This window comes from Ochotona princeps, chromosome 6, assembly GCF_030435755.1.
Source record: "Ochotona princeps isolate mOchPri1 chromosome 6, mOchPri1.hap1, whole genome shotgun sequence".
NCBI classification, from domain to species: Eukaryota; Metazoa; Chordata; class Mammalia; order Lagomorpha; family Ochotonidae; genus Ochotona; species Ochotona princeps.
This window is the reverse complement of record NC_080837.1, coordinates 17,001,158-17,242,846: the sequence shown is the minus strand read 5'-3', so window position 1 is coordinate 17,242,846 and position 241,689 is coordinate 17,001,158. Positions and strand designations below refer to the sequence as shown.

At 44.5% G+C, this 241,689-nt stretch overlaps 2 protein-coding genes and 2 non-coding genes across 7 annotated transcripts; 3 read left to right on the top strand and 1 right to left on the bottom strand.

The window, feature by feature from the left end:
• The first annotated feature begins 4,268 nt into the window (after nucleotides 1-4,268).
• On the top strand, nucleotides 4,269-207,300 carry ZNF609 (zinc finger protein 609). 4 transcript variants are annotated; one of them, XM_058665681.1, is made up of 10 exons: nucleotides 4,269-4,418; nucleotides 28,737-29,610; nucleotides 141,748-141,973; nucleotides 191,344-191,431; nucleotides 199,445-201,800; nucleotides 203,095-203,212; nucleotides 204,665-204,840; nucleotides 205,015-205,231; nucleotides 205,734-205,812; nucleotides 206,085-207,300. In XM_058665681.1, the coding sequence occupies exons 2-9, from the start codon at nucleotides 28,864-28,866 to the stop codon at nucleotides 205,805-205,807; spliced, it is 4,002 nt and encodes a 1,333-aa protein (XP_058521664.1). In that variant the 5' UTR covers nucleotides 4,269-4,418; nucleotides 28,737-28,863; the 3' UTR covers nucleotides 205,808-205,812; nucleotides 206,085-207,300. The 4 variants fall into 4 exon arrangements, with proteins under 4 accessions (XP_058521664.1, XP_058521663.1, XP_058521662.1 ...); XM_058665680.1 differs by having other exon boundaries at nucleotides 203,095-203,461; nucleotides 205,150-205,231; XM_058665679.1 differs by having other exon boundaries at nucleotides 203,095-203,461.
• LOC118759365 (small nucleolar RNA SNORA40) lies at nucleotides 178,128-178,253 on the top strand. Its single transcript, XR_004996157.2, has one exon. It is a non-coding gene; the product is annotated as a small nucleolar RNA SNORA40 (small nucleolar RNA).
• On the top strand, nucleotides 181,182-181,293 carry LOC118759279 (U6 spliceosomal RNA). The gene has a single exon (XR_004996083.2). It is a non-coding gene; the product is annotated as a U6 spliceosomal RNA (small nuclear RNA).
• Nucleotides 207,301-211,352: 4,052 nt separating the features above from the next.
• Nucleotides 211,353-224,071, bottom strand: OAZ2 (ornithine decarboxylase antizyme 2). The gene is given in 5 exon segments (NM_001290035.1): nucleotides 211,353-212,531; nucleotides 212,685-212,770; nucleotides 213,554-213,729; nucleotides 214,270-214,427; nucleotides 223,847-224,071. Coding segments are annotated over 5 exon segments (570 nt in total). The 5' UTR covers nucleotides 223,867-224,071; the 3' UTR covers nucleotides 211,353-212,400.
• Between the last annotated feature and the right edge of the window lie 17,618 nt (nucleotides 224,072-241,689).

Below are 241,689 nucleotides of genomic sequence, written 5' to 3'. Positions count from 1 at the left end.
TGTGCATGTCTTAAAAAAGAGAGAGCCAGAGAAAGAGGGGGGAGAAAGTGCCCTGTTATGAAAAAGATTAATTTCCCCTTTCTTTAATCCTTCATATTCAGCGTTTATTTGCATGGAAATGCCTCCACTCATTATGCATTGATGTTCACTCAACTGTGAACCCTGCTTGTTGCATAGCTGTAGGCATTGGTTCTCCAGGGCCGGATCACTCTGGATTCCCAGGGAAAATCCACCTGATTCTTGTTCTCGTGTTGCAGACATGCAATCTCCTCTGCTTAACCTTTGTGGGAAAAGTGGAAAGGACAGCTGATGGCACTTCTTTGCGGGGCAGGAGGGTCAGTGGTGGGATGTGGGGTACAGAGGGTTGAGTCTTATTCTGCCCCCCTTGCAGGCCCTTCATGAAGTGTCTTCTGGGGTCACTGTGCAGTTGCTAGTTTGCCAAGCTAGGCTACCTTGAATTCTATGCTAGAGTTGTGTGGTTCTCTCAATACCAAAGTAAAACTGAAAGGTAAGAAGTGAAAATCCCAGGGCAAAAAAAAATTTTTCCCCCTCTGCCTTTATTTGAACAATAGCCTGAGCACAGAGGAGTCTGGATTGATTTTTCCACCTGGCTAGATTGCGCGTACATGCCGAAAGAACAACACCAGGAGCTGCACAGATCAGGTTCTGCAACCATTTTGTGCGGTGTGATAAGAAAGTTTACCAGAAGTTTGCAAGCACCCACTTCAGCACCAATGAAACACAACTACAGCTACATGAGTCAATGACAGACGCACTTGGAGACTTCTTTCCCTTGTAGGCTTGCAAGCTGTCTTTAGTTCACATGGTAGCAGCAGTGGAAGGTCTCTCATTTATTTGTGGAGACACTGGGGAGGAAGTGTGGGCTAAATTTAGGGCTAGATGGCCCTCACTTGCTGACCAACTCACTTCACTGAAAGCCTCGTGGAAATTCTTAGCAGCCTATGTGCCTACCTACGCAAGAATAGCCTTTTAGTGTTTCCAACAGCTTGCTCTGACCTGGGGGAAGTTTCCCATTTCTGTGCCCTCTTTTGGATGATTGGGCTCAGTTGTTAGCAATTTGTCTAATACCTAGCAGAATCAGCTTTATGTAGTTATGTTTTTCCAGGCAGGACTCATTCTCAGAGGTAGGGTATATCCAACTGGAGAGTCCAATGTTTGGAAATGAGTAAGGGTTCTGTTTGCTATAACTAATTTGGAGAAAGAAAACTAGGAGTGCCCTCCTTTGCTTTTAATCCGGAAGTTTACAAAACCCAGTTTTTCTATACAGAATGCAGGTGTGAAAATTTTAGATTTTAAAGATTACTTTTACAAATAATCACAAAGCTACGGCTTTTAGGAGTTACAACCTGTAATCCTTTTCAGTTTTAACTACTGTCTCTACTAAAGCCCACTTATCTGGATTTAATTTTTTTTTAATGCCTTTGGTAGAACTCCTTGCCAAGAGAGATAGTATGGAGGCTGTTCGCTTGGCCTGCTGGGGGAAAAAAAAAATAAAGCAGTTAAAAGAAAGCATCTATTAAACTAGTGAAATCAGTGAACTTTAGTTTGTTAGGCCTGGGAGAGGAAAGAAAGTCAGTGATGAGGGACTTACCCCCGCTCCCCCCGGAGATTCAAACAGCAAGTACACATGTGCTGTTCTCTGCTTCTGTGAATTTGTCTAGAGGGAGGTGATCCATAACACAGGCTCAGCAACTATAAGGGATCTAGCATGTGGAGAGCTCTCCCACTTCTTTCATGCAGAGAAGAAAGGACAGCCACAATGCCATCCTCTGACACACAAAAAAATTGTGTAAATGTCCGTTTATGGGTGTGCACATAATGTGGCTTAATCCATGGGGTGAAACCTGGGAAATGGACCCAGAAAAAAATAGGGTTTGTGGAGCAGGAAGTGGGGATGGGGTACTGAGAATCAGAAAGAAGTATGTCACAGGAAGAGCATGAGTTCTTGGCATGAAAGCCAAAAATATCAGTACAGACATTTAAGACAAGATTACAGTTATACAAATAGCCACTAGCTACCTGTGGTTATTTAGGTTGCAGTTCAATAAAATTTAGGATTCAGTTCTCCAGGCACTGTTAACTATATTTTGAGAGCTCAGCCACATGTGACTAGTGGTTTTTGAATTGGACAGCACAGATATGGAATATTTCCATCACCACAGAAAGTTCTGTTGGACAGTGCTTATTTGGAGGAAAGGGTCCGCAAATTCTCCGCAAAGAGCCAGATGGGAAATATTTCAACCTTTCCAGGTCACACAGTCTTAGTATATTTGCTACTATTCAAATCTGTTATTACAGTGCATATGCATCATCAGCAATCCTGTACCTCCAGGAGCACTGTTAGAACCAGTAAAACTACAAACACTGAATACACAACTTCCTATTATCTTGACATCACAAAATATTTGTTATTTTTATTATTATTTTACCATTTAAAAATGCGAAAAATTTTTAGCTCATGGGATATACCAAAACAGGCAATGAGTCTGACCCATGGACCATCGTTTGTCACCTTTGGACTGAAGAAACAGGAAGTCAAAACTGAAGGTTTTTTTTTTTAAGATTTATTTATTTTTATTACAAAGTAAGATACATAGAGAGGAGAGATAGAGAAGATCTTCTGTCCGATGATTCACTCCCCAAGTGAGCGCAATGGCCGGTGCTGTGCCGATCTGAAGCCAAGAGCCAGGAACTTCCTCCAGGTCTCCCACGCGGGTGCAGGGTCCCAAAGCTTTGGGCCGTCCTCGACTGCTTTCCCAGGCCACAGGCAGGGAGCTGGATGGCAAGTGGAGCTGCTGGAATTAGAACCAGCGCCCATATGGGATCCAGGTGCGTTCAAGGCGAGGACTTAATCTGCTAGGCTCCGCCGCCGGGCCCAAGTTTTTTTAAGATTTATTTTTATTTGAAAGGCAGATTTACAGAGAGAAAGGGAGACAGAAAAATCTTCCATCCGCTGGTTCACTTAATGGCTAGAGCTAGTCTGAAGCCAGGAGCCAGAGGCATCTTTCGGGTCTCCCACATGGGTGCAGGGTCCCAAGGCTTTGGGGTGCCCTCGACTGGTTTTCCAGGCCACAAGTAGGGGAGTGGATGGGAAGTGGGATAGTACATGAATGGACATGAATGGACCCTAGGAATATTTTTTCCCAAAGCAAATGGGCTCGTGTTCACTGTTGACGTTTAATTGTCAAACTTCCCACCCTCCTTGTCTCTTGATGGAATTGGGTAGTAAAGAGATGTTGTGATCTCTCCAAGTCACATCCTATCTTGAGAAGTAATGTGGAAGGATGCCTCAGGATAAGAGAAGAAAGGAATGATAATTTCAAAGCTAAATAAATAGTCAAGGGCATAGGAAGGTCATAATAAGGGCTAAAAACTGGGGAGCCTTGAGAATTAAGACAACGCATGAAAAACGTAAGTTTCACAAGTGACAGGCCAGTGAGTGAGTTTCCTTAAACATGGACCGAAGCCTGTGTACTAGACAGTATGAGGGCACATAGGAATGGCTGATAAGATGAAACCCTTCTATCGTCAGAAAAGGCAGAATAAAACCCGCGGCTAACAAAAAGCAACACGAGTTAGTGATCTAGGATTGGTGAGGTGTAAGGGGACGTAGGAGGAGTAGAAACTGGTACTTTATAGAGGAAAAGTCGTCACCCTATCAGCAACAACAACAAAAAAAGAACAAAGGATTAAAAATAGGGGGTTGGTGCTTGGCTGAACCAGAGGGTAAAATGGACGAAAAGCATCAAGGGCTGTGGTTGCTCTTCTGTTCTTTGGTGGATGTCTCCGTTCAGACCCGGCATGGCTCTTTCCCGAGTCAGTGGCTCTTGCAGCGAAGGTACATTACTCGCCCCAGAGACGTCTGCGAGCCTTCTCCTTTCCACGAGGTGAGAGCGTTAGTGCTGAGCGCTCCAATCCAGGTCCCTTCGAGTTTATCTCCGTTCTAACCAGCTCGCCGGGTTTTCCAGCATTCCTGGAGCTAAATCTCTCCTCTAATCCAGGCTCCGAGCGACCGCGCATTCCGAGACCCAGGATTTGGGTCCTTTATCCAGGTTCCGGGTTTCTTTTGGCGCTCACCGGCTCCCGACTCCAACCCCGGCAGGCAATCCGGATCCGAGGGCCTCGGCGATCCAGTGTCCGGGACTTCCGGGCGGCCCTGGTTGTCCCGGATCGCGGCGGCGGCGGCGGCGGCGGCGGCGGCTGAGGGACCCGCGGCCCCGGACGCGGCGGCACCGGCGGGGCGGAGCGGCGCGGGGAGGGGGCGGAGAGCCGGAGCCGGGGCGGGGTGGGGGGAGGGGCCGCGGGAACGGATGGCGGCCTGGGCCCCGTAGCAGCGGCGGCTCTACGGCCCGGGGCCCGGGCGGGCGGAGGTGGCGGCTCCCGGGACCGGCCGCGCGGTGAGTCCTGAGCTTTGTGTCGAGCCGGGGCTGGGGGAGGAGGAACGAGGCGGCGGCGCCGAGGGGGGCCCGGGGCTGAGGAGGGAGGCGAGGGGAGCCGGGGGGCAGTGGCGCCTGACGGAGGAAGTGGGGGTTGGGGGGAGGTCGGGGCTGAGCGAGGGGAAGGTGTGTGTGCGCGGGGTGGCCGGGTGGCGGGGGGACAGAGGGGTCGTTGCGTGTGTGGGGGGGTGGGGGCGTCGAGGGGCGCGGGGGGTGAAGTTCAAAGCGTGGCCGGGACCGGTTCAGGCTTGAGGCTCAGGGGTGTCCTGTAGGGGGATTAGGGGCTGGCCAGGTTAGGGGGACAGGCCAGAGTTTCTGAGGGGAGTGTGGGTCTGGCGAGGGCCAGGGCGAGTGGGGGCTAGGCAGGGAGTTGGGGGGGTTCCCGAGTGGAGGGTTGGGAGCTGGACGGGCCAGGGTGCGCGGCCCAGGCCAGTGGGGGCGGGGGCGGCGAGGAGCAAGGTGGCTGGGAGCGTGCAGTAAGTAGGTTGTGGGTGTGTGTCCCAGTCTTCAGGTCACATTTACTCCTCCTGCCCTTTGCTTCAAGATGGAGGGATCGCTGGGCCTGGACTTTTAACTGCTCCCCTTGTACGCCCTCACCCCCCCACCCCAACCCCCGCTCCGGGGAGGGTTGGTGACCCTGTCCTGTTTGGAAAACCTACGCTGCCCTCTTTTCCCTTTATGTGTAATTACGGTTGTATCATCTCTTGTGCTTTGCTCAGATTCTCCTTTCCTCCCTCTGGGGTTGAGGAGGAGGAGGAGGAGGAGACACATCTGACCAATTAATGTGTGTTTGTGAAACAGGCAGCAGCAAACAGTCGGTTCAGCTTCTAGGAATTAGGCTCACACAGGGTGGAGAGATCAGAGCCCTTCAGGGGGAATATTTCGGAACAAATCACAGATGATTCAATTCCTACCTCCTTGAGAGTGGGAGAGACGGGGTGAGGGGGAGGGCAGGGAGAACAAGCCTGTTTCCAGCCAAGTGTCCTTAGAGCCCCCAGGGGTTGAGGAGAGTCCCTAGTCCCCCACAGGCCTCTCTCTTTTTTCGGTATTAGGCTTTGCTCTAGCAGCCTTGAGTTAATTTCACCCCTGCTGCTTTGTCTTGGGGGAGGGAGTGCTGGTTTAGGGCTGTTGTGAAGAGATGACTGTTCTGCTGCCACACACAATAGTCGTGTCATTTTATCGGGAGTGCTACCCCAGGGCTGAGAACTGCTGCAGCAGAGATAAACCGGTCCCTCTCACCCGCCTATTGTGTACACAGTGAAGGTCATAGGTTCAAGTCTTGTCTGAGAGCTTTGGATAGGCTCCATCTCCCAGGCTCCTCAGTGCCATTTTCTTGCTTTTCCAGACTGGGGCTTTTGCCATCGGAGGAGGCCAGACAGAAAGGCTCTTCCCTTTTGAGTGAGGAACAATGCAGGGCTCATTGGCACACATTCCCCCCCACCCAGAAGAATAGGGGGTGCCAGCCATGTTGTGCCTGGCTGTGTGGCTAGCCTGCACTAAGTTAGGTGGTTTGTGTCCAACCTTTCAGGGAGAAGCCTCCAAGGGGGAGATTTCTGCTCTGAGTCTTCCTAAGCCACTGGGTTGCGGTCTTTGTATGGAGACCGGACACTGATGCCATGATTGCTGTTTGTTGATTAGGGACCACCACCAGAAACCTGTGCAAGGTTAAGATAGGCAGAGACTAAGGCCTTTTTTTTTTTTTTCAATGGTGACTTCCTGGTCAATAACAATTGCACAACCAAAAAGCCACAACATTTGCCTATCTGGACCAGGGCTATGGGAACAAAACAACTTTCCTTTTAATATTTCGTTTCATTCTCATTGAGAGGAGAGGGCTTACTTGTTGTGCAGAAATTCCATATCTGCCTCTGTATTAGGGAGAAATTTGCTAAAAGAGAGGAACATTAAAAAGTCATTTAGGTCTTGGGGCTTATTAATGAGGGAAGAATGAGAACACACTAGAACAAATTCTGTCCTTAAAGGTATCTCATAGGATCGCCCAAATAGTATTTAGATACTCTACAATGTATTAAAAAAATATGTGTGTATATATATATATATATACACACACACACATATATATATTTGAGGTTAAAAAGAGGTTGCCATTTAAAATATTCAAGAAAACACTTTTTTGAAAAGAGATTAGAAATAAAAGTCAGTTGTGAGAGTGGGAGTGTGTACAATACACTGTACACAATAGCCAATCATTTCCATAGAACGTTATTGGATAGGAACTTTAGCCTCTGGTTTTGGTGAGGGGCTTTCTGGGGCTGGGGGTCTGGCTCTGCTGCCTCTCGTCCTTTTCTTTCAGTGAGTCTCTTAAAATGGTAGCCTTACTCCAGGGTATCAGGCTTTGGATAGGAGGGAACAGGTTGTTCCCACCTTTGTTGCTGTGGATGGCAGAAGTATCTGAAGGCTTTAAGGAGGAAGCCTCAGCTAAAGTGAGTCCCAAGCTTTTTCCTCTTAGGTCTTTGGCATTTATGTCTGCCTGCTGTCAGGTGACAGTGAAGGCAGAAGCTTCCGATGAAATTTGCCCTGATTAGGTTTGGTGGTTTCTGAGTTGAACCCTCACCACAAAGAATCTTATGTGAATCTTCTGATTGTGATCATCTTTTAAGAGAGCCATTTGGATTTTCTCCCCCTTCTCCTAGCTTCTTGAGAGAAAATATTTCCTTATGAGAGGTCTAGATAGCCGGACAGATTAGTGCTTATATTGTGTGAGGATATGGAAGCATAATTTTGGCTCCTGGTAGTAATTATGTTGCAATTAGCATATAGCAACTAAATGACTGGAACAGGATAATTTGTTGAGGGGTTTACTGATTGCTCTGTCAAGTGAATGTGCCACTCCTTATTTATTTGACTCCCAATACTACTGCCTGAGCTTAGCCATAGAGACAGTACGGGAATGCGAGGTGTTCTAAAGAAATTCCCATTCTGTTTCCTCTCTTTAGTTACTTCTTTGCCCAATAAACTTGGTATGTCTACTCATGTTACTCATGTCTCCACCCCCCCCCCCCCCCCCCCGTAGCTAAGCAATTGTTATTTCCATTGTAGAAAAAATTGGCATCAATGGGAATACTGCCAGGCAGATGGGGCCACTCTGAGGTAAGATAGCCTTATATTGTGTGGCAAGTTTTCTTTTCAGTTAGCTTAATTCTCACATCCATTGATTTTTTTTTTTAAATCAATGTCTTTAAAAGAACAAAGCACAACAAAAAATACAGAATATAAAATCACATCATGTGATAAAGATGCCTTCATGATCCCTCTCTGGTGAAAGTTGGCCTGGACAGACAAAATGAAGATAGGTAGGTGATGCAGTTTGGCAGGTTCTGGGTCCACTAAGTGTCAGTGAAGGACTCTTTTCACTAGGAAACAGGTAATTCACCAAAGCACCTGCCTAGCTGGGCATGTGGAATTGGCAGCAGCTGTGCAACTGAAGAGGGATTATTGAGCAGGTGGTTGAAGAATCACATGCCACAGTGACAAGAAAATACTTGGTCTTCGGTGGGTTAGGTTCAGTTCATCTGTGTGAAATTGCACTTTGTTTCACATTTCTTAATGCCTGTTGTTGATTTGTTTGTGAGATGATAATGGAAAGGAGGCAAGAGATTCTTCTGTCACTTGTTTCTTTCAGGTTGCTGAGTAGCATGCCCCTAGACATGGTCCTATTGTATTTCTGGGAATTCTGGCTTTATGCCCTGTGAATGGGAAAGAAAGAGTGGTAATTCAGTGTTTCTAGTACTTGTTTATTAGAAGGAAATGAGAAGCAGAAAATTCTTCGCTTTCAGTGTGGTAAAAAAGATTTGGCTCACTGGGAGGAAACCCAGCAGGTTTTATGCAAAGGATGTAATTGACTTTTTGGGTTAGGTCTACCTAAATGTCTTACATAAGGAATTTGCATGTGTTTTTATTTTATGAATGTAAATTCAACTTTAATTTCTCCCTGCACTTTTGTGACTTTTGGCCTCCAGATTGGCATTAATATTGATATCAGAAGGCCACATGATATTAAAGGAATATCTCTGGCAAGTATTTATCTGAAAGATTATCCTCGTCTCTTGTTAACATGCTTTTGTATTTTGTTCACACATTCATGCCACCACCGTAGGCAAGTAACTTGGTGTTTGCTTTCTGACCTTTTTTAATGCCTTCCAGTCATTTTCTGTTTTAGGCCAACACACACACACACTCTGTTGAAATTCAGAGTACTCATTAACAAGTTGATGGAAGGAAAATAAAGTGTATAAACTATTTTGGAGTTGAGAAGTCCCTCTTTCACAACCCAAGTGGAGTGTAAGCACTGACCTGTTTGTAGGAGAGGAAGAGGTGGAGGGCAAGGGAGGGGATGGGGAGTGATTTGAGGGAAAGTGAGGCCCAGTGTGGCTGAGGTTAGCATCCGCAGACAACCATGTAGATGAGGACATTTGCAAGAATATGCTTAAGTCTGGCTTGTCACCCAGCTTAAAGTGGAACCCTAGTGATAGCAGGTGGCTGTATAGTAGTCATTTCTGAGAAACAATGCAAAACCTGTTGACTCTCTCGTGCAAAGCCTTCACAGCTGGAACTGTGTCCTATTCCAGCATTTTAGTATTTGCTTCCACATGCTTCTGTCCCCTTCCCCATCATCTCTCATCCCAGTTCTCTGCTCGAAAGACTTCTCTGGCAGTCTGGAAACACTCTAATTACTGTAGCTGTTAGAGTCACAACCCAGATCCTCTACCTCCTTCCCTCTGCCCCTTTCTGTCTTCCTTGCCTCCTCCCCTTGCTCTAGCAGCAGGAGTTGAACTGCAGTCTCATGAGCACAGTCAGATCTATGAATGAGCTTTATATCTTGTCAAGGCAGAACTCCAGATCCAACAGGGCTGATTTTTCATGGTTCTCTTGCTGTTTGTTCTTGGATCAGAGTCCCAGAAATAAGAGATGGCAAATACCTATTAGGTCATATCTAGTCCATCACTCAGGGGCAAACCTGGGATTTTTCTCTTGTTTCTGTGAGCATTTTTTCCCTTCTTTCTTTGGCTGGTGAGAGCTGTCTGATGCCAGGCTAGCTCTGAAACTGCCTTCTTTTTAATGTGCACTCTGGTCATTAGCATGCCTGACCAACTTCTCTCTTGGTTTTTTATTCTTATTCTGTTTTTAGAATTGCTCCTTCCCAGCAATATCTCCACCCCTTCGGTTTCAGGCCTTTGTTCTTCATTGTTGGCATCACTTTTGTTATCTATGCTATCAGTTTTCTGTGCCATAATTATCACTTCTCAGGCCTTTGCTACAAGGGTCAGCAAATGCTGCTGCTGTTTGTTTTATTTGGGCTATTTCCTGTTGTAATACTTTCTTCTCTTTATGGTTATGATTGTACTTTTGAATGGACTTATTTACTCACTAGTGTTCTCTTTATTGTTAGAGAATATTTATTTGAAAGACAAAGGAGCAGAGAGAGAGGGAAAGACAGATCTTCCATCTGCTGGTTCATTCCCCAAATGGTTGCAATGGCTGGGGCTGGGCCAGGCTGAAGTCCCGGAGCCAGGAAATCTGTCCTGATTATCCACATGAGTGGCAGGTGTCCAAGTCCTTGTGCCATCCTCCATTGTCTTACCAGGCATTAGCAGGGAGCTGGATCAAAAGCAACATAGTCACGTAGGATTGGCATCAGCACTCCAATATGGAATGCCAGCATTGCAGGCTGCAGCTTTACCCACTGTGCCACATACTGACCCCTCTCCTCTGCTCCCCCCCACCAGTTTTCTTCATTAATGAAGCTTTTCAAAGCATAGAGAAATAAAGCCTACAATCAGGAGTCATAAAACTCAGGTTCTGATTATTATTTGTCCTCTAACTAACCATGTGCCCTTGTGAAAGTCACTCCTCGGGCCCGGCAGCATGGTCTAGTGGCTAAAGCCCTCGCCTTGAATGCCCCGGGATCCCATATGGGCGCCGGTTCTAATCCCGGCAGCTCCACTTCCCATCCGGCTCTCTGCTTGTGGCCTGGGAAAGCAGTCAAGGATGGCCCAAAGCCTTGGTACCCTTGCACCCGCGTGAGAGATCCAGAAGAGGTTCCTGGTTCCCGGCTTCGGATCAGCGCAGCACCGGCCGTTGCAGTCACTTGGGGAGTAAATCATCGGATGGAAGATCTTCCTCTTTGTCTCTCCTTCTCTTTGTATATCTGACTTTGTAATAAAAAATAAATAAATCTTTAAAAAAAAAAAAAAAAAAAGTCACTCCTCTATTTTCAGGTTCCTCATCTGTAAAATGAGCACATTGGTTAAGATGATCTATAAGGTTTCATGTAGCTGCAAAATTTCACGATATGAAGAGTAAAATGGAGCAATAGCGCAGAAGTGGCTGATGTAAGTTAGCAGTTTTTTATTGCCTTGTCGAAAATACAGGCAGTATTCAAAAGGGCTAATGAGTGTGGCTTTAATTCCTTGTGACTTAACTCTTTCTCTTTGATGTTTGGAAAGCTATACTTTTTATTAGGTTTGTCTTTTTGTGGAGGTTCTTGTACCCTTGTCCTTCTGGCTCAACAACATCTGCTTTTCTAGTGTAATTGAAGGCATAGGCATAGGAATCGGAAAGCTTCAAAAAAGAAACCATCACTTTTAAAACAGAAGGCATACATGGGATCAGTACGAAGTAACTGTGTTAGTGAGTAGATTTAATAATCTCTTACCTTTAAGCCATGTATGACTAATTGTGGGGGGCTCATTTTTGGTCTGTCAGTGTAAACCTGAGTTCATAGTAGTATCTTGGGAGTTAATATGAATGGCCCACCAAGTTTTGTTTTAGAAAGAAAATGCTATTTTATTTGTTCAGTTTTCAAGATTCATTTATTTTTATTTATGTTTATTTTATTATTATTCTTAAAAGATTTATTTACTTTTATTGAGAAAGCAGATCAGATCTATAGAGAAGAGAGAGACAGACAGAGATCTTCCATCCACTGGTTCACAAACGGCCATGATGGCCAGAGATGAGCTGATCCAAAGCCAGGAGCCAGGAGCTTCTTCTGATTATCCCATGTGGGTGCGGGATCCCAAGGCTTTGGGCCATCCTCTACTGGCTTCCCAGGCCACAAACAGGGAACTGGATGGGAAGTGGAGCAGATGAACACCCACTGGTGCCCATATGGGATCCCGGTGAGAATTTAGCCATTGAGCCATCATATTAGGCCCTTTTCTTTTGTTTTTTTTTTCTTTATCTCTCTCCTTCCCTTCTTCCTTCTCTCTGTTTGTTTGGTTTCAATTAGTTTTAAGAGAATGAAATTGTGTAATCAAGTTGTTAATTCCCAAGGTTAGGATTTTTGTCAAACACTGCCCAGTTAGCTATTGGATCTGGAACCTCTAATAGCAGCTAATTTTTTTTTTTCAGTTATCCCTTTTTTTTTTTTTTTTCTTAGCTAGTCTTAAATGTTTGAAAGATGGTGATCTTTCAGTCTTTTGTTAATTTGGCAGAATCATGTTCTTAATCCACCTTTGAACATTGAAGTAGCATTCGCTATTTCTAAACTTGTGCTTCAAATATCCATTGGTCTGGAACAGAGAAATTTGGTGGGTGGAACTGTTATTTGTTTTGTATCACAAAAAGTCCTGGGAGTGCTTTGCTTTACCCCCAGCCATCTGTAGCACATTGTTAATTTTCAGGTAATCTGAAGGTTATTTTGGGAAGTGTTCCACTTGAATGTGAAATTTCAGAAAAAAATTATATTAAAGTATAAGCAGTTTTCATAGATGGGTTTGAAAAAAAAAAAACGTGTCAAGTACACCATGGGGAAAGCATAGTGGATTGGAAAGGGGCCAGAGTATGTGCGAGGCAACTATTGGAAATCAGACCATAGCCTGAAATCCTGGATCCTGGCCGTCAGTCCGCATTACACATGTGTGCCATACTGTACAGGGGTACCGCATGATGTGCTGCTGCCACCTGTAGTTTCTTAGACTGTAGTTAAGTATTTGCAAAGGAAGGCAACAGCGCCTGCTTTATTCTCTGTATAAAGTACAGCCAGTAGGCTTTTGGTGTGTTATCAGTAATGTTGCTAACTTCATTCCTAAGTGGGGCACTCTGAGGCTGGTTGGAATGAACTTTCATTCATAGCAGCAGAAGTGAATGTCAAGAATCTTACTAAACTTTAGGTACAAATTCTGAAACTTGCTATGAAGTCAGCATTATCTGTGTTCTAGATCCATGTCCTAAAGAATGACATCAGAATTGAACAATACGGAGAGAAATGAACTTATGAAATTTATGGGGTATATTAATCTGAAAGGTATACAGGAAAGAGGAAAATTTTTTTCTGCTTGGCATCTACTTTCAAATGTAGTTCTAGTCCATAACTTCTTTTTTGTTTTTAAAGATTTTATTCATTTTATTACAGCCAGATATACACAGAGGAGGAGAGACAGAGAGGAAGATCTTCCGTCCTTTGATTCACTCCCCAAGTGAGCTGCAGTGGGCCGATGCGCGCTGATCCGAAGCCGGGAACCTGGAACCTCTTCCAGGTCTCCCACACGGGTGCAGGGTCCCAATGCATTGGGCCGTCCTCGACTGCTTTCCCAGGCCACAAGCAGGGAGCTGGATGGGAAGTGGAGCTGCCGGGATTAGAACCGGCGCCCACATGGGATCCCGGGGCTTTCAAGGCGAGGACTTTAGCCGCTAGGCCACGCCGCTGGGCCCTCTAGTCCATAACTTCTTAAACCTGTCTATTTTCTCCTCTGATCATTGCTGTTTTTTCAGTTGTCTTGGCTCAAAACTTCAGATTGATATTTACTATTTTTTTTCTTTTTTTCTTCCATACCATCTCTTCTGACCAAATTGATTATCTGGTTGTTCCATCTTACTGTTTCATTTGGCCTAGTTCAGATTTTCATCTTCTATAATCTCAGTAATCTTATGGTAAACTACTATGTTTTTAAAATATTTTATTTGATTTATTTAAAAGTCAAGGAGGGAGAAACATTGTGGTATAGCAAGTTAGCTGCTACCTGGGATGCTGCTATTTCATATGGGTACTGGTTCGTGTTGCAGATACTAAACTTCTGATCCCCGGTAATGTGCTTAGGAAAGCAGTACAAATTGACTGAAGTACTTGAACATGACCACCCATGTCAGAGACCAGGAAAAAACTGGTTTCTAGCTTTCCCCTGAACCAACCATGGCTGTTATGGCCGTTCTAGGAGAGTATGCAACGAAGAAGCTCAACAGATTTAAATTTTAATTCGATCATCTTATTTCTTGCTGAAAAACCTTTAATGGCTGCTGCTTCCTGTGAAGGATAGCTTGAAGATACTGTTTGATGTACACCAAATCTGACCTTCCTTAGCCTTATTTCAAAGGTAATAGCCATTCCTCCAACTTACTTTGCATTTTCAGACTCTACCTGCAGTTTTTCTTCTTTTGTAATGCCCATCCTTTCCGCCATGGCATCCAACTCCTAAATCCAACCCTTCCTTCAGTTAAGAAAAAAATTTTCTCTCTATCCTGAAGCCTTCTTACTCCACTTCCTGCTACCTATCTCTGGAATGATTTTATCTTCCTCTGTCTCTCTTATTTACTTATTTACTTCCCCCCCCCAAAGATTTATTCATTTTATTACAAAGTAAGTTACACCGAGAGGAGGAAAGACAGAGAGGAAAATCTTCCGTCCGGTGATTCACTCCCCAAGTGACTGCCTTGGCTGGTGCTGTACCGATCCGAAGCCAGGAGCCAGGAGCTTCTTCAGAGTCTCCCACTTGGGTACAGGATCCCAATGCTTTGAGTTGTCCTCGGCTGCTTTCCAGGCCACAAACAAGGAGCTGGATGGGAAGAAGGACTACTGGGATTAGAACTGGCACTCATATGGGATCCTGGCACATTCAAGGAGAGGATTTTAGCCACTAGGCCACTGTGCCGGGCCCTATTTGCATTTTTTAAAGATTGATTTATTTTTATTATAAAGTCAGATATACAGAGATGAGGAAGGATAGAAAGGAAGATCTTCCATTCAGTGATTCATTCTTCAAGTGGCTGCAATGGCTGGAGCTGCACCAATCCGAAGCCAGGAACTTGGAGCTTCTTCTGGGTCTCCCACATGGATATAGGCAGGGTCCCAAGGCTTTGGGCCATCTTCCACTACTTTTAGAGAGCTAGATGAGAAATGGAGCAGCTGGGACATGAACTGGCACCCATATGGGATCCCAGCAAAAGCAAGGCAAGGACTTTAGCCACTAGGCTACCACTCCAGGCCCTATTTGCATTTTATTTGAAAGGCAGATAAACAGAATTTCCATCTACTGATTCATTCCTCCACTGTAGCAGCCACGTGGGGCCAAGCCAGACCGAGTGCCTCTAACTTAATCCAGTCTCTCATTTGAGTGGCATGGACCCAAGTACTTGACCATCACCTGCCTCCTAGGGTGTGCATTAGTGAGAAGCTGAGTCCAAAGTGGGTAAAGGACTCAAATGAGGCACTCTGACTTGGACACGGTAGTTAACTGCTCTGCCCCATACCAGCCTATTCCTCTAGATCTCTTTTCTAGAATCTGTGTTATAGCACTTTTTCACGTGTTCTCTCCTGTCATGTTCTTTTCCCCTGGCTGCTCTTCTGGCTGGCATTCCTGGAAGCTAATCAGGGTGAGACTTGCAGTCTGTCCTGTCTAGAAGACTCCAGGGGACAGAACTGCTGGGGACCTTATAACTACTTTCTGAGCTGTTGGGATTTACCTTCCAATTAACTGGGCCTTGGGTACACCTGGAGGAATATCTGAGTTAGACTTCTGAATTAGCTGATCCAGCCTCTTAAAAGAAAGAAGCCCACTGTTATGAAATTCCTCTTTCTATGTAGGCTTCGGCAATTCTGTTGGGGGAACTTTAAAAACACTTTCTAGGGTGGGCATTTAGCTCAACAATTACAACCCCCTCAATCCTGGGTTCAGTCCCTAGTCCCTGACTACAGCTTTCTGCACGTGCACCTTGGGAGGCAGTGGTGACAATGATGGCTTAGATTACTGGATTCCTGTTACCCACATGGCAGACCTGGATTGAGTTCTTTGCTCCCAAGCTTGACTGTTGTTGACCTTTGAGGGGTGAAGTGGCAGATGGGAGCTTGCTCTTTCTGCTTCTCCAATAAAAATAAAATAAGCTTTCAAAGAGTATGTGCTATGCTCCCAGATTATACGACGAGTTTTCAGGTTTATGGTACTTTGGCTGTTCCCAGCACATTAGCTATGTCTTAGGAATCTCAGGACCTAACTCAGCAGCCTAAAATGCAGATGTCTTATGTTCAGAGGCTCTCTTGTGTGAGTTGTGCATTGTGAATTCTCTTATAGTTTCCTTGCCTGCCCTTTCTTAGCCATCTGCATCTTCATTGGTTTTCATGTCTTTTTATTCCTTACCTGAAGCTATTGGAAGTAGAAGTTCCTTAGCCTAGACTTCCTTGTGATAACTGGTTGGGAGCTAAAATTCCTACCTAATATATAAAAGGTGGATTGTCTTGTTTACATTCTTGAATTATAAAAAGTGAAACTTGTGGACATCATGTGCTGTGTGGCGTCTGCTGTATACTATTTGAGGTAGCTGAGGTACACAGTATATTGGGACTGGTTCACTTTATTTTTAGTCATTTGCATTATCAGATTGTACAGTTGCCATTCATAAGAAGACCCAATTGACACTTTATAAAAATGTAGTCTTTTTTAAGATTTATTCATTTTCAATTGAAAAACAATTTTAGAGAGAGATAGTGAGAAAAGGTCTTCCATCTGTTGATACACTTCACGAATGGCTGCAACGTTCTGCTGTTTTCCTAGATGCATCAGCAGGAAATTAAGTTGGAATTGGAGTAGGCAGGACTTGAACCAGTACCAGTATGGGATGCCAGCATTGCAGGCAGTGTCTCAGTGTGCTGCACCACAACACTGGCCCTCAGATGTGAACTGGTTTTTAAAAAGTATTTTTCGGTGGGTCAGGGATTTGGCACAGTAGTTAAGTTGCTGTTGGGAGGCCTGAATCCCTTATATTATAAGACCTGGATTTGAGTTAGGGCTTCGCTTTTCATTCTGCTTACATTCACCATGGGAAGTAGCAGAAAATACCTCAAGTTCTTGGGTCACTGCCACCCATTCTGTTACTTTCCTAGGCCATTAGCAGGAAGCTGGATCAGAAGCGGAGCAGCCAGTACTACCTATATGGGATGCCAGCCCTCAAATACTTATTTTAAAATGTCAGTCACAGAGTGGTAAAAAATTATTTGTCAACCAGCAAAAGTACTTTCTGATAGTAAACACTTACCATATCTGCAGTTAACTTTTCAGTTCTGAAACTAAGGTGACTGTTGCGGCATAACAGGATAAGCCACCACTTGGGACACCGACATTTCACGTGTTGTGGTGCCAGCTCAAGTCATGGCACCTCTGCTCTTAATCTAACTCCTGCTAATGCATCTTAGGAGGCAGAAGAGGATGGTTGCCGTGCCTGGGCTTCTGTCGCTTAAGTGGGAGACTTAGATGGAGTTCCTGGCTGCTAGCTTTGGCTTGGCTCAGCCTTACTCCTCTAGACATTTGGACAGTGAGTTGTTCTCTCTCTCCTCTTTCTCCCTCTGTGTGTCACTCTACCTTTCAAGCTGATAAATGTAAATATTTAAAAATTTTATTTGAGAGCTAAGCTCTGAAAATTGCTAGTTTTTCTGTAAGGTAGGCTTTTAACTAAAATGAGGTTATTTATAATCCTTTATTGTTTTCATGAAAGTAAATAGTGTAGAAATATTGAGTTTGATTTCAGAGTACTGATCCAGTTTCTACAGAGAGCATTACATTATATATGGTATATTAATTATGTATTTACAGGTGAAGTGACAGGCTGAAATAGGTATAGTGTCTTGCCCAAGGTTGTTGTATATTTACGGGAGTGGAGTTCCTGGTTCCTGACTTCAGCCTGGCCCAGTTCTAGCTGTTAACAACCATTTGGGAAGTGAACTAGCAGATGAAAGGTGACACTGTTTCTGTCTCCTCATGAGTATGTGCACCCTGGTCCCCAACCCGCATTCTACCTTTCAAATAAATATTAAAAAAAAAAAGGCAGAAAGTCAAAACTGCTTTCTTAGGATGAATAACTTCTAACAGTTGCAGCTCTCCAAGGAAACTAGAAATCTTGCTAAGCTGTTCCTAGAAAAATTAGCCGTGTGTGCTGCCAGAGAAACCCAGGGCATCATTAGAAAGCGAATCAGGAACCACATAAAGAAAGATAAAAATAAACTTCCCTGTGTAAAGCCAAGGTTTATGTTTGTGACACTGTATATTCTGTTGATTCCCAAGCTTGCATCTCGGAGCTTTTTGTAACAAAAGGATAGGAAGGCTTTAATGAGGACATGTCAAGAAAAAAATTCAGCTTATAAAAACAAAAGTATTATCAAACCCTGCCAAATGATGAAAAGAAGCTGCAGACTTGGTTCAGTTACAAACAGCACCTTTCAAATGGGAAGTGAATTTAGCTTCATTATTGGGCTAACCTTATGAATAGTAAATAAATGTGTTAGCCCTAAAAGTCATAAAAATTAAATATCAAAAGGGTAAAGAAGGTATTTGTGACTTTTTTTTTTTTTTTTAAGATTTATTCATTTTATTACAGCCAGATATACACAGAGGAGGAGAGACAGAGAGGAAGATCTTCCATCCGATGATTCACTCCCCAAGTGAGCCTCAACGGGCCGGTGCACGCCGATCCGAAGCCGGGAACCTGGAACCTCTTCCTGGTCTCCCACACGGGTGCAGGGTCCCAATGCATTGGGCCGTCCTGGACTGCTTTCCCAGGCCACAAGCAGGGAGCTGGATGGGAAGTGGAGCAGCTGGGATTAGAACCGGCGCCCATATGGGATCCCGGGGCTTTCAAGGCGAGGACTTTAGCCGCTAGGCCACGCCACCTGGCCCAAGTATTTGTGACTTTTAAATTAAACTTTTAGGTTATCGTAGTCTCAAATTGTAGCAGTGATGCAGATGCCCAGTGATAATGTCTTGTTAAAGTATGATACAGTACTGATATAGATGCAGTTCATCTCTTTTGTTAGATTTCCCTGGTTTTATGTATTGATTGGTTTTGAAAGAATGGCAGAAACAAAACAAAACAAAAAAACCCAAACGAAAAACAACTCTTCCACATGCTGGCTTACTTTTCAAATGCCAACAGCCAGTTGGGCCAGCCCAAAGCTCAGGCTGAGGCTCCCCCGTGGCTATCTGAAACCTGATTTCCTCCCCCTCTAGTTTTGTGCAATTTTGTTACTTTTGTGTGCTCATACTACCTCCCCCACCTCTGTGGTCAAGATAAAGAACCTTTACCGCAAGGTTTTTCTTTTTTGTAACAGTTTCTGCCTCACTCCTACTGCCTACTCCTTCCATTTCCCACAAAAACAAATTACTGAACTGATACATTTTATAATACCTTATTAGTGGAATCTAGAGATATCTTGAGGGAGTATGTCCTTAACTTTTTTTTTTTAATTATTTAAAGCTTTATTGTATTTATCAAAATAATGGATCATTTAAAAAAATTGTTTTCTTTTTGTATGAATTTTGTGCTAAAAGTCAAATCGTACTGCAGCTTTCGTTATCATTTTTTAAGATTCATTAATTCTTTGAAAGAATAGCAGAACTTTCATCAGCTGAGTCAAGTACCAAATGACCAGAACAGCTGAGGCTGGGCGTCCCAGGTGCATTGTCAGGAAACTGGATTGGAAGTGAGTAAATAATAGCTAGGGGTAGGCCAGGCAGGAACCAGAACTGCACCTGGGTCTCTCACTTGGATAGAATGGCGTAAGTTCTTTAGCTGTCTTCTGCTGCTTTCCCAGGTTCATTCAAAGGAAGATAGAACAGAAATGCAGAAGCCAGGACTCAAACAGGTGCCTGTATAGCATGCCCTTCTTACAGGCAGCAGCTTTTCTTGCTGTGCCACAGTGCCGTCCCTCACCTTAAAATGTTCTTAGCTCATGTAGAGTTTCTTAGGACATAGCCCCATGTAAGTTCAGGAGCATCTGTATGTAGGTGTTCCCAGGATTTGGTTTAGAACACCTGGTTTGTGGACTAGACCTGTTTTGGGGAGCAGTTGTACATAGACAAAACTGTTGGAAGGCTACTAGAGTACTCAGAAACAGACATTTTAAGAAATGTGGGCCCTGGGCCCGGCACAGTGGCCTAGTGGCTAACGTCCTCGCCTTGAACACACTGGGATCCCATATGGGCGCCAATTCTGGTCCTGGTGGCTCCACTTTCCATCCAGCTCCCTGCTTGTGGCCTGGGAAGGCAGTTGAGGACAGCCCAAAGCCTTGGGACCCTGCACCCGCGTGGGAGACCCGGAAGAGGTTCCAGGTTCCCGGCTTCGGATCGGCGCGCATCGGCCCGTTGCGGCTCACTTGGGGAGTGAATCATCGGATGGAAGATCTTCCTCTCTGTTTCTCCTCCTCTGTGTATATCTGGCTGTAATAAAATGAATAAATCTTTAAAAAAAAAAAAAAACTGGATAAGAAGCACAGTGGCTGGGACTCATCCGGTACTCTGAAGTGGGATGTATGCGTCCTAAGCAGTGACTTATTACTGTGTCACAACATTGACCCCTCTTTTAGATCTCTGAAGTCTTAGTTGTCTCCAGTATTCCCTCTCCCTTCCTCCAGCCCCGGAATTTGTCCTTAATTTCTCTTTAGCACCGACAAGTTTACCTTTGGGATAAGAAACAACATTAAGGACCAAGCAGTTCTCCAATTATGAGAGGAAGGGTGGACTGCATCTCTTTTAATATTTACTTTAGATAATCTTTGCCTTTTGCTTCTTGACTTGCTTAACATGTAGGTCTGGGTGTCAGTGTTTTTATTTGTGGATCAATTTCACCAAATGAATCCCTACGGAGTTAGGATTGAATTATTTACGTACTCAGTATGCCTTTAGCCTGTTGTGGGATTCATGCTAGCATAACACAGTACTGTCAAGCCCCAACAATCTAAACCTAAAGCCATGGTGAACAGCTGTGTCCTCCGGGAAGTGTCAGTCGTTTGGGTGAAATGAATCAGGTCATAACCTTTGTCTTAGCGTAGCAGCCTGTGAGGACCATAAAACTATTTATGAGCTGCAGCATATAAAGACCCAGGGACTAAGAGATGCTACTTTGTCCTTAGGTGACACATGGTCAGATGAGCTCTGTTGAATTGGATCTGCCTTCTCAAATTGGCACTGTTAGTTTGTGCTTTATCTAATCTCCATTGGAGATATAGGCTGAGAGCTGCTGTACTTGAGGAGATGACACAGCTCCTTTGTTACAGTAATTAGTGTAATAAATTAGGGCAGAGGCCCAAGGGAAGTTGATTGTTTCTCAGTAGAGTCCTAGGTGGAAATTCAGTTTATTAGTGTGCTCCCATGGCAGGTGGAGAGGAAGATGCCTGTTCTTCCAGCTTAGTAAGCTCAGAGTTGCTGAGGATGATTTTCTGTTAGACTACCCTCACCTGAGGTTGCCTGAGGATGAAGTGATTTTATTAAGGCACATCTGGAATTCAGGGAAGATAGCAATTTTGTCCTAGCCTAATGGCTTATTGACAGTTTCCTGGGGGCATTAAATGCAGTGCACTTTGGATTTGAAGTTCTGGCCATTCAGTGTGGTCAGCAGCCTACTAAGTTGGAACAGTTAGTAAAAGAGAGAATTCAGATGTTAAAACCATGAGCCTTGAGGTTCACTCCTCACATGCCTGCAACAGCCAGGGACAGGACACGCCATAGTCAGGGCCAGAAACTCCATCTGGGTCTTGGTGTGGATGGCAGGGGCCCAGGCACTTGAACTGTCATTCATTGACTCCCAAAAGTGCATTTGCAGGAAGCTGATCAGAAGTGCAATAATATGCCTCAAATCAGCACTCTGATATGACTGCAGCGATCCCAAGCAGCAGCTTAATACACTGAGCCACAGTATCCATTCCCATAAACATTTTTAAAAAGACATTTTTATTTTATTTTGAAAGATTTATTTATTTTTAATGGAAAGGCAGATTTAGAGAGAGAAGGAGAGACAGAAAAATCTTCCATTCACTGATCCACTGCCTAAGTGGCTGTAAAAGGTGGAGCTGAGCCTATCTGAAGCCAGTACCAAGAACAACTTCTGGGGGCCCGGCGGCATGGCCTAGCACCTGAAGTGCTCTCCTTGAACGCCCCGGGATCCCATATGGGGGCCGGTTCTAATCCCGGAAGCTCCACTTCCCATCCAGCTCCCTGCTTGTCACCTGGGAAAGCAGTGGAGGATGGCCCAAAGCCCTGGGACCCTGCACCCGCGTGGGAGACCCGGAGGAGGTTACTGGTTCCCGGCTTCGGATCTGCGCAGCACCGGCCGTTGTGGCTCACTTGGGGAGTGAATCAAAGGACGGGAGATTTTCCTCTCTGTCTCTCCTCTCTGTATATCTGACTTTGTAATAAAAATAAAAATAAATCTTTAAAATAAATACATAAATCTTAAAAAAAAAAGATATTAAAAAAAATAACTTCTGGGTCTCCCACACAGATACGGGGTTCCAAGGCTTTTTGGCCCATCCTTTACTGCTTTCTCAGGCCACAGCAGGGAGCTGGATGGGATGTGGGGCAGCTGGGACAAGAGCCGGCACCCATATGGGATCCTGGTGCTCGCAAGGGCAGGATTTAGCCACTGAACCATAGCGCCAGACCCCATTTTTCTTTATTTTAAATGACTGATAAGATGATAAATGATGTCAGCCCTTATCAGATTTTTGAATCTCTTAATTTTAAATTATTTTTTCCAGGTTTGTATCCTTATGATATGCTTAGAACATGGTAAATTCTCCATTTTACAATGAGAAAAATAATATTTAATGAAGCAACTTGGCCAGTGACAAGGGAACATTTGAGTCCAGAAATCATACCTCCTGTTTCTAAGTCTGGTGCTTTTTTCTTTTTTCTTTCTTTTTTTTTTTTTATAGCATTTGTTTTACTTTGACATGTCTACACCTTTTGGAAGACAGATTGTCCTGATATCAATACGTAAGACCCAAGTTCCCAAGCACCTTGAGAACACTTGGTCAGGCCAACATCTGTAAGAAGATTGGCTTAATGGAGACAGATCATTTACAGTAGAACAGAACTGAACGATTTGTGCTTAGACTGAATCTTCTCTCCTTGAAGTTCTACCATGGTCACAGAGCTCTAGGTGGAGAAAGGAATACTGTTTTTCTTGTTATATTTGAACATATGTAGGATCTAGATGCTGGTTTTGCCTTCTGGGTAGGGGTAGACTTCACATGAAAACTTGTTTTCATTCTTAGTCTTCTTGAAAGTCTTGCTCGATATTGAGGAAAAAAGGTAGAATTTTGTGGCATGTGCCCTCTGAAAAGCAAGTACTGACCTAAATTGCGTGATTTATGAATGTGCTGTACTTTGGGCTGGGAGACTAAGGGATGGATTTGGGCTTCAAACAGGAACTGGAATCTGAACTTCCATTATGATGGGCTGGTTTCTTGAGCGTGACTACTTTAGGTAGGTACAGGCTATGTAATAATAGACTGCTTATCACAGCCTATCTTGGTCTCTTACCCGTATTCAGACAGACAGGAGTTACTAGGTAATTAGGTACAGCAGCAAGACACAGATAATATTGACAAACCATCATGCATAAATGATTCCCATGTCTGGGATTTAGGTCTTAACTGGACAAGTGGAGCATGATTAGGCAGAAGGAGAAGAAAGTGCTCAGAGAGCTGTGGGTGGTTGTAGGTGCTTGGTGGTATCCAGGATATGGGTTTTCTTGGTCTGCAGTCTGTCTGCCATGGAAGCAAGAGGTCAATGCTTTTTCATTTCCAGTTAGCTTGTTCATTACCTTACCTCCTGGGCTTCAACATCTCTGCAGTGAACTGTCAGAGAGTTGATTATTAGCTATATAAGGCCAGGGATGCTGAAGGAAGCAGATGGGAAGTGGTTTGGCTGTTGCAGCCAGGCTGATTAAAGATTCCTTGGCAGTTCTACAATGTGTCTTTGGAAATGTACCATCAAAGTGACTGTGAAACCTGCAGACTTCAGAAAGTTGATTTTTTGACAAGTCACCTGGTGGAAAGTAGTACTTGTGAAAACCCTTTCACTATCCAAAATAGGATAGGGGCTCTCTAAAACAACATTAGGGCCACAAAAGATTGATCTTCAGGATGCTTGTTTGCATCCTGGTCATCAGGAAATTTTGGTTAGTTTTCTGGCAGGGAGAGAACTTTTTATTTATTTTTTGTTTGTATTTTTTTTTTTAATTGTTTTTGTTTAGAGAACCTAAACTTTTTTTTTTACGTTTTATTTTTATTGGGAAGGCAGATTTATAGAGAGGAGAGACCTTTTGATGGTACATTAATAGAACTGTAGATGAGAAAAAGGCCCTGGATATGTCCAGAGTAATCCTGTCACACGCAGGCTAATCTTATGTAGTTGCTTGACAGGTGATTATGCTTTTTCTGCTCACTTTCAGTGGTAATGGCGTGGCCTCCTTAAATATGGTGGTTCATTGCTGGGAACCTTACGTAATTTAATTTTTTCCTGAGTTAAACATCTGTCTTTCTGTAATTTCTATTCACGGATCTCATTTCTGTTCTCACCATTAAAGAATAGCTTTCTCTTTGCCACACTGCAACAACCATATATTTGAGTTTGACCAGCATGTCTCCCTTCAGTGTTCTCCTTTCCAGACTAAAGAATCCTTGTTTCTAAGACCTTCCTTCTCAGGAAGTGGCCTTCCAGTTTTTTACTATATAGTATTCTTTCCTTTTGTTCAATGAATATCTCATTTAAGATGTAGAAATGAATGCAAACCATCAATTGCTTCATCTCCAGATCCCTTTTCAGAAGAAACTTTAAAAACATGGCAGAAATATTGTGTGCTTACTAGAAAAAACCAACCAGAGAAACCAAAACAACAATTTGTTATCCTATGTAAAATTGGAACAAAGAATTTGAGCAAGTGTTGTTTTTATAATTTAGGTCTTTTTTTTTTTCTTGGTGTCAAAGATGAACTTTTAAGCTACAGTATTATTATAAAGCCTTGATTTGCCTCACATTTTTTTCAGAAGCATTTTGTATATCTTAGGTTTCCAGATTACAAAATTTACTTAGTATTTGTATTTATAAAACTACCTAAGTTTATGCTACATTGAACTATTTTTACTTTAGACAGTTCTTAAAAAGTAAGATGGATATGTATTCTTAGATAACTAGAAATAATGTTTTTATCAGTAATGATTTGGCTCAGTATAAGACTCTTGACTGTAAATGTCTGTCTTCAGAATTCTATAGATTTTGATTCTGTCACCAATTTATATGCAGAGCAGGGACTGGCACCATGGCAACTAGTAGGCAAATCTTGTGCCCTCATGTTGGCATCTTATATGGGCACCAGTTCATGTCCTGGCTGATCCTGTCCTTATAAGCTTTCTGCTTATGGTCTGGGAAAGGAGCAGAGAATGACTCAAGTCCTTGGGACTCTGGACCCGTGTAGGAGACCTAGAAGAAGCTCCTGCCTTCTGTTTATAGATCAGCTCATTTCTGGCCATTATGGCTATTTGTGGAGTGAGCCAGCAGATGGAAGACCTCTTTCTGTCTCTCCTACTCTCTGGTAAGTCTTTAAAAAAAAAAAAAAAAGAAACTTTAAAACATATTGCAGAGTCATCTGAAGTTCGCTCAGTTCTTGTCCTCTGTAATTTAAAAATGTTGACAGGGCATGGGAAAATTTAGCTTTTTCAGTTATTTTGCTGAAGGTCTGGTGTGATGGCTCAATTGGCTAATCTACCTCCAAGTTCTGGGATCCCATATGGGTGCCGGTTCATGTTTCGGCGGCCCTACCTCCCATCCAGCTCCCTGCTTGTGGCCTGGGAAAGCAGTCGAGGATGGCCCAAAGTCTTGGGACCCTGCACCCATGTGGGAGACCCAGAAGAAGTTTCTGGTTTTGGATCAGCTCAGCTCTGGCTGTTGTGCCCACTTGGGGAGTCAACCAAAAGGTTGAAGATCTGTCTTTCCTCTCCATAAATCTGCCTTTCCAATAAAATATAAATCTTAAATTATTTTGCTGAAAATTTAGTGAATCTTTGCATTTGCATGTAAGATCTTTACTCAGCTTAAGATGTTATTCATTTAGTATGTCTATGATAGGTTGCCTTCCATTTGTTCTAGTGGTATTCAGTGGTTTTCAGTACTTTCTCTTAATTTCATTATTTTCTTTTCACTTTCCTTTTTATTTGCATTTTGGAAGAAGATCTTCCATTTTCTTGTACTTCACTGATTCATTTTTCACAGTTAAAATTCTTGTGCTTTTTGGATTTATGTCTGATTTTTAATTGATGCGGCATTTTTCCTATCTCTGAATTTTCTGTTTTTTGAAACTTATATGTTTTTGCTGTTTCAAAGGATATGTCTCTTTGTTTCAGCCTGTTGCCTTTTTAATGCTGTCTCTTCCTTATTGGTATATTTTGCCAGTGCAGTAGTGGAGCACTAACATTGTTATTTTGTTATTACAATTTATATATTTATTTGGAAGGTAGAGTAACAGAGAACAAAAGTGATTTTTAATTTACTGGTTTGCTTTACTCCCTAAATGGCAGTAGCAGCCAAGATTAGACCAAGCTGAAGTCAGAAGCCAAGGAACCTGAACTCCATCCAGGTTTCTCACAGGAATGACAGGAACTCAGGTACTTCAGCCATCACCTCTGCCTTCCAGGCTCATGAAGAGGAAGCTAGATCAGGGCTCGCCGTGGTGGTCTAGTGGCTGAAGTCCTCATCTTGAATGCTCTGGGATTCCATATGGGTGCCGGTTCTAATTCCAGCAGCCCCGCTTCCCATCCAGCTCCCTGCTTGTGGCCTGGGAAGCAGTTGAGGACGGACCAAAGCCTTGGGACCCTGCACCTGCGTGGGAGACCTGGAAGAGGCTCCTGGCTACTGGCTTTGGATTTGCTTAACTTCAGCTGTTGTAGCCGCTTGGGAAGATCTTCCTCTCTGTCTCTCCTCTGTGTATATCTGACTTTGCCATAAAGTTGTTTTTTTAAGTAAGCTAGATCAGATCACTAAGTAGTCAGGACTTGAACTGGCACTCCCAACTGGGATGCAGGTGGCTCAAACAGCAACTTAACCCACTGCACCAGAAGCTGTCTCTTTTAATATGTTTCAATGTTTTCCTTTATTTCTCCAAAGAGTCTCTTTAGTTATCATCTTGTTTTCTAGAGGAAAGTCTTTTGAGTCTAAGGAATGTCTTATCTTTCTAAGGATAAACAACTTGGTATTATTCTGATGAATGAATTATGTGCTGCTGACAGTGTAGCTCTGAAGGTTGTTTAGCTTCAGGTTAAAGTGGGTTGTGCTCTAAGCTTAGCTACAATTGCAAGATTGCATAGGTGATAAATTATAATGTGGAGAAGAATTGTAATCTAATAATTCTCTATAGTGGAGATTCAGTTTGCATTCCTTTTCCCCAAAATGCCCTCTGAACTCCATGTTCCACAGCCTTCTTTGCTGTTTTATTTGCTGTTATAGTTCCAGCACCTAATTCACTGTCGGGCACATGGTGGACAAGAAATAAATTTCAAGTGAATAAACATCTACTACACTATTCTTTCTTGGAGGCCAAAGCTTCTTGTGTAGTGTTAAGAATTCCAAATAGTTTACTTGAAATTTCTTCTGAATCCTAGATCATTTTCAAAGGTGCCATCACTGCCTCTCCAGGATTATGTTTCCTTTGTGGATGGCATTTTTGGGGGTTCATTTTTCCTCTGCGCATACTTTTTGCTAATCATTTATGAAGTGTGTGTTACTTGACATCTGCTAATAAACAATGGTTGGTGCAGTTGATAGGAAGCTTTCTACTTGGGAAATGGATGTATTTTACTTTTAGGTCTCCAGCTAAATGGCAGATTAATGTGCATACCTCTCAAATATCACATTGCTAGCAAACATTCATCTGGTACAGCTCTTCTCTCCTAGGATGACATCTTTTTTTTGCCCCTGCACTCTGATTGCAGGTGAAAAAGTACTGTGTTAGCACTGTCCTAGCTGTAGTGTTTACCTGTTAGATATCCACTTTGCAGGATACATTGTGACACCACTGCTTGACTTTCCACCCAGTTACCTTAAGGGTTATTCTCTAAATGGATATAGAAAGATGATGGATAGAGGGGTAAGCAAGGATGAAATTTGACATTTTCATAAGAAATCCCTGATTGGTGGATGTTGACTGCCTGCTTTTCTAGATGCTAAAGCCCATGGGCCTCCTGAGTCAGGAGACAGTGGGCTAATATAAATTGCCCTTTAATACCCTCCTCTCTTTCTCCTTTTTTAAGTTAATCTTTGTTTTTATGAGGCACTGATAGTCATCAATACAATGCCATTAATCTTATGTAAGTGCAGGAGATGGGACAGTGCTCTTGCTTTCTTGCTCTTTCACTCTGCCTCTCACTGATGAATTAATTAAATAAAAACAAGCTGAAAAGAGTGGAGAGTTACCCCACATCCTGGTGTTAGGGTTTTTGGTAAACATTATTTTCCTTTTCTATGTTCATATTCAAGTGGAAAGAGGCAAAAGACCAGACATAATTTGAAGCCTGGAGTTTGATAAGGCTGACTTAACTAACTTTTTAGGACTTGAACTGGTTGCTTGAGTCCTGTCTCAGAGCTGTTTCCTTTGGTTGCAGGCTTTGACCCTTCTCCCAAAGCTACATTTCTCTCAGTTCTGTGTGCTTTTCTCTCTCACTCTTCTTTAACCATAACAGGACTTCCCTCCCCCATCCCATAGTAGAATGGCTAGGAAGACTTTACTCTTTAATAAGCTCAGGCCCTTGTTTGTAGGCTTTTAAATCTTTTGCTAGATTATGTTCTGAGTTTCTGATAATCAAGAAGCAAAGAGAAAGAGGGGTTGAGTGAAAGTATGTTAGAACTTGAACCTGTGAAACGCCAAGGCCTGTTCCAAATGAGAGGGTTGCCAGCGGGCAATGGTAGTAGAAATAAGTCTCTAGAAGGGGAAGCTAACGATAGAGTACTCTTAGTTAAGACTTAACCACAGAATATCTGGGCTGTTGGAAAAATTGTTCCCCCCCCTCCACTCCCTCCCCTCTCCCCCTGTTGGTGATGGAGTGGGAATTTAACATTTCCTTTGGTCCAGTGTGGCTTGTTTAGAGATATAATTGAACCTGTTTGTCTTGTCCATTGTGATGTGATAGCTGCATAGGAAGGGTCTGTGTTGTGTGGGAGTTTGTTTCAGGCTGTGTCCTTGCCTGTATTGTTTCCTTTAACAGTTTTTTACATTTTCTTTTTCCAGCAATGATGTTGTCCACTGGGCATGTACTGACCAATGTGGCAGGTCTGAGAACATAGCTGAAGCTGAAAATAGGAAAGCTGGGGGCAAGGAAGAGCCTTGAATCTTGAGGTGGGACGTTGACTCTAAGATGTCCTTGAGCAGTGGAGCCTCCGGAGGGAAAGGAGTGGATGCAAACCCGGTTGAGACATACGACAGTGGGGATGAATGGGACATTGGAGTAGGGAATCTCATCATTGACCTGGACGCCGATCTGGAAAAGGACCAGCAGAAACTGGAAATGTCAGGCTCAAAGGAGGTGGGGATACCAGCTCCCAATGCTGTGGCCACACTACCAGACAACATCAAGTTTGTGACCCCAGTGCCAGGCCCTCAAGGGAAGGAAGGCAAATCAAAATCCAAAAGGAATAAGAGTGGCAAAGACACTAGCAAACCCACTCCAGGGACTTCCTTGTTCACTCCAAGTGAGGGGGCAGCTAGCAAGAAAGAGGTGCAGGGGCGCTCAGCAGACGGTGCCAATGCAGGAGGCCTGGTTGCTGCCATTGCTCCCAAGGGCTCAGAGAAGGCGACTAAGGCATCCCGCAGTGTAGCTGGCTCCAAAAAGGAGAAGGAGAACAGTTCGTCTAAGAGCAAGAAGGAGAGAAGCGAAGGAGTGGGGACTTGTTCAGAAAAGGATCCTGGGGTCCTGCAGCCCGTTCCATTAGGAGGACGGGTTGGTCAGTATGATGGAAGTGCAGGGGTGGACACAGGCGCTGTGGAGCCACTTGGGAGTATAGCTATTGAGCCTGGGGCAGCGCTCAATCCTTTGGGAGCTAAACCGGAGCCAGAGGAAGGGGAGAATGAGTGTCGCCCGCTAAAGAAAGTGAAGTCTGAAAAGGTAAGAGGTGGCCAGATCTGGCTGCCCATTGCCAGTCAGAACTGCTTTGGACTAACCACCAAATGCTGTGTGTACTCTGTGGGAGGCTCATTAGTTTGTGGGTAATGACCAATTACAAGGTCAGAGCAGCTGGTAATGATAATGTGGTTTTGTTCCAAATTAGAGGATTCCCTGCTGACTCATTTGCAGCAGGCCTGGACATTTTGGAAAAGGATATCTGTTGTTGGGGGCAGCTACTTGGGAGAAGGTATTTTCTGAATTCTGAATTGAGGTACTCCCATTTTGTCTTTGTCCCACCTCAGGCATGTATTGCTAGAAGCTGGCATGAAATCTTTATGTGATTCACAGTTTGATTGGCATTTTGTCATCACAGTCAATGGTTGATAAACTTACTAAGCTTTTGGTTAAATGTATAGCTTGTGTGTTGTTGTTAATGGGATAAATGGTGCTGCTGGTTCTCTGGTAAAAGAGGTTAATTAAGGTTCATGGGGTATGTCTTAAATATTTATTCTCTTGGTGATTACCAGGAACAAAGGGCCACAGGTAAGCAAGGGGCAATAGGTCATACCTGTACTATGAGGTGCTGAAACAGACTTTAGGAATTATGTTTTGGCTATGGAGATTTCGCCTAGAAAGAGTTTCTTTGACCACTAAAGTTGCAGCACTTTGGCAGATATCTTCTGCAGCTGTTGGGAATCAGAGTTCTCTCATGGTTCTATTGCTGCCAAATAATGTAATGGAAGGATGGGTAGGTACCTGTAGGTACCTGTAGTCTCCCCGCGGGGTCATTGCTGAGTCCCCTGCTCTGGGAACACGGTAGGTGATGTCTCAGGAAATAGAGCTAATAGGACTGGAGCAAAATAGATGTGCTTTTATGGTCAGCTCGTGTTTTCTTAAACTTCAAGTTTACAGTTTCCTACAAGGCTACTGTCCTGATGATGAGCTATTCATTGGCTCTTGATTTTCTACTCTGTGCTCTGCCTGCCCTGTACTTTCAGCTGATCCCAGCAGATGCAGCCTAAATTGATTTCTTCGTAATTACATCAGCTGCAGCAGGGAATACCAATTTCCATGTATAAGTGTTAATAATAAATAAAGACTGGATGTGTATGTTTGGGTGGAGATATCCTCTTAGTGCCTGAATTTTAGTGGTAGCCTCTGGCACTTCTGTAGCTTTTAGTAATATCTAGGCTTCTCTAGTAACAGAGCTGTGAATTCTTTCACTAATAACACAATGGCTCATTCCCATTTCCCAGTAGCAGCTGCCAGTGAGGCAGCCTGTGTTTAGGTGGCGGATGCTATAGTCCACCTTAGCAGAGTCAAGTTCCAGCCGGTACTGGCATGGTTCATCCTGTGCTGGCTGTGATTTGCTATTTTCTCTGGGGTACAGATGGATAATACTGTTTTAAAGAGGCCTAGGAGTCCTAGAAGTCCTTGCTTCTGTTCCACGCCTATTAGACTGTTCCCTACATCTGGCTGCAGGAATTGTGTCACATATCTGTGTCCATAATTATTATTCTTCCTGTTCTGAAAAGCGCTTCTGAGGGTGGCCTTCATTTTCTTTTCTGTTTAGAGTACTTCCCTCATGTTGCAACCTTCCAAGCCTAGTAGCTGGTGAGTGAAAGGATTAATATTGCTTGGCTTCATGTTGGATTTAAGTCTAAATGTTCATGATTGTCTCCAACAGAGAAACAAATGAAAACCGTTTCCATTCAGATGGGTGCAGGGACTTGTTGGGTGATTTCCCTTCAGATTATAATTGGACTGAAAGATGTAGTGTATTTAGCTAAGAATACAACTTAGAGCCAAGGAATCTTGCCCCTAATAGTAGGATTTTGCTGTGAGACTTGCTTCCTAGGGAGACTGAGAATAGGGCAGTTGAGTGAGAACAGAATGAGTGTGTTTCAGTTTTTGAAAGAATGATGAAATTACTAAGAACTTTTAGCGGCAGGGAATGTGCTGTGCAGTATGATGTTCCAAAGAGCCTGCTTTTTCAGTTCCTTCTCCTGTTCCCACAACCCTTTTGGAAAGTCTGGTTCTCGGGGTGACTTACCATACCGCCTTTGGCCAGTGAAATAAATAATTATTTAAGTGTTTGGAAGTTGCTAGGACATGAAAACACACTTTAGGGAGAGAGCATTCTGGAAGTGAAGGAGGGGAACACACAAATTAAAGAGTTAGGAACCTGTTAGTGGAGCAGATACTAAGAAACAAGAACCAAAGGAGTTGGGGTAATAGGTGTTCAGACAGTGTTTCTCAATTGGTACTATGATTTATAGGCAAAATCTTTGAAAACCTCTGGAGATTTTGTTTCTGAGATATTGGCTTCCCTATGGCCTAACTGGTTTGGAATGTTGCTTCTGTGTAAGGACAACCAGCAAAACCAAAACAACAAAACAGATGTTTTGATATAATCTAGGAATTGCATTACTCTAAGCTGGGAACTGTCGTGAAAAGGGAAAACTCATGAAGTTTGAAAGTATCTTAACTGGAGTCAGTCCCCCCACTCACTCCTTTGGAAATAGGGCAGAAGACCATGGTGTCTATGGTTCCGGGTAGGATTCTTACATGTAGAGTACCAGCTAATGAGGGTGTATTCATGTAATCTGCTTTAAGGCCTTCTTTCTCTGCTAGGTACACACCTCAGGCTGTGGCTGATGGAATTCTCTATAAGCCAAGGAGCCAAAGATATGAATTTCTATCCATGGGATCCTACTTTTACTCTGCACCTCTGGCAGGATGCCCTGTGTTGTTTCCCAGAGTTGTAGGAGAGACTAGAGATGGCTCTTAGCAAATGCGGCTGCCCCAGAGTTGTAGCTGAATGCTCCTGCCTTATGCTTCCTGCCGCTGAAGAGATGGGGGAGGGCACGTTGAGGAATAAACAAGACAGTCTTCCGGCTCCTGCCTGTTCCCTTGCCTTTGGTTTGATTGATAGGTTGTTAAGTTAAGGATGGAAAGGGAGGGAGGGCGTCCGTCTGAGTGTCCTGAGTTTAGTGCTTGTGTCGCCACTCTGACAGGCAAGAAAAGAGGAATTTACAAATCACAGATGGCAGTGATCTATCTGTGCTGACTCTGTCACAGCCTATGACCAGCTGTTTAAGGTGAGATTCTGCTTTTCTGTTTTCCAAGTCATAGATGGTGACCAGTAGGCTCTAGTGGTCCAAGAATCTAGGAATCTGCAACCACAAGTTCCTGGTTTCGCTTTAGCTGTTGTTTTTGATCTTGCAAGTTAGGGGCATCCAGCTTTTGCCATGTTTGTGTCAGCTCTATTCCTTTCAGAATGCTTCCTATGTTTACTATTTCTCCTTTAGTTTAGAATACAAAGAGAACAATTGAATGTGTTCTTTGCTTTCTGGCCTTCTGATCATGTGTGTTATCATGTCCTGTGTCCTCAGAGCATCTTCCTTTGCCCTTGGTTTTGTGTTCGTGTCCTATTTTATGCCTTCCAGCTCATTTTTCTTGTGTTGCAATTTCTCATTGCCCAACCAAGGTTAGGTCTCTTTTATTCCTTCACATCCAAGGCTTTTTTTTCTTCATGCTGTCCTTTGCTTAGCTGTTCTTTCTCGGCTATTGATGACACAGTAGTCAGTCTTGCTTTCTAAAGCCAAATATCCGCAAGCATTTTCCTTTATGGAAAAAATAACACAAGTTGATATTTATATGGGACAGAGTCACATTCTCTAATTGAAAACTTAAACTATTTTTTTAATTCAGCAGTTCTATTTTCCTGCTGTGTGCTATAATTCAAAGAAGGTCCAGAAAAAGATTTGTCTAATTTCTTCATTTTTTAAAAAAAGATTTATTTATTTTTATTGGAAAGTGAGATATACAGAGAGGAGGACAGACAGAGAGGAAGATCTTCCATCCGATGGTTCACTCCCCAAGTGAGCGCAACGGCTGGAGCTGAGCCAATCCGGAGCCAGGAGCCAGGAGCTCTTTCGGGTCTCCCACACGGGTGCAGGGTCCCAAGGCTTTGAGCCATCCTCAACTGCTTTCCCAGGCCACAAGCAAGGAGCTGGATGGGAAGTGGAGCTGCCGGGATTAGAACTGGCGCCCATAAGGAATCCCTACATGTGCAAGGTGAGGACTTTAACCACTACACTATCACGCTGGGCCCATTTCCTCAGTTTTTAAATGGCAGAAATTTAAGACCAAGATCATGTGTCTTTCTCAGAATCTTATAGATAGTTGCAAAGCCAAGTTCAGAAATCAGGTTTCTGGATGTCCAAATCTTTTTTTTTTTTAATACTTATCTTTATTCTAAAGGTGAAGTTATGGAGAGTGAGAGACAGAAAGAGATCTTCTATCTAGCTGAGGCCAGGCTAGGCTGAAGCCAACAGAATAAATGTCCACCTGAGTCTCCCATATGAGTGGGTGGCAGGGACCTGAGTACTAAGGCCCGCATCTGTGGTTTTCCTCTGTGTGTTATAATGCTGGGACGTGGAGCAGAAGTGGAGCATCTGGGGCTGCTGAGGAGATGATGATGTTAGCTGCCTGGCCCTCTGTACCACAATGGGCCTGGACATTCAGTCCTTAACAACATGTTGTTACTTTGGGATTTTACTCTGGGATTTTTTTCCCCCTTCAGTAATACACTCCTTTTATTATTTTATTTTGTTCATTTGAAAAGAATATATATGCAATAAAATACATTAAAATTCATACAATAAACGATATTTTATATGTTATTTGAGAGAAGAGAGCTCAAAAAAGATCTCCCATCCCCCATTCAGTTCACTGTACAGATATCTGCATCAGCCAAGGTTGGCCCAGGCTAAAGCCAGGAGTCGGGAATTTGTTTCTGGGATCCCAACTACGCATTGCAGCTTAACCATTGTGGCACTTGTACCTGTTCCCATTTACTTCTTCATTATTATTTATTTGAAAAGCAGAGACAGAGAAGGATTGCCCATCTACTAATTTACTACCCTGTAATAGCCAGGATTTGGCCAGGCTGAAGCCAGAATTCAGAGCTCAATTTGGGTTTGCCACGTAGCAGAATCCCAGTTGCTTGGTAAATATTGCCCAGGGTATATATTAGTAGGAAACTGGAATGGTGAACAGAGCTGGAACTCAAATCCAGGCACTCTGTTATACAATATGCGTGTTCTAACCTTTTCCCTCTACCTCCTACCTTCTCTATTTAATGCTTTCAATGAAAGCATTTTAGATTTCAGTATTGTACTTGATGCTGGGTTTACACATTGGTAAGTAAAATAGAGATCATCCCTGCTTTTTTTTTATAAACTTACAGTTTATAGACCATAACAGAACTTCTGAAAATATGTTCCATAAAATCATCATGTCATCTGAATATCAAGAGTGAGGCTTCTTGAGCTCTACCATAGATCTCCTAAGCAAGTTTTTTGGGATAAAGGCTCAGAAAATCTGTACTTCCGAAGACTCTTGAGTTGATATATTCATTAAAGTTAATTTCTTTTATAAAGTAGGCATTGGGAGGTTACTTCTAAGTTAAAACACCAGCCTTCTGGACTTAAATGTCACATCAGTTCTTATGGATGATTTATTGGTTAAGGATATACATTCTGGATCCAGACTATCTGGATTCACATCCCTACTCTGCCATTTGGTAACTGAATGGTGTTGACCAAGTTACCTAACTGCTTAGCCTTGTTTTTCTCATCTGTAGAATGATGACAATAGTACATATACAAGGTTATTGTGGGATTAAATTACTTGTAAGTGCCGTGCATATGGGAATCATCAAATAAATATTAGAAGAGAATGATTTGAGTTGAAATATGTTTCATTCTGCCCTAGGCAATAATGAACTGATAAAACAGCATGCAGGAAGCCCAGTATCAGTAGATGAACAGGTTGGCTAAGGCTTTCATTATTGTGCTCGGAAGTCATTCCTAACCTGGGTGGGAAATTTGCATGCGGGTGATGTGTTCTAAAGCCTCCCCGAATCACTTCTCGGCCTTTTGGCTAAGATCAAGTGTAAAGCCTCCCCGATACTTAAGTTGGAGGGGGAGAAAAGACTAGGAATTGGTTTCAGGGAATATTGAAGGGGCTGTTGGATTTCAGATTTAATATGAATTGAGTTTTCCTTGTTGGCCGCATCCCTGGTGTGAGGCTGGTATGTTGGATGGATGTTATCTCGGGTTTGCCAGTATTTGCAATCTTTTGGATGCTGGAAGAGCACTAAGTGTTTTTGTATCTACACAAGAGTGCATGGAAAACTAAGTCATGGTCTTTAATTTTCCTCTCCCAGCGTGAACTTGTGTTTTTGCCATTTGGGTATAAGAGCTTTCACCAGCATTGCTTATCCAGGGAGGCAGCAGGGCTTGGGCTTTAAGGCTGGAGGTGGCAGTAACATACACAGCTGAGATCCTGCCACTGCTGGCTGGCTGAGCCCTGCTCTCTGTGGTTTTCACTCTTCAAGCCATGCTTGAGTAACCCGCCTCCAGAGCTGCTGACAGGGCTGTGTTCAGAGGCCTTGGAAATTACACTGTTCATTTCCTTATCATCCCCTGACCTGCAGTGCAGAGCCTTCTGGTGCGGGAACAAGGCAGAAAAAAATCCAGACGGCTCCCAGCCAGCATGTGTCAAGAGCTACAAAGAAGGAAATTGGACTTGCTCACTTGAAAACCATGGGGTTAGGCTTTGATTTTTGGTTCCTGCAGAGTTATTTGTGTGTGTGAGCATGTTCTATCTCTGTGTGTATGTATAGAATGAGACTGTGCATGGCAAAGGTGTGGAGGAGGAGCATGTGGAAGTAAAGAGCAGAGGGAAGATTGCTTTTCTCTTCAGTTAATTTCCCAGTTGTGCCGTTGGGATGGGCCTGGATGCATTAGCATCAGGAAGGTGCCAGACCATATTAATATTTTAAAATATATTTCTCTCGGTGCAGTTTAGTCATGGTTGAGAGCACCCACACAAGAAGCTTCCCTGGGCTGGCCGAGGAGACTTTTTTTTTTAAACAAATCCTATTCCCTGAAGTAATTCATCCTAGATAACATTTGACATAGTCGATATTTAAGCTACCTAGGAAAATGTAGATTTTGGGTGAGTCTTGAGTAAGAGAAGTAGCTCTTTTGAGATGGAGCCTAGGATAACAAAAGAGAGATTGGAGAAATTTAGAGCATTTTGATATTTTTATGTATATGGAAAAATTTATTCTAAGAGTCTGTATTTGGGTGGGGTTAATATTACAAAACAATCTGTTATTTTTTCGCCTATCTCTTTCACAGGGAAGCCCAAAGGAAAACCTTTTATGGCCAAGGAAACAAAATATAGAGGTTTTGGGGATAAAAATTTGTAATATTTTGTTCATAATTTTCCTTGGATTTCCACTCTATTGCTGGTGCATTTGGACCCTTTGTGAAATACAGTAGTGGAGTGGGGGAGGGGAAAATTGCTTAGCTTTCAGACCCTGGAGGTGTTTTTAAACTCTTTCATGTTGAAAGTGTTTTCCCCTGAAGTGATAGCTAAAGCAAGAAGGGATTGCTTTCTTTTTTCTCTTCTTATAAAGCCGTGGGCCCTATTGCAGCAACATGAGCAGTTTTTTAGAACTTGTTAAAAATGCTCATCTCAGAGCTCATCCTGGGCTTCAGAATTACAAAATCTGGGGGGTTTGAGACCTAGAAATGAGGATTTCAACATAAGTGCTCTTGTTTATTATGATACACACTGAGGTTTGCAAAGGTTAAAGAATATAACAGGCACATGTTTGTACCTGTGCCTCTTTATTGTGAAAGTGAAATTTACCAAAAACTTCTAAAAAGTAACCCTGGATAGTAGGTATGATTGTTTTTCTTTGAGTGGTATTTGAATAAATCTTTTGTCTTTGTGGTCAAGCAAAAGGGAACCTCAGGGTTTGAACTTTGAGAACAGAAGCGGCATTAAATTAGTTAACCTTTCTAAGGTTAACTTTTCTTCTCTACAATGTGTAAATAAATAATAGCACAAACTCATAGGGTTATTTTGAGGACTAAGTGAGATAAAGAAGATTAAACAGTCGGCACAGTGCCCAACATATAGTTAGTACTCAGTAAATGTCAGCAGTTACTGGTGCTATTGTTCTTAGCTGGGAGGTACAAGGGCATTGTGAGAATAAGGAGAAGTGTGTCCATAGAGATTCTGAAGATGATAAGCCACCAGAGACTTTGGAATATAATAAATTTATGTTAGCTAATATTCCAGCTTCTGCTGATTTCCAGAAATGCTTGAGAGATTGATTCAGAGCCTTTGGAGCCATTGAGGTTTGCAGTCTCAGTGTTTGATTGATTAGCTAGTTTGGGAGCGTATGATGGACTCCATTTGGTAGAAGACTGATCTCAGGTTAAAGAACCACAGGCCTTGCTCAACTGTTTTCTATTAAAGTCAGTTTCTGTAGTATTTAACCAGCTCCTTCAGAATTATTTTCCTAAGGACTGAAATGAAGATAATATGATTGTTTTACTTTAGAAAGGGTTCCCCCCCCTTCCCTTCTCTGCTAATCCTTGTAGAGGGGAGGATTTAGTGTTTTGAAGGGATTAGCAAAGGTAACCTGAACTGTCAGAAGAATGAGGATTAGATATTGTGTGTGAATTTGTCACTAGCTGCTGGAAGAAAAAAGACAGTTCTTAGATTTTTTTGGAGGTGACCAGTTTTCAAATAAAAGTTTATTTTCTATTGGGAGGATGCAGTTTGACTGTGTGCCTGTGCCTGAAAAATTGAGAGCACTGAGTTACAGCCATAGTATCAAGTACTAGTATCAAGTACTAGCCATAGTATCAAGTACTACTGAAAATATATTTTCAGACCTGGGCATTAAATCCTTTCTGTGACTTTGTTTAGTAATGTTTTTTTCATTGTAAGAAATTCTTGCATGCGTCCAACTGGGGATCCCATTTGGGTGCTGGTTCCTACCCTGGCTACTCCACCTCCCATTCAACTCTTTGCCTGTGGCCTGGGAAAGTGATTCTTAAAAGCATCCCAAGCTAGTTTGGGAGCGTATGATGGACTCCATTTGGTAGAAGACTGATCTCAGGTTAAAGAACCACAGGCCTTGCTCAACTGTTTTCTATTAAAGTCAGTTTCTGTAGTATTTAACCAGCTCCTTCAGAATTATTTTCCTAAGGACTGAAATGAAGATAATATGATTGTTTTACTTTAGAAAGGGTTCCCCCCCCTTCCCTTCTCTGCTAATCCTTGTAGAGGGGAGGATTTAGTGTTTTGAAGGGATTAGCAAAGGTAACCTGAACTGTCAGAAGAATGAGGATTAGATATTGTGTGTGAATTTGTCACTAGCTGCTGGAAGAAAAAAGACAGTTCTTAGATTTTTTTGGAGGTGACCAGTTTTCAAATAAAAGTTTATTTTCTATTGGGAGGATGCAGTTTGACTGTGTGCCTGTGCCTGAAAAATTGAGAGCACTGAGTTACAGCCATAGTATCAAGTACTAGTATCAAGTACTAGCCATAGTATCAAGTACTACTGAAAATATATTTTCAGACCTGGGCATTAAATCCTTTCTGTGACTTTGTTTAGTAATGTTTTTTTCATTGTAAGAAATTCTTCATAGATAATGGAATTCACCCAGCTCAGAATTGTTACTTTGTTCCTGGTTGATACCTACCTACCTAGCTACCTAGCTACCTACTTACCTACCTACCTATCTACCTTCCTTCCTTTCTTTCTCTCTCTCTCTCTCTCTCTCTTTCTTTGATATATTTATTTTTAGTGGAAACCCAGATTTACAGAGACAGATTTTCTGCCCACTGGTTCACTCCTCAAGTGGGCGCAATGGCTGGAGGTTAGCCAATCTGAAGCCAGGAGCCAGGAGCCTCTTCTGGGTCTCCCACGTGGGTGCAGGGTCCAAAGGCTTTGGGCCATCCCCCATTGCTTTCCCAGGCCACAGGCAAAGAGTTGAATGGGAGGTGGAGTAGCCAGGGTAGGAACCAGCACCCAAATGGGATCCCCAGTTGGACGCATGCAAGACTACCACTAGGCTATTGAGCTGTGCTTGATGCATTTTTTTTAAAAAGATTTATTTTATTTTTATTACAAAGTCAGATATACTGAGAGCAGGAGAGACAGAGAGGAAGTGGAGCTGCCGGGACCAGAACCAGCGGCCATATGGGATCAAGGCGAGGACCCCAGCCACTAGGCCACGCTGCCGAGCCCGATGCATTTTTTTTTTTGAAGATTTATTTATTTTTATTGCAAAGTCAGATATACAGAGAGGAGAGACTGAGAGGAAGATCTTCCATCTGATGAGTCACTCCCCAAGTGACCACAATGGACGGTGCGGTGCCAATCCGAAGCCAGGAGCTAGAAACTTCCTCCAGGATACAAGGTCCCAAGGCCATGGGCTGTCCTTGACTGCTTTCCCAGGCCTCAAGCAGGGAGCTGGATGGTAAGTGAGGCTGCCAGGATTAGAACTGGTGACCATATGGGATTCTGGTGCATTATAGGCAGGGACTTTAGCCACTAGGCCACTGCACCAGGCCCAGTTCATTTCTTTAAAAAGTCAGATACTTAGCACTATACTGAGTCGAACAATAGTGAAAAATGCAAAGATTATCGAAAGGTCTATAGTCATCAGACTCACACCAGGAGAAGTAGCAGTAGACACATTAGCATCCAGTGCCTTTCTTGGCACTGAGACTTCTCAGCTTGGGATGCTTTTAAGAATCACTTTCCGTTACTTCTCAGTCTTTTGGTTAAGATCACGTGAAGGAAGAACTACTTCCTAAGCTTTGACAAAGCACCAGTGCCCAACTTTGGTAAAATCTGTGAGACTGGGCATCCCAAGTAGCTCTCCTCTCCTCTCCTCTCCTCTCCTCTCCTCTCCTCTCCTCTCCTCTCCTCTCCTCTCCTCTCCTCTCCTCTCCTCTCCTCTCCTCTCCTCTCCCCTCTCCTCTCCTCTCCTCTCTCCTTTCTTCTAAGCTTAACTGTTGTGAATAGGCATTTACCAAGGTAGTTGGGCCTGGTGCAGTAGCCTAGTGGCTAAAGTCCTCACCTTGCATGTGCCGGGATCCCATATGAGTGCTGGTTCCTACCCTGGCTGCTCCACTTCCCATCCGGCTCTTTGCCTGTGACCTGAGAAAGCAGTCGGTGACAGCTCACAGCTTTGCGACCCTGCACCCGCGGGGTGCAGAAAAAGCAGCTTCTGGCTCCTGGCTTCAGATCAGCTCAGCTCCAGCTGTTACAGCTGCTTGTAGAGTGAATCAGCAGATATAAGATCTTTCTGTCTCTCTTCTCTGTAAATCTGACTTTACAATAAAAATAAATAAATCTTTTTAAAAAATAGCAGTTAAGATGCTACTTGAGATAGCTGCATTTCACATCAGTGTCCCTGAGTTCAAATCCTAACTTGCTTCCTGTTTTCATCTTCCTTTGAGTGTGCACGCTTGGGGGCAGCGGGTGATAGCCCAAGCAATTAGGAACTTAGTTGGGCTAATCCCCTACTGGGATATTGGGGTTGAATTCCTGGCTCCTGGCTTTGTCCTGGCTTTGTCTTGGTTCCACCTACTGTGGGCATATAGGGAGTGAACCAGCAAATGGGGGATTTCTCTTTCTTTCTTTCACTACCTCTCAATTCAACATGGTTAAAAATTATTGCTGTGGGTAAAGACTGCCACTTGGAATGTTATTACTACCTTAGCCAGCAAACTTTTGAAGTTGTCTGGTTTTTGTCCAGCCTGAGCTATGCCCTGTCCTTTGGATGTTATGTGATTTGTAAGTATCTCATATGGCATACTCAATATTAATCTGCTTCCTTGCTCAATCTACAGGATGCTTATGCTGGAGTCATTCCTTTAGGAATACAACTACGGTGAATCTTCTCAATTTCAAGTAGATTCAAAGAAATAATTACTGAATTTCTCTGACAGTAGTAATCCTTTATGATGTAGAAACTATATTAGTGTTGTAAAAATTTTAAGGGAGAGCCCTATGTGGCAGACTACTGGCTAAAGTCCTTACCTTGCACGCAACGGGATCCCATATGAATGCTGGTTCGTGTACTGGCTGCTACACTTTGCTTCCAGCTTATGGCAGGGAGCTGGGAAATCATTGGTTTATGAATGCATTTTTCTGCTTATATTAGCTATTAAGTGTTCCTAATTTTCTGGGAATTCATGATATAACAAGATAAAACAGTTTATCTATGCAAAAAAAGTCTTTTGGATGTAAACCAAATTAAGCATACTTATTTTAGGAAAAGAAAGCATTACCCTACAGTAATAGTAGAAATCTCTTAGTTCATTTTTTTTCTTCAGTAAGCACATTATCTTTGAAGTAAAAAGAAATTATTTTAGGGGAAGTGAGCACATATCCTACTAGTTATGTCTACATCACACAGCAAAATGCCTGGGTTCATTTCCTGGCTATGACTCCTGACTCCAGCTTAGCAGTACAGACCTTGGGAATCATCAGTGATGGCTCAGGTCCACCCATGTGGGAGCTCTAGACTGCCTCATTCCCAGCGCCTGTTTCTGGCCCCGACCCCAGCCTCAGCCCCAGCTTTATTGGGCATTTGGGTAGTATACAAGTAAATGGGAGCTCTGTTTGCCTGCCTTTGTGTATATGTGTGAATATGTATGTCTGTCATCTCTTTATCTCTCCCGTAAGAAAAAATAAACGAACATTTTAAAAAATGGATCAGGGCATAAAATATTTCCCTGCTGGAATCTGAAGTCTCATGTTTATGGGAGAGTAATTGGATTGCTAAACTGTTACCAGAGATATATGTCTGAATAGAATATGAGCTATCAGTTCGGCCAAAATTATAATTATATAGCTTTAAATTCTAGTATAATGAAATTTGAAGTATGATTTTTAGTACTGGTACAAATATGACCCTTGTTCTCATATTTTATATTAATTTGCACTTAAAATGAATCTTTTTGTAGACTGTAGAGTATCTCAAAAGCATACACCACTGAGTAGGAAGAGCAAAAATTGGCAAATGTAGAGAAAAAGTCATCATACAAAATGACTGCACATTTGTATATACCATATTAGACTAGATCTTAATTCTGTCACTATGCAGATTCCTAAACATCTGGTAGAATATCTGTTTTAGATAAAATATGCCATAAGGCATTTTCATTTCGCTTGTACATATGTGCTTGGATTGAAGATGTAGGCATTCGAAATCAAACAAGATGATTTCAGACACAGGCTGAGAAGTTCTTTGTTTGCTGTGGCCCTTGTCCTTTTCTATCCTCTTACAAAGGTCATGATCTAAAGTGAGGATGTGTGAATTGAAATGAAGAGAATGTGATTGTTTTAAAATGAAGGTAGTGTGAGGCACTAGGTCAGACATTACCTTTCACAATTTTATATTAATTAAAAAAATAAATTTCAAGTAAATGTTTATTTCAAGTAAAAAATGTACTTGAAAGAGAGAGAAAGAGAGACAGTTCTTCCATGTGGTGGTTCACTCTCCAAGTAGCTACAATGGTCAGAGTTTGGAGCCAGGAGCTTCTTTCAGGTCTCCCATGCTGGTACAAGAACTGTCCTCTGCTACTTTCCCAGGCCATTAGCAGGAGCTGGATCAGAAAAGAAGCAGCTGGGACTAGAACTTGCACCCATATGGGGTGCCAGCATCACAAGAAGAGGATTGGCTGGTAAGGCCACCACGCCATCCCCAAGAAACTACCCTTTACGATTAAGATATTGTTGTATTGGGAGCTTCAAATCACGCAGCCAATTTTTCTCCAGCCTTGAAACACACTATCCTTTTTTCATTTGAATCGCTATGTGAGGAATGGAAAAATATTTAAGAAATTTATATTTATGAATGTTAGAATTATTCTTTTTTTTTTTAAAGATTTATTTATTTTTATTACAAAGTCAGATATACAGAGAGGAGGAGAGACAGAGAGCAAGATCTTCCATCCGATGATTCACTCCCCAAGTGAGCCACAACGGCCGGTGTGCGCCGATCTGAAGCCAGGTACAGGGTCCCAAGGCCTTGGGCAGTCCTCGAGTGCTTTCCCAGGCCACAAGCAGGGAGCTGGATGGGAAGTGGAGCTGCTGGGATTAGAACTGGCGCCCATATGGGATCCCGGGGCGTTCAAGGCAAGGACTTTAGCTGCTAGGCCACGCCGCCGGGCCCTAGCACACGCTTTTGAGGGGCGCATGTATCACACAGATTAGATATGCAGTCATAGGTAAGTCATTAGGTGAGCCACGTGCCTGGGGGATCCAGACACCTGCCTGCTGCTCAGACGTACCTGGACTCCATCAATAAGTAAATCTTAAAAAAAAGTGGAGCAGCAGGGACAGGGACGTGAACTGACACTTAAATACAGTATGCCAACATCTTAGGCAGCTGCTTACCTTGCTGTGCCACAACATCACAAACCTCTAGGCTGTTTTTAAAGGAGTTGATTTATTATTTTTTTCAATTATTTTACTTTGGTAAACTTTGCATAGTTAATTAGGGCACGAAGGGTCAAGGGCTACAGGAAAGTGGGTAAGACCATTGTTTTCACATTAGTATTATTATTTTTTCTTCTGTTTCCAGGGTGAGGGAAGAGATAAAGGGAAAAGCCCCACCCAGTCTGATACCCAGCCCAGGTCCCCGAAGTGGGCATGCTCCTAGGGTCCTGCTCATGCAGTTTTGATAGTTCATCAGTTCTGAATTGCTGCCAATCTCGCCATTCCAAGCATGATGAAATCTGTTCAGAATCCACTGGCTGACAGTCTCTTCATGTTTGGGCTTCCTAGATCAGCAGTTCAGTTGGAGGGGTCCCCAGAGAAACTTTGTTTGAGGTGATCCCAGACCTAATTCTTGTGTGTGCTTGCCAGTACATGGTCTGTCACAGTCTGTCGCCCCAGTCAGCTTATGCACATACTGGTAGTTGCAATTGCTGGGTCAGTTCTGTTTCCAGCCCTGTCTTCTACACAAACCAGTGGGTGTTGCAGTCAAGTCTGATCCTGCCCACCACACACTCAACCCTCATGCAAACCAGTAGGAGCTGCAGCCTAGTTGGAGCGGCCCACAATAACCCCCACCAGACCTGCCCCCTGCCCTGGTTCCCATGCTTGCCAGTATGTTCAGCAGACTGGTCCAGTCTGTTCCACATCCCATTCAGCTCTCATACATGTCAGTGGGCATTGAAACCTAGTTCAACCCAACCAGCCCTACTATCCAGCCCACACACATGCTAGTGGGTGCCATTCTGTCTAGCCACCCCTGTCTCTGTCCTGGTTTTCATGGTCTCCAGTGGGAGTGGTAACCCAAGACAGGGCTGCCTACTATTTCCCTACTAGGCCACTCCCGCTACTGGATCCACTCTCCAGGCGATTCTGCAATTTAACTTGACAGAATTAGCCCCCAGTGCCAGCATCTGCCAGCTGATACTTCAACAAAGTCCAACTAACCCTTACCCACTCTGATTTATGCTTGCACCAGTAGAAACATTTAATCCAGCCTTGCTTTTCCCTGATCTAGCTCACATGAGGCCCACAGGTATTGTAGCCCTGCCCCATCTGGTCTGCTTCATCCCTACTCATGCTCTGCAGTGGGAGTGGTGGTCCAGGTGGTCCAGCAGGGAAGTCCTGCGTATTCCTCCTACCAGCTAAATCTTTTTTTTTTTTTTTTTTTTAATTCTCTGAAAGGCTGCTGGCTCAGTCCTCAAATGTCTGTAATAACTGGACCAGGCAGAAGTCAGGAATTCGGAACTAGGTCCTGCTGTATAAAAGCTTTTTTTTTTTCCCAGTGAATTCAGTAAGAATCTAAACCATGCTTTCTTTTTCCTGTTTTTATTTGGTGTTATTTCTGAAGCTCACCTTGATATTTTTTCTTGGTCCTAACTTAACCAGATGGGATTATCTTGTTATGTGGGTTTAGGCCAAGGTCTTCCTTTCACAACTGAAAAAAAGTTAGGCCTCCACCTGTGGTGCCAGCATCCCATCTTGGTATCAGCTCAAGTCCCAACTGCCCCACTTATCATCCAGCTCCTTGCTTGTGGCAGCAGATGACTCAAGTTTTTGGGTCGAAAAACTTGGAGGCTTAGAGGAGGCTGCTGGCTTCAGACTGGCCCAGCTCTGGTTGTTGCAGCCATTTGGTGAGCGAACCAGTGGATCAAAGATGTCTCTCCTATTTCTGTAACTGCCTTTCAAATAAAAATAACTCTTACAAAAAAGTACTATTAAAAATAAGATGCTGCTTGGGACTTCCATCTCCCTTCCTGGAGTGCCAGGGGTCAAGTTCCTGCCTTGTTTGCAATTCCAGCTTCTGTTTACCCTTAATTGGGAAGCTAGTGGAAACCAGTGTGCAATGGATCAAGTACCCAGGTCTCTGCTGCCCATGTGAAAAACTTGGAATTCAGTTCCTGGGTCCCTGTTTTAGTGTCTCTTTCTCTTCCTTTTAAATGAAGTGAAAATAAGCAGTAAGTTTTACATGTTTCTTTAAAAAAAGAAAAAGAACAACAGATATGTGAAACAAAACAGATTTTACTAGGGAAAGCTAGTTATAACCTGGGTACAGCACTGTCAAGATTAAGAAAATCATTGTGCTAGTTTTAACAGTGAAAATAGTTGAAACTTGCTGTTAGCTGCTTCACGATGATACTGGTGTGAATAGTATTCCTTAGTTTATTTGGTGCCTTTTTTTTTTTTAAGATTTATTTATTTTTATTGCAAAGTCAGATATACAGAGAGGAGGAGACAGAGAGGAAGATCTTCCATCCAATGATTCACTCCCCAAATGACCACAACTGCCGGTGCTGCACTGGTCCGAAGCCAGGAGCCAGGAACTTCCTCCAGGTCTCCCACATGGGTGCAGGGTCCCAAGGCCATGGGCTGTCCTTGACTGCTTTCTCAGGCCACAAGCAGGGAGTGGATGGGAAGCGGGGCTGCTGGGAATAGAATGCACATACGGGAACCCAGTGCTTGCAAGGCAAGGATTTTAGCTGCTAGGCCACCGCAGTGGGCCCAAAAACATTTTTCATGTTAAAGAGCTGAGTAAAAATGACCTTGGATATAGACCAGTACAGCATCATTGGAGAAGACTGGCCAGGGCAAAGCTGGCCAGAAATGGAAAGTCTGTGCTTCCAAATGTGCGAACACATTTTGTTCCCCAGCCTTTGTGAAATGGAGCTCTTTGTAATAAGCAGGAGGGATAGAATAGAGAAAACTTAATGGCTTAATGACTTAAAATGCTGTTACTTTCTCATTCTCTAACTAACCAGTTAGAACTGAACAAGTAGACGTCCTCCTGTAACAGGATGGATTGTTAGGTAGGGCTGTCTCTAGTTTGTGCTCAGTTAGCAAGTGAAGGTGACATGTAGGGAAGAAAAGTATGGGAAGATGCCAAGCCAGGCCCGACGTGGTAGCCTGATGGCTAAAGTCCTTACCTTGTACATGCTGGGATCCCATATGGGTGCTGGTTAATTTTGTGGCGGTCCTGCTTCCACTCCAGCTCCCTCCCTATATATCATTCCCTTTACATACTGTGCAAGTTAGGTTTTGGCTCTTTGAAAAAAAATATTTATTTATTTGAGAGGCAGAGTTACAGAGAGCAGGAAAGCCAGAGAAATCATCCATGTGCTGGTTTACTCCCCACATGGCCACAGCTGGCAGGGCTGAGTCAGACCGAATCCAGAAGCCTGGAGCCTTCATTCAGGTCTTCCATGAATGCAGAGACCCAAGTGCCTGGGCCATTCTCTGCTGTCCCTCTTGGGTGCATTAGCATGGATCTAGATCAAAAGTGGAGCAACCAGGACTTGAACTGATACCCTTAATGCTGGCATTGGAGGCAACAGCGTAAGTTGCTAGGCCACAACTCCAGCCCTCAAACTACATCCATATGTTTTGAAGGATATAATGATAGTTGCTACTCTCCTGTCCCTGCATTGTTCCCATCCTGTGTGTGGGAGCTTCTGTAAATTACCTCTGTATATCTCATTTTTCTTAGATTTTGTATGAATTAAAACACCCAAAAGTAAATGTACAGAATATGCTGATTTAGTAGTTGTATTTCAGCTATAAGTATTTGCTCTGTTTGCCTTTCACCTGGCAGCCCCTCTTGTTTTTCCAGGCAGGTGAGTTTTCATCTGTCATCACATTTTCCATATACCACCTCTTCATGGCAGAATGTAACAGCAGCTTTTCTACCAGAGTAAAAACATCTTGTGTTTTACTGATAAAAGAAGAAATAACAGAGGGAGTTCTGGACTATTGTAATCTGGGTTTTTCAACAATGGCACTGCTATTTGGGGCTGGCTAATTGCTTATGGTCAGATGTGCAGCAGCATCTGTATCTTTATACACTAGATGCTGGTATCATTCCCTCAACGTTGAGACCAGCAAAATATCCGGACATTGCCAGACATCTGCTGAAGGGCAAAATCGTTTGAAAGCTATCTGCTAAAATCCTGTTTCTTTGAGTGAGTGAGTGCTGTTTTTATGCTAAGTTTATAAAAATGTGGATTTTCATGTATATGATATATGTAGTTTTCTGTTGTGAATGTTCTATTTCTGTAGAAGATAGAAAACCAATGGCAGTAGACTTGAGTCTGGTTTGTCATGCTCCCCGAATCCCTAAAAAGTGAGGTGGATTTAAGAGGTGAAAGTGGTTCATGGTAGGGTGAAAAGCCAGCAGAAAAAAACCTTGAGAATGTGACTTTCTGATGTCTATTCAACTCCTGGCCCAAAGTACATGCAATTCAACCTAGGCAATTTGTGTTGTAGTATTTAGGATGCTCTGGGTGCCCTACAGAATGACAGCAAAGAGAACCACCTGGTATTGATTAGTTTTTTTTTCCATTTCTTTTCTTTCTTTCTTTTTTTTTTTTTTAAAGATTTACTTATTTTTATTTGAAAGGCAGATTTACAGAGAGGGATCTTCCATCTGCTGTTCACTCCCCAAATGGTCACATTGGCTAGAGCTAAGCCAGTCTGAAGCTAGGAGCCAGGAGCTTTTTCCGAGTCTTCCCACATTGGATATAAGGCCCCAAGGCTTTTGGCTGTCCTCCACTGCTTTCCCAAGCAATAAACAGGGAGCTGGATGGGAAGTGGAGCAGTCAGGATGCAAACAAGTGCCCATGTGGGATGCTGGTGCCTTGCAGGTAAAGGATTAGCCAGTTGAGCCATTGTGTCAGCCCCAACTTTTTTTATTTTATTTTTTTTATTTTTAATGATAAGTTCCATAGGCTCTGGGATTTCTACCACTCCCTCCACAAATTCTTTCCACTCATCTCCCACTGATTTCCCTTATATTATTACAATAATATAGTCCTTCAAAAACAGTCCTAAGTCCATCATTCTGCTATTTAAGTATATCTTCACAGTGTAGGTATGGACAATGGCAGAGCTGACTTAGTGTTTTTTAATGGCTGCTAAAGTGACTTCTGAAAGGGTTTGCTTTTACCTCTAATGGGAAATCTCTCAGTTGTGTGGCTATGAAGTCCTTCCACAGTAAGATGCTGTTAATTGCTCCCTGACAATGTAATCTTGCGAAGTTCTTGGATAGGGATCAAGCTGGAAGCAATATTAAATAACCCGCCTTAACGTCTTGAGAGGAATCCAAGAAAGGATCCGGTTTTGAAGTTTGAACGATCCTGTAAAGAGAGGGCAGGCCTTGGGCCAGGCAGCCTTTGAGGTGGTAACCAGTTCCTAAACAAGAACTGGCATGTGCCAACAAACTCTCTCATCCTGGCTCCAGAGTTAGCTTAGAAGAGAAATATGTGGAAAGCTCTCTGAGTTGAGGATTGTTCTTGGCTTGAACTGTTGTGTGTCTGGGAATGGAATAAGGAAGCAGCTTGGACCTGGCCCTAGGGGTCTGGGCATTGCCCTGAGTGGGAGGAATTTTTTTTCTTTGTTTTACTTTTGCTCTACCTTCTCTCCGTAGTATTAACACTTCAAGGTAAAGGAAATGTCTGTCTATTGAGTAATTTCCAAATTAATATTCTGGTCTGCCAAGACCAAGGCCAGAAGGGATTTACCCAGATAGTATCACAGCTCATAACCTTTGTGGGAAGATCCTCCCATCCAAGTACTAACCAGGCCCGACCCTGCTTAGCTTCCAAGATCAGATGAGATCGGGCGCGTTCAGAGTGGTATGGCCATAGACTGTGGGAAGATCCTAAGCACAGAATCTTTAAGGTATCTGGAAGTGTTTGAGCTTTAGTAAGATCTCACCATGGCCAGCATGGTTTTTAAAGGGAGTAGAATGCCCCATTGGCTGAATCAAGGAGCCTGATAAGACCTGGAGTTGGCAATAAGGTTAGTCATCTGGGAGAAAAGAAAAGGGGTGGGGCGGAGCATGAATGTGGGAAAGAGGTTCAGATATGCCTCTGGACCCCTGTCCTCTCATTATTCATTACTGGCATTGGCACTTGTCAAAGTTTGCTCAATGGAGTTGTGGGCTCAGAGGATTTCTTAATTCCTGAATAGAAGTACTGAGCTCCAGCTGTGTTATCTAGGCTCTGGACCCCTGGCACTTGGCTGACTGGTACTGGGGTATCTGGTGACTCTAGACAAAAGCCTGTTTTGTCAGAGAGAAGACTGGGGCAGAGTACAAGCATTGTTATCTCTGATGCCTTCAGGGCAAACTGTCTGCCTGGCAAGTGGGAATTCCTTGACCTTGTGAGTTTACAGCAACCTGTCCTATCCATTGAGTTTTGTTTTTTGCGATAAATTTCTATTAAAATTTCAGCATTTAGGCATTAAAACCTGCTACTAATTTTTTTAAGGTTTTAACTACCATAAAAGTGGTAAGTGCTTTATTTTGAAAAATTTGGGATATGTAAAAAGATAAAAGGAAGAAAAAAAATACACTTCATTCAAACATTCTTTTTCTTAACAGAAGAGTTTCTTTAATGTAAAACTGGGTGAAATTATTGGTTCTGGACTGACTTGGGCATGAGCTATACCTCATGAATCTCAGCTGTGTTCCTTTAAGCATCTCTAATTTTCCCATTATAGAACTGACCTAGTTTGGCCCTGCTTGGCCAAATTTTATTACATTTGATGAGATCTCACCCTCGAGTATGAAACTCATCTTCTGTATTTAAGTTTTTATAACTTGTCTCATTCAACTTTTTTTAATCTCACCTGTGATTGTCTTTACAAGTCTGTGTTTATTTGTTTTTAAACTGGTAGTAGTTAGTGAGTGTGTAGAGAGTGCTTTGGTTATTCCTAAAGACGTAATATTGACCTGCTGTTTCTTCTTTGGAAAGAGGTATCTGTTTATCAAAATAATAATTAGCTTTTTACCTGTGGCAAAGTAAGCTGCCGCCTACAGTGCCTGCATCCTATATGGGCACCTTTTCAAGTCCTAGCTGCTTCACTTTCAATGGACGTTGGAGTCTAACTCAGCCTGACCAACCACACTATCCAGCTCACACTCATGTTGGCCAGTGCCACTGCTTGTCTGTCCATCCTGGTCTGCCCCTATCCCTGGTTCCCATGCTTACCCCGGGGAGCTGCAACCTATCAGAGGGTTGCCCACAATTTCCCTACTAGGCTCACTCTCAGCCCCGGACCTTGCACTTTCCAGATGGTTCTGCAGTCTAGCCTAACAGGACTTGCCCCTAGTCACAGCACCTGCCAGCTAAAGCTGCGGTAAAGCCTGACAAGGCTGCACTTGCTCTAATTCATTCGTGTACCAGTGGATATGGTTGCTTAGCTCAGCCTGACCCTTCCCCTGACCCAGCTCTCATGCAAACCAGTGGATTTAGTAGCCCTGTCCAGCATTGTCTGCCCCATTCCCAGCTCTCATGCTCACCAGCAGGAGCAGTAGTCACAGCACCCCTACCAGGTTCGCCACCCCATTCTGGATTTTACGTGTGGTGATGGATGCTGTAGACCAGACCGGCATGTCTTGTTTCACCTTGGCATTCAATGACAGGTTCTGCAGCCTGGCTCATCCTGGTGTGCTCCAAGTCCCAGTCCCAAATCATGCTGGTAGGTGATACAGTCTAGCCCAGCCCACCCCAGCCAGTCCCTAGTAGCAGCCCAGTCTAGCCTGCTGGTGGTTGCTGCAGCCTGGCCTGGCCTGGCCTGCCCTCAGTCCCAGTTTTCACTGGTGGGTGCTGTAGCATAGTCCTGCCCAATCTGCCCCCATCCCTGCCTTTTATGCAAACCAGTAGGTGTGATAGCCTATCCTAACCTAGCATGGCCCACACTCCATCCTGGCTCCCACACATGCCATTGTACTATACTTTGGCCTAGCTCTGTTTGGTCCATCCCCACCTACCCACAGCCAACCCACACACCTGCCAACAAGTGAAACAGACTAGCCCAGCCTGACAAACACCCAGCCAATTCACGCGGTCATAAGTAGGAGCTATGGGCCACCAAGGGAGTTCCCCAAGTTTCCCCACCAGATCTGCTTCCAGGTCTCACATGTGCCAGTGGGTGTTAGGCCCTTACCTGGCATGGCATATTTTGCCCCCAGTGTTGGCTAATGGATATTGTGACCCATCCTGCCTCATACTCAATTCTTGGGTGTGCCTGTGGGTGCTGCATCCTGGCCCTGCCCAGCCTGTCCCCAGACCCAGTACCTGAGTAGTATTGTTGAGCTTCACGGTCATGTGAAGCTCAGCCTGTCACCACTCCCAGCCTTCAAGCAAACCATCAGATGTTGCAGTTCCACAGGGGTGAGCACATGATCCCCCGCAGAATCTGATCTCCCACACCTGGTTTTCTTGCATGCTGGTTAGTGTCGTGGCCCAGCCGGATGTGGTCTATTCCCTATGGTGACACTGCCAGGCAGGCCTCCCACCACACCCCCAGGCATGGCATTTAAGTATACTGGTAAATGTTAGTTGATACCAAAAAGTCCAGCTCAGGACTCCCCTTTGGGCAGGTGTATTGGTCTGGCCCTGCAAAGTCCTCAGTTTTCCTCCTCTAAGCAGCAAGGTGTCAGCCTCCTCATTTACCTGCAAGTTCAGTAGCCTGGTTTGTGGAACTCCCCAAGTCTCTCCTCACCTGTCACATTTTCCCTCCACAGTCCTCCCCCCAGACTTCCTTCTCTGAACAATCCTCAGCTCTCCATGCCTGTGGGCACATAGATCCCCAAGCGAGGTCCTCTGGTGTTGTGTCCTGCCATTCCAGGGCCTTTCCCTCCTGTCTGGGTCCCATGCATGCTCAGGTGTAGTCCTTAGACCACTTCTGCTAGTGTGTTGGTGTCTGCCCCCACATATCTTAAAAAAAAACCAACTGTTATGGTTAGCCAAATTTGCATTAACCATGCCCAGAATGCTTGCCAGTTGTTAGCTGCTTTTCTCCCAGCAATATAATACTTGTGAAGGTCAGTGCAACCTAAGCAGTTACCTACAGCTGGGGCCTTTCATGGACTCTTAGGGCAATCTGATCCATGGTACTTTTTCTTTTCTCCTGCAGTAACATTTATTTAAGGAAATTGCATTGAGGCAAATCTCCTTGTCTTGTTGGTATTATTTCCTATATGAGTTTATATGTTGCCCACTAAAGAGTTTCTGCTTATTAGATGTCCACATGGATATTTACATTTATGTTTAATAGTTATATGGTAAGAAAAGAAGATTTTTGGCCCATTATAGTATCATATTTTGCTTTTATTTACTTATTATTATTTTAAACGTATTGGAAAGTAAGAGAACATTGTATACACTGACCTGCCTGCTCAAATGCCTGCAGTGGCAGCGGAGGGGCTGTCTGCCAGGGGACAGACAGCCGACAGTGGGAGATGTGAATTCAATCCAGGTCTCTTAATGTGGGCAGCAGTAATCCAGGCATTGCTACATCTCATGGTTCTCCTTAGCAGAAAATGAGATGGGAGCCAAAGCAAAGAGCTGAAACCCAGGCGTTCTGATGTGGGATGTGGGTGTCCTAAAACATGTCTCAACACCTGCGCCAGATGCTTGCTCTCCTTTTTATGATTAAAATATGGTAGGATTACAGTACTTTCAGACAGTATACACTGTATAAAGTACTCTGACATTTATATTATTAGGTATAGTAATTTTCAAAAGAGATCTTCATGCGTATGCTGCTATGATCTTTTGACCACAAAAGGAGAGATGCTTTCAGGGTATACTTTATATTCTTTGTATTGTGATGGACTGTCATACATTCTTTTCATTTATCAGCCTCTGTATAAATGGGAAGAGGGAGTTTCCAATTAATTATGTTAGCAGCTCTGAGGTTGCTCTTTGCAACTACTGTTAGCACTATGGTTTGAAGCAATCAAATCAGAATTAACTACATAGGCTTTGTCCAAGAGCCTGGCATGATAATTTAAGGAAATCTAGGAAAATCTTTGAAAATCTTCCATGTTATTAACCTAACTTTCATATGATTGGAAGATTAAGAAATGGTGTCCGGTAGCTTAAGCTCTAGGTGCAATTTTAGCTTTATTTATGTTTCTCACTTGCCTTTAATGTTCTGTGTGTTCTTGGTTATTATAAAAAAAGTAGAAAAAAATCTTCTTCCAGAACCCATTAATGACGAATAGATGCAAAACTTTTGGAAAATGTGGTCTATGCAGATTATATGGGGCATTTTCCTCATAGAATTATTTTGAACATTTAGATAGAACTCACATTTCCTTTTTAAAAATATATAATTAATTGTTTTAAGCTATTTTCATAAAATTGTATAACAATCACTATTTTGACTCCAGAATATTTTTATCAACCCAGAAGGCAATTCTTTCTTTCTTTCTTTCTTTCTTTCTTTCTTTCTTTCTTTCTTTCTTTCTTTCTTTCTTTCTTTCTTTCTTTCTTTTTAAAATAATGATTATATGGTTGATCAGGTTGGGAAGGATCAAGATTTAAGGAAAATTGGGTGAACTCATTGCTTCCAAATTTGCTATTCTTGTTGTTCCTGGGATAAGGGGAGAAACAAAGAGGAAAACCACTCATGACTTTCCACATATCCCAGTACCCAGGGATGAGGAACCTCCGCCTCATATCAACTCAGTGTGCACATATTCTGAGGGTTCTGTCTGAGATGCTGCCAATTTCACCTATCCAAGGATGATGTCATCCTCCCAATGTCCATTGGCTCCATTCACTGAAATTTTTTGTTGTCATTGTTTGGGGTTGCTGTCCAGTTAGTTCTTTTCTTCTATTACAGCACCAAATATGCTGCCTTATTCTCCTTTTACAACAGGGCCTGTGTCCTCTACTCCACCTTTTTCATTAAATAGGGTATGTCTTTGTAGGCGAGTCCAAGTGGCTGGGCCAGGTGTCCCAAGCATCACCAAATCCCCTTCTCTGGGGCTCACAAACCCGGCACCCACCTAATAGCAGGGCCCTGATACCCAGGCCAGGAGACCCAAGCCCCACCAGATCCGCCATCCCTGGGGTTCATGAACCTGACACCACCTAGTGTGCGGTCCCTGGAACCCGGTCCAGGAGACCCAAGTCCTGCCAGATTCCCCACCCCGGGGTTCATGAAACCAACACCCACCTGGCAGGCGGGCCCCAGGATCTGGGCCAGGTGACCCACACACCACCAGCTCCCCTATCCGCCATGGCTCAGGAACCCATCCCCCACCACGCATGTGGGTCCCATGGCCTGAGCCAATTTACCCAAGCCCTGTCAGATCCCCTGTCCCAGGGATTCACATACTTGGCCCCCGCTTGGCCCAGGCTGGCATAACTTGCCTCACCTGAGCAGTCTTATTGTGCTGCCTGGCCTAGTCTAGTCTCCCCCTGTTCCAGCTCCTGCTGGCAGATATTGGAACCTATCCCAGCCCAGCCTGATTGCTGTCTCAGTCCTAATGTGGACTGGCTGGTGTTGTGGCCCAATCTGACTCCTCCTGTCCCCTGCCCTGGTTCTCAGAATTGCCAGTGGATGTTGTGTGCTGGCCCAGGCTGGTCTGTTCCTAGGCCTGACCCACATGTATACCGGCGGGTACTGTAACCTGGTGTTGTCTGGGCTGCTCCTTGCCTTGCTCCAGAAGACAATTCTAACAGTTATCCTACTCCCTGACAATCTACTGGAAATTTTTTCATGATTTTTTGTATTTTTGAGTGGCAAGTGCAGAGGCTATGGAGAAGGTGGGGGGAAATCCTTGAGCCTATAGAACTATATAATAACAACAACAACAACAACAAAAAAAGGCAAGTGAGAACACCACAATCTGTTGATTCATTTTCTAAATGCCTGCCATGGCGTGGGTCAGAAGAAGTTGAAGCTGGGAGATGGGAACCCAGCCACTTGAGCTATCAATTCTGCAACCCAGGGTCTACATTGACCAGAAGCTGGAGTCAGAAGCCCACGTTGAATGTCAAAGCCAGGCACTTTGACTTAGGTCATCTTAATACCCATCCCTTTCAAAATTTCTTATAATTATACACTATGCAGTCTTTTGTATGCGGTCTCTTGCTTAGCATAAAACTTACAAGGTTCAAACATGATGTAGTGTGTGTCAACACCTCATTCTTTTATTGGTAGGTAATTTTCCATCATGTGGATAAAGCATGTTTGTTTATCTGTTACTCAGTTGATGGATATTTGGATTGTTTCCATGTTTTGACTGTTATGAATAATGCCTTTACAAACATTCAGGTACAAGTTATTGTTGGGTTATATACTTAGGAGTGGAATTGCTGGGTCAATAGTGGTTAACTATGTTTAACTTCTTGAGGATCAGCCAAACTATGTCCTGGAATATACATGATTATGCCATTCTCTATTTCCTTCAGGGAGGTGCAAGGATTCCCATTTTCCAACAGTTGTTACTGTTCTTTTTTATGATAGCCATCCAAGTAGTGGGTGTGGAGTGTTATTACTGTGATTTTTTTGTTCGTACTTTCCTAATAAGTAATACTTCAATATCTTTTCATTGCCTGTTGGTCATTTGTATGTCTTCTTTGGAGAGATGCCCTTCTGATTCATTGTATTTTGATATTTTCATTGTTGAGTTGCAAGAATTTCAGTATTTGACTACAAGCCAGCAGGTGTATGATTAACAATTATTTTCTCCCATTTCTGTGGGTTATCTTTTTCCTTTTTTGATAGTGTTTTTTTAAACAATTTTTTAAATACATTTTTTTTTCTTTTTATTGAAAAGTCAGATATACAGAGAGGAGGAGAGACAGTGTTGTGGGGTGCAAGGGAGGTCACACCAGACAAGTCTAGGAATTATTAAGAAGTCTTTGTTAACCAAGCTTGAGAAATAGCAAATTACAAGTCCATATAATCGAAACCCCAAGAGGAACAAATGGTCATTACCCTGAAGTCCATCCATTAAACTGAAGAGTTATGTCCCAGCTTCCCCAGGAATATGAGTTATCATAAGAGACATACTGCAAACAACCTGGGCATACTTCCAAAGCTGCAGACATTCGCTTTCCCTAGCTTCTCTGCCCACATACTATTACTGCTGGGCCTCACTTCTCCTGGAACCCTTGAAAGTACACAAATTAGAAATACAAAGCATCTTAGCACTAACATCTTAATTGTTCTGCACAAGCAGCAAACAGGTGAGGAATACAGATATACAGGGTCCATACTCAGGGGCTACTTGTCTTTGGAGTCTGTGCACGGGAAGCTAGAAAGCAAGCAGGTACTGGGAGGTACTGAGTTGAATTGCCAGAGTGTCAGAAGCACAAGACCAAGAGAGCAAGCCCCTGCTTATCATGAGCCTTTATGAGGGCTTGTGAAGGGAGTGGTTAGACAACAATGGAATACTGCCCCCTCTCAGGTTCTAGGAGATGATAGGTGAGCGGAAAAGTGGTAGCGAGGAAGTGACTTTCAACCTTGTGACCCTGAACTAGCTGAATTCCACAACAAGAGGAAGATATTCCATTCTCTGGTTCATTCCTCAAGTGGCTGCCATGGCCACACTTGAGCTGAATCCAGGAGCCAGGAGCTTCTTCTTGGTCTCCTATGCAGGTGCAAGGTCCCTAGGCCTTGGGACCTTACCTTCTAAGACCACAAGCAGGGAGCTGGAAGGGAATTGGAGCATCCAGGATATGAGCTGGTGCCCATATGGGACCTCTGCACATGTAAGGCAAGGACTTCAAGTCATTAGGCCACTGCACCAGGCCCACAAATTTTGTTTTGAAATTTTGTTTCTATTTGAAAGGCTGGGTTACAGAGCAAGGAGAAAAGAGATCTTGTATCAGATGGTTCACTCCCCACACTGCCACAGCAGCCAGAGCTAAGCTGATCTGAAATTAGAAGCTTCTTCTGGGTCTTCCACGTGGATGCAGGGTGTTTGGGCCATCATCTGCTGCTTTTCCAGGCTCATTAGCCAGGACATTAACTTCTGGTCTGTATTTGGATCAAAAGTGAAGTAGCTCAGTCACGAACTGGCACCTGTATGGGTTGCTGCTGCTGTAGGCAGAAACTTAGTCTACTAAGTTATAACATTGGCCCCGTAACAAAATTTTTAATTTAGGTGTTGTTGAACTTATTTTTTTCTCTGGTTTCTTTGTGCTTTTAGTGTCATGTCTGACAAACTATCACCTATACCTGTGCTTTTTTCTATAAGCCATATGTTTTTAGCTTCTATATTTAAAACTTTGACCATTTGATGTACCTTTTAAATATACATTGTAATTGTACATGTTTATGGGTACAAGGTGATGTGTCTTTTAAAGATACAATTTTTTTTTTAACAAAGCAGGATTTAGGGGGAAAGGGCTCCTGCCAGAGTGGGCAGGAAAGAGTTCCATGCCTTGAGGAAAAAACCCACCACAGTGGTGAAAATGCTCTTTCATGCACCATTTCAGGGGAGTCACTGAAAAGACAAAAAGAAAAAAAGCCTCATTCACAATTACCAGGAATGTAAATCACCTGCTCCAGAGCTGAAAGAACATTAGAAGGGTGGGACTGATTAGATTCCTCAATCCATTCTGTTGACAAGCTGAATACTCTGGCACCATCTCTTTGACAGTGACCCCGAGAAGATTAGGTGGGCCAACTCTCCTGGCTTTTGTTATGACAACAACTCTGAGATGGGGAATTGATATGTTAATTCTGCCCCCTTTTTCCTCCCTCAAGAGAAGAAATGGGGAGAAATACAATTTTATATATATATATATATATATATATATATTTTTTTTTTTTTAGAGTTATTTTATTTTTGTTGCAAAGTCAGATATACAGAGAGGAGGAGAGACAGAGAGGAAGATCTTCCATCCAATGATTCACTCCAAAGTGAGTGCATCGGCTGGTGCTGTGCTGATCCAAAGCCAGGAACCTGGAACCTCTTCCAGGTCTCCCACTCAGGTGCAGGATCCCAAAGCATTGGGCTGTCCTCGACTGCTTTCCCAGGCCACAAGCAGGGAGCTGGATGGGAAGTGGAGCTGCCGAGATTAGAACTGGTGCCCATATGTGATCCTGGAGCATTCAAGGCGAGGACTTTAGGTGCTAGGCCACACCACTGGGCCCACAGTTTTATATTTTTAAAAAGTAATTTCACTAGGTACCAAAAACCCTAACTGCCTACTATCCCATCTGACTCCTCACACATTCCCTCCCCCAGAAGAAGGAACCCCAGCTGCTGTTAGGGACAATGAGTCAATGACTGCTTTAGTTGATTCAAGCTGAAAAGGTACATTGTTGAAATAAGAAATAGAGAGTTCTTTCAGGTTGTGATCTAGAGGTCCCCAGGAGAATGTATAAGTTCTCAGAGGTGCCTGGAGTACTCTGTGTGCTCTGCTGTTGTAGAGTGCACATGAGATCATGCCAGACATGTCTAGGGTTTATTAAGGAGTCTTTATTTTATTAACCAAGCTTGGGATAAACAGGGACCACTAAAATAGCAAATCACAAGTCCACATCACAATCCAGTCAATTGTAACCCCAAGAGGAACAAATGGTCATTACCCTGAAGTCCATCTGTTAAACTGAAGACCTATGTCCTCGCTTCCCCAGCAATATGAGTTATCCTAAGAGACATGAAATGAATAACCTGGATACACTTCCAAAGCTGCAGACAATCACTTTTCCCTGGCTTCTCTGCCCGGATTCCACTGCTGCTAGGCCTCACCTCTCCTGGAACTCCTGATAGTATAAAAAATTAGAAATACAAAGCATCTTAACATTGCTATCTTCATCGTCCTGCGCAAGCATTAAAGAGAGGGTGAGGAATACAGACAGAGGCCATGCTCAGAGGCTACCTGACCTCAGAGGTACTGGGGAGGCCAAGAGTCACAGTACCAGAGTGATGGAAGCACACGAACAAGAGAGAGAGAGCCCCTCCTTATCATGTGCCTTTATGGGGGCCTGTAAGGGGAATGGTTGCACAACAATGCAATACCACCTTCTCTGAGGTTCCAGGTGATGATAGATGAGCTTCACAGATGAGCAGGAGAGAACAGCTAGGTGATGGTGGGGGAGTGGCTTCCAAGCTTGTGACCCTGAACAAGCTGGGTACCTCACTACACTGAAAACTCCAGTTTGCAAAGCAGGGTTTATTTAAAGATTTACTCATTTTTATTGGAAAGTCAGATATACAGAGAAGAGGAGAGACAGAGAGGAAGATCTTCCATCCTTTGATTCACTCCCAAGCGGCCACATGGCCAGATTGCATTTTTAAAAATTGGAGGAGGCCAGCACTATGGCATAGCAGGTGAAACTGGATGAAGTGCCAACATCCCATATGGGCGCTAGTTCATGTCTGGCTGTTTCACTGTCCTGCTGCTTCACTTCTGATGCACCTCCCTGCTAATGTCCCCTGGGAAAGCAGCATAAGGTGACCTAAGTACTTGGGACCCTACACCCACCAGTGAAGCTCTTTGCTTCAACCTGGCGCATTCCTGGCCCTTGACGCCATTTGTGGACAGAACCAGCAGATGAAAAATCACCCATCTCAGTGTGTGTCCCTGTAACTCTGCCTTTCATATACATGAATTTTTTTCATTTAATTTTTTAAAATTTCAAAGATAGAGCAAAACTTCCATCTGATGGTTTGCTGTGTCTACATCAGCTGGAACTGGGTTAGGTCAAAACTAGAAGGACTGGAGTATAGAACTCAATCCAAATTTCCTACATGGTGACTGGAACCAATACTTTGGCTATCATCTGCTGCCTCCCGGATGCACAGCAGTAGGAAGTTGAAGTCATACTTACAGTAGGAACTCAAAAACCAAGGCCTCCAGTATAGAATGCTATATTCCAAGTGGTGTCTTAACTATGGCATGAAACGCGTACCCCAGTGTGATGATTCTGTAATATTGCAAGTGTATAATAAGCAAACCAAAGTACTTAGTATTTTCATTTCATTAAATAATTATCATTTTGATTCATTTGTTTTTACTTGAGAGCATTACAGATAGACAACATGTCAGCAGGTTCAACAGTCTTGCCGACCTAGCTTGCTCTCAGACTGGCTCACCCCCAGTCCCAGCTCTGATGCTCACCAGTGGAAGCAGGAACTCAGAAAGGGAGTCCCCAAAGTTTGTCTGCTAGGTCTGCTCCTAGCCCTGGGTCTTGCGCGTGACAACAGGTACTGCGCCCCAGTCTGATATGGCTTGCCAATTCCAGACTCAGCATTCGGCAGCAGGTGCCACAGCCTGGCTCAGTCCAACCCGCCCCCAGTCAGTTCTAGCTGTTGCAGGTAGATGCAGCATCCTAGCCTAAACTGGCCCACTCTGGCCCTCATGTGAACTGGTGGGTTTTGTAGTCCAATCTGGCCTGGCCTGTACTCTGTCATGGCTTTCACTCATTCCATTGTGTACTGTTGACGAGCCCTGCCCAACCCACCTCCAGATCCAGCTTACACATATGCCAGCAGGTGCTGCAGCTCAACCTGGTCTTGCCTGCTCCTAGCCCCAATTCTCCTGCTTACCAGGGGGAACTGCAGCCAAGTGAGGTAGTTCCTCAAGTTACCCTACTTGGCCATCTTCCAGCAATGGATGTCATGTGTGCAGGCAGATGCTGCTACCCTCAATGACATGGCAACCAGTCTTGACGCTCACCCGTGATTACTGCATGCTGAGCCTACTGGCCTGCACTAATTCTGCCTCTTACTGATGGGTGCAACCCCAGGCACATGCCACGTCCTAGCCTTGCCTGTTTGCTAACTGTTTTTTGCTTGTTTGTTTTCTGTAAGATATATTTATTTTATTGGAAAAGCAGAGTTACATAAAAGGAAGGACAGAGAATTCATCCATCTGCTGGTTTACTTCCCACATGGCCACAACAGCCAGTGATGGGCCAGTCCGAAGCTGGGAGTCAGTTAGCTTCTGGATTTCCCATGTAGATGCAGAGGCTCAAGCACTTGGGCAATCTGCTACTGCTTTTCCAGGCTATAAGTAGGGAGCTGGATTGAAAGTACAGCATCCAGGACTCAAATTGCTGCTCAAACTGATGCTGGCACTGTATGTGAAAAAATAATTTTCTATGCCACTGCACTGGTCCTGGTTGTTATATTAACATTCTGTTTGCTATGTATTTTGAAAATGTGCTTTTGTTTTGTTTTGTTTTAGATTTATTTGTTTTTATTGGAAAGGCAGTTTTACAGAGAGGAGAGGCAGAGAGAAAGATCATCCGTTTGCTGGTTCACTCCCCAGGTGACTGCAATGGCTGGAGCTGATCTGATCCGAAGCCAGGAGCCATGAGCTTTTTCTGGGCCTCCCACAAGGGTGCAGGGTCTCAAGGGTTTGAGCTTTCTCGGACTGCTTTCTCAGGCCACAAGCCAAGGGCTATATGGGAAGTGGAACAGCCAGGTCATGAATAAGTACTCATATGGGATCCTGGTGTGTGCAAGGCAAGGATTTAGCTGGTTTTTGGTTTGTTTTTGTTGTTGTTTGTTTTGTTATCTGTAAAGATGAAGCTGTTTGCAAGTGCTAATTTTGAAGTTCAGTGTGGTCTCAGTGTTCAGACTGCTCTCATATAATATTGTACCAATGCTACTATGTGTCTGATTCCTATATGCCTATTATTTGAAACTACTGTTATTAAAGTAGTGAGTTTCAAATATCTGTCCCTGGAGGTGGCCTTGTGGCACAGCAATTTAAGTCTCTGTCTATAATGCCTGCTTCCCACATGGGCCCCAGTTGGAGATCTAAAGAAAGCTCCTGGTTGCAGCCATTGGCACTCACTGTCTCTATAACTGCCTTTTTGTTTTTTAAAGACTTATTTATTTTTATTGGAAAGTCAGATATACAGAGAGGAGGAGAGACAGAGAGGAAGATCTTCCATCCGATGGTTCACTCCCCAAGTGAGCACAATGGCTGGAGCTGAGCCAAACCAAAGCCAGGAGCCAGAACCTTTTTCGTGATCTCCCATACAGATGCAGGGTCCCAAGGCTTTGGGCCATCCTCGACTGCTTTCCCAGGCCACAAGCAGGGACCTGGATGGAAAGTGGGGCCAACGAGATTTGAACCGGTGCCCACATGGGATCCTGGAGCGTTTAAGTTGAGGACTTTGGACGCTAGGCCATGCCACCGGGCCCTATAACTGCCTTTGAAAGAAATAAATCTTTGGGGAGAGGGGAAATAACTACCCTGACTTGTTTCATAAATTTCACCTTATAACAAACAAAATTTTTTCAAACTCAGAAAGGGCAAAAGAAAAGACAACTTTTTTATCCCTGAAGTCCATCTCTGTTTTCTGTGGCTTTCTCTAGGACTTGTCAATTTCAGTAACAGGAATACTTCCCAGTCACCCAGACTAGAATGTTTTAAGTCGTCTTTGACATTTATTTCTCGCTGCTCACATCTAGCTTATCACAAAGGCTTCTGGAGAGTCTGTCTCCATATGCCTCTTGTTAATCCTCCTCATTTTTTATTTTTTAATGACTTATTTATTTATTTATTGGAAAGTCAGATTTACAGACAAGAGAGACAGAAAGATCTTGCATTCACTGGTTCACTTTCCAAGTGGCCAAAATGGCCAGAGCTGAGCTGATCTGAAGTCAGGAGCCAGGAGCTTCTTCTGGGTTTCCATGCAGTGCAGGGTTCCAAGTCTTTGGGCTATCCTCAACTGCTTTCCTGGGCCACAAACAGGGAGCTGGATGGGAAGTGTAGCAACATGGATCCGAACCACTGCCCACATGGGATCCCAGTGCATGCAAGGTGACAGCTTTAGTCATTAGGCTACCGTGCTGAGCCTTATTCCTCCTCTTCTTGAAGCTTGTTACCCTTTTCATGATTCTGACCCTCATTATATTTTACCTGAACCAAGTTTTATTCCTTTCCTCCTTTCTTTCCCACTTGCTGTGAAGATTTAGCTTAAGTGTTAATTCTTCTTTGTAGCATATTCTTGTTACCCAATTCCTTTGACTTCCAAATAAAATTAAGTGTTTCTATTACTGTTTTGAACAAATTGAATGTGATATGCAAGTCGGTAGCACAAATCTTAGAATCCAAATAATTTGAACCCTGGCTGTTTGTAGCTTTCTGACCTTAAGCATGTTGCTCAAGTTTCCTGAGCCTTACTTTCCTCATCTGTAAACTAATCTTACTATTTCATGGAAGTGAAGATTAAATATAGTTTTGAGGTTAATAATTATAATAATCATGGGCAAAATATATTGAGCTTATATAATTTGCCAAGTACTAGGCTAATTATAGTATTTGATACATTACTTATGAAATACAGAAGTGGTTGGCTTAGTGCCCAATGCATGGCATTCAGTAAACAAAAGTTCCTGTTTGTCCATCTTTTTCTTTCTTTCCTTCTTTCTTTTCTTTGTTTATTTTTTTTTTATTGTTAGTTTTTAAGATAGATTTATCTGAGAGGCTGAGTTACAGAGAAGTGGGGAGAAAGGCAAGAGAAAAATTTTCCATCTGCTGGTTCACTCTCTAAATGACCACAGCAGGTGAGGCTAGACCAACATCCCGAAACTTTATCCTGGTCTTTCTCATGGGGGAAGGGGCCTAAGTGTCTGGGTCATGCATCTTCCACTGCTTATGCAAACTCATTACCAGGGAGCTGGATTAGAAATGCAGAATCAGGAATCTGGCCAGTGCTCATATGGAATGCTGACTTTGTAGGTGGCAACTTAATCCACTGCTCCAAATGCCAGTTACCAAAGCATTTATTTTGAACATGGTATTCATTTACTAGCCTATGTTAGGGACAAGAACCATGTTTTTGAGGATGGTCCTGAGTGTAGTGAGTAAAGCCAGTCCCCACATGGGTGCAAGTTTGAGTCTCAGCTGCTCTACTTTCTACCCAGTTTCCCGTTTATGTGCCTGAGAAAACTGAGGATGACTCAAGTGCTTGGGCCCCTATACCTACCAGGGAGCCTGGCTGAGTTTCCAGGCTCTGTCCAGCCCAGCTCTGGCTGTTGATCTCTCTGCTCATCTCCATCTCTCTTTTCTTTCTGTAACTCTGCCTTTCAAATAAATTGTGTGTGGGGTGGGGGGGGGGTGAGGGAGCATGTTTCAACCTTGATCAACAATATAGTAGATTATCAGTAAGAAAATAGGTCAACTGGCTACCTTTACTTTCAAGTGCCAGACCCATATAGGCACCAGTTTATGTCTAAGCTGTTTTACTTTATGTATATCTCCCTGCCTGTGGCCTGGGAAAGCACTGGAGGACGATCCAAAGCTGTATGACCCTGCATCTACATGGGAGACCCAGAAGAAGCTCCTGGCTCCTTGCTTCAGATTGGCTCAATTCCAGCCATTGTGACGACTTGTGGCGTGAACAGCCAGATGGAAGATCTTTCTCTTTATCTCGCCTTCTCTCTGTAGGACTGCGTTTCCAAAGATAAATAAATTAATTTTAAAAAGTCTTAAATTAAGGGCCCAGCGCAGTGGCCTAGTGGCTAAAGTCCTCGCCTTGAACGCACTGGGATCCCATATGGGCGCCGGTTCTAATCCCGGCAGCTCCACTTCCCATCCAGCTCCCTGTTTGTGGCCTGGGAAAGCAGTTGAGGACGGCCCAAGGCTTTGGGACCCTGCACCCGTGTGGGAGACCCAGAAGAGGTTCCTGGTTCCCGGCATCGGATCGGCGCGCACCGGCCATTGCAGTCACTTAGGGAGTGAATCATCGGATGGAAGATCTTCCTCTCTGTCTCCTCTCCTCCCTGTATGTCTGACTTTGTAATAAAAATAAATAAATCTTTAAATTAAGCAGATATTTATTTAAGTTTGGATTTATTTAGTGTGAGTTTTTTTTAAAGAAAGAAAGAGAATTTCCTTTCACTGGTTTACTCCCCAAATGGCTACAGCAGGCTGAGTTAGTCAAAAACCATGAGCCAGGAACTTTATTCACGTCTTCTACATGCGTGCATGGATTCAGCTGCTTGAGTTATATGGGATGCTTTCACTATAGTTGGTTATTTAACCCATTACACCACAACACCAACCATATTTAGTGTGATTTCAGGGAATGTAAGTGGTCTTCTTCAATACAATTATTCCTTGCTGCTAACTTGGTTACAGTTCCTTTGGGATTTGAAGGTTTTGAGTTTCCTATTAAAGTATACATAACCCTAGAGAATGCTAACACTTTGATCTATTATCAGCATCCATCTTATGGGAATTAGTTGTTTGTCAACTGCTTTTTGTCTGAGAAATACCTTGCAAGAGATTTAGATCAGAAAGAAGGGGGAGGAAAAGAGACCTAAGCACACAATATCATTGGAAACAAAATTGCTTTTTCCCATTTGCCTCAAAATTATGGATTAAAAAAAATAATTTGTTAAGTATACTACTCCACTTGTCATATTCAGCACTTTGTGATATAATCGTGGTGAAAGATTTGCTCCCTGTATAGATCATAGCTTGATGTTGAATACTTATTTCACTAGTTTTGGCTACTAGAGATCTTCTCATGGATTAGCAGCATGGCCAATCTTACGTCCTTTTCAAGGCTTTATTCAAATGCCATTGAAATTACAATTTAAAACTAGCTCTGCATTGCCTTTATCCCCGCTTAAGGCACTCATCTTCTGTTTGTTCTATGTGCACTTTGTTATGCTTATTATTTGTTGTCTGACTCACGTCTGACTTGTAGACTACCAGAGCAGAGAGTGTATTTGTAGCACCTTGTCCAGTAAATATTTATTAAACATGTAGGTGAACTGTGCGGTGTTTTGGGTGCTCATTTCATTTCAGCTCATAAGTGCCACAGTTGGCTCATTTATGAAATACCGGCTTTGATCTCTCTCTCTCTTTAAAGATTTATTTTATTTATTTGAAAGGCAGTGTTAGAGAGAGGGAGAGAGAGAGAGAGAGAGAAAGAAATCCTGCATCCATTGGTTCACTCCCCAAATGGCTGCAATGGTGGAGGGAGGTGGCAGGGGAAAGGCCAAAGTCAGGTCAGGAAATCTGTCCTCGTCTTCTGTGTGGTTGCAGGGTCCCAAGTCCTTGAGCCGTCTTTTGCTGTTTTCCCAGGCACATTAGCAGGGGTTGGGTTCGAAGTGGAGGGGTTGGGGCATGGAACAGTGTGCATATGGGATGTGAGCATCGTAGACAGCAGCTTAGCTCAGTAAGCCAAAATGCCAGTCCTTGGTCTGTTTTATGTTAGAGGCTGTCTTCAGATAGCTGATAGAATCCTTGGTTATGTGCTCATATTTTAAACATCTTTAAAGTGGGGACTGAAAGATGTTTTGGTAACTGACTGTATCTGTAGGAAACTTTGTTGTTGTTGTTGTTGTTGTTGTTAAAGCTTCCCAATGAGATGATTGGTACGTTAGGAAACCCTAGATAGCAAAGTCTTTAGGTCTTTCCCTGAGAGTTTACTGGATTCATTAGAAAGCCTCTTCCAGTCCTCCTGGGAAGTAAAGACAACCAGCTTTCTCTGAGCTGTGGGGGGAGGGGAGAGGACACACCAGGGTCTCAACATGCAGCGTTATGGCCATATTTAATGCTCTTGGTTTAGGTGTGTCCTCCACTAGGCCTGTAGCCCCTTAGTCCGGATTATCTTTTTGAGTCTCTCGAGAATAAACCACTAGTTTTCCTACCAGGGGAGGGTAGTTGGGTGAGAAAAGAAATGAAGGATGTCATGATTTATACACAGTTTCCATTCAGTCCTATTCATTCTAAATCAGTTATCTGGCAAGTTCATTCTAAATGAGTTAAATGAGTTATCTGGATGCCAGTTCCTAAGATTTGGGAGGAAGATTTCTATGGGACTTTCACTGTTGTAGGCTGTTTTTAGTATAGTATTCTGTATTGGTTTTGTCAGTTACTGTCTCTTCATTTGCTCTGCAGATACCAAATGTCATTGCTTACTCCTGTTGTCCATCCTTTGTGAATTTAAGTCTTTTTAAGTCCTTCATTATAGAATTGATAAGGTTTTGTCATCCCTATTTTTTCTTGTCATTTTCTTTTGTTTGTTTTTAAGTGATAATTTTTATTGAGATAATTGTACAGTTACGCAACCCAATTTTGACCTATAGTTTTGCAAAACTAGTGTAACAACCAGGACATTTTTTTAAATTATTATTATTAATTATTTTGCATTATGTTACAGTTTCATAGGCTCTGGGAATCCCCCCCCCCCCACGCCCCTCCTCCCTGGTGGCTTCCTCCACCTTGATGCAGTATTACAGTTCAAATTCAATCAAGATTCTTTCCTTGTAAACATATACCAAGTATAAAGTCCAGCTATTTATTGTCCAGATGGGTTGAACAGTCTCTTGGGGAGACCATTTCTGGTCCGTTGTTAGAGCTGGCAGAATAACATCCCATTCAACCAAGAGTCCCCACATAACATCAACAGCAATTTGCAACATTATGGAATTGACATGGTTGTGAGTAACCAGTGTGTTACAAAAAAAAAAAAACCAAAAAAACAAGTTCTTAACCACAACCTATGATTAGCCCATTGACATTTCAGTTTTAGTTTTATATACAGAACCGACTGCTATATACCTTAAAATGGCTATAAGGTACCATTCAGCTGTCTCGTGTCTATTTCATTTTAGTATTTAGCCATTTGTTGTGTTGAAGTATAATTTTGCTGATCTTGGCAGATTTTAGGGTAATCTAGACTGACTTGTAACTCTAACAAGACATTTGTCGACAATTAAGGTGCTGAACATTTTGTTTGTTTGTTTGTTTTTTGGGGGGGTGTGCAGGGAAATCCCCAACACCATGGTGAGGAGTGACTAATCTTTGCAGGACATTTTTTTTTTAATTCATTTATTCGTTTCAAAGCAGAGAGGCAGAGATACATCTTCTCTCTGCAGGTTTATTCTAATCCCCAAATGGCTGTAACAACCAGGCGAGGATCACAAGCCAGGAACTACATCCAGGTTTCCCACAGGAGAGTCAGGAACTCAAATAATTTGAGCCATCATCCCCTGCTTCCCAGAATAATCACAACTCAAAACAGATCTCCAGTTTGGGATGCAGGTATTCCAAGTGTTGGGATAATGTGTTTGTTGGCACCTTCCCCACTATCAGGATATTCATGTTGGCAAAATTTACTCAGTTTATTCAGATTTGCATAGATTCTTTTTTACATCTCAGCTGTGTATATACCTGTGCGTTTAATCTATGTAATTTTATCCCATGTGTCTATTTTTCTGTCACAGCTATCAGGATTCTGAAGAGTTTATCACCACAGTGATTCCTAATGTTAACCCTTTAAAAAATCATGGTCAATAGTATATTCCTAAGTTACCCTAAGCATCCAAGTTTTTTTTTTTTTTAAGGATTTATTTATTCGAAAGAGTTACAGCGAGGAGGGCAAAGAGATCTTACATCTGTTGGTTCACTCCTCAGATGGTCACAATAGCCACTGTTTTACCAGGCTAAAGCCAGGAGCCCAGAGCTCTATCAGTGTCTCCTGTTATGGGCAGGGGCCCAAATACTTGGGCTGTCTTGTACTGTCTTCTTTGATCATCAACAGGGAGCTTAATTGATGCTGGCATCGCAGGTGGCAGCTTTAGCACTATGCTGTAATGCCAGCTCCGATACTAATGTTTTATATAACACCTACCTCCCCTGGGCACACATATTTGTGTGTACACACACCTGCACCTGCACCTGCCCCTGTCCCCAATGCCTGGCAACTACTGTTCTATTTTCTACTTTTTTTTTTCCATTTTTTTCCTTTATTTTTACAATCTTTACATAGTTAATTAGTGCACAAAGGTTCAAGGACTACAGGAAAGTGGGTAAGACTATTATTTCCACACTTTTTCCCTGTATCTGGAATAAAGGGGGAGATAAAGAGAGAAGACCCATCCCAGGTCCCTGATGTGGGGCATGCTCCGAGGGTCTTGCTCAAGTGGTTTTGATTGTTCAACAGTTATGAATTGCTGCCCATCTTGCCATTCCAAGCATAATGAGGTCACTGCAGAATCCACTGATTGATATAGTCTACCTTAGATTAGGGTCTCTGTTTGCCTGGTTTTTCACTGCCAACATATGGCTGGGGTAGTTGTTTGATTTGTTCTGCCCTCTGTGTGGTGCCTGGTATCCTCTGCAGGTTCCGATTGACTGCCATATCCTCCATGTGCAGCTGATTATGCTCTCCACTGCTCCATCTGAACCTCTTATTATTTTCTGCTTCTGAAATGTTGTTTCAGAAGTGTTATGTAAATAGAAATATGCAATACGTAATTTTTGGAGACTGACTTTTCAATCAGCAAAACTCTAGAAATTCATTCAGGTTGTTGCATCACCTGATGAAGGGCATCTGGGCTGTTAAAATTGTTGGACCATACAGAAATTTCATGTTTTAGTTGAGCTAATAAAACCCACCAGATTGTCTTCTGGAGTAGCTGTACCTTTAAACAGCTGCACACAGAATTTGTTTGAATGGGGATAGGATGAGAGAAATGGAGGAAGAAAGGAGAGAGAGAGAGAGAAAGAGAAAGAGAGAATGAGTGTGTATCTTCCCATCTGCAGAATCACTCACCAGATGTGGCAACAGCCTGGTCTAGGATGAGTGGGGGGTGCTGAGCACTTGGGCCACCATTTGCCACCTCCCAGAATGCTTTTAGCAGGAAACCAGAACTGAATTAAAGGTGCCGGGGTGAAACAAGAACTCTAGTATGGGATGTGGGCCTTCTAGATGTGGCTTAACGTGCTGTGCCACAGCACCTGCTGTACCATTTTACATTTCTACCAGTAATGCAATTACTAGATGTCCTTGCCAGTATTTAATGTTACTGTGGAGTTTTTTTTTTTTTTAAGCCATTCTGATATGTATGTGGTTGTATCTTTCTTTGTGTGAGGCAGAGACGAGAGAGATTCCATCTGCTGTTTACTTCCCAAAGGCCTGGAATGACTGAGGCTGGGGCTAAGCCCTGGCCAGAGCCATGGTGAGAAAATGCAGTTCCGGTTTCCTTCAAGTATGGCAGGAACCCCATTACTTAGGCTATCACTGCTACCTTCTAGGAGCTGTGTTCTAGGGAAGCTGGAGGTGGGGACTGGGGCCAGCAGTCAACCTGTGTCATATATGGGACCAAGCATCCTTACCAATAGACTGAATTCCTACTGCAGCCTTCCTTTTTTTTTTTAAATCTCTGTATATCATACCTAATTTTAATAGGGCCTCTTCCCATGAGATTATAAAAATATTAACTGGTGATGTCTTTACTATAAATATCTTGATTTTAAATTTAGTTATTTAAACCATCTGGAATTTATGCTGGTGTACTAGAGAAATCAATCACCTTTTTAAACAAACAGAATCTAGTGTGATCACTTCTCTTATCATTTACTGAATGTTCTCAAACTTTTTTATCGATTTGAGATACCATCTTTATCAAATTTTAAAATCTCGTATTTGGATAATTTGGGGGCTTTTTTTTTCAGTTAATTCTCCTATTACATCATACCACAGATTTTAATGATGTTATGGCCCTGTGAGACATTGTAATTAATATCTAGGAGATAGCACAGCATGATCGTTAAGAGCTTAACTTTGGGTCAAATTGTTTTGTTCCTAGAATTTACTGGGCAGGTGATTTTTAGTGCAAGTTATTTAAATTCTCCAAACCTCTGATCTGAAAAATGAGGATTAAACTACTGTATATGTATATGCATATATAATATATTATTGTAAAGATTAAGTGCATTAATATATGTAAAGCTCTTTTAAGTCTGGAACCAAAAAAGTGCTATTAGACTATTGGGGCCCGGCACAGTGGCCTAGCAGCTAAAGTCCTCACCTTGAACACGCCAGGATCCCATATGGGCACCGGTCCTAATTCCAGCAGCTCCACTTCCCATCCAGCTCCTTGCTTGTGGCCTGGGAAAGTAGTCAAGGACGGCCCAAAGCCTTGGGATCTTGCACCCGCGTGGGAGACCCAGAAGAAGTTTCTGGCTCCTGGCTCCTGGCTTTGGATCGGCACAGCACCGGCCGTTGCGGTCACTTAGGGAGTGAATCATTGGGCAGAAGATCTTCCTCTCTGTCTCCTCTCCTCTCTGTATATCTGACTTTGCAATAAAAATAAAATAGATCTTTAAAAAAAATTAGGCTATTGTAAGAAGGCAAAGTTGTCTTCATGTTTCTTCCTAGAGAAATGAACTTTAAAAAAAATTTTTTTTTAATATTTCTTCCCAAACTCAGCTAAGTTGTTGTTGAAAATTATATTGATTCTATAAGTTTAGTTTGAGGGAGATATGGTCTTTTAGTATATGCAGTAATTATTAATATTGATTTACCACCTAAGAACATGGTTCTTTTTATTTACCCAAGTCTAAGGTCTTGTTTAGACTTTCTAGGCTTAATACATTAGAAAGTTATTTTCTGTTCCCTTCCAATTCCAATATACAAATGGAGAGAGTTACTGGGACTTTTCTGAGTGTGATGACATTGGCTTGTCTAAAATAGCATAGAAAGGCATAATTCAACAGACTGCATCATTAAGTGCTATATAGGTATTTTGTACTGGCTTGTGGCTTAAGCAGGTGTTCTCAGAGCTGTCTCACATTTCCGTACTCTAAAACACAAGAAACATTTGAAGGAATAAAGCAGAAAAACTCAGTGAGTAGTCATCTTTGCAGGTGGGCGTTTGGCATAGCTTGTTTAGCCATTGCTTAGCACTCCCATATTTCATGCTGGAGTGCTACATTCAAGTCCCTAGTTGTTGTGCTTCTGATCCAGCTTCCTGTTAACGCACCTGGGAAGCAGTAGATGATGGCTGACATACTTTTCCTGCCACTTTCTTTTTTTTTTTTTTCCAAAGATTTATTCATTTTTTTACAGCCAGATATACACAGAGGAGGAAAGACAGAGAGGAAAATCTTCTGTCCGATGATTCACTCCCCAAGTGAGCCGCAACGGGCCGATGCGCCTCGATCCAAAGCTGGGAACCTGGAACCTCTTCCAGGTCTCCCACGTTGGTGCAGGGTCCCAATGCATTGGGCCATCCTCGACTGCTTTCCCAGGCCACAAGCAGGGAGCTGGATGGGAAGTGGAGCTGCCGGGATTAGAACCGGCGCCCATATGGGATCCCGGGGCTTTCAAGGCGAGGACTTTAGCCGCTAGGCCACTGTGCCGGGCCCAATTATGAAGTATTATTGAGCTGAAAGAGCAGTGGACATAGTCAAAGCATTAAATTTATTCTACATTTATATTTTTGTATATATTTGAAAATTTTATTAGCATTGTGGGAATGCAATAATATGAATGAATGGGGCTGATCATTGTAAATTTTATAGAGTACATGCTTTCAAAAATGCCTAAGTAATCATGCAAGCAGTACATAGTTATAAGTGTATAGCTAATAAATTTGAACTCACCTTTGTAACTGTCACTCAAGAAACAGAAGATTTCTAGTCCCTGGAAACTTTCCTGTACCCTCTTCCAATCACAGTGTCCCAAGACTTAGTTTTGTGTGTGTTTTATAGTAATGGTATTATCTATTTTATCTGAGCATATGAGAGTTATAGATACAGTTGCAAGTAATTGTACTTTCTTCACTCTCATGAGAATATACCACAATTTATTTAACCATTCTGTTGTTAGTAAATTTTCTTTTTTTTTAAGATTTACTTATTTTTATTGGAAAGTCAGATATACAGAGAAAGGAGAGACAGAGAGGAAGATCTTCCGTCCAATGATTTATTCCCCAAGTGACTGTGCTGCGCCAATCCAAAACCAGGAACCAGGAACCTCCTCCAGGTCTCCCACACGGGTGCAGAGTCCCAATGCATTGGGCCATCCTCGACTGCTTTCCCAGGCCACAAGCAGGGAGCTGGATGGGAAGTGGAGCAGCTGGAATTAGAACTGGCAGCCATATGGGATCCCGGGGCGTGTTCAAGGTGAGGACTTTAGCTGCTAGGCCACGCCACCAGGCCCAGTAAATTTTCTTTTTCTAAGATTTATTTTGTATTGAAAGGACAGATTTACAGAGGGAAGGAGATACAGAAAGAAAGATCTTTAGTTTGCTGATTCATTCCCCAAGTGGCTGCAACGGCTAGAGTGAAGCTGATCCAAAGCATCCTCTGTGTCTTCTGTGTGGATTCGGAATCCCAATTCTTGGGGCCATCCTCTACTGCTCTCGCAGGCCACAAACAGGGAGCTGGATGGGAAGTGGAGCATCTGAAACACAAACCAGTACCCGGGCCTAGCATAGTAGCCTAGTGACTAAAATGCATGCACTGGGATTCTATTTAAATAAACAAACAAACAAACAACAACAACAACAGCAAAAAACACCACAGTGCCCATATGGGATCCTGATGTGTGCATGATGAGGATTTAACAACCAAGCTTGGCCCTATTAGTAAATTTTCGAGCATTAATACATTTCAAAATATACCTTGCCTTTAAAGAAAAATGCAAATGCTAAGAACATTTTCCAAAATGTGTTCTTGAGAAAATCTTTTTTTTTTAAGATTTATTTTATTTTTTTATTGGAAAGTCATATACAGAGAGGAAAAGAGACAGAGAGGAAGATCTTCTATCTGATGAGTCACTCCCCAAGTGACCACAAGGGCCGGTGCTGTGTTGATCTGAAGCCAGGAGCCTAGAGTTTCTTTGGGGTCTCCCACACAGGTACAGGGTTCCAAGGCTTTGGGCTGTCCTCGACTACTTTCCCAGGCCACAAGCAAGGAGCTGGATGGGGAGCTGTCTGCTGGGATTAGAACTGGTATCCGTATGGAATCCCGGTGCGTGCAAGGTGAGGACTTTAGTCTGTAGGCCACTGTGCTGGGCCCTTGATAAAATCTTAAAATTCTTATTTATAAGTTCTCTGTGGGCAATTGACTTTTTTTTTTAATAGAAATTTGCTTCTTTGCATATGTGCCAAACCTCAGTTGGCTTTTTCTGTGTAGTAAAGTATGCTACTTAATGTCTTGTAATGTTATTTGTTTATCTTACGATTTTAAAGGTCAGCAATTCAGGCTGGATTAAACTACTTGGTTCTGAGGTTATGTACCATGCTTGACTTATCCCACAACTGGTCTGTCTTCCTTTGGTAGGCTATATCAGAGTTACTGACCTGCTCATTTCCCCGACTAAGACAAAGTATTGGAGGTATCTAGGCATTCCAAATCAAAGCAAAGCATGAACTCAACTTTGTGTTATTTTCTATTGACCAAAGCGAAGTCAGATGAATATCACAGACTCTGGAAGTAGAATTAAATCTCTTGGTGAGATGATTCCAAGTGTGAGGATCCAGAAATGGGAAAATATTGTGACTTTTTTCTCATATATAAATTCTGCCACATACGTATTTTGTATTTGCTTTGAAAAATAAAATAAGCCCAATGGATCCAACTTGTTAGGAATTTCCTTTTGTACTTGACATGTACTTGTGTATTTTCACCCCTATTTTTTTTTTTTTAAAGATTTTATTATTATTGGAAAGCCGGATATACAGAGAGGAGGAGAGACAGAGAGGAAGATCTTCCATCCGATGTTTCACTCCCCAAGTGAGCCGCAACGGGCCGGTATGCGCCAATCCGATGCCGGGACCAGGAACCTCTTCCGGGTCCCCCACGCAGGTGCAGTGGCCCAAAGCTTTGGGCCGTCCTCGACTGCTTTCCCAGGCCACAAGCAGGGAGCTGGATGGGAAGTGGAGCTGCTGGGATTAGAACCGGTGCCCATATGGGATCCCGGGGCTTTCAAGGCGAGAACTTTAGCCGCTAGGCCATGCCGCCGGGCCCTTCACCCCTATTTTTAAACAATGTTTTGAATGATAGAACTAGGGCTATCTTTAATAAAGTGACACTATAGTTTGATTTTTGGCTTGTTTTGTGTTGTCATTGTGGAAGCTTAAAAGGAGAGGCTCATAAGATACAGCTTTGAATGCCTGAATAGGGTATGGCTGTACTTTGAGTCCACCCTTAGAAGGCCTTGGTGATGTCTCAAGTAATTGGGTCCACATGGATGTCATGGATTGAGTTCTCAGGTTCTGGTTTATACCAGACCCTTTCTGGTTTTTTTTTTTTTTTTTCTTTTTTAATATTTATTTATTTTTTTCAGAAAGTCAGTTAAAAACTAGAGGATAGGTGCTTTCTCTGGGTCTCCCAGGTGTGTGCTGGATCCTAAGACCCTGGGCCATCTTTCACTGCTTTCCCAGGCTACAAGGATGGAGCTGGATGGGAAGTAGAACAACTGGGACACAAACCGCTGTGCATTTGGGATCCCAGTGCTTGCAAGGTGAGGATTTAGCCACTGAGCCATTGCGCTGGGCCCCAGGCCCTGTCTTAACTATTTGAAGGCACTGGGAAAGTGCTTCAGCACATAGGAGCTGTCTCTCTGTCTCTCTTTCTCTCTCAAATGTATTTAAAATATAAGTTAAAAAAACTTTTCTGACGTTATATCTTTCCACCTCGGCAACCCACTATATTCCGACCCTCGAATCTTTCCTTTGAATCCCAGTGGGAGCATTTAGTTAACTGTAATGTTTCATTGTGTTCAGTTCCTTTTATATCTACTTTTGTTGCTAGATTCTAAGGTTCTATATATATCTTCAGTGTCTGACAAGGGTATCTTTTCAAATTGTAAATGAAACTTGTATGAAAGCAGCTTTCCTTTTCTTTTTAAATATTTATTTAAAGTACTCATGCCTCCCAGGTACTTTAACAGGAAGATGGGACAGAAGTACAGATCTAGTAGGGAGTGCAGGTGTTGCAATCTGTGTGATCTGCTGCGCCAGTTGGGCCCACTTACGTTATTTGATTAAATGGAATTTTTTTAGTTCTCCTAGGATCTTGTTATTTTAGTTGCAGTGTAGCATTTTACATAGATATATCTTGAATGTTTTTGAAAATGAAATGATTGAATACAAGTAATTAACATGTGTCTTTTTCTTCCTTCTATTTCCTTCTTCCAATGACCTGCCCTCTGCCCTTTGTGGGAATTCCGCACCACATAAAATCTAAGTACCGGCTGCTTCCTTTTCCAGTTCTGGTAGCTGCTAGGCTTTCGCACCTTTGCCAAAGCCTCACGCACCACCTTTATCATCCCTGACATTTTGAGTCAATCCCTTATGCCTTGGACAGTGGAGCATTGTTTATAGTGGTAGCAGGGACACTGTCATCCAATCTCGGTAGTTCAGCAGTGGAGGCATCAGTATCTTTAGCAGACTGATTGTATGACAAGGTTTTTGAGAAGCTTCTGATTTGTTTTTTCTTGTTTCTGGGACTTTCTGATAATCCTGTGAATCACCTACTAGCATAATTGAGCCAGGGTTGATTTCTGTAAGCACCTTGGAAGCCTGAATGATTGTGTTTCTGAATTTTGAGAATAGGAACCAAAGTGTCATTAAAGAAGTTATCTTTAATAACCACTGTTATCTTGAAGACTAGGCTCATGAAATGATAGAACTGTTACACAGAAATGGAATAGCTTATACAGCACAGATTGTAAATGATATAAAGAAAAAGGAAATCAGCAGGTACAGTATTTAGAATCAGTTTATAGAAAAAAGGTTTATATAATTTGGTTAGAAGGAGTAATGTTTCCAGGTCCTGGTATTGTGACACAGCAATTTAAGCCACTGCCGGTGACAGTGTCCTGTATGAGTGGCAGTTTGGGTCCTGACTACTCTGCTTCTCATCCAGCTCCCTGCTAATGCAAATTGGAAAAGATAAAAATGACCCAAGTACTTGGGCAACTGCCACACTCATGGGAGTCCCACATGGAGTTCCAGGCTCCTGGCTGTTGTGGCAATTGAGGGAATGAACCAACAGGTGGAAGATTTCTCTCTCTCTCTCTCTCTCTCTCTCCCTCTCCCTCTCTCTCCCCCTTTTCTCTCTCTGTGTCAGTCCATCTCTCTGTAATCTATCTGCCTTTCATATAAATAAATAATCCTCTTTAAAAGAATTAAAAAATATTATTTGGGAGCCTGGCATGGTGGCCTAGTGACTAAGTCCTCACATTGAGCGAGCCAGGATCCCATATGGGTGCTGGTTCTGATCCCGACAGCCCGCTTCCAATCCAGCTCCCTGCTTGTGGTCTAGGAGAGCAGTCAAGGTCGGCCTGAAGTCTTGGGTTTCTTTACCCATGTGGGAGACCTGGAGAAAGCTCCTGGCTCTTAGCTTCGTATTGGCACAACTGCAGCTGTTACAGTTGTTGGGGAAGTAAATCAATGAACAGAAGATCTTCCTTTCTGTCTCTGCTCCTCTCTGTATATCTGACTATGCAATAAAAAATAAAATAAATCTTTTTTTTTAAAGATTTATTTATTTTTATTGGAAAGTCAGATATACAGAGAGGAGGAGAGACAGAGAGGAAGATCTTCCATCCGATGATTCACTTCCCAAGTGAGCGCAGCGGGCCAGTGCTGCGCCAATCCAAAGCCGGGAACCTGGAACCTCTTCCGGGTCTCCCACGCGGGTGCAGGGTCCCAAAGCTTTGGGCTGTCCTCGACTGCTTTCCCAGGCCACAAGCAGGGAGCTGGATGGGAAGTGGAGCCACCAGGACCAGAACTGGCGCCCATATGGGATCCCGGGGCGTTCAAGGCGAGGACTTTAGCTGCTAGGCCACGCCGCCAGGCCCCCAATTTAATATTTTTAATAAGTATATGTATTATTTGGAAATCAGTTGCAAAGAGAGAAAAGGAAAGAAACATCTTCATTTACTAGTTTATTCTACAAATGGATACAACTTCGGAGGCTGGGCAGGCTAAAGCCAGGCGCTTCACCCCAGTGTCCCATGTGATTGAGGGACCCAACCACTTGGCTATCTTCTGCTAATTTCCCTGGCACATTATCAGGGAGCTGAATCACAACTGGAACAGCCAGGACTTGACTGTATATGGGATGCCATCACTGTAGGCAGCTGCTTACCTTGCTGTGCTACAGCACTGGTGCCTAAATAAGCCTTTAAAAAAACTGTAAGAAGGATGTTTCTATATTGTGTGTGACCTTTTGGCAGAACACAAACCGTTGCAATGATTTTATTTTTGGCCTTTTATTGAAAATACATGTTCTAGGATAGTGTTCTAGTTAGGTTGCTTTTGCATTGCTTTTTTTTTTTTAAATCAAATGGGCTAGATTTTCCTTAGAAATGTCTCTAGTGATGACATTTCAAACAGTACACTGAGACTGTGTTATCTCTAAGTTAGCTATTTACAATTACTATCCTGGCATTTTGAGAAATCAAAAGCAGTTCTCCTTTACTTGAATGTTAGAGGCTTTTGCTTTAGTTCATAGACTGGTGGTTCAACATACAGTATATTAGTAAATTTGACTCAACATATACTGTTTTAACAAATATCTTACAGGCAGTGGCCAAAGAGTGTAATTTTTCCAATTCTGTCTTTAGTGAGGATTTTTTATTGCCAGCTGAGTTATAATGTTACCTCTCTGCATTATGTTCTATATCTCATAATATGTTAAGAATGAGTTTTCTTTTTTCCATTTCCTGCCTCATCTTTTTTTCCCCAAAGCATATATTCTTGCAGGAAGAAAGAAAAACAGAAGCAAGTAGGTAAACAGTTGTGAAGGTTTGGGGCCCGACGCAATAGCGTAGTGATTAAGGTCCTCACCTTGAATGCGCCAGGATCCCATGTGGACGCTGGTTCTAATCCTGACACCTCCGCTTCCCATCCAGCTCCCTGCTTGTGGCCTGGGAAAGCAGTCAAGGACGGCCCAAAGCTTTGGGGCCCTGCACCCACGTGGGAGACCTGGAAGAGGTTGCTGGCTTCTGGCTTTGTGTCGGCGCAGCACCGTCTGTTGTGGTCACTTGGGGATTGGATCATTGGCTAGAAGATCTTCCTCTCTGTCTCTCCTCTCTGTATATCTGTCTTTCCGATAAACATAAATACTTCTTAAAAAAAAAAAAAGGTTGTGAAGGTTTGAAATTAGAGGAGAGAAGGAGGCTGGTCAAACAGGAGACTCAGCGTCTGATGCTGTGGTTTAGCTTCAATTGCCTCCTTGATACCAGCCAGTATCCCACATCAGAATGTTGGTGGGAGTCAGATAATCCATGCTTGTAATCCAACTTCCTGTGACTACACCTGGGAGGCAACACTACTCAGGTTCCTGGCATCCACTTGAGACACTTGGGTAACATTCCTGGTTGCTGGGACTTCCTCCTGGGCCAGCCAAGCTGCTGCCCAGGGTGCACCTTAGCAGGAAGCTGAAGTTGGAGATGGAATTAAATGCAAGAATTATAGCATGAGATATAGGCACCCTAAGCTGTGTCTTAGGCTGCTGCACTCACATGGGAGACTCAGATGAATCTCCTGGCTCCTGGCTTCAACCCCAGCACAGCCCCAGCCATTGCAGCCATTTGGAGAGTGAAGCAGTGGATGAGAGATCTCGCCTGTCTCCCTCTCTCTTTGTAAGATAGATAGATAGATAGACAGACAGATAGACAGACAGATTCAAAACCACCAATCAACCAAATAAAGTCCATTTTAGCCCTGTTTCTCTTCTGCACCAAATAGACTATGTGGAAAAGCAGAAAAGAGTTTACATTTCCCCAAAAGCATGTTCAACTGATTGGAATATTTGTAAATGAATTGTACTCGGGCTATGTAACTGACAATAGAAAAATAATTTTTATCCAGGTGAAATACCTTTTCTTGCTCTTGTCTTATGGGCCCTGGTGTTTATTTTACTGAAAATTTTCTTCTGGGGCTCTTTTCTTTTTTTAAAATAGAACCCAGAACTTACTTCCCAGTATATTTTTCTGTGCTGAGAGAGGTGTAGGACATGATTTAAAACCAATCTTTTTCAAGCTTTTTATCTTTATTATGATATTTATGATCCACTTGGGCAAAACTAAAAACACAATTTTGGCTGAATTGGTTTGGATCGTTTGTTTTTTTTTTTTTTTTGGTTTGTTTTTAAACTAACCACATTAAATTTTTTTTTTTTTTTAATGCAGAGTTACAGAGACGATGGTGGAGAGTTTTCCATGTACTGGTTCACTCCCCCCAAATAACAACAGTCTGGAACCAGGCCAGGGCAAAGCCAGAAGCCACGAATTGCAACCAGGTCTCCCAGGTGGATGCAGGGGACCAAGTGCCATGCTATGCTGCTCTCCCAGACACATGAACAGGGAGCGGGATCAGGAGCAGAGCAGCTGAGATTTGAACCAGTGCCGATATGGAATGTTGGCACTGGAGACAGTGGTTTATCCCATTATGCCACAATGCCAGCCCCTGGATTTATTTCAGACAGTGGTTATTTCAGGGATAGGAAATAGAAAAGAACCTCTTCAGATCTAGATACTTTTTTTCAGGCTTCCTTCTGATGCAACCTTTCCATTATTTTCTCTCATCAAGAAATGGAACCTTTGCTCTGGGATCAGGATTGTCAACTTGCATATGTAAAACAGTTCATATCTTTTTGCCTGTACCTGATTGTCTTGACATTTCATATCTTGGTAATATTGAGTGCACCATCCACACCAGTTTTCATTGATCCAGAAGTCACAAGACCTGTGGATAATTCCTCTTTTATCTTCTAGGAGGATAGGGGACAGCATTCGGCCTCACAGTTAAGATGCTTGGTTTCAGATGCCTGCACCCCCTAATGAGGCTCTGCTCCTAATTCAGGAGTCAAGCTTTTGTGAATCCTGGGTGGTAGATTATAAAGCATCCAGCTCTGGCTATAGGTAGCAAAGATCGTGAAAGGCTTTTGGGGCCTGTTGTAATAGAGTTTCATGTGCTTTACACATGACCAGTTTTTCAGTAACTAAATTCATGCTAAATATGATAAAGGTAGTTTTTTTGGCTCTGAGTGTCAGGAAAATGATGCTTGGGTGGGTTCTTTTCAATCTGTGTTTTCTTTTGCGTTGAAATCGCAAGTAGCATTCTTTTTAGCTTGTAATGAAAACCTGATTTCTCCTTCAGCCTCATCTGAAATCCCTTTCCAAGACTAGGGGTCACTGTCAGACTTTGTTCAGAATTCTTTTAACAGCAAAATCAGGACTAATCCCTTCTTCTAAATCCTCTAAGCTGTTAGCAAATAAACCTCTTCTTACCAGTCTGGCATAAAAGCCACGAGTTGGGAATACAAGGCAGGTGCTTTGGCTGTTAAAGGGCATTTGGTCTCTGGATGGTTAGTTAGTGCTTTTTTCCTGTACTATCAGACCATCAAGTTGTACATATTCAGTATATTTTAAGGTGGCTTATAAATGTGGAACAATTACAAAAAGCTCTGGTGCTGGACATTCTTATTAGCAGGTGAAAGATTAAGACTAAATGAGATTAAATGACTAATTAAGATTAAATGAGACCAGAAACATTCCTTTTTTGGTGTCTCTCCTGGTTGTACCTTTAGCTCTTTTCTCCTCTGCTCTTGATAAAAGATAGTGAAATTAAGTTTATTTTATTTAAAAAAAAAAAAAGAAAGAAAATAAGTTTGTTGTGCAAAAAAAGGTGGCTCTTTTAATATGAGGGGTTCTTCAAAAAGTTCACAGAAAATATTTTAAAACTGTGCCTGGGCCCGGCGGCATGGCCTAGCGGCTAAAGTCCTCGCCTTGAACGCCCCGGGATCCCCTATGGGCGCTGGTTCTAATCCCGGCAGCTCCACTTCCCATCCAGCTCCCTGCTTGTGGCCTGGGAAAGCAGTTGAGGACAGCCCAAAGCTTTGGGACCCTGCACCCGCGTGGGAGACCTGGAAGAGGTTCCTGGTTCCCGGCTTTGGATCGGCGCGCACCGGCCCGTTGCGGCTCACTTGGGGAGTGAAACATCGGATGGAAGATCTTCCTCTCTGTCTCTCCTCCTCTCTGTATATCCAGCTTTCCAATAATAATAAAGCTTAAAAAAAAAAAAAAAACTGTGCATGAAATTTTAAAATTTTGTGTCCGGGTTACATTTTAAAAAATTGTTTTGGAGACAGAGTACTTATTAAAAGATTATTTATTTGAAAGCAAATATACTGAGAAAGACCTCTTCCATTTACTAGTTTACCTCTTGAATGGTTACAACAGCCCTGGCTGGGCTAGCTTGGTTGAAGTCTGGAGCCTGCAGTTAATCTGGGTCACCCATACTGATGGCAGGGATCCAAGCACTTGCACTTGGACCTTTCTGCTGTCTTCCAAAGCACTTTAGTAAGGAGCTGAAACCCAAGTGGTTAGCATCCATAAGGGATACTGATGTCGCAAGTGGTGTCTTAACCTGCACAATACCAGCCTCAGAGATCAAGTACTTTTGTCTACTAGCTCGCTTCTGCAATGCATCCCTTGATCCCAGCCAAACCATCTCTGCTGCTTACCTGAGTGTGCATTAGCAGGAAGTTAGGACCAGGAATGACATCCATGCATTCCAATGCAGGATGTTTCCGTTTCATCTAGCAACTTAACTGCTGAGTCATATACTCATCTTTAATATTTTTTCCCCGAAGCAGAAATAGAGAGCTTTTATCTCCTGACTGACCCACCAGTTGGCACAGATTTCAGGATTGGTCCTGGGTGGAAACCCAGGGATGGGAACTCTCTCTAGGTCTCTAATGTGGGTGCAAGGAACCCAGGTACTTTAATCATCATTGCTTCCTCCCATGGCAGTATTGGCAGGTAGCTGGAGTCTGGGGCTGAAATTCAGCATTGAGCCTAGGTGCTCCAGAATGGGATACTGATTTAAACCAGCTCCTTAACTGCTAAACCAAATATCTGCTGCCTTTAAATTCCCTCTTCCATGAACCTTTTGAAGAGTTCATGGAGTTCATAAGAATTTTAAAACATCCATTTATTGCATGTAATATACATTTAATGAAGTTACAAAAAATTTTTAATGAGAAATATAAAGGACAACAGAGTTGGACAGAACCACCGTCCACTGGCTGACTCCCACAGAGGCCCTTTTAATGGCCTGGACCTGGGCTAGGGCCAGGAATCAAGCACAGACACTCAGGTACAGGTTGTCTTAAGCACAGAGTTTAAGTACACTGATTGATGACTTTTGACAAATAGATGTAACCTGTTTAGCCACCACTTGAACCAAGATGTAGAATATTTTAGTTTCCCCAGAAAGTTTTTTGTGTCCCTTTGCAGTCAGCCTTCTGCCCATCCCCATTGTAATCAGCCACTAATCTGAGCCAGCAGATGAAAGATCTTTTCCTCTGCAAATATGCCTTTTCAATAATAAATAGATCTTTTAAAAAGAAGAGATCATAGTATATACTTTATTGTGTCTAGCTTCTTCTACTCGGTATAACATCCTTGAAAATGGTCCGTGTTACTGCATACAGTGGTTTTCTTTTATTGCTCTGCATGTTTCATTGTGTAGTTGTTTATAGATGGACAGAAAGTATGATTATTTTTAGTGTTGAGCTTTTATAAATGAAGATTAATTGACTAGAAAGGCAGAGTGGCAGACATTTTCTGATTGCCTGTTCACTCTCCAAATTGTTTACAAGTCTCAGCCAGTCAGGAGACAGGAGACAAGAACCCTCATCCTGGTCTCTCACACTGATGGCTGAGGCCCAAGAACTTGAGCCTGTACTGTAATATGGAATACAGGGTAGCTTAATCTACTATACTACAATGGTGACTGCAAGTCCTAGCCAATATGTAGTATATATCTTACTTCATTCTAATTGTGAAGTGGAATCTCATTGTGGTTTTAATTTTTCATATTTCTAATGCTGCTTTAAATGTTATTTTAAAATTTATAATTTATTTGCACCTAGTATATATGGAAATATGGTTTATTTTATGTGTGTGTGTAGTTGTGTAAGTGTACTTCAAAAGCTCATGGAAAATTTTCATTTAAAGGAAATTTTCCATCCTCTGGCTTAATCCCAAAATGGCCATAATGGCATGGACCTGAGACTATGTCTGGGCCTACCATGTAGGTGGCATAGTATTGATGCTGTACTCAGGCGGTGATGATAGGGTACACATAACCTAGATATTTGAGACTTGTTTGCTTTTCTAGATATTTGAAAAACTTTTTGCATACACAGAATGACATAATTGAAGTGAAATCAAGGTATATGAAATGGATGACTACATTTGTATTAGTCACATGAAGAAGTGATAAGGTAGATGGTAAACATGGCTGTTTTGTCCTGGGCTTTTGATAATTTAGAATGTGTGTCCTCAATTCTAAAGAATGATAAAATTGGGCTATCAGTCAGAAGTAGTTGGGTTCCTGCCACCCATGCTTCTGTATTTTGATTTATTTTATAAACAAATACAGAGAAAACTCCCTGTGCTGATTCACTTTCCAAAAACTGCAACAGCCAGTACTGGGCAGGGCTAAAACTGAGAGCAGGGAGCTTCTACCAGCATGTGCTGGAGTCAGAGCCTAGAATAAAATATTTAAACAGTATCAACTACTAATGCTGTTTTGCTTTTGTTTAGGAATTTATTTGAAAGGCAGAGTTACAGAGAGGGGAGGGGAGGGACAGAGAAAGAGAGAGAAAGAGCTCCCATCTGCTGGCTCATTCACCAAATGGTCGCAATGGCCACAACTGGGCCAGACCACAGCCAGGAGCAAGAGCTTTATCTAAGTCTTTCATGTGATTCATGAATGGCAGGGGCCCAAGTACTTGGGAACTGCATTGAAAGTAGAGCAGCCAGGACTCAAATTGGTTCCTGTATGGGATGCTGACCCTCAAGCAGTGGCTTAATCTGATAAACCACAATGCTGGCCCTAATGTTTGCTTGCTTTCTTTTCTTTCTTTCTCTTTTTCTTTGTTTTTTAAAAATTTTTTATTGTTATTGGAAAGTCACATATACAGAGTGAAGGCAAGACAGAGAGAAAATCTTCCATCTTCTGGCTCACTCCCCAAGTGGCTGCAACAGTCAATGCAGAGCCAATCTGAAGCCAGGAGCCAGGAGCTTCTTCCGGATCTCCCACATAGATGCAGGGTCCCAAGGCCTTGGGTTGTCCTCAACTGTTTTCCCTGGCTACAAGCAGGGAGCTGGATGGGAAGTGGGGCTGCCAGGATTAGAACCGGCGCCCATATGGGACCCCAATGCATGCAAGGTGAGGTCTTTATGTACTAGGCTACTGTACCAGGCCCCCCAGTGTTTTATTTACTTTATAGGAGAGACAGAGAGACAGTTGGCGCAAAGAGACAGACAGCATGCTGTCATCTGATAGTTTACTCCTCAAGTGCCTGTGACAGCCCACAGTCACAAATGAAGTTTATGTTTGTGGGTGTTGGGAACTCAATTCTGCACTGTTCACATAGTTGCAGGAACCCTGGCACTTGGGCCACTACCAGTGCAGGAAGTTGGAGTCAGAGATGTGAATGAAACACAGGTACTTTTGTCTGGGATACCTGTAAACGAGAATCTTTTTTTTTTTTTTTTTTTTTTTGGCCTGTGATTGTTGTTGTTTGAAAGACGCGGCAACAGAGGCAGAAACTGAAATCTTTCATCTGGTGGGTTATTCCCTAAATGTCAACAACAGCCAAACATGAATGATGCTGACCAAGAGCCTGGAATTACTTCCAAGTATTAACCAGAAACTGAATCAGAAGCAGAAACAGGGCTCAAACTAGGGTCTCATGTGGGTATCCCTTGGGCCTGGTGCAGTAGCCAGGCGGCTAAAGTCCTCACGCTGCATGCGCCAGAATCACATATGGGTGCCAATTCTAATCCCGGCAGCCCTGCTTCCCAACCAGCTCCCTGCTTGTGGCCTGGGGAAGCAGTGGAGGGCAGCCCAAAGCCTTGGGGCTCTGCACCTTCATGGGAGACCCGGAAGAGGCTCCTGGCTCCTGGCTTTGGATTGGCACAGCTCCAGTCATTGCGGCCACTTGAAGAGTGAATCAGCAGATGGAAGATCTTCCTCTCTGTCTCTCCTCTTCTCTGTGTATCTGACTTTCCAATAAAAATAAAATAAATCTTAAAAAAAAATGATTTGTAAATGTGGCTATCCCAAATGGCATCTTAACTTGCTGTATGACAATGTCTGCTCCTTAGCCAGCATTTCTGTTGGGCAGAATGCTTGCCTTGTTCCCCAAAGCTTTATACTTGTATTTCTGTATTTATTATGCCATTGCTTATCCTTCCTTTACCATCTCTTCCCATCTCCCCTCCTCATTCTTGATTAAGGGAGGCCTCTGAATGCCTAATTATAAATCCTGGCTGTTGCCCCTTCTTAGCTGTGTGACTTTAGCAATCTCTCAATACCTCAGTTTTCTGTAAAATGTGATGATAATAGTTCCTGCTTTATACGGTGCTTAGGAGAATTAATTTTTCAGTATATGGAACACTCGTAAACTGATGATTAAAAAAGCATTGTATATCTATATAGATATATTTATATATGTATGTAGAGAGATAAATATCTATATATAGGGATTTTGTTGTTGTTGCTTGATTTGTGTTCACTTTTCTGATTTCAGCTTCAAATTTATTTCCTCCTAGGCAGTCTTTTATTTTCTTTTTCCTTTCTTTTGTTTTTTTTTTTTTTAAGGATTTATTTATTTTTATAGGCAAGTTAGATTTACAGAGAGGAGAGACAGAGAAAGATCCCCCATCTGTTGGTTCACTTCCCAAGTGACCGCAGCATCCGGAGCTGAGCCAATCAGGAACCAGGAGCTTTTTCAGGGTCTCCCACGCAAGTTCAGGGGCCAAATGCTTTGGGCCATCTTCCAGTGCTTTCCAAGCCACAAACAAGAAGCTGGAAGGGAAATAGAGCAACTGGGATACGAACTGGCACCCATGGGGGACCCTAATGCATGCAAGTCAAGGACTTTAGCCACTAGGCTACCAAGCCGGGTCCCTGAGAAGTCTTTTCTAACCAAAGCTGAGTTAGATATTCCTTTGTGTTTCCATAGACTGCTATACTTCTCTTATCATCTTGTAATATCATTGCTTAGTTGTTTGCCTGGCATTTACTTAGTCAATAAATATTTGTTGTTTAACATACAATTTAAAAAGATTTAAATTGATATTTGTTTTTTGATACAGATTATCAATATTTATTTCAAAGGATTTAATTTTGCTGATTGCTTTGTATAACTTTGCAACACTAAAATCTCCACTTTTTTCTTACCTGTCGTTTACCCAGCAAGCCTTTCATCTGGAGCTTGACCCAATAAGTCAAGATTTTACTGATTATTGTACTGTCCATCCCCTGCTCTGAGATTGAGCTCTCACACTAAGTGACCTTTTTTAGTGTGTGGATCCCTACTGCCCCCACATTTGCTGCTAAATTCACTGCTTTACCTTTGGCTATAAGATGAAGAAATAGCCAGAGAAGATAGATGATTCTCAGTTCATTCTCTAACATTGTGAACCATTTGAACATGAGGCCTCAAATTTGTAAATTTTTCCTTTTAGATGAAAGAGATGCTTATTCTACTTTAATTGCAACTTATGTCAAGGAGATAAAAGGGGGAGAAGAAGTTTATCAAAGGCTGACTTTCTTGGTTAGTAAACAAAGATATGGGATGGGGGAAAACCTTAGCAATTAAAAATGGCTGTTGGAAGCTGCTCAAAGAAAAGGAAGATTGGCTGAGGATGAAGTCAGTAAGACAAAAAGAGGCCTCTGGTGAGTCTGGACCTGAGAAGCCTTTTGTATGACATCTTCACAGTACTGACAGTTATTTATCACCCGCTGTGTGCCAGGTCATGTCATTTTTTTTTCAGGGAACTAAAAAGTGATGTGACTTCCTAGAGACTCTCAGTGCTTGGTAGGAAAGCTGTGCGCATAATAGTTATGTTAATAATATAGTAATGACTTGGATTACATCTAAAGATGGAAACTCTCTGGTCCTATAAGCCATGTCTGTTTTGTGTGACATATATACGAGAATACTTCAGAATTCTTATGGGAGGCTGGCATTGTGGTGCAGTAGATTGGGTTTCTGCTCATGACATTGGCAGTTCATAGCTTGGCTACTCCTCTTTCAATCTAGCTTCCACTAAAGCTTCTGGGTAGGGAGGAGATGGAAGTCTGGGTAATCGGACCCTCCCACCCATGTGGGTTTATATGGAGTTCTTGGCTTCTGGCTTCAGCCTGGCCCAATCCTGGCTGGAATAGCTATTCAGTGGAATGGAAAATCTCTAATTTTTTCTCTCTTTCTGTTGCTCTTTCAAGTAAATGAAACTTAAAAAGACAGTGGGGGCAGGGGGAAACCTTTGCAAGGAAATGTAGATTATGAAGAAAAGCTGTACATGGTTTTCAAAATCTTTTTCACCAAAATAAGCTTAGTTTTTAATTCCATTTTCCACAAACTTTTTGAAATACCCAACAAATATTCAACAAATAAATTTGTCTAACCATTTCCAATTTATTCTATACACATTTACACATAACTCATATATGTTTATGTTAACCCCCTTTGGGATATAAGCAAAATGAATGATATTTATAGTTTGATATAACATAAAACAAAATAAACTGAGTTAAAGTTAAAACAATAAATAAAGGAGCCAGACATTGTGGTATACCATCACTTGGAATGCTCATATCCCCCATCAGAGTGTGTTGCAGCTACTCAGTTTCCAGCCTAGCTCCCTGCTAATGCTCCTGGGAGGCAGCAGAGGATGGCCTAAGGGCTTGAATTTCTGCTACCCACATGGGAGGCCCAGAGAGAGAGTAGAAGAAAATAGAGCTGTGGTAGCCACATTTTGTACCAAATGAATGTCCTAGATCTGGAATAACAACATACTTTTATTCACTTGTTGTTGTCTCCCTGGTGTCTTTTGGGGAGAGATAGGGTGATTTGAACAGAGGTTTCTTTGGCATGTTACAATACATGAAGTATTGTACAGTTCATTTCTTGTTCACATTCATCTTTTATGAAAGGAATTCCTTATTTTCTATTCCTGAAAATGGAATACTCTTTCATGCTCATTATTTAGCTTCTAACATAGAAAGCCCAAGCACCTCTCTTTCAACAAGGTTGTCTTAAATTTTCTGCCCATCTGTGTACATTCATTTACATGAGCTCGCTTTTTGGCAGAGATGCAGAAAAAGAACAGAGATTTTAAAAAAATTTCTTTTAAGTGGGATATTTGGCAAAGGCAATATATAGATGACAGTTGTGAACAGGAACTTGGCAGAACTTCCCATCTTACTAGAGCAACAAAACTACAGAAATAGGTTGGAGATGACTGAAGTCCATAGGGTATGTTTATGTTTATATTTTTTACTTGAAATTATTTAAAAGATTACTGATTTTTTACCTGAGAGAGGAGGAGAGACAGCAAGAGAGATTGTCTACTGGATAACTCCCCTCCCCCAAAATGGCTACAAGGCCAGAGCTGAGCTGGTCCAAAGTTGAAATTGGGTGTTTTCTTTGGATCTCCAATGTGGGTGCATGGACCCAAGGCTTTGGGCCGTCCTGTGTTTCATTTCCAGGCTATTAGCAGGGAGTTGGATCAGAAGTGAAACAGTCAGGACTCAAACATGCATCCATTTGAGATTCCAGTGCTGCAGGTAGAGGGTTAGCTTGTTATACTACCATGCCATCCCCAGGGTATGTATTTTAAGTGCAAAATTTCCTGTATACATTTTCATGAACTCTGAAAGATTTGTTGACATTGTATGGTCTTTGGCAGGGAAACATCATTTTTAGATTTTGAACAAGCTCAGTGTCTAATTCTGCCTATGTGTCTTCTCAAGTCTCACTAAATTAAAATAAAATCTCAATTCTCCCATCCAAGTACTAACCAGGCCCGACCCTGCTTAGCTTCCAAGATCAGACGAGATGGGTGCGTTAAGGGTGGTATGACCGTAGACTACAGTCTCAATTCTTTACCAAGGCCCCAAAGTTACACATGTTTGACTTCCTATTTGACATCATGGCTTTGTCTCAGAATTTTTACACTTGCTGATTCTTCTTGATTGTTCTGCTTTAGTACCTGGCAGCTTTAGCTATCACTTCTTTCAGACTTCTTTCTTTTTAATTTTTTTGAAATTGTTTATTGGAAAGGCAGATTTATAGAGAGAAGGAGAGACAGAAAGAGAAAGGTCTTCCATCCACTGGTCCATTCCCCAACTGACCTCAGCTTCTGGAGCTGAGCTGATCTGAGGCCAGGAGATTTTTCCAGGTCTCACCACAGGTACAGGGTCCCAAGGCTTTGGGTCATCCTCCACTGATTTCCCAGGCCACAATCAGGGAGCTGGATGGAAAGTGGAACAGTTAGGACACAAACCAACATGAGACAGCAGCACCCACAGCCGAAGGATTACCCAATTGAGCCATTACCCCAGTCACTATTTAATTTTTTAAAAGATTTATTGTTTGTTTGTTTGAAGGATAGAGTGAGGCAGGTAAGGGAGGTGGAGAGAGAAAGTCGTCCATCTATTGGTTCACTCCCGAAATTAGGCCTCAGTGGCTGAAACGGAGGCAAGCCAAAGCTAGGAGCCTGGAACTTCAGGTCTCCCACATTGGTGGCAGGGGCCACTGTCTTCTCAGATACAGTTGCAGGGAGCTCAGTAGGAAATAGAATATCTGGAACTGTAGCCAGTGCTCTGATGTGGGTTGCTGGCATTGTAGGTGGTAAAACACTGTATCACCTGTTACACCACAATGGCCTGCTCCTTGACTTCTTTATCGAAAAGGATACTCCCAGTAACTTGTAATCTAACTTGTTACTTTTTTTTTCCTTTTATTCTTTTATTTTTTTAATTCATTTATTTTTAATATGTAAGTTTTATTAATTACATTTCATTATGTGACAGTGTCATAGGCTCTGGGGATGCCCCAGCCCCTCCCTGTACCCTCCCACCATGGTGGATTGCTCCACCTTGTTGCTGTATTACATTTTTTTTTTATTACATTGCATTATGTGTCATAGTTTTATACTTTGTTTTGTTTTTATAATAGGATTTACTACTTCCTGAAAACATCTCCCTCTTCTTTCTCTTTTAGGGAAAAGTCTTTGTGAGGCTATATTCCTGGCTGTTCCGTGATTGTTCTTCATTGATTTAAGTTTCATTGCCCAATTATCTTCTTGTGTCACTTAGAAAAAAAAAACTGTTTATCTCAGGATAGAGTTCCCTTATACTCTACACCCAGTCTCCTCTATTGTATTATAGGCTTTTTAAAAAAGATTTATTTATTTTTATTGTAAAGTCAGGTATTCACAGAGGAGGAGAGACAGAGAGGAAGATCTTCCGTCCGATGATTCACTCACCAAGTAACCACAATGGCCGGTGCTGTACCAAATCCAAAGCCAGGAGCCAGGAACTTCTTTGAGGTTTCCCACACAGTTGTAGGGTCCCAAGGGCTTGAGCTGTCCTCAACTGCTTTCCCAGGCCACAAGCAGGGAGCTGGATGGAAAGTGGGGCCGCCGGGATTAGAACCGGCGCCCATATGGGATCCTGGTGCATTCAAGGCGAGGACTTCAGCTGCTAGGCCATCGCGCCAGGCTGTATTATAGGCTGTTAAAGATATCTTCCACAATAGGTTGACACAATAGGTTAAGCTGCTACTTGCAATGTCAGCATTCTGTATGTATCTAAATGCCAGTTCCAGTCCTGGCTATTCTGCTTCTAATCCAGTTCCTTACTAATGCATCTCCAAAGGCAACAAAAGATGGGTCAAGCACTTGGGCTCCTGCCACCTGTTCAAAAACCTATTCTAGACAACAGAACAAGTGTTAGCACTGTTTCCCGTTCTCTGAGCATCCAGAACGAAACATTGTTGTGTTTGGGTATTGTGAGGATGAAAGTGATTTCAGTTATTGTTCAGCACAGGCTTAATACATGCAACTTTGTTAAACTACCTTGAGAGCTGGAGTTTTTATTCCTTTTAGTGAGATAAGAGTAGACCCAATGCCTGTATTAATTTAATACTGTGTTTTGTAATATATTGTCTCACATCCAAAGTACATTTTAAAATATGCATTGATTGGCTGATTAATTTGAGGAGTAAAAGACAGATATTCCATCTGCTGGTTTTCCAGTGTCTGCAACAGCCAGGGCTAGGCCAGATCAGGCCAATGCCAGGAGCTAGAGACTCCATTCATGTGTCCCGTGTGAGTGGCAGGAGTCCCCAAGGGCTTGGACCATCCTCCATTGTCTTAGCATTACCATAGAGCTATATATATTTTTAAAGATTTATTTATTTTATTACAAAATCAGATATACAGAGAGGAGGAGAGACAGAGAGGAAGATCTTCCGTCCGATGATTCACTCCCCAAGTGAGCCACAATGGCTGGTGCTGCGCCAATCCGATTCTGGGAACCTGGAAACTCTTCCAGGTCTCCCACGCGGGTGCAGGGTCCCAATGCATTGGGCCGTGCTCGACTGCTTTCCCAGGCCACAAGCAGGGAGCTGGATGGGAAGCAAGGCTGCCGGGATTAGAACCGGCACCCATATGGGATCCCAGGTGCTTTCAAGGCGAGGACTTTAGCCGCTAGGCCACGCCACTGGGCCCCATAGAGCTGTATTTTAAGTATTAATTAACCAGATACTAATAGGTGAGGCAGGCATCCCAAGCAGCAGCTTAACTTGCTATGCAGCAATCCCACCCCCAAAATTATCTTTGAATTTACAAATCTCCAAGTTCAGAGCTAGTAGATCCTAATATAAAGCCTGCTATTTCCAGCTGCATCTTTTTATTCTCCAAGGCCTACTTTTCATTTTGTTAAGTAGCCTGTTTCTCAGTTTGGCATAGTACCAAGGATATTGAGGAATAGGTCTTTAAATAAATGGCAAAATTTTGGTTCTTTTAAAGGCATTGTAATTAGTGACTACAATTATCCTTTAAGCACTGTCAAAAGTGGGTGGGAACGGTCTCATTTTAGATTTGAAACAACTTTGGCTTAGAAACTTTAACATCCCCAAGAGCACACTAAAACAGGACAAAAGTTGATTTATCACTTGATTCTGGCTACCTGTATCATTCACTGTGATAGAGAAACTAATAGGACACTCATACTGAGTCCCTATGTTACTCATCTCTCTATATCTAGCTGGCACGAATGCTTTTGAGTTTCTGTTTGAGATAAATGTGTATAATTATATTAAACTTCTGAATTCTAACTAATTGTGCTAGACAAATGGGAAGGAAATTTTGCTGTCTTTGTTTATTTGCAATAATTTCATGATTGTCATAATTAAACTGTACTGGAGTTTAAAATTCAAAAGCAGGAGCCAGCAGAAATTTTAATCATTAAGAACAGCTTCTTTTGTGTGTGTGTGTGTGTGTGTGTGTGTGTGTAGAGAGAGAGGGAGTGAGAGAGAGAGAACACTATGCAAAATAAGTTATGAGGTCATTGCTGAAGTCTAATTGTCTTAGAAAAAAGAAAGGTGGGTATCTATACTTGCATAAAAATTTAAGAAGATAACTATCCAAACAGTGTAACAATCAGACAAATGATACAGTAGTTGTTTCAGTTGCTCACAGAAATGAGAACCATTGCAGTTGGGAAGGCTGTTCTTGCTGTATAAATCACATTAGCACAGAATAATCAAACTGGAACTCTGTATGTACTGGATGTGATACTGTTTTCTGATCTTATTTAAGTTGGGTGAGCCTTCTAAAGTAGAGGTTAACATTTGGAGATTGAGAGCAAACAGAATTTATTTTGACTTCATTATACCACTTGAAATAAAAACCGGATCACTTTGTTTTGGAATTGGTTCCCCATGGATATTTTTGAAGGGATAGGTTCATACACACAGGAGAAACTATGATCTGTTTCTCTCAGGAAGGTGAAGAAAAAAAACCCATTTGGGGGCTTGGCGCGATGGCCTAGCGGCTAAAGTCCTCGCCTTGAACGCACCTGGATCCCATATGGGCGCCGGTTCTAATCCCGGCAGCTCCACTTGCCATCCAGCTCCCTGCTTGTGGCCTAGGTTAGCAGTCGAGGATGGCCCAATGCATTGGGACCCTGCACCCACGTGGGAGACCCGGAAGAGTTTCCAGGTTCCCGGCTTCAGATCTTTGTGGCTCACTTGGGGAGTGAATCATCGAACTGAAGATCTTCCTCTCTGTCTCTTCTCCTCTTTGTATATCTGACTTTGTAATAAAATAAGTAAGTCTTAAAAAGAAAAGAAAAAGAACCCATTTTGGTGTGGCTTCACTTTGTATGATGTAGGGTTAATTAAATTGACTATATATAAGAGCATGTCAAACTAAAGCCTCCTCCTTTTAATCACTTACAATATAATAAGTAACAATAACACCATGGATCCATTTGTAGACATGTTGTTCATTAATGTTATTTTGCTTGTCTTCAGTGCTTATTCCTTTATTGTGATAAAGTTAGTACATGATAATTACAAAGGCCTCTATTTTTAAATTTTTTAAATCTTCATTTTATTTGAAAGTAATAAAGATCTTTCATCTGCTGGTTCACCCCTAAATGCTGCAGATGAGACTTAAATGTGGACTCCAGGCCTGTATGCCAGTGTTACAGGTGACTGCTGAACCCCCTGTGCCAGCAATACCCACCCCAGTTAAGGTGTTCTAAATGTGCCTCCTGTAGAAGCCATGGAGAAAGGACTCAGGATGATTAGTCAGTGGCTGTATTTGAACTGAAAGAAAGACAGACTTGATTTTATAGGAACTTTTTAAAAAAAAGATATATTTTTATTGGAAAGGCAAATCTACAGAGAGAAGGAGAGACAGAGAAAGATCTTCCATCTGCCTGGTTTACTCTACAAGTGGCTGCAATGGCCAGAACTGAACCAATTTGAAGCCAGAAGCCAGGAGATTCCTCTGGGTCTCCCACATGAGTGCAGGGTCCCAAGGCCTTGGACACTTTAATGCTTTCCCAGGCCATATGCAGGGAGCTGGATGGGAAGTGGAGCAGCTGGGACACAAACCAGGGCCCATATGGGATCCTGGTGCTTACAAGACAGCCACAAGGCTACTGTGTAAGTGGAAAACCTTAAAATATGTGTAAATGAACTACATATCAGCAGAGGTGAATATGGTATAGTTTAAAGAAATTGCAAGAGACAGAAATTCTAACCATTTTTCTTTGTTAAAATAGGCAGTTTTTCCTCTTTAAATTTTATTTTGTTTTAAAAGATTTGTTTATTTAAAACGAGAGATGAAAGAGAGAGAGAGCGCGCTCTTCTATCCGTTGCTTCCTTCTCCAAATGACCACAGTCGTCAGAGCTGAGGCAGACTGAAACTTGGGACTAGGAATTCTGTCTGGATCTCCCAAATGAATGACAGGGGCCCATACACATGAACCATCTTCTGCTGCTTTCCAAGGCACTAAATTAACAGGGAGCTGAATCAGAAGTAAATTAGCTGGGACTGGAGCCATTCCCTTCATATGGGATACCAGCATTAAAAAGAAGAGTGTTGAGCCTGATGCGGTAGCCTAGTGGCTAAAGTCCTCACCTTGGATGCACTGGGATCCCATATGGGCACTGGTTCTAATCCTGGTGGCCCCACTTTCCATCCAGCTTCCTGCTTGTGGCCTGGGAAAGCAGTTGAGGGCAGCTGAAGCCCTTGGGACCCTACAACTGTGTGGGAAACCTAGAGGAAGTTCCTGGCTCCTGGCTTCAGATTGGCACAGCACCAGCTGTTGGTGGTCACTTTGGGAGTGAATCATTGGACGGAAGACCTTCCTCTCTCTCTCTCTCCTCTGTGTATATCTGCCTTTCCAATAAAAATAAATAAATCTTTTTTTTTTTTTAAAGAGTGTTGCACTGGCCCCGTGTTTCGTTTTGTTTCTTTCAGAGGTTGAGAATGAGCGAGAGAGAGAGAGAGGGAGAGAGAGAGAGAGAGATAAATGGGAAACAGAGTTCATCCATATTCTGGTTTGTTATCCAAATGGCCACAAAGTCCAGGGCTGAAGCCTGGCGGGTAGGTTTCCCACATGTGTTTGAGGAACCCAGTCACTTGGCTCATCATCACTGCATCCCAGGATCTACAGAGCTTGTGGAAACCTGATGTAAGGAACTAGAGATAAGCATCTGTCCTAGGCGCACGTAAGTGGGGTTGGGGGAGGTTTATAACTGGAGAATGCTCAGCGGCAAACAGAGGGCGTGATGAGATAGTGTCATGTACTTCCCAGTTCACCTTGGGTTGACCTAATTACAGCTCACTGGTTCTGAGCTCTCTTGAGAATAATGGACTAATGGAGAGAAATTTTACTGTATCTTAGCTTGTATCTCTGTTCTGCTGGAGGCCACCATTGCCATCCAGGTCATGGCTGCCGTCTGTCAGAGCATTCGGAGGTGAGGCCTGTTTCACGGCAGTCAGCCTTCAACTGCTGATAGCACAGAAGCCTGCGCTGGTAAACTGGAAGAAATCTGAGCTCCCAGAAGGAGTGAAATGTCAGAAACTCTGTGGAGCATGTGTGTGTTTCACCTATCAATGAACTAAAGAGCTAAAAAGAGACTGGCTACAGAGTTGAGAGAAAATATTTATAAGCAAACTTCAAATATCTTAGTAGCAGGATTTTGTTTTATACACTTTAATGGGGCTAGTAAGAGATGGCATCTCCTGAAAGAGCCTGGAATTTCATCTAAAAAAATAAATCGGGCCCGGCAGCGTGGCCTAGTGGCTAAAGTCCTTGCCTTGAATGCCCCGGGATCCCATATGGGTGCCAGTTCTAATCCCGGAAGCTCCACTTCCCATCCAGCTCCCTGCTTGTGGCCTGGGAAAGCAGGAGAGGACGGCCCAAAGCTTTGGGACCCTGCACCCGCGTGGGAGACCCGGAAGAGGTTCCAGGTTCCCGGCATCGTGCACCGGCCCGTTGCGGCTCACTTGGGGAGTGAAACATCGGATGGAAGATCTTCCTCTCTGTCTCTCCTCCTCTCTGTATATCCGGCTTTCCAATAATAATAAATCTTTAAAAAAAAAATAAATCAAGAAGACAGTTTTGTAAGCATGGTGAATCGATTATATTGTGGCAGGATAATTTCCTCTTCCTAACCTTTTCTTATGAAATGTCTTAAAATTTTTTGATTATTTAACATGCATGGAGAAAGAGAACTCTTCCATTGTTCACTCCCACAGTAGATAGGAATGGCTTGGCTGAAGCCAAAAGTCTAATAGTGAATCCCAGTCTCCTATGTGGGAAGCAAGGACCCAATTACTTGTCATCACCGTTACTTTCAAAGCTCTTTATTAGCAGCAAGCTGGAGTCAGAGTGAGAACGAGATATCAAGCCTAGTTACTCTAATATGGGACACCGCGTTTTAACCTTCATGCCAAGTACTCAGTCCTATGAACAATTGAAAAGAAAAACTTCATGCCTTTTAAAAATGTATTATATATTTATATCTATTTATTTATGTTTGCAAGAACAAGAGAGAAGAAGAAATCTTCCATCTGTTGGTTCACCCCACAAGAATCAGGGTAGGGCCAGATCCAGGCCAGGAACCCCAAACTCAATCCTGTATCCTGGAAAGCACCAGATCTGGGTCACTGGCACTCACATGGGAAATTCAATTAGCAGGAGCTGGGCCTTCTGAACAATTTTGATTATGCAAAGAAGTAAAATGATTACACACTTTAGCTGTTAGGGCACAGTGCTGGGCCCCCTTTCCTTCTCTTGTATATTTTTCTTTCCATGTCACATTGGCATTTCTTCCAAATCATATTTCTTCCCTCTTAAACCATTTAAAACTTCTCTCTTTAGATATAACTAACATTTTGTTTCTATTTTTCATATTCTTCTGTGATGTACTAAAAAATGGTGTGTCAAAAGATAATTATGTTTCAATCATTGGAACCTATGAATTCTATGCTATATATAAAAAGCATCTTTGTAAATGTGATTCAATTAGGATTCTTGAACTAAGGAGATTGTATTCTATTATCTAAGTCGGCTCTAAATACTATCAAATACATTCTCATAACAAGAAGTCAGGAGTTTTAAAAATACATTGGAGAAAAATGATGTAAAGATGGAACAGAGAGAGGTCTGAAGACACTGGGCTCAAAAGATTAGAGTGAAATAGCCACAACTCAAGAAATGCTTGTGACCACCAAAAGCAGGAAGAACCAAGGAATTGATCCTCTCCTAAAAACACCAGAGTAAACATGACCCTTTTGACAGTTGATCTTCAGCTCAGTAAATCTGATTTTGGCATTCTTTTTTTTTCCATAGCTATGGGAATAAATTTCTGTTGTTTGTAGCCACCCAGTTTGTGGCAATTTATTACAGCAGTCACACTGTCTTATTTCTGTTTTGTTGCAATATATGAAAGAAATGTATTTAGCTCACAGTTCTTGAAGTTGAAGTCCAAGTTTGGGTCCATCTGTCTGGTAAAGGTGTCATGCTATGCAACCTGGCAGGAAGACATGCAGAAACATGCATGTGACCAACAGTCATTAGCAAAAGAGGAGAGTAATATTGCTTTACAGCACACCTCTAGGTCTCTTATCCTGTTCCATGGGAGCCAGAACTGACTTCTCTAAAGAAGCAGTAATCTGTAAATGATAGCTATGTCTGTGACCTGTATGTTCACCCCAGTAGACCCTACTTCCCAGTACTGCCACATTGAGGAATTAGAAACCTCAGTTTGTGGTTTGGTGGGGACAAATCGTATTGAGACCATAGTATGCATCTTCTGAATTAGTTAGCATTTCTACGTACAGCATATTGAACATATTTTTTGGTGCCGAGGGTGTAAGAGGTTCACTTACCTCTAAGCAAATTTCTCTTTTGTTCGACTGCCTACCTGCAGGAGATAAAGAGAAAATATAACTGAACTAGTTATTCACCCACTCACATATACATTCAGTGTCTTTTTAAAGAATTTTACTGATATATTTGAAGGAAAGAGAAAGAGATTGAGAGACTGAGATTTTCTGTTAGCTGATTCATTTCCCAAATGACCACAGCAGCCAGACCTGGACTAGGCACAAGCCAGGAACTAGGAACTTCATCTGGGTTTCATCTGTAGGTACAGGAGCACAAATATTGGGCCCTTTTCCCTTCTTTTTCAAGAGCATTAACAGGAAGCTGGATTAGAAGTGCAGCAGCTAGGACTCAACAGGGTGCAGTTATGGGGTGTTGGCATAGCAGGCAACAGCTTACCATACTATGCCACAACACTAGCGCCTCAATAAATTTATGAGAATTTAATATTCAAGAAGTACCAAGCATTGTTTTTATGATTAAATAGCTCTCATACAAGACATCCACTGATACGTTAATTGTTGTGTTTATTAATTGTAATTCATTAATGCTTAGCTAGAGTAATTTATAATTCAAGCTATTTCCTTCCCCTCTCTTTTCATCCTTATTTGAATATAGAAGCAAACTAAATGTCTTAGTTCCGTTTTTCATCTTAGCTCACTTTTGCTATATCTGTCTACTGCAGGACTGGGTGATTTCTAAAGAAGAAAAGCTTATCCAGCTCATACTTTTTTAAGGAGAGGGAAGTCCAGTCTTAAGGGGCCGTATTGGAGAAGGCCTTGTTGCTGGTAGGGACCTCCTACAGGGTTAGATGTTGTTCAGGACATCACCCGAGACAGACAAAGTGTGCTAGAAAGAGGCTCACTTCTATGGCAAAGCCATTGTCGTTGTGACTCAGCGAACCATTCATGGGACTATACCAATCATTTACCACAGGTCCCGCCTCAGCAATGGGGCCAAGTTTCCAACTTGTGTATTTTGAGCGATATGATCAAACCATATGATGGACCTTGTTAGAGACACAGGTTAAGAATACTGTTGTTGATCCTAAAATGATGGATTCTTCTGTTCTGTGCTTGGCCTCAAATCCTAGATTGTTAACATTGAAAAAGATCTTAGACATTATTAGCCTAACTCCCGATGTGGGAAGGAACCAAGGAATCACATTCTCAACAGGAAAAGTGATTTTCCTGATGTCTAGAAATAATGGCAGAACTGAAATTTAATTCTTCATTTCTCAGTCCATGGGCAGAATCAATACTAAAACTTAGCCTTAAAAATTCATACCTAATAGGCCCAGCATGGTAGCCTAGTGGCTAAAGCCCTTGCCTTGATTGTGCTGGGATTCTGTGTGGGGCCAGTTCATGTCCCGGCTGCCCCAATTCTAGTCCAGCTCCCTGCTTGTGGCTTGGGAAGGCTACTGAGGACGACCCAAAGTCTTGGGGTCCTGTACCCATGTGGGAGACCCAGAGGAAGCTCCTGACTCCTGTTTTCAGTTCAGCTCAGCTTCAGCTTTGGATTGCCTCCAGCTGTTGCAGCCACTTAGGGAGTGAACCAGTAGCCAGAAAACTGGCCCCTATGTTTAAATTTTATGATTTTTCACCAGTGAACCTTTTTCCTGAATGGAGAACTTAACTTCTGTGCAACTTTATAGTATCAGATACTGTACAAATTAAAAATTTACTTACTTATTTGATGGAGAGACAGAGATATCTTCCATCCACTGAATTACTCCTCAAATGGCTGTGTTGGCCAGAACTGCTACAGTCCATATACAGGAGCCTAGAGCTGCATGTAGGTCTCCGACAGGAGATAGGGGGCCAAGCACGTCTTTCACTGCTTTCCAGGGCACATTAGCAGAGAGCTGGATGAGAAGCAGAGGAGCAGAAACTATTCCAACACGCACTGAAACAAGATGCCTGTATTGTACTGTACCACTATGCAAATACTTAACTCCTCTGAAATAAACCCTATTGCTTTTCTTTAAAAAAAAAAAAAAGTTTATTTTTATTTGAAAGTCAGATTTTAGAAGGAAAAACAGAGATTTTTGATCCTCTGGTTTACTCCCCAAATGGCTGCAACAGCTGGAGCCAATCCAAAGCCAGGAGCTTCTTAGCCTCCCATGCCTATGAAGGGGCCCATGGACTTGGGCCATCCTTCACTGCTTTCCTAGGCCATAAACAGAGAACTGAATTGTAAATGAAACAGCTGGAACACAAATAATACCCATATGGGATGCCAGTGATAGCAGGTGGAGGATTAGCCCGCTGCCCCACTGGATTGCTTTTCAAATTTAAATCTGCTGGGGCCCGGCGGCATGGCCTAGCACCTAAAGTCCTCGCCTTGAATGCCCCGGGATCCCATATGGGCGCCGGTTCTAATCCCGGCAGCTCCACTTCCCATCCAGCTCCCTGCTTGTGGCCTGGGAAAGCAGTCGAGGACGGCCCAAAGCTTTGGGACCCTGCACCCGCGTGGGAGACCCGGAAGAGGTTCCTGGTCCCGGCATCGGATTGGCGCATACCAGCCCGTTGCCGCTCACTTGGGGAGTGAAACATCGGATGGAAGATCTTCCTCTCTGTCTCTCCTCCTCTCTGTATATCCGGCTTTCCAATAACAATAAAATCTTTAAAAAAAAAAAATTTAAATCTGCTTAGCATTCCTATGACTTTCCAAAATTGTAAGTTTGTTTTGGACTGTATCTCTTTCTTTTTTTTTTCCCCCTACTAGAACTAGAATGTTAGACTGGGGAGAGACCTCCATGTTGAATTAATTCATTTTCTTTATTTTGCAATGACCACTTGGAACTGCTAGTTCCATGGAGTAATGGGAAAAACATGCGGTTGGGAGAAGGGAGATTCTGGTTCCAGATCTGTAATGATCGAACTATATATGGAAAGTTGGTACATAACTCCCTGTCTCTGAGCCTCGTTTTTATACTTTGTAAAATAAGACTGACCTGAATAACCTGTAGCTTCTGTGAATCACTGTATCCAGGGCATTTGGAATCTCAGTGCCATACTACTTTACTGAATTACTTGCCTTTCAGTGACCTTTCTGCGTGAGATTCATAAGGGCTGTCGTGTCTTATTCAAAGTCCGTGCTAATGCCAGGAATGGGAGATGACTGCTCAGAGTGCTAATGTTGATACATAAATTCCTTCTGCATAGAGTTAATTCTATAAGAGCAAACAAGGAAGTTTTCAACAAAGATCTTCAGTGGGACAGAAACGGTTTAGAGATCTCAAAATAACTGATGGTAAGAATGACAGGAAACATTTACTAAGTGCTGAAGACAGTTCTTAGGATTTTAAATTAAATGACTGAATTTAATGGGTTAAAACATGTAGAACATATAAACAATGCCTAGTATGTGGTATGAGCTATATAAAAAACAAATGCTATCATCGTTTTTGCTATTACACATTATTGGAGTAGTTGTAATTAATCTTCAAGGCAGCCCTGTAAGTTAGGGTTGCTTTCCAAAGGGCTGCGGCTCCACATCTGGCCATGTAGTTTAGCTAGCAGAGCATGACCTGGATTGCAGCCTGCTCTTGCCTCCTTAGCCAATTATACAAGACATAATTGAGCAACCATTACGTGGCAACCCCAGCTGCATCCAGAGTACCTAGTACCGTGCCAACATGTAGCAGGCACTGAATAAATATTTGTTGAATGATGAAATAAATTCAAATGAGAGGCAATAGCAGCTACGGGATGACAAGCTAGGCAAAACTAGGTCTGGTAAGGACTGCTGAGGAGTTTGATTTTTTCTTTTTCCTCAGTCGCAGTCAGCTGTGAAGTCCCACGGTTTGTTTTTCATTGAACCATGGTTTCTTTGCATATGTAAATTATAGAAATATTTCTGTTGTAGAATGAGTCATAGACCAAGTTGTTTAACTTTCAAGAAATTTTTTTGGACTTGAATTTTGAGATCTACATCCTGCTTATTGCTTCATCATTGCCTATTTGGCTTTTCATTTTGTTTGCATATGTTGGTTTGCTATGTTTTAGAAAGCAAGCAATGTGTTGGTTGCTTTGAGATGAACTTTGTATTAAATGATCATATATTTTTTCAGTCCCAAATCCAGATTCAGTAGGGGTGGACTTCTTTTTTTTTTTTTTTTTTAAGGATTTAACCAATTTATCTGATCCAGAGCCCATTGTGGCTTGTGAAAATTTCCCAGTCTTTGTTTTTCATCACCTTGGCACTTTTGAAAGTACTAATCAGGTATTTTATAGAATGATCCTCAATGGGTATTTCTCTGATCCTTTTTTCTTTCTTTCTTCTTTTTTTTAAGATCTATTCATTTTTCTTGGAAAGTTAGATTCATAGAAAGAAGGAGAGAGAGAGAAGGATCTTCCATCCGCTGGTTCATTACCCATGTGGCCGCAATGACCTGAGCTGAGCCGATCCAAAGCCAGGAGCCAGGAGCTTGGAAAGTCACATTTACAGAGAGAAGGAGATACAAAGAGAAAGATCTGTCTGCTGATTCACTTCCTAAGTGGCCAGGGAGTTCAGACGCAAGGATGTGATGCTTTGTGAGCTGAGCCAGTCCAAAGCCAGGAGCCAGGAGCTTGTTCTAGGTCTCCCATGCAGGTGCAGTGTCCCAAGGCTTTGGGCCATCCTCGACTGCTTTTTCAGGCCACAGGCAGGGAGCTGGATGGGAAGTGGACGAACCAGCACCCATATGGGATCCCAGTGCATGCAAGGCGAGGACTTTAGTCATTATGCCATCCCAGGGGTAGGATTTTTATCAGCATTATTACAAGAAATCTAGTAGCTTAGGTCTTTGTGACTGAATGGTGAATTTAGGGGAAAATAAAAGCACTGAAACATTATTCTGTTTAAGAATTTCCTGTATGAATTAGTCAAGATCATCTCATTTTTCACTAACTGGTGCTCTCCCTTTTCTCCCCAAAGGAAACAGCAACCTTCTTTGATAATTGTGATTTAGGGTCCCTTTTCACCAAGGAGATGACAGCTGGACTCTTGGCAGTAAATTTTTGTTTGAGCTTTTGTTTCTCTTTCATGCTGATGTTTTCTTGGCACCCACGGCCACATTTGAGAATTCACTTTCTTTCAAAGAGGTTTTTGTTGGCAGTTTTCATCTGATTGCCTTTCTCTTGCATGATAGGATGAGGATACTGTTTGAAAAAGGAGGAACCTGCAGGGCTTCATTGATGGAGTTCTGTCCCCCCATGCCCTTGGCCTGGTTCATGCAGGCCTCTGATGAATCACTGCTGTTACTGCTTGCTGTTTACTGATGCTCACAGCCCAGGATTGGGCAAAGCACAGCATCTGCCCGAGGGACTTAATAGCTAAATCACTCACTTACTCAGTTGGCTTTTCCCCCTCCCTCACTTTCGTTGGCTACAGGAAAGAATATAGTGTATGTAACATTGTAAGCACCAGGAAATTTAGAGTATGCAGCTTTGTTGCTGCCTGAAGTGGCCTGGGAGTTCAGATGCAAGGATCTGATGCTTTGTGCAGCTGCCATAAATAACTTGCTCTCTTTGGAGTGAAGATGAAGCATTTCCACATGATTGCCCAAGTCCCTTTTTGCTGCGCCCTGATGCTCCCTCCCTCTTTCTTTCATTAATTGCTTAGCAGTTGCTGATGCAATTAAAATGAGATGTGTCTGCAGCCTCTGTGGTTTGCTGTCAGGGCCCTCTCTCTAAGGTCTTCATCTTGCTGCTAGGGATGGGTGAGCATCTGATTTTGAAGCAAGAGGAAAAGGGGACCTGTGGCTGTAGTTACATTTTTCTAAAAGCAGCAGCTTGTAGAGTTGAATTTCTCCTGACACTCTAATCATTTTACCAAGCCAAGCTTTGGTCCCTTGTGTTGTTCATTAATAGGGCTTGTATTTGGCAAAGCAGTAGATAGAAATGAGACCTCCTGAATTGCTTTTGTTAGTGATATGGAAAGTATCTTCTTTTTTTTTTTTTTTAAGTAAGAAAGGATAGGAAGGAAATTGCAATTTTGAAACTCAGGAGCATCAAATCCAAACCCAGCAATTTTTATGGAAATGATCTGATTGATAGCAGACTGGACTGAAGCATGCAAATCCTGAGGAAGTGCTGAGGTGGCCAGGCCCAGGACTCCACTCTGAAGAGCTCTGACCGAGAGATAATGCCAACCAACCAGGACTCACCATACTTGTTGCCTTGATTTCTGATAGATAGTCTTAGACTTCAAAGATTTTTTTCTTGGTTTTTAATTAGTTTAAAGCGAAGTTAGACTACTAGAATTAACCTGAAATTTTCCTTAAGGATTTGTTTTTATCAGAAAGGCAGATCGAGTTATTGAGAGGAGAGAGAGAAAGGTCTTTCATTCGCTGGTTCATTCCCCAGATGGCCTCAACAGCTGGGGATAAGCTGAGCTGAGCTGAAGCCAGGAGCCAGTAGGCTTCTGCTGGACCTCCCATCCAGGTGCAGGGTCCCAAGGCTTTTCCTCTGCTTTCCCAGCCACAAGCAGGGAACGGTTTGGAAGTAGAACATGTGAGACACAAACCAGCACCTCTATGAGATCCCAGTGCTTCCAACATAGCCAGTTGAGCCATCATGCCACGTCCAAATCTAAATATTTACATTAAACTATCCCACAATTCTTTTGTCAGATCATAAATATTTGTTACTAGCTGTTTCTCTGTTAGGATACTTGATTCTGATATACAAATGTATACTTACTTTGAAATTAATGACTTTACTTTTATGATTAGGCAGTTTATGTTAGTTTGGGCTCCAAATTTTTCTCTAAGTAGGAGGAAGTGTGCAGCACTACCCTGTTTTGCTGAAGCCCCATTCTGATCTGGGGCCAGGTTTTATTATCTTTTGTTTGTTTGTTTAAGGTAGACTTTGCTTTTAGATTTACAAGAAAGTTGAGAAGATAATGTGGTTCTATGTGTATTTATATATCTCACACCCAATTTTCTCTGTTATTAGCATTACCTATTGGTATAATTTGTTGCAATCAGTGAACCAATATTTATGTGTTAATAATTCCATGGCTCATTCATATTAACCTAATTTCCCTTTTCTATATACCCTTAATGTACATTGCCAGTGTGTACTGCTACTGTTGTTGTTTGGGTACTTCCTGAATCCCTAGCAGTATAAGATGCTGGAGACTCATCTGATACAGTTCCTGCCCTGGTCCTGTTAACAGCTACTTCTCTGCTCAGAGCCCTGGTTCCTTGTATTACAGAAAGGTATTGAAAAATATGATCTTGGAGGCTGGTATCAGGTTAAACTGCTGCTTGCAACACCTGCTTCCCATATCAGAGTGCCAGTGTCAGTCCCAGCAGCTCTGCTTCTGATACAGAAGTTAACGCATCCTAAGAGGCAGTGGATGGTGACTCATGTACATAGGCTTCTAACTGTATCACGGCCCAACCTTGGTTATTGTGATAATTTAAGTATTGAACCAGTAGATGAAAGTTTTTTCTTGTCTCTTCTCCAACCCCTCCATCACCCTGCCTTTGAAGTCAATTAAATACATAAATAAGATCTGGGTACTAAGCGTGCTCCTTACTACTGTGATGTGGTTATAATTTATAAAATAGAAGTATCTTTCTATTGTCTTATATTTTTAGTAGTATTTAGTAAATTGGCTTGCTGTTGGTATTAATCTGAAATAATTGTAGTTATTACAGATATTGAGGCCATGTTGTATATTGATCCTTCAAGTGCTTGTTAATATTTTAGATACCTTTAAGTAGTTACATAAAATTAAAGCAAATTTTCCCGAGCCCTTTTTTTTTTTGAAGCCCTGCTCTGATCCATTTTTCTAATACTGAGGTTTGACTATTCTGTTTGAAAATGCCAAATTAGGGCTTGGCAGCGTGGCCTAGTGGCTAAGGTCCTCGCCTTGATCCCATATGGCTGCTGGTTCTAATCCCGGCAGTTCAACTTCCTCTCTCTCTCTCCTCCTCTCAGTATATCTGACTTTGTAATAAAAATGAAATAAATCTTTAATAAAAAAAAAAAAAGAAGAAAATGCCAAATTAGGGCCTGGCGCAATAGCATAGTGGTTGAAGTCCTTGCCTCGAACGCGCCGGGATCCTATATGGGCACCATTTCTAATCCCAGCTGCCCCGCTTCCCATCCAGCTCCCTGCTTGTGGCCTGGAAAAGCAGTCTAGGACGGCCCAAAGCTTTGGGACCCTGCACCCATGTGGGAGACCTAGAGGAGGTTCCTGGCTCCTGGCTTCAGATCGGCACAGCACCAGCTCGTTGTAGTCACTTGGGGAGTGAACCAACAGATGGAAGATCTTCCTCTGTCTGTCCCCTCCTCTCTGTATATCTGACTTTCCAATAAAAATAAATAAATCTTAAAAAAAAAAGAGAAAGAAACAGTATTTTGCATCTAAGATTTTAGGCAGTGCCAATACTTTGGATACAGATTGGGAGTAATAGTCATACAGAACTTTTGTATTTTCAGAGAGGTTAACACCTTTGTTTTTCTCTTGATACTAAATTTTATTTTCTTATTCAGTGTTCTCTGGTGCTGATTATAATAATAAATATGTGTTTATAATATGAATATGTGTTTACAAAAAGAAAATTCCGAAATTTTAGTAAGGTAAAATTGGAGGTATAGAAAGGTGACTTTTTAGGGACTGGCACCATGGCTAAGTGAAGGCTAAGCCTCCACCTGCAGCATCCCACATCGGTGTCGGTTAGAGTCCTGGCTGCTCCTCTTCCGATCCAGATTTCTGCTAATATACCTAGGAAAGCAGCGGAGGATGACCCAAGTGCTTGAGCCTTTGTACCCATGTGCAGGAAGAAGCGCCTGGCTTCAGACCATCCTAGCTGCAGCCACTGCAACCATCTGGGTAGCAAACCAGCATAATTTTTCTTTTAGTAACAATTCTAATAACTGCTAAGCTACCAGAGAGAACTATCGGGATATGTGGAGCAGTAACAATATCTCCAAATACAGTATATGATGATAGACGAAGTTTCAGAGAGCTCTGTTTCTGGATTTCAGGAGGGCAGAATAAAGTAATGGAAATGTGTTAGGTAGTGATGCAAATTTTCAGAAATCAAAGATTCTGCCTCTACTGAGGACCACATCATTAAGAACCACTCAATAAGTAATCTTTCTAGGTCCTTGCCAATCCTTTTCCACTTATTGAAATATTTTTACAAAACTTATAATATCATCTATTCATTGGAAGCCTATAGATGAAGTGATGTAGCATCATTCAAAACTGATCAGTCTGAACAGAAAAAAAAAATTGATGTTTCAGCAATGGCAAAGGTTAGGGTACTTGACACTTGAGGTTTCCCTTGCCTCACTGTGATGCACTAGAGTATGGATAGCAAAGCACTGTTTCAAGTAAATTCCGTTTCACAAAGCATACTCCTTCCTTTGGCATCAATAGTTTTGTTAGAAAGGAAACAGGATCTGTACTCTTGTGAGCTAGCAGATTAAGTGCTGGCTGTGAAGCCAAGACCCAGTACTGGTGCTGCAGTTCTAATCCAGCTCCTTGTTAATGCACCTGGGGTAGCAGCAGAGGACACCTCAAGTACTTGGATCTTATACCTGAGTGGGAAATGTAGAAGTTCCAGATCCCTGGTCATGGCCTGCCTCAGCTCTAGTCACTATAACTATTTGGGGACTGAACCAGCGGATGGAAGATAACTCATTCTCTCTCTCTCTCTGCCTCTCTCTCTCTCTCTCTCTCCCCCGCGCTTCCCTCTTCTTCTCTTCCCTTCTCCGCTTCTCCCCTTCTCCTCTTCCTCCTTCCTGTCTCCTCCTCTCCCTCCATCTCTCTCCTTCTCTTCTTCTTTCTGTAACTGTATATAAAATAAAAATAAATGTAATCTTTTAAGAAATGACTTGCCAAGGTTTGGGACTTAAATTCCAACTAGGCAAGCTAGTTTAAGCCAACAGAGAAAATATAAATATAAAAAAATTATCTAAGGAGCTGGTGTTTAGCGTAAAACAGTAGCCCTTGCTTAGGGTTTGGATTTGTTTTAGTGACTTCTGATAAAAAAGATTCTTTTATTTATTTGAAAGAACTAGAGAGAGAAAGATCTTTCTTTCTTTGGTTTACTCCTCAAATGGCTGCAATGGGCAGTGCTGATCCAAAGCCAGGATACAGGAAGTTCTCCTGGGTCTCTCAGTGGGTGGCAGGGCCAAAGTACATTAGGCTATCTTCCACTCCTTTCCCAGATACATTAGCAGGAAACAGGATCTGAAGTGGAGCAGCCAGAACTTGAACCTGCTGCCATATTTGTTCTAACATTCCAGGAAGTGACTTTACCTTGCTATCCCCCACCACCCCTAGGGTGTCCTTTAAACACTAATATTGACTCTATAAATATATTATAAAATCTGATAAACTCCCTAGTTGTGTGCCTTCAGCTGCTACATCAATTCTGAATTCATTGTCAGATTTTGTTCTAGAGGTTAAAAAGAAAGTACAAATCAGTGTTAGAAGGTGTTTCATAGAATGAAGTTACAAAAAAATGTGGCAATGGCGCAAAGAATTTACCTCCCTCATGCATTTAGGAAACTACTGGAGAATATTCGCTACAAAATGAGAATATGAACCAGGAACGAGTAAGACTTTGGGAGAGGAAACAAGAAATCCAATAGATAAGAATGACTAAGGGAGTCCTCAAACACTGAGTGGAGATTTCAGGAAAACAACTGGTAGTCAGTATGGGTTGGAAAAGGTCCAAAATCTCCAAGGTAGACTTTACAAAAGTGAAGTAGAATACTGGATGCATCTGAATCTTTTCATCTAAAAACTGGGGAGGTAAACTGTTGGTAAAATGTAGAAACCTAAGCAAGTGAGTAGGAACAGTAATTCAACTTTACAGGAAAAATAGCTGTTGTAAGGAAGGAAAAGGAAATATAGTTTACTACATGTCTCAGATGAGAACAGGCTTACATGGGCTTGTAATAATGAACTGTTCAAAATTACAATGTCATTATAAAGTGTGTGAGCAGAGGTGGAAAGGATCATGTGTATTACAGTATAATAGGAGAAAAGAGATCTAAATCATCATCTTCCAAAGTGGAAAATCAATAAATAATTCCCCAAACTAGAAAATCAAGAGGTAATAACACTAGCATATAATTTAGAAACCTAGAGATCAATTCTAGAATAATCAGATGTGCAAACGCTATGCCTCTGTGGAATACAAGTGGGGTGGCGACAGAGGTGAGAGCTTTCATTTTTCTTAATAAACTTTGTAGAAGTCTTACTCTTAAAACTGTGTGTTTGACTGTTAAGTAATAATTGTGGGCATGAGAGGAAAATGCTACCAAAGAAAGGGCTCAATTTAAAATATTGTCAGTTTTATGTTCTAAGATGCACTTGGGATGCACATTCCACAGCATCCAGTATGAAGTGCCTGGTTCGTGTCCCGATTCCTCCACTTCTGATCTAGCTTCCTATTGATGTTCTATTTTACATTCCCACCAGCAGTGTACAAGAATTACAGTTTTTCCAAGTCCATAACAACATTTATTGTCGACTTTTATGGCTTTGAGGTGGCATTGGATTTGCATTTTCCTAACAACTAATGGTTAGTATCATTGGCTGTTTGTATGCCTTCTTTAGGAAAATACCTGCTCAGATCCTTTGTCTATTTTTAAATAGGTTGATTGGTTTTTCACTGCTGGATTTGGAATTTAAGTCCTTTTATCAGATGTGTGATTCTCACACATTTTCCCCAGTTGTCTTTTTCACTTCCTTAGTAGTCCTCAGTTCTTTTTATTTGACCTTTCAGAAAATTTGATTACTGTTTCCACCATATATTTTCTTCACTTCCAGAATTCCACATCCTCCTGATTTTTCTCCCTGCACCTTTCAATTCGATCTCCTTGGCTGCCTGCCTGCCTTTTTTCTTTCCTTCCTTTTTTCTCTCCTTCCTTCCTACCTTCCTTCCTTCCTTTCTCTTGAATTTATATAACAGATTTGATTTAGCTCACAGTTCAAGGGGATGGGAGGTCTTAAGAACATGACAATGGCATCTGTTAAGGGTCTTCTTGCTGCATCATAACCAGGTGAAGGGTTTTCCATGGCAAGACAGAGCAGCTGTGTTCTCCTGTGCTCCTGCAACCAAACACTGAAACGCCCTAGGGCTCAGTTCTCACACTACTTATTCTGTCATAACCATCTTTGTTATCTTTTCTGCTCTCATTTATATGCTGACAACTTCAAATTTACTGTCTAATATATTCATCTGCCTACTTGACATTTCCACTTAGGTATCTGGTAAGCATTGCAAACTTATTATGTCCAAAACCAGACTGCTGACCTTCCCCCCGCCCCCCCCCCCCCCCGCAAACCTAATCCTCCTTCAATCCATTTTTCTAATTGTTTGAGTCAAGAAGTCATCCTTGAGTCCTCATTCTCTCTCTTCCCACATCCAGTTTACCATCAAATCCTACTGGCTTTGTATTTAACATATTTTCTATGCAACATCTTCTCAGTATCTCCACTGCTATCAGCGTAGTCTAAACCATTATTTAGCCTCTTGGATTATTCTAATAGCTCCTTATTGGTCTCCCTGTCGTTAGTGCCCTGTAGCCTTTTCTCAGTACAACAGCCAGCGTGATCTTTTTAAAGCATGTCAGATTATTTTCCACTCTGCTTAAAACTTGTGGCTTCCGGTATCATTCAGAAATATTCAGAGTCCTTCCAGTCACTTACATCATCTAGTGCCTATTTGCATTCTGTCCTCATTTACTCTCTTCTCAACCTCTCTCACTCTTATCCTGTCACACTAGTTTCCTTAAAGACTTCTAAAACACTCAAGACATTCTTATCTGGAAGCCTTTGTGAATATTCTTCTTCCTGCCTTCTGTGCCTGCTCATCATTCATCCCCATGCCTTCCAAATAGTGCCATGCAGAATCACACTGAAAATAATATTGCTTATTGTGGATTTATTTCTGCATTAATTTTGTTAAAATCATGATTACTGAATTTTTTGGTGTCTGCTTAAATTTTACACCAAGGTGAGTGCCTTACTTGTCCCATTTGCTCAGCTTGCTGAGAAAACTGGGGAGAAAGGGAAGCCCTGTCTGATAAATGTTAATCTATCATGAGATCATGTCCAGTGGTGAAAAAGGAAAAGCTTTTGTCATAACATAGGAACAAAATGAGGATCTCCTCTCTAACCATTTCTATTCATCCTTGCACTGAAGGTCCATTGGTTTGTTATTAGCTTCTCTGCTAATACCAGCCTATTTTTGATTATGCTAGCTTTGGAGTACATTCTAAGATCACATAGTGTAAGCCTCCCAGCTTTGTTCTTTTTGCTCAAGATTGCCTTTCCTATTTGAGATCTTTTGGGGTTCTGTGTGAATTTTAGAATTTTATTTTGTATGTGTGGAAAATTTCATTGTGATTGTGATAGGGTTTGCACTGAATGTATTGATTACTTCTGTCAATGTAGACATTTTTACACTGTCAGTTCGTTCATCAGTGTTTCATAGTATTTTTTTACAATTTGTTATTTTATAGAAACACTATTGTTTACAAAAAAAGATTTATGTATTTATTTATCTGAAGTAGAGAGAGACTGAAATCTTCCCTCTGTTGGTTTGCTCCCCAAATAGCCAAAACAATTGGGGCCAGTCCTGGCCAAAGACAGAATGTTGACATTCTGTTCAGGTCTCCCACATGGGTACCTGGGGCCCAAGTAGTGAGTGATAGTATACTGTCTTCCCAGACGCATAAACAGGGAGCAGAATTGGAAGAGGAACAGCCAGAATTCAAACTGGCAATTCAGTTTGGAATGCTGGCAGTTCAGGTGTCAGTTTAACTCATTGCACCATAATGACAGCCCAGGGGAGGCAAATGCCCACAGTTGCCCTATGACTGGGTTCTACTGGTGCTAGGAATAAGGAATATAAGACAGATCTTCCACGTGGGTTACAGGAACCCAGTTACTTCAGACACCAGTGCTGCTTTCTCAGGCCAGGCATGGGCAGGAAGGTGGAGACAGAAGCTGAAGCCGGGAATCACAACCAGGCATGCTAATGTGGGATGCAGACATTTTAATCACTATTTGAAATGCTGCTCCAGTTGGTCTTTAGGATTTTCTGCAAATATCATCATGACTTGGGGATGGCACAGCAGGTTAATTTACCGCTTGAAATGCCCAAATCCCATATTAGAATGCCAGTTTGAGTTTCAGTTCAAGTTCGGTTTTCAGATCAAGCTTCCTGCTAATGCACCATGGAAATGGAGATCCAAGTGGAGTTCCAGGTCTCGGCTTTAACTTGGCCTCGCTGTGGGGGTTGCTGGCGTTTGAGGAATGAGCAAGCAGATGGAGGCTTTCTTATTCTCCTTTAATGCTCTCCTGTTCGAGTATTGAAATAAATATTAGGAAAAGAAAAAAGATTGTCTTCTACAAATAGAAACAATTTAACCTTTTAATTTATTATTTGGATAGTAATTTTTTTTCTAAGAAAACAATTTGGAATAGAATACTGAAGTTCCAGAAATCGGCTTAATCACATTCATTTTATTTTGGTTTTATTAGTCATATTGTATTCACTTAGGGGAAAACTATATTCATCAAACTTACAAGTTGCTCATATTAATTTAATTAGATTTAGTGATGGGATATCTGAATATTTAGTTTTAAAATAATTTATTTAGATGACTTTCCGAAAGGGTTTTGAGAAAGGGCTTTACATGCAGATTACATTTTGAAAATATGTTTAATTTAGCATTGTCTCAAACTACTTATTAAAGTATCGGAATGTACTTTGACAAGTTAAAATTACAAATTGAGTACAATGCCCTATTCCTCCTCACTCTAGCTTGCTTTGTAGAGACATTTTCAAATCTTTCAGTGGTTTCTTCTGGTCTTTTTCAATTTTATTTACTTTACTTGAAAGGCAGAATTAGAGAGAGAGAGAGAGAGAAGGAATAAGTGAATGAGGAAGAACCTTTTTTTTAAAGATTTGTTTATTTTTATTGCAAAGTCAGCTATACACAGAGAAGGAGCAACGGAGAGGAAGATCTGTCCGATGATTCATTCCCCAAGTGACCACAACGAGCTGGTGCTGTGCCGATCCGAAGCCAACAGCCAGGAACTTCCTTAGGTCTCCCACGTGGGTGCAGGGTCCCAAGGCTTTGGACCGTCCTCAACTGCTTTCCCAGGCCACAAGCAGGGAGCTGAATGGAAAGTGGGGCCAACGGGATTAGAACCGGCACCCATATGGGATCCTGGCGTGTTCAAAGCGAGGACTTTAGCCACTAGGTCATGGCGCTGGGCCCGAGAGGAAAATCTTAAGTCTGCTGATTCACTCCCCAGTGGCTGCAATGACCAGAGTTGAACAGATCCAAAGCCAGGAGCCCAGAGTCTCTTCCAGGTCTCCCACATGGATGCAGGTCCCAAGATTTTGGGCCGTCCTCTACTGCTTTTCCAGGCCACAAGCAGGGAGCTCGATGGGAAGTGGAGCTGCCAAGACACAATCTGGTGCCCATATGGGATCCTGGCATGTGCAAGGCAAGGACTTTAGGCAGCAGGCTGCCACGCTGCACCCAAATCTTTTTTGTTTTTTAAGAATTCCTTAAATTCACTTTATTTTGCCATAAACCTTTTTTTATTAGATAAGACATTAGCATTTAGAATGATGTAGTAGTTCAGTCATACCTGAATTTACTGAATAAGGTTGGCATAGGTTTCAATGAGGCCGAAAGTAAAGGAACATCAATTAAGGTTACTGAATACTCCATTCGGTGTGAGGTAACTATGTTGGGAAACTAGCTGCAAAGATTTAAAAACAAAACTAATTTATGCACTCAAGGGGGGATGTATGGGAATTTTAACCTCAAAAGAGGGTAGTTTAACCAATTAAAAACCATTCATCATTTGCTACAGAATTCAAAAGAATAAGGATCAAATCAGAATAACATATCAGATTCAAGAAACTACCTAATGAAAATAGTTATAAATATATTCTGGGCCTCTGACTACTACCAGAATAAGGCCTGCCTCCAGACTAATCATGATGAAGGGTTTGTGAGCCAACCTCAGGTTGGATTTCAAGCCTTCACTTCAGATTTACTCAGCAGGTTACTCCCCTTTAAGTGGGGTACAATTGAAGGTGATTTGTTCTACTTACACCTTTCCCTCCTGTCTTCCAAAACGTCATCAAAATAAAACTGAATGAGCAGAAAAATAAGCATATAAAGAGAGTAAAAGAGGTAACAATAGCAGACAGGAGATGTAAAAAAAATATTTTCGTATTTTGACCAGCCGACCAAGAGCAGCTGAAACATAAGTCTGTAAGAGATTGGTAGAGGTGCAGGAACTGTAAACTTTCCAATCCAAAAGAGCTCAGCAGTTAATGACAGCAGGAACTTTAAAAGAATGCAGGCTCAAAACAGGAAAATTCAGAGCACTAGATCATCTCTACCACCCAAGCAACCTGCCACTGCCATCCTAGCCACCCTTACCCCAAGATTCTGGCATCTGAATATGTTGCACAGACAGGCTGTGTATTCAGAGGATGCACAGCCGAGGAGCAGGGATGAAGTGCAGCACTGACGGCAACAAACTCCAAGAAAGCAGTACAAAAACAAAACAAACAAAAGATTGATTCTTCTGAGGAAAAAAATGACTTGCCCAAGACAAAAGACCTACAGATTCTGACAGGTGGGTGACCTAAATAGTCACTCATCCCTAGTGACAAGCTGCACCGATGAGAAGAGCTTTTAAGAAGGGACTGCAAAGTCACACCTTTAATATAAGTGGACAGTCAAGGATGACAAGGTAAGTTTTCTAATGTGAGTCTACTAAACAGACAGCAAACAGATCATGCAAGAAACAGGAATAAAACCAAAATTAGATGATGTACTAACAAACATGGACAAAAGATTATTTTTTTAAAATCACGGTATCAGGGAGCCCAGCACGTTAACCTAGCACCTAAAGTCTTCGCCTTGCACATGCCGGGATCCCATATGGGCACCAGTTCTAATCCTGTCGGTGCTGCCTCCCATCCAGCTCCCTGCGTGTTGGCCTGAGAAAGCAGCTGAGAACAGCCCAAGGCTTTGGGACCCTGTGCCCTCAAGGGAGACCCAGAAGAAGCTCCTAGCTTTGGATTGGCACAGCTATTTACGATGTGGCCACTTGGGAAGAGAATCAGTGGATCAAAGATCTTCCTCTCTGTCTCTCTTCTTCTCTGTTTATCTGCCTTCCCAATAAAAATAAATAATTTTTTTTAAAAAATCAAAGTATCAGAAGGGGATTGTTGGAATTTGAAATATTGCTGCAAGAAATTAGAAACAAAGTTCATTAGGAAGTCTGAGGATAGAGATATAAAAAAAAGACAATAAAGAAAAAGGAGCAAGCGTTTAGCAAAGAAGTTAAGATCCTGCTGGTCCCAAGACATTGGGCCATCCTTGACTGATTTCCCAGACCACAATCAGGAAGCTAGGTGGGAAGCGGGGCTGCCAGGATTAGAACCAGCATGCATATGGGATCCTGGGGTGTGGGTACTTTAGCCACTAGGTTATCATGCCAAGGCTCCAGGAATTCTTAAAGGTATATTTTTAACTGAGATAATATGCAAAAGAAAATACGCCCTATGAAGACAAATTGCCAGTAATTTAAATTTCCAAGAAGTTAAAAAAAATTTCTAAGAAGTAAGTTAGTTTCATAGAAAGATGACTGATGAAGAATTCGTGTTGAAGGATGCTAATTGTTTTCTTCATATCCTACCTAATTCAACCACAACCACAACTGTCTTTGATTTTTTTTTTTAGGTTGGTTTAAGAGAGGTAAAAGAGAAAGAACTAAAAGTATATTTATTATTAGCTGATAAAAGGTGTTAGCAGTATTTTCTACTGTAAGCTTAAAACGAATACTGTAGAGTAATCATAGTTACCTCATCATCATGTATGGACAGTGTTGGGACAGAATGAAAGACAACAGGAGTCTTTAAGAAGCAAAGTAGTTCTGAAGTTTATTAGACTTGGTGTTTGTGCTTTTCACTAGTTATCTGTAGTTTTAACCTTTCTCATATTCTAGATGGAGAGATAGCTGTGATGTGGTAAAATGTGGCTCTTCCTTCTCCAGAATAGTGATATTTGTCTTCATGATAATAACTTGCAGCTCTTTTCCCTCTGACTTATCTCTGCTGTTGCTTTCTACAGAAGAATCCAGAAGAAAACTACTTTGCTATTCAATATTTTAGGAGAGACTATTCTACAGAATAACAAATGATAAAATTTAACCTTCTTGGATGCCAAAGACTAAAATAATTATTTCTTCTTTCAGAGCTGGTTGAAGGACATAACAGCTCATTTTTCTCTGAAGTTAATCTTCCTGCTCACCAGTTGATATAATTTCAATTTGGGGTGTGATGTGGGGTATCCTATCTTATCTTCTCCCTTTGTACCATGTGGATAACTAAAAGCTGTTTCAGCTTAGATTTTTTCAAAACATTTTATTTTATTCATTTAAAAATATTTATTGATTGCTTAACATGATCATTCACTGTGCTAGGTCATTGTGTGGAGTATTAAAAATGACATGACAGTTCTAGTTTATTGTAGAATGGAGACATAACAAATATCTATTTTGCATTAGATATATGCTACATAGGAAACTGAGTCACTGCGATTTTGTGGATGTGGTCCCTAATTTAATTTTATGTAAACTAATATGAATGGTAAAATCCCTAGAGATTGTCAGAAAAATTAAAATGTTTTTGATCATGGTAGCCATGTGTTGGCAGTAGACATTAAAGAATATTGTGCCTCAAAGTGTATTTGTCTTTCTCTTGGTTTTCTTTTCTTTCTTTCTTCCATCCTTTCTTTTTTCTTTTCTTTTTCTTTTTCTTTTTGTGGATTTATTTTTGTTGCAAAGACAGTTCAGAGATATGGAGAGAGGGAGAGACAGAAAGATCTTCCATCCACTGGTTTCACTCCCCAAATGGCCGCAATGGATGGAGCTGAGCCAATCTAAAGCCAGGAGCCAGGAGCTTCCAGGTCTCCCTTGCAAGTGCAGGGTCCCAAGACTTTATGCTGTCCTCTACTGCTTTCCCAGGCCATAAACGGGAGCAGGGTGGGAAGTGCAGCAGCTGGGATAAGAACCAGTGCCCTTATGGGATCCTGTCACTTGCAGTGTGAGGATTGGCTGTTGAGCCATTGCACTGACCACTCTCCATTCTTTCTCCTTCCTTCCTCCTTAACTCACAACCTTCCTTTCACTGGCGTTTTATATTAATCATTCATTTCATCTGTCCACATTTTTCTATTTGTCTACATTTCTATTTTTCTTATTTTTGTCTGATTTTGATCTTTATTTAAATAGTCTCATTACCATTGTCTTTTTGTGGGGGGATATGATTGTGTTTTACTTTACTTTTTTTTTTGTAAAGAGATTTATATTTTATTGGAAAGTCAGATACACAGAGAGGAGGAGAGACAGAGAAGACGACCTTCAGTTCGATGGTTCACTCCCCAAGTGACCACAACGAGCGTTGCTGTGCTGATCTGAAGCCAGGAGCCAGGAACTTTTTCTAGGTCTCCCACGCAGGTGCAGAGTCCCAAGGCTTTGGGCCGTCCTCAACTGCTTTCCCAGGCCACAGGCAGGGAGCTGGATGGGAAGTGGAGCAGCCGGGGATTAGAACCAGTGCCCATATGGGATCCTGGCACGTTCAAGGCAAGGACTTTAGCCAGTAGGCCACACCACCGGACCCCATGTTTTACTTTTCATATTGATATGTATTGTATAGTTCATTTATTTTCACAGTTCTTAGTGTTCCACTCTTTGAGTATATGGAATTATGTTTTGATCAGTCTGTTGATGGACATTTTGTTTCTTTTTAGCGATATTAATGATGTGAATATTGCTCTTTGTGTCTCCTGGTACACATGTGTAACATTTTTGTACAGTGCAAACCTGGAGCAGAGTTGCTAGAGTGAAGGGTATACATGTGTTTTCCTTTGCTGCATACATTTGTGAAAGTGGTTATCCTAGTTTAAGCTTCTTCTACCAGCTTTGCTTCACCAGTATGTGGTATTATCAACTTTCAAAAGCTTGCCAGTATGATGGCTGCATAATGCTATATTAAATATGACCAAAAATTTGATCAAGGACAGTATGTGATCTGTCAGTGTATCTTTGCTTTCTTTTACTCTCATTCTTCAAGAAACAAATCCAAAAAAGGAATACAAATATGAGAGTATGGACATTCTTAGGGCTTCTGTTAATGTTTATAAGACACAAAGTCTAACTTCTGAGGGCTGTGAATTAAGGACAGTGTATTTATGAGAATATCCCTCTTGAATGTCTATGTACAGGCTTTCTCTCTGAATGGAAAATCTGATCTTGTTAGGATGATAATAAAATAATTTGATATTTTGTTGCCTGGCTTGCAATACTATATATATTGAAAAGAGATCTTAGAATGTGAATTCTTTTTTTTTTCTTGCTTTTCTATGGGAGATTAAAGATTCTTTGATTTATAGTTAGGAAAAACATCAGCTTGAAAGAATAAACTATATCTGTATTAGGTCCTAGTGAACATTTACTAGGAGTTTGCCTTTACAGTGGTAGAATTAAAAACAATTACATTTAAAAGCATGTGTTTATGTCACCTAAACTGGTAGAAATTTGTAAGTAATATCTGTTTTATATTAGTTTCTCTCTCCATTCTCCCCCTGCCCTGTTATTGTAGTTGTGACCATTCATTTTCTTCTGATTGTGCATACGTCTGCTCGCTTTTTCACTGTCTTTTACTCACCCAAACTAATGCAGCTTTGTAGTTAGAAATCCATAGGATCTCTTGCAGCAAGGTTAACAAACCCCATGAAATGGGAAGGAGAAGAGCAAATTCAGAATGAGGAAATGTGAAAATCATCCTTTAACGGGCCAGTTTAATATTACATGGAATGAAAGAAAATACCTCATTGCCTGAGGGATAAATGCAACTGAACTATCTCAGCAATACGCATACCTCTGTAGAGCTCAAAAATTATGATTCTTCAAACACGTCTTGCTAAGTCCAGAGCTGTTGGCTTTAGCTCCTGCTGTCATCTCATTCATATTATTTTTAAGGGGCTCATGATTAGCAATGTATTATTTTTGTGCTGAAGATGTTTGTTTGAATGTAGAGATTTTCTATTTGATGAATACACTTGTAAGAAAGTTAAAGATAATAGTGATATTGAAGATGATAGCTGCCCCAGACAGTCAGACCTTTTGAATTTATACCAGGTTAGAGAGTAAGAGAATACAGGCCTACATTTTTATTAGTGTTGTAAGGCATTGAAGCCAAGAGGTTTCAGTGGCCACAGCTAATGTCTAGAGATCTTGAGACTGCTAGGGGGAAGGAGGGGAACTGTTTATCGGAAGCCAGGAAAACTTCCTTTGTAGAAATAAAATCTGCTGGTTGTAGAGTTGGGAAGGCACAGATTGAGAAAGATCTCCTATGTCTTTCTTCTTCTGTTATTATTGTTATTTTTTTAATTGGAAAGGCAGATACACAGAGAGGAGGAGAGACAGAGAGGAAGATCTTCCATCCAATGGTTTACACCCCAAGCGGCCGCAAAGGCTGGAGCTGAGCCAAACCGAAGCCAGGAGCCAGGATCTTCTGGGCCTCCCACACAGGTGCAGGGTCCCAAAGCTTTGGGCCATCCTCGACTGCATTCCCAGGCCACACAAAGCTGTCCCACTGATTTGTTTTTCCAGAGATTCCTTCTCAGACAAGTGATTAAGAAAATGCCTCATTGCAGTGAAAATTGTTACTCCATAGAGAATTACAAGATTAGTACCAACTTGTCACCTACTAGCCAATCTTATCTGCAACAAAGATAATGTTTCAGCTACCCCAGTGCACAGCAGAATGTTACTTGAGGCTTTGTCCTGGATCTGTTTTCAGTCTGCTCAGATGAACATTGACAAGTACTATTTTAGCTCTTCTGGTGGAACCCAGAGTAGAACAGAACAAAGATGGTGAAAGGTCATCCTGTTTTTGGTGCTCATATCCTGTCTCAACCAAACAAGGTCGTGAAAAGCCAGAAAAAAAGGAAAACTCTAATTTCATTTTTACAACTAATACTATAGTAGCCAGTTGTTGACCTATGATTTTTTCAAAAGAGATTTCTGTTAGGATCCAGAACTTTTTTTGAACTGACACTCATATGCTTTTGTCACGGGCAGTGGCTTAACACACTGCACCATAACACCAGCCCCAGGATCCAGAACCTTCTGATGTTTGAGATACAGATCAGTGGGTGCAGCCTCTCTGGAGGCCCATATAATAATCGAGCCTGCTGCAGCAGCATTTAACATCTATTAGACTATATGCCAGCAACAGTACTAAATGCTTTTTACATATTTCATTTAATTCTTGGACCAGCTCTGTGAAATACATACTTGTGCAATTTTCATTTTGCTAATGAGAAAGCTGTAGCTAAATGCAATTAAATGACTTCCCTGAAGTTACACAAGCAGTTGTAAGATCTGTCTGAACTAAAGTTGACTTTGTCCTTGCAGTGTTCTTGATTGTCTCCTCCTACTCATCTTCTACTTTTACTTCTATTAGAAGAGATCTCTGCATCATCTCACCTATTCCTAAACCAAAACCCTTCTCTATTCCTTCCTGTAACAGTCCACCTCTATGGAGCTTTTTCCCTCCACAGGGTTTAATGAAGTTAAAATTACACCAACCAAATAAATTATGGTTTATTTAAAATAATTCTATTCAAACATTTATGTTATGTTTGCATGTTATGGTTAGTGTGGGACAGGAATGGCACAGTGTCTTAAGTTGTCTGCTTGGGATACCTGCTTCCAATTTGGAGTGCCAGTTTCTGTCCCAGCCACTCCAACTTGTGATCCATCTTCCTGTAATGCATCTTCAGGGGCCTCGGATGATGGCCCAAGTACCTGGGTTCTTGCCACCCATGTGGGAGGCCTCTTTTGAGTTCTAGGCCCCTGGCTTTGAGCTGGCCAACCTCTGGCTATTGTGGAAATTTGAAGAGTGAACCAGCTGATGGAAAATCTGTGTCTGTCTGTCTGTCTTTCCCTCCTTCTGTGTCACTTTTCATTTTCAAACAAATAATAGCTAGGTAGCGCAAAAATATTCAATGAAATTCTGATAATTTGACCTATTGTGATCTGAAACCCAGTTATTCTTCAGGAAAATGTTAATACTTTTATAGTAGAATTCCGTAACTATCATTCAAATATTATGTTTGAAGAAGATGCTGAAATGTAATACATTGAAGAATAGGGAACATTTGAAGAGTTGTATATCATGAACACTCAGCATAGCTCTGCTCTCAAAAAATTCATGTCTTGTTTTAGAATAATCAGGAGGAATAAGTCTGATGCAGAACCCCCATTCCCAGCTGAAGAGGCTGTGTTTACTGTGCATCTCACTAGGAATCCATGAACTAGAACTGCAGTTCTCTACAAAAAAAGAATAATCATGGGCAGACAAAAGCAAAACTTAATACTATGCTTGGCTGGTTGGTTATTGAGGGACAGAGGCAGAGCTCTCATCTGCTAATTCACTCCCTAGCAAGGACTGAGGCTAAGAGCCAAGAATGCAATCCAGGTTTCCCATGAACCCATTTACTTCGGCAAGAACTGGTGATCAAGCCCAAGGACACTGATTGGAGACTGTAGGCTTCCTACCCATTAGCTAACACCCAGCCATGCACTGTGGGTTTTTCAATTAAAACCTGAAACAGGGCCTGGCCTGATAGTCTAGTGGCTGAAGTCCTCTAGGATCCCATTATGGGCACCAGTTCATGTTCTGGCTGCTCCACTGCCCTTTCAGCTCCCTGATTGTGGCGTGGGAAAGCAGTTGAAGACAGCCCAAAGCTTTGGAACCCTGCACCCGCTTGGGAGACCTGGAAGAAGCTCCTAGCTTATGATTGACTCTGCTCCAGCCGTTGGACCCACTTAGGGGAGTGAACCAGCAAATGGGAGATCTTTCTCTGTGTCTCCTCTCTGTATTTCTGCCTTTCCAGTAGGAATAAATAAATCTTATATTAAAAAAAAAAGCCTGAAATGGCTGTTTGGCTACATGGTACAATATTTTAGTTGCAGCTTAGGATTCCCACATTCCATTTGGACTGTCTGTTTCAAGTCACAGCTACTGAACTTCCAACCCTGCATTCCTGCTAATGTGCACCCAGGTTGGCAGCTGTAGCTTGGGTCTTTGTCAGTCATGTGGATTATTCTATTGAAGTTGTGGGCTGTTGGCTCCCAGCTGGGCCAGCCCCAGACTTTCAGGATATTTAGGAAGTGAACCACAAAGCGGAAGATCTTTATCCATCTTTGTCTCTCTGTCTCTCTGCGTTTCAAATAAGGGAGAAAGCTTGAAAAATAGATTAAAAAGAAAAAATGGGGCCAATACTGGGACATAACGGATAAATTACTCCCCTACTGATATGTCTTGGAAAGCACCTGAAAATGCTCTAGGACTCGGCACAATGGCCTGCTGGCTAAAGTCCTCACCTTGAATGCACCAGGATCCTATATGGGCACCGATTCTAGTCCCAGCAGCTGCGTTTCCCATCTAGCTCCATGCCTGTGGCCTGGGAAAGCAGTTAAGGATGGCCCAAAGCCTTGGGACCCTGTACCTGTGTGGGAGACCTGGAGGAAGTTGCTGGCTGTTGGCTTCGGACCAGCGCAGCACTGGCCGTTGGCGGTCACTTGGGGAGTGAATCATAGGACAAAAGATCTTCCTCTCTGTCTCTCCTCCTCTATGTCTGACTTTGCAATAAAAAAATAATAATAATAAAATCTTTTTAAAAAAAAGGAAAATGCTCCAAGGACTTGGGTCTCTTTACCTGTGTGGAATACCCAGAAGAATCTCCTGACTTCAGCTTGACCCAGCTCCAGCTGTTGCAGCCATTGTGGAGTGAACCAGCAAATGGAAGAATCTCTTTTTTTCTCTTACTCTCTGTTTCCTTGTCTCTCCCTTTCTCACTCTGTAACTTTATAATATATAAATATTTTAAGGAGCATTGGCTTTTAATCTCCAAAAGTGCTCCGGTCAGAATAAATTTAAGGAATTTATTAGTGGGGGAGTTGTGTCAGAAGTGGAGCAGCTGGATCACAAAAGCTGTGGTCACTTCAGCAGCACATATACTAAAATCACAAAAGCTAGCACCTAGATGGGGGATGCTGGCACCTCAGGCAGAGGATTAGCCTGGTACACCACTGTACTGGTCCCCAAGTTAATTTCTTTTTGTTCATCTATTAACAGTTTTGTAGATACAGGAATTTCTCCTTTCCTATTTTCCCCTCCTATCATCCCCCCCTCCTCAACCACAATATTACAACAGTAGTTTAATCCTTTTTTTGAAGATTTAGTTATTTTTATTGGAAAGGCAGATATGCACAGAGGAGGAGAGACAGAGAGGATGATCTTCCGTCCGATGGTTCACTCCCCAAGTGGCCAAAACGGCTGGAGTCGAGCCAATCTGAAGCCAGGAACCAGGAGCTCTTCCAGGTCTCTCACAGGGGTGCTGGGACCCAAGGCTTTGGGCCATCCTCGTGTGCTTTCCCAAGCCACAGGCAGGGAGCCGAATGAGAATTGGGACCGTCTGGATTAGAACTGGCACCCATTTGGGATCCCAGAGAGTTCAAGGCGAGGACTTTAACCGCTAGGCTATCGTGCCGGGCCCACAGTAGTTTAATCCGTTAGTAATAGTTACATGTTTCACTTTCTGCTATTTAAGTGTTTCATGGCATTGTAGGTATATAAGCCAAGGTAGAACATTTAGTATCATACTGCCAAGGTATATTTCAGTGTTTTTTTTGGAGTCCTACTTCTATTTGAGAGTACAGATAGATACGTCCTGCAATGTCTTTACTTCCCAGTATACTAGTCTCTGTTATATAATTCATTCATGAGAGTATATGTATGTGTTTACCTGTATGTCTGTTTGCTTTGTACTTTGCATGAAAGCTGTCTTGTATCAGAGAGAACGTAAATGATATTTGTCCTTTTGGGACTGAGTTCTTTGGAGAAGTAACCTACCTAAGGTTTTGTAACTAAATGTTGGGCATCTAGGGCTGACCTGCCTCTGCCAGCTGCTTTATAAGCTCAGTACTTCAGTATAAATCATTTTAAGTGGATATGAGATAAAGTCTGTGTGTGGAGGTTTGAGGATGCCTGCTAATGGAAGTCAGCCCTACTCCTCTGTGAAGCGTCTTTTCGGAGTAGAAGTGAGCTATTTGCAGAGCACAGCAGCCTCCTGATTGATTCCATAGCTCAGTCATTGAACTCTGGAGATATTGGCTAGATGTTTTAATGTTTCCCATTCCCTGGCCCTCCTAAATTTTTAGAATCAGCAGACTTATTTTCCATGAGGTGTGTCTAGTAATATGAAATGAAATACGGATCCCAAATATATGCCGGGCTTTCTCCTGCCTTAGGGGTATGCCTACACTATTCCATACTCTGTGTGCAAACACCCTGTCTCTTTATGTAAATGGCTCCTTCTCATCTGCTGGGTCTCAGTGTAAATCCAACCTCCTCAGCATTGCCATCCCTGAAGACCCTAGGTAGGATGTAGGTGTGTAATGCAGTAGCTTAAAAAAAATGCCGGAGCTACATGTAGAGGGTATATAATAATTGGCTAAATGATTGCTAAATGGTTGAATTTAATGTGTCCAGGGCCTGAAAAACAGTAAAAAGCTGTTAGCTGTTTGGCCCTTCCCTCAACCCTCTTCCAACAAGTACCTTAATTGCCCTCACCCCTCTATGTGCCACAGAGAGAGGAAACCAAATCTGTACGTAACAACAATGCTGGTAGCTGTGTCAGGCAGTTTAATATTTTATTATCTCTATTCTTCAGCTTGTCATGCCTTGTTGTTGTTTTTTCTTTTCTCTGTGACTTCTCACCTGCCCACTTGACTGTGACTCAGATTGCGCCTACTGAAAGGGTGTGTCTGAGAAGTGAGATGGCCCTGAGAGCAGGGGAGGAAGGATGGTGTGACAAGGGCCATCAGAAATCTCTTTCAGGACTCTAATCGCGCTGAGGTCACAGTTGGAGAGTCAAGAATGAGAGGGACTTGGAGTGCCTCTTTTTCTTGCTCAGGGCCCTGAGCTTGAGTGCTTAGCTGGCAGGCAGGCACCTTTTCCTCCTCAGTTACTGTCAGAGCAACATGAAGGTCAGGCAGAAAGAGACAAATGAGAGCAGCTCAGGGAAAGGAGGTTACCACGGTAACAAGCAGGCGGGACTGCTATTTGGAAACAGGCCTAATCTTCCTCCTCCTTCTCCCTCCTTCTCTGCACTGGAAGATGGGTATTGTTTAGCTGACCTGCATCCTTGGGGTGGGAGCCATAATCCCTTTCTGACAGTTCCCAGTGACACTGAAATGAGCTGCTTTGCATTTTAATTTGATAAGCAGCAGCCACAGTTTTCTCAGAAGTGCAGGAAACATGGCTTTTTCTGGCCCTGTTCCAGGTAGAATTCTGGTTGCCACAGAGAGGGATTTGAGATTATTGTGTGTTTTTTTTTTCCAACAAAGATGCTTCTTATTTGCATATGCGTGGAAGATACCCTTTGGTTCTAGATGCTAAAATTGAATGAATACAAGCTGTTCTTAGGCTATGAATGTATGCTTTTTGAAGGTCACTGATATTGCCCAAGCACCAGCTCTTAGGAACCACCCAGCTGTCTGAGGCAGTCTTATCCAGCTGACCCCTGCAAAGGAGGTTCTGACATCATTTCTTTACTCCCCTTCCTCCTTCTACTTATTGCTTTATACACTATTGCTTTTTTCCTCTGCCTGTCCATTTCCTATCAATGTTGGTTCCTTCTTGTAATAAACTTTTTTCTTGAAAAATAAAAATAGCTTTTTAACTAGGATAATTACATTTGCAATCTAATGAAAAACCAAATGCCAAAAATGTGAGAGACTAAAATCATCATGAATCTCACTAACAAGAAATAACTGCTAGAGCATCTTTTTGGATCTTAACCTCTAATTTTATATTTCAAGCTGCACATTGTGTAAGAATACTCATGTATAAATCAGTGTAACAGGCTAACATAACACATACTATATTTCTTTTCTTTAGCAATTAAGAACAGTATTGAAGCAAACTGTATATAATGAGTGTGTACCTATCATATTGTCTTCTTGGTATAAATCTGAGAAGTTGAACTTGAAGACAAAAGAACATGTACATTTTGTATTGTAATACTGCCAAACTGTCTTCTCTAGAGGGCACCAAGAAATAATACTTGAGAATGCCTGTTTTTTTTGTATATTCTAACCCTAACCCTTTCATCTTTGCCAGTAAAATAAAAGGAAAATTCTATTTTATGCTTATTTATATTTATACATTTTTCTCTAGTCCTTTAAAATACTCAGATGCCCCTTCACATTATTTGTCAAGAAACTATTTGCTTCTTTGCCTAATGTATTTCTAGCTAGCTTTTCCTATGATGATAACTGAACAACTAAAAAATGACAACTAAAAAAATTGACTTATTTTCAAAGATTTATTTATTGAGAAGTCAGAGTGAGTGAAAGAGAATCTTCACCTGCTGGTACATTCTCCAGGTGGCTGCAATAGCCAGTGGCTGTGCAGAGCCAAAGCCAGGAGCCTCATCCGAGTCTGCAACATGAGTAACAGGAGCCTAAACACTTGGAATATCTTACACTGCTTTCCCAGGCTATTACAAGAGAACTGGATCAGGAGCAGAACAGCTGGAACATGAACCAGCCCCTACATAGGATACTGATGTTGCCAGTGGCAGCCTTGCCTGCTATGCCATAATGTTGATCCTTAAAGGATTTTTAAGGCACGTAATCACATCCATGTTTTCTCTGTAGCCTCCCTTCCCCAACCCAAATCTAAAACCTATTTTAATCTTTTTATTCCATTAATGAAACACCATTCACTCAAATTAATGCTTCAGACACTGAAGCTGGCATTTATTTTAGAGATGTATTGATTTTTATTGGAAATGCAGATACACAGAAAGAAGGCAATGCAGAGAGAAAGATCTTCTGTCTGCTGATTCATTCCCCAAATAGCTGCAAAGGCTAGAGCTGAATCAACCAGGAGCCAGGAGCTTGTTCTGGGTATCCCTTGCAGGTGCAGGGTCCCAAAGCTTTGAGCCATCCTCTACTGCTTTCCCAGGCCACAAGCAGGGAGCTGGATGGCAAATGAAGCAGCTGAAACACGAACCTGTGCCCACATGGGATCCCAGTGCATGCAAGGCGGGCTCCTTAGCCACTAGGCTATCACACCGGGTCCTGGGGCTGACTTTTTATTTTTAAAGATTTATTCATTTTATTACAGTCAGATATACAGAGAGGAGGAGAGACAGAGAGGAAGATCTTCCATCCAATGATTCACTCCCCAAGTGAGCCGCAACGGGCCGATGCTGCGCCGATCCGAAGCCGGGAACCTGGAACCTCTTCCGGGTCTCCCACGCGGGTGCAGGGTCCCAATGCATTGGGCCATCCTCAACTGCTTTCCCAGGCCACAAGCAGGGAGCTGGATGGCAAGTGGAGCTGCCGGGATTAGAACCGGCGCCCATATGGGATCCCGGGGCTTTCAAGGCGAGGACTTTAGCCGCTAGGCCACGCCGCCGGGCCCTGGGGCTGACATTTTTAAGATATATTTGTTTGAAACCGATATAGATGTTCCATCTGCTGATTTACTCTCCAGATACCTGTAGCAGCCAAAACTGGGTCAGGTCAAAACTAGGAGCCTAGAAGTACAACTGGATCTCCCAGGTAGGTGTCAGGAACTCAAGAACTTGGGCCATGATCCACTGTCTTTCCAAGTTCATTAGCAAGAAACGGTATGGGAGGCAGAGTAGCTGAGACTCAGCCGGCACTCCAATTTGGGATATAGATATCCCAAGAAACAGTTTAAACCAGAGCACCACAACGCTTGCCTCCCATTGTGGACTTTTTGTTTTGATTTGATTTTTGTGGGGTTTTGTTTGTTTGTTTTGTCCATAGCTGTATCTTCAGTAGCTATCACCATGCCTGGCATGTATTAGGTGCTCAGTAAATACTTATGGAATGAGTCAACTCCTAGCAATCTGAATCGGATTTTAATTGCATCTGATTCCTTTAGTGATTATTTCCTTTTACCTTTACTGATGTCTCACAAAACAAAATTGCTACATAGGTCTTAAATCCTCTTGAGCGGGGCTAGTGCTTTAGCATAGGGGGAGAGACAGGAGATTTCTTTCAAGTCTCCCACATGGATGCAGGGTCCCAAGGCTTTGGGTCGTTTTCTATTGTTTTCCCAGGCAACAAGCAGGGAAATGGAACAGCTGGGACATAAACCAGCACTCATATGGGATCCTGGCACGTGCAAGGCGAGGGCTTTACCCACTACACTACCATGCCAGGCCTGCTGCTGTTTTTTTTATATCTCCTGTCTGAGATAATGACACCAGAAACCTTAGAGTCAACTCAGGCTTTTCTTACCTTCTTGACATTGGGTCCATCATTGAGTACTATTGATTCTTCCCCTAAAGCATTTCTTTCCTTCCGTTACAACTATATCTTTTTTTTTATTTTATTTTATTGGAAAGTCAGATATACAGAGAGGAGGAGAGACAGAGAGGAAGAACCTCCATCCAATGATTCACTCCCCAAGTGAGCCGCAACAGCCGGTGATCGCGGATCCGAAGCCAGGAACCAGGAACCTCTTCCGGGCCTCCCACGCGGGTGCAGGGTCCCAATGCATTGGGCCATCCTCAACTGCTTTCCCAGGCCACAAGCAGGGAGCTGGATGGGAAGTGGAGCAGCCAGGATTAGAACAGGCGCCCATATGGGATCCCGGTGCATTCAAGGCGAGGACTTTAGACGCTATGCCATTGTGCCGGGCCCCTGTTACAACTCTATCTTACTTCAGTCAAGGCATCATCGTATCTTACATGGATTAATCTCTCTCAAACCTAAAGTGAAAGTTGGAAAAGCCTACTGGATCATGTCACCATCCTGCTTACAACTCCACAGTGACTTCTTTCCCATGACATGTCACCTCCTATCACTCTCTCTAACCCTCCATATCAAACTGTTGTGACTCCTTTGACCATGTATTTGGTATTATTCTGGACCAAAAAAAAAATTTTTTTTTCCTTATCCTTCTGTTAGTTGTAGTCTCTGAGGTTCAGCTGACATGTCACTTGTCTCCAAAATAGACATAAATGATTCTTCCCCTTTTATTTCCTTTATTATATTCATCACGTAGTACAGTCTAGTGTCAAGACCGAAATAGGCATTTAACTTTAGTGAATGAAGAAATGAATGAATGCTTATTAGGAACCAAATGAAGTTCTAAAGCAAGGCATGCTAAACGACTTTCTTGCCTTCCTCTTTTTCCTCCCAATAGAGTTGTTAGGTGGGTAAATGAGAGTGCCTTGATTTCATCAGGGTTATTTTAAAAAGTCTTTTGTGATATCCTTGGTGACATGTCAATGAAATGTGGACTGGGTGGTGACACAGTTGGCTGGTTTTTATAGCTGGCTGAAGAGCCATATTTAAAGAGAATAGATTACTAGATGTTTCTTAGCTGGGATGAAGGTGATGTACCACAAGATACTCGGCCTTTGGTTCAGTCTTGTTCAACATTTTTATTACAACCTCATATGAAAAGTATGCATTTAAATTTGTTGGCTAGATAGTGGTCAGGATTTTTTCAGTTATAAGAGAACTCTAGCTTGAGGTAATTTAAGCAAATAAAAACTGTGTAGATTCCTAGGATTGGAGTTTATTAGAGGCAGACCATCGAATCAAATAGTATTGCTAGAATTCTGTCCACTCATCTTTCTGTTCTGCTTTTCCTTGAATTGGGTTTGTTCTTAGGCAGACCTTCTTCCTGTATAAGACAAAGTAGTCCCTGGCAGCTCAGATAATATTAATCTTCTAGCTTAACATACCACAGGAAGAGAATCTCTGTAACCTCTGGAGAACCTATTCGGTTAAGTTATGGGCTATCTGGGTGCCCTCCTGAAGTGCAGTGAGGTCAGGGGATTCAGCTTCCCACAGGAAATTGATTGTTCTACAAGAACATCTGCCAAAGATTAGGATTAGTGTCTGTCTGTAGTTCGTGCTCATTCACCATTCTTTTAACCATTCTATAAACAAGTAGCTGAGTATGCCATTCTCTCAGAATTTTTTAATATTTCCTTATTTAGCTACTAGTTATTTCATTTTAAAATATTTGTAACTGTAAAATAAGGATTTATTTATTTTTATTGGAAAGACAGATTTTTCGAGAGGAGAGTCAGAGAATGATCTCACATCTGCTGGTTCACTCCCCAAATTGCTGCAATAGCTGGAGCTGAGCCAGTCTGAAGCCAGAGCCAGGAGCTTCTTCCAGGTCTCCCATGCAAATGCAGAGTCCCAAGGCTTTGGCCTATCCTTTACTGCCTTCCCAGGCCATAAGCAAGGAGCTGGATGGGAAATGGAGTAGCAGGAACCCAAACCACTCCCATATAGGAAAGCAGTGTTTGGGGATAGAGGATTGCCCAGTTGAGTCATCACACTGGTCCCTCGTTATTTCTAATATCTTTGCAGAAGTTATACAAGTTTAAGTAAAAGCTCTTCAAAGTTCTAGAGGATTCACATGATTAAAAATTCTGAGAAAGACAGTTTAATACAGGGATAAACATTCCATTTCTTCTTCTGAAGTGGAAGAAGCAAGATGTGCTCTGAGATTTTCACCCTTTGGTTTGGTCTGTGCACTAGAGGATATTTGCCTTTATGTGGAGCTCCCAGCTCAGGTACTGTTTCCTTGTATGTGACCATCAGCATAGGAATTCCAGAGTTTAGAAGTGCAGAGTTGGGCCCAGCACAATAGAGTAGTGGTTGAAGTCCTCGCCTTGCATGCGCACCAGGATCCCATATGGGCGCCGGTTCTAATCCCAGCAGCCCTGATTCCCATCCAGCTCCCTGCTTATGGCCTGGGAAAGCAGTCAAGGTCAGCCTGAAGCCTTGGGACCCTGCACCTTCATGGGAGACCTAGAAGAGCTCCTGGCTCCTGACTTCGGATTGGCGCAGCACCAGCCGTTGCAGCTCACTTGGGGAGTGAACCATTGGATGGAAGATCTTCCTCTCTGACTCTCCTACTATGTATATATCTGCCTTTCCAATATAAATAAATAAATCTTTAAAAAGGAAAAAAAGAAGTGCAGAGTCAAGCAGCCCATTTTGAATTTGAATGGGAGGAAGGTGAGAGCCCACCTATTGGAAGCTTGTATGGCATCTCAACTTGGAATTTTTATTGAACTATCAATGTGACTGGTGTTCAGATTCTTCAGTTCCATTTGGTCCAGACATGTTAACAATTAAGTAAGCCTGTTTTGCCTTATTTATTCCCTTATTTATTTGAAAGGCAGAGTAGAATGACATAAAGATAGATCCCTCCCACTTGCTGGGTCACTTCCTGAATGGTGGCAACAGCCAGGTCTGGGCTAGGCAAAAACCAAGAGCCAGGAACTCCATCCTAGTCTCACACTTGAGTGGCAGGGGCCCAAGTACAAGGGCAGTTGTCCACTACCTTCCTAGGCACATTAGCCAGGAAGGAGGATAGGAAATGGAGCAGGTAGGACTCCAACACTATAATATGGAATACCAGCATCTCAAGCAGTGACTTAAGCTAACATGGATTAATAAGAGAAAAATGACACACTCCCACGCTGACATATTAGGAGATGAGTATATGAAAGGAGGTTAAAGTGGTATGTTTAGGAGAGGAAGTAATAGCAGCCAAAAAATGAAATTTTCTCAAATTCCTTGTTCTTGGTAAGCAAATCTTAGTACTTCCTTTGAAACTGCCGAAATGGAAGAGATCATGAGCTTCAGTGATAAAAGCAGTCTGCTTCAGAGGTAGCACTTAGGTCCTTGTCATCACTTGTCAGCTGCAAGGCTAAATTGCTTTTCTGACCAAAAAAATGTGAATTTCAAGCAGACAGACAGTAGTAGACTGGGAAAACTTAAAAGAAAAGAAGCTTTATTCAGCAAACATTTGCCGCAAATGCCAGATGATCCATGTTATGCATTGCTTTTGCTTCTGATTTTTTTTCCCTTTTGTTAAGTTGCAGTTGTAATTTAGCCATTCCACACACTGGACAACCTTGGATATTAGGATTTTCTATTTCCTTATCTTTACCAGAAGAGATCGAGGGTATGGTCTTCAGATTATATAGAGATTACTGCAAGAGAATTCCCCATGGCAAGTCTGTGGTCTCAATTATGTGTTTGCTGCACTTGGATTTCCCAATGCACTCTGCAAAGGCCTTCAGTGCTGGCCTCGATCAGGTGCTGATGATTTAAAATTAAACACCTAAAGAAATTCTTATCTGAATAATGGAAGAGTAACTTCTAATAGTTACTTATGTGTGATTATAGTACCAGCTGCTAGGGTTTTGTTTGTTTTTTCCTTTTTCAATTTTGCCTTCTGGAATTAGACATATTGGACGTTAATCAGTTACAATTGGATTGTTTTTCAAAATAACCCAAATGAAATCTGGAAGTTCAACAGACCGGAAACCTTTTTATTCTTTCTTTTTAAAAGAAAGTCCAAAAAGGGTTTGTAAAGGAAGGGATTGGTGTTGTGGCATAGCACATAAAGCCACTGACAGAGACAGTATTGTCCTCAGTGGGCACTAGTTTGTGTCCCAGCTGCTCCACTTTGATCCAGCTCCATGCTGCTAATGGCCTGGGAAAAGTGGCAAATATGATGCAAGTGTTTGGGCCTCTCCTACCCACTGGAGACTTGGATGAAGCTTCTAGCTTCTGCCTGGCCCAAACCAACTGAGGAATGAAAGAGCAGATAGATGTAAGATCTCTCTCTTCCTTTCAAATAAATAAATCTAAAATTAAAAAATAAAAAGGGTAAAGTAAAAGCTGAATTTCCTTTTCTAATAGTTCTTGGTTTTGTTTTTGGGATTTATCTAAGATACTGTGTTGCATTCTGACGAGCTTTGAAAAAAGATAAAATTTAGAGTCCTCTCTCCATTCTGTATTATATGATTTTTACCTGTTAGCTTCTCATGACAAGCAGCTGCTGACTTTTTCAGACTTCAGTAAAATTTTTGATTATGAAAACAAGTAAGTAAATTGCTTTTGTTCAAAATTCTGGTAAATATAAAGTGGTTGAAGTAATTCAGGGATTTTTTTCTATATATTTTAGTTTGAGAGACCAAAATAAAGTTGAATTTTTAGATTATTCTTTTAAAAAACAAAAGACATATTTATTTTTATTGCAAAGTCAGATATATAGAGAGGAGGAAAGACAGAGAGGAAGATGATCCATCCATTGATTCAATCCCCCAAGAAGCCGCAACAGAAGGAGCTGCACCAATCAGAAGCCAGAAGCTTCTTCCGGGTCTCCCACGAGGGTGCAGGGTCCCAAGGCATTGGGCCATCCTGTACTGCTTTCCCAAGCCACAAGCAGGGAGTTGGATAGGGAGCGGGCTGCCAGGAATAGAATTGGTGCCAATATGGGATCCCGGCATGTGTAAGGTGAGGACTTTAACCACTAAGCTACAGGCCTGAGATTATTCTTTTTTTTTTTTATTAAGCAGTAAAATAATGTGAGTAAATTAATATTGTCCAGGTAAAGTTTTCGTATGTTTGTCCATGAATGAGTAAGTATGTATTTTAATCATTCTCTAATTTTCCTCTGTGTAACTTTTAGTACTGCCAATACTAAATCCTGAAGGCACTATGGATTACTTAAGATGCCATTTTAAAAAATTAATTAATAAATTAAAAAGAAAAGAAAGATGCTGTTTTATTAATCCAAATGTTTTTAGTATTTGATGATACTCAGCTTTCTGTACAATCATGTGATAATTCTGGGCATTCCTTTAGCCATTATTCATGGTTATCTTCTCATTCTTGCATTAAAAAGTTTCTTATTTATTTACTTATTTATTTAGTGAAAGAGCTGAGAGCAATTGTAGTTATCAGTAGAACTAACTTTCTGCTTTCTGACCATGAAGTGAAGCTATCAGACTCACTGTTTGTGAAAGGGAGAACAAAGAATTTGTCCCAAATATTTCCTCAGGGTCTGGTGTGATGGCTCTGTGGTTATATCTTCACCTTGCATGCCCGGGATCCCATATGGGCACTGGTTCGTGTCCTTGCTGTTCCACTTCCCATCTAGCTCCTTGTTTGTGGTCTGGGAAAGCAGTAGAGAATGGCCTGAGAGCTTGCGACCCTGCACCCACATGGGAGACCTGGAAGAAGCTCCTGGCATGTGGTTTCAGATCAGCTCAGCTCTGGGCATTGTGGCCACTTGGAAAGTGAACCAGCAGAGGGATCTTTCTGTCTCTCCTTTCTGTAAATCTGCCTTTCCAATAAAAATAAATAGATATTTAAAAAAAAAAAAGAAAATCAAGTATTTCCTCAGTGAATTTTCTACCTCAGAAATTATGTCACAGCCTGAACACTTTTCTCAATCATTGCCTGTCCTTTGTGGAAGGCATTAAAGTCAGTATGTGATTGTTTCTGGCCCTTTGTTTTTCTTCCCTCCTCTCCACATTGTTTCACCTGTCTGTATGCACTCAGATTCTTAATGAGTGTTATTACACTGATATCTAAAAGTGAATTGAAAAGATATGAACTGTTAGAAACTTCAGAGATTTCCTTTTGTAATTCTCCTAAGCCTTTTTTTTTTTTTTTTTTCTTTTTGAGGCTTCTGTTATTTGTTTGGGTCTCGGTATGGAGGAGTGAAACAGAGACTGAAACTTGGCCCATCTTGTATTCTTGCTAAGGCACTTAATGATGTTTTTAGATTGATTTATTTTCATGGGAAGAGCAGATTTCATAGAGAGGAGAAACAAAGATCTTCCATCCTCTGTTTGACTCCCCAAATGGCCACAAAGACCAGAACTAAGCTGATCCAAAACCAGGAGCCTGAAGTCAGGTGCCAGGAGTTTCTTCTGGGTCTCCCACACAGGCACAGCGCCTCAAGGCTTTTGTCCATCATCCACTGCTTTCTCAGGCCATAAGGAAGGAGCTGAATTAAAGTGGAGAAGCGACACAATATGAAATGCCACTGCTTATAGGTAGAAGATTAGACAGTTGAGCCATTGTGTGCTTGCCTCCTCCCCCTTTTTTTAAAGGATCAATTTGGGGCCCAGAGTAATGGCCTAGCAGCTAACTCGCCTTGAACGCCCCGGGATCCCATATGGGCGCCTGTTCTAATCCCGGCAGCTCCACTTCCCATCCAGCTCCCTGCTTGTGCCCTGGGAAAGCAGTTGAGGACGGCCCAAAGCCTTGGAACCCTGCATCCGCGTGGGAGACCCGGAAGAGGTTCCTGGTTCCCGGCTTTGGATAGGCATAGCACCGGCTGTTGCACTTACTTGGGGAGTGAATCATTGGATGGAGGATCTTCCTCTCTGTCTCTCCTCCTCTCTGTATATCTGACATTGTAATAAAATAAAAAATAAATCTTTAAAAAAAAAGAACTTGCATTTAAAAAAAAAAAGGATTAATTTGATTGAAATCTCCCATTCACTAGTTCACTCCCCAAAGACCTGTAGCAACTGGGGTTGGGCCGGGCCAAATTTGGAAGCCAAGAACTTAATCTGAGTCTCCCAAGTGGGTGGCAGGGACACAAGTACTTGCCATCACACACTTCTTTCCAGGGTGCACATTAGCAGAAAGCTGGAATTGGAAGCAATCAGGCACTCTGATTTAGGATGCAGGAGGTTTTAGCAGCCTCTTGACGACTCAGCTAAACACCTACCCCCGACCCGACATTAGCTTTTCTCTATTCTATTTCTTAGTTTCCCCATTGGCAACAGTCTCCTGACAGTCCATGCCACTGTGTCCTTGTTCTATGAGAAAGAGGGCAAAATTCGTCCTGTCCTGATGTTTATTCTCTCCTGGCATGTTTATGCTAGTGAATACTAGAATATGGAAATCCTATAAAGCCAACTAGGTTATTAGCTCGATATCACAGAACTGCTTATTATGCACTATGACTTAATGTAGATTATAGATGAGACCAAATGATAATTAGTAGAGCTGCTGCTGTAATTAAACATTCTGTGATCCCTCCCTAGATTTCTGTTGCAAAGTGGAAGGAAACTGAATACTTTCAAACCAAAGGTGGATTTCTTCACTTCTCTCTGTCTCCAAACACCTCTTTTAATTAACTAAGTAATGAAGTAAAGTCATCCTCAAACCCACAGAAATTCTGGTCTCTACTTAGTATTCCTCTGGCCTGCAAGGGTAGTTTGGTGAATACACATTTATCATTAAATTGCTCATGTAATCAGTCATTTCTGTTATTATTCGTGCTCAGTTCGGCTGACGTTTCTTCCCGTCAAATGTTTTATATAGCAGGATTTAATATAGCTTCAGTATAACAGTGATGTTTCCAACTTATGACTTAGTTATGTTCTGGAATTCTATGCGGAATTGAGGTGCTTGATTTTATCTGGAATGTACTAGCATGCCCCCTCCTCTGCCCTCTGGAGCCCTGAATGACCTCATGGACAATGAAAGCACTTCCAGGAAAGAGCTGTCCTTGATGACATGGGGTGGAGGAGCAGGGGTGACTGGCTCCCTGGTGATCACTTCCTTCTGTCCTTAGGATTGCAGCCTCAGCTGCAGAGCAGATTGGCAGCAGGCCATGTGTGGGTGAGGCCATCAGCAAGTTCATAGACATGATCTGCAATGTTTAGGACAGTCTCTGTCCAAGAAAGGGAGCTTTACCAGAATTTTTATTGCTAGTAGAAGAAAAGTACAAAAAAGTAACAATCTTTAAGCAAAGAAAATGCATGAATTGACTCTGAAATTATTTCTGTCTCAGTTCTTCCCCAGGAGAAAGAGTGCAGAATAAATGAGTATAAAAGTAAAGTGAATCTGGATAGCCTGGGGAAAAAATTAGAAATTTCCTGTTTCTAGTGATTCTTACGGGTTTCTTTTAAAATTTGTTTATTTTGGGGCCAGCACTGTGGTTAAGCCTCAGACCTGCAGTGCCAGCATCCCATATGAGTAACAGTTCAAATCCCAGCTGCTCCACTTCTGATTCTGTTCCCTGCTAATGACTGGAAAAGCAGCGGAGATTGGCCCAAGTGTTTGGGCCGTCACACCCTAGCTCCTGGCTTCAGCCTGACCAGTCTCAGCCATAGCAGCCATTTGGGGAGTGAACCAGCAAAAGGAAGATCTCTTTTTCTCTGTGTCTTTCTGCTTTTCAAGTAAAAATGAATAAATTTTTTAAAGGATTTATTTACTTGAAAGGCAGAGTGACAAAAAAGGAAGAGAGACAGATCTTTCTGCTAGTTCATTCTACAAAAGTCTGCAAGAGCTAGGGTTGAGTCAGGTCACATCCAAGAGCCCAGAACTCGATATAGTCTCCATGTGTGTGACACAAACTCTAGTCTTTGACCTGTCACCTTTGCTTCCCAGAGTGCACACTAGCAGGAAACTGGAGTCAGAAATAGAACCCAAACTGTGGGTATCTATCGGGGTCTCCCGTCCCGCAGAAGAATTCACCCGATACTCCAGGCTCTATATCAAGAGGTACTTTATTCTTCCAACCAGTCCGTTTCCCAGCCGGTCGACTTAACTTCTACTACCTCCCGTTTTTCTTCTGTTTCTCTCTGCTTCATTCCCCAGTCTCCATGTCGCCCCTAGTCGTCTTCTGTCCATGCGTCCATCCGTCCCAGTTGTACCCTGTCCTCCGTCTCAGTCCGTCCGTCCATCTCCGTCTCCGTCTTCTTCTTCCTGTCCTCTCCCTTTCTGGAACCCCCACCGCTAAATACAATCCTAGTCCAATCAGCTTAAAGGTCACTGATGCACGCAGCAGGCACGCCAATCATAGCTCTGATCACACGTAGCAGCTACGAGCCAATCAGAAGGCACTTCCTGAAACCTGTGTACCGCCAAGCTGGGGGGTGGGGGAGGAGAGGTCTCAGCGCCATCTTAAGGCACACATGCAGTGCTCCCAACAGGTATCCCAAGCAGCCTTCTAACCATTGCACAAACATCAGCCCCCTTATATAGCACTCCTGAAGTGCCTGTGGATTAGAGCCAGATTCTAGCACTACAGAGTAGTAGGAGTAAGGTTCCAGTTTACTTTCTCTGTATTGTTTCTTACCTTCAGATCTAGTTATAGACATTTTAAAGGGCCTTCCCAGGACCTACCACACTGCAAGGATTAATTGTCAAATTGAATCGTAAATACCTAATTTTCATAATACCAAAACATTTTCTTTGTCATTTACCATAAATGTAGAAGTTCCAGTACACAAATTTCTATTTCATTTGATGAAGAAATTGTTAGGGAAGTGCAGAGTGAATGAGTGAGGATGTTTTACCTACTCTTAATCAACTCAGTGTATGAGCATCCCATGATCTGTGGCAGTGATGATCTGCAAATAGCGGTGTCTTTCTAAGCCAAGAAGACAGAGCCAACTGCAAAGATGCACTATCCAGACCTTGGCTTCTAGACTACTTTTCAAGGCCAAGATGATTGTGTGTGTGTGTGTGTGTGTGTGTGTGTGTGTGTGTGTGTGTGTTGGAGAGGGAAGATGGATTGTAGATAGAGTTGTGGTCATGCAGTAAATTATCCCTAAACCACAGTTTTATTGCAGAACTGTCCAGCAGCTTAGAGTAGGAAGGTGTGAGTGCCTTTCTGAATGTCTCTATTCAAGGACTATTTTTCAGCTGGGCTGAAAAGTCTTACAAGGAGAAACAGCTACTAATTCATGACTCTCATTTTCTATATCTGCTAATCATTGTCATAATCTTTTGAGGAAATTGGTTAGTGTGTATCTTAACTGCATTTGTATATGCCCAATTAGGATTTGGGCACTGTAAGTTTGTTCAATAGTTGGCACTTTGTCAACCTGATAAATCCTAATTTAATGAGTTGCTATCATAACTCTACATTATGAGTTTGATATTACCTCTAGGTTCTTAGAACTTAAGTAGTTACACTGTTCAGAGGATCTAATTTAGAAGTAGATGACTGGTATTTGACTTTCTGTGCATGTGTGCATAATCTTACATCTTCAGAATATTGTGGGTTGTTGTGAATTGGCTATTCTGTTATAGATAAACTTGATATTAGGGTCATATTAACATTCTGTTCTTGTTAAGTCTGTTCTACCCTTAAAATCTGAGTGTTAGAAACCCCCAACAGGCTATTCCCAACTCACATTTAACTAGCTTCTAAGTAAATTTCTTTCTAGCTAAAGAGTTATTGAAGCTCCTAGGGTCATTTGGAATTATGGTATTCCTAAACCTAAGTGTTTCCTGACTGATGTGCCATTCGTTGAATGTTAAATTGGTAAGAAACACGGTGGTGGTCATAGGACATGCCTTAGGAGCTAAGCCTTTTCTTTAATAATAATTAGGGGAGAAAAAAAGATTTATTTGGGGCCCTACTGTAACACAATGGGTTGAGCTAGTGCCTGCAATGTCAGATGAGGAAAGATCTTCCACCTCAGTGTTCCCATCTTTTTTTTTTTTTTTTTTTAAGATTTATTTGTATTGCAAAATCAGATATACAGAGAAGAGGAGAGACAGAGAGGAAGTTCTTCTGTCCGATGGTTCACTCTCCAAGTGACCGCAATGGCCAATGCTGTGCCTATCCAAAGCCAGGAGCCAGGAAATTCTTCCTGGTCTCCCACACAGGTGCAGGGTCCCAAGGCATTGGGCTGTCCTTGGCTGCTTTCCCAGGCCACAAGCAAGGAGCTGGATGGGAAGCGGAGCTGCCGGGATTAGAACCGGCCCCCATATGGCATTCCAGTGCGTTCAAGGCGAGGATTTTAGCCACTAGGCCACTGTGCCGGGCTCATGTGTTCCCATGTTAAATGTCTTGTCAGTCTGTGTCCTATTACTAATGAAATCTGGCTCTGATTTAGTTTCATTAGAGTTTTTTTTTTAAAGATTTATTATTATTGGAAAGCCGGATATACAGAGAGGAGGAGAGACAGAGAGGAAGGTATTCCATCCAATGTTTCACTCCCCAAGTGAGCCGCAACAGGCCGGTGCTGCGCCAGTCCGAAGCCGGGAACCAGGAGCCTCTTCCAGGTCTCCCACACGGGTGCAGGGTCCCAAAGCTTTGGGCCGTCCTCGACTGCTTTCCCAGGCCACAAGCAGGGAGCTGGACGGGAAGTGGAGCTTCCGGGATAAGAACCGGCGCCCATATGGGATCCTGGCGCGTTCAAGGCGAGGACTTTAGCTGCTAAGCCACGCCGCCGGGCCCATTAGAGTTTTTTTTTTAATGAGTAGGAAAAAGAGAACTCAACAGTTTTAGCTAAGCGTACCTTGTGAAGGAGATCATTAACAAGAAATAAAACTTCTCCTATCATAGGGTGCTCTCAATTAAACCACTAGATCTGCAGTAGGATCATGAGCTAGAACTTGAAAGAAAAGACAAAGGTCTTGTATTTAGAGTTCTTGGTACTCTGGCAGGAAGGGATATAAAACTAGATTAAATACAGAAAAAGTGTTTCCTCTAAATGTTCTTCCTGCAACTTAGCTACTGCTTTCTGTTCCCCCACAGATGGAGTCCCCTGTCTCCACACCAGCGGTGCTACCACTCCACCTTTTGGTGCCAGTTGTCAATAATGACATATCATCTCCCTGTGAGCAGATCATGGTTCGTACCCGATCAGTTGGAGTCAATACATGTGATGTGGCTCTAGCCACAGAGCCCGAGTGCTTGGGCCCCTGCGAACCTGGAACCAGTGTCAACCTTGAAGGCATAGTGTGGCAAGAAACGGAAGATGGTAAGGACTTTGTATGGCTTCCCTTTCCTTTTCAACCTGCTTCTGCTGAGTAACTGAAAGGAGCTTACTATTGTAAATACTGCTAAGTATTTGTGAAGCATCTCAGGGATTTACAAGCTGCTGGGGATACCCACACAGAAGATAACAGCAAAACCTTCTAGAGGTTACCAATGCCTTCTAGAGGGTTTTTTTTAGGTTAATTTTCTCCCATTTATAATTATTTAACATTGTTGCTTCTAACTTGAGTTATTTAATAGGCACTATCCAGATTAATTCCAACTGTGCCCACATTCTCCATACTTATGCTCTCATTTTTTTATGGGAAACTTAGACTACAGATAAAATGTGGGTACATGGTCAAAAAAAATTAGCAAAAGGGCAGCTAAGGGAATTGAGAAGATGGAGAACAGAAACCTTTTTTGTTTGGAAAGGAATAATAGTTCTCGGATGAGTGTCAACTATTGCCATTTTACTGTTTTTTTTTTTTAAGATTTTATTTTTATTGGAAAATCAAATATACAGAGAGGAGGAGAGACAGAGAGGAAGTTCTTCCACCGGTTGATTCACTCCTCTAGCAGCTGCAACGGCCAGAGCTGAGCCAATCAGGAGCCAGGAGCCAGGAGCTTCTTCCGGGTCTCCCAAGTGGGTGCAGGAACCCAAGGCTTTGGGCCGTCCTCAACTGCTTTCCCAGGCCAGAAGGAGGGAGCTGGATGGGAAGTGGAGCTGCCGGGATTAGAGTTGGTGCCCATATGGGATCCTGGTGCGTTCAAGGCGAGGACTTTAACCGGTAGGCTACTGAGCCAGGCATGAGAACACTCTTAAATTGACTTCATGTTGGCTCATTATGCTGCTCTTGCCTTTTCTAACACCTGGAAGGGTAGCCTGCTCCATCCTCCCACTGCTTGCCTTATTGCCCAGTCACCTACACCACTTCATGCATCTGGCACTTGGTACAGATTTTATAGGCCTAGTCAACACAGAAATGTTTACATGGTCTTGTGTTCAGGCATCCACTGAGTAGTTGGCTCACTGTAGGCTGCTGCTGCCCAAGGCTAATATCCAGACTTCTTGCATATTCTATTTGCCCCTAAAAACAGAATCTCTTCTATTTTAGAAATTAATAAACATGGAGAGAAAAAAAAAAGGCACAGAATTTAAGTACAGGGATACTTAACCAGATATTTCAGATCCCTTGGTGATATCTGGCAATAATGTGATTTTAACCATTCAGTCCAGGTTGGGTGTTTAGCCTGGCAGTGAAGGTTTCTGTGTCTCACATCGGAGCGCTTGGGTTTTATACCCAGTTCTGGCTCCTGGCTGCTTCTTCCTAGGACTGCAGACTGTAAGAGGCAGCACTGAGGTCTCAAATAGACCTGTCACTACCACCTACTGGAAGGCCTGGTTTAGGTCCGAGCTTTAGCTCTGGCCATTGTAGGCATCCAAGGACTGAGCCAACAATAGGAAACCTTTTTTCTTTCTCTCTCTCAAAAGACAGGTTTTTAAAAAGGAATAATCCAGGTTCTTATTATATGCATAGATAAATGTTATGGCTAGAAAGGCTGAATCTTAGTCTCTTTGTATCTCTTTATCATAATCAGACTGTTAAAGCATGCTCACGCAGGATTTAGAGGCCTGCAGGGGCACAGCTAATCATCTCTGACATCACAAAGCTGTGTTGTCAGTCAGTCTATGGACATTCAGGCATTTCATCCTAGTACTTTAATACAAGTCTGTCTCCCTATGAGTATGTATATGTATATCTCTATATAGGTAATAGTTATGTTCATTATTTAAATTCCACCATGCAATAGGTGCTGATATGTGACAAGAACCCTGTGTTCTTGGTTGTCAACATTGGGAAGATAATAACTCTTCACCTTTTGAAGTGATGCTGCTGAGAAGATTTTATTGTATACCTGAGACCATAATACAGGCAAAGAAATTATCATGTTAGAAACTGATGTCACTAATGTAACAAGAAATTTTGATTCAAAAGGTTGAGTGTGGTGCTGCAGCAAGTTAAACCACCTCTTGCCACGCTGGACACATGTTCGTGTCTCGGCTGCTCCATTTCCAATCCTAACTTCTTGGAAGGCAGCAGATGATTCTCTATGTAGGAGACTCAACTGGAGTTCTAGGCTTCTGGCTTTGACATAGACTACCCTTGACTGTTGTAGCCATTTGGGGAGTAAAGCAACAGATGGAAGATTTCTTTCTCCCTGCTTCTCCTTTCTCTGTCACTTTGCATTTCAAATAAATAAATAAATAAATAAATAAATCCCTTTAAAAAGAAATTTAGTGGATATGTAGTATGAGAGTGCTTCAAGAAGTTCAAGAAGGGCCCAGCACAGTAGTCTTGTGAACTGCTTATGGTCTGGGAAAGCATTGACGTGGGACACCTGGAAGAGGCTCCTGGCTTCTGGCTTTGGATTGGTTCCACTCTGCTCATTGCAGCCGCTGAGAGAGTGAATCAGTAGACAAGATCTATCTGTCTCTGCTGCTCTCTGTATATCTGATTTTCCAATTAAAATTTTTTTCAAGGAAAATAGCATTAAAAGATGTTTGTTTTTCTATAAAAAATTTTAAAACCATGTATGGTTTTTTTCTCTTAATATTTATGTGCCATAAACATTTTGAAGACCTCTTGTGAAATACAGAAATCACAGAATGGCTGTCTGAGTTTTAAAATGTCATGCCTGGCATGATAGCCTAGTGGTTAAAATCCTTGCCTTACATGGGCCAGTATCCCATATGGGTGCCAGCTCATATCCCAGTTGCTCCACTTCCCTTCCAGCTCTGTGCTTGTGGCTTGGGAAAGCAGTTGAGGATGGCACCAAACCTTGGGACCCCACACCTGCATGGGAGACCTGGAAGAGGCTCCTGGCTCCTGGCTTCGGATTGGCACAGCTGTGCCGTTACGGCCACTTGGGAAGTAAACCTGCAGATGAAAGATCTTTCTCTTTGTCTCTCTTCTCTCTGTAAATGTGACTTCCAAATAAATAAATAAATCTTTAAAAAATATATATATCAGGGCAAGTGTTTGTCACATGGTTAAAACATCACTTTGGATGCCCATATTCAGTGTCAAAGTAGATTAGCTTCCCAGCTCTGTTTCCTATTCCAGCTTCCCAGCTCTGTTTCCTATTCCAGGGTCTGATTAATGTATTCTCTAGAACACTGGAGGTGATGATTCAAATTTGCTTCCTGCCACTCACGTGAGATACCTGGATAGCATTCCCTGCTCTTGGGTTCAGCCTCCCCCAAATTCAGCTATTGTGGGCTTTTGAGGAATAAAGCAGCAGATGGGAGGTCTCTGTTTCTCTGTCCTCCTGCTTGCCTACCTACCTATAAAATGTAGATTAATTCTTTGTATGTTGAGGCAGAAGTTTGATGTAACAATTAAGATGGCACTTGAGATCCCTGCATCCCATGTTAGAGTGTGTGGTTTCAAGTACATCTTCTGCTTTCAATCCCAGCTTCTTGCTAATGCATGCCTGGGAGGCAGCAGGTGATGTGTGATACACTTGGGTCCCTGTTTCCTACCTAAGAGACCCACATTTAACTTCAGGCTTTTGGCTTCAGCCCAACCCAGCCTCAGCTGTGCTGGTATATAGGACTAGAATCAACAGGTGGAAGATTTTTCTGTGTCCCTGTTTCTGTCTATCTGTCTTTCAAATAAAATCAAAGTTAGCAAAGAAATTAAAAAAAAATATTTTTAAATGTCATCTGCCTATGGCCAAGCATTTAAACAGCTACAGATTTTGCCAGAATGACAAAAATATCTGGGCCCTGTTTCTACCACCAAGCAACCCTCAGGGTCCTTGGTGTCACCATACTGAAGACAGAGTGTACCAGTCTTCCTGTCAGTCTTTTCTATTCATCTTTGCAATGCTGACTTTTCTCCCAAGGCAAGATGTGTTTCATTTACATGAACCTGACAAAAACGTCTCAGCAGTGAGGCTCACCCTTAAGTTTCCTAAGGACAGCGAATACCTAATTTCCTTTCCTGCCAAGAGCGTGTTAACACAAATTCATTTTACTTATATGTTTATTTTTTGCATATCATTTGTTTGAAAGGCTTTTTGGTCCTCAGGTTGTCATTGGCAGTCCAATACCCATTTCCCCTGTTATGCACTGTTAACATATGCTATTTCACAGTATTTATTATAGATTGTCATTTGTTTATGATTATATGATTTTTTTCTTATTGATATCTTTCTCTTCCACTGTTCTAAGAAGCCCTATAAAAGAGGAACTGTTTTGTTCAGTATTATGTCTCTAGCATTTAACACCTAACCCCTATGGTAGGTTCTCAGAAAGAATGTTCATTTGTTTATTTTTATTGGAAAGGATGATCAGATTTACAGAGAGAAGCAGACACAGAGAGAATGATGTTCATCCACTATTTCACTCCCCAAATGGCCACAACGACTGGAACTAAATTGAGTCAACCCAAAGCCAGGAGCTTTTTCCAGGTCTCCCACACTGATGCAGGTTCCCAAGACTTTGGGCTCCCCTCTGCCGCTTTCCCTGGTCATAAACAATGGGAGCTGAATGGAAAGTGGAATGACCTGGACATGAACTTGTACCCATTTGGGATCCCAGTGCTTGCAAGGTGAAGATTTTGCCAATGTAGCCGTTGCACCGGGCCAAGAAAATATGTTTAAATAAGTGAATACTCATATCCACACCATTGTTATTTCTAAGTCTCTGTTAATGTGAGCCTGTCTCTATCAGATACTGAAGTGCTGCTTTGAAGTTAGGAATCATGTCAAAATATTTGCCAAAAACTACTTAAACTTACACTGCTTTCATCAAGTCTGAGATCATTCTGATCTCTCTGTAAGATTTTTAGTTCTACTTTTGATCACAAATTTTCTCACTTATGATGTTTTAAGATTTAATACCTCTGGGCCCAGCGGCATGGCCTCGCGGCTAAAGTCTTCACCTTGAAAGCCCCGGGATCCCATATGGGCGCCGGTTCTAATCCCGGAAGCTCCACTTCCCGTCCAGCTCCCTGCTTGTGGCCTGGGAAAGCAGGAGAGGACGGCCCAAAGCTTGGGACCCTGCACCCGCGTGGGAGACCTGGAGGAAGAGGTTCCTGGTTCCCGGCTTCGGATTGGCGCAGCACCGGCCCGTTGCGGCTCACTTGGGGAGTGAAACATTGGATGGAAGATCTTCCTCTCTGTCTCTGCTCTCTGTATATCTGGCTTTCCAATAATAAAATCTTTAAAAAAAAAAAAAAAAGATTTAATACCTCTTCATTTTTTTCTTCCTTCCTCACTCTCTTTCTCCTTCTTTCCCTCTCTCTGTCTCTCTTCCTTCTTGTTCCTCTGTTTCTTTGTTTCTTCTTTTCAGTAGAAAGAGAATTCAGCAATGTCGCAGTTTTCTTTCAGGCCACCCCTTTCACCTGAACTATCATTTGGCAAAAATCTGAATTAGAATCAGAGTTGGTTCACATTCTTTTTCATCTGAGGCAATGAAATTTCCTTTAAAAATCATTCTAGATCTATAGGATATAAAGTATTGAATTTGTCCTCAAGTTAATAATCCATAAGTACAGTGCACATACTTAACTATTCTTCCAAGCCTCTAGGCTTTTTGTTTGCCACTGGATTTTTTATACTTCTATCTCTTTGCCCGGAAAACTACTATGTTCAATTAGAAACGCTCCTAGCTTAAAAAGAAGCCATGAATGCCTGGTGTCTGATAGAAGTGGAAGATTCACAGTCCCTGTAGAGGGACTCAGAAACAGCTATGTGAGGGTCATGGAGTCAATTATTCTTGGTTTCTTTGCCTTTCTGTCCTGCTTTCCTCCTTTCTCCCTATCATCACTTTAAAGCTTGCTTGGAGGCATTTTGAAATTCTATAGATTCCATCTCGTTTTAGGCTGCTTATAATTCAGCCAGCACTGCAAAGATCCTTCTTGACTAGGTTTCTCCTTGGGACTGTTAAGACTCAAGTACAACTTGGAATGTTTTCCTTGTGGGATTTTGTTTGTTTTGTTTTTTAGGGGGATTTATTCTCAGTGTTTATACAAGAGTCTGATTTTACCTGATTTCATTATCTGACTTCATTTCAAATCAAAACAGCTCTAGCAAAGTCTGTTCGAGATTTAGAAGGCTTCAGCTTAACCCAGGGTTCTAGCCCCATGTGTAAGAAGCTTTAAAGCAGGCCACATGCTTTTACTGAGCAAAATGACTTACTGGTATCCATGTTATTTTTAAGAAAAGCAAGGAACTCCAAAATATGCTGTAGTTTCTCTTTTGGACAGCCAAAGGCCAACAACAGTAATATAGTTTACTTTGGCAAATGTGCTTTATGGAGGAAATTGTGGTATACTGAAAGGAGCAATGAAAAGAAATTCAGAAGATTTCTGTGTTTTGCCACTGTCATTGTGGTCTTGGCCAAATTCCTTAATTCCTCTGGGCCTTAGTTACTTCCTCTCTGAAGTAGAGTTGAACTAAGTGACCAGTTAGCTTATCCACTCTTACATTATAAAGATCCATGACTTAAATCATGGAGTCAACATGAATGTAATAGTAATTGACTATGGCAACTTGAAAATGAATAGGTTCGGGCCCGGCGGTGTGGCCTAGCGGCTAAAGTCCTCGCCTTGAAAGCCCCGGGATCCCATATGGGCGCCGGTTCTAATCCCAGCAGCTCCACTTCCCATCCAGCTCCCTGCTTGTGGCCTGGGAAAGCAGGAGAGGACGGCCCAAAGCTTTGGGACCCTGCACCTGTGTGGGAGACCTGGAAGAGGTTCCAGGTTCCCGGCTTGGGATCGGCACAGCACCGGCTGTTGCAGATCACTTGGGGAGTGAACCATCGGATGGAAGATCTTCCTCTCTGTCTCTCCTCCTCTCTGTATATCTGGCTTTCCAATAATAATAATAAAATCTTTAAAAAACAAAAAAAGAAAAAATGAATAGGTTCGGGCCTAGCGCGATAGTGTAGTGGTTAAAGTCCTCACCTTGCACGCGCTGGGATCCCATATGGGCGCCAATTGTAATCCCGGTGGCCCTGCTTCCCATTCAGCTCCCTGCTTGTGGCCTGGAAAAGCAGCCAAGAACAGCCCAAATCCTTGGGACCCTACACCCGCATTGGAGACCTGGAAGAGCTCCCAGCTCCTGGCTTCAGATTGGCTCAGATCCAGCCATTGCGGCCGCTTGGGGAGTGAACCATTGGACGGAAGATCTTCCTCTCTGCCTCTCTTCCTCCCTGTATATCCGCCTTTCCAATAAAAATAAATAAGAATGGCTCTTGTGCACACCTGTCGGTGCTGTGGCTAGCTCAGTCTGTCTCATGCCCAGACCTGGCTCTCAAGTTATGCTGATAGATGCCACCTGCTTGTCCAGGCTGGCCCTCCCCAGCTGTGGTTTTTGGATTTATCAGTAGTAGGTACGTCCTAGCAAGAGAGTGCCCACAATTCCCCTGCCAGTTATTATCCTAGCCCCATATCCTGTGCTTTCTGAGGGTAATGCAGTCCAGCTTGACATTCACACAGTCCTGACATTTACCAGCTGGTGCTGTGGCCTAACTCAGTTGGTCTGGTTCAGCCTGGCCTGCCCCCAGTCCCAGCTCTCATACTCACCCATGGAAGTCTTGGCCCAGCAGGGAAGTCCCAGACCGTTCCCTACTAGGCCTGCTCCCAGCACTATGTTTTGTGTATGTCAGCCTCTGCTGTAGCCCAGTCTGAGAAGGCCCATCACTAGTCTCATTTACTAGCAGGTGCTATAGTCTGGGTCAGCTTGGCCTGCCCCCAATCCAGCACTCATAGTAACTACAACAACCTAGCCTCAGTCACTCCCAGCACCAGCCCTCATTTGAATTAGTGGATGTTGCAGTCCAACCTAAGCTGGCCTGCACACCTTCATGGCTCTTTGTCATGCCAGTGTGTCCTGTAGCCTGGCCCATATGTGGGCTAATGGATGCTGCAACCTAGCCTGACCTTGCCTGCCTCCAGCTCTGGCTCTTGTGCTCACCAGTGGCACATAAGGCCTGGCAGAGGATTCCCCAAGTTGTCCCACCAGGCCCACTCAAATAAATGTATCTCATGTGTGCCAGTGAGTGCTGCTGCCCAGACTGACATGGCTGGGCCCCAGTCCTGGTGCCTCACCTGTGGGTACTACGGCCAACCCAATTGACTTGCACTCATTTTGGTTCTCACCAGTGGGTGCTCAGCCTAGCCCAGTCTGGCCCACCCCAATACCCAGCTTCTGTGTGACCTGGCAGGTGCCGTGGCCAAGCCTGGCCTATCTAACACCCATTCTGAGTCTCACAAGCACCAGCAGGTACTAGAACCCAGCCCAGTTTGGCCCACTCCAAGACCTAGCCCACATGCAAGCCACTGGGTGGTACAGCCTTGCCCAGCCATGTCCAACCACAGCTCCAGATTTCACATTCACCAGTGGGAGTTGTAACCAACCCAGCAGGAGACTCCCTGCATTCCCCTCCCAGCTCTAGGTCTTGCGCTTGCTGGTAGGTTTTGCAGCCTACACTAACTGTGCATTGCCAAAACCCTGTCCTGGCTGTGATGCATGCCAGCCAGTGTTGTAGCCTATCCCTCTCCCAACCCAGTCTCTTGTGCTCCCCAGTTGGAGCTGTGGCCTAGTATGGGAGTTTCTCAAGTCCACCTACCAGGCTTTCTCCCAGTCCCAGATCTCACACATACTGATGGGTACAGTGGCCCTGCTTGTTACAGTCTGCTCTCAGTCCCAACCTTGCATGTGCTAGTGGGTGATGCAGTTTGACCCTGCCCAGCCTCCTCCCAGCCCCAGTTCCCTCAAGTGTCAGATGGATTCCTGTCAGGTAAGTTCTTTGGTCCAGCCTGGCTTTGGCCCATCACCACCCCTCTCCACACAACGTGCCAGTGCTACAGTCACACAGAGGTAAACGCACAAGTCCCTCCAAATCTAGTTATTTCACATTCTAGTGGATGCTGCAGGCCAGTCTACTGTGGCCCACCAGCTGTCTGACACTTGCAGCTGGATACTGTGGCCTAGCCCAGCCAGGCATGCTCTCCAGCTCCATACGTGCCCACAGGCTATGGGCAATGCCCAGCTCAGCCCAGGTCTCCCACATGGGCAGATGCCTTGGCTTGACCTTGATATGCCCTGCAAGTTTCCCTCTCTAAACCACCCCATCTCAGCTCCCTCGCCTACCTGCAAGTGCAATGGCTCAGTCCACAGAAGACCCCAGAAGTCACTCCTCCCTCTGAAATGCCCTCAGTGGCCTTCACTCCAAACCTGCCCAGATTGTCTTTCTAGGGAATCTGCAGGCCCCAGTCTAGAGGCTGGAGTGTTGTGTTCCAGACTGGCCTGTCCTACCTTCCGCACTTAGCAACCATGCTGACATACTGGTATAGTTAAGACAAGTTTGATGTTAACCATGTTCAGAATGCCTGCCAGCTACTGACTCCTTTTCTCCTAGCACTGTAACACTTAAACTAGGTGCAAGGCAACCTACAGCTGGGGGTAATTCTGCTTTTCATATCAACAAATCTTTTTTTTTTTTTCTTAAAAATTTATTTTATTTTTATTACAAAGTCAGATATATAGAAAGAGGAGGAGACACAGAGAGGAAGATCTTCAGTCCAATGTTTCACTCCCCAAGTGACCACAACGGCCAGTGCTGCGCCAGTCCGAGGCCAGGATCCAGGAACTTCTTCTGGGTCTCCCACTTGGGTGCAGGGTCCCAAAGCTTTGAGCCATCCTCAACTTCATTCCCAGGCTACAGGCAGGGAGCTGGATGGGAAGTGGAACTGCCTGGACTAGAACTGGTGCCCATATGGGTTTTGGCACATTCAAGGCAAGGACTTTAGCTGCTAGGCCATGCCGCCGGGCCCAACATTGAATTTAGACTGGCATTTGGGGCTGGTTTTGTGGCATAGGTGGTAAAACTGCTACCCCCAGTGCCAGCATCCCATTTGGGCACTGGTTCGAGTTCTAGCTACTCTCCTTCCCATCTAGCCATGTGCTTATGACCTAGGAAAAGCTGAAGCAAAAGATAGCCCCAGTGTTTGGGCCCCTGCTACCCACCTGAGAGACCGAGCTGAAGCACTAACTTCCTGGCTTCAGCCTGGATCAGCCCTAGTTATTGCAGCCATCTATGGAGTGAACCAGCAGGGGGAAGATCTCTTTGTGTGTCTCTCCCCCTCTCTATTTCTCATTCAGATAAATAAACCAAAACTGAAACTAAAAAAAAAAAAAAAAATTAATTATAGTAATGATTTAATATAAGAAACTTGGGAGAAATAAGTGCTTTATGGTTGATATGATGGTTTCGGTGTACTAGGCTTCTGGGACCAACACTGTGGCAAAGCGCATGAAGCTGCCCCATTTAGCAGGCATCCCATCTGAGCACTGGTTAGAGTTCCAGCTCTCCTAGCTGATGCGTTTGGGAAAGCAGTGGAAGCTCACATCCTGTACCCGCAAGGCAGATCCAGACAACACTCCTGGTTTTGGCCCAGCTCTGGCTGTTGTGAACATTTCAGGAATGAACCAGCAAATGTAAGGTCTTTCTCTTTCTCCCTCTCTCTCTATGCAACTCTGTTTTTCAAATATATACTGATCTCCTTAAAGTTACTTCTTTGTTACAAAACAACTACTTAGTTTGCAGTCATTATGTTTACTTTCTGGGCTTGAAAAAAGAATGATGGAAAAAGGAAACGAGGGTCTGGCGGCATGGCCTAGCACCTAAAGTCCTCGGCTTGAACGCACCGGGATCCCATATGGGTGCCGATTCTAATCCCGGCAGCTCCACTTCCCATCCAGCTCCCTGCTTGTGGCCTGGGAAAGCAGTTGAGGACGGCCCAAAGCTTTGGGACCCTGCACCCGTGTGGGAGACCTGGAAGAGGTTCCTGGTTCCCGGCATCGGATTGGCGCAGCACCGGCCCGTTGCAGCTCACTTGGGGAGTGAAACATCGGACTGAAGATCTTCCTCTCTGTCTCTCCTCCTCTCTGTATATCCGGCTTTCCAATAATAATAAATCTTTAAAAAAAAAAAAAAAGCCAATAGGGAGCCTGACCAGTAACTACACAGGCTGAGCAATTATAGGCTAGTTGACCTTAAAAAAAAAAAAAGAAGAAAAAGAAAAAGGAAACGAAGCATCTGTCACTCATCTTTTTTTTTTTTTTTTCAAGATTTATTTTTGGGCCCGCCATGATAACTTTGAATTGGCTCAGCTCTGGCCATTACTTCGGGAGTGAGCCACTGGATGGAAGATCTTCCTCTCTGTCTCTTCTCCTCTCTGTCTATCCTCCTATCCATCCTTTCAGATATACAGAAAGGAGAAGAGACAGAGAACAGGGAGCTGGATGGGAATCAGGGCGCCGGGATTAGAACAGGCGCCCATATGGGATCCTGACTCACGTGAGGTGAGGACTTCAAGCACAAGGTTAATGTGCTGGGCCTTTTTTTGTTGTTGTTGTTAAGGCAGGATTAGAAAGGGAGATACAGAGATAAAGAGATCTTCTGTCTGCTGGCTCACTGTTGAAATGGTCACAGCAATCACAGCTGGGCTGTGTCTCTTTCATTTAAGACTTATTTGATTTATTTAAAAGGCAAAGTTAGAGAGCGAAGGAGAAAGCTCTTCTTTGTGTGGGGTCACTCTCCCAAATAGCCTCAATAGCCAGAGCTGGGCCAAAGCCAGGAGCCAAGAGCTTTATCTGGTCTCCCGTTTGAGTGGCAGTGGCCCAAGCTCTTGGACTGTCTTCCAATGCTTTCCCAGATGCATTAGCAGAGAACTGGCTCAGAAATGGAAAAGCCAGGACTTAAATCGATGTCCATATAGAATGCCAGTGTCACAGATTACAGTTTAAGGTGCTACAACTCAACAACAGCTTCCTCTCTCAGCCCCTCCCCCCCCTTTTTACATAAGTTTATTTATTTGAAAGGCAGAATAACAGAGGAAGAGAATAGAGGCTTTCTCTTTTGTTCATTTTTTTAAAAGATTTATTTATTTTTATTGCAAAGTCAGTTATATGCAGAGAGGAGGAGAGACAGAGAAATATTTTCCATCCAATGATTCACTCCCCAAGTGAGCACAATGACTGGTGCTGTGCCGATCCGGAGCCAGGAGCCAGGAACCTCCTCCAGGTCTCCGACATGGGTGCAGGGTCCCAAGGCTTTGGGCCATCCTTGATTGCTTTCCCAGGCCACAAGTAGGGAGCTTGATGGGAAGTGGGACTGCCAGGATTAGAACCAGCGCCCTTATGGGATCTCGGCAAGTTCAAGGTGAGGACTTTAGGTGCTAGGCCACCGTTCCGGGCCCAAGGCTTTCTCTTTTGAAGAGCTATTGCTTACATCTCATTTGTTACCCCATATGCAAGAAAGGCAAGGTAATTGAGCTTTTTAATTGGCCACATTGCTTCCCCTACAAAATAAGGGCTCTTACTGAGGATAAAGAAGCAGTGAACAGAGTCTTCTGTTCTGCATTGCCTTCATGTATCGTGACTCCAAAGCTGTTCCCTTCAGCAGCCTCCTTTTTAAATTGCTCTCTGTATATGTTTATGACTTCAGCTGTCTCCTTTGTTTGAACAATATCTAAAACTTCATCTATCATATGACCCTTTGCATAACACCATTCCAAATGGCTAATTTGAACATCACCAGAGGCTAAGCTGATTTCTGAAATTCAAATTGGCTAAGAAAGAAAAGCCATCTTTTTCCTGAAAAATCTGTTCCTCTTTCCTTCCTATTTCTCTTCAATATATTGTCATCCTACCTGTTTAAGGTATTCAGAACTTCCCTAGTTATCACTCACCCTTCATCTTCTGTGTAGTTTTTAAAGCAGTTTCTCTTAAAATTAGGATTGGGGGAAGTGAGGTCACGCCATGGCATAATGGCCTAAGCTTCCCTTAAATCAAGTGGTGCCTGCATCCAATATGGACACTGGTTTAAATTCTAATTGCTCCACTTGCGGTTCAACTACCCTGTTTTTTTTTTTTTATGGCCTGGGAAATCAGTGGAGGATGGCTAAGGTCTTTGGGTCCCTGTACACATATGGGATACATGGAGGAAGCTCCTGGCTTCTGTCTTCAGACAAGCCCAACTTTGCTGTGACAGCCATCTGGCAACCAGCGGGCAAACATCTCTGTCTCTTCTTTCCCTCAGTGATTCTGACTCAACCAAAATAAATACATCTTTAAAAATAGTAATGATTGTAGTAGTTGAACAAATTAAAACAAGAATATTTGTAAGGCATGGAAATTATTTAGAATTCAAATTTCACTACTCATAAGTAAAGTTTCCTTGGAACACAGCCACACTTGTTTTGTGAATTTCAGACACTTTTGTGCTTTAGTAGCATAGATGAGTAGTTGTAATAGAGACCATGTGGCCTATAAGCAAAAAACGTTTACCCATCTAGTCTTCTACTGAAAAGTTTGCTAATAATTGGCCTTGTATATTTTATCCAATGCTTCAAAAACTCCAGCACAAAAATAATTTTTTTAAGTTTTTATTTATTTGCAATACAAAGAGAGTCTCCCCAGATGGTGACAGGAAAGCAATTGCTGAACCACTGGCACTGCCTCTCGGGGTGCACATTAGCAGGAGGGTAAACACAGGAGCTGGAGCCCGGCAGTGAATGCAGGCATTCCAGTTGCAGGCAGAGTGAGTGACATAGGTGTCTTAATTGGCATCTCAATTACTAGACTAAATGCCTGGACGACTATACCTGGTCCCATCAGGAAAAAGTGTTAATTAACCCTTTCAACTGTCAGATTTATATAAAAGACTTCAAGGGACTAATTCGTTACATTTACCCCAGATACTTTTTTTTAAAGATTGATTTATTTTTATTGCAAAGTAAAATACACAGAGAGAAGGAGAGACAGAGAGAAAGATCTTCCGTCCGGTGATTCACTCCCCAAGTGACCGCAATGGCCGATACTGCGCCGATCCAAAGCCAGGAGCCAGGAGCTCTTCCAGGTCTCCCACGCGGGTGCAGGATCCCAAGGCTTTGGGCCGTCCTCAACTGCCCCCACTCCCAGGCCACAAGCAGGGAGCTGGATGGGAAGTTGGGCCACCGGGATTAGAACCAGCGCCCATATGGGATCCCGGTGTGTTCAAGGCAAGGACTTTAGCTGCTAAGTCATCGCGCCGGGCCCACCCCAGATATTTAACTTTTGTATTGCTTTTCCTTTGTGATGCTCCAAAAGTCCCTCTGTTGTTTCCCTCAAGTGCATCCTTTAACAACTTCTTTTTTATGAATTATTTATTTAAAAGGTAGAGAGAAACAGGGACAGAGTGCTTCCTTCCACTGGCTTTCTCCCCAAGTAACTGAATAGCCAGGTCTGGGGCCAGGCTGAAGTCAGGAGCAAGGGACTTCATTCTGATCTCCCATGTCAGTGGCAGGAACACAGGGACTTGGGTGCATTAGCAGGAGCTGGACTGGAAATAGAGTAACACAATCCAGCATTCTGATGTGGAATTTTGGTATCACAAGCAGCAACCTGATGTGCTGTGCCACCAAGCCCACCCCTATAAAGAAAAGCTTCTTCATTCCTAAAGGATATTTTTTCTGGTTGTCGAATTTTGGGTGTATGTTTCTTTCAACACCTTCAAAATGCTTTTTACTTTAGTTTCTGGTTTCTGGTGAGAACAGTCGTTTGAATCATTGTTCCAATGCAGAACACCATTTTTCCTTTGGTTGCTATCAAAATTTTTGTTGTTTTCAGCAGTTTGATTATAATATATAATACATCTAGCATAGGTTTCTTTGGATTTCATCTGTTTAACTTCCGGAAATCTGTTCAACCCTTTTTCAAATTCCAGGCATCTTCAGCCATTACATATTCATACTTTATATTTCTTGCAAAACTTAAAAAAAAACTAAAAGGCAGTTTCATAACCTTTTAGTTTTTTTTTTTTTTTTTAAGTTTTATTTGTTTTTGTTGGAAAGGCAGATACGCACTGAGGAGAGGCAGAAACAACGATTTTCTGTCCACTGATTCACTCCCCAGGTGGCCACAATGGCCAAAACTGAGCCAATCTGAAGCCAGGAGCTTCTTCCAGGTCTCCCACACAGTGCAGGGTCCCAAGGCTTTGAGTCATGCTTAACTCCCAGGCCACAAAAAGGATGTAGGATAGGAAGTGGAGCAGCTGGGACATCAGACACCGTAATGGGACTCTGGCACTTGCAAGGTGAGAACTTTGGCCACTAGGCTTACCACACCAGGTCCCAATTTCATAACTTTTAAGCCTGTTCTTACTTGTTTCCACATAGGAATTCTCTGTCTTGTCTTCTTTATTAGACTAATACTGAGGAATTGTATTTTACACATTGTCTTATTTTTCTAAGAACAAGTCCCAATTTTTACGTTAAAAAATCAATAAATATTTGATTAATAAAATTGTGCCATGAACCCAAGGCTCAAGGCATATAAGTAAAAATGATAATTTTTATAACCTGTGTGCTTTGCTATATGTATTGACTGTAAGTAGTATGAGATTTTGCATTCATGCTTTAAAAATTAAAAAACCAAACACCACATCTTTTGAGATTATAGAAAGGGGGGTGGGCAGCGGCGTGGCCTAGTGGCTGAAGTCCTCACCTTGAATGCCCCGGGATCCCATATGGGCTCCGGTTCTAATCCCGGCAGCTCCACTTCCCATCCAGCTCCCTGTTTGTGGTCTGGGCGGGCAGTCAAGGTCGGCCTAATGCTTTGGGGAACCTGGGGGAGGTTCCATTGCGCTCACTTGGGGAATGAATCATTGGAGGGAAGATCTTCCTCTCTATCTCTCCAGCTCTCTGTATATCTGACTTTTTAATAAAAATAAATAAATCTTAAAAAAAAAGGACAGAACCTTCAGGTGTTTTTAGAGTTAGTAGGGGTTTTTGTAGGGTTGGAGAGGAGGTATGGCTGTGGTATCTCAGGCTCTGGCTCATTCTTCTTGATACATGGCCACTAAGTTTGTACCCAGCTCCATGTTCTGTACAGGTGCAGTTGGTTCTTTTGCACGTAAACTGCTCAAATCTGGTGCTGCTGGCTACTGATTCCCCAGGAGAGTCCTGTGTATGTGGAACTAGGCTATTCTGGCATCTGTCTGCATGTGTTTGTCTCTAGGTGACTGTAGGGGATCTTTTGTGGCTAGGGTGTGGATGTTCTCTACTCCTCCTTGATTTGGAGCCTGCTGGAGCAATTTGTGGTGGGAGAGTAATATAGACTTGGGTGGGGAGGTGTGTACATGAGGAGGTGTGTACATGATCTGGTTGGGAAAGGCTCTTGTTTCCATCCTGAGTGAGAGCGAACAGAGGAGTGCTGTACAGCCCTGTCTCTACCTCGGAGTATGCATTTCTTTTCTAACATCTAGGAATATCTGCGATTGTTTGAAAAATAGCTGTTTCAAAGAATAAAACTACCATAAATGTGCAGTAGCATGATACAAATATCTGAACTAGAGTTGGGTTCCAGGAAACATTGTATCTTTGGTGCCACATGATGCTGAGTAAGTCTTTTAATGCCTCCTGTCCTTCGATTTCTGATTTATAAAAAGAAGGGCTTAAGTTAGATTTGTACTCCTCATTAGAACCTTTTGTGATGGAGGTGCTTTCTTCAAAATGGTAGCCTGCCAAAATGGTAGTGTGTATTATTGAGCACCTGAGATGTGACAAATAGAGCTGAGGAACTAAATTTTTAAATTTGATTTAATTTACCTACCCATCTGTGATGACTTGAGTAGTGTGTATGTGTGCCTACTTGGAGGTGGAAAGAAGGGTGATTCTGTGGGAGGATGAAGAGGGAGAGGCGTAAGTAGCTGACATCTGTACAGACCCAGGGTGATGGCTGTGTACTTTAGCCCGTTACCCCGGAGAACATTTGGCCCTGCTTCAAACGCTGTGGTTGAACACTGTGCTTTGGTCTGTGGGTTGCAGTTTTCTCATTATCAGAGTAATAGGCAGTGGTTTTGCCTAGCAGGAAGTTAGTTTGCCTGTGGTAGCTTCGCTGAGAACCTGCCCCAGTGATTCTTCATCCTCATCTGATTGCAGATGCCGACTGTGGGTCTTTATCCTTCTCTCTAAAGGGAAGGGACTGTCCATTAATCTTCTTTCATGGAAATGGTAACCTTGGTAGTTACCCTTGTTTTATTCTGTGTGATTCTGATGTAGGGATAATATGTGTGTGAACCATGAAATGTATAATTTTAGATTTTGCACTGGAGCAGTAAGGTGTTACTTAGCTACTAGTTTTTCTTTCTCATGGTCTATAATTAATGCCCTTTCACCTCAGTCTGCCCCAGGCAGCACTCACCTGGAGAGAGAGGGTGCACAGTGACCAAGCACTCTCCGCTGCTTGGCCAATTACATACTAGCCCGACTCCCACAGAAACAGCTCTGCCAATAGCACAGTCCTACAGAGCCTAGCAGCCATTGTCTGGCACCACAAATCGTAGCAACAGACCACCACATGGCAACAGCAGCCACACAAAGGAAACATTAGGGAAATCAATACTTAGTTTCTCCCAGCTCCCCCCCCCCCAAAACAACAGCTAACACACTATTGCCACCTAGCAGCTTACTCCCCAGGGATGCTTTAGGGCAGTGAAGTGTTTATATATCCTTGTGGATTGTATTATCTGTCCACTGTCACATATTTAAATCCTGTAGCCTTAAGGAAAAAATTCAGTCCCAGGAATGTGTGAGTTTGATTTTGTAAATTGCAAAGTGGACTGATCTCCAGGAGAGAAGTCCCCTTTTTCGAGCACTCTCCCCTTCTCTCCCTTCCTTTCCCTTCCCCCCCAGGAAAGGCAGTGCGGACTGCAGTGCTGGGAGCTTGCCAGATAGGTAGATAGGTAAAGGTTGTTTCAAAAGGAGAGGCTGAATACTTCAGTAACAAAATCCTCTTGAATGGTCTCAAACACAGGCCCATTTGCTATTAATACCAGCCTTTAGTTCTTGATACTTAAGTATAAAAAGCAAATGAGTGATACTCAGAAAATAGATGTAGTTCTGACATAACCCAGAACTAATCATTGCTCGAACTTAATTAGTTTTGAAGTATGATTCCAAGAGGAAAGACTACATTTGAAAGCCTTGGTATTTTCATGCCCTGTGTAGATCATTTAAATTGGTCTGGCCTTCTTTGCAAATGATTCTGTGATCATTTGTATGGGACCAAAAAGGAGATTGTTTTTGTTAGTCAGTGATAAGATCTACTGAAAGATGTGATTGAACCCTATGGTCTCAGTGCCTACACTGCTAAAAACAGGTCCTGGCCCTGCCCTGGTTGATAAAGCTGCTGTAACAGTGATGGGCAGAAGCTATTAACAGACTTGGCATCTAGCCTTTTCTTTCACACCAGTACTTTCAGGCCAGTTCAAAGCAAAACTTTGCTCCCAGGCGGCCACCACTAGAGTTGCTGCTGCCTCCTAATGCTGTCAGTGAAAACTAACTCTGTCTCTGTTTCTCTGTGTGTGTGTGTGTGTTTTTCACGCTCTCTGACTACTACTGAAGGAAGCAAGGGGTTGGTCTCTACCTCTTTTGAGATCCCATTATCCCATCTCCCTCAGGCCTTACAGAACAAAGAAATCTTAGGACATCAACTTTATAATTCAAGTAGCTAGAGATCATTTCCCCAGAATAGGACGGGTAGGGAGCTAATTCCTCCTGGTGTGAGGCAGCATTGCTGAAGCGCCTTGTGTTTTGTCGGGCAGACATCGGCTTTGTTAGACCCATTCAAGCTTCTCTGTATTTGAGGTAAATTATAGTGGCAAACCAAACCCATGTACTTCCATAGGGGTAGGGGTTAGAAACTATACAGAAAGTGTGTCATTTATAGGCCTTGGGACTTGCTAATTGCTCAAGAAATTTTTGTTTAATCCACCATCCTTAGGCTTACTCCTGCCAGATCCTTTATTTCCCTTAGTTGCTGCCTTCACAGCCTTCTCCATAGCAACAAGCTATATGACAAAAGAGCTGCAGTGAGAAACTGAGTGGCTCCCCCTCCCCCAAGTTGTACTGTTTTCCCTTTAGGATTTCTTCAAAAAAAAAAAAAAAAAGCCAAGAAGACTACTGTCAGATAATTTCCTACCTAACTCCATTGAACTCATAATCAAATGAAACATTTAACCCTGGACTAATTCATTGAAGATCTTGCCTTCTCTGTAGCTGCACATTTTGAAAAATTTCCCGGATCTTTCCGTTTATTTGAAACTCTGTATATATTACCATTTACCAGCCTTTCTTACTCCTTAGAAGCATGTAGAATCTACTGGTATCAGCGTGGAGAAAGAAGTGATAAAGAAAGGGGAGCCCTCTCCTGCCCACCAGGGGCTGTTACAGGAGGTCCTAGACGGATCTGCCCTGAGGCTGGCCAGGCTGGTTAGCATCTCAGCTGATCTTCACACTGCCTGCTCTGTTGTCCCTTCTCCCACTAATCTATAGGAGTCACAAACTCGGAGGTTTTCTTTTGTTTTGTGGTAATAAGTCTCACTGAAAAATAATGGAAACATGTACATGAACCATAAGTGTGCAGGTCATTTTCAAAGTAAACCAATAGCATGTGGGAACTAGCACATAAACAAACAAAAATTACCAAAATCCCAAGGCCCTTTTATTCCTCTTTTCCCATAGCTAAGTGCCCCACTCAAGGTTGATCAAGCCAGATTGCTAACAGTATATATTAGTCTTACCCATTCTGAACTTTATGTAAATAGAATCATTACAGTGTATACTTTCTGTGTTGACTGGCTCAACATCATGCATAATGATTTAGCCGTGTTGTTCCATGTTATGGAGCTTTGTTTATTTTTATTATTTTATGACATTCTATTTATGTATTCTATTTATTTGGTTGGTTGTTGATCGGCATTTGTGTTATTTGTACTTTGAGGCTGTTTCAGAAATGCTGCCTGTGGGGCCAGCATTGTGGCACAGTAGGTGTCTAATGGTCCCGGCACCTCTTCCCCACTGCTTGGCACTGTCACAGTTGTTATAACTGAAGCAATGTATGTGGGTTTGCTTCTGCACTTTTTTATGTTCTACTCATCTGTTTGCCTATTTTTTTAAATATGTTTTAAAGAATTTTATTTATTTATTTATTTGAAAAGCAGAATTACAGAAAGAGAGAGACAGAGATCGCCCATCTACTATTTCACTCCCCTCAAAAATGGCCACAATAGCCAGGGTTGAATCAGGGCAAAACCAGGGGCCAGAAACTTCATCTGAGTCTCCCATGCAGATGGCAGGAGTCCAAGGGCTTGCATCATCTTGCTCTGCTTTTCCAACACATTAACAGGAAACCAGACAGTAAGTGGAGCTGCCAGGACTACAATCAGCATTCATACAGAATGATGACACAACAGTGCCTAGAATAATTTTTTTTCTTTAGGATTTATTTGTCTATTTGAAAGGCTGAGTGACAGAGAAAGAGATCTTCTGTGCACTAGTTCACTTCCCAAATGCCCACAACAGCCAAGGCTAGATCACGGTTGAACCCAGGAACCAGGAACTCCAACCAGGTCTTCCACATCAGGGGCAGCAACTGAAGTATTTAGCTATCGTTTGCTGATTCTCAAGTGCATTAGCAAGAAGCTGGTTTGGATGCACGGGATAGCTGGGACACCAACTAGGCTCTCCAGTATGAGACACAGGCATTACCAAGGCGCTCTCAGCCTGCTGTGCCACAACACTTGTCCATTTACCTATTCTTGAGCCGTTAATACCCCATCTTACTAACTACAGATTTTTAAAGTCTTATTAACTAATAGTGTAAAGCTTCCAAATTTGTTATGCTTCTTTAAGAATCCCTTGGGGAGGGCCTGGTGGCATGGCCTAATGGCTAAGGTCCTCGCCTTGAACGCACCAGGATCCCATATGGTCGCCGGTTCTAATCCCAGCAGCTCCACTTCCTCTCTATTTCTCCTCCTCTCTGTATATCTGACTTTGAAATAAAAATAAAATAAATCTTTAAAAAAAAAAAAAGAATCCCTTAGGGGCCCAACACAGTAGCCTAGTGGTTATAGTCCTTATCTTGCACTCACCAGGATCCCTTATGGGCAGTGATTCATATCCCAGCTGCTCTGCTTCCTATTCACCTTTCTGCCTATGGCCTGGGAAGGCAGTTGAGGACAACCCAAAGCTTTGGGACCCCGCACCTGTTTGGGAGACCCGGAAGAAGCTGCTGGTTCCTGGCTTCTGATTGGCTCACACCGGCCAGCCATTGCAGGCACTTGGGAAATGAACCAGTGGCTGGAAGATCTTCCTCTCTGTCTTTCCTTTTCTCTGGAAATCTGAATTTCCAATTAAAAGTAAATAAGTAACATAAATAAATAAATAAATCTTTAACAACAACAACAAAAAGAATGCATTGGATATCCTTGTCCATATAAATTTTTTCCTTTTTTTGTTTTTTTCCCTATAAATTTTAGGACCAGCTTGTGAATTTTTCTGGGAAAAAAACTGCCAATATTTTTATTAGGATTATGTTTATAAATCTTCAGATCAGTTTGCATAAGACCTAAAGTTTTTTTTGTTTGTCTTTTAAAGATTTATTTATTTTTATTACAAAGTCAGATATATAGAGAGGAGAAGAGACAGCGAGAAAGTTCTACTGTCCGATGATTCACTCTCCAAGTGACTGCAATGGCCGGTCCTGTGCCAGTCCAAAGCCAGGATCCAGGAACTTCTTCCAGGTCTCCCACATGGGTGCAGGGTCCCAAGTCTTTGGGCCGTCCTCGACTGCTTTCCCAGGCCACAAGCAGGGAGCTGGATGGGAAGCAGGGCGTCTGGGATTAGAACCAGTGTTCAAATAGGATTTTGGCACGCTCAAAGCGAGGACTTTAGGTGCTACACTCTCACATCGGGCCCTAGGACCTAGAGTTTTATCCTTTTACTTAAGCTGGTGTAAATCAGAGAGTTTGGGGGAGAGCAGAACAGAGCAAGTCACAGATCATCCCTTGGAAGCTTAGTTAGAATATATATGAGCTACTCCAAACTGCTCATATTCCTTGAATTGTTTTGTATTGTGGTTTATCTAAAAGGTAGAGAGCTTGCATCTGCTGGCTTACTCGCGAAATGCCTGCATAGGCCAAGATTATGCTGGGCCACGGCAATCTCTCCATTTCTTGAGCCATCACCAGTACCTCACAGGGATTGCATTAACAGGAATTGGAGTCAGAACTGGAATTTATTTTTTTCTTTTTTAAGATTTATTTAGGGGGCCTGGCGCAATGGTATAGCGGCTAAAGTCCTCGCCTTGAAGGCGCCAGGATCCCATATAGGCGCTGGTTCTAATCATGGCGGCCCCCCTTCCCATCCAGCTCCCTGCTTGTGGCCTGGGAAAGCAGTTGAAGATGGCCCAAAGCCTTGGAACCCTGCACCCATGTCGGAGACCCGGAATAGGATCTGGGCTCCTGGCTTTGGATCAGCGCAGCACCAGCCTTGGTGGCCACTTGGGGAGTGAATCATCGGACGGAAGATCTTCCTCTCTGTCTCTCCTCCTCTCTGAGTATCTGACTTTGCAATAAAAGTAAATAAATCTTAAAAAGAAAGAGAGAGATTTAGGGCCCAGCATGGTAGCCTAGCAGCAAAAGTCCTCGCCTTGTACGCACCGGGATCCCATATGGGCACTGGTTCTAATCATGGATGGCCACACCTCTTCCCATCCAGCTCCCTGCTTGTGGCCTGGGAAAGCAGTTGAGGACGGCCCAATGCATTGGGACCCTGCACCCGTGTGGGAGACCTGGAAGAGGTTCCTGGTTCCTGGCATCGGATTGGCGCAGCACCGGCCCGTTGCGGCTCACTTGGGGAGTGAAACATCGGATGGAAGATCTTCCTCTCTGTCTCTCTTCCTCTCTGTATATCTGACTTTGTAATAAAACTAAATCTTTAAAATATAATAATAATAAAAAAATAAAAAAGGGTGAGGGGGCTAATGTCCTCATCTTATAAGCTCCGGGATCGCATATGGGCACCCGTCCATATGGGCAGCCCTGCTTCCCATCCAGCTCCCTGCTTGTGGCCTATGAAGATAGATGAAGATGGCCTGAAGCTTTGGAACCCTGTACCTGTGTGGGAAACCTGGAAGAGGCTCCTGGTTCTTGGCTTCGAATTGGCTCAGCTCTGGTCATTGCAGCTGCTTGGGGAGTGAATCAACAGACAGAAGATCTTTCTCTCTGTGTATCTGACTTTACAATAAAAACAAAAAAATCTTTAAAAAGTAAGACCAGTAGCCTCTCATTTTAAAAAATATATTTATTCATTTTGTAAGTCAGAGAGAGCAGTCCTCCATCTGCTGATCCACTCCTCACATGGCCACAATGACCAGTGCTGGCCAGGGCAAACCCAGGAACTTCTTCTTGGTTTCCTATATGGGTATCAGGGACCCAAGCAGGTGGACCATCTTCCATTGCTTTTCTAGGCCATTAGAAGGTAACTGCATCAGAAGTGGAGCAGCTGGGACTCAAAGCAGTGTCCATATGTGATTCTGGATTGCAGGTGGCAGCTTTACACGCTCTGCCACAATGGCAGTCCCCAACTAGAAATTGAGCTAAGATACTCTGAAGTATACACAGCTTCTTAATGCTACATTAAATTCTCACTCTTCTTCCCATCCTGAATCAGCAGCTTCAGCTGGAGCAGGTTTATTGTTCCGAGGTGTCACCGAAGTCCGTGGATGGCCTTGAGCCTGTGCAGGTTCCCGAGCTGCTTCAGTCCCATGTGGGAGATCCAATGGGAAATGACTGACAGGAGCAGGTTTATTGTTATAAAAAAACTATTAAGTTGAAAAGGAAATAAAATATTTTAAAATGTTTGTTTTATTTGTAAGAGAGAAGAGAGAGATTCAATAAGCTAATTTGTTTCCCCAAATGTCCACAAAAGCCAGTTCTAGGCCAAGATGTCCCGTGTGAGTGACAGGGACCCAAGGCCTGCTGCCTTCCAGTGAAGGAGCCAGAATTCAAAGCAAGCAGTCTGCTAGGGGATGGGGATATTCTAAGCATCGTCTTCACCATGATACCAGACACTTTCCCCCAAATCTGAAATGTATTTTCTCACAGTTCTGGAGGCTCAAAGTCTGAAATAACTCTACTACTGCTGTAATAACTCAGAGTCCAAATAAGGTGACATTCTGAGATTGTGGGTGTTGCGACTTCAACAATATCTTTTCGGGGGTGGGGGGAAGTGATACAATTTAACTCATAGCAGGAGCTGATGAAAATTAAGAGTGATGTTTGTCATAAGCTGACATAAGGAAGACTATCTAGAACAGCGTAATGAGGCATTGCTTCCCAAAGCCAGAAAAGCATCTGCTCCCTGACCTCAGCTGATACTAAGTTCCTCTCTCTCCATTAACTTTTTCCTTTCCTTGGCACTAAGACCCAAAGAGGTGGTTCATTTGTCCTCTCTTAAGCCCATAACCTGCCAAGTGGAGGTAATCAAAAGGAAAAATAGGTTTTGGCAGTTGGCAGCACCTCTTAGTCTCTGGCTAAAAAATGCTAAAGGAAAAGTGCGTCATGTAAGCCAACCCTAGCCATGTTCTTAGACTAGTTCTTCCTGCTATGTCATAAGGTGTTGAAACTGTGGGGGTGATTCCTGTGCAGAAATTTCACTAAGTGGCCCCAGTGAGGTGATACCATCCTTTCTGTTCCTAATGATTTTCAGTCAAGGACTCCAGCTAGACCTGATGACCTCTGCCAAGCTGCCTCCTGCAGTCATGGCTGCAGCCTGTGGTTACCTCAGCAAAAGGAAAGGGAGGATGTGTGATTTCAGGGTGTGGTGAGCCAGCCCTTGTTGCACTATACCAAGTTTCCATGGTGCAAGAACTTGTAGAGGGGAGGCGGAACTGTGTCAGATCTTCAGTGATCTTGCGCAGCCACCCTGTCCCCACTGGCTGCGGGTGGAGTGCTTTGCTCTTGCCGGTTTTTTTCCTTGCCTAGTTTTAACAGTGCCAGATCTACTCCCACCATTCCTCAGGTTAGAATTTACTTGTGAATGATTTCAACTGGTTTATTGTATTTCTTCTTTAAATTCTGTGGAGACAGAGTACCATGGCTGTATGAAAATTGTTCCCAGATAATGGGTATTCATTACCTTGTGCTTTCTTTGGCCCATAAAGTCCTGAATGATCCCAGAAATAAGATTGAAGGTTGTTCTTTCCTGTCAATTCCAAAGTTGAATGAAAAATGTGAAGACACCATTTCTGTAGCAGTGGTCCCCAAATATTGCTGTATATTGGAGTGAAGTGGCAAGAATTTTTAAGATCCTAATGTTTGGGTTTCTCCCAATTAAATTAAATCAGAATGCCTGCAGATAGAAACCAGGTACCAGTTTTTTCTTTGAAAGATTCTGAGATGCTTCCATTGTGCCGCCCGCAGCATAGCTCCATGAGCCCCCAGCGCTCAACACTGTTCCGGTGGAACACCTCATGGAGTTATACTCTCACTTGGCATGTAAATAAAGGATTCCTGGTCAATGCAGGTTCTCTTTGGAAGTGTCTTCTCTATAGGAACAATATGCTTCTGCCTTTCAGTTTTTGGCTTTGGAAGACTCATGCATAATTTGAGCTTTCCCTGCAGTCAGATCCATGATTTGGAGCTGAATGGACTGCTAGGACAAGTCAGATAAAGGCCTGGAGATGCAGTTAAACTGATTTAGGGTTCAGCCTTACATGAGGTTTGGTAGGTTGTAAGAATTTATAGCATGGGTCCTGGTGCAGTGGCTCAGTGTTAAATCCTTACCTTTTAAGTACCAGGATTCCATATGGACACCAGTTCATGTCCCAGCTGTTCCATTTTCCACGCTGCTTCCTGCTTATGGCCTGGGAACACTGTTGAGGATGGCCCAAAGCCTTTGGACCCTGCATCCATATAGGAAACCCATAAGAAGCTCCTGGATCCTGGCTTTGGATTGGCTCAACTCCAGCTGTTATGGCCATTTGGGGAGTGAACCAGCAGATAGAAGAGCTTTCTTCTGTCTCTCCTTTTGTCCGTAAATCTGATTTGCCTTTCCTATAAAAATAAATACATCTTTAAAAAATAAAAAAATAAGTTATATCATGGGACAATGTGGATAAAGGATTTTCTAATAATTTTCATTGTAATAGGTAAATTTGGGACCAAGGTTTTCCCAAGGTTTCTGCCAAAGTGCCAGATATTACCTCATGACAAACCTGTAAAAAGAGAATGATTTTCATGTAGTAACTGTGAACCTATACCCAATTTAGGAAGAAAATGTTAACCAGTATTCCAACCACAAGAGATCATAATTTTCCCTAGTCTCTTGATTTCAAAAGGCTATTCCCAGAGCATCAACTGGTTCACATGAGTGCCGGTCTGGAGGTGAGCCAGGCTGGGCTAGGCTGGGCTAGGCTGTAGCACCCACTGGCGAGAGCTGGATACAGGCTAGTCAGGTTGGGGCACAGCACCCATCAGCACATGTGAGATCCAAGGCTGGGAGTGGGCCTGGAAGAAGAAGTTGGGAAACTCCCATGCTAGGCAGCATCTCCCATTGGTGAATGTGAGACCCAGGACTGGAAGGAGGCCAGGCTAGACCGACTGGACTGCATCACCCTTCACCATATGTGTGAGCTCTGTCTGAGGCGGGTTGGGCGAGTTTGGCCCAGCCATACACTGTCATGACCAAGAGCCAGGACAGGTACAAGCCAGACTGGATTGGACTGCAACACCTGTCAGTTGTTATGAGGGCTGCAGGCGGGCCAAGCTGTAGCACCTGTGAATGTTGAGTACGAAGGCCAGCCATCTCAGACTAGACCACAGCACTTGCTGGCACTGACTTCCTAGGTTTGCTAGCAGGAAGCTGGCTCAGACACAGAGTAGCCAGTATTTGAACTGACACGCTGATATGGGATGTCAGCCATGGTGAAATAGCAGCAGCAGCTTAACCCCCTGTGCCAGCTGGCCCTTGTTTTGTTTTTAACAAATTGGCACCCCTCTCTATGTATTTTATAACCTCTGTTTAGAGGAGTATGCCATGATAGTTTTCCCAGAACATTAAGTGGTATCTTGTAACATTTGAAACACAGTAGTCCATACATCCTGACTCAATTATTGTATCCTCCCCTTTTCTATGATTTTAAAAAACGCTTCTGGGGACTGGTGCACAACCATCCCATAGGGATGCGAGTTTCAGTCCCTGTGGCTCTCTTTAAAGCTAGTTCCATGCTAATAGCCTGGAAAGGCAGCAAGGGCGGGCCCAAGTGTTTAGGCCCCTCCACCCATGTGGAACACTCAGAAGAAATTCTTGGAACATGATTCCAGACGACCCCAGCTCCAGGCATTGTGGCCATTTGGACAGTGAACCAACAGATGGAAGAACTAACTCCGTCTCTCTTTCTCTTGTTATTTCTCTGTAACTCTGCCTTTCAAATAAAAAGAAATATATCTTTTTTTTTTTTCAATATACTTCTGAAACTTTCCACCTTCTCAAGAACTGAGCTTTGTTTCTTCAGTCAACAATAAGGTACCTCACACACCAAGGGAATATTATTATATGTTTCATAATAATAACTTAGCAGACCTAATGCAATAGCCTAGTGACTAAATCCTCTCCTTGCATGCTCTGGGATTCCATATGGGTACCAGTTCATGCCCTGGCTGCTCTACTTCCCATCCAGCTTGTTGCCAGAGAAACCAGTAGAGGATGTCCCAAAGCCTTGGGACCCTGTACCCAAGTGGGAGACCCAGAAGAAGCTCTTGACTCCTGCTTTGGATTGGCTAAGCTCCATGCATTGCAGCCAGATGAAGAGTGAACCAGAGGATGGAAGATCTTTCTGTCTCTGTGTCTTCTTTCTGTATATCTGCCTTTCCAATTAAAAGAAATAAATCTTTAAAAAAATATCCTTGCAATGTTGGAGTTCTGAGTTTCTGTTTAATCCTTTTCCTCTCTATATCTTCTTGCTGCAGTTTGCTTACTTTGACAATTTTGCTTTCTTCCTGTCTGCTATTTTTGCATACAGATTTTTTTTTTTTTACTGCTCTGTTCCTCTTCTGGTAAAGAAAAGTCAAACATAAAATCAATAATCCACTCCTCATCCAAAAATAAACCTACAGGTGTTGATGTCTTTTACCTAGTCCACAATTTTATTCTCAAGTGTAATACATAGACCACTTTGTGTTTTACACCTGGAAATGTGAGCTCCTAGGAACCAAGCATTCTCCTCTTGAGAGGCAGCATAATTAGGCTACAGTTCAGAGACAGACTGATTAAAAAATTTAGTTCTGCTCTGTACCCTATTTAGCCTGTATCATGGGAACAAATTACTCTGAGCTTCTGTTTCCTCATCTGTAAATTGGGAACAATAATACTATTTGAAAGTTATTCAGAGGATTAAATATGAGCTAATATAAAGAAAATTCTACAGTGCAATAAGTGGTAAGTGCTGGGGCTGGTGTTGTGTCACACAGTACATCAATCTGCTGCCTGCAGTGCTAGTGTCCCGTATGAACACTGGTTCAGATTCCAGCTGTTCCACTTCCAATCCTGTTCCTTGAGAATGTGCCTGGAAAAGCAGCAGATGTCCCACATGCCTGGGTGCCTGTACCAAAATGGGAGATTCAGATGGAATTCAGACTCCTGGCTTTGGTCTAGTCCCAACCATTGTGAACATTTGAGGAGCGAACCACTGAGGGAAGATTCAGAGATCTCTCTCTCTGTCTCTCTCTGTCTCATCCTTTCAGTCTGTGGTGCTGCCTTTCCAATAAACAAAAAATACATTCTTTTAAAAAATGATAGCTGTTGGGCCCGGCGGCGTGGCCTAGCGGCTAAAGTCCTTGCCTTGAACGCCCCGGGATCCCATATGGGCGCCGGTTCTAATCCCAGCAGCTCCACTTCCCATCCAGCTCCCTGCTTGTGGCCTGGGAAAGCAGTCGAGGACGGCCCAAGGCTTTGGGACCCTGCACCCGTGTGGGAGACCCAGAAGAGGTTCCTGGTTCCCGGTTCCCGGCATCGGATTGGCGCGCACCGGACCATTGTGGCTCACTTGGGGAGTGAATCATTGGATGGAAGATCTTCCTCTCTGTCTCTCCTCCTCTCTGTATATCTGGCTTTCCAATAATAATAAAATCTTAAAAAAAAAAAAAATGATAGCTGTTAAGAGAAATTTGTTTTTACTACCATCACTCAAATTTTTTTTGATTCATTTATCTGGAGTTAAGCATCTACTTTTTGTATCATTAGGAATTAGGAGACTTCTTTCATGACTTAGTGGGATTTTATTGGAGTTAATTGAGTCAAATTCAGCATGTGAAAGTACTTATAGTCTGGACTGCTTCTAACAGGTCATCTCACAAGTGCAGGAGGAAGAAAGAAGCTAATTGCAAAACCTAGAGCAACTTCTAATTTGTCTGGAAGTGCATAAATAAAAATACAGAATGTGAACCACTGTGCCCAATACAGTAGCCTAGTGGCTAAATTGTTGCCTTGCATGCACCGGGATCCCATATGGGCACTGGTTCATGTCCCAGCTACTGCACTTCCCTTCCAGCTCCCTGCTTGTGTCCTAGGAAAGCAGTCAAGGATGGCCCAAAGCCTTGGGACCCTGCACCTGCGTGGGAGGCCCAGAAGAAGATTCACATCAGTTCAGCTCCAGCCATTGCTGCGACCTGGGGAGTGAATCAGCAGATGGAATATCTTTGTCTCTCCTTCTCTCTGTAAATTTGCCTTCCCAATAAAAATAAATAGCTTTTAAAAAAACGTGAACCCACTCCACCTTTGGTTGGGCAAATTTAGACTTTTTTTTAAAGATTTATTTATCTTTATTGGAAAGGCGGGTATACAGAGGAGAGACAGAGAGGAAGATCTTCCGTCCAATGTTCACTCCCCAAGCGGCCACAAAGGCTAGAACTGAGCCAATCCAATGCCAGGAGCCAGGAGCTTCTTTCCGGGTCTCCACGCAGGTGCAGGGTCTCAAGGCTTTGGGCCATCCTCTACTGCTTTCCCAGGCCACAAGCAGGGAGGTGGATGGGAAGTGGAGCTGCCAGGGTTAGAACCAGTGCCCACATGGGATCCCAGCACGCAAGGCGAGGACTTTAACCACTATGCTATCGCGCCGGGGCCCTAGACATTAATTTTTAAATGTATACCTAATTAGGTAAAAATATATATGATGGGTTAGGACTTTCTGGTTACTCTGATCCCATAAATGCAGTATAGAAATGAAAGTAAATGAATGTACTTAGAATAAAGCATCAAAAATACTGAAAAAGTTATAGAACATTGAGAAGAATTTTGTGTAGTGTTTACACCTTTAACCAACAATGAGAAAAACTAATATAATTGTAAAATGGAATATTTATTTAATGCTTATTATGTGTGTTTTAGAGTAAAGGGATAATGTTTCATCATTTATTGAAAACCAATGTAAAGCTGTAAAATTACCACTTGTACTAACCTAGTAGAATCTTCCAAGCAATCCAGGAGCATGTTCTAATTCATAGACAAACCAATAAATGTGGTAAGGAATTTTTAATAACAGATGTTGGGAAAGCCCTCTCTGTGATGATGGAAAATTAATTTAGAAGCCCACCTAAAAGTGTCTAAAAATAGGTATAAACAGGTATACATATATGCACAAATATCAAGATTTATTGAAAGGAAAGGCATTAGTATACAAGTGAATATATTGATTCCTTTTTTTTTTTAAGATTTATTTATTTTATTACAGTCAGATATACAGAGAGGAGAGAGACAGAGAGGAAGATCTTCTGTCCTATGATTCACTCCCCAAGTGAGCTGCAACGGGTCGGTGCGCGCCAATCCGAAGCCGGGAACCTGGAACCTCTTCCGGTCTCCCACGCAGGTGCAGGGTCCCAAAGCTTTGGGCTGTCCTCGACTGCTTTCCCAGGCCACAAGCAGGGAGCTGGATGGCAAGTGGAGCTGCCGGGATTAGAACCGGCGCCCATATGGGATCCCGGGGCATTGAAGGCGAGGACTTTAGCCGCTAGGCCACGCCGCCGGGCCCGATTTCTTTTTTTTAAAATGTGTTTATTTGAAAGGCAGAATGATAGAGAAGAAGAGATCGACCTTCTGTCCATTTGTCACTCCTCAATGGCTACACAATGGACAGCGCTGGCCCATGCAAAAAAGCCAAGAGCCTAAAACACGTCTGGGCTTCCCACATGGGTGACAGGAGTCCAAATTCCTGGGCTCGCTTCAGCTGCCTTCCCAGATGCATTAGCAGGAAGCTGAAGAAGTGGAGCAGCCAGAACTTGAATTGGCATCCATGTCACATGTGGCATCCTACCTACCCCCACTGTGCTACAATGCCAATCCCCATATCCTGATGTCTAAATCAGAAAAGGCTATCTAAACACAAAAATAATGGCATAAATGACACACAAAAAAGATTTCATTATTATGTCAAAACACATCTTCACCTTTGTCTGACACTACTGCTTACTTTTGAAATAGGGAGAATTAAAAGAAATTGTACCCTGTCACATTTTGGCTGTATTATGCCAAATAGGGAGCTTTGCTTCCTGAAACTTGTAGGGTGATTTTTCTCATTTACTTTGTATATGGGAGCTCATTTTCAGGAAGTTTTATAGCTAAGGCATCTTTAAATATGTGCAAATAATACCACCAACTAGTGTATCATAAGAGGCCTATTAATTATACAATCAGCAGATTTCATGTACCACTCCTCCTGAAAAGATCACTTTGGGTAAAAGGCAGTTGGCAACTAGAGCAGCTCTTCTGCAATCTGCTTGTTTGTTACTAAAAAGGCAGGTCATCTCTATAGGTGCATGCTTCTGTGTTGGATTATATAGGAGCAGCAAGCCATCACTCAGTTCCTATTTAATATAGGGATTCCTCAGCCAGTTGATCCTCTAACATTGGAGGAGAAAGAGTGTACTCTCAAGTACTTTGCAAGGAAGAAGCACCCTTGAGAGAACAAAGACATAAGGTAACCTGCAGGTTTGGAAGTTGTTCTGGCAGTGATAGCTAGTGGAGAGGACCTGGTAGAAGTTTCTCACAGATGTTCTCCCAATCCTAATGCTGTAGTTTTGTGCAGAGCACTCCCCTCTTGGGAAGGAAGTCAAAGGTGTTTCTTTTTCTCTTTCTATGGTACGTATTTCTTCTCTGACCTTAACCACTGGTCACCGCTATCCTATCCAACTGTCTATGTGTTAGAAGTTCAGTTATTCAGAAGTTTAAAAACAAAACAACTCAGAGGCCAACATTCTGGCACAACTGATTAAGCTACCACTTATGAAACTGGCACCCATTTTGGAGTGCTGGTTCAAGTCCCAGCTGCTTCACTTCTGATCCAGTATCCTGCTAATGGACCTGAGAAGAGGAAGGTGGCCTGAGTACTTGGGCCCCTACCATCCATGTGGGAAACCCACATGGAGTTCTTGGTCTCGACTTTGGCCTGGCCCAGCCTTGGCTGTTGTGACCATTTGGGGAGAGAATTAGCACTTTGCCTTTAAAAATAATAAATAAATCTATTTAAAAAATAAAATCTTAGAGCCCATTTTATGCTTTCAAATCATTTTACTATATCATATAAGTCTGTACAGAGTGTACAGTAGGGCTCTTCCTGGATAGGCCCTCCAGCTCTGTACCTTTTTGGAGAACAAGGCTTATAGAGTATGCCCAGAGCTCAGTGCTGTGGCATATGGAGTAAAGCTGCCACCTACACCATGGCATCCACTTCATGTCCAGGCTGTATCATGTCCCATCCAGCTCTCTGCTACTGGTCTGAAAAAAGCAACAGAAGATGGCCTAAGTGGTTAGGCAGGGGGGGATCCGGATGAAACTCCTGGATTCACCCTACGCGACTGCAGCCATTGCAGTTATTTGGAGTGTGAATCAGAGGATGGAAGAAGTCTCTGTGTCTTTCTCCCTCTCTCTGTAATTCTGCCTTTCAAATAGACAAATTAATCCTAAATAAATGAATAAATGTTCTTAGAAATAAGTATTTAATTTAATTTTAGCCTTTAAAAAAAAAAGGGCAAATATACAGAGAAAAAGACAGAGAGAAACGGAGAGAGAGAGAGATCTTCCAGCCACAGGTTCACTTCCCAAGTGGCTGCAGTGGCCAGAGCTGAGCTAATCCAAAGCCAGGAGCTTATTTCAGGTGTTGCACATGGGTACAGGGACCCAAGGACTTGAGCCATCCTCTTCTGCCTTCCCAAGCCATCAGCAGGGAGTTGGATCAAAAATGGAACAGCCAGGACAGAAATTGGCACCCATAAAGGATGCTGGTGCTAGCAGATAGAGGATTGGACTGTCCATCCACAGAGCCAGACCCTAAAAATAAATATTTTAAAAAATAAAGTTTGTCTAACAGAAATTTAATTTAAAAAAAAAAAAAAAGAAAGAAAAAGACAGGATAGAGAGAAACAAATCGGACAGCTGCAACAGCCAGGCAAGACCAAAAAATAATGAGCTTTTCACTCCATTCAGTCTCCCATATGGGCAGCAGGATTTAAGTACTTGAATCATCTGCTTTCCTAGGTGAATTAGCAGGAAGCTAGATCAGCAGTGCAGCAACAGGACTTGAACTTATGATGTGTTAAGTCTCATGTAGGGACTTAACATACTGAGTCAGAACACCAGTCCATAAACATGTTTTAAAATATAGTATTAGTCTCTTTTAAGTTTTTAGTTTTGTTATTATTTATTTGAAAGTCACAGAGAGGGAGAGAGGTGTTCATCTGATGTTTCACTACCCAAATAGCCACAGTGGAGCTTCCTGGTCTCCCATACACGTGCAGGGTCCCAAGGCATGGGGCCGTCTTCCACTGCTTTCCCAGGCCACAATCAGGGAGCAGGATGGGAAATGGAGCAGCTGAGACACAAATATGGGATCCTAGAACCCATATGGGGTCCCAGCATCTGCCAAGTGAGTATTTAGCCACTGAACCATCACGCCGAACCCTGTACTTGCTTTATGTTCAAGTTTCGTTCCCTTCGTTTTAAATTGTAAGCCAATAAATGCCCCGCTCTGTCACCTGCAAACACATACAGATGCATCATCCCTGGTTTAGTGACTCTGTAGACTGAATGATAAGGTACTAGAATTTACATTTTCTATGATTTCAATTTCTTGACAGTGTCCAGAATTTCACACTTGTCTACACTTGCAGCCAAAGGGCTATAAAGTTGATAGCAGAGCCATCAAGTTGCTAATGAGTCATAAATTACCTCTTACTCTTGTAAATGTTCCAGGAAACTTGAGTTACGAATGACAATATGATTGTTTCAGCACCATCTAGAGGAAAGTCTAGAAATATATAAATGCTGTTTCACTATTATCAATAGTTTATTTATTTTTTAAGATTTATTTATTTTATATTGGAAAGTCAGATATACAGAGAGGAGGAGAGACAGAGAGGAAGATCTTCTGTCCTATGATTCACTCCCCAAGTGAGCTGCAACAGCCGGTGCTGTGCCGATCCAAAGCCAGGAACCAGGAACCTCCTCCAGGTCTCTTATGCAGGTGCAGGGTCCCAAGACTTTGGGCCATCCTTGACTGCTTTCCCAGACCACAAGCAGGGAGCTGGATGGGAAATGGAGCTGCCAGGATTAGAACCGGCGCCCATATGGGATCCCGGTGCATTCAAGGCGAAGACTTTAGCCGCTAGGCCACGGCGCCGGGCCCAATAGTTTATTTTTTAAAGGTGTATTTATTTTCACTCGAAGGACAGATTTTACAGAGAGAGAAGGTGAGATAGAGAGAAGACCTTTCTTTTGTATTAGTTTACTCCCCAAATGGCCACAGCAGCTAGAGCTAAGATGAGCTAATCAGGAGCCAGGAGCTTCTTCAGGTCCACTATGCTGGTGCAGGGTCCCAAAGCTTTGGGCTGTCCTCCACTGCATTGCCAGGCCACAAGCAAGGATCTGGATGGGAGATGAAGCAGCTGGGACATGAACCGGCACCCACATGGGATGCTGGCACTTGAAGGGAGAGGATTAGCTTTCTAGCCACCACACTGGCCGCTCAATTATTTATTTAAATCTAGACATCTAGACTTCACCCTTCCTATGCTTTTTTTTTTTTACTAAATATGTTATATGTCAACATTTCATTCACTTGACAATTCTACCAAACTGTTTTTATTTACTGCCTGATAGCATGTTTTCATTTTATGTATTTATCCCATTGGGCTGTAAGATACATATAAATGAATTGGGATTAATTTTATGTATCTTTACACCCCTACCTGCTAGTAGGAACTCAGAAGTAGGTATAGACATTACAAACAACTTTTAATGGGTTAAATATCCTATAGCCATACAGGTAGCTCCTGAGAAATATTGAGGAGTGGTATCTTTAACACAATACAAAGTAAATTAAAATATGTTAAATCAAAATAATACACATAATATAAGAAAAATGTGAACAAAAATGTACACATTAAACATAGAATGGCTCTCAGGAGGTGAGTATTTGGCTTAGTGATTTAGCTGCTGTTTTGAGGGTGACCCTATTGTGGTACAAGGGACTCAGCTGCATCTTGCAGTACTGGCATGCTATTTCAGAGCACCAGTTTGAGTCCTGACTGTCCTGCTAATGCACCTTGCAGAGCCCCAGATGATGACCTGAGTGCTTGGACCCTTGCCACACATGTGGAAGAGCTGGATGGAGTCTCAGGCTCCGGGCTTCAGTTTGGCTCAGCCCTGGTTCTTGTGGCCATTTGGAGAGAGAATCAGGCAACGGAAATTCTCTGTGTCTCTTCCTCTCTCTCATTCTGCTTTTCAAACAAATACATCTTACATATTGTTTAGAATGTCCCCAACCTTTATAAAATACCTGTTTCCCTTTCCAATACCAACTTGCTGCTTTAAGCACACCCTACGAGGCAGCAGGTGATGTCTCAAGTCCTTGTGTACCTGCCATTCATGTGGAAGACCCAGGTTGATTTCTGTGCTCCTGGCTTCAGCCTGGTCAGCTCTTGGCTATTTCAGATATTTGACTAATGAAATAATGCTGAGATATCTCTGCTCATCTCTCCCCCTCTCTGGCTTTCAAGTAAATAAGCACATTTATGTAGAATAGAATGGGTCGGAGTGGTTAGCTACAGCATAATTCTCTAAAATGGGGTAAATAATTGAATAACAAAACAAAGCTAAAAACAAGAACCTCTCTGTTATTACCAGATTCAGAAAACAGCATGTATGAACATCAGCTGTTGGAAGATAGTAAATGAAGCAGCCCAACATAAAACCAGAAGTACTTTTAATTGCATTCAATTCATGTTTTTTTTTTTAACTTGCGAACACTGACATACAGGTGCAAAAATAAATCTTCTTTTGCAGCCCAGAACTCATTGATCAATATGGGTTTTGATACATACAAGCAGTAATTGGAAAAAATAAATTATTATTATTATTATTATTATTATTAGAAAGAATTACAGGGGAGAGAGGAGGAGAGGAAAGAGAGGAGAGAAGAAGATCTTTCATCTACTGGTTAACTCCCCAAATGACTGCAGTGGCCTGGGGTTGGATCAGGCCAAAACCAGGAACCTGGAACTCCACCTGGGTCTCTCATGCGGGGGTAGTCCAAGTGCTTGGGGCATCTTCCACTGCTTTCATAGGTGCATTAGCAGAGACTTGCATCTGAAGTGGAAAATCTAAGATTCAAATGGGCATTCATGGGATGCCAGGTGTAGCAAGGGACAACTTAACCCAGTGCTCCACAACAACAGCCTAATTAGAAGTTTTTATCTTATTTTCTGTAACGTATTTTACTACATTAACCCACCAATCATGACAATCAACAAATATTTGCCTTTATCTTTATTTATTTGAAAGACACAGTGACAGAGACAGAGGGAGATCTTTCTAGCCCTTGGGTTATTCCCCCAAGTTCCTGCAACAGTTAAGCCAGGCCAAAGCCAGAAATCCAAAGCTCAATACAGATCTTCCGTGTGACAAGGACCTAAATATTTGAGCCATCACCTGCTTCCTCCCAGGATCTGCATTAGCTTGAAGCTGGAATTGGAGTCAACCAGGAGTCACACAGGCATTTCACTTGGGATACCACCCCAAGCATCATCTTAGCCACTGCCCCCAAAAGTGCTTATGTAGCATCAATTATGAAACCAACTTCTCAACACAAGCTGTTCTCTGACACACGGCCTCAGCTTATCATCTCAGGGAGTTACTGTTAGGTATAATGTTCATCCCAGATCCTTGTAGGATTTACAACATCCTCTGTTATTTCTCTGACATCTCATACTTCAGGCTACCCCCACAACATACAATCCAAGTGGCAGCTTAACCATCTAAGCCACAACACTCACACACACACCCCCATTTTTCCTTAAGATTTATTTATTTTTATTGGAAAGGTGGATTTACGGAGAGAAGAGCAGACAGAAAGATCTTCCTTCCTCTGGCTCACTGCCCAAATGGCCTCAACAGCTAGAACGAGGAACCATTTCCAGGTTTCCCACGCGGGTGCAGGGTCCCAGGGCTTTGGGCCATCCACTAGTTTTCCCAGGCTACAAGCAGGGAGCTGGATGGGAAGTGGAGTAGCTGGTTGATGAACTAGTGCCCATAGGGGATCCTGGTGCTTGCAAGGTAAGGATTTAACCACTAGGCTATCGCTCCAGACACTGTCTTCCCTCCTTCTGCCCCCAAAGTAACTTTTAACAAATATTAGCTCCCAGCCCAGGAATAGAACTATGGATCTTCTTAGCTTTTTTTTTTCTAATCTCAGTGTTTATTACAATAGTAATAAAAGTCTGACAAGTAATAGTAAATAAGTTAAATGAATCTTCATCCACACAAGATAGACACTGTTCCATTTGATCAGCTGTTAAGGAACAATTTATCCTAAAACAGATTTTCTGAAAGTACTGTTGTACACGGTGACTATAGGTGAGAAATTCATAAGTGACAGGTGGGTGGTCTGTCTCAGGATCTCTCATGTGGTTGCCATCAGTTGACTATAGCTGCATTCATCTGAAAGCTTGTTCGGGGCAAGAAAATCATCTTCAGTGTTGGTTCATACATCATTATTGACAAGAAGCCTCAATTCCTGGCCACGTAGACCTCTCTGGGACTGCTTAAGTGTACTCACAATGTGGCAGCAGGTTCATTCACAGGAAAAGCCACGGAGGACTCTACAATAATGCCACTATCTTTTGTCACCTAGTCTCATCGTTTCTGCCATGTTCTGTTTGTTAGAATCAAGTTGCTAATAGCAGCCCATGGGAATCAGGGAAGCGTATGAAAGCATTTATAGATGTATTTGTAACTACCACAGTCAGGCACCCTGAGACTCTGAATTGAATAAACACACTACCCCCTGGAGAAAGTAAGAGAGGATTTCAGAGCAGTGCTTATCTTGCCACTGGTATTCCTCCTTATAATGCCTGTACTCTTAATTAAAAGAAATATTTTTTAAGATTTATTTTTATTTTATTTTTATTGGAAAGTGAGATATATAGAGAGGAGGAGAGATAGAGAAGATCTTCCATCCATTGATTCATTTCCCAAGTGGCCACAACAGCTGGAGCTGAGCCAATCCAAAGCCAGGAGCCCAGAGCCTCTTCCAGGTCTCCCACACTGATACAGGGCCCCAAGCAGGGAGCTTGTGTTCCCTGGGATGAGAAACAGGGCTGCCAGGTTTAGAACCAGTGCTCATATGGGATCCCAGCATGTGCAAGGCAAGAACTTCAGCTGCTAGGCTACCGCTACAAACTTTTTTAAAAAGGAACTAGTGAAATAGGTCCCAGTGTGAACTTCTGCCTACAAGCACCCACATCCAATGTGAATGCCAGTTCGTGTCCTGAAAGCTCTACTTCCCTTCCAGCTACCTGCTTGTGGCCTGAGAAAGCAGTAGAGGATGGCCAGAAGCCTTAGGGACCCAGCTTGCGAGACCCGGAAGGAGCTCCTCGCTCCTGGCTTTGGATCAGCTCAACTTTAGTCATTATAGCCTCTTGGGAAGTGAATCAGTGGGTGTAAAAGTGCTTTCTTTCTCCCCTTCTCTTTGTAAATCTGCCTTTCCAATAAAAATAAATAAATGTTTTATATTAAAAAAAGAATATGTCTTAGTTTTTAGTATTTTCTCTCTAGCTTCTGTGTTATATTTAGGTCAGAGTAGGATTAAATCTAAAAACAAATTAGGATGTATATTGAGGTAGTCCATGAGCCTGTGGAGTGGTAGAAGTGGAGATACAATCAAAATCTAGATGCCTTTTGAGTGTTGAGCCAACAAGTTTATTTATTTTGCTTTAAAGATTTACTTGTTTTTGTTGGAAATGTAGGTTTACAGAAAGGAGGAGAGTGCTCACTTCGGCAGCACATACACTAAAATTGGAACGATACAGAGAAGATTAGCATGGCCCCTGCGCAAGGATGACACACAAAAAGGAGGAGAGACAGAGAAGAAGATCTTCCATCTGCTGGTTCACTTCCCAAGTGGCGACAATAGCCAGAGCTGAGCTGATCCAAAGCCAGGAGCTTTTTCCAGGTCTCCCATGTGGGTGCAGGGTGCCAAGGTTTTGGGCTGTCCTCGACTGTTTTCCCAGACCACTGGCAGGGAACTGGATGGGAAGAGGGGCGGCCAGGACAGGAACCAGCGTCCATATGGGATCCTGGTGCATGCACTGGAAGTCTGAGGTCTCTTGTTTAGACATGGAATGGCAATGTCAAATTTACAATTAGATATGTGCATCTCTAATTGGGGAGAATGATTGAGGCTAGAGATGTAAGTTTGTCTCAAGCACACATGTGGTGACTACAAAAGACCCTCACAAATAACTAGAAACAGAGAAAAACAGGCAGAGGTGGTGACTTGGAAGACAAGTGAAGGAATTATTCCAGGAGGTTATGATCAGCTGCACAGTAAGGTACTAGCAGAAACGGTAACAAGGGGCTCTTAGACCTGGATCAGTCTGAATACAGGAAGGATTAAGGTTTCCGATGTCCTCTGCAGCAAAGCAGTGCTGCTTTAGAACTGGGTTTGTGGGCCCAGCGGCGTAGCCTAGCGGCTAAAGTCCTTGCCTTGAACGCCCCGGGATCCCATATGGGCACCGGTTCTAATCCCGGCAGCTCCACTTCCCATCCAGCTCCCTGCTTGTGGCCTGGAAAAGCAGTCAAGGATGGCCCAATACATTGGGACCCTGCACCCGCATGGGAGACCTGGAGGAGGTTCCAGGTTCCCGGCTTCGGATCAGCGCGCACCGGCCTGTTGCGGCTCACTTGGGGAGTGAAACATCGGATGGAAGATCTTCCTCTCTGTCTCTCCTCCTCTCTGTATATCTGACTTTGCAATAAAAACAAACAAACAAATAAACAAACAAACTACACTTCCAAACTGGTCTGCTGTAGGAAGAAGACTAATCAGCACTCCAAAACCTCATGGTGATTAATGAAATTACATGCTTAGAACTTGATGAACATGCAGGTAACCAGCTAGTGAAACACAAAGCACTAGTCATTCCTGCTATAACGTTTTAGCAGGACTATCTTCAATGCTGAACCTTTCCTTATGTTGTAAATAATAGAAAAAAATATTAAGCTTTTTAAAATGAGAACATTTTTAAAGATTTATTTACTTTTATTTATTTTATTGGAAAGTTGAGAGGAGAAGAGGCAGAGAGGAAGATCTTCCATCCAATGATTCACTCCCCAAGTGGCCTCAAGGGTTGGAGCAGTGCCAGTCAGGAGCCAGGAGCTTCTTTCAGGTCTCCCATGCAGGTGCAGGATCCCAAGGCTTTGGGCTGTCCTCAGCTGCTTTCCCAGGCCACAAACAAGGAGCTGGATGAGGAAATGGAGCTGCCAGGATTAGAACCGGCGCCCATATGGGATCCCGGGGCGTTCAAGGCGAAGATTTTAGCCACTAGGCTACTGCATCGGGCCCTTATTTTATTTTTTTATCTTCAGCCTATTTGCTGCCGTAAAGCTAGTCCCTAGTAGAGAAACTAGGTCTGTTAAGTAATATGTTCTGCTTTTCCTCCCTGTCCTCCTATTCTCCCAGCTGTCTTAACTCAGAACCTTGTAGGAAGCATGTTACACTTCAGCAAAATGTGTTCCCTTTGACATTTAAATAATCCTCCATTTTGTCTTTCCATATTAGGCTCTTTCCCTTCCCCTTTCACATTGCCAGCACTCTGAGCTGTCTTCTTTTTACCTCATTCACTATTGCTAAGGTTTGCAGATTACACCAGAAGAATAAGCCAGATTTATAAACATGTGTTCCCACCCAGCTGTTTCAAAAATAGGAATAACGTTCATCTTCAGATTGTGTGCCTGCTGTCTCTGATCCCCCCTGATAAATGAGGTGCCTATCTCCTAAGTCCTACCTTGTCTACAAATAAATGGACTCTTGAGCTACTTAAATTGACAATGCAGGGAACAGACGTTCAATATAGCCCCATCAGAGTGCCTGGGTTCTGTCCCAGCTCTGCTGGATCCTGAGTCCAGCAGGTATGGGAAGTAGCAGGTAAGGGCTCAAGATCTTCCTTCTACTGGTTGCATTCCTGAAATGCCCACGTTAGACAGGGCTGGGCTTGGTTGGAGTCTAGAGCTCCCCCCAGATCTCACACAGAAGTGACAAGGCTCCCAGAATGTGCAGTACAAGAAAGCTGGCTCAGAAGCAAAGGTGTGGGCAACACAATATGGGGTGTAGGCAACCCAACACCCTCCTTCAGATTGAAAATAGCAATAACAACAAGTTACATGGATACTGCAACAATTGAAGTAGCCTTAACTGGAGGGAGACATTTACTTGAAATCCCTGAGCTAGTAGCCAGAAAAAAATTTAGCCTAATTATGTCTTAGGAGATAATGCCATTTCCTTAAGATTGCTAGCACCCTGGAAAAGGGTACAAATTCTGCCCTTTCTCCCATCTGGATGCTCCCCTGCAATTCTTTATATGTCTTTTATCTAAAGTGAAGGTAAAAAGACATTCCAGGGAAACGCAGTGAAAGAGTTAAGAGAATCCATTAGAGATAGCTATGTCACGCCTTACAGTCTGAAAGATCTGAACTCTAATTATGAGACCTTCAGTAAATTACTTACCATTTATGAACTTTCATGGCCTCATTTGCAAAGTAGTTTTAACAATCTTCCAATGACAGAATTATTGGGAGGATTGTGCTTCCTCTTTGTAACCTACCTTGTTCAGAAAATGATTAGTCAATAAGTATTTGGGGCCCAGCATGATGGCTCAGTGATTAAATCCTCGCCTTGCATGCACTGGAATCCCGTATGGGTACTGGCTCATGTTTCCGCTGCTCCACTTCCCATCCAGCTCCCTGCTTGTGGCCTGGGACCCTGCACCCACAATGGGAGACCTGGAAGATGCTCTTGGCTTCAGATCAGCTTAGCTCCAGCCATTGTGGCCACTTGGGGAGTGAACCATAAATGGAAGACCTTTCTGTCTCTGCTCTTGTAAATCCACCTTTCCAATATAAATAATAAATTAATCTGAAGAAAAATAACCACGCCGGGCCCAATATAGTATAATATGAGAAATACATAGCATATAATAGATCCATAAATGTTTGAAGCAGAATCAAACTGACTAAACCAAAGGTTTTTTCTGATCTAATTTCATTCAAATGAGACTTTCTGGTAGGCTAATCCTGCCCCCTAACCCCCTTGTCTGATTTTATTGTATGATATATTGTCCTAAATTCTATTGCCAAAGAGAATTAAGGGCTGAATCTGGTCTTATTTAAAGCTATGCCCAAGAATTTCATGTAGTTTCATGTAACTACACCCTTTGTGTTGGTTTATTGAAAGCCAGTTGTGTTGATTTAACAATCTTATTTGTTTTTATTTTTAAAATTATTATGGTTATTATTTACATATTTGAAAGCAGAGCAACAGAAAGAGGGACAGAGGCAGGAGTAAGGAGTTCTTTCATCCACTGGTTCACTCCTTTAAAGGAGTTGAAACAGCAAGGGATGGACCAGGCTGAAGCAAGAATTTTGATCACCATCCCAAGCCCTCACTTGGGTGACAGAGGTCCAAGCATCTGGACCATATTCTCCCTTCCCAAGCACATTAGCAGCAAGCAGGACCCAAGCTCACACTCAGTTTACAATGCTACGTTCCAAGTGGTGGCATAACTGATTTCCCTACAATGCCAGCCCTGTTTCTATTTGTTTATATGAAAGGGAGAGTAGAGTTAAAGAGAGAGACAGATGTTTTGCTCCCTGGTCACAATAGTTAGGACTGGGCCAGACCTAAACCAGGATCCTTGCACTCCATCTGGGTCTCCCATATGCGTACAGAGAACCCAGCCCTTGGGCCATCTTACACTATGTTCCCAGGCTCATTAGCAAGGAGCTGATTTGGAAATGAAGCAGAAGGAATTCAAATTGGCATTCCAGTATGGGATAACAGAGTTGCAAGCCATCAGCAACCAGCCCATAGATTTATAATCTTGATACAGTATATGGAAAATGTGCCTTGGAGGGGCTGACACAATGGCTCAACTGGCTAATCTTCCACCTGCTAGAACTAAATCCCTTATGGGCACCATTTCATGTCCCAGCTGCTGCACTTCCTATCCAGCAACCTGTTTGTGGCCTGGGAAAGCAGCAGAGGATGGCCCAAGTCCTTGGGACCCTGTACCCACATGGCTTTGAATCAGCTCAGCTTTAGCCATTGAGCCACTTGGGAAGTGAACCAGCAGATGGAAGATCATCCTCTTCTCTCTCTCTCTCTCTCTCTCTCTCTCTCCCCTTTTCTCTGTAAATCTGCTTTCCCAATGAAAACAAAATTGTTCAACATTTGTTTTAATGTGCTTGGAATTTTCAATCAAGATGACAGTGGGGCTCAAACTTTTGACATACCCCTGTTCCAAAAGAAATAAGAAAAAGTAATGTAAAAAAGGAGAAAATTGAAGAATATGGGCTCAAAACCAAAATAATCATCTCCATAGACCAAAACTAGGAAAGAAAAGTCACCAAGTAAAACTGCAGTTGTGGACTTGGTGATCTGCAGGTCTGGGAACAAAGAGTGGGACTAAAGAATTCCCCCTTAAGGAGATTAGATCTTGGAGCCAGAGAAGTGAAAAGCCAATCCAAAACCAGACTTATGAAAGAAGGCTTTTCCAAGTTAATTGAGAGGTGGGTATTTGACATAACTATTAGGGTGATTATGACACCATTTGTGGGACCTCACTTGAATATCCATCCTCCATCAAAGTGATTGGCTTGAGTCCTAGTTAACTCTGCTTCTCATGCAGCTTCCTGTCCTTGGGGAGGCAGCAGATGATGGCTCAACTAGTCGGGGCCCTGCCACCAACACAGGAGACATGAATGGAGTGTCTGGTCCCGGCTTCACCCTGGCCAATCCCCCTACTGTTGCAGGCATTTGGGGAGTGAACTAGGGGATGGAATATCTTTTTCCTTTCTGTTTTTCTGTCCCTCTGTCTTCCCAAAAATAATTGTTCTTATTTTCAGATTTTATGATTATCTATATTCCAAATGAATCTGATTTTTTTAAAGATTTACTTTTTTTTTATTTGAAAGGCAAATGTACAGAAAGAGACAGAGAGGCAAAAAGCTTGTATCCACTGGTTCACTCCCCAAATGGCCACAACAGCTGAAACTGAGCTGATCCAGAGCCAGGAGCCACAACTTCTTCGGGTCTGCCACATGGGTGTAGGGGTCCAAGGACTTGGACCATCCTCTACTGCTCTCCCTGTCCAATAGGAAGCTGGATCAGAAGTTGAATAGCCAAGACAAGAACTAGTACCCACATGGAATGCTAGTGCTTACAAGTGGAAGATTAGCCTACTAAGCCACTGTGCTAGCCCCAAATAAATCTATTTTTAAAACTCATAATAAAGGAGTTCAACTAGATCAACAGAATATATAATTAGTTTATGTCTTCTACGCTAGCTATTGACACCAATTTATATTTTATGTTTTTAATTTAATGTTACTTTTTATATTGTTTACATAGTTCAAAATGATGCATGCTCATGTGGGTATCTGATTAGGGTGGGTAGGGTCAAGGTATGGAGGAAGATGGGTGGGATAATTTTTTTTTCTCTTGTGCCCAAAGATGGGTACAGGGAGGATACCATTCCTTGCTGTCAAACTACATCAGCATCCAGGGATAGAGAGGATGGTCTTTTGATGACATCTTGGAGACCTTCGTGAGGAAGTGTTCTGAGGGTGTTACTAAAGTGGTTTTAATATTTCTGTGATGATGTCAGTTTGTTGCACCAGGGTTGAGAAAAGTTTTCCAAGGTCTATTGGCTGTATTGGCTGACCCAGGAATATGTTGCAAAGCTTGGCCTGGGGAGTTGTCCAACCTGTTCAGCTTTCCATCCTCTGATGGAGCACTTCATGTCCCATGCTGACCTAAATGAGCTGGTTGTCATGTCCTCCATGGACATCTGGATGTGCTGTCTTCTGCACAGGCATCAGCAACTGAGGAGGCCCAGTCCCAATAGACGCACTCCAAGTTCATACCACATACTTTGTGATTTTCCCTGTGGAGTTTGAGTTTAGCAATCTAGTTGGAGAGTCCTCCAGGAAACCTCACCTTGGGTGACCTCATACTCGTGTGTGTGCCAGCCAGTCAACATACATACTGGTTGGTAGACGCAGCTGCCTGTTCAGTTCCCCCATGGATGCTGCAGCTCAGCTCAGTCAGCCCACTACAGGCCCAGTCTTCATGCACACTGATAGATGCCATGGCCTAATCAGGGCAACTCCCGATTATCCCCACCAAGCCCACCCCTGACCCCAGTGTTTACATGTGTTGGCATATGCTGTGACCTAACCCAGTCTGATGAACACTGTAATTTAAAATATAATAACATTTACAATGGCACTTCCAAAATGAAATACACACACACACACACATTACAAAGTACCTACAGGACTTCAAAGTTGTTCCAAGAAATCGAAGATCCTAGGAGCTGGCGTTGTGGCATTACAGGTGAAAGCTGTCTCCTGTGATATTGACATCCAATATGGGCACTGGTTTGAGTCCTGGCTGCTTTGCTTCTGATCCGGTTCCCTTTTAATGGCCTAGGAAAGCAGCAGAAATTGGCCCAAGTGCTTGGGCTACTGACAGCCTCATGGGAGACCCAGATGAAGCCCCTGTCTCCTAGCTTTGGGTTGGCCCAGCCTAGTCATTGTAGCCATCTCTCCCTCCCTCTCTCCCCCCATCTCTGTGTGTCTTTCTCACACACAGTCTTTCAAATGCTTAAGTAAATACTTACAAATAAATCAAAGCTCTAGATAAAGGCAGAGGCATGCTATATTCACAAATTGTAAGACTCAACAAAGTGAAGATGTCAGTTTTCCTCAAATTCATATAGTGGCTTAATGGAATTCCTATCAACATTTCGGTGAGATATTTTATATATAGAGACAAGATTATTCTAAAATTTATATGAAAAAACAAAGGACTGAAATGCGGAAAGAGGTTTTGGAAAAGCAGAATAAATGAGAAAACTCAAGACCCCTCAGTTTCAAGACTTTATGTAGCCATAGTAGTCAAGATGGTAACTTTCTGATGGGGCAGTCACATAGATGATGAAGCAGAACAAAGCTGAGAAGTAGATTCACATAAATGTACCCTGTTGAATTTTTGCAAATGTGCAAAGGCAGGACCTGGCATGGTGGCCTAGCTGCTAAAGTCCTTGCCTTGAACATGCCAGCATCCCATATGGGCGTTGATTCTAATCCCAGAAGCCCTGCTTCCCATCCAGCTCCCTGCTTGTGGCCTGGGAGAGCAGTCAAGGATGGCCCAAAGCTTTGGGACCCTGCACCCACGTGAGAGACCTGGAGGAAGTCCTAACTCCTGGCTTCGGATCAGCTCAGCACCGGCCACTGCGGTCGCTTGGGGCATGAATCATTGAACCAAAGATCTGATCTTTCTGTCTGTCCTTTCTCCTCTCTATATATATCCCTGACTTTGCAATAAAAATAAATAAATCTTTTTAAAATGTACAGAAGCAGTTTTTCGTTTGAATTTTTGCTCTAATCCTTTGGAACAAGTGAACATTAAGTCTCATAAAAGTTAACTTAAAATTGGATCAGAAACCTTTTCAGAAAACAGAAACAGAAACCTTTTCAGGCAAAAAATGCAAAAGAAAATCTTTAGTGTCTAGGACTACACAAAATTCTTTAAAAAAAAAAAAAAAAGATTTGTTTTTATTGGAAGATCAGATGTACAGAGAGGAAGAGGGACAAAGAGAATTTTCTGTCTGCTGATTCACTCCCCAAATAGCTACAATGGACAGCTCTGGCTGTCATGGGCATTTGGGGAAGTATACCACAGTAGATTTTTCTCCATCTGTCTTGAAATGCTTGTACTACATATTGGAACGTTAGTTCAAGTTCTAGCTACTTTGCAGTCCAGCTTCCTGCTGATGTGCCTGAAAAGGCAACGGGGTGATGGCTCAAGTAGTTGGGTTCCTGCCACTCAAATGAGAGTCCTGGATGATGTTTTTGGCTCCTGGCTTTGGCCTGGCCTAACTCTGGCTGAGGAGTGAACCAGTGGATAGACAATCTCTGTGCCCCTTGCCATTAACATAAATAATAATATTTTGAGGGGAAAAAATGCTAAAGCTGCATAAAACAAAATTTCCTCTATCAGGTTGAGAAAGATCCAAAAGTTTGAGAATCCTGTATTGCTGAAGGGAAGGGACAAGAGGTGTGCATGTGTTCCACTGAAGTGTCTATAACTTAGCATATCTTCCATGAGGCAGTTTGTCCAATCTCCAAATACAGGTGGTCTATAAAACTTTATTTAAATTTTGTATAAAGCTGTTGCACTTTATGTAATAGCAGAAGAATAAAGCAACCTGGGGCCCGGCACGGTGGCCTGGCGGCTAAGGCCTCACCTTGAAAGCCCCGGGATCCCATATGGGCACCAGTTCTGATCCCGGCGGCTCCACTTCCCGTCCAGCTCCCTGCCTGTGGCCTGGAAAAGCAGTCAAGGATGGCCCAGAGCACTGGGACCCTGCACCTCTGGGAGACCTGGAAGGTTCCCGGCTTTGGATTGGTGCAGCACTGGCCGTTGCGGCTCACTTGGGGAGTGAATCATCGGACAGAATATCTTCCTCTCCGTCTCTCCTCCTCTATGTATATCTGACTTTGTAATAAAAAATGAATAAATCTTAAAAAAAAAAGAAGAAGAAAGCAACCTAAATGTTCATTCAGAGACAGCCACAAAAAAGAAGGAAGCCGTTTGTGTAATTCACATGGAATAATCCGGAATGAAAGGGTACATTAAAAAAAGTAACGTACATAAAAAATATGTACATATTGCTATCATTTAAGGAAGGATGTGTAAGCATATGTGCTTATGTTCATATAAACTATCCATGGAAGATAACTGAATGCTTCTGACAAAGTTGCATTGAAGAACAGTGACAAGAGGAAAACTTCATTTTATATTAGTTCTTTTTTTTTTTAACTACCTTTTGCATTTGGTTGTAGAAAAGGGGTGGGGAGGCTGAATGCTATCCCAGGAATACTCATTGTGGTATCAGAAAAAAACACCAAAAAATCAAAATGTCCTTCAGCAGGAAAATACAAATTGTGATCAAACCATCCAGTGAAATACTTGAGCTTATTTAAATGAATGGATTGTGCTTACTTTTCATGACAACCTAGATAAATCTGAAATTTGTAATATTAGGTGAGAAAAGTAGATCTTCACCTGGTAGGATCCCTCACTATAAATTTTGCAAATATAGTAAATAATGATTTTTCAATTGTGATGTTCTTTAGTAAATAGCTGATGGAAGTGGCACATAATCTTATAATTGTATTGAGCACGCTGGTGGGCATATGGGATCTCATTAGGTTATTTGTCCATTTTTAGTGTGTCTGAAATATTGCATAGCATTTTTCTATTTAGAAAATCTGTCTTGACCAGACAATGAAGTCATTACAGTTATTGCCCAGCCCAATGGATCCTGGCAGCATTTGTAGGCAAACCCCATGGAACTACCCTGGCACAATCCTGTTGGTTCAGTTGGTACCAGAGTACCTCCTAAACCCTCCTACAGAATGCAGAAGTCAGCCTTCTGTTCAAGTATAGGATACTCGGGGCCTGGCGCTGTGGCCTAGGCGGCTTAAGTCCTCACCTTGAACATGCTGGGATTCCATATGGGTGCCGGTTCTAATCCCGGCAGCTCCACTTCCCGTCCAGCTCCCTGCTTGTGGCCTGGGAAAACAGTCAAGGACAGCTCAATGCCTTGGGACCCTGCACCCGCATGGGAGATCAGGAGGAAGTTCCTGGCTCCTGGCTTTGGATCAGCACAGCACTGTCTGTGGCGGTCACGGGAGTGAATCATCGGATGGAAGATCTTCCTATCTGTATCTCCTCTCTGTGTATCTCACTTTGTAATGAAAATAAAGTAAATCTTAAAAAAAAAAAAATCAAACATAGGATACGCTTCTCAGTGGACAACAAATTTTGTCTTGCTTATATCGATGTCATCTTGTTTTCCAGGGATGTTGGTCGTGAATGTGACGTGGAGGAACAAGACCTACGTGGGTACACTTCTGGACTGCACACGGCATGACTGGGCACCCCCAAGGTGAGTGCTTAGCTGCTCAGTTTATGTTAGATTGACCTGCTCCAATCAGTGAACCTTATATCAGCTTCCTACTAGGATTATACATCCAGCTTTGAAAGGATGTAAATTATAGACTGAAGTGTTGGGAGTAGGGTGTGAGTTAGAGAACAGGGAGGAAATCCTATTTAATGCTTTATCTGAGACTGTTAAATTCTGACTTCTTCCTGATGTAACCTTCAGACCAAGATCATAAAGTCCCAACTACAGGTGAACAGTGTTTGGTCCATATTGATAGTAGTAGTAGTTATTTCTCAGAAAATTAAATTTAGGATATTTTTCATTTTACAAATTTTACTAGACCAGATAGGCTTCATAAGGACCTCTTCAAGTTGCAGTTTGACCTTAAGATTGACATTCAATCAGAGGGACCTTGCAGCTTTTACTAATGTTAGTACACAGTTCGTTAGGGTTTGGGGAACCCAAATATTAGGGAATAATTTATAACCAGCATACAACTGATATCCTAGGAACTCACCCTGTAATGCAATTTCCACATGTGTAAGTTTCTTTTAAAAATCATGTTCTTGAGCCTGACATGATGGTTCAGTGGTTAAATCTTGGCTTTGCATGCCTCTGGGATCCTATATAGGTGCCAGTTCGAGTCCCAGCTGCTCCACTTCACATCCAGCTCCCTATTTGTGTCAGGGAAGGCAGTAGACAATGGTCCAACACTTTGGGACCCTGCAACCATGTGGGAGACGTGAAGGAGGCTCCTGGCTCTTGGCTTTGATCAACTCAATTCTGGTCATTTTGGCCACTTCGGGAGGGATCCAGCAGATGGAGGATCTTTCCATCTGTCTCTCCTTCTCTCTGTAAATATGCCTTTCCAATCAAAATAAAATAAGTATTTTTTAAATTTAATTATCATTTTATGATACAGTTCCTTAAGTTCAGGGATATCCCTTCCCTTCTCCCCAAGTCTGTTCACCCCCTCTGATTTTCCTTATATTATTACAAGAGTACAGTCCTTCATAGAGTCACAAGTCCATCAGTCTGCTATTTAAGTGTATCTTGATATTGTAGGTATGGACAATGGCAGAGAGTCCGGCATCCTATTGTCAAGATCTATTTAACAGTTTCATTGGGAGTCTATCTATGATTTGGAAGTAGAGATACATGCTGCATTGTATCTTTACATCTGGATATGATAGTCTCTATTACATAGTTACTATACATCCCTTCAAATGAAAAGTCATAAAACAAAATCAGCAACAGGAAGAAAAATAGAAAACTTACAGCAACATGAAGTTACTGTACATGTTACTGAATGATCAATGTGTCACCCAAGAAATTAAAAAGAAAAAACCTTCTTGAAGTAAACAATAGTATGGTATGACCTATGAGTCAGTGAAGAAATTGACAAGAAAAAAAAGCATTTTTGAAGAAATTAAAAATATTAAAACCCATGAGATGTAACAAAAAATAGTATCAAAGGGGCTATTGATCTTGTGTTTTGCATGTGTAAAATTGCCAAAGAACATATATTTGTGCTTTGGGGATTGACTTATTTTACTGATCATAATGGTCTCTAGTTGGGACAATTTGGTTGCTAATGGTAGAATTTCATTCTTGTTAATGGAATAGGTGTACCCATGGGGGAAAAGTCATATTCAAGGGCCAGGTGTTGTGGCTCAATGGCTAAATCCTTACCTTGCAAGTCTTGGGATCTTACATGGGCACTAGATTGTGTCATGGCTGCTGTACTTCTCATTCAGCTCTCTGCTTGTAGCCTGGGAAAGCAGTTGAGGACAGCCAAAAACCTTGGGAACATGTACCTACGTAGAAAACTCAGAAAAAGCTCCTGGCTCCTAGCTGGGATCAGCGCAGCTTCAGTCATTGCCGCCATTTGGGGAATGAACCAGAGGATGGAAGATCTTTCTGTCTCTTCTCTGTAAATCTACCTTTCCAATAAAAATAAATAAATCTTTTAAAATATATATACATTCAAAATGGGAGCTAACTTTTTTGGAAAGAATATTCATTTTTATTAAAAAGTCAGATTCACTGAGAGGAGAGACAGAGAGAAAGATCTTCCGTCCACTGACTCACTCCCCAAGTGGCCACAACTAAGCCAATCTGAAGCCAGGAGCCAGGAGCTTCCTTTGGGTCTCCCACACAATGCAGAATCCCAAGGTTTTAGGCTGTAAGCTGGGAGCCAGATGGGAAGTGGAGCACCCAGGATTAGAACTGGTACCCATTGGATCCTGACACATGCAAGGTGAGAACATTAGCCACTAGGCTACTGCACCAGGTCCAGTTAATACTCTTTTTGAAGATTTAGTTACTTGAGAGTCAGAATTATATATAGAGAGAAAGAGACAAAGACAGAAATCTTCTATCTGCTGGCTCACTCCCCAAAAGATTGCAATAACTGGAGCTGAGCCAATCTAAAAGACAGGAGCCAGGAGCTTCTTCCGGGTCTCCCATGCAGGTGCAGGGTTCCAAGGCATTGGGAAGTCTCCACTGCTTTCCTAGGCCACCAGCAGGAGCTAGATGGGAAGTGAAACAGCTAAGAAACAAACTAGCGCTTATATGGGATGCCAACTCTGCAGATGGAGGTTTGGCTTCCTATGCTAATATGCCAGCCCCCAACATTTTATTTGTTTATTTATTTTAGTTTATTTATTTGAAAGGAAAGACAAAGGAGACATCTTCCATCTGCTGGTTCACTCCCCACGTGACTACAGTGGCTGGAGCTCGGCCAGTCCCAAGCTGGGAGCTAGGAGTTAGGAGCTGCTTCTGGGTCTCCCACATGGGTACAGGGTCCCAAGCACTTTGGCCATCCTCTGCTGCTTTTCCAGGCACATTAGCCAGGGAGCTGAATCAGAGGTTGAGCAAGCAGTACGTAAACCATCATCCATATGAAATGCTGGTAGTGGCCTAACCTGTATTATGTGAATAACCCCAGTAGTTACCATTGTAGGATAAGTTTAAAAAAAAAAATTGATGGGAGTATTGTATTGTAGTGTATTGGGTTGAGGTACCACCTGTGATGTCAACATCCCAGCTGGGCACCAGCTTGAGTCCAGCTACTTCTCCAGTCCAGCTGCCTGCTAGTGCATGTGGGGTTGCAGCAGAACATGGTCCAAGTACTTAGACCCCTGCACCCAATTGGGAGACCAAGTTGATGCTACTGGCTTTCCGCCTTTGGCCTGCCCCATCCCTGGCTATTGCAACATTTGAAAAGTGAACCAGCAGATGATGTCTTACTCTATAGTATGACTTTCAAGTAAATAAATAAATCTTTTTTTTTTAAGAGAATTAATTTTTTTAGAAAAGATTTTGTTTATTGGTACGGCGGTTACAGAGAGGGAGAGAAATTTATTTTTCATCTACTGGTTTACTGCCCAAAGGCTGCAAGGCCCAGGGCTGGTCCCAGCTGAAGCCAGGATCCAGGAACTCCATCAGATTTTCCCATGTCAATGACAGGGGGCCAAGTACTTGAGCCATCTTTTAAGCCATCTTTTGATACCTTCCCATGCGCATCAGCAAGGAGTTAGATTGGAAACAGAGCAGTTGGGAATCAAAGTATTCAATACTATGTTGTAGAATAGCCCCCATTTTAGAAACTTTTTTTTTTTTTTATTGGAAAGCTGGATATACAGAGAGGAGCAGAGACAGAGAGGAAGATCTTCCATCCGATGATTCACTCCCCAAGTGAGCCGCAACGGGCTGGTGCGTGCCGATCCGATGCCGGGAACCAGGAACCTCTTCCAGGTCTCCCACGCGGGTGCAGTGTCCCAAAGCTTTGGGCCGTCCTTGACTGCTTTCCCAGGCCACAAGCAGGGAGCTGGATGGGAAGTGGAGCTGCCGGGATTAGAACCGGCACCCATATGGGATCCCGGTGCGTTCAAGGTGAGGACTTTAGCCACTAGGCCACGCCGCCGGGCCCATTTTAGAAACATTTTTAAGCCTTTACCTTTGGGCAGGTGTTTGGCCTAGCAGCTAAAATCCCAATTGAAACAACTGTATCTCATAGCATAGTGCCTGGATTTAAGTCCCAGTTCTGCCCCTGATTCCACCTTCTTCCAAATTTGTACCCTGTAAGGCAGAATCAATGGTTCTGATAGCTGGATCTCTCCCATATATGTGGGAAACCTGGGTTTGGTTCCTGGATCTCAGACCTCAAGCCTCCACCATTGCGACATTTGGGGAGTGAACCAGCAGATAGGAGCCTGCTGTCTGTCTGCCTCTCAGAAGGAGATACATACATGTATGCGTACATGCTTACATATATCAGCAAGAACCCCTTAACTGCTCATTATTCCCATGAATCCAAGAAAAGCAGAAATATCCCAAGGAAAAAGAGTGTGAAGTTGTTGATTGCATACCACTTGCTCTTTCAAGGTATGATTATGGTAATGCCTCCTGGTTTTAACAGATTGTGAACTTGTTTTTTTTAAACTTGGAGTATTTTGAGACTATATTCAGTATATTCACAAGCAGTAATCCTGATAAGAGTCGAAAACAGATGAACTAAGACCAGTTCTTTTCATTCTATCCTTGAATTTCTGAAAAATTCACTTCTGTTTCACAATCTGAGAATCCAGAGATATCAGAACTGGAATGCCCAGGTAGTAACAGGGAAATACTAAATTCCCAGGAGGGGCTCAAAGGAGATATTTGATGGAATTTACCTTTTTTCTTTTTTTTTTTTTTTTTTTTTTTTTTTTTTTATGATTTAACACTCAGTTCTTTGTCAACATTCTTTTTTTTTTTTTTTTTATATATAATCCATTTTATTGTATTGTTGTTGACAATCTTTACATAGTTAACTATAGTTGAAGGAAAATCAAGAAAGAGAAGGAAAAAAAAAAAAAAAAAAAAAGGTTCAGGGGGATAGGGAGGTGGGCAATGCTATTATGTCCATATTGTTTCCATCATGTATCTGAGGTAAAAGGGGATATTGAGGGAGAAGCCCCACCCGGTTTCCCGCCCACCCCAAGTCCCATATGTGGGGCATGCTCTGAGATATGTGCTCAAGTGGAGTTAATAGTTCTCCAGTTATGAGTCACTGCCAGTTTCGCTCGATGAGGTGGTCCACTGATTGATATGGTCCATCATGAAGTCTCCATTTGTCCCATATTTCGCTGCCAACATGTAGCTGAGATGAATGATTGTCCTATTCTGTCTTCTGTCTTTTCTTGGTTAGAATTCTGAGTCCAGCAGTTCAAGTGGGGAGATCTCCAAAGATACTTTGAGGTATTCCCAGACCAGATTCTTGTATGTTCTAGCAAGCACAGGGCCCGGCACAGTCCATCACCCTGATCAGCTGGTGGTTGCAATTGCTGTGTTGGTTCTGTTTTCAGTCCCGAGTTGCACTGGAACCAATGGGTGTTGCAGTCCAGTCTGGTTCGGCCCTTACATCAACCAGTGGGAGCTGCAGCCTAGTCGGGGCGACCCACAATAACCCCCACCAAGCCTGCCCCCTACCCTGGTTTGCCAATTTGTGTAGCAGAAGACCAGTCTGTCCCCCATCCCATTTGGCTCTGGTACTTGTCAATGGGTATTAAAGCTTAGTTCTATCTAATCGACTCAACCATCCAGCCCTCACAGATGTTGTTGAGTGCCTCTGTCTAGCCATCCCAGCCCCCGTCCTAGTTTTCATGCCCTCCCACGGGAATAGTGACCCAAGAAGGGGGAACCCACTTTTTCCCTCCCAGGTCTCTCTGTCCCGGTTTATGCACTCTTTAGGTGGTCCTGTGATTTGACTCGACAGAATTAGTCCCCAGTGCCAGCTTCTGCCAGCTGATGCTGTGGCCCTGATCTTGTCCACATGCAGCGCACAGGTGTTGTAGCCTTGCTTAGTCGTGTCTGTCTCTATCCCAGCCAACACTCTCCAGTGGGAGTGGTTGTCCAGCGAGGGGACCAGCCCCTTAACCCCCCCGCCAGCTCTGCCCCTCCCTTCCTGGATCTCACGTGTGCTGGATGGGTGTTGCATTCATATCCAGTACAGGCAACCACGCCCTGGCGTTCCAGAATGTGTACTGGTTTTGTTGCAACCAAACCCGGCCCATTCCACACTCTGTTCTGGTGATCGGATTTGCCAGAGGATGACATGAACTGATTCAGCCTGGCCTGCTCCTGACCCATGCCGAATGCATGCCAGTGGGAAACTTTCCATGGCCTATTCTGGGCTGTTTCCAATCATGCTTCTCGCGCTTACCTGCAGGGACTGTGTCCTGCCAGAGGAGTTGCCCAGGCTCCTCCATCAGAACCCCTCCCAATGCCAGATTTTGCGCTTGCCAGGGGGTTCTTGAGCCAACCCTACTCAGTTCACCTCCTGTCCTAGCAGGAACAGTGGCTTTTCCTGGCTGGCTTTCACCCCATTCTGACTCTTGTTGTTGGATGTTTCAGCCCAGCCATGGCTTGTCCATACCCACATACAGCTCACACATGGCTCAGAAGGGGATTGAGACCCAGCCTAGTCAGTCCCACATCTACCCTGTTTCTCCATAACACCAGATGGTGCTGGGATCTGAACCGGCCTGGTGCATCCAATCCCAGCCCACACTAGTGCCTCGGGTGACTGCAACTGTTTCCTAGATAGAACGCAGCCCCCATTCCAGCACATACACCCCTTGGTGGGAACCTCATCCCAGCTGTGGCTTCCCAGATTGGGACCGTTCCTAGCTGTAAATCACACACCTGCACGTGGTTGCTCCGAGGACCATTAGGTGCCAGCCTGCTAGACAAGCCGGAGCTTATCTTTTACTTGATAGGTGTTCAAAGCTCAGCATTGTTAAGGGATTGGAAGTTCTTCAAAGGAAGAGTTACTGGCATTAGGAATCTTTAGGATTGACTCAGATCCCAGAAACAGTGGGGTCACTCTAGAGCTATCTCAGCAGCGATTCAGATGTCCAATACCCCAGAGCTCCCCGGCCGGGCGGCCAGCCCGGGCCCAGCCCGCCATGAGCCATGGGCACATGGCGGACTGGGTTCGGGATCCGAGCTAGACGTCTTCTCCCGCAGCCCTCGGCTCGCCTCTGGCAGCCGGAAGTTAAATCCTGCAGGCCCGAGGTTGCGCCCCTCCCCAATCCCGTTCACCCACCACCCAATGAGGGTGTTGGGTGGGTCCCGGACATGCCCAGTCACGGAGGCCTCCCCCCTCGGCGTACTCACCCCAGAAGGAAGCAGGCCGCACCCAGGCATGTCCGGGCCCAGCCCGCCATGAGCCATGGGCACATGGCGGACTGGGTTCGGGATCCGAGCTAGACGTCCTCTCCCGCAGCCCTCGGCTCGCCTCTGGCCGGAATTTACCTTTTTTCTACCATGGCTATGGCTCCCATCCCTTAAAAAAAGTTGCCCCAGGAGTTCCAGTTGCCCCTGGGACAAGAGTCAGATCTGCCTTTAGCATGGGTTAATCCTGAATGGTAATTTGAGCTCCATGAAAAGTGACTCTGGAGCCAGTGAGGAATGACCCTTAGGGGCAGACCTCCAGACATGCAAAGAGCTCAAGTACTAGTGTCCCTGTCTTGCTCAGGTCTCATCTAGGGGGACCTTAACTGTATGGGTGCTGTGTTCTCTACCTATCTCCCTTTGTAGTAAATTTTGCAGAGTAAAACGGGTTGAACTAGATTTTGGTCACGTACTGTCATTAATCAACACTGTGACCTTGGGCAAATCACTTAGCTTGCCTGGCCTCAATTTCCTAGTTAGCTTATAATGTCCTTTCTGGAACCACGACTGGGGCTTTATATAAAAAACACATGCATGACTGCTCTGTGTCTTCTAGAACAAGCTCCGCATGACTTTAGAGTTGCATATCGGGAAATAACTGATACCTAGCACACAGATAGCATCCTAGGAGCTCACCGCTTGATGCCGTTGCCACACAATCAAAGTCTTTTAATAAGCCGTGTTCATGGAAAATGATAGTTGCCATCTGGAGGGGTCATCTAGAGGCTACAACTAAACTGATTGGAAGGTATTTCCTCTTCTTACTAATCCCTGTTGTGCTTGTCCTTTGCCAAGGTTTTGTGACTCCCCCACCAGTGACTTGGAAATGCGCAACGGGCGGGGTAGAGGCAAACGCATGCGTCCCAACAGCAACACACCTGTCAATGAGACGACTGCCACTTCAGACAGCAAAGGGACCAGCAGCAGCAGCAAAACCCGGGCTGGAGCCAACAGCAAAGGCCGTCGGGGCAGCCAGAATTCTTCAGAGCACCGCCCCACTGCTAGCAGCGCCTCTGAGGATGTCAAGGCCAGCCCTTCCTCAGCAAATAAGCGCAAAAACAAGCCCCTTTCAGACATGGAACTGAATTCAAGCTCAGAGGACTCCAAAGGGAGCAAGCGTGTCCGTACTAATTCCATGGGCTCAGCCACTGGGCTCCTTCCTGGGACCAAAGTAGAACCCACTGTTCTGGACAGAAACTGTCCCTCCCCTGTTCTGATTGACTGTCCCCACCCCAACTGCAACAAGAAGTATAAGCACATCAATGGGCTTAAGTACCACCAGGCTCATGCCCACACGGATGATGACAGCAAGCCAGAAGCGGATGGAGACAGCGAGTACGGGGAAGAGCCGGGCCTTCATGCAGACCTCGCTGGCTGCAATGGTGCTGCCAGCTCTCAGAAAGGCTCCTTGTCCCCTGCCCGCTCAGCCACCCCCAAAGTCCGGCTCGTGGAGCCCCATAGTCCTTCTCCTTCAAGCAAATTCAGCACAAAAGGCCTCTGTAAGAAAAAGTTGAGCGGGGAAGGGGATACGGACCTTGGGGCTTTATCCAATGATGGCTCTGATGACGGGCCTTCTGTGATGGATGAAACAAGCAATGATGCCTTTGACTCTTTGGAGAGAAAGTGTGTAGACAAAGAAAAATGCAAAAAACCCTCTGGTTTGAAGCCGGAGAAGATTCCTTCCAAGAGCTTGAAATCAGCCCGCCCCATCGCCCCCGCCCTCCCACCACAGCCCATCTACACCCTGCAGACAGCCACCTTCACAGCCGCCAGCCCAGGCTCCTCAACAGGCCTTGCCACAACCGTGGTGCATGCCATGCCCAACAGCCCACAACTCAAGCCCATCCAGCCCAAGCCCACTGTCATGGGAGAACCATTCACAGTGAACCCTGCCTTGACCCCGGCAAAGGACAAGAAAAAGAAAGACAAAAAAAAGAAGGACTCCTCCAAGGACCTTGAAAGTCCTCTGACCCCTGGGAAGGTGTGCCGAGCAGAGGATGGCAAAAGCCCCTTCCGGGAATCCTCTGGAGATGGGATGAAAATGGAGGGCCTCCTAAATGGCTCCTCTGACCCCCACCAGAGCCGCCTGGCCAGCATCAAGGCAGAAGCTGACAAGATCTACAGCTTCACGGACAATGCCCCCAGCCCCTCTATCGGGAGTGGCAGCCGCCTGGAGAGCACGACCCCCACCCAGCCCCTCACACCTTTACACGTGGTGACACAGAATGGAGCCGAAGCCAGCTCTGTCAAAACCAACAGCCCCGCATACTCAGACATCTCTGACGCAGGGGAGGACGGGGAGGGCAAGGTGGACAGTGTCAAGTCAAAGGACTCTGAGCAGTTAGTTAAGGAAGGGGCCAAGAAAACTCTTTTCCCCCCTCAGCCGCAGAGCAAAGAGTCTCCCTATTACCAAGGCTTTGAGAGTTACTACTCTCCAAGCTACGCCCAGTCCAGCCCTGGGGCTTTGAACACCAGCAGCCAGGCGGGAGTGGAGAGCCAGGCTTTGAAGGTCAAAAAGGATGAAGAACCTGAGAGCCTAGAGGGCAAGGTGAAGAATGATGTGTGCGAGGAGAAAAAGGCAGAGCTGAGCGCCTCCGGCCAGCAACCCTCAGTCATCCAGCAGCGGCCCAACATGTACATGCAGTCGCTCTACTACAACCAGTATGCCTACGTGCCCCCATATGGCTACAGTGACCAGAGCTACCACGCACACCTGCTGAGCACCAACAGCGCCTACCGACAGCAGTATGAAGAGCAGCAGAAGCGACAGAGCCTGGAGCAGCCACCGCCACCACCGCCGCAGCGGGGGCTGGACAAGAAGGCCGAGCTGGGTCTCAAGGAGCGGGAGGCGTCCCTCAAGGAGGAGTGGAAGCCAAAGCCATCAGTCCCACCGACTCTCACCAAGGCCCCCAGCCTGACAGACCTGGTCAAGTCAGGGCCCACCAAGGCCAAGGAGCCGGGCGCCGACCCTGCCAAGTCAGTTATCATCCCCAAGATGGACGACTCTACAAAACTCCCCAGCCAGGCCCCCGACAGCCTCAAAGGGAAGCTGAGTGAGGCCAGCCACCTCGGCAAGGAGGCCTCCGAGGCTAAGCCAGGTGTTGACTGTGGCCGACAGGCCGAGGTGGATCCGATACTCTGGTACCGACAGGTAACCATGGCCCTGGGAGGAAGCGGAGCTGCTCTTGGCTAAACTTCCTGCCTCCTCCCCAACCAGGGCTGTGCTTAGGTGGGACTCCCACAGAGCTGAGATGAAGCAAGCGAGGGGAACAAGTTTAATTATTCTGGACTTTTGTAACCCCTTTTAATGTTTGTGGATTTTGTTTTTTTAAGATTTACCCTTTATTTGAAAAATGGTTAAAGAGCAGGAGAAACAAAGAATCTTCTATCTGCTGGTTCATTACCCAGACAGATGCAAATACCAGGGTGGGGTCAGGCTGAAGCCAGGAGCCAGAAGCCAGGAGCTTCTTCCAGGTCTCCCACATGGGTGCAGGTGCCTAAACACATGGGTCATTCCCCATTGCCATCCAGGGTACTTTAGCAGCAAGGTGCAGCATCCATGTGGGATGCTGGTGCTGCAGGCAAAGGCCTAGTCACTACACCGCAGTGCCTGCCCCCAGAAAGGATTTTACTGATAGAGTTAGAACTAAGAACTTGAGAGACTCATGTCATGCTCTGTTAATGAGACTTAGAATGGCTTTTGTTCTTTGGGGCTGCAGTTACACCTCCCTCTGACTTGGGGGACAGCTTTCTATCCCCTGAGCTTGCTCTACAGAAATGAACTTAACAAGCCTCGGGAAGGGCCAGGCACCTTGTCCCAGGAGTCACTGTCCCAGCATACTTGGCCTCGCCCATGAACATAACATCCTGGTGGATTTGTCTTCTTTCTCCCAGCATCCCTTGGAGAGGGGAGCGCTGTTTTGCTTTGTTTAAGATTTATTTGAAGAGTTCTTCCACACACAGGTTTATTCCCTGTGTAGTCACAAAAGCCAAGGCTGAGCCAGGCCAAAGCCAAGAACCTGAAGCCTCTTCCTGGTCTCCTGTGTGTGTGGGAGGGGTCCAAGCACTTGGGCCATCTTTCGCTGTTTTCCCAGGGCATTAAGAGGAAGCTAGGTGGGTCAGAAGTGGAGCAGCCTGGACATGAACTGGCACCCATATGGGATGCCAGCGTCGCAGGTGACAGTTTTACCTCCTATGCCACAATGCCATGGCGGAACCTTTTCTCCTTCCAAATAAGCTTTAATTTTTATTTATTTATTTATGTATTCAATATTTATTTATTTATTAAGGGCCAGAGTTAGATTGTAGACAAAGATCAATAGAGGCAAGATCCTTTTCTGCCCCTGGGCAATACCCGCTGTGGTGTTTCTGCTGGGACTTTGGGCTGGAAATGCATCCCTGGGTTATCTGTGCACCGCTCAGTCCTCGCTCTGTGATTGCTGTAGGAGGCAGAGCCCCGGATGTGGACGTATGTCTATCCTGCCAAGTACTCCGACATCAAGTCAGAGGATGAACGGTGGAAGGAGGAGCGGGACCGCAAATTGAAGGAGGAAAGGAGTCGGAGTAAGGACTCTGTCCCCAAGGAGGATGGGAAGGAAAGCACAAGTAGTGACTGCAAGCTGCCCACGTCTGAGGAGTCCCGCCTTGGGAGCAAGGAGCCCCGGCCAAGTGTCCATGTGCCTGTGTCCTCCCCCCTCACCCAGCACCAGTCCTACATTCCCTACATGCACGGCTACTCCTACAGCCAGTCCTATGACCCCAACCACCCCAGCTACCGGGGCATGCCTGCTGTGATGATGCAGAACTACCCAGGTACAGCACCCAAGGGCCAGCTGCCGTTCTGTTCACTGGGAAGGGAGACGAAGCGCAGAGTTTAAAGCCAGAGATCTTTGCTCAGCCCTCAAAGGCTTGTGCTGAGGACAGCCCTGTGTGTTCATGTCCATGTGTGGATTGGCCCGCTCGAGCCCATAGTTCCTTTAGTGCCCCCTAGTCTGTGTGTGGGACCACCTCTCTCTCCCTCATTCAAGCTGCCTCTATAGTGTGTTGTGATTGGTAACTGAAGGTAAAGCGCTGCCCCTGCCAGGCCAGGTGCGTTTTGCACTGTGCTAGACACTATGTGCAGTACAGCAGAGGCAGGGAAGATCTGCTCCCTTCATGCAAGGAGCTCACAGTGTGTAGCAGAGAAGACATGGGGAACAGATAAAACTCAGAGCAGCACCATCACGTTCAGCTGCAGGATGAGAAACCGGGCAGAGATGGGGCACACCATATGAGGCGATGTGGGGATCCCAGCCAGAGCTTCCTTAGGAGAGACGCTCTTCCTGCCGCTGCTGCTGTTGCCTGTGGAGGGGGAAGTATGCAAGCTGCTTTGAGGGTGGCAAGACATTTCCTTAACCCGCACCTCACAGCAGCCTTGATGGTGACATCATTGTAAGCAGACTCTGGATAGAGTGACATGGGAAATGGTCTAACCCTGAAGATACCACTTGCTCTGAGGTTACTTGCCCCTGTCTGTAGAAAAATCACTGCCCCACTTGTTGTGGGAGTGCTTGCTGTGTCTCAGACACTGTCCTGGGTGATTTGTGCACTGTCTTTAATTGTCCTCATCACCTTGTAAAATAAATATTGGTACCTTTACTTTGATGCTGGAGAAGTGGAAGCTCAAAATGGCCAAAGGTTTCCCAGCTGCTGTGTCTCAGAGGCAATCGTGAGGCCATCTGCCTCCCAATCCTCTGATCTTTCTACATCATTCTGACCCCTCTCCAAGACAGATCACCTGAGACTGCTTCCAGGTTCCTGGGGGATTTGGGATAGCTGGCTGCAGGAGTGGGGGAGTGGGGCAAGTTCCCAACAGCCCTCAGAGAACCTCCCTGCAGCTCTCAGTGACAAAAGCACAAACCACTCCCCTCAGCCAGTTAGCTTAAGCCAGGAACGCCTGACACCTGCCTAACCAAGCTCACATAGCCAACTGCCCACCTCGCCTGTCCCTTGACCACTTTGTTTCTCCTTCTCCAGGTTCTTATTTGCCTTCCAGCTACTCTTTCTCCCCATACGGCAGCAAGGTCTCAGGTGGTGAAGATGCTGAGAAGGCACGGGCCAGCCCCAGTGTCAGCTGTAAAGCCAGCTCTGAGTCCAAAGCCCTGGACATCCTGCAGCAGCATGCAAGTCACTACAAGAGCAAGTCTCCCACGGTAAGGGAAGCACAGGTATGGGCACGCTGGCCAGTAGGCAGAGCGCAGTAAGACCAGAGCTGAGGTCTGGGAGAAGGTGGGCAAGTTGACATTCAGAGCACGGTGCAGCTCTCGCTGTGGGGTGGGTGTGTCTCACTCACTGCAGTGCTTTTGTGTGTCTGCTTTCCTTTCCAGATAAGTGATAAAACTTCTCAGGAGAGAGATCGGGGAGGCTGTGGGGTGGTTGGGGGCGGTAGCAGCTGTAGCAGCGTCGGGGGAGCAGGCGGGGGTGAACGCAGCGTCGACCGGCCCCGCACTTCTCCTTCCCAGCGCCTGATGTCCACACACCACCACCACCACCACTTGGGGTACTCGCTGCTCCCAGCACAGTACAACCTCCCCTATGCAGCAGGTAAGCCAGTCTACCCACCTCCTAGCTTTTGTCCCTCATCTGCCACCCTGGCCCCAGTAATATTTTCACCACCTCTCCCTGTGAAAATTTTGGTTGTTTGAGCGTCTGATGGCCCGGCCCAGTGTCTTAATCTCCTGCGATCAGTCAGTAAATTCTGTGATGTTTATTTCTTCCTTTGGAGCTTCAGGTCTCTAAAAGGCCTTCATAACATTGGCTTTGATCTTCAGAATAAAGAGCAGGTGTTCCCACAGCCAGAAAAATTAGAACAACAACAACAAAAAAAATCCAGCCTTGTCATCTATCCTCAGCCTCTGTAAATGTCCAAGTCCCAACATTTGTGTCAGCACCCTGATCTCAGCAGAGTTGCGGATTAAGGAGAAACTCCTGCCTGTGCCTAGCTCCCAGGGCCCCCTGGGGCAGGGGCTGGGGCAACAGGTAGCAGGTGCTAAGAGAGTGGCAAGCTTCTGTGAGTGTGCACTAACATGTTCTCCTGCCCACCCAGGGCTCTCGTCCACAGCCATTGTTGCTAGCCAGCAAGGCTCCACTCCCTCCCTCTACCCGCCCCCCAGGAGGTGAGAATGGTAAGTAGCTTTTGTTCCTGTGGGGCAACACAAAGCAGAGAGAGTTGCTCTCTGGGTCACAGCATCCCTGTGAAGTCAGTGAGGGAGAGCAGTGTGGGGTCTGTGATCTGAAAACAGCAACCCTGGCCAAGCCTCTTAAACCAAGAGTCTCCCGGGGCATATCTGTGTCCAGTACTGGCCTCCCCTGTGGTTCCTTTCTCTTAGAGCACCACCTTGTGGTCGCTGCGGCAGCAGGCCAAGTGCCTGGCTATCTACGTGTGTCTCTCTTGTAGGACACCCAGTGCCCGGAAAAAGTCGGCTTCACGGCCCGGACTGGCTCACCCCAGGAGATGCTGGAGGTGCCACTTAGACATCAGTTAGATGGCGTGGATCATCCTGTTTGCCGTTTCCACTAAGCCTGAAGGGAGACCCCTGGACTCCATGACCCTCTTCTTCGGGAGCTGGCGAGCTGGTACTTAGCGAAAATATTTATTCTCTGGGCCACAACTAAGACTGTCGTGGCCTCTGTGGAGATGAAGGCACAGGGAGCAGCCAGGGGAGCACGGCCTCAGCCCAGAGAAAGTCACTGCTCTGTTCCCCCAGCCCCTGGTCTGCTGCCAGGGCAGTTCTCCCTGCCCCCGGCCCAAGGAGGGTCCTGCAAGCACTGGGTAAGGGCTGAAGACAGCACAGCAGCCATACCCCCTCCCCGTCATCACCACCATCCCCAGTTCCTGCAGCTCCCCAGGGGTGTGGGCCCTGGGCATTGGCAGCACGTGGAGGAATTAGAATCTCAGGAAAGAAATGGGGGGATTGTTTTCCCTATCGGGGAAAACAAGGTCTTTGAACCTGGAGAAATCTCCCTCTCACATGAGCACACAGAAGCGCTCAGAGCCTGGCCTGGGAAGGCCAACCGGGGCCCTCGCCCACCCTGGCCTCGGGCTGCCTCTCCCTGTCAGGCAGAGGGTAGGGGCTCCGGCCACAGCATGGCACTGGAGCGTGGAGGCTGTGACACGGAACCTGCACCCCCTCAGTCCTGCTGCTTCTCACCCCAACTCGTGGCCCTTTTCTCCTCCCTCTTCACCCCTGGATGCCTCTTCCAGGGGGATACCCACACTGCTCTCACCTCTTCTTTTCTGTTGCTCACCCCTCAAGACTCAGGCAGGTAAACTAGTCTTTCCTCCCCGCCAGCACGGGGAACCTCAGTCTGCTTGGTCACTGGAGGGCAAGGCCCAGAAGACAGGCCCTGCCTGCCCACAGCGGTCCTTGGTGATGTCCTGTTCATTCCACCCTCTGAGTGTCTTCCTCATTTAGGGCCGCAGATACATACATATATATACACATATATAATCCAATTCCTGTCCATAAATACATTTTATATAGCCCAGTCTATAACCTCCATATGTGCCAATATAAGCTGTGTTTTAACACATGTGTTTGGTATAAGGGCCTCTGGCCCTAGGAGGTTATCCTTTCCTTAGACCTGGGAACGCAGCCTCCAATCACTGCTCACGGCGTTGGCGTGGCGTACTGAGCTGAGCACTCGGTAGAGCTGTGGCTTGGGGCGGCAAGCAGTTCTCAGCCCTCCAAAACACAGTATCCTAGTCCCAGCTTGCCGCCCTGTGTCCTGGAGTCGCTTCCTCCCCAAGATGAGGAGCCCTAGCTCCTGTTGCACGTTAGAGGACTCAGCCCTTTTTTCTCCTCCCTTCTGTCTTCCTGACCCTCTGATTAAGACCAAGAATGACCACAGACCCGAGTCCAAGCTGAAGGGTGTTTTCATGAGCAGACAGCCAAAAGTGATGAGGAGGAGCTCGGCTCCCCTTCATTCTGGAGAACAGTGTGCTGGGGGACAGTAAGCACAATGCCCAGGAGAGGGTGGCTCCTAAGACCCCTGACCCTACTCACAGAGAAGCCTAGGGATGTTTTTTCCAAGGGGAACCACTCTTACCCACAGCCCTTACCCTAGGCTTCCATGTCCTTGTTCTCGTCTGAGTCATGTTCTGACTCCTCCCAGACAACCCATTGTTTTAGACCTCTCCCCCAACACACCAGCTGCCCCTCTGCCTGCTGCCCCAGTGGGCAGTGCTCTGAGCAGTGACTTCCTTTCATCCAAGGAAGTGGCAGGTGTGGACACCTTCACCTCACCTCACCTGAGTCACCACCACCCCCCCGCCGAGAGGGTAGCTGAATTTCAGTCCAGTGAACCCCAGGCTGCTCCGGGGCGGAGACAAAGGCCCAGCTATGTTGCCGTTTGTTTTTAAATAATGCTGTGTGTTTTGTATTATCTGTGGCACTGGTCTAAGGTGTGCTCTGTACATACTGTAAAGAAAGAAACTGTTGGGAGGAAATGGTCTTTCTCGCTGGGCAGGGGTAGTCCCACCTTCCTGCTCTTTCCACTTCATTCTGTAACACAGAGAGGAGGAACTTCTGTATTAGCAAGGGCAGCCTTGGGTTCTGCAGAAGGGAACAGCTTTTATCTTTTTTTTCCCTTTAAAAACCATTTGGCTCTTTGATCCTTATGTCCAAGTCTCGCAATAGAGCAGGCAGAAGCCACAGTGGCAGAGTTGGCACTGCCTTCCAGCCCCTGATCCCTGCCTTTCCCTGGGATCGCAGCAACTCCGGGGATCCTAGATGAATTCTGAGACTGGCCATACTCTCCCAGGCTCTCTCTGTAGGGAAGAGACCCCTATGTAGGGGCTCTCTGTGGCACCCTACACCTGCACAGTCACCAGAGTCATGGAGCGTTCACCAGGGCTCCCAGCCCCATGAGCCAGCTCTGCACAGATTTGCTGCTAAGGGCCCAGACCACCAGACCCAGCCTCTCTCCAAGCCACACCTGCTGCTCCCCGGGCTCCCCAGGGAGAAGCAGCTAAGGGAAAGTAGCCTCATCCCCAGGTGAGATTGCCAAGGCCCGGATCGCCGCTCTTCCGGATTCATGGCAACTTGGCCCTCACTGAAGGTGCGTCAATTCCTCTGGTCCCCTTCCCCTGCCTCGCACATGTCAATGTATAGATATGAAATGTCCCTCCCCCCTTCTCTCCATAAACCTCAAGATCAAAAGAACCACAGAGAAGGGTAAGAGGTGACCCTATGAAATCCAATAGTGATTTCTTCAGTCTCTTCTCTCCAGGTTCCAGAGTAAAGGGGAGGGAGGACTTATCTAGGGAGTTAGGAGGCAAGACTGCAGAAGGGCTAGAGAATTCTTACACATGGGCGTTGAGGCCACCCATGTCACTTACTAACCCATGTACCCTTTTCACCACCCACATGTCTACCCTGATGCCCCCAAGTTAACTGGGCAGCTAGCTGGCCCCCTAATTCTGGGGCTGTATCATTTGTTTTATTACCAGGGCATCCCAGCAAGCTTTCCAATGACTCCCTGCGGTGGGCCCCCTGGGATCAAGCCCCTCCCAGGCCCTGTCCCCAGCCCCTCCTGCCCCAGCCCACCCGCTTGCCTTGGTGCTCAGCCCTCCCACTGGGAGCAGGTTGGGGCGAGCTGGAGGCCCGGGCTGGAGGGGCAGTGTTGTTCATAGCTTCTGTTCCATTGGTGTTGCTCTGTTGGATTTAATTTCAGTCTTCCTGATTCTTCCCTTCTGTAAAGTGTACATTACCAAGTTCCTTGTTTTTTTATATATATATATAAATATATATATATATATACAAACTGTACTCTTTTTGCCTTTGTACATTTAGGCAAGAAGAGAAAATAAATCTTTTTAAGAGACAATCAAAAATCTGTGAGGGCTGCTGGTTATTTCTCCTGAAGTTTGCTGCTGAGCTGCCACCTCCTTCTCCCCAACTCTTCTTCCTCCCAAGCTCCCAGACTTCCCCGGTCTGGCTCCACTCACGTCCTCGCTTACCCCACCCTGGCTAACAGCAAGGCCCGACTACTGCCCTGTAGCCCTTTCCTGCCCACCAGTTTTCTGGCTTAGTCCAGGAGCTTGACCCTGTGACCTGACCTCTCCTCACCTTTAGATCCCATTCACCAAAGTGGCTTAGGACCCTTGGCAGCTCTGGGACCCATCTCCCAGAGGCCCTGGCTTTGGACACACCTGTGAAACTATGCAGCTGGGAGCTCTCTGCCCAAGAGTTTGCACTATTGAAACCTGCCTGGCAGATGAGGATGAGCAGGAAACAGCCTCCCGAATGCCCCGGGGGGATTGAGCATTTGGAGTTGGTGGGCTACTGGAGTGACCCTATGAGAACAAGGGCTAAGGGTTAATGGGTCAAGAGCATTTGATCAGAATTACCAGAATTTCAAAGGGCGATACATTCTGAAACAGCCCGACCATTGTTCAACCTCTTCTTTCCCTTCCTTGTCTGTGTTTCCCTTTCTCACTACTCCTTTTCTTAATTGGCTTTGGAATTGAAGTATATTTTTAAATTATTTGTTGTATTTATTGAATAAAGTTTTTAATGTCCCTGTTCTTAAATTTTAGATTTAGTTTGCCTTTCACGTACCTCTCCTGTCCAGCTCCACCCCTCTGCCCCATAAAACACTGAGTTGCTTTTTAGTTGGAGTGCAGCCTTTGGGTATGCCTTCCTGTCGGCGGCCTTCAACAGAGAAAGGTTTTGGAGAAGGAAGTCAAGAGTGGGACCCAGCGTCTCATTCATTCAACTCCTGCTCTACTGAAGAGGAACCACCAGCAGATGGCAGCAGAGCCTCAAGCATGTTTCATCCACTCAGGGTTTGGGAAGAAAGTGAAAGGGTCGAGTTTTGTCTTTTTTTTTTTTTTTTAAGATATACTTACTTCAGAGTTAGGGAAGGGGAGACAGTGAGAGAGATCTTCTTTTTGCTGATTCACTCCCCAAATGACAATTGCCAGGACTGGGTCCAGTAGAAGTTGGGAGCTTCCCTGGGATCTCCCACATGGATGCAAGGGCCCAGGCCTTTGAGCCATCCTAAACTACTTTGAAGCTAGTGGCCAGACCTTGCTAGTTTACCTGCATATCTCTAGCCCACAGGTATCCATGGACTCGGGGTGTTGCACTCACGTCTTTCACCACAGTAAAGACAAATGCCATGGGAAAGCACGTGACAGTAGGTCAAAGACCTGGAGACAGATTGAAAGCCAACAGGCAATGACTGGAAAGCTGTAAGAGGCAGAAAAATATGCCCTTCACTTGGAAAAAAAGGGGAAAATGCTAGTTAGTGCCAGAGAGAGGTGAGTCTTCAGGCTGATGTCGCAGGGGTACTGGCTCCAAAAGGAAAAAAAAAAAAAAAAAAAAAAAAACAGAAGATGGGAGCTCCTGGATGGCAGAACCCTCTAGATACAACAGGTAAGAATGCTTTCGCTCCTGGCTAGTCTGTGGTCCAAAGAAAGCTGTTTGTACACACCATCTCTCCTGGGGCTCAGGCGATGCATCCCAGACTCCTAGCAACCCCTCTCGGTCTTAGTGTAAAGCAGCCCCAGGGACTGCAGCCTGAAAGTTCTTCTGCATCGCCAAGCTCTCGTTTTCCTCAGGGCTAAGGACCCACATTTTAATAAGCTAGACTCTGGACTTGAAAAACATTAGTGAGAGGAAGTTGGTCCCAATTTGGGAATAATAAAGAACAGAACAACCACAACTTTAAATCAGTTTATTGACACAGTTAACACAACACACTGGCCTCCCTGACACCCCCACCCCGTCCCAAACTAGAGCTCTCCCCCTTCCTCTCCCCTAGAACAAGCTGTTGGGTGAAAACAGTAAAGGGTGGCCCACTTCTGCACGCCCAGGTTGCAGGCACTACTCGGAGCCCGACTGGGGAGGCAGCCGGCATGGCACTCAGCCAGCCAGAGGCAGCCAGGCCCTAACGACCTGTTCCCCCCACAATCCCCAGGCCCTGAGTTGCTCCTCTTCCTCCGTTCTGCTCTTCGTGACCCTGGCACAGGAGCAAGAACTTGTGGTGGCGATGTAAGAACTGGAGTTTGGCTAGTGTTTTATAAGTCCCAGACACATCTAAAAAACCCTGGTTGGGGAGGTGAACTTCAACGCCTCTATTTCAAATGCACTGATAACAATGAACAGATTAAGCCGGTTTAACCAAATGCCAGAATAACACTAAGCTGAAAAGAAGGGGTGGTCAGACCCATTTGCTCCAGGCCAGACAAACTGCACAGAGAAGCCCAGGCAGAGGTCAGGAAACAGCTCCAGGATACTGCCCAGGGGCGGGGAAAGCCTACACTCAGGAGCCCCTGGGGCAACAAAAAGCAAAGAAAGGAAACAAGTCAGTCTTAAAAACCAAACACCACCAAAACAGCAGGAGGGGCACCTGAGGCTGCCAGTGCTGGCCAGCGACACTCCAGGCCTGGCCGCTGGCACTCCCTCCCCAGCTAGGCAAAGTCCTCCCCTAGGCTAGATAGAGCACATCACACAGAGCAGTTAAAAAGCTTCTAATGCCAGTTCATAAACATCTTCATTTACTATTGGTGATTACATGTGAATAATATGTTTATACTGTTCTTTATGGGAAACAACTTCAACGCGTCAATCCCGAGGACACAGGCGGCAGCCCTCACCCTGAGCCCCTCAGCGTCCTGCCCAACAGTGGGGAGGCCTCCGCTCTGCCCCAGGGCTGCCCAACTACCCCCTCAGCCCCCACTGGTGCTCTTGGGCAAAGCATCCCCACTAGTCCTCTTCGGACAAGTTCTGGTCCAGAGGGTAAACCATGAACATCACATCTGGCCGAGAGGGGACACAGGGATGGCCTGGACGTACAATCTCAAAGCCCAAGAAGCTAAAGGTCTTCAGGAGTGGAGCTGCAGAGGAAAGAAGATAAAAAAAAAGGTTCCGATGAGAACAGAATGGAACCAGCCCTGATGAAGGCCCCAGGGAGCTGGAGGTGGCCTCCACCATCCCGTGTCGCTGCACCACAGCCCGCCCCGTCCTCCCTGGCCCCCAGTGCCCCTCACCTCTGTCTTCACGGCCCTTCCTGAAGCAGATGAAGACATAGTTCACTTTCATCTTCTCTTCAGCAAACTCGAGCAGTGCTAACAATCTGTGGGGTGCACAAACTACTCATAGCCATCACCTCCCTGGTCCTGCCCCTGGGCCCACTCCCACCCTAATCCCTGGAGGCAAATAAAACCAGGCTGTTCTAAGGCTAACAGCCAGCAGTATCAGAAGTTCTGGGGAGACCCCAGGAGTTAGGGGGAGGTGGGATCCACTGCTGCCAAGGAATCTTAGGTTCTTCATTTAAAAATAACACTAACCGTCTCTGTTTAACACTCTTACTTGACATTGTTTTCATTCTAGTACTGGGCAACACTTCACTCTGTAAAATATACTGAGTGTTCCAACACTATCTGAAGTAATACAGCTCAAAGATAGTCCAGAGCATAGAAACTGATCCTCCAAGATCACCTGCCACAGAGAGGGACACCCTGGACCTCCATGCTCCTGAGCTTGGGGCCACTCCAGAGAACTAGACACACACACACACACACACACACTGGGCTGCCCCAACCACCACTCCAAAGAACGACAGACAGACACACACACACGGCTGCCCCAAGGGTCATCTCTATGTCTTGCCTTTGCAGCTGCACCACTGCAGGGCCCAACAGAAACCTGATTTCTGCTGGAAATTGGGCACTATAGGATGATGCAGTGTCAGGATTCTGGTTACTGCGACAGTGTTGTGCTGTGACTCTAACCTATATGTCTGTGCCACACTTCTGGCCACCTGGGCAGTCTGCAGCTGAGAGCGAGTCCCCTGCAAATCCCCAATCAACCCAGACCCTCCTCTGCAGTGGCCTTTCCTTCCACGTGTGCTCCTTACCCTTCTTTGCTCCCATCAGCTAATAATCCATCTGGGATCTCGACAAACAGACTCTGGCTGGACAGGACTGCATCCCAGGAAGAGACTTTCACTTCGGTGACCTCATACCGGAAGTGGACGATGTGAGGCTTTCCATCGTTCACAGGGAGGTCCTGGGTCACAGTGAGCTTCTCGTCCTGGAAATGGAAGCAAGACAGTAGATCAGCCCCTGTTCCGGCCGCCACCACCACCACCACCATCCGCTCCTTAACTGAAGTGGCACTAGGCGGCCTCTCGGGCCAATCTCAGGTTAGCAGGACACTAAGCTCTGCTGATGCAGGGGCTGTCCACCCCACCAGCCCCATGCTTTTCCCAAAACACCTTTTTCTTCCCCTTCCCTGCCTGAAAGGGAAGCACGAAGCACAAATGAGAAAACATGTGTGGCTAGGGTCTCAATAACCCAGGCCTGCCCGTGGAGGAAGGTGGAGCCCACTGCAGTCTCCAGGGCTCAAGTTTTAGCTTGCTGGCTAACCTTCCATCCCAGGCTTAGGGAAAAGTGAAACCAACTGTGGGCTGCAACCACATCAGTGAGAAGGCAGCAAAAGGTGCTGCTCCCCTCCTCCTAGTGCTCTGAAGAGCCATTTAGCAGCCTTGATTCAGACTCCCTCCAGGTCCCTTGCACACACCGGGCCTTGAGCACAGCCCCAGGGGTCCCTGGATCACAGGGTCCTCCTTACCTTATATATTAGAGCTGAGAGAGAAGGATCCCTGCCACCCCCTCGCCCACCGGGGATCTTCGACAGTGGGTGAGGGGCATCAGGAGCACCACAGAGGCCCTGGAACAATGTGCCTGCAGCACTGGAGCTGGGGACAGTTACTCAAAGGCAAAATACTACTGCAAGAGAGAAAGAGGGCAAGACTGTCAACAGCAACACTTGAAGATTCCAGCCAGCCCAATCCCTATCTTCACTCTCCCTAAACAGGTGTTCTAACAGAACACTTGTCTCCTCAGCTTTAGCTTCTATTGCTCGTATCAAGGGAACCCACCAACACAGAGGCATAAGGGATCCTGGGAGGGCCATGAAGTCCAGCAGCATGTGACTGACCAGAGGGGTGGCTAGCAGACATCTGGAAAAACACCTGGCACTGGGTGGGCACACCTTGGAAGGACCTGGGTCTCAGCGCGTCTGCTTGAGTTATCCCTCTTGCCAGTCTCTCTCCCTATTCCGTTAAAGCCAACAGCCCATGTGACAGAATCCCCCCCATTCACAGCAGGCCCAAGAGGAGCATATGGGGCCTCAGGAAGTCAGGTGGATGGGGATTCCTTTGTTCCTCAACAAAGGAATGGGAATGAGGAAGGATTTGCCCAGATGCCTCTGACTAAGAAGTAAAAGCAGGGATTTTGGCCCAGCACAGCAGACTAGTAAGCGAAAGTCCTCCCCTTGCATGTGCCAGCATCCCATATGGTTTGTATCCCGGCTGCTCCACTTCCTATCCATCTCCCTGCTGTGGCCTGGGAAAGCAGTGGAAGATGGCCCAAAGTCTTGGGACCCTGCACCCACGTGGGAGACCCAGAAGATTCTGGCTCCTGGCTTTGGATTGGCTCAGCTCCAGCTGCTGTGGTCACTTGGAGAATGAACGAACAGATGGAAGATCTTTATCTCTCCTCTCTATAAATATACCTTTTCAATAAAAATATTACAAAAAAAAAAAGGAAAAACAGAGATTTGACTGCCAAAGCAGAGGTGCACAATGGCACAGCATCTGGGTTGGTCCCCAGTGTGCCAATTTTTGCTAGTCCCATCCCAATCTGAGCGTGGGAATTCAGGAAATACTGATGTGGTCAGAATAGGTCTGTGGGGAAGGTGGCGGCGAGGAGGAGGGCTGCCAACAGGAGTTATACAGACTGTACCCTGGACAACAGACAATAACTGAAGGGGGCAAGAATACAAGTTTGTGCCTTATGCCCTGGAAATAAGGCACCAAACAGGGAATCAGCCAGCAGCAGCTTAATTTACACTGCATTTCCAAAGGCCATTTTAATCTGCCCCCACCCCAGTCTCTGCATTTGCTTGTCCCCAGGGAACAAGACCTACTGAAAGTTGAAATGCTTTGGGTCCTGGCTCATTCCTGCATTTTCTTGGAATTCCCCCATACCTAGGATCACCCCTCAAAGGTCCCAAACTATAAAAAACCCAGCCTGCTGGAAGACTGGTCCCCTGCCATGTGGTCACTCCATCTACACAGGCAGTCGGTCACCCTCAGTGTATTTTTTTCTTTGATACTACATCTCACTTGGCTGTGAACTCCTGCCCGTCTCTGGCCCTCTCTCTCCTGTGTCTGTTTCCTGGCAGCTGCAGGCCTCGCAGACAGAGGGGATGCAGCAGGGGTGTGCTGGAGTCAGCTGACAACTGCGCACGCCCCTTTCGCATCTCTGTGCTGAATGTTTTATGTTGGTAGCCTGAATCTGCTGAGAAGGATGTGGGTATTTAAACCACAGAAATCAGCAAATAAGGCCTTTTCTCTCCCCCTGCAAACCAATTATAAAACCATATGAGACAACCACTCTTCACCCTGTTATCTGCTTTATATAAAATGCAGAGTCCGAGGCTCTTCTAAGTGGACAGCAACAGAACTGAACCTGCCCCTTACATGACAATAGTGTGATAACCAAAGGGGTAGTCTGCTCAGACCCTCTCACCCAGAAGCCCAAACGCAGCACTGCTCAGCTTCTGGATCTTCTCTCAAGGATTCAACAGCAAGCATGAGAGTACACTTGGAAATGTCTTGGGTTCCAAGTTCCCAGGGAAGTGGCCATGGCCTGGAGCCACATGACATCTAAGTCTAATAACTAAACGCACCTCCTCCAAAGGCCCGCAGGCCTTATCTACACCTGCTACCAGGAAGGGCAAGACTGAGGACTATGCCACAGACTGTTTTTACAGACAGGAGTTATTGTCTCCCAATAACTGGGCAAGACAGATGAGGACAGATGGAAGGGACGCTGCCTTTTCTACTATGAGAATTGCTTGGGTTCATAAAACAACTAGATCACTGAGACCCAGCAGAATTCTAGAATTCTGGTGACAGACACCTACTTCCAAGGGAATTATTCTTCAAATGGTCTTTAGGCGACTGAATTACACTCAGCCTCTGTCACGTGTTCCAGCCACCACCTTGCATCTTGGCCAATTGTCACCAGCAAACAGCAGCAGCACTGGGGTCAAACCACTGCACTGAGTAGGATGAAGTGAGGTGCTTTTTTTTTTTTTTTAATAAGACACAGAATCCCTTTGTCTTCCTAGAAATAACCCATGGAGCAAGCTCTGTGTCTAGCAATAATCTATAAACTTGCAATATTGCTGGCTTCCTGATATCTCTCTTCAAATGAATGCAAAAAGATACCAGGGTAACAAATAACTTCCCTACTCTCAGACACAAGGATCCTGGAGACACTCTACCCCTGCCTCATAAGGTCTGCAAAAGGCAGCAAGTGAGCAAGTGGCTGGGGGAGGGGAGGTGCCATGCCAGCGGAGTGTTTCAGGAGCCAGTTCCAGTTCCCTAAGAGAAACAGCTGGGGCTTGCAATAAGTTTAATAGAGAGTAGATCTCAATAATTATCTTCATTCATTATAAACCACCTGTTATTACTTACTGTGAATGACTATACTGCCTCTCTTTCAAAATACCTGTCATTTCTGAAGAACGAAGGGGAGATGGGTATGCCAGCAGTTAGACTAAGGGCACGGACTTGCCCAGGACTGAATGGCCTCCTCTAGTACCAGTGGTTAGTGATCAAATGGTACTGTGGCAAGGTATGCCACCAGCCTCATTAGAAGTAGCCCAGGAGACACTGATTTCTAAGCAGAAGTCATCATAAGGTCCACATCACGTTTGGTCTCACACTCAGCACATATCCTGGTCAGTGGGGTGGGGGTGGATGGGCAGGCATGGTTAATCACCACTATCAAAAGGATGATTTGGGGGGCCAGCTGTCGTGGTAGGCTAAGCCTCTACCTGTGGTGCGGCCATCCCATATCATGTCTCAGCTGCTCCACTTCCAATCCAGCTCTCTGCTTATGGCCTGGGAAAGTAGAAGATTGTCCAAGTCATTAAGACCCTTCATCCTCATGGGCAACTCAGAGGAAGCTTCTGGCTTCAAATCTGCTCAGCTCCAGCTGCTGCAAACATTTCAAGAATGGACCAGCAGATGCAAGATCTCTCTCCCTCCTCTCCATAACTCTGCCTTTTCAGCCCCAATCCAGAGACTTAAAAAGCTCAGGCTGATTAAGGAGAATCAAATGTGTCACACTGAACCTGAACATCCTGCTTTGGGAGAAGAAAAAAATTTACCATGCTGGAGATGAGGATGTCAGGAATTCAGCATGCAGCATGACCGCGCGGCTCCGTTAGCACCTGTGATTTCTCTGCTGTTTCAGGGAGCACCCCGGGATCCCCGAGTGCTCCCAGCATAGCACACACTGCTGTCCTAGAGACAGGAAGCGGCTGTCTGTACTGCTCCTAGCAGGTTACCATTCAATGCAGTGGCTACGGACAGGCAGTGCATTGGTAAGTCTATTCCTGGGAAATTCTGGTGCTAAAAAAAATTTAAATGCATTTGAAAGGCAGAGAGACCAGGAGAGAATTTCCATCTGCTGGTTCATCCCTCCACAAATGGCCCTATGAGCCAGGGCTGGACAGGGCCCAAAGCCTGGAACTTAGAATTTCATTCAGGTCTCCCATGTTGTGTGACGGGGCCCAAGTAATTGGGCCATCTTCTGTTGCTTTTCCAAGGAGCATTAGCAAGGAACTGGACGGCAACAGCCAGGATTCAAAACAGTACTCTCATACGATGGAACACCAGACAAACAGTAACCAGTTTAATCCACTGCACCACAATGCCAGCCCCATAGCAAATGTTTGTCATTCAAATCCTATCTTCAAAAGTCTACTATTTATGGGAGAGGGCCTGATGCAGTAGCCTGGTGGCTAAATCCTTGCCTTACATGTGACAGGATCACATATGGGAACCGGTTTGTACCATAGCTGCTCTACTTCCCACCCAGCTCCCTGCCTGTGGCCTGGGAAAGCAGTCGAGGACGGCCCAAGGCCTTGGGACCCTGTACCTGTGTGGGAGACCTGGAAGAAGCTCCTGGTTTCGGATTGGCTCAGCCCCAAACATTGTGGCCACTTAGGGAGTGAACCAGCAAACAGAAGATGTTTCTGTCTCTCCTCCTCTCTGTATATCTGCCTTTCCAACAAAAAATAATTAATAAATCTTTTTAAAAAATAAAATAAACAAGAGAATGGAAGAGACAGGTATTGTGATACAATAGCTAAAATGCCCATTATGGGAGTGCCCGGTTTAAATTCTGCCTATTCCACTTAGCCATCCAGCTGCCTGCCAGTGCACACAAGGGGGCAGCAGCTCACAGCTCACAGCTCACAGACCGCGGTCAGGTTCCTGGACGCAGCTGACCCAGGCCTGGCTGTTCCGCTCACACTTGCGGCGTGACCCAGAAGATGAGAGATCTCACTATTGCTTTGCCTTTCAAATAAATAAAACTTTAAAAGAATTAACCATAAATTTCTTAATAAAAGAAGTTCTATTGTAGAATCACTTTCAGTTGACTTTGTTAGTTTTTAACTTTTTTATTCTTTTGCTTAAAAGCAGGGCACAGCCTACTAGAGAGTAAGGGATTTAATATAAAAGCACGTCTGTGCCTAACTTCCATTTAACTACATCTAACAAAATAGCTGAGTTCCAACTCGCTTTGATACACTTTTGATCATGTTTCCCTTAAATCAGTGCCTCCTCGGCTCATTCAAGTCCACACCCTTTCTCTCTGGTTTCCAACACCTGCCAGGAAGGGTCAAATGACCTTGGTATCACCTATCTTTTTGGTATCAAATAAAAAGATACAAAAACCACATTCCCAGTATTCTGTATTCATTTGCCCGTTTCAACCTCTTCTGCCCTATTCATGCCTCGGGTCTGACTCCACACAACATCCAGGGTGTCCCTCTCCCTACCCTCACACAGAGAAGAGCGACGTCAGTCATGACTAATCCCTGCGCACAGGGGGACCACCTGGGGGCCACCATCACACAAAGTGAAAAAGAAAAAGGAAGAGAGGTGGAGAGGTGGTGGCCACCTCCAGTCTAGTGTGGCTGTGGAGGCTAATTTTCAGTGCCAAGTCCCCTTCCATCTGAGAAAGGGGCCCTGGGCAGATGCCAGGCCTAAGTCATTTTTTTCACTAGCGCTATTTTGTGTTTCAAAGGGAGTCTAATTGCTAAGCCCCATTATAGAAAAGAATGACATCACCATTCTGAATCACAGACTGAAAGCGAAACTGATTTTTGGTTGATTCTCCCAAGATACACACTTTCAATGGTAGCTAAAAGACCTGTGTCCCTGAGGCACACTGAGTGTGCCCACGGCTGGCACGGCGTGTGTTCTGTCAAAGCCACAGCCGCTGAACGCGCCCAGTGGTGGCTTGACATCTTACTTTTGAAATAACTCAATCTGGCTTATAAAGTAAGCTCACCACATAGTTCCACCTCCTTTCCCAAGATAGAATTACATCACTGTTTATGCCCCATTAAAGACCTCAGACATTTTCTGAAGGCTCATCTTCCACAGAGCAGTTTGTGTTCCTGCTGCTGCCCAACAGGAAACAACCTGTTTTGCTCACCTCAAGGAAGGAATGCCGCTCACCTAGAAGGCCCTTTTCTGCTCTGCGGCGGTCAGATGTGCTGCACAGCCCCGCAAATCGGGGCGCCGGCTGCAATCGACACTCCATAGTCACAAAGCGGTGCATTACTCATTTAATTTTTTAGAAGTGTACATTTGTAACATCCCTCTGCCTCACTCCTCAAGCCCTTTTCTTGCATTTCTCAGCAGCTCTGAGGCTAAATTTGAATTTTTTGGCAGGATTAGAAATTCTATTAGTCCACACTGCTTTCTGAGGCATGTCTACATTTTGGGGTAATTCCTGACTACAGTAGGAATCTCTCTCTGCCTCCATCTCAAGAAAACCAGCTCTCCCTACCACCTCGCGCTCCACGAGCCATAGTGTCAATCATTACCAAAACCTCCAGGGACAGACAGAAATGCCACCTCCCAGGAAACCATTTGGTGGAGGGCTCCGTGTGCACCTGGGCCCTGCCCACATCCCCAAGTCACAAAACACGCCCACCCGTAGGGCCCAAGGGTTGTCCTCAAAGTACATCAGCATCCTGTTCAATTACACTGTGGCCATGGAGCTAGAGCTAGGTCTCCTCTAAGTCCTGTACTGTCACAAGGTATGAACCCAAGTCTGTCCTCCCCACCCCCAGGTAGAAAAAGGCCATGGAGTTTGAATTCCATGGATGTAAACCTCATCAAGAAAAAAAAAAGATCTAGATAGTGTGTTTGTAGTGTTGTCTTCCTCTCCCTGGCCACGCCAGCAGGAAGTCTGACATTTCAGAGGCACTAACTGGTGCCCCAATAACTAAAAGGGAAAAGCCTTGTTTGCAAAACACACTGTTTTCAAACTTTGGGCTGAGTATGGCTTCCAGGAAACCCAGCCTCCGCCTCCCAAGTTTCTCACTGCAGCCGGGGAAGCTGCAAGTCCCATCCCCCACCCAATGGGAGCACAGCTCCCAGCTTGGCGGCAGCGGATACTAAACACCAAGAACACTGAGAAGAACATCCGGCTCTTATCAGAATCCCTAGTCAGGGCTCCACTGGGATTCCTTTCAGAAAGTTAGGAGCAGGCTGCCCCTGGAAGGCTGGGAAACACGCTGTGGAAACAGACACCCTGCACATCCCACCCCACCCCACCCCCTGGCTAAAGCGAAAGAGCCTAATCCAGGGCCTCACTCCTGCCTGGGGCCCTGGCAGCCCAGCTGGCTCCTCCCTCCACCTGACTTTGACACAGCCAAGCCCCTCAAATTACCAGGGCACTAAGCAGAGGGCCCTGCAGACCAGTAAGCCTGTTTTGCCACCTTAGGAAGCTCGCAGGAAATCTGCACACTAACCCCACCCGCGTGCAACCAGAACCAGAACCCAACCTCACCATTAGTGTAGACCCTTACAGTGTTGTTCCCAACATTCAGCCTGCAAAGAGTCCACCACGCACCTACTCTGGACCTGCTTGGCCCAGAGGGCTCTGGCAAGCACCGCAACCCCATTCTCCAAGTCCACATTGCAGACATTCACCCCACAGTATACCCTCCCACCTTGAGTGCATTTTGCTCTGGCCTTCTCAGCTTCCCTTCACCCCTGCCCTATATCCTCAACACTCCCAGTCTCCTGCCCCATGAGGGGCACCTTCAGCATCCCTGCCCATCCAAGTACACACCCACCTCCACCTCCTCAGCGCCAGAGGGACCCAGTCAGCAAAGATGGAGTATAAAAGTGGGCAGGCAAGGATGGGTGGAAAGGAAGAATTACAGAAAAGGGAAACTTCAGGGCAGAATGGAACCGAAAGAAAAAGTCGATGGACCAGAATGGACCCTAGCCCAGAAAATGGGTAAACTTGCTTTCTGTGTGTTGGCAAGAAATGGAAGTGGAGGGACCAGACAGGAATCTGAGAATTGAAAGAAAAAAAAAAATGGCTAATGGCCGAGAACAGAGTGAACTACAGGCAGAGTCCAGTAAGTTGGATGACTTTGCACGTGGTACCTAAGAGCAAAGGGTTAAGACACCCATGCCAGAGATGAGGCCCTTGTCAGCATAGAACTGTCTTCACCAGAGGAAGAGGAGGGGAAAGACTGGGGCCTGCGGACCAGGGAGCCCAGGGTGTCAGTCCTGGCTGCAGAGCTGAGTTACCTGGGGAGCTTCAAGAAGAAATGCTCACGTTTCCACCTGGCTCGCTCTATCTGCGAAGGGGCGGCCCAGGTTCGAATGGGTGTGCAGCCAGAGCGAAGAAACACCGGTGGGGGGAGGAATTGGGAAAAAAGCTGAGAAGCCAGCAGTGATGTGGAAGGGTGTGCAGTTAAACCAGCGGGAAACACAAAGTTAAAACCCGTTGCAGTGAGAAAGGAGCCCTAGGCGAAGAAGAGGCTGGTCTTTGGATAAAGCACAACACAATCTAAGTCAGATTTACAGCGAACGGATCTGCTGGCAAACCAGAGGGCCCAAGCAAAGCGCAAGAGCCGTACGGAGGGAGAGCAGACTCTGGGAGGGGGGACCTCAAGAACTTCAGCTCAGGACTGGAAGGGGGCAGCTGCCAGCCTGGGGGGGGGTGGGGCGGATGAAGGAATGAAGCCAAGCAAATGGGAACTACTGTGATGTCTGAGACGCAAGTGAGAGAGTGGAGACCAGGAGCGGATGGGACAATACAGCAATAGCGTCTGGGGGCGCTCTGAGGGGTGTATGCGATAGAGTTGGGCAGAAGGACCACACACAGGGCCATGAAGCCTACCTGGAACAGGCCAGGAGAGCCGGGCACCCTCACTCTCCCCAGGAGAGCTGCCAGGGTTTGGGAGAGAGGAAACCAGCAAAGGCCCAAACCAGAGGGTCTCATGTGCAAAGGCGGGACAGCCCCCAGGCCTTTGCTGGGCAGGGGGATGCTGACTTCACCTGAAGACCCCACGGCGTGGGGGGGTGTCAGTCAAGATGAGAAGGGGGAGGGGAAAGATAAGTTCTAGATCAGAGAAAGTTTTGGAGGTGAGGGGACATGAGGAGGATAAGAATCAAGTCCAAAGTTTGAGAAAGAAGAGAAATGACGGAATGACGTTGGGAGCCAGGGAAAATGGGGACCTGACTGGGAGAGGCGAGGGCCTGGCTGGAAGGAGCATTAGGGCCGAGGAGAGTGGGGGAGGGGAGAGCTGGGGGATGCAGGCTGCCGGGGGGAGGGGGCGGCCAGCCTGGGGGCGCGCTGCTCAGGAGAGGATGCACGGCCAGGGAATTGAAGATAGATCTGGGAAAGATGAGAAAGAATTTGGGGGATCTGGACGCGGGAGGAAGCCCAATTTGGGGAAATGAGCCAGCCTCCGTTCGGCGGGGTTGAAGCGGGGGGAGGGGGTAGAGGGGGAACCGAATGGAAGGTCGGGTTCGGTCTTGGGTGGGAGGGGGGCTTGAGGGGTCAGGGAAGGCCAAGATGGGGGAATGGGCCCGGCTGGAGGAACGGGGGTAAAGGACGGAAGGAGGCCCGGTGGCGGGGCTAGCGTTCGGACTGAGCTGGCTCAAGTGGGGAAAGGGGACCCGTGCCGCGGGCGGCGGACGGGCCCCCCGGGATGGCGGCCAGGGCCGGCTGGACGTCGGGGAGGCCCGCTGTAGCCACAGGGGGTGGAGGGTGGGGGCGGGGAGCCTGGGCCGGGCCGTTACCTGTCCTGGGTGTTTATCATCCTCGGCGGCTCTGCTCAGGGTGGGAGGAGGCGGCGCAGGGAGTGGGTAGGTGGATGAGTGGGTGGGTGTGGGGTCGCGCGCGCGCGGGGCCGATCTCTGCGGGCTAAGTCCCTGTCAGGCCGCGGGCCGAGCGCCCTCCTCCTGCCTCAGCGAGCGCCTGCCTCCAACTGACCCTCCCCGGCCGCCGCAGCCGCCCCGCCCCCGAGGGCCTCATCTGCATAGCCCCACCCAAGAGCCGCATGGTGTCCTGGGAAACTGGGGCCCACAACAAAGGGCCAAGCCCCGCCCCGCGTCAGCGCAGGCGCACCGGGAGGTGGTCGGCGGGTCGGGTGGGGGCGGGGGTGTGGGGATGAAGGGCAGCCTTTGTGGGGCTGCCGTGCTCACGTCGGTGCTGGCGATAGCGAGGCTCAAAACAGGCGTTATGTTTCATGGGGAGTTTTCTGAGGATTGACTCTAGCCTAGCGCTCGTCCCCGAGCAGGGCTACGCCAAGGTGGCTTCTTGGAAGAGTATCTGATGGAACCCGACTAAATCAGAAATCTGAGAGGACCCCAAGCCTCTTAGTGTGAATCCAGGCCCACAGATGTCGGTTACCTCGGCCAGGTCTCTGCGTCTTGCAGACGTATCCCAGGCCAGTGGTCACCCCATGGTTCGCGGCTCAGGTGGCTATCTGTGTGGGTGTCACCTCATCTTCACCTCATCTTGACAGCCCCGGTGGAGGGTGCTGCCACCCCTCACGCAAGGGTCCGATTTCCCAATCCTTTCCATTTGCTACCTCTGCTGGCCCCTAGTACAGATGAGTGCTATAAATTCACGATGCGTAGCGCCCTGACCTCTCAGGTCCCCGGACTTGGCTCCCACAACCTCCATTCCCTGTGTGGCCAGGCTGCCACGGGGAGAGCACACATTATCCCGGATCTCGGCAATCCACCGCCCCCTTGAGCCACGTCCACTGGTCTATTTCAGAATAGTTAACTGAGCAAAGGCCTACTAGGTGCCTGGGGCACGTGCGAGCATTCAGCCAATACCTAGCTCAGTCCCGTCAGAGGGATCCACACACAGAGAAACTGTCACAATAGGAGGCGAGTGACAGTTCTGAGGGAGGCCCCAGCGAAGGCCCCCAGGGAAACAGGGCAGCTCCAGAGGGCCAGTCACTGTGGCCTCTCATTCAGAACCTTCTCAGGACAGTCACTCTACTTCAGGGATTCAGAGACAGATGGAGGGTTAGAGCTGCCAAATAAAAGCTTTTGCAGACTAATAATAAAAATAATAATTCCCCCAACCTTGGGAGGGACCATCGACATTGACATAGCCCCAGCGGCCCACACCCCAGCTCAGCGCCGGGTTTGCTGCGTCCTGTCGCTCTGCTTCTAATCCATCTCCCTGCTAGTGCACCCTGGGAGGCAGCAGTGATGGCTGGTGAACTTGACTGCCCATTCCTCCTTCCCCAGCGGGGAGACCCACATTGAGTTCCAGCCTCCTGACTTTGGCCCGGCCTTAACCCCAGCTATTGCTGGGGAATTAACAGCGAGATTTCTCCCAGGGCGATGTGGGGGTGAGGATGATGCATGCCTATGCTTATGTGTATCTTTCTCTGTCTTTCAAATCAATTAAAAAAAACCTTTTAAAAGTCTCCCACGCACATGCAGGAGCCCAAGCACTTGAGCCATCCTCTGCTGCTTTCCCAGTCCACAAGCAAGGAGACGGATCAGAAGTAGAGCAGCCAGGACACAAGCTGGTGCCCATAAGAGATGCCGGCACTGCAAGATGAAGGTTGAACCTGAGAGCTTGGCATCAAGTCTCCTTGCGGCCTCTAGTTCAGCCTCCAGCAGGTGCACACCCTGACAGACAGCACACATGGCTCCAGGCTTGAGTCCTTGTCACTCACTCCTGCCTTCAGCCAGCCCCAGTCCCACCCGCTGAGAGCATCTGGGGAGTAATTCAGTGATTAGAAGGAAGATTTTGATTTCTCTTCCTCTCTGATTAATTAATAAAAATTTTAAAACACCCTGCCAGGTTCAATAGTTCAAATGGCTGATCCTGCACTCCACCTTCAGGCACTGGCATCTCATAAGGGTGCTGGTTTGTGTCCCAGCTGTTTCACTTCCCTTCCAACTCCCTGCTTGTGGCCTTGGAAAGCAGCAAAGAATGGCCAAAAACCTTGGAACCCCACATCCATGTGGGAGACTTAGAAGAAATTCCTGGCTCCTGGCTTCGGGTCAGCTCAGTTGTGGCTATTGAGGCCAAAAATATCTTCTGTCCGATGATTCACTCCCCAAGTGACTGCAATGGCCGGTGCTGTGCCGATCTGAAGCCAGGAGCCAGGAGCTTCCTCCAGGTCTCCCACGTGGGTGCAGGGTCCCAAGGCTTTGGGCCGTCCTCGACTGCTTTCCCAGGCCACAAGCAGGGAGCCGGATGGGAAGTGGAGCTGCCAGAATTAGAACCAGCGCTCATATGCGATGTTGGCACGTTCAAGGTGAGGACTTTAGCCGTTAGACCACCATGCCGGGCCCTACATTCCCATTCCCTTAACAAGACCTTTAACACTGGTCTGTCTGCACAGCCTGTACTCCTTCCTTCCTGGCTGATGGTCTGGCCTTTGATGGTCCTGAGGAAACAAAAACACAGGCGAACCCTCGTATTCCTTCCACAACCCCGTCTGCATCTCCCCCTCCTGGATCTCGTTGCTTCTGGGGTCTGAGATGTGAGTTAGCCCCAGCAATCCCCAGCCAATCCCTCCACCAGAGCCCGGGAGCCCCTCACCACCCTGCTCTTTAAGACCTGACCCTTGTGATCTAAGTTTTCCCTTACTCATACAAACAAGCTCACCAGGCTTTGAAAGATAATAACAAGGTTTCCTCTGGAAAAGTTTGGCGGTTTCTTAGAAAACTAAACATGCAACAAAGAGATGACCCAGAAACTGTTCTCCTAAGTGTGCCACAGAAACCAAGACTTCTGTTCCCGTAAATGCCTGTGTGCTCGTGAAAGCTTTATCTGAATGACCACAAACTAGGAGCTCAAGTCCTTCAACAGGGGAATGGTTACCCAGCCACACTATGTACCCCAGAGCGATGAAAGGAAACAAACTGGCCTGGTATCAAGGATCAACTGGCTAATCCTCCCCCTCTAAGCACGGGCATCCCACAGAGGAACCGGTTCACCCCCCCGGCTGCTCCTCTTCCCATCCAACTCCCTGCTTGTGGCCTGGGAAAGCAGCAGAGAATGGCCCAAAGCCTTGGGACCCTGAGCCCACATGAGACCCCAAGGAGGCTCCTGGCTTCAGATAAACATGGCTCTGGTCATTGTAGCCATCTGGGGAGTGAACCAGGAGATAGACTTTCTCTTTGTCTCTTGCAGATCTGTCTTTCAAATGAAAATAAACAAACAGGGCCTGGCGGCGTGGTCTAGCAGCTAAAGTCCTCGCCTTGAATGCCCTGGGATCCCATATGGGCGCCGGTTCTAATCCCGGCAGCTCCACTTCCCATCCAGCTCCCTGCTTGTGGCCCGGGAAAGCAGTTGAGGACGGCCCAATGCTTTGGGACCCTGCACCCGCGTGGGAGAACCGGAAGAGGTTCCAGGTTCCCGGCTTTGGATCCGCACAGCACCGGCTGTTGTGGCTCACTTTGGGAGTGAATCGTCGGACGGAAGATCTTCCTCTCTGTCTCTCCTCCTCTCTGTATATCTGACTTTGTAATAAACTGAATAAATTAAAAAAAAAAGAAAAGAAACAAGCAAACAAAAATCTTAAAAGAAAAGAAATGAAACAGACCATTGGTGTGTGCAACAACGTGGAGGCATCTGCAGAAAGTCCCACTGATTGGAAAAGCGTTACAACTTGCATGACTCTACTTACAGGACAGTTCTGAAATACAGGATAGATTAGCAGGTACTGGGGCGTGGAGGTAAGCAGGGGGTGGAGGATGCAGAGATGGAAGGGCAACACGGAGGGATCCTTGTACGGATGGAATTGGTCAGTGGTGGTGGATACACGCGCCTGTTCCTGTGATATACCTGTACCCAAACTGCAGGCCAGTGTCGTGGTGCCACAGGTTAAGCCAATGCCTGTGACACCAACATCCCATTCTGGAGCAATAGTTTGAGCACCAGCTGCTCCAATTTGTATAGAGCTCCCAGCTGCTGTGCCTGGGAAAGCAAATCCACGCACCCCACAAAAGACCCAGATGGAGTTCCTGGCTGCTGGCTTCAGCTTGGCACATCCCGAGCCTTTGGGAAGACGCCTTCAACAACAGAAGAGGTTATCAGTAGGGTTCCAGGGCAGTAAATCTAGGAACAGCTCTTACGAGGTGGTAGAGGGGATGACAGTTTGAGGGAACACAAAGAGTGAAGCAGGCGGAGTACACTGAGGTAAATAGACATTGGAAGGGTAAACATGCACCCTATTCAGAGACTCATTATCTACAGAATCTTGCCCAGAAAAGCTGTATTGTGGGGCCAGTATGGTGGCTTATAGGATAAGCCTGTGATGCTGGAATCGCATATGGGTGCCGGTTCATGTCTGGCCGCTACATTTCCCATCCAGCCCCCTTCCTGTGACCTGGAAAAGCCATGAAAGATGGCCTCACTCCTTGGGACCCTGCACCCACCTGGGAGACATGGAAAAAGCTCCTGGCTTCAGATTGCCTCAGTTCCAGCGCTTGCGGCCATTTGGGGAGTGAACAAGTAGGTGGGAGATCTCTACATCTTCCTGCTGTAAATCGGCCTCTTGGATAAAAATAAACCTTAAAAAGAAAAAGAAAGAAAATCTCAATGGTACCACATGAATCACACAAACCTGAGCTTGACCTTGTTCTAGTCAAAGGGCCCTGAAGCGCCTGTCCTGCCTCCTGTTAAATGCAGGGGCCATGGCTCCACTGTCAAAGACTCCTGGTTGAATTAATTCAAATAGTTTGTGAAAGCACTGAGTCCAGGGTCCAGAAGATAGTCCACAAATGCAAATGCAGCCTCATTGGTTTCTGTGCAGAAAGTCACTTTCCAGGGGGTATTAAGACTACAGGCTAAACCTTCACTTGCTACGCCAACATCCCATATAGGCATCAGTCCATATTCTGGCTGCTCCATTTTTTAAGCAGTATTTATTTTTATTGGAAAGGCAGATACACAGAGCAAAGGAGACACAGAGAGAAAGATCCTCTGTCCACTGGCTCACTCCCCAAGTGGCCACAATGGCCAGAGCTGAGCTGAGCTGAAGCCAGGAACCTCTTCCACATCTCCCACACGGGTAGAGGGTCCCAAGGCTTTGGGCCGTCCTCAACTGCTTTCCCAGGCCACAAGCAGGGAGCTGGATGGGAGGTGAGGATTTAGCCACTAGGCCATGGAGCAGGCCCCTGCTCCACTTCAGATCCAGCTCCCTGCTAATGGCCTAGAAAAAAGCAAAACTGAGGTCGGGAGCTGGGCAGTGAGCCCCAGCAGCTGTTCATGTTCCCCAGCACAGAGATGTGTGAAGGTCACACAGCTGCTGCCTCACGAAAGGCGCACTCCACCTGTGCCACATTCCTGCCAAAACCTGGAGTCTGAACCCAGCAAACCTTCACGGTACTACAGCTTATGGGAAGAAAACGCAGACGAAAGAATTGGTGAAATGCCACAGAGACGCAGTCAGCAAAACCCCAATGTAGAAAACTTCTAAAAGTTTATTTGAAAGACAGTTGCGACAGAGACAGATTGAGCCTAATACAACAGCTGGGATGGGACCAGGCTAAAGCCAGAAACCTGAAACCCAGTACAGGTCTCCCACATCAGGAGCAGGGAACCATTTTCTTGAGCCATTGCTTGCTGCCGCCCAGGGTTCACACTAACAGGAAGCTGGATTGGAAGCAAAGCAATAATGACATTACCACAATAATGGGATTATTTCAAAAAGAATCTCTAGGGTCCGGGCATTTGGCTGACCCAGCGTTCAGGAAGTTAACATCCTGTATCAAAGTGCCTGGAATCAACCTACAGTTCTGCTCCCCAATCAAGCCTCCTGCAAACGTACAACTTGGGAGGAAGCAGGGATGGTCTCACCCCTGCCACCTGGTGGAACATTTGGAATGTACTTCTGGCTCTGCGCTTCCGCTGTCACAGGCTTTCGTGGAGAGAAACAGTAGTTGGAGCTTGCTCTCTCCTTCTGGTTTTGTCTCTCTCTGCCTCTCAAATATTTTGGGGGACTAATGCTGAGATATTGTAGGCTAAACCTCCAACAGTGGTGTCAGCATCCCATATGGACACCAGCTCACGTCCTTCCTGACAGTTCTACTTCTAATCCAGCTCTCTGCTTGTGGCCCAGGTCCTTAGGACTCTGTACCCCCTTGGGAGATCCAGAAGCTCCTGGATCCTGGCCTAGCATCAGGTTAGCTCTCTATTGTGGTCATTTGGGGAGTAAAGCAGTAGATCAAAAATTCTCTAGGGCCCAGCACAGTAGTCTGGTGGATAAAGTTCTCACCTTGCATGCACCAGCATCCCATGTTGGCATCAGTTCACATCCCGGCTGTTCTACTTCCCATCCAGCTCCCTGCTTGTGGCCTGGGAAAGCAATTGAGGACGGACCAAAGCCTTGGGACCCTGCACCAGCATGGGCGACCTGGAGGACGCGCCTGGCTTCAGGCTTGCTCAGCGCTCACCATTATGGCCTCTTGGGGAATGAACCAGTGATGGAAGTTCTTACTCTTAAATCTTGAAAAAAAAAATAATTTGTCTCAAATGAATAGATCTTGGAATACAGCTTATAAAGTGAGAACCATAATTATTTTAAAAAGTTGTCTTTCCTTCTCTCTGTAATTCTCCTTTTCAAATAAAACATTTTAAACGTAAAATGAAATTTTAAAATTGTATACTTAATGTTCAATGACACATACTGCAATATTTATAGATGGAAACGAGCTACCTGTGATTAGCTACACACACACACACACACACACACACACACACACACACACACACACAAAAGATCAAATGGGGATGAAAATCTGGATAAAGTCACTTACCCTGAGTTGGTTACTGAGTCATACTTTTTTTGCTTAAGATTTATTTTTGGGGGGGGTCCAGCGTGATAGCGTAATGGTTAAGGTCCTCAACTTGAACGCGCCGGGATCCCATATGGGCGCTGGTTCTAATCCCGGCAGCTCCACTTCTCATCCAGCTCCCTGCTTGTATACATAGCCTTTCCAACAAAAATAAATCTCTTTAAAAAAATTTATTTTGAGGGCCTGGTACAGTAGTAGCTTAGTAGCAAAAGTCCTCATCTTGCACACACCGGGTTCCCACATGGGTGCTGGTTCGTGTCCCGGCGCACTGCTTCCCATCCAGCTCCCTGCTTGTGGCCCGGGAAAGCAGCTGAGGATGAACCAAAGCCTTGGGACCCTGCACCCTCACAGGAGACCTGGAGGAAGTTCCTGGCTCCTGGCTTTGGATCGGCACAGCACTGGCCGTTGTGCTCACTTGAGGAGTGAATCATTGGATGGAAGATCTTCCTCTCCTCCTCTCCTCCTCTCTGTATATCTGACTTTCCAATAAAAAATAAATATAAAATTTTTAAAAATTATTTTGGGTCCAGCGTAATGGCTCAATGGCTAAATCCTCAACTTGCAAGCACTGGGATCCCACATGGGCACCGGTTCATGTCCCAGCTGCTCCACTTCCCATCCAGCTTCCTGCCTGTAGCCTGGGAAAGCAGCAGAGGATGGCCCAAAACTTTTGGACTTTGAACCCACGTTGGAGACCCAGAAAAGGTTCCTGGATCCTGATCGGCTCAGCTCTGCTGGCTGAGGCCACTTGCGGAATGAATTGGTGTATGAAAAATCCCTCTCTCTCCTTTTCTCTGAAAACCTGCCTTTCCAATAAAAACAGTTCTTCTTAAAAATTATCTCAATCAGGCCCAGCATGGTGGCCTAGCAGCTAAAGTCCTTTCCTTGAATGCTCTGGGATCCCATACAGGCACTGTTCTAATCCTGGTGCCCCTGCTGCCCAACCAGCTCCCTGCTTGTGGCCTGAGAAAGTAGTAGAGGATGGTCCAAAGCCTTGGGACCCTCCTGTACCCACGCGGGAGACCTGGAAGTGGCTCCTAGTTCCTGGCCCCTGATCGGCTCAGTTCTGGCTGTTGCGGCCACTTAGGGAATGAACCATTGGACGAAGATCTTCCTCTCTCTCCTGCTCTCTGTGATTTTCCAATAAAAATAAATGTTTAAAAAAATTTTTTTTTATCTATTTGAAAGGCAGAGTGATAGAAAGACCCTTCATCCTCTGTTTTTCTCCCCAAATGCCACACGGGTGGCAGGGACCCAAGGCCTTGGGCCATACCCTGCTGCCTGCCAACATGTGGCGTGAGCAGGAAACTGTTTGGGAGGCGAACTGTTTGGATTTGATGCCAGGCACTCTGTTGGGATGGTACTGGTGTCCCAAGTGGCTGCTTAACGTGCCACACCACAGCACCTGCCCCAAGAGACTCAGTGACCAGCTTCTGAATACAAACATTCAGCATCTGCTTACAAATATCCCCCTGGGGGGACTTGTGACTTACACGTACACAACAAGCAGGAAGCAAAAGGAGGTGGTATAATTGGCACGGAAGTGGGCAGCTCAGCTTGTAAGGGCAGGAAAGGGTTAGAAAAATTAGCATCAGCTTTTAGCTGAGAACAAAGACAACTCAAATGCCTCTTTTTCAAGGTAAAAACTGAGCCAGAAACACTGAGAAAGGAGATAACAATAAGATGATTCTGGAAGGCCCAGGAAAGGAGGTGGGGATGCTGAGCCTCAGGGCCTCCACAGGGTTCAGCCAGAGTCACTGAGCCCCAGGGGACGCACTGTCAGATGGCACCACCAGGAGCCAGAGCGCCAGGCTTCCTCCTGCATCCTGCATCCTGTGGGACTCTTGGTGCCCATTTCTCATCTGAAATCTGCATATGGGGGGAAAGGAGGAGGAAGAGGCTGACATTGTACCAAGGGCTGCTCCTGCAAGTCTGGCATCCCAGGTTGGATACCAGTTGGAGTTCCAGGTGCTTTGCTTCTGATCCAGCTCCCGCTAATGCACCTGTGAAGGCAGCAGCCGATGGCCCAAGTGCTCGGGCCACTGCCACCCGTGGGAGCCAGCCAGAGGGAGTTCCTGACTCCTGACTTGGTCCTGGTCTCAACATGGATGTTGTATGCGGCCTCTTGGGAAGCTGAACCTGCGAATGAAAGATCTCTCTCTCTCCTTTCCTCCATTACTCTGCCTTTCAATTAAATGAATAAATCTTTAAAAAACACTTGGAGGGCCTGGCGTGATGGCCTAGCGGGTTAAGTCCTCGCCTTCAATGCCCCAGGATCCCATATGGGCGCCGGTTCTAATCCCGGCAGCTCCACTTCCCATCCAGCTCCCTACTTGTGGCCTGGGAAAGCAGTCGAGGACGGCCCAATGCATTGGAACACTGCACCCGCGTGGGAGATCCGGAAGAGGTTCCAGGTTCTCGGCTTCGGATCGGCGCGCACCAGCCCGTTGCGGCTCACTTGGGGAGTGAATCATCAGACGGAGGATCTTCCTCTCTGTCTCTCCTCCTCTGTGTATATCTGACTTTGTAATAAAATGAATAAATCTTTAACAACAAAAAAAAATAGTTCGCACTGATTCTCCAAATGCTTTTTGCTTATTTTTTTAAGATTTATTTATTTTCATTACAAAGTCAGATATACAGAGAGGAGGAAAGACAGAGAGGAAGATCTTCCATCCTATGATTCACAAGTGAGCGCAACAGCCGGTGCTGTGCCAGTCCGGAGCCAACAGGAGCCAGGAACTTCCTCCAGGTCTCCCATGTGGGTGCAGGATCCCAAAGCATTGGACCGTCCTTGACTGCTTTCCCAGGCCACAAGCAGGGAGCTGGATGGGAAGTGGAGCTGCCGGGATTAGAACCGGCGCCCATATGGGATCCCGGGGCTTTCAAGGCGAGGACTTAAGCCGCTAGGTCACGCCGCCGGGCCCATGAAGCTGTCTATTTTTTACAACTATCTCAGTGACATTTACGTATTTATATCCGAGTGACAGAGTTCACCCATCTGCTGGTTCTATCCCCATGTTTGCCCAAAACAAAGAAATCAATCTGGGGCTCCCAGGTAGGTTAACAGGGAACCTTTCACTTGAGCCATCACCTGCTGCTCTCCAAGGTGTGCTTTAACAGGAAGACGGGATGGAATGGAGTGCAGGCTCAAATCCAGACTCCAGGCAATGTGGGTTGGGATGCGGGCTTCCCTTGCAGCATCTCAGCCAGGGCCCCACACACCAGCCATAGTGTGCCTCTGCGGATGACGGAGCCGGGTCCAGTGGGCTTCCCATTCCTGCCGTCACCTAGCCGGTGAGCCACCTTGCATGGCCGGGCTGAGAGCTCACTGCCACACCTGGGACAGAATCTGTGGAAGCGAAGGGGGCAGTGCCCCTCATAGAGGTGGCAAAAAAAAAAAAAAAAAAAAGAAAAAAAGAAACGAAACGTGGGAAGCACGCTGCCCTGGGCTCCCAGGGGCAGGAAGTGCCTGGCGGAAGGTGAGGCGTACAAAGCAGCTTGGCCTGGGGCGGAGGGTTCCGGTTCCAGCCAGCACATTATTTTAGAACGACAGGAAAAACAGAGGCAGTGGTTCCCACCGACCGCCCCGCCTCGGGAAGCAGGGGAGGACGGGCCATCCCTGCCAGCTCCTTTGGGAATGGCCCCACAGCCCAGGGCACACTTCCCTTGGGTGCCCAGGGATTGTGGGGTGAGGTTGAGGGGTGGCAGACGAGAGGGGGAAGGAGGCCACAGCCTGTGACCCCCGGAAGCGGCAGGAAACCGCCAGCTAGGGCAAGGGTCCCTGGGAAGAACCAAAGACCTGGGGAAGGCCACCTTGGGAGCCACACAGCCCTCATGGCCTGTGGAGACCCTGGGCTCCGGGCTCTGTGCCCATTCTCTGATCTGCCACATTGTTCAGCCATTTCCTTCTCTGGAAGCATTAAGGGGTGCTGGGAGGGCCAGGGGCCAGCAGGGCCAGGAGTACAAGCAGAAGGGCGGGCGGACCCAGGACTACGTGGGAAAAGGTCTTGGGAATCCCAGGGACAGAATAGGGACAGGGTGTGTGAGGTACTGCACCCACGCGCGCGCACGCACACACCCCAGCATGCGTGTTTCCATTTGTGTCTGGCTGCCTTGCTTGGCTTCAGTCACAGGACCCAGCCCTCAGAGACAGTCTCCAGGTCCAGCCGTGGCCTGGGAGAGGCATGAAGAACCGCCTCCATGCCTGAGAAAGAAGCAGGCAATTCCCTGGAGAGGCCTAGTCCAGCTGACTTGGCTGACTTCCTTGGATTTAAAGGGATGATTCTAGAACCTTCGACTAAGCTCCCAACTTCCAGGCAAGACTCTACTTCCTACTAACAAGACACTGGCAAATGGGTGGGAACCAGACATGGGCAGTGAAGTCAACCATTCCCACAGCCTCTATTTAAAAAGCCCAGAATCACTCGCAGCCACTTAGATCTGGGAGCCAAGCAGCATGCAGAGATTACCCAGTGGTTCAGCGCTCTTCCTGCTCCAAAAGAGACTGCAAACCAGCAACCCCTGGGCAGGAGGCAGTGTGTGCCCGCGTGCACGCGCACACACACACACACGCACGCATGCACACACACCTTGTTGGTCCAAACTAGCACCAAAGAAACTTTTGCGCCAATCCTCAGAGACTTCCACGGCCAAACCCCAATTTCCAGTCTCTGCAAACAAGCCCAGAAAGATAAGAGCTACCCAGGAGGCCTGTGTTCCAGGAACATGGCCAAAGGGACTGAAGAGCCACTGCCCATGCCGCCCCAGTGCACACCACTCCCATGACCCCCACACCAAAGGGGGGCACCAGCTCTATAGCCCCAGTGTGTACCAGCCTCCCCAGCCCCCACACCAAAGGGGAGAGCCGGCTCTGTGGCCCCAGTGTGCACCAGCCTCCCTGGTCCCCACACCAAAGGGGAGAGCTGGCTCTGCGGCACCAGTATGCACCACCCCCATGACCCCCACATCAAAGGGGAGCACCTGCTCTATGGCCCCAGTGTGCACCAGCCTCCACGGCCCCCACACCAAAGGGGAGCACCGGCTCTATGACTCACCAAGGGGACATGATGCACGTGGAGTGTTTTATGCCCTGTCTTAATCAGAAGAGCAGACACAAAAGGACCCCAGAGGAACACTCAGTATTTCTGCTAAGCCAGGTGCACCTATAAGCCAAGAAAGATGTGGTTTGGTTCCCCTGACTTTTCCTGCACCCCACCACCTGCCAGGGCAAGGTGTTTCATGCCACCTGCTTCCCACTTGGGAAATAACCAGCAGATGGAAAATTATTCCAACTCTGCCTTTCAATAAATAAATCTCTTAAAAAGCTATAATCTTCAAATTATTTAGCTTTTACACACTTTATACATCTTAAGTTATATATATCCCTCAATAAAGCTCATTTTTAATTAAAATCTTGAATTCTCTTCAGAATTTTCAGTGATCCATAAATTTTTAAAAAATATTTTTATTGGGGGCCCGGCGGCATGGCCTAGCAGCTAAAGTCCCCGCCCTGAACGCACTGGGCGCTGGTTCTAATCCCAGCAGCCCCACTTCCCATCCAGCTCCCTGTTTGTGCCTGGGAAAGCAGTTGAGGACGGCCCAAAGCCTTGGGTTCCTGCACCCATGTGGGATACCTGGAGGAAGTTCCCGGCTCCTGGCTTCGGATCGCCGCAGCACCGGCCCGTTGCAGCTCACTTGGGGAGTGAATCATCAGATGGGAGATCTTCCTCTCTGTCTCTCCTCCTCTATGTATCTCCGCCTTTCCAATAAAAATAAATAAATCTTGGGCTCGGCAGCGTGGCCTAGTGGCTAAGGTCCTCGCCTTGATCCCATATGGCCGCTGGTTCTAATCCCGGCGGCTCCACTTCCTCTCTGTCTCTCCTCCTCTCAGTATATCTGACTTTGTAATGGAAATAAAATAAATCTTTAAAAAAAAAAAATAAATAAATCTTTAAAAAATATATTTTTTTACTGGAAACATGAATCAGATTTACAGAGGAGAGTCAAATTTTCCTTCCACTGGTTTACTCCCCAAGTGGCCACACATGTCAGAGCTGAACTAATCTGAAGCCAGGAGCGAGGAGCTCCTTCCAGGTCTCCCATCAAGTACAGAGTCCCAAGGTTTGGGGCCAGCTTCTGTTGCTTTCCCAGGTCACAATGAAGGAACTGATAGGACGTGGGTCAACCGGGATGCAAGCTGGCATCCATACAGGATCCCAGCGCATTCAAGGCAAGTATTTAGTCACTGAACCACTGTACCAGGCCAGAGAGTATATTTTTCCAAAATAAACAAAATTTCTTTATAGTGCCTTGTTATAATTATTGGTTCCCTGCTGATTAAAACCTATTACAAATGCTGATACTGATTTAAGCATAACAATTCATACCGAAACAGCTGTTGGGGTTGGCACACTAGCGTAGCAAGCACCAGCATCCCATATGGGCGCTAATTCCAATCCTGGCTACTCCACTTCCCATCCAGTTCCCTGTTAATGGCCTGGGAAAACAGTGGAGAATGACTGAACTCCTTGGGTTCCTGTATCAGCGTGGGAGACCCAAAAGCAGTTCCTGGCTCCTGGATTTAGATTGTTTCAGCTCAGGACATTACAGCTATTTGGGGAGTGAACCAGTAGATGGAGGATTTCTCTTTCCTTCTCTCTCTGTAACTTGCCTTTCAAAGAAATAAATCTTTAAAAGACAGAGGTGTTCTCTTCCTAGAGCAAGCCACGCCAGAGGCCAACCTCAGCTCTGTCTCAGTGTTCCCCATCTAGCTCACGCTGAGGAGCCTGGTGCGCAGGCCACCTGACCGCTGAGCACAGCCAGCCACCGGCTTGGTCCCCATCGCCTTTAGCCTTAAAGCTTTCACAAAAGGGATTTATGACCCGATCATTCGGAGTTCTTGGATTCCTCAATGTTGAAATCCCTCTGCTGAACAGCCCCTGAGTCTTCACCCTCTCAAGCTAGCACACCAGAGACAGACTGAAGATGGTCTTGTCTTCGTAAGGTACAGGCTAAAAAAACGCCACAGTAATCAACACTGCCACAGCTCCACTACTCAAGCCAACACAGCTCTCCTACCCCCTACCCACTCCAGCTGTCCGCTGCAGGTCAGCTGGGCGTTCTACATGCCATAGGCACCCCAGGGTCCAGACTCTGCCATCCAAAAAAATCCCTGGTCACCGTGGCAGTGAGCAGGCAAGACAGCAACCAAAGACGGACAACAGTACACTGGCTGGTAATCTCTTCATCTGTCTGGAATAGACACCCAGGGGCCATGCTTCACTGCCAAGCCAATCACACCTAACTTCCAACAGCAGGGACATGTCCAGGAGGAAGAGGAAGGTATCATGGTGCCACCAACCAAGGGAGACCCAGATGGAGCTCCTGGCTCCTGCCTGTGGCAGGTGTTTGGGGGAATGAATGAGTGGATCAAAGATCCCACTCTCTCTCCAGCTCTGTCAATTTGTCTATCAAATAAATAAATCTTAATAAAAAATGTTTATGGGGGGAAAAAAAGTGAGCTCCTGGAATTTGATTGCTTAAACATAGCCCTACACACCTGGCCTCAGAAAAGGCTTTTGTACCCCAAGGGGTCCCCTGCTTGGAGGTCCCTGCAGGAGCCAATCTCCAAAGTTCCCACTGCTGTGAATGTGGCTCCCTCTCTCTGTTTGGGAACCGCTGGGGTGAGTGACCCTTCCCTATGTGTGTTTTCCTAACTGCTGCTGTCCCTTGGAGCGTGGGAACCACAGCTGCCTGTCTTACATCCTCCGCACTACCCAGCAAGGTCACAGTGCAGATTCAGTTTGTTTCATGGCAGGGTCGGTCGTATTTTCTGTGTCTCAGTCTGTAAAGCTGGGATATCAGGCCGGCACTCACTACAACCGAGATGAAAAAAGGAAAAGCAGATCCAGCTCCTCCCCCTATAGCAGGTGTCAGCGTGCTGACGGTCCACTGTGAACAAGATGGACAGGATGCACGCAGGGAAGAGCTGCTGGGACATCAGTGACCACTGGGGTGGGGCGGAAGAGGCTGGAGACCCAGGGAAATGGCCAGGAAAGGGTGCGCACTCCAGACTGAGTTATACCTGATTCAAGATTGTCCAATGGGCCATGGCCAGGAGGGTAAAGCCACGTGGAGCTCCCAGTGCGCAAAATAAAGATTCCCGCCTCCTCTCCACCCCAGGCCAAAAGCAAGTGCTTTCGGTGCCCCGGCCCTGCCCCCTGGCGGCCAGGGGCAATACTGCAGCCTAAGGAAGCACCGTTCTGGTTCATCCTGGAGCAGATGCTGGGAAGGGGAAGATGTTCAGATCAGTCTCTCCGCCTGTAGAAAAAGGAAACATGGGGGGAGAAGGGCATAAATACAAGAGTACTTCAACCTTTTTGTAGAAAATAACCATTTTGGTGCAAAAAAACTCAAGGGTCAGCGCTGTGATGCAGCAGGTAAAGCTGCTGCCTGAGCCAACACCTTCCCAAAGGGACCCTAGTTTTGAGTTTTGGCTGCTCCACTTCCAAGCCAGCTCCCTGCTAATGCACCTGGGAGAACAGTAGGGAATGGCCTAAGCGCTGGGCCACCTGGGAGACCTTCAAGAAGTTCCTGACTCCTAGCTTCAGCCTGGCCCTGTGCTGGCCATCGTGGACATTTGAAGAGCAAGATGAAAAGATCACTCCTTCTCTGTCCATAACTGTGTCTTTCCAATACATAAAGTCTTTTTTAAAAGTGAACACCCCAGGGCCAACCCATGTCAGGTACCCCAGGTGCCCAGGAACCAGCAAGGTGCACGCAGATGACATCAGAGCTTGGCAGTGCTAAGACAGTGACACTCTGGGCCAGCATGCGAGAGGGGGGAGTCCAGAGGAGTTCCCAGGGAGGATCCTCCCATGCCAGCTGTGAGAAATTGGAAATGTGAGCCCTGTGGTTACTCGGCTCACTGCCCTTTTTTAAAGATTTATTTATTTTTATTGGAAAGGCAGATATACAGAGAGAAGAGTCAGAAAGATCTTCCAGTCATTGATTCACTGCCTAAGTGGCTGCAACCACTGAAGCTAAGCCTATCTACAGCCAAGAGCTGGGAGCTTCCCCCAAGTCTCCCATGTGGGTACAGCATCCCAAGGCCTTGGGCCATCCTCTACTGCCTTCCTAGGCCACATGTAGGGAGCTGGGTGGGAGCAGCCAGAACACAAACTTGAGCCTATATGGGATCCAGTGGTTGCAAGGTGAGGATTTAGTCACTAGGATTTAGGATTGAGCCACCAGGATTTAGCCAAGCTCACTGCCATTCTATGACCACGAGCACTGGACGTACAGGGTGTGACCTAGGACCCCTGAGCTGGATGCTCAGTCTGTACACAGGTCCCTGGGCAAATCCCTTTGCCTCCCAGGGCTGGACCGACACTTCCTATATCCCTTGTAGTGCGGAAGGCTTGCTACATGCGAATCCCACATTCAGCAGGTGCTCCATCCCTGTTTGCCATTGACTGTTCCACTCCATCTCTAACCAGACTCAACCCACCTCCTAGTGCCTATGAGGCTTGAAGCCATCTTCAGCCACAAGAGGGCGCCCAAGACCCCGGCCCATTCTGTCCCTAAGAAGTTGTGCATGCGAGTGAGCCGAAACCCCACCAGGTCACAGAACCACCAGCGTTAGAGCTAAGAACCTGTGACTGTGGATTTTGGCACAATTCATGCGGTGCTGTGGACAGGAAAGACCCAGTACAAGCCAGTGCACAGGGTCAGGGCCAGCCTAGGCTGACTATGGCCCAGGGCCCCTGGGTTGCCCCACTCAAGACACAGGCTGGTCCCGAGGGCACCATTGTAGGTCCCAGAAATGAAGACCTCGGCCCGTGTTGAGACACCTGGAATATGACACTACTACTACCACGCTGTCCTGCTCCAGGGTCACCTTGTGTAGGGAAATTGGGGTATCTCCCCTTCATCACCTCCCCTGCCAGGCATCCATGCAGCACACAGTAGGGGTCCACACTCCTGGGGACAGTGGCCAGTAGGACAGCAGGCAGAAGGAATAAAAGGAAACTGAGGCATATGGCATTACCAACTTGCAACTTTTCCACCTTCCTGGGTGCTACAGACTTGAGCAGCTCCACAACCCAAACTTTCCCCTTCATCCCCCGACAACAGGATCTAACTAAGCTTTCCCCTGTCCCTGGCACCCAACACATGCCCGGGTGGAAAGCAGGTGCACAGCTAATAGGTGCTGAAAAGATGAATGACCAGAGAGAAGTGGGATGGCTAAGTCTGTGAGTCCTTTCCCTTCGGCTCAGCCCATCACAGCCCAACACTAACCTCTGAGTTTGAACTCCCAGGGGGTGACCGGTCCCAAGCAACCTCCCCAGGGCCATTTCCAAGATGAGAGATGTGGCACTATGGGGCTTCCCTTCTCAGATTCATTCCATAATGCTGAGTTTCTGAGTACAGTCAACTCGAATCACCCTGGATTCATCGATTTGGGGGGTTTTGTTCTCTGTAACTGCTCTCTGTAGATCTGCCCTTCCAACAACAACAAAAAATAAGCATTGCTCAATTGGGAAATGGGGGTAGACACAGATTCTCTGCTTTTCCTGTCACCCTGGCACAGGCTCTGACAGACAGCAGGTGCACGATGAGGGTGGCCTTGCCCTTGCGCAAGGAGAGCCCAGGCCTCCACCCCTGGGTGCCAGCCCCCACCTTCCTGCCCTTTCACACACCTGCTGAGGTCCGCACAGACGTGGAGTGCTGTTTTGGTTTGGTTCTTGGATACACTGTAGGTCGCCTGGATCCCGTAGGCTCAACCACCTGACCTT

Bases quoted from the DNA above. Each gene is read 5' to 3' on its own strand.
- ZNF609 (XM_058665679.1), top strand. From the start codon at position 28,864: ATGTCCTTGAGCAGTGGAGCCTCCGGAGGGAAAGGAGTGGATGCAAAC. The intron at 29,611-141,747 runs GTAAGAGGTGGC...GTTCCCCCACAG, and splicing joins AGAAAGTGAAGTCTGAAAAG to ATGGAGTCCCCTGTCTCCAC. The intron at 204,841-205,014 runs GTAAGGGAAGCA...TTTCCTTTCCAG, and splicing joins ACAAGAGCAAGTCTCCCACG to ATAAGTGATAAAACTTCTCA.